The sequence below is a fragment of the Trichosurus vulpecula genome, chromosome 2 (genome assembly GCF_011100635.1).
Source record: "Trichosurus vulpecula isolate mTriVul1 chromosome 2, mTriVul1.pri, whole genome shotgun sequence".
NCBI lineage: Eukaryota > Metazoa > Chordata > Mammalia > Diprotodontia > Phalangeridae > Trichosurus > Trichosurus vulpecula.
This window is the reverse complement of record NC_050574.1, coordinates 438,891,653-439,130,720: the sequence shown is the minus strand read 5'-3', so window position 1 is coordinate 439,130,720 and position 239,068 is coordinate 438,891,653. Positions and strand designations below refer to the sequence as shown.

Sequence of the window (239,068 nt, the reverse complement as noted above, 5' to 3'; positions counted from 1 at the left end):
AAAAAAAGTAGAGGTAAGTGTCATAAATAAAGCATATTAGATTGTGGAGTGATTGTTAACACAGCAAATGTATAACTAGAGGATTGCTCAAGGCTTTTCCTTATCTTGCAACATATAAAATGAGTGAGGTAGGGTTCTTTATGATAATACAAAAGAAGCTGAGTCCTTAGGCTACAAGAGCAAAGGTTTTGTTTACTCTGTAAAAGCAAACAATATGAAATTTTACATTCACAAGGGAAAGATATGGCAGGTGGTTAGAATACCTAAATCACTATCATTTTAATGAAGAGTGTGTGTGTGTGTGTGTGTGTGTGTGTGTGTGTGTGTGTTTGTGTGCGCGCGTTTACCTCGGGCTCCATCCCATTATTTTAATAATGTATCTTTTTGGCATGGAGCATTTCTGACTTATTATTGTGGCCCTGGGTTCTAAGATCATACTAGAGTCTCACAAAGACATGCCAGGACTAGGTACAGTCAACACTCTGGGAATGCTGAAAGCATGCAGGTCCCAAACCTGATGTGTGCCTAAGAGCCTGGAAAAGTACAACACTCAATATCCCCGAGAAAACAGCAACAGGATGTAATATTAATTAAGTTGGGACCTTTTTTACTGTTTTAGAAAGCTAAATTAATTAAGTGTTTTTGGTTGAGCCTTACCAGGCCCAAACCCCTATCTACTAGGTGCTAAGCCAATGTGGGCATGAAGCCCTTGGAGCCCTAAGGGGAGTTGCTAAGACCACAGCAATAGCATGTGCCTAAGTTCTGGTCACTCAGATGATGTTTGATGATGTCCAAAGATTGTATAAAAAGAGACAACAGAGCTATTTGCAAGAGGTTCTCACTCCTGGAGGAGTATTGGCATGGGACTCTGGGCAACCACTATGAGAGCCTCCAGCTTGTGAACCCAGATCCTTCTTGGTAACTATGAATTGTATTTGGTCTGTCTATAATGTATCTGTAATTTGTTTGTATTTGCTCTGAAGTTCAGGGTGCTGGCTTTTCCCCCCGAACTAAGTGAATGATATTTGTATGTTGGATTGAAATAAGATTGCTAACCCCTTAACATTGCTTTCCTTAGTAAAGCAGATCAAAAGAACCTGTACTGGCAGCATTCTTGTTGTTGGGCTTGTGTTGGGCTTTCACCCCCACAGCAGCTGCTAGCCAAATTGTTACAACACAGGACCAGTCAAATCTTCCCTCCCAAAGTGCACAGAGCCAGGCCTTAACACGAAGTCCAAAGTAAGGTAAAAGAATGAGCATACAAACAAAGAAATAATCCCACCACAAAGAGATATTATAGTGACAAGGATGCTCACAACCCAAACTCATGAGATAAGGATTCCAAAAATCTACAAGCAAAGCTTCAAAGAAAAATACTATTTGAGTACAAATTCAACTTGAATTCCTAGAAGAGATAAAACAAGAGTTTTTTTTTGTAAAGTTTCAAATGACTTTATCAATGAAATGAGAATTTCACTGAACAGAAGGAAAATAGAATAGAGGAAAAAATGGAAAACAAATGAGGGCTACGGAAGAAAAAATTGAAAAGAGGATTGACAGCATGGCACAAGAGGCACAAAACCTTGCTCAAGCAGCAAAGTCTCTAAACATTATAATAGATCAAACAGAAGTAAATGACTCTATGAGACCAGAAATATTAAAACAAAGTTAAAAGATCCAAAAATAGAAGAAAACATAAGATGTCTCATAGCAAAAACAAATGACCTATAAAACAGATTGAGGAGGAAAAAAAAGAATCAACAGACTGCCTAAACCTCATAACCAAAGTGAAAACACAAAGAATTCATTGGCTACAACCTGAAAATCTGAAATTACAACTCCCAGGAACATTATAGCCAATATCCTTCCAGATCAAAGCAACAATATTGCAAGCAGCCAGAAAGAAAGAATTCAAGTACCGAGAAGCCACAATCAGAAACATGCATAAGATAGCAACCACCACTATAAAAGAAGCAGAGGCTTGGAATGTGATATTCCTGAAGGGAAAAGGATATAGTCTTACTGCCAAGAATAACTTGCCCAGAAATAATCCTGGGGGGGCAGGTCTTTTCATAAAATAGTGGACTTCCAAGCACAGCAGATGAAATGACCAGAGCTGCATAGAAACTTTGAAGTTCAAACATAGGAATGAAGAGAAACATAAAAAGTCAAGCACAAATGAACTATGATGATTAACTAAACAAGGATAAACAACTTACATCCTGATACAGAGAAATGATACATATATCTCCTCTGAACCCTATTATTATCAGGGGTCATAAAAGGAGTCTAACTGATTAAAAGGTTTCAGAATAGTTGTTTTATGTCTTAATTATCTTTAAAGAAGAAAGGAAAGGAAGAAAAGAAAACACTGTAAAAGAGGGTAAAGGAAGGTTAAGGAAAAGTATCTCACGTAATCAAAGTGTGCAACTAGAAGTCTATACAAACAAGGAAGAAGGAATGGGTGGACCAGTTGACACTTGAACCCCACTCTTATCTGAACTGGTCAAAGTAGGGAAGAATACACACACGTGCTTACGCACACATACAAACATAACCTGATTCTGGATTCTGGGTTCAGTTTGAAATCTCATATGTGGGTTTCACAGTTGACTTTGTTCTAATCGCCGCTTCTAGCATCTGTTAAATTTGCATTGGATTGAAAGACTGTCTAATCCAAGATTCTAGACAGAAAAACGCCTAGGAATGTAATGTGCTTTCCATCACAAAGTGGCCCAGGACCAAGGGAAGGGACCTTTGCCTGACTTTTATTTCCTCCATTGGTGTCAAGTTGTTGCTATTTTACTCTAGGTCTTTTTTTGATAATAATAATAATAATAATAATAATAGAGACTGCCTCAATAAGTACTGAGCTGTCCATTGCCAGAGGTCATAAGATTATAAACATAGACAGAAAAGGCCTTTAAACTCATCTTGTCCAACTCCTTCCTTTTTCAGATGATGCAACTAATTCCTAGAAAAGCTAATTGACTTGTCCAAAGTCACAGGGTGTAGCAAGTAGCACAGCTAGGATTTTTCAGATCTTCCGATCTCTTTGTACCACACTGCTGCATCTCAAACAGAAGCTGAATTTGCAGAAGGGGCTTTATTTTAATATTGTGCTGTGTTGGTGTAAAAATCACACAAGTGCTACTTCCGATTCTGCTGAGATATATCCAGGCAGTCTAACATCTATGATTCCACTGCCATAGCAAGCCATTAAATACATTATCTGCTGTTAGTCAGCAATTAACTATTTGGATATGGACTGGGCTAAATGATCTCTGAGGTTCTTTCTACCTCTTCAATGCTATGATTTTTCTATGACTGAATTAAAAGGTAGATAGACACATAATATCAAGCCTTAAATTTAGAAAAGGCTAAAGGGTAGCTCAGTTACCCATTTCAAGAACAATCATTTCTAATCACTTATGTTGTGTTCTGTTTTATTCTCCTTATTTTCTTTAATCTTGTTCTTTATTATGTTTTTCCTTATTGCCTCCAGTATCAAATAGAAAAATACCGTTTAGTTTTTAAAGGCCATTATAACCTGCCTTATTCTTACCTTTCCATTTTCTCAATCCCATTCCCCACTATGTATTCTTTGATTCAGTGACATTAGCCTCCTTGCTGTTCCTCTAACAAGACAGTCCATCTCCTGACTCTGGGCATTTTCACTGCTGTCCCCTATACCTGGAAGTCTCTGGCTTCTCATCTTCATCTCTTGGTTTCCCTGGCTTCTTTCAAGTCTCAGCTAAAATCTTTCCTTTTGCAGGAAGCCTTTCCTGATCCCCTTAATACTACTGCCATCCCTCTCTTGATTATCTTATCGGTACATAGATGTCTGCATGGTGTCTCCCCCATTAAACTAGGAGCTCATTGAGAACAGGATCCTTTTTTGTCTTTCTTTGTATCCCTAGCATGTATCACTTATCACCTGGCACAATGTAGGCACTTGCTAACTTGACCTGAATATGTATGAATCAAACTTAAAATAATATGCATTAGCAAATCAATAAATACACTTTTTTTGGTAGGGTAATTGGGCTTAAGTGACTTGCCCAAGGTCACACAACTAGTACATGTGTAAGTGTCTGAAGCCAGATTTGAACTCATGTCCTCCTGACTCCAGGGCCTGTGCTCTACTCACTGTACCACCTAGCTGCCCCCAATAAATACACTTTTAAAAACAATCATGACAGGGGTGTGTAGGTAGGAAGTGACTGTAGTCCCATCAGGCAGAGTTATTAGAGCTTAATTTTCTCAGCTGTTCTTTCAATTCATTCTTTCAATTCATTCATTCTTTCAATTAGCCCAGATCCTTGTGGGTAATATGGAATATGATATATCCATTCTATATTATTCAACACACAATATCTTTTCACTTCTTTGCCCTTGAAATGTGACCCATTGTCACTTTGAATCTGCATCAGGGTTCCATAGTATAAACTTAAAATATCTAGGGTTTTACAGGTGTTTTTCTGAGTTGCGTCCTTATGAGGACAAGCCACTAGTACACCTGAATAGGTGTCAACACACGTACATACATATTTACATCCTTTATCCTGGGGTAGTAGGCCAATATAATCTATCTGCCAAATTTGGGCTGGAACATTTCCCCTTGCTATTTCTCCAGTTACTATCGTAGGGAGAGTTTGTTCTTTTTCTAGTTGGCATATACAACACTCCTCTGTTATTTGTTTTAACAATGCATGAGAGATACTGATACCTCGATCCTGTGCCCATCGATGGGTGGCCTGGAGCCCTAAACGACCAGCAGTCTGGTGGATCCATCTTGCTAAGGTTGGGTCATCAGTTGGAGTCAGAGTAGGGACAATACATTCAGTAGCAATCTTTACTAGTCGATCCGCATGTGCATTGTACTCACGTTCTAGTGTGGTCAGGGTCGCGTGAGCATCAACATGAAAAACTGACAAATCCGTAACCAGAAACATATCCCATATATTTTCCCATAACTCTTTACCCCAAACTTGTTTGCCATGAATCTCCCAATTCTGATTCCTCCATATAGGCATCCACGTAGATAATCCATTAGCTACTGCCCATGAGTCAGTAAAGATATGACACTGTCCTCCTTTCTCCATTTTGATGGCCTGATGCCCTGCCATCAGTTCAGCATATTGGCTACTTCCACCTATCCCAGAACTTTCCAGAGTTCGCCTAGTACAGGGGTTATAGGCTACTGCTTTCTAATGTCTCTTCTGTCCCAAATATTTTACTGTCCCGTCAGCAAACCAAGCATGTTTCTTCTGTTCTTCATTTAGTCCATCATATCCATTATTCCATTTCACTAAGGATGGTACCATCTGTTGCTTAGATTCAAGAGGTTTTTCATTCCTCTCAGTGTCAATGTTCACCACAGATTCATGTAGAGCAGAAACTCCACTTTTGCCTGCTCTGGACCTATTTTGAATATACCACTTCCATTTGATTATGCTTGCCTCTTGCACGTGTCCAATTCTGTGAGAAGCTGGGGTACTCATTACCCAAGTCATAATTGGAATTCCAGGCCTTAACACCACTTCATGACCCAAAGTTAGTTGCTCAGTTTCTACTAAAGCCCAATATGCAGCTAACAGCTGCTTCTCAAAAAAAGTGTATATTGCACTCCAGATGAGGGCAGTTTCCTTGACCAAAAGCCTAAAGGTACACTTCAGCTCTGTTGTTTTTGCCACAGATTCCAATTCGCACAGTCATCTTGTACAGTCACTTGTAACTCCACTGGCCCATTTTGCATAGGCCATAAATCCAGAGCTAATTGTATAGCAGCATTTGCTTCCTCAAAAGCTCTACTTTGTTCAAGTCCCCAATCAAATTCATATTTCTTTCTGGTGACTTTATACAAGGGTTTTAAAATCTGTCCCAAATGTGGGATGTGGTATCTCCAATAACCAAATAGCCCTATGAACTTTTGGGCATCTTTCTTATTAGTAGGGGTGGGAAAATCCTGGATTTTTTGTCGAGCTTGTGGGAGAATTTCTCACAGTCCTGTATTCCACTGTATCCTCAAGAATTTTACAGTTTGAGCTGGCCCTTGAACCTTTGAGGGGTTGATTTCCCATCCTTTGCTTTTCATATGGTCAATTAATTGTGCCAAACTCTCCTCCACTTCTTTTATATTCTTTCCCTGTATCATGATGTCATCTATGTAATGTGTAAGCTGTACACCAGGTAACTTTAATTCATCCAAATGCTCAGCTACAATCTTGTGGCAAATAGTTGGGCTATGAATATATCCTTGCAGCAGGCATGTAAATGTATACTGTCGGCCTTGCCAAGTAAAAGCAAACTGGTTCCATTGCTTGGGGTCTATTGGGATTGTAAAGAAGGCATTGGCCAAATCAATAACTGCATACCAAGTCCCTTCATGTTTTTGTATTCTCTCTATTAAAGTAACCGTGTCTGGAACAGCAGCATACAAGGGAGGAGTCACTTTGTTCAGCTGTCTATAATCTACTGTCATCCTCCATGTTCCATCTGACTTTTGGACTGGCAAGACAGGGTTGTTCCATTGAGTAGTTGTAGGGACTAACACTCCTGCTTCAACACATTCTCTTATAGTGTTGGCAATTTCATCTTGCCCACCTGGCACACGATATTGCCTCAGTAATTACTTCAGAAGGTTCAGGCAAAGTGATTGGATCCATCTTTATTTTCCCCACTAAGACTGCATTAATGCCTATTTTCCTCACAGCAAACTGGTATTTCCCTTCAGGTAAATTTAAGGTCATACCCTTCAATATGTCTATTCCAATGATGTATTCAGGAATAGGCACAATAACCACACTATATTCTTTCCTGGGCAACTGTCCAATTTTCATAATCAATTTAACTTGTCTGGCTGATATTTCAGCCCCTCCTAATCCTGTGATGGTAATAGGAGTTCCATGGCTGAACTTGTCTGGATTTCCATAGATAAGGGTGGCCTCCGTCCCGGTATCTATTAATGGCTTAGTTACTGTACTTGACCCATTTTTCTAATATATGGTCAGGTTAATGTGAGGTCTGCAATCCAGCCTGTATATTTCCTTAATTTGGGCTGGGGCTCGGCCTGTTTCCTAGTATTCCCTAACATGTGACTCACTTGGTTATGAAGGTAAAAACGTCTGTAGCATCTGCAGGAGCAGTTGTTATTTCCTTATTTCTTCTGTTATCGAGTCCTTTATCTTGGTACATTCTGTACAGTTCATTGGTTGGAATGCCATCTATCATTCAAAGCCTACCCCTGCTCTCAATAGAGCAGTGAACATTTCTTTTCTTGTCAGTCTATTTTGGTGCCAAATTTGCTGGCTATTCACCCTTCTCTCTCGAGGAGATCTATCCCTTCCCCAGTCTCCTAAGTCATGTAACTGTAAAATCTTATCTATCACCACTGTAAGATGGGTCCCTACTTCCCCAAGTAACAGATTCAAAATTATAAGCAGAGGGAGCAGTCCTAATTATTAAATTCCTATGAGGCAGTCCCATTGGATCATCGTAATATTTGTCTGCAGTTCCTGTCATGATAGTAGTCTTCATTACCTCCTCCTTTAGTCTCATGATACAATCTCTTAGTGAATACCAGGGTCTATACTGAGTGGGCCACATAGAATCAGTAGTATATCTCTTATTGCATCCCTCAGCGGCTAATGCCAACAGAGTAGTCCTGCTAGCATCTCCTTGCTGATGATGTTCCCTAAAAGTTTGCTTAGCTAGAGGATCATAGCTGATACCTATGAATCTCATACAATCCATCCTATCTACTAATATTCCACTGGCCCCTTGATCACTGAGTCTTACCATCCAAGATATTAGTGGTTCTCCTATTTGGCTGAATCTACTCAAAATGTCTGGGACCTCTTGCTGTGAAAAATCTTCCTGAATTTCCCTTGTATCTGAATTATCACCTTGGGTTTCTGTCTTCCTCCTTTGTATGGGACGGACATCTGTCTGAGTATTTAACCATCTCTCATTCTCTATGTGATGGATGTCCTGAACCCTAGTAGCATTTTGGGCCTCATCCTCTAACATTGTCTCATTTTCTCTCCACTCCTTTCCCCTGCCACCATGGCAAGGACAAAGCAGGCAGTCAGGCTCGGTCTGGGCTGAGTTGGAATGCACTCTTGGCTTATTTGGCCTCCCGTTGCTCCTAGCCACATTAATAGAAAAGTTCTCATTTGAGTCAGTAGATTCTTGAGCAGCAGTTTGTTCTCCTGCTATCTGAGATTCCCCTTCTTGCCGTGGGGTAGGAGTGCCCCCATCTCTTTCACTTAATCTCAATCTTTCATATACTAGCCGGTAGGCTGATAACACTATCCAGCTTTGCCTAGATAGTGATGCCCCTGACTGAATTCCAACCTCTTGTAAACACCTTTCCAAATCCCTAGGATCTCCTCTCTATAGCCTTGGTTCCCAGTTTTCACAGGGTCCAGCTCTTTTAGCCAATTCCTTTGCTAGGGAGGAATAAATGGATCCTCTCACCCTGGGATATTCATCTCTTCCTCTGAAGTTCTGCTTCTAAATAGAGATCTTATACCTAGCGATCCCATCCACATGGTCGCCAGATGTATTACGAAGGCAGAATTTATGATTTCAAAGAGAATCATATATATGTCTAAATGGTTCAGAACTGCAGGATATAAGAAATTCTCTAAGTAGAAGGCAGAAGAATTAAAGCATTTATTCAAGCTCCAAAGTAACAGACCCACGAACCAGCATCCCCATTTTGATATTTTGATCAAAAGCTTTCAGGCCCAATAAGTCCGCCTCACAAGAGTAACCAGGAGGCCACAGAGAAGCATGATAGTATTAAGCAAAATCACATACATGCTTCCCCTCTCCAGTAAGAAGATTACCCACTGGCCTCAAGTCCTTGCTCAGCACTCCTCAGTCCACACGCAGATCGGCTCTGCTACCGGCAGCTCCTGCTTTGGCTTTATCTTCAGTTTCAGCTGTAGCTGCCTCTGGCTCCAACAGAAAATCAATCTTCAAGCTGTCTTCTCTCCTCTTAGAGAGTTTTTGATGTCATCAAGTGTTGTCTGGTGATTGGTTCTTGATTTGGCCCCTCCCCTTAGGACCCTGGGAGGTTCACATCCATATAGATTAGGTTAACACCTAATAGGGCATGGCTCTGGAGTTAACACCTCCCCTTAGCCAGCCCCACCTTGGACCCCACCCCAGTCACCAATCCACACCCACATAGGTTCCACACCTAATGGGGCTTTGGGCCTGGGGCTTAGGACCTAGTAAGGCTTAATGAAATACACTGAGTTACTCAAAGAAAACAAAGGCCATTTTGCTTACCAACTAATTTGAAACTAATTTTTCTTTTGTACCATGTTGATTATAATCATCTCTTACCATACAGTGAGACAAAAATCATTATGTTTATATTACACAGGCTAGAATCTTAGAATTTAAGGTTTGGAGATGACCTTAGAGAGAATGTAACCATCCTTTTTTTAAATACAAGGAAACAGAGACCCAGAAAAGTGATTTGTCAAAGGTCACATAACTAGTTATGATAAGCACAGCTCACATGTATATAAAGTTTACATTAATATATAGTTTACAATGGGTACATTGTTCAAACAGTGGTAAGAATGCCCATATCTATGAAATCACAGATCTGTTAAAGTGTTTTTATGTTCCACAGGGTTTTCTTTAAAAATAACCTTATAAAATAGCTAGTTAGGGAAGCTGTTAATGATTCCTTTTTATAGATAAGTAAACACATAGACAGGTTAAATGACTTCCTGTAATTGCGTCAGATCAGATGATCTCTTAATATCCCCTTTTTAGCTGTTAGTCGATTCTATGATTCTAAAGCCTCATGGTAGGGTCGACATCACAGATGGATTCCCAACAGCATCCAGATACATTGGAGCCATGGCCTATGTTCACCTAACTTATATGAATTCAGTTATATATGCATTTGGCCCCTTGAAAAAGGAAAAAAGGAAAAGAATCTATACGTTATAAAATGTTTATAGCAGCTCTCTTTGTAGTGGCAAAGACCTGGAAATTGAGGGGATGCCCATCAATCGGGGAATGATTGAAGAATTTGTCGTATATGATTATGATGGAATACTATTGTGCTGTAAGAAATGATGAGCTCAATGATCTTAGAAAAACATGGAAAGACTTGGCACAAGATAATGAAGAAGAGCAGAACCAGGTGAATGTTGTATATAGTAACAGCGATATTGTTTTAAGAATGACTTTGAATGAATAAGTTATTTTGACTATAATAAATACCCAGATTAACTATAAGGGACATATGAAGAAAGATGCATCCAGAGACAGAATTGATAAATAGAAGTATGCATATAGAATAATTTTACATATGTATACCTTATTTTATTCCACAAATTAGAAATAAAATTTAATAATGATTCAAAAAAGAGAAGACAAATAATTGTAATAATGTTGGCAAAATGCCATTCCATGCAATGAACAAATGTTTCAGTTAATGCCTCAGTTGGTCTCAGTTTCCGTGTGCATCTCATACTGTACCGAGTGTGATATTAGGACCTTCTCTTCACTATAGATATGGTATATTCATTCTACTTAGGCAGCTGAAAATAATGTTGGGCCAACTTTAGTGAGGCTTTCCACCTTTCTTCGTCACCTAGAAGAAGCCTGCTGTGTTCCCATTGCCTTCTTTGTGCCCTTTCTTTTCTCCAATAAAGCTGGAAAAAACCACAGTCAAGCTCTCTATAATACAGTGATTATTACTTGTGAAGCCCTTTCGAGAGCACTTTCCCCCATCATACTAATCAACACTTTTCCTGCTAGCAAAGACTTGACCTGTTTTTATTTTCTTCCCATGCGAGCAGAAGTTCTGGTTCTCACCTTTTTCTTCTGATCAATAACTTAGCTGAATGTCTGGAAAAATAAAATGGTCACTCAATTTTTTTTCCATAGCAACTATCTCAGATCCGTTGCTTCTCTGTCATAAATTCCCTTTATATTTAAATTGCCACTTTCTAACTACAACTGTTTAAAAATATTACATGGTACTGTATGGGCAACTTAAGGGATTTTCTTTTTTTAAGATTAATTTATTTATTTTTCCTTTTCAACATTCATTTCCACAAGATTTTGAGTACCAAATTTTCTCTCCATCTTTCCCCTCCCCCCAACCAAAGATGGTAGGCATTCTGATTACCCCTTCCCCCAGTCTGCCCTCCCTTGTATCACTCCCCCCTTATCCCCTTCCCCCTTACTTTCTTGTAGGGCAAGATAGATTTCTATACCTCACTGCCTTTATATCTTATTTCCCAGTCGCATATAAAGACAATTTTAACATTTGTTTTTAAAACTTTAAGTTCCAGAGGCTCCTCCAATCTGCCCTCCCTCCTATCATCCCCCCCCCCAACTTTATCCCTCTCCCTCCTACTTTCCTGTAGGGTAAAACACCCAATTGAGTGTGTATGTTATTCCCTCCTTAAGCCAAATCCTATGAGAGTAAGGTTCACTCCCTTCCTTTCACCTCCTCTTCCCTTCCAATATAATAGTTTTTTCTTGCCTCTTTTATGTGAGATAATTGATCCTATTCTATCTCTCCCTTTCTCCTTCTCCCAGTATATTCCTCTCTCACTCCTTAATTTTATTTTTTAGATATCATCCATTCATATTCAACTCACCTTGAGTCCTCTGTCTATATGTGTGTGTGTGTGTGTGTGTGTGTGTGTGTATGTATGTATGCATATTCCTTTCAACTACCTTAATACTGAGAAAGGTCTCATGAGTTACAAATATCTTGCCATGTAGGAATGTACACAGTCCAACTTTAATAAGTCCCTTATGGTTTCTCTTTCCTGTTTACCTTTTCATGCTTGTCTTAATTCTTGTATTTGAAAGTCAAATTTTCTATTCAGCTCTGGTTTTTCATCAAGAATGCTTGAAAGTCCTCTATTTTGTTCAATATCCATTTTTCTCTTGAATAATTACACTCAGTTTTGCTAGCTAGGTGATTCTTGGTTTTAATCCTAGCTCCTTTGACCTCTGGAATATCATATTCCAAGCCCTCTATCCCTTAATGTAGAACCTGCTAGATCTTGTGCTATTCTGATTGTGTTTCCACAATAATCAAATTGTTTCTTTTTGGCTGCTTGCAATATTTTCTCCTTGACCTGGGAACTCTGGAATTTGGCTACAATATTCCTAGGAGTTTCCCTTTTGGGATCTTTTTAAAGAGGCAATTGGTGGATTCTTTCAATTTCTATTTTACCCTCTGGTTCTACAATATCAATATCTAAAATATCAGTTTTCCTTGATAATTTCTTTAAAGATGATGTCTAGACTCTTTGATCATGTCTTTCAGAGAGTCAAATAAATTTTAAATTATCTCTTCTGGATCTATTTGCCAGGTGAGTGGTTTTTCCAATGAAATATTTCACATTGTCTTCTATTTTTTCATTCTTTTGGTTCTGTTTTATAATTTTTTGATTTCTCATAAAGTCATTAGCTTCCATTTGCTCCATTGTAATTTTTAAAGAATGATCTTCTTCAGTGAGCTTTTGGACCTCCTTTTCCATTTGGCCAATACTACTCTTTAAGGCATTCTTCTCCTCATTGGCTTTTTGGACCTCTTTTGCCATTTGGGTAAGTCTACTTTTTAAGGTGTTATTTTCTTCTGTATTTTGGGGTCTTATTCAGCAAGGTGTTGACTTGTTTTTCATGATTTTCTTGCATCACTCTGATTTCTTTTCCCAATTTTTCCTCTACTTCTCTTATTTGCTTTTCCAAATCCTTTCTGAGCTCTTCCATGCCCTGAGACCAATTCATATTTTTCTTGGAGACTTTGGATGTAGGCTCTTTGACTTTGTTGACTTCTTCTGATTGTATGTTTTGGTCTTCTTTGTCACCAAAGTAAGACTCTATAGTCAGTTTTTTTACACTGTCTGGTCATTTTCCCAGTCAGTGACTTGACTTTTGAGCTCTTTATCAAAGTATGACTCTGCTTCCAGAGTGGAGAGTGTTCTGTCCCAAGCTTCAGAGGTTTTGCACAGCTGTTTTCAGAGCTACTTCTAGGCATCTGTAAATTTTCAGTTCTTCTCAGGTAGTATGATCCAAGGAAAGGTGTTTACTCCTTTCCTAGCCTGTGCTCTGCTCGATAACTGACCTCAAGCACTCTTTGTCCTGGAACTGTGTAGCCAGAATGGCCTTTGTTTTCTTTGAATGACTCAGCTTACCTCATTGAGCCTCTGGACACTGTGGCTTGCTCTTCCGGGGCAGGAAGCCCAAAGAGCATTCCAGGAAGCAGACAACTTCCTGTGTGATGAGTCATGGGGCTGGCTGAGGGGAGGTGTTAACGGCTACGCTAGGGGGAGGGGCCAAGTCAAGAACCAATCGGCCCTGGTCGTTCAGGCGGTGCTTGATGATGTCAAAAACTCTATAAGAGGGGAGAGGACAGCTTGAAGATCCTCTTTTCCTTTTCCGGTTGGAGCCAGAGACAGTTACAGCGACAGTTACAGCGACAGTTACAGCGACAGTTACAGCTACAGTTACAGCCACAGCCACAGCTGAAGCAGGAGCTGCCAGTAGCAGAGCTGACCTACGGGAGAAAGCTGAACAAAGACTTCAGGCCAGTGGGTAATCTTATTACCATAGAGGGGGAAACATGATTTTGCTTTACGCAATCATGCTTCTCTGTAGCCTCCTGGTTACTCTTTCAAGGCGTACTTATTGGGCCTGGAAGCTTTTGATCAATATATCAAAATGGGGTTGCTGGTTCATGGGTTGGTTACTGTGGAGCCTAAATAAATGTTTTGATTCTTCTGCCTTCTACTTTGAGAGTTTCTTATATCCGGCGGTTCCGAACGTTTCAGACATGTTTATGATCCTTTTTGAGATTATAAACTCTGCCCTCCTAATACAAACTGTGAGGAGGATTCCTTCTCCACAGCCACCACAATCTCTGCCACACCAGTACTCCTCCTCACCCCAGGACAGACACCCAGGACTGTGACTCAGATCCAAGCAGTGCAAAGTAAGAGAATCGTACCTCAGTGCCAGCAAAAAGCTCTCTGCATGCCCTCTCTGATCAGACACTTGATCCTCCCACCATCTGTGGGCCTGGAGAGCCGGAAGTAGCCACTGCCCTACTGTTGCTGCTGCTGCCGCAACTGCTTCTACTGCCCTGGGAATGGGGCTGGACCATGCTCTTCTCTCACCCAGATCTGACAGAGTTTTCCCACTGACCTTTTATGATGTCTTTGGCATTTGTGGGTTTAGAAGTCTGGAAATCACCACAGCTGCCAGTGATTCAGTGTCCTGAGGCCTGCCCCACTCAGTCTGCTCTGCCCTGTCTGTGCTGGCATGGCCCACACTGGGCAGCACTTTGCTCCCAACACAGTGTAATAAACCACTCTGTCAGCCTTCTGGGCTGTCTTGGGCTGGAGACTTGTTTCACTCTGTCATCTTGTGAGTTCTGTAGCTCTAGAAATCGTTTAGAGGCATTTTTACAGGGATTTGGGGGGGGGGGGTAGCTCAAGCAAGTCCCTGCTTTTACTCCATCATTTTCACTCTGCCAACTCAAGGGATTTTCTTTCTTTTTTTCCTCTGTATTTTATTATTTAATATTATCATTTTCAACATTGATTTCCACAAGATTTTGAGTTACAAATTTTTCCCCATTTCTACCCTCCCCCCCACTCCAAGATGGCATATATTCTGATTGCCCAATTCCCCAGTCAGCCCTTCCTTCTGTTACACCACTCCCATCCTCTTTCCCCTTACTTTCTTGTAGGGCAGGATAGATTTCTACGCCCCATTCCGTATATTTCTTATTTCCCAGTTGCATGCAAAAACAACTTTTTTTTGAGCATCTGCTTTTAAAACTTTGAGTTCCAAATTCTCTCCCCTCTTCCCTCCCCACCCACTCTCCCTAAGCAGGCAAGCAATTCAACATAGGCCACACATGTATCATTATGCAAAACCCTTCTAAAATACTCATGTTATGAAAGACTAACCATATTTTCCTCCCTCCTTTATTCAGTTTTCTCCCTCGACCCTGTCCCTTTGTGAAAGTGTTTGCTTTTGATTACTTCCTCCCCCATCTGTCCTCTCTTCTATCATCCCCCCTTTTTATCCAGTTCCTCCTTCTTTCCTGTGGGGTAAGATACCCAATTGAGTGTGTATGTTATTCCCTCCTCAAGTCAAATCCAATGAGAGCAAGATTCACTCATTCCCCCTCACCTGGCCCCTCTTCCCTTCCGATAGAATTGCCTTTTCTTGCCACTTTTATGTGAGATAATTTACCCCTTTCTCTCTCTCCCTTTTTCCCTCTCTCAATATATTCCTCTCTCACCCCTCAATTTTATTTTTTTTTTGGATATCATCCCTTCATATTCAACTCACCCCATGCTATCTATCTATTCCCTTCCACTACCCTAATTCTGAGGTCTCATGAATTACACACATCATCTTTCCATGTAGGAATGTAAACAAAACAGTTCAACTTTAGTAAGTCCCTTATGATTCCTCTTTCTTGTTCACCTTTCCATGCTTCTCTTGATTCTTGTGTTTGAAAGTCAAATTTTCTATTCAACTCTGATCTTTTCACTGAGAAAACTTGAAAGTCCTCTATTTTACTGAAAATCCATATTTTGCCTTGGAGCATTATACTCAGTTTTGCTGGGTAGGTGATTCTTGGTTTTAATTCTAGCTCCTTTGACCTCCGGAATATCATATTCCAAGCCCTCAGTCCCTTAATGTAGAAGCTTCTAGATCTTGTATTACTCTGATTGTTTTTCCATAATACTCAAATTGTTTCTTTCTGGCTGCTTACAGTATTTTCTCTTTGACCTGGGAGCTCTGGAATTTGGCAACAATATTCCTGGGAGTTTTCTTTTTGGGATCTTTTTAAAGAGACAATTGGTGGATTCTTTCACTTTCTATTTTACCCTCTGGTTCTAGAATATTAGGGCAGTTCTCCTTGATAATTTCTTAAAAGATGATGTGTAGGCTCTATTTTTGGTCATGGCTTTCAGGTAGTCCAATAATTTTTAAATTATCTCCCCTGGATCTATTTCACATTGTCTTCCATTTTTCATTCCTTTGGTTCTGTTTTATAATATCTTGATTTCTCATAAAGTCTCTAGCTTCCAATTGCTCCAATTCAATTTTAAGGTGTTATTTTCTTCAGTATTTTGGGGGGTCTCCTTTAGCAAGTCGTTGACTTGTTTTTCATGGTTTTCTTGCGTGTCTCTCATTTCTCTTCCCAATTTTTCCTCTACTTCTCTTACTTGCTTTTCCAAATCCTTTTTGAGCTCTTCCATGGCCTGAAACCACTTCATATTTTTCTTGGAGGCTTTTGATGTAGGCTCCTTGACTTTGTTGATTTCTGGCTATATGCTTTGATCTTTTTTGTCACCAAAAAAGTTCCTATAGTTCTATCGTCTGAGTTTGAGTCTGAATCTGAGTCCTTTTTGTCTGCCTGTTCATGTTTGCAGCCCACTACTTGACCTTTGAGCTTTTTGCCAGGGTATGACTGCTTGTAGAGTAGAGAGTACTTTGTCCCAAGCTTTAGGGACTGTGCTGCTGTTTTCAGAGCTACTCCTACTCCACCATACCACAAACTCTGCCACAGCAGTGCTCCTCCTCCTCCAAGAACCACCAACCAGGACTGCAACCCAGATCCAAGCAGGGCAAAGCAAGAGAACCTGCCTCTGTGCCCTCCTGTTCTGAATTGGCTGATTGATTCCTCCCACCATGTGAGCCTGAAGCAGCTGATGCTGGAGCTCTGGAAGCAGCCACAGGAACTTCCTGCTGCTGCTGCCACCACCACCACACCACCTCTGCCACCCCCAGGGCTGGGGCCAGATGGCTCTCACACCTATCCAGCAGTTTTCCCACTAACCTGCTCTGTGGTCTTTGGCATTCGTGGGTTGAGAAGTCTGGTAACTGCCACAGCTCACTGATTCATGGCCCTCAGGCCTGCTCCTCCCAGCTCCTGGTCTGGTTGGTCCTGATGTGTCCCATGCTGGGCTGCAATTCGTTCCTGGCACTGTGAGACAGACCCTTCCCAGTGACTATCCAGGCTGTCCTTGGCTGGAGACCTAAACAGCTCTCCCTCTGCTATTTCATGGGTTCCACAGCTCTAGAATTTGTTGAGAGCCATTTTTACAGGTGTTTGGAGGAATTTGGGGAAGAACTTAAGCAGGTCCCTGCTTTCCAGCTGCCATCTTGGCTCTGCCCACCCTACCCCACCCCAGAGATTTTCAAGGAAAAGTTTGAATACAAAGGATTTCTGTCTGATATGCTAATTTTAGAACCTAATTCTCAACTACTAGAAATGATTCTACTATAATTCCACTTTCAAACTTGGCACAATTTGGCCACTACATTTAGGCAGGTCTCATTTCAAGTAGCTTTTAGGTCAATAACATAGTACTAAAGATGTCAGAGAAAGTACACCTAAAGGAATGAATTATGGAGGAGTAAGGTCTGTGTATATTTGAATTTCTAAAAAAGGAAGCACTAAAAAGTAACAGAGTAATGTTGTAGAGGAAAACCAATACCTTGTAAAACCTTCAGTAAGGTAGGCTGACCTTTTGTTTGCTTAAGTTCTGGGCATAATTTTATTCTAACTTTATATGATATATATATATATATCTCACATATATACATGTATATATGTATACATACATGTATGTATGTATGTACATGCATAAGTGGGCAGCTAAGTGACACACTGGATAGAATGCCAGGCCTGGAATCAGGAAGACCTGAGTTCAAATCTAGCCGCAAACACTTACTAGCTGTATGACCCTGGGTAAGTCAATTAACCTATTTCCCTCAGTTTTCTCATCTGTAAAATGAGCTAGAGATGGAAACGGCAAACCATCCCAGTATCTTTGTCAAGAAGATCCCAATTGGAGTCACAATGAGTCAGACACAGATAAAACAAATGAACAATACATGCATGTGTATATTTGTAAAAAGTTTTAAAATAATAATTTACCATAGTGCCTTGTGGGAATGGTCTATAGATATCCATATATAAATATATATAGATAGATATATAGGAGAAAGAGATATCTAGATATAGATATAGATATATAGATAGATAGATAGCTAGATAGAGATATCTATATATAACACTCCTCAGCTCCAAGTAACTTAACTAACAAGATGCTCCAGCCAGAGGTGGGGAACCTGTGTCCCCAAGCCACATGTGACTCTCTAGGTCCTTAAGTGCAGCCCCTTGACCGAATCCAAATTTCTCAGAACAAATCCCCTTAGTAAAGGGATTTGTTTTGTAAAACTTGGACTCGGTCAAAGGGCTGCACCTGAGGACCTAGAAGGCCACACGTGGCCTTGAGGATGCAGGTTCCCCAGCTGCCCTGTGCCTGTGTAGGTCTAGACACTGACACTTTTATCAAGTGAGAATGCCTCTTTGATTGGCTTGATTGATTGATAGACTCAATTAATCAATCAAAGTTGTAAACCTGGTAAGAATAATTCCTAGGTGCCTCTGTTCAGCCAATTAAAGGTGTAAACCAAGTATGAATTGAATGAAAGGATATGTCACTAGATAGGAAGCATCTTGTGGTTAGTTGAAGAAAATAACTAACCTCATCCCAATTTAGATAAAAACAGCAATTGTTTGACCTATTGTCAAACCATTACTCCATCTGTCTGGGAAGTAATCACTAGGGTGGGGAAGAAGAGAGGCTTTTTTTCCTTTCACCCACCCCAAATGAAGAATGACCTTACAAATGTTGAAGAGTCACAAATAATTAGATTTCCCACTGTGGCTGGTAGGAGTATCTGAGGATCAACAGTGGACTGAAGAAAAATTAGATGCACATGGGAGAGGCAGCTTCTGTACTCTATGAAGGAACTTATCCTCAGAATCCAGCTGAATGCTATAGGACCTTTATGATATCTCCATGGAGAGAAAAAGACTTCATTTAGCCCGGAACTATGAATTACTCCTTCAGCACATGGGCTTTCTAAGCTGGAGCCCACTTCCCCCAGATACAGTACATACTTGTGGAAGATTGTGTTCTTGACTTTGGGTGAGGGTGGGGAAGGTATTTTGTATCTATGCTATACTATAGTACCTAAGGAAATAACTGTTTTCTTACTTTAGTAAATACTTGTTACTGTGCCACCTTAGTAAATAACTGTTTCCAAAAACTGGTAGACTCTGACTGGTTAATCAATAAGCAATGGGGAACACACCAGTGGGAACACACAAGCAACAGTAAAAAACCTCCCCCAGAGCCTCGGTGGGGGGATTCCTCAAAGGAGAAGTCATTTCTGAGATCTAGTCCACCATGTTGAATGGGAGTTGTGAAGCAGACTCAGAAGAGGTGTTTCGTATAGGTAGGCAGGTAGAGAAAAACAGACAGAAAGATAGACAGACAGATGGGGGCAGGGGAGAGAGAGAGACAGAGAGAAAGACAGAGAGAGAGAGAGAGAGAGAGAGAGAGAGAGAGAGAGAGAGAGAGAGAATGAGAGAGAGAGAGAGAGAGAGAGAGAGAGAGAGAGAGAGAATGAGAGACAGAGAGAGAGAGAGAGAGAGAGAGAGAGAGAGAATTTTCTTTTCCCATAGGTGAAAATTGAAATTTGTTGTTGTGGTTTGGTCATTTACAATTGTGTCTGACTCTTCATGACCCCATTTGGGTTTTCTGGACAAACATACTGGAACAGTTTGCTACTTCCTTCTCCAGCTCATTTTACAGATGAAGAAACTGAGGTAAGCAGAGTTAAGTGACTAGCCCAGAATCACACAGCTAGTGTCATTAGCTGGATTTGAACTCAGAAAGATGAATCTTCTTGACTTGAGACTTAGCCCTCTAACCACTGTGCCACTTAGCTGCCCTCAGAAATTGAAGTGCAGACAGATTAAAGGACTTGACTAGAATCACTTAGCAACCCAAATATGGAACTAGAAATTGAACGTGGACTTCCATGTTATCATAAGCCAAGGCTTAATCTCTTAATGCATTTTTTTTAAATTGCAAGAGGGGAGAGGATTCTGGGAAGATGGTGGAGCAAGTCAGAAAAATTTCAGCTCTTCAAATTTCCTAGACAAAAAAAGACAGAACATCACCTTAGAGTGGATGTAGAGCAGCAGAAATAAACAAAAGTTAGGGTTAAGCAGTTGTTCTCCTAAGACAACTTGAGAAGACCCCAGGAAAGACCTGACCTTCAGGGTCACAGGTTCACCCTAAGTAAAGCACAAATACTTCCAGACCGACTCTGCTGCAGAATCAACAAACAACAAGGCCTGGGGGCAGCTAGGGCTGGGAGGCAGCCTCTGCCTTAGAAACTGTCATCTCAGGGACAATGTGGGAGTCTGATGGCTGAGAAGGAGAAGATTGAAGCATCTTCCACTACTGTCCAACAGCAGCTGTGCTGACCAGACAGGTCTCAAGCTGAGGGGGAGTGGAGAAAGGAGCTAGCACACACATGGTGAGTGCAGTAGCTGCCGGCTGTGTCCACGGTTTCGGTTCCAGGGCGGAGATGACAGCTACAGTTTGCATCTACGTGAGGGAAGGCAGGGAACTAGATGACTTACAGCACAGTGTGGCTAGGGGCCCTAGCTATGGCTTAGGAGTGGAGCGCAGAGCCCAAGTTTGAATCCTGGGACAGACCTCAGAAAATAACAGTAAGAAGGACCTGAGATTTGCAGTATCATTCCCCACGCCTTGGGACTATAACTTGATTACACTAATAGCTGCTAAAAACAAAATAAAACAAAAAAAAATGATTAAGCAAAGGAGAAAGAACCCAACCATAGATAGCAACTATGGGGATAGAGAAGATCTGGGTTCATATTCAGAGGAAGATAACCCAGTAACATAAGCCACTCCTTTTTCAATGAGAAACATCAAGTACAAAAGAGTTCTTGGAGGAACTTAAAAAGGACTAAAAATTAAGTAAGAGAAAGAGTAGAAATTAGGAAATTAATAAGAGCATTCCAAGAAAATCAAGAAAATGATGAAAAGAAAATCAACCAACTTGAAATAGAGAATCAAAAATTAAAGAAAGAAAATAATTCCTTGAAAACTAGAATTGGGGAAAAGGAAGCTAATGACATTCCAAGACACCCAGAAATAATAAAACAAAATCAAAAGAATGAAAATATAGAAAAGAATGTGAGACATCTCACCAGAAAAATAACTCATCTGGAGAACAGATCAAGAAGAAATAATGTAAGAATAGTCAGGCTACCTGAAAATTATGATGAAAAAAGAATCTTGATACAATATTACAAGAAGTTACCAAGGAAAATTGCCCTGAAGTTCTAGAATAAAAAGACAAAGAAGAAATAGAAAAAAATCCGGTGATACCCAGGAGAAAACCTTACAGAAATAACATAGCCAAGTTTCAAAAGTTCCCAGGTTAAGGACAAAATACTGGAAGCAACAAGAAAAAAAAAACCAACTTAAATATCATGGAGCTACAATAAGAATTACACAAGACCTATCAGCTACTATGTTGGAGGACCACAGGTCTTGGAATACTATATTTCATAGAGCAAAAGAGCTGGGGTTATGACCAAAAGTTACTTACCCAGCAAAGTTAACTATAATCCTGAATGAAACAAAAATAGGTCATTTAATGAACTGAAAGACTTTCACGTATTTGTGACAAAATCAGTAGAACTTAAGGGAAAATCCAATATACAACATCCAGGAGAAACATAAGGTAAACATTAAAGACCAATAATAAGAGACTCAATAGGTCAGATTGTTTACTTCTTATATGTGAAAATATTAGTGCTCTTATGATTGTCATCATTATTTGGGGAGTTTGAAAACAGTCTTGGGCTGAGCTGCATATGATGGGGGTGATTCTCAGAAAATAAAACTGTCTAGAGAGAGATAAAAAGGAGCAATTATCTCATACAAATGAGGCACAAAGGGAAAAAATGATATAGAAGAAGCTAGTATAGGAAAAAGGTGGGTAGTAATGGAGCCTTACTTTCATTGGGAATGGATTAAAGAGGGAACAACATATACATATATCTAGAAAGTATAAAAGTCTTCTAAATATAGAAAGAAATAAGAAATCAATAGGGCAGGCAGAGAGGATAAGGGAGGGACTCCTAGAGGGGTGAGTAGATTAAGGAAGAAGGGCAAGGTAGTGGGTAGAAGTAAAGCAGAAGAGTGAGGAGGGTTAGAATTAGGGTAAGAAAAATAGTGAGGAAATATAGGAAGGAGGAAAATACACAAGAAGTAATTATAGCTTACAATGTGAATGGGAGGAATCTACCCATAAAGTGAAAACTGATAGTAGATTAAAAATTTGAATTCAACAGTATGTTGTTTTCAGGAAATGCTATAAAAATGAGAGATACACACAAAGATAAAATAAAGGTCAGGATAGAATTTATTATATAAAAAATCAGGGATAGTAATCATGATCTCAAAGTTAAAGCTAAAATAGATTTAATCAAAAGAGAAAAATAGAGAAACTACACTGTGTCAGCAATATTATTTAATATTGTTTTAGGTCATTTAAAATAACTATACAGTATAAAATATCTGAGAGTCTACTGGATAAAATGGACACAGGAATACATGAACATGAACACTTTTTATACAAATAAAGTCAGAACTAAATAATTGAAGTAATATTTATTGTTCATGGGTAGGTAAAGCTGATATAATTTTTTAAATAACTAAAAAATTACCTAACTAATCTATTTTTTCAATGTCATCTAAATTAAATAACTAAAAATTATCTAAGGTAGGAAAAATAATAACAAAGTTAATGTGAAATAACAAAAGGTCAGGAACTTCAAAGAAACCAGGAAGAAAAGATGTAAAGGAAGCAGATTTAGCAGCATCAGACCTTAAACTATGTTACAAAGTGAGAGAATTGTTGAAGTATAAAATGGACAATTTTGATTATTTTAAATTAAAATTTCTTGTATAAATAAAACCCGTGCAGTCAAGAATAAGAGGACTGCAGAAAACTGAGAAAAAACTTTCACAGACAATCTCTCAGATAGGATGTGATTAGTTTGCAATATTACTGTAGTGTAGGAAATGATGAGCGGGTTGATTTAGGAAAACATGGGAAGTCTTGGATTTATGAAGGAAGATACTATCCACCTTCGTAGAAGCAGATGACAAGTGGAAATAAGCATAGTATGGTCTTACATATATATGTATGAGTATATATGTGTATGTTTATATGTACAAGCTATTGATATGTATATGTATGTGTGTATATGTATATAGATACACATACATGCATTCATATATATATATATGTCTCCATGCTTAATTGTAGCGTTCTTTAGGGTGGGAGTGAGGGTTTGGGGGGAAGGAAGGGGAAAAACATAAAGTAAAAAGCACACCACAGAGAACTAAAGAAAACCTACAAGGAAGCAAAGAAAATCTGAAAACAATGTATAGTATTTATTATATAGGATTTCAGGAAATGGAAATTTACTGTGTTATATTGAATCTTCTCTTGTGTTCTGCTATGTACATGGCAATGTGGGTTTTCTTCTATTCTCATTTTGTATTTAAGTTTAAGATAAATAATAAAATTTAAAAAAAAAAGAAACTGCAAGAACATCTACTTTGATAACAAAATATTAAATATCAGCATATTTTTTTAGAAATGACATAGAATTTCTCCATTAAATAGTATAGTGGTAGAGCACTGGATTTGGAGTCAGATAATGTTTGAATCCTCTAACCAAGCTATACACTGGACCTTACTTTCCTCCTATAAAATGATGGGGTTGTGCTAGACCTCAAGGTTCTTCTCCAGCCATAAACATCTGATCCTTTGATGCATAGATACTAATTCCTTGCCAAAGACTTTGTGAAAATATGTGGGGAAAAGGAAAGAAGACTTGACTAGATAAAGAAGTGGTCTTATTGTCATTAAGAAGTTCTAAGTTCAGTCTGAATGCAGATCAAAGCACACTATTTTCTCTTTTTTTGCTGCTGTTTCTTTCTCATGGTTTTCCCCTTTGGTTCTGATTCTTCTTTCACAACATGACTAATGTTGAAATATGTTTAATATTATTGTACATGTATAGTCTATATCAGATTGTTTGCTGTCTTGGGGAGGGGGGAGGGAAGGGAGGAAGGAGAAAAATTTGGACCTCAAAATCTTATAAAAGTGAATGTTGAAAACTATCTTTACATGTAACTGGAAAAAATAAAATACTATTAAGTGGGGGGTGGGGAGGGAAGAAGCTCCAAGTTCCACCAAAATGCCACTTCATTTTTAATTAAATAAATGCCATTTGAATTAAAAAAGTCATGTGTCAAGAAAATGACCTTTTTGAGGAGGATAAATGAAGATGGAGCAACTCCGGTAAAATGAAATGAAGATGCTCCTGCAACATCTTCAACATCATGATTTGGATCCTTGAGAATAACTTCCTTATGATTGGTAGTAGAAGTGATCTGGACTTGTATCACTTGTATCTAGATCTTCACTGGTATTGACTTGGGCTTTTATTTAACAATTCCCTCTAGTACCATAGGTTGCATTTAGGTGACTACTGCTCATGGGTCTTTTTACTTCTACCCATGGATCTTATACAACGTAATTGATAATGGTTGGCAGCCTCTTCTTAGGTCATTTGTTGACCTATGTCAGAAAATTTTTTAAATCTCTGAAAAATGAAGGGCTTTGGGAGTAGAGTAATTCCCTCTGTTTATGTAGAAAATACTGTTTTATTTTTTAAATTAAAAAAAGAGCCAATGTACCACCATGACCATGAAGAAGTAGTCTGATGAATAGCAGTAGAGAATATATGCACAGATGATAGGAAACAAGTGCTCAAAAATGTTTGAATGATGATCAAAACAGGTTAGGAAAAAAGATTTTTCTCAATAGTGATTATATTCTAATTTAGTTTGGAAGGCAAGTGTACATATTCTAGGGGAAAAAACTAATTCTTGTGTCATCCATCCTAAGGAAAACTCTATCAGGAACTGAAATCTGCTTCACATCCTTGCCACTCCCAAAGCCACCATGTACTGAATGTAAAAATTCACCATAAGCACTGTATGCCCATAGGTAGGTGGCACTGCATAGTGGCTAAAGCTGGTCTTGGAATTGGGTCAGGAAGACCCCAATTCAAGTCCCACCTCTGATACATACTAGGTGGGACCCTCAACTCTCTAAGAGACTAGAAATGAGTTTCTTCACTGGGAGTTAATCATACCCAGGAAATAATAAGTCCCAAGTCAAGGACTTACTGAATTAAATGCCATGATTTGGTTCTAGTTAATAGCATTCTACCTATTCTCCCCATCAATACTGACACGGCTATTTTCATGTTTCAGTTTGCCTCCATGCTCTATTGTTTCTTGTTGTTCAGTCATTTTGCAGCCATGTCTGACTCTTCATGACCCCATCCTGAGTATTCCTGGCAAATATACTCGAATGGTTTGCCATTTCCTTGTCCAGCTTATTTTACATATGAGGAAACTAAGACAAGAAGGATTAAGTTACTTGCCCAAGATCATACACATAATAAGTGTCTGAGGCTGGATTTGAACTCACAAAGAGGGGTCTTTGTAACTCTAGATCTGGCACTCTATCCACTAGCTGCCTCCATGTTTTGTATTATATTTAAATGGTCATTCCCTCCAAGTTACTATAATTTTTCATACTGTATCATGGCTTTCTTCTTTGTCATACACTTCAGCAATGTTAATTATTCTTCACATCAGGAAATAGGGGGAAATTATTGCCTCAATTTTGCTAATCAGTAATTAAGGCAAAGATGCACTCCAGGACACACAAGGAATCATTGTCATAACTGAGATCAGCACTCATAATTTCCTAGAAAGAAATCTTATTCACAAAATATATCTAATTTATTTTTTGCTTTTAAATTTCACAAACTATCCAAATTACAAGCATACCACATTTTTGATTACTAAACTATAGGCTTCTAAGAGCAATTTTTCTCCAAAAACATGTGGTTCATATGACTTTTACAATCATTTATTCATTAATTAAACTTCACATAAATTTATTTTTATTTGACTATTTGTATATCATCTAATTTGGCAACAGTTTTTTTTGGATAAATTTTCAGGAGGTAATTTTGCCATCCTAATGAACTCAGGGTATTAGAAATCACAAAACAAAATTTCAAATACTATTTTCAATTTTGATTCTCATTTAAAAGATATCAAAGGAAAAGTGGATATAAACCTTCTCAGCAATAACAGACACATCCCAAATGCCAATTCTTTGGGGTAGGGAAACCAATCACTATCTTTCTCATAATTATGAATATACCACCAGGGCTTATACAAACATTTATATGGATTTGAATAGGACATGGAATCTATGCATAACCCCTGAAAGAAATCACTTAGTGGTGAAGAAAATTTTCTAATAAAAATTATATGACTCCCAACACTAATTTTATGATTCATTTTCATTCTTCTTTGCTCTGCATTCCTGATACTTCTGAACTTTTTCTACACTGCTCCAGAAACCCTGTCACCCTGGAAATTCCACTCCTGGAGTGCACACACTGGAAGTACTCTCTGCCCTTCTAGTCTCTCTCTTTGATTGGCTAATTCTTCCCTGAACCTCCAATTTAAGGAATGGGTTTAGACCAAAGATGGAATAACATACATACTCAGTTGGATATAGAAATCTATCTAACCCTACAGGTAAATAGGAAAGGAAGGGGATAAGAGAAAGGTGTGGGGCTGATAGAAGAGAGGGCAGATTTGGGGGAGAAGGTGATCAGAAGCAAAACACTTTTGAGGAGGGATAGGGTAAAAGGAGAGAGAGAGAGAAAGAGAGAGAGAGAGAGAGAGAGAGAGAGAGAGAGAGAGAGAGAGAGAGAGAGAAGGATAAACAGAAGAAAATAGAATCATAATTGAAAAAACCCATAACAAATGTCTCTGATTAAAGGCCTCATTTCTCAAATATATAGAGAACAGAGTTAAATTTATAATACCACTTATTCCCCAATTGATAAATGATCAAAGGACATGAACAGGCAGTTTTCAGATGAAGAAACTGAAAAAATCTATAGTCCTATGAAAAAATGCTCTAAATCACTATTGATTAGAGAAATGCACATTACCCCTGAGGTACCATCTATCAGATTGGTTAATATGACATAAAAGGGAAATGACAAATTTTGGAGGGAATGTGTGAAAATTGAGACACTAAAGCATTGTTGGTGGAGTTGTGAAGTGATCCAACCATTCTGGAGAACAATTTGGAACTATGCCGAAAGGGCTTTAAAACCATGCACATCTTTCATCACTACTACTACTATGTCTGTATCCCAAAGAGTTTTTTTTAAAAGGAAAAGATCTATTTGTACAAAAATATTTATAGCAACTCCTATTGTGCTGGCAAAGAATTGGAAATTTAATGGATGCCCATCAATTATGAGTGGCTAAACAAGTTGTGGTTTTGATGTGCTATAAGAAATAATGATCAGGATTGTTTGAGAGAAACCTGGAGGAACTTACATGAACTGATGCAAAGTGGGGTGAGTGGAACCAAGAGAACATTGTACAGAGGAATAGCAATATTGTATGATGATCAACCACAAATAATTTAGCTATCCTCAGTGATACAACGATCCCAGACACTTCCAAGGGACTTCTGATGAAAAATGCTATCCATCAGAGAAAGAACTGATAGAGATTGAATGTAGATCAAAACAAACTTTTTTACTTTATTTTTCTTGTTTTTTTTAGTCTGTTTTCTTTCACAACATGACACATGTGGGAATATGTTTTGCTTGACTGCACATGTATAACCTATATCAAATTGCTTGCCTTTTCAATGAGGGGGGAGGAGAGGGAGAGAGGGGCTGAATTTAGAACTCAAAATATTTCAAAATGAATGTTAAAAATAGTTTTTGCCTGCAATTAGAAAAAATAAAATATTTAAATAAAGCAAAAAAGCAAAAATATATAGTGATCATATAAAGAGCAATAATTAAATATATGACTGCTGATCACTGAAGAATTAACAATGAGTACCACTCATAGGGCAATGGTGACTGTGAGTAGGCTGAAGCACAAAACAATTAAGGAATCAATCAATAATAATAGTAAGGTTTACTGTATTCTAGGCTCTGAGCTAAGCACTGGGGATATAAGGACAAAACTGAAAAACTAGTGTGAGAAAAAGAATACGATCTACTGGAGAAGACAGGAGGGGATGGGATGAAGAATGATTGTAAGATGGCCAGCCTTATTAAAGAAAAGAGTCACCTCTTCACCAGAGGCTGAAGTAAAGGAAGAACATATACACATGTATATACATATATACATCTGTGTGTATGTATGTGTATATACATATATGTGTATGTATGTGTGTGTATATCTATACACACACACATATATCCAACTATCATTGTCCTTCAACAGCCTATGCCTTCCCTTCTTTCTATCCCTTTACCTGGAAGCCCTAAAATTCTCCATAGACAAGAAATCAGAACCATATGTCTTGAGAATTCTGGTAAAGTTTTTATTACAAAGTCCTCTACAAGATGATACAGGGTTGCAGCTTAAGAGAGAGAATGGGGCAGAGCAAAGATGACACTGTGAAAGGAGGGAACTACTGGAGCTTTCTCACAAATTCTGTCAGATACATCTAAAAAAGTGAGTATTAGTAAAAAGATTGCAACAACTTATCACAAGAATAATATAGTATGACCAGGTAGGATTTATTCCAGGAATGTAAGGCTGGCTCAATATTAGGGAAACTATCAGCATAATTGATCATATCAACAACAAAACTAGCAGAAACCACATGATTATCTCAATAGATGCTGAAAAAGCTTTTGACAAAATACAACATTCATTCCTATTAAAAACACTAGAAAGCATAGGAATAAATGGAGCCTTCCTTAAAATTATAAATATCATCTAACTAAAATCATCAGCAAGCATTATATGTAATGGAGATAAGCTAGATGCTTTCCCAATAAGATCAGGGGTGAAAGAAGGATGTCCATTATCGCCCCTATTATTCAATTTGGCACTAGAAATGTTAGCTTTAGCAATAAGAGAAGAAAAAGAAATTGAAGGAATTAGAATAGGCAAAGAAGAAACTAAGTTATCACTCTTTGCAGATGATATGATGATTTACTTAGAGAATCCTAGAGAATCAAGTAAAAAACTACTTGAATAAAAAACTTTAGCAAAGCTGCAGGATATAAAATAAACCCACATAAATCCTCAGCATTCCTATATATTACTAACAAAACCCAACAGCAAGAGATAGAAAGAGAAATTCCATTTAAGGTTACTGTAGACACTGTAAAATATTTGGGAGTCTACCTGCTAAGACAGACCCAGGGCCTATATGAACATAATTATGAAACAGTTTTCCCACGAATAAAGTCAGATTTAAATAAATGGAAAAAACCTCAGTTGCTTATGAGACTGAGCTAATATAATAAAAATGAAAATGGTGCCTAAATTAATTTACTTATTCAGTGCCATACCAATTGAACTACCAAAAACTTATTTTACAGAGCTGGATAAAATAATAATAAAATTCATCTGGAAGAACAATGGTCCAGAATACCAAGGGAATTAGTGAAAAGAAATACTAAGGAAGGTGGCCAGATATTAAACTGTATTATAAAGCAGCAGCCATCAAAACTACTTGGTACTGGATAAGAAACAGAGTGGTGGATCAGTGGAATAGATTAGGTAAATGAGACACAGTAGTCAACAACTATAGCAATCTACCTTTTGATAAACCCAAAGAATCCAGCTTCTGGGCTAAGAATTCACTATTTCACAAAAACTGCTGGGAAAATTTTAAAATGGTATGGCAGAAACTGGGCATAGACCAATATCTTACACCGTATACCAAATTAAGTCAAAATGGGTTCATGATTTAGGAATAAAGGCTGATACTATAAACAATTTGGGAAAGCAAGGAATAGTTTAACTATCAGATTTATGGGAAAGGGAAGAATTCATGATACAACAAGAGACAGAGAGCATTACAAAATGCAAAATCGTTAATTTTTATTATGTTAAATTGAAAATTTTTTTGTATAAACAAAGCCAATGCAACAAAGATTAAGAGGAAAGCAGAAAATTGGGAGAAAATTTTTACCAGTGTCTCCAATAAAGGCCTCATCTCTAAAATATACAGGGAACTGAGGCAAATTTATAGGAATACAAGTCATTCCCCAATTGAGAAATGGTCAAAGGATATGAACAAGCAGTTTTCAGAGGAAGAAATTAAAGATATCTATAGACATATGAAAAATGCTCGAAATCACTACTGATTAGGGAAATGAAAATCAAAACAACTCTTAGGTACCACATCTCTCCTGTCAGATTGGCTAACATGACAAAACAGGAAAATGATAAACGCTGAAGAGGATGTGGGAAAATTGGAACACTGTTACATTGTTGGTGGAGTTGTGAACTGATCCAGCCATTCTGGAGAGCAGTTTGGAACTATGCCCAAAGGACAATAAAAATGTGCATACCCTTTGACCCAACAATACCACTTCTAGGGCTGTATCCCAAAAAGATCACAAAAGTAGGAAAGGGACCCATATGTACAAAAATATTTATAGCGGCTCTTTTTGTAGTAGCGAAGAATTGGAAATCAAGGGGATGCCCCTCAATTGGGAAATGGCTAAACAAGTTGTGGTATATGAAGGTAATGGAATACTATTGTGCTATAAGAAATAGGGAAGATACAGACTTCATAATAACCTGGAAAGACCTACATGATATAATGCTGAGTGAGAGGAGCAGAACCAGGAGATCATTATACACAAACACAGTCATATTGCTTCTGTGATGACTGACTTTGATAGACTTGGCTCTTCTCAGCAACACAGGTTCAAAGACAGCTCCAAATGACTTATGATGGAAAGAGCTGTCTTCATCCAAAGAAAGAACTACAGAGTCTGAATGCAAATTGAAGCAAACTATTTGCTCTCTTTTTTTCGGTTTTGTTTCTTCTTTCTCATGATTCATTCCATTGGTCATAATTCTTCTTTACAACTTGACTATTATGTAAATAAGTTTAATGCAAAGGTATATGTAGAACATATATTGGATTCTATACTATCTTGGGGGGAAGGGGGAAGAGAGGGAGGGGAAGAAAATTTGGAACTCAAAAACTTGTGCATCTGAGTGCTGTAAACTAAAAATAAAAGTCTAATTTAAAAAAGATAGAAAGCATAGGGCTTGATATATAGATATTTGAGACATTGCATAGGGATGATAACTGAACCCATGTGAGCTGATGAGATCATCAAATGAAATAGCATAGAGGAAATGTAGATTAGAAATGGGGAAACACAAAGGAATAAGTACTACATACAGTACTTACCTTGTGCCAGGCACTGTGCCAAGTGCTTTACAAATATGATCTCATTTGATCCTCGTAATAACCTGGCAAGGTAGATGCTACTATGATCTTCATTTTATAAATCAGATCGGCTCACAATAGACATGCTTATGCACATTTTTAGTTGAAGTACAAGCACGGATACATTTAAAGATCTGCTTAAGCAAACTTATACAAAAATGTCTTTAAGAAGTTTATCCTGTGATATTCCAGGGCACTAGAATCAAGAAGGATTGGGAACAGCTCCCTGTAGAAGGGCAATTACGGATTTTATAGATTAAAAGTAATGACAATACGTGTTGAACAGCTGAACAAGAGATTAAGTAAAATGCATATTTGAAACTCAGTGAGAATTGGCCAAGAAAGGATTCTAGACCTGAATTTCATGACATTTGATACCTCAAGGCCTAGCAATTGTGGTTTAGCATGCTTAGCAAAAACACATAGGGCACACGCAAATATTCCCAAGAGAATTAGTTTAAATCCAGTCTTGACCATAAGAAGCTCGATTATTCATGGGGTTTGAGACACATGTTAATGCGAAGGCAGATGCCTTAAATATTATTTCATGCTCCCACTGTTGAAAGTAATGTCAGCATATTTGTAAGGGTCAGGGTCTATCCCCTCCCCAATTAATCACAGGGGGCCTAGTCACCAGGTTTGGATCCATCAATTGATCAAAAGTCAATTGTATGTGAATGAATTCTGAATATGGAGTTCATCCCTACTGGCTTGAAGTTGGCCAAGAGGAATGAGTTGATTTTCTTGAGATACCCAATGGTTCACACATATGTAGGATTTCTTCACAACAATAGAATTGGCCTGGATTTTCTCTGGTTGTGTCCATGTGTGAAATGCCCTCCTTCCTCATCTCTGCCTACCGGCTTCCCTGGATTCTTCTTAGTCCCCACTTACACCTCTTCTTCTACAGGAAGCCTTCCCCACCCCCTCTTAGTTTGAGTGTCTTTTCTTTTAACGATTTCCAATTTATCCCGTACCTAGCTTGTTTAAATATTTTTTTTTTGCTTATTCTCTCCTCGTGAGCTCCTTAAGGGCAATGGACTGTCTTTTTTCACCCTCATTTTATATCCCTAGCACTCAGTGCCTGGCACGTAGTAGGTGCTTAATAAGTGCTTATTGACTAACCAGTTTGGAGTCAGAAGGTCTTCATTTGTATCCTTTCTGCCATTTATTACCTACCTGTGTGACCTTGGGCTAGACTAGCTGGCCCTCAGTTTCCACATTTGAGAAATGAATGGGTTGGACTAGATAACCTCTGATGTCCCTTCTATGTTCCATCTATGAACTAGTCTATGAAGCAGATGGAATAGATAGTTTTATGCTAATTTTATAGATGTAGAAACTGTCTCAGAGAGGTTGATTTGCTTAGCTATTTAGCCACAGAACCAAGATTTGAGTGCAGCTCTTACAACACTACTTCCACAACTACCACACCATTATAGCTCCACTGGACAGAGTACGTCTAGCTGTGCCCCAATAACGAAGAAAGGGCCTGAAGGACTTTCAAAGACCTTGGAGGAGAGAAGGAGAGTGAAGGGGGGAGGAAGGAATATTTATTAAGCACCTACTCTGTACCAAGCATTGTCCTAAATGCTCTATAAATTTCCCATTTGACTCTCAGAAAAACCCTGTGCTACTATGATCCTTATTTTACAGTTGAAGAAACTGAGGCAGACAGGTTAAGTGACTTATTCAGAGTCACACAGTTAGTAAGTATCTGAGGTTGAATTTGAACTCAGGCCCTCCTGACTCCAAGCCCCAGAGCTCATTCCCTTATGCCATTTAGCCGCTTCTAGGAGAGCCATAAACATCAAAAAAGGAAGATCTATAGCTAAAAGCTGAAATACCTGTTTTTGTTTGTTTGTTCATTTAAGCCTAGACAAGGGAAAGCTGAGGAGCAACTTAAAGAAATATATATACACATTTACATGTATATGCATATAAACATATATCTATACATATGAAAGACTGCAAAACGGTTGGTACCCAGTTATTTTCCATCTTCATTGAGAGAAAAGCAAGAAAGAAGGGGCTTAAGCTGTGAAGAACAGATTTAGGTTGGGCATAAAGAAAAATTTATTGACAACTAAAATTGCTTAAACATCAGTATGGGTTACCCTGGGAAGTTGAACAAGGCAGGAGATAGGTGGTGATGGGAAGGAGCAAATCTCTTCTCTCATGGTCTTGGAAGATTGTATTATAATGGAATGGTCACTAGGTTCTAGATCCAGCCCTGTCACAAACTAAATGTGTTACCTCAGACAAATAATTTAAATTCTATGAGCTTCAGTTTCCATGTCTGTAAAATAATCAGTTCCCATTGCTCATTCTAAGATCCCTTCCAATTCCCACATTCTATGCTTCTACAATAGATTCTCATCTATCTTTGGACACTGAATACATGTTCCAAATACTTACCCCAAATTTTACAATAAGGTACTGTAAACACCCCAAAAAAGAAAAAGAAAAAATTAAGATTTCTTCTCAGGTACGAAGGGAGGGCCAAAAACTTTTATTTTTATGCAGATTTTCCAGACAATAGGGGCACTGTGCCCCTAACCCCTGTGATATTGAAGGGATAACTGTATAACATTGACTGGAGAGAAGTGACTAGGGAAGAATGCTTTGGGCTAGGCAGATATTGAGATTGAGTAGAGTCAGCCCAAGCAGGCAGTCACACCTTTTTTAGTGCACAGAGTCAGGTCAGATGGTATGATACCCATGCTGGCTACACCCTGATACTCTGGTAGATAGCTGTAGGAGAGGAAAATGGACTGCAGCTTGTTAAATATAGAAATAGAAATAAATATAGAAATAATAGAAATATAGAAGTAATAAAAATAAATACAGAAAGCAGAGGTGAACATTGACCCTGCCTCCAATCCACAACACTTCTGACCCATGACAAGTCCTCAAGATGAATGGATTAACTCCCCCAGGACAGGGAAGCTAGATCTATACAGAGCTGGGTCTCTAACTTGTGAGGAGAGATGGTCAGTGCCAGAATATGACAAGATAACTATGATGTTTAGACATTGATGAACCTGTGAATGGCTGAATGCCAAAGGGATGACCTAAGGTCAAAAGGATAGAAAAGATGAGACTAGGGGTGTTCAATTACTTCTAAAACCTATAATTTAATTGTCATTGCTATTTGCAGTTTTGAACTGAAATGTTTGGGGAATTCATTTACACAGATACCATTGTACGGGACCTAATTTCAGAGTTGTTACCTCAAGGCTGGGCAAACAGAAAATATTAGTGATGAAAATTATTTATTCTGGGGATACAGTATTACTATTTTCATAATACTAAGTAATATATTCTGTTAGGACTCAAAGAGTCAGGCATGTTCTGCATTTTGCCCACCTACCTCCATCACTTCTAGGCACATCAGATGTGCCAACAATCCTAGAGACAGAACTAGAAATAGAACAGGGTGACTGGGACTAAACCCTAGACAGTGATACGTCAGGGCACTATTTCTTCCCCCTGAAGACTGCCTGCTACCTACCTAGACTTATTTCCTTCCCTGGCCCAAGCTGACACTGATATTTGATCATTCATCCATTTTTACTCAACAAACAAATATTTATTGAATGTTCACTGTATTAAGGCCCTCCTCTTGCTTATAATTCAGAAACAACTCATCCAAAGGACCTAATAAGCGGCCTTCATACCCCTTTCCCAAGTCCCCAAATCAGTAGAAACCAAGGGGAAGACGGGTATGGGATGGAAGGGGCAGGAGTGGAGTTCAGTGGGCATATTATTTATCATGACACACTTCCCTACAATAAACTCTTACTCATTTCTAAAATATGAGCAATTATTCTTGCACCGCTTATCTCAGAGGGTGGTTGGGAGGAAAGTGCTTTGCAAACTACAAAGCCCCATATAAAAGTCATCCCTCAGCAGGCATTTCAAGTCCCCTGAAGTTCTAGGAAGCGGAACAGGTAGAAAATGTGCTCAGCATAAAGGTCACTAGAAAAGGGCTGCCCGGTTTCATAAGTGATAATAAATGTCTTTGTAGTTCATAGAGATAAGGAAACTGAGACCCAGAGAGGTAATTTACTCAAAATGACACAACTAGGTAAGACATTAGATTTAGGGTCAGGGCACCTGGTTCCAGTTCTTTCTCCTCAGCTTCTCATAAGCCTAGCCCCAAACTAGCGTCCTTGTGAGGTACTTCCCACAATATTGCTTGTTTTTCAGATGATGCCATGCCTATATTGTAAGCAAGAGCAGGGTGTTGGCACAGTGGGGTGCTTTATAAATTTTTGTTTGAGGAATGAAAATGGATGAATAATCAAATACTGTGCAAAAAGATTTCCTACCATGTTTGTTAAAAGACTGAAATGATAAGAACTTACTATTTGATTCACTATAAAACTGCTGGGAAAATTGGGTAGTAGTATGGGAAAAATTAAATTTATACCAACACCCCTTCCATTAGTTCCCAAAGTGGGCAATACCACCTCCTAGGGGGCACTGGAAAGATGGGAGGTAGCAGCTTCAGGTGCAATTGGGGGGGGTGTTGAATAAAAATAAAGGGATGGGAGAAGTATAAGGAAAAAAGAAAATTTTGAAAAACCACTCCTACATGTTTCATCTGTTGTATAACAGGGTTAAAGTCATAGTGATTACATTATTTTCCAAATAAATGAACAAAATGTAAGTTATCACTCATCAGTGATCAAGTCCAAGCACAGGTCTTAACAACCAAGTGTTGGCAGGTGAGCTTGTAGCTATTGTCAGGAAGTCCAGCAGGTATTGGCAGGAATATGTGCATATAATGACTTGTTTATAATATGATACTATACAGTGACACGATGCAATATTGCATTATCAAAATTTCAATGCAGGAAAAAACCCACAAATTTACAATAAATTTTTAAATTTAAGATGTGTCATTTTTTTAAAAAATATTTTTTGAAATGACATAAATTAAAAAAAAACATTAAAAGGTTAAAAAAGTAGATTTCCAGGGCAGCATTGAGTAATTTTTTTTAAAAGGGAGTGATAGGACAAATAAGTTTGGGAACCTCTACTTATACAAAGATAAGATCCAAATGGATATGTGACCTAGATATAAAAGGTCACAGCCTAAACAAATTAGAGAAAACTGGAAAAATTACATATCAAATGTACAGATAGGAGAAAAGTTCATGACTAAGTAAGACATAGACAATAAAATGCATGATTTTGATCACATACAATTCCATAGTTTTTGCATAAACAAATTTATATTTATATAAAGGTAAGATTGCAAGGGAAATAACTAACTAAGAACTTGCTTTGCAGCAATTTTCTCTGATAAAGGTTCCAAGATAAATAAGGAACCGATTCTAATAAGCTCACCTTTCACTGTCACCAGGAAAGAAATTGAAGGGGACAGGAAAGTGACTAGTCTCCTAACCAAATACTCCAAGAAGCATTTATTAGATATGTACAAGGCATTTTGATAGAAAATAGAGATACAAAGATAAAATAAAAAATAGTCCCTGCCCTCAAGAAGCTCATATTCACATAGACGGATATAATATGAAAACAGGTAAGTGTATCTGTTATCGTTTGTCCTTGGTTCTGGAAGAGGGCCAATGACATCAGGAGGGTAATGTCTTGACTTGCAAGTTAATTGGATTTAAGTGAGGTAAAGCTGTGCAAAATTATCAGCCTCATTCTCTTCTCCAGAGTTATAGCAGTCCAGTGGCAAGCCACAGGTCAGAGCAACTGGTGATGGCCATGGATGCAGTGGGAGACCCTGAACTTTTTAAGCTAAGGTCTTTCCCAGGTATCAGTTTGTCTGAGGCAACACCCATTCAGTGATTAAAAGGATAGGTCAGAATTGAGGCAAAAGACAGCCTAGTTTGACTTGCCAAAAGAATCAATCTGGGAGGGGAAGACCCTCAGAGTTTCTGGCCAGAAAGGAAACAACTGCTATGTACACTCACTCCGAGCCATCAAAACCCAAACAATATCCAAGTGAGGCTTGGCCTGGGACCAATTATTGGCCAATGAGAGTCAGAGTGATTTGGGTTTAAAGGCTTAGTCAAGTAGCTGTATGTGAATCCCAATGGGCTTTATCAAAGCCTGGTTTACCAGAGCTATATTTCAAGAAATCATGAATGAAAATTACATGAGCCAAAATCATCAATTGTCCTAGTTTTTTCAAAAAAGAAAACAATGATAGAATAACTAAACAGGGAAGAAAAAAATCTAGCCCTCAAACCCCAAGATATCTTGCAAAGTATAAGCAATCAAAACTACACAAAAGGATATGATTCCCCATGTGGACAGATGGAGAAGGAGGAAGAGGAAGAACATGTGTATTCATAAGTTGAGAAGGAAAGAGAGAACAGTAACAATGAAGACCAGGAAATGCTTCCCATTGGACACAGAACACTCAGATCAAGGCTGATCATGATCCAGAAAAGATAAGAGGATCCGCCATCTCTTCTATTTTCTTTTATGTCAAAGTGAAATAATATCCTCAAGATGTTAAAAATGACTCTGCTCAGTCCTGCCTGTGTAAGGGACAATTAGGTGTGTGTCTGCAGATAGTGCTAGACCAACAGGTAGGCATGATGACCATGAACAGAGAAGTCTAATGACTGCTAGGTAGCACTCCTGTTCATGTTGAGACAGCTGCTGGACAGTGCCAGGTTGTTTCTATAAGATTAACCCTGATTTCCTCCAGCTTATTCAACCCTATGTTCAAGATTTCAGTAGATCTGTGATCCCATCAGTATGGGTACTGCTTCCACCCTTGAAGATAGCAACCCAATCAAAACTCTCTTGTTCTGAGCAATTCTCACCTGTAGTTTTCTATAATTCCTCCACAGAATATCTATCCCATGTAATCCCATGTGTAGGAGACCTCCTTTGGTTCTTTTAATAATCTGTGTTTGGCCTGGTACTGGGGCCATATAATTCAGAGAGTCATAGCCCAAATAGAGAGATGTTGTCTTCTCATTTGGAGAAGACTTTATGACACGGAAGGGGAGATGTTCATCTCAAGGCAAGAGTTGAAACCACTAAAGTTCGGGGAGTTTGTTTTTGTTGTTTTGGGCTTTTTTTTTTCAGTTGAGCCAGATTGCCCTAACAGCATACATATTTATCTCTTCCAAGAAGAGTAAAAAATGCAGATGACCTCTTGACTAAATGAGAGATACATAGGTCAATGGACTGTAGCACATTATCAACAATGACTTGAGTGTGAAGGGTAGCACATCAGACATTATCGATGACTTGTACAGCCACAAACAGACTCAGGTGAGGAGGGAGACTCTCTCTGAAAAATTTATGAAAGGAGTGATTGTTTCTGAAAAGCTTCTATGAGAAGTTTGTGGAAGCATGTGGGCAAGAATCACAGAAGTAAGGAAGTCATGGATGGGGCTGATTTGTACCAATAGGCGCGCTCACATCATTGAGAACTTGGTGTATAAACTCAAAGCATTCTATTGTTTTTACTATACTAATCTTATTAATCTTATTATTTATTAATATTATGAAACTTAATGTTTGCCTAACAAATCCATAAGAAATATATCTACCAAAGATTTTAATTTCACAGCTCCCTAAAATTATCCAATTCTGACAAATAACAGTAATAACAAAGTGATAAAAGAATAACTCACATTGTAAAGATGTCCTTAATTTACTGTATAGCTAGAATTTAAAAGTTCATTGCCTGTACTTGCTGTTGTAATGGGCTGGGAATTGTGATCTCCACACACCTATCCAGATCAATTGATGTAGTTACATGAAGTAGTCACACATGATAAGGCTTTCATATGTTAAAAAGGTGCAATATGCCTTTTATGAGACATGAACAACCATCCAATTGCGTTAAGAAGGGATCAATACTATTGGCTGAGCAAACAAATTAGCCAGGTCTCTTGAGCCTTTAAATAGTTATACCTTCAATGAATTTCAACATTTCCAAAGTAGGGGATGGTACAGGTTTGGGAGCTTCCCATGGAAGTGGGGAAGAAAGAGAGATCACTCTCTTCCCTGTGACATTAACAATGCTCTCTAGCAACAAAGTGGGAGCTCCCCATCAAGCAGTTCTAGAGTTCATCAGTTTAAGAGAAATCAAGATACAACTAAGTAAGCAAAAACATATTACAGATGAACACAAATAGAGAAATGTGGTCACTAGAGGGAGGAAGCTTCTTCAAATAATGTGACGACCTATGGCAGCAGAGAAGAGAGAAAGAGGAAAAGTGTAGACCCCAGAAACCCAGATGAGCAACTTTCAGTGAAGAGATACTCCACCCAAGAGGAAATCCATGAGAACTCTACAAAAATACTTCAGCACGAGGAATTTTGAGTTGCTTTTGCTAGATAGGGATCCTATGACATGGGTCTCACTATTGTACTCCAAGTTTGAGCCTACCTTTCCAATGTGTATTTGTGGGAAAGTGGGTCCTGTGTTTATATGGGGGAATACTTCATAGCAATTAGAGTAATTGTCTTTGCTAAGAGTTCATTATATCCCCTGGCTAATTCTTAATGAGAAGTACATATGTTAGGACTTGTGAACTTACAGATTTAGAAGTCTACAAGCTAACCAATCTAGCAGCTGCCCTCTGGGGTCCTAATATGTGAGTGAAATAAAAAACTGGGGAAATAACACAGAGGGGTGCTACATTATGTGATTTGATTCAGCAAGGCACCAACATAATGAAAGACTGTGACTATTTCATTGTTTCAAATAGCATTTCTCAGGCAGGGTGATAAAGGGAAAACAACCAAATATAGTCCCTTCTTCTATAGATTGTTTCGAAAATGTGAATTTGTTTCAATGATATTGATATATTAGGAAACAATTTAAGCACATCACAAATTTCTTACTTGCTTATGCATGATTTAGTTCACTAGAAACAGTAAGAATGGGGGTGGGGGGAACCACACCATTTCACAATGATACATAAATTGCAACTGTTCTGAAAACCAATTCCACAATCAAACATCAAGTCTTTTTCAAGGAAAAGTGTAATATTTATTATATATCTTCTGGTGCAATAGATGCCATGGGTGGCGGAAGGTTGATCCATACCCATTCCTTCTACCCCGACACTTTCCAGATAGCCCTTTGCCAGCTCAGACCTATGGGAATGGGACAGGCAGTAGCCTGAGGCCTTTGACACACTATTTATTGAACTATTTATGTATTTCTTAACCATTTAACATGCATAAACTTGTGCTACCATTTTATTAGGTTCTTTTTTTAAATGCCTCACTGAAGAAGTTATTGAGTATTGTGCCCCTAGACTCATTTCTCCCATAAGCCCTGTGAGTTTTGGTGTGTGATTTTGCATAGTGATTTTTGAGAACATATATATCTCATTATAGCAGAACTAAACTGCACTACTCATTTCGGGTTATGGACTAGTGTTCTATATGCTGATTTCAAAGAGCAGCCAAATTGACAGGACACTTTTCATTTTGTAGACCAAGTCATCTCAGGTCAGGTGTCCAATACTTTTCAAAGGCTGCCTCCTACTCCTTCCATACACTTTAGTCTGGGCAATTTTGTTTCTATAAAAATTGCAAGCATAAAATAACCCATTCGAAACTATTATCCCTGCACTTAATCTTTAGATCTTCATTTCTAAAGTGCAATTCATCTTCATTGGGCAATTTAATATCTAAATTTGGCATAGGCCCATTGAACACTGGGACTTAGAAGTGGCCTACTGTGATCTTAATGGAACTCACTCCTGTTCTTTTTCATTATTCCTTTTGTACTTCAGGTCTACCATTTGTCCTAAAAGCAAGTTTCATAAATAAAGAGGTTTTATTTGTCCAAGATGTTTCTTCTTTTCCTCAAATGGAAAGGGATTGAATTACATTTTCAACTCTGTCCTTTAAATGAAGCATCAGGTTTTCACTTGGGCAGGACTCATCTCTAAGGGTGAGATTATCTTAACCCTTACTTCGGAATCAAAAGGCCTAGATTCCAACCTCACCTCTACCTCCACAAAAGCAATTCACTCAGAAGGACCTCACTTTCTTTACCTGTAAAATGAGGAGACTGGATGAGATGTGCCTAAGATCTCATCCAACTCTATGTAAAGTTTATCATTTTTCTAGAACTATAAGTTTTCTATCCTTTTTGAATAAGTTAGCTCTAAGAATTTTCTTCCAGACTCTGGAATTATTTTTTGTTGTTTCTTAAAACTCCTCAAGGCTAGAGTCTGTAATATAAAAATCATGCTTCCACAGTCTCTCTATTGAGGACCAGAAACTTCTCTTATATTAAATCTAGAAATTTCACTGTGATATGGAAAATTAAGTGCCACAATTCTCAGCAAATGCCTATCATTTCTGAGTTCTTTTCTCAGTTCCTTATTGTCACTCTCTGCCAATTCCTCTATTTCTGTTCAAATCTTACCCATCCTCCTAAGAATATTTCCATCAGACTTTCCCTGAGGACTCTGGCTTCTATTCACACTATTCTTCCATGAGCTCATACTATATTGTGCTTGTAGCCTGAATGAAATCAATTGGAATTTTTTCATATTCTATTTATTATTATCATATATTAGAGGTACATCCATAGAATGCATACACACATGCATTCATGCATACATATATTGTTCTGGACTTGTGATTTCATTACCACTGAGGAATTTCCACATGGAAACTACTCTGACTAATGTAAATTGGTAACTAACTCATATCTTATAGATCCTTGGGGCCTCTAAGAAGTTAAGCAACTTGCCTGTGATGACAAGGCTAGTATGTGTTAAAGAGTGGGCTGGGATTCAGGTCCTCCTGACTCCCAGGACATCCCTCCACTCATCAGACCGTGCTACCTGCCATACTGTAATTTACTACTAATTGTTAATTACCATTAATTCAACGTTTTAGTCTCACCTGTGGGAAAGTAAGGCTTATAAACCAGGCTTGTACGTAGGCTTGTGAACTCTTCGAGGTAAGACAGTCTGATATTTCTTTTGTATCTTCCACAGGTCTAGCACAGGGCTGGGCTCCTCATTCATCTTAACTACATTTCCTTAGGTGGAGAAGAAGCATGAGTCATCCTAATTCTAAACACGGGAAAATTAGCGATTTATCAAAGTTTGAGCCAAAGAAAGGTAAAATCAGTAGAATGCCATATGAGTATAAGAATCAGAATTTTAGATGTATACTTTTTTTTTCAAGGCATTCAGTATTTAAGTGACTTGCCCAAGGTCACATAGCTAGTAAGTGTCTAAGGCCAAATTTGAACTCAGGTCCTTCTGACTCCAAGGCTGGTGCTTTATCCACTGTGCTCATAGCTGCGCCGTGGCATGTATACCTTAAAGTGCCATGGGAGGAGATGATCAGTTTCTCTTTGTCCTTTCTCCCATTCTTCCCTTTCTTTATTGTCCTCTCTTCTTTCTTTTTTTTCTTTCTTCCTTCTTTCCTTCCTCCCCTTCCTCCTGTTTCTCTCTGACTCTTTCTCTCTTTGTTTTCATTCTAGTCCTTGATAGGCTGAGGGAATTAAACCAAAAATGCTGAGAGGCACCCACCCACCCAAAGGCCCACAAACTACTTTGTCCTAGATGATACACTTAATTATTTTTGTAGAATTCACTAGTGCCTTTTTTTAAGATAAATCTGTTTTGTTTGGTCTCATAGCTTGATTATTATGTTTTCTGTGGTGTCTTTATAGTGAAGGTATGAATAAAAATTCTATGTGAGCTTGGCTTGGAAGTCATTCTGAAACCCCAGCTCTACTTAGGTAAATAAGGTAATAGCAACCACCTAAGAGTTTTAACATGGAAGGACTTGTCAGATAAGCTGTAGGTTTAAAAACATCCATTTTGATATGTGATGCAAGGCACAATATCCACTTCTAGGAATTAGTGTCCAACAATGAAATCAATCTCATGCTTACCAGCATAAATCTCAAAGACAAATAAGTTTCAGATAAATAGGCACACCACTCCTGTATAATACTCTTGTATTAAAACTTTCCAAATATTTTAGGTATTTTGTTCATATTTTTGTAGGCACTAACCTACACATAGTTTTCATAAATTTAATAACCATTGACAAACACATTTAAATTTATAAATAGGCAATGTTTTTAAAGATTGTATGTGAAACTGTAGACTTCTATTGCTGGTTGAGCTGGACCACAGGCAACATGTATATCACAGGATTTATATGATTTGGAATGACCCATGCTATGTCTCCAAGGAAGATTGGCAATGACTAGACAATTACTCCTGCCACCATCTTCAGAAGGGGTATTCAGAAGGCTAGAATTATATATATTGTTGCATGTCAGATATTTCCAATCTGGAACTCATAAGGGTTTCTAGACAAAAGTCTCCATCCCTGGTCAGTCCATGTGGGGGGTAGTCCCACCACAGACTGGGAGAGCGACAGTTCATTCTCAGCCTGCTTAGTTCCCTACCCACCAAAAGATTTTACACAAAAGATAATCATGGATATTGAACAAAAATATTTACTTTGAAGGAAGTAATGGGAGAAGTTGAACAGATTAGTTTAAAAGCTAGAATACACAAGAGTAGAGGAGCTCTGAAACTCAATCAAAAATGGACTCTCAGATCAATCAATAAGAAAACTATTTCACCTGGGAAGTCTCAGGGTGGAAACAACGAGAATCAAGGAACGTGTTCAGATACCACGTTCATTCACTTGCTTGGTTAAGGCATTCATTCAAAGTTCATCCTTGGGTCTCAGCCAATTAGAAGTCACATCTCCTTCTCAGTATATAGCATCACAGGGCTACCTTTTATGGGACCACCAAATACACCTGGGGTAGGGGGTGGGATTATACTTCTGTTATTTGTCCTTTGTTACAAAATACTAATGTCTATTAACTTTAACAAGATAGAAACACAACTGTTCTGTTTGTTTTCATGCCCCCTTCTGAAGCCTTTTTCTGCTTCTATGTTTAACCTGGGCTTGGCCTCACCCAGGGGCATTGAGTTGATGGTGAAGATGGAGGATGTGGACTGCCCTCTTGTTCTGAACAATGGAGTACAAGTGGACATCATGTTCCAAGTCATTCTGTGAGATATATTTATGAAAAATATCTACAACCTTTGAAAAGATTTGACCTTGATTAACTTAAGTTACAAGAATTATTCATATTTGGGAAATATTGGGGTGAACTTGAAATTTCACAAAGAATTTGCTGGTGTCAGTGGAACATTGTTTCTAGCTTGTCCAGACCCACCCAGCTCTCAGCAACACATTAGTCCTAATTGGAACCAATTCTAATTCTAATCAATTGGAACTAATTGGAATCAATTGGATCGAATGCTAATGTTGACCTAGTCTGGTCAAGATATTGGCAGAATACGGCCAAAAAAAAAGCTGGGTGCCAATACCTTCATGCTTTGATCATTTGTACAGACAGCATAAAGGAAAATAGTCAGGTGGTGACACTGAACCTCAAAAATACACTTACTCTTCAACTTCATAAATAGATCCTGAGAAATTTTACTTTAGTGTGTCCTCAGTTTCCATAAAAATGGAAAGCGGATTTGAGGTGGAAGTTCAGCAAGAGGACAGATTCATGGTACAAGTGGGACATGGGATATGCTGAAGAAACAATCACAAAATCCATCTCACTGACCCTGACCATGGTGGGAACAATCTCAGAAGATCCTTCTTTTTGTAATCCCCAGTATTTAGCACACAGTAGCCACTTAATAAATGTTCATTGACTGATTATTGAGATGGATAAACTTAGAAACCATTTCAAAGACCTGATTGTCAATGGCCTCTTCACAGAATCCAACACCTCATTGTATCACCTATAGTAGTGGTAAGATACACATATGTGCATACTACAAGACTTTGAACAAGCTAACCAAAGTAGATGAGTATATTCTGTCAAGAGCTCAAGGTGCCCCATATTTTCTGTTGCAGCCAGCGATTGTTAGCAATGGACTTGTACAGTGGCACTTAACCAGATTTCCATGGGAGAAGACAAAGAGAAGACAGTGTGTGAGGTAGTGAGAGAATAAAGTGTGAAGACTTCACAGGGTATATGTAAATATATATATATATATATACATATATATATATATATACATTATTAATGTTTGAGAATCAATATTTAGAGAAAAGGGAAATGGGATAAATTTGAGTCTGTGGGAATCTGATTATTTAGCCTTTAGGAATGTCTTTCTTCCCCTTCTTCTTTAGATTTGTAGATGTCACCTCAGCTGTGAATGGAATACAAGATTGTGAAAGCTTCCCTATGAATAACTCAGGCAAGGTGATACTCAAATAGTACAAATTTAGTTAGGATGTGGACCTTACTAGGCCTAAGTTTCGTTTTCCTGTAAATCATATGATTTCGGGGAAATCAGGTGGTATTCCGCTCTCCCCCTCCCCTAGCCTACTCACAAACCGCCATCTTAACATTAAAGTTTCCTTGTAAGGTAATTCTGTAGTTTCTGTGCTGGTATTGGGTAAAACTTATTCTTGGTTAGATTGTGAGGCCACCTGTCCCCGCAAATGAGGACAGAGGTTCAGCCTCTGTGGTGGGATTTCTTAGAATTGTTTGTACAAGGATATATATCCCCTTGCTTGCCTTCTCCCCCTTGCCTCTCTTCACTACCTTCTCCGCCCTGGTAGTGGGAGATGCCCAGTTCTCACAAGACTTGCTCAAATAAAGCTTCTGTTTTGTTTCTACCTTGAGAAAGCTGAGTCACCTCTGGTTTTTTTTTCATTTGAGTCAGTGGTCTGTTGTCCCACACAATAGCTTTCATCTACTCAGTCACATTTTACCAGTATTAGTGTATGCCTTTAAGGTATCTTAAAGGTACATGCCATTGTCCAACAACTATTAGAGAGAGTATTTAGAAACATGAACTACATTCAAATATTGGTGTACTTGAATTGATGGGAAGGTACTGAGATAACATGAGGAGTTCTTGATAAAAGTGATGAATAGGTTAGAGGAAGATGATCTGAAGCTTTCAACTGCAGTCTTTATAAAATATATGTCTCATGGTGCTCTTAACTTGGTCACATCCAAAGGACAATCCAGACTAAGGGCTTTCCTAGGATTTGCTGATTTCTGTAAATTTGGTAAGCATTATGCTGCTATTGCTAAAGCACCGAATGACCTAACTCATGATGAACTCCTTCATCATTTGTTATAGCACAATAATATCCCACGACATCCATATGCCATAACTTGTTCAGCTATTCCCCAATTGATAGGCACTCTCTTGGTTTCTGATTCTTTGCCACCATAAAAAGAACTTCTATAAATGTTTTTGTACATCTGAGTCCTTTTCCACTTTTATTGATCTCTGTAGGGTAAAAGCATAGTAGCAGCATCACTGGGTCAAAAGGGCATATACAGTTTAATAGCTTTGGGGGCATAATTCCAAATTGCTTTCCAGAATGGCTGGATTGATTCACAGTTCCACCGAGTGCATTAATGCAGTGTCAAATAGAAGTCTGCCGTTTCATGTACAGTCTTAAGAAATGCTTATTTGTGAATTTGAATACTTATATTTCCTGATGGTTATTAAGATACACAGAAGCAGGACAAGACCTTTGGACACTGATAGACAGACATGCGAAGAATCAGTCAATCAAAAAAAATTTATTAAGTACTTACTATTTGCCAACTATTATACCAGGTGCTAGAAATGAAGAAAAATTACAAAACAACAGTTCCTGCCATCAAGGAGCTTACCGTGTGATGGGGAAGACATTTCCATAAATAGCTACACATTGATGGAAGATATTTGTAGGAGAGAATGCATTAATGCTGAGAGACTTGGAAAGGTTGCCTGAGGAAGGGGACAATTTGACCTGAGTCTTGGAGGATGCCAGAGATTCTAAGAGGTGAAGAAGAAGAAGAAGAGCATTTCAGACATGGGGAGAGAAACAGACAGTGCAAAGTTATATCCTTACAACCCCAGCACCATCTCTGTCCTCTTACAACCCACTATCAGTTGCCTAGTCCCCCACCCCTCTTCCAAACTAGTGCAATTCCACTCTTAGGATGAACCCCTAGAGATAATAATAACCTACCCAAACTCAATTCTCAATGATTAACATATTCCATGTCATACTCGCCTCATTCCTGTGAGTCTGAATTTCCTCTCCTCCCTTTCCAACTATCATTGCTTGAACTCTGTTCTCCATCTCTATCTTTTCCCCATCCCCTTTAAAACTCATCTTATCTAATATTCCACTCCAAAGCCACCCACCTTTTCACAGGATTCTCTGAATGTCTGTTCCAGAGGTAACATTTGATTTTATTAAACCTTTTCCTTTGCCATTCCTTCCACCTTATTTTACTCAGTGACACCTGGTTCCTTCCTGAAAACATAGTTTCCTTGGCCACCTTTTTCAGCATTTTTTGCACTTGCACTCATGTTGCACCAATTTCTCCCCACCTTCATCCACACTGGTTGTGGCAGGGTATACTCCTTGCCACTTCCAGGATCTCTACCATCACCCCTCAGAAACCTCTCCTTTAAGGTTTATTCAATCCATATTTATTACCCAATCAAGATTCTTGTAGCTGTTATCTACAACCCTAGAGGACACTCTACTTGCTTAATTAATGAGTCCAGTGTCTAGCTCAGTCTTTCTCTCAGCTTCAATTCCTGCTCTCATACTACAGGACTTCAACACACATACTAACATTCCCCCATGTACCCTAACTTCCTAGGTCATCCACTTATTTGTTTCTTATGACTTACTTCTCCACTCCAACTCAGTTATAGAGATCCTCATAAGCTTGATTTTGCCGTCACCCACAAATGTGCCACATCCATGCTCAGGAACTCTTAAATTTCTTTATCTAATCACAATCTGTTGTCATTCCACTGTTTCTTCTGCCTTGTGATCCTTAACCCTGTTTTTTATCCTTGCTATCACCTCCAGTTTTTTCATTCCTTGATTCTCTCCCAGGTTATCATCCTTATACTGGCTCTTTTATATTCCTTTTGTATATTTTAACCAGTTCAGTTCTATACTGTTCATTCTCTTGAATCCTTTAACTCTCTATCATATTGCTGATCTTGCCCTTCCAAGCCTCAGTGTGCCTTGGATTCCTCTCACGATCCACCCATATGCCCTCACTCTTACTCCTATGCTGCTGAATTAAACTACAAAAAATGATGAAACTGTGTCGATCAGTTCCACTGAAAATTTATGTTACATAAGGTTAACTGGGTCCTCAATGTGTCATGGTATTTCTTTTATATTTTCCTAATCAATTCACCACCCACATGCCACAGAAGCTTTTCCAATTGTTTTTATCCCTTTATCCCTCTTCAAAGTCCCCTGGAGTCCCCCTTTTCTCACCGTCTTAGATAAGAAACTCGTCTTAAACTTCACTGAAAATATTGAAGCTATTCACAGAGAGTTCCCTTTTCTTCCCTGCTTCTTCTCTCACATCACTCAAATGCTTCTGCCACATTCTTCTCTGCCCTATTGTCATGTGAAGAAATGTCCCTTCTCCTTGCCAAGACAATCACCTCTACATGCAAAAGTGATCCCTTTCCAACCCATCTTCTCCAGCAAATTGCCTCCTCTATTATCCCCACTTTTTCATAAATCTTCAATCTTTCCTTGTCTACCATCTGCTTCTCTACTGACTATAAATGCTATGACTCCCCCATCATCAAAAAACTCTCACTGAATCCATTCCTCCCTACTGGTTATCATCCTGTATCTCTCCTTCCCTTCGGGACAAACTCCCCAAGAAGACAATCTACAATTAGTGTCTTCACTTCCTTTCCTTTTACTCTTTTCTTAGCTCTCAGCAGTCTGGCTTCCTACCTCATCATTCAACTGAAACAGCTCTAAGATGATCTCTTAATTGCCAAACCAAATTGCCTTTTCTCAGTCTCCATCATTCTTGACCTCTCTGCAGCCTTTCACCATGTCAATCACTCTCTTCTCTTAAGTATCCTCTTTTCTCTAGTTCTTTGTGACAGGCTTTCTCCTGGTTTTCTTCCTACTGACCATTCCTCCGACTCTTTTGCTGGAACTTCATCCAGATCATGGCAACTAACCTGGAGTATCCCCAAAAGCTCTGTTCTAGGCCCTATTTTCTTCTTTTCTATATTTTCACTTGGTGATATCATTAGCCACCATAGATTCAATTATTATATCTATACTGATGATTCTTAGATCTACATATCCAGTCTTACATGCCTAAGCATTATATCCATGGAATTTCTGAACATTTCTACCTACCCTTCAGGGAAACTTTTTTCTAATGTGTTGTTTCCTCCAAATGTGATTGCATCACATTTTTCTGTTTGTATCTCCAATACTTAGCACAGTACTTGGCAAATAACAAATGCTTAATAAATACTTTTTTCATTTATTCATTTAGAAAATCTATATCCAAGTTCCTTCTGTGGCACATGTCTGTCTGTATCTCTGTAAATCATTTAACCTCTCAGTGGTCTAGGAAACTCTATAAGATCACAAGTTGCAGAGAAGGTACCAACATGCATTGATACAGGAAGTTTTCTCCCATATATATGTTAATGAAACTACACATTCAGCCCCTATCCTTATCACTATAAACATAACAGAACATAATAAAAAAGAGTTTAAAAACATGATTATAGCAATAGATGCAGAAAATCTTTTGAGAAAATACAACACATTTGTATTAGTGAAATACTAGAAAGCAGAGAAAGAAATGAACCTTTCCTTAATATCCTAAGGAGCATCTATTTAAAATCATAACTAGCAACATCTCTAATGGAAAAACACCAGAGGTCTTTCCAAAAATAGCAAGGTAAAGTTAGGATGTCCACTTTCATCACTATGATTTAATATTTTCTAGGTATGCCAGTTCTAGCAACAAGATTAGGCAAGAATTGAGAGAATAAACACTGGCAAAAAGGAAATAAGAATATCACTTTTTGCAAATGATATGATCGTGTACTCAAAGTACCCTAGAATTTCAACCAAAGAATTAATTGCAACATTAAATAATTTCAAAAACTTTCCAGGACACCCACAAAATTGTCAGCATTTATACTGCAGAGTACAAAAAAACAAAAACAAAAGCAGGAAAATATAGAAAAAAAAGCAATTCAAAATACCTATAAAATACGTAAAATATCTGGAAGTGTATCAAATATGTTCAGGAAATACATGAATACAACTATGAAACACTCTTTATAGAAATTTTAAAAAAAGAATTTCAGCAAAACTTGGCATCCTAAGCTACCAAAGTTTAAAAATGAACTAAGTCTTTTGGCACAAACTGTATTAATTTTTCATCGTTGGTCCATGTAAATATAATTACTGTGATGATACTACCTAAATTAATGTATAGTTTTAGTGTCATACCAGGACTTTACCCACTAGACTGCATACTTAAGTCTAGAGTAGAAAGGCCCCTGAAGGAAAGGGAGTAGGTTTATTACCTTAATCCTTATCCTTTGGGCCCAGCATGACTGTTACAATAAAAAGTGAATAATTTCAATTACATAGAAGGTCTATAACTAAGACATGTAAAGAATGTATAAATATATAAAAACAAGAGCCAAACCTCAAAGGATTAATGGTCAAAGAATATAAACGGTTCTCATATGAAGAAACAGAAACAATTTACAACCATTTGAAAAATGTTCCAAAGGACTAATACAGAAACACAAATTTTAAAAACCCTTAAGTTCCACCTCACATTGATCAGATTGGCAAAGGTGACAAAAGAAGAAAATAGGAACTGTTGGAGTGTTTGTAGGAGGATAAACACACTAATGCACTATTTATGGAGATGTGAATTGTTTCAACCATTTTGTAGTAGCAATTTGGAATTATATCCCCCAAATCACTAAACTGTGTGTACCTTTGATCTAGTAATACTATTATCAGGCATATATACCAAGGAAATCCGGGATAGAAGGAAAGGACTTATAGCTAAAAGAATATTTACAGAATTTTTTTGCATTAGCAGAAAATCCCACCTGGTCACTGCACACACCAGCCACCACCACCAGCTCTAGCTCAGCACCAGATAAGCTACAGACTCTACAGCCTCCAGCTGCCAGCATCTGAGGCCCCAGTACAGAAATCCAGTAACCAGGTCCCTAGCCCACACCACAAGAAGGGTGGGAGAGTGCCCCCTGTGCCCCAGAAGCACAGATCAACTAGTGTTAGCAAAGAAATGGAAACAAAAACAGTCCCCCCCAAGTGGGAAATGGCCAAAGTGTGGTGTATAAATATAATGGAATATTATTGCTCATCATGAAATAACAAATATGATAGATTCAGATAAATGTAGAAAGTAGTACAGAGTGAAATAAGCAAGACCAGAAGAACAATTTACATAGCTACAACATTAATAATAAAAAGAAAAACAATTTCAAAAGCCCTCAGAACTCTGATCAAAGTAGTGGACTACAGTGACTTCAAAAGACTAATGATGAAACATGTTTCCCACAACTTGAGAGCAAGGTAATGGACTGAAGATACAGACTGAGATGTGCTTTCTTGGGCATGAGTTGATTTATTTTGCTGGAAAATGTATATTTGTTACAAGGAAGGGCTTCTAGTTGGGGAAAGGAGAATGGGAGTGATAGCTTACAGGATGGGGATAAATATGCAAAAAAGAGCATTAACCAAACATTTTAAATCCATAAAAGAAAACAAGAAACAGACTAAAAAAGGAACATACAAAAAGAGTAGTTTTGTTACTATCATTTTAAATTTTAGTCAGATTGATAAATGATGGACTTATATGTCAAAAAGAAACTATACAAAATAGAGGCTCATGATTTCTAATATAATTCTCTTTCTTGGACTTTTTATATGTTGGCATGTTTATGTGATTCTTGCAAATATAATAAACGTAACAAATGATTGCTATGAAATAAGTGTTGTTACAAGTATAACGAGTTACAGAAGCTAAGATGATGGAGTAAGCCATAAGTCACTCACGCCCTCCTTTATTGACCTTGAAAAACCAGAAAATACTGCCCCAGAAAAAATCCTGGAACAGTGGAGCCAGTAGAAAGATGGAATGCAGTAGTCTTTAGCTCATAAGGCTAGGGGGATTAATGGGAAAATTCCCTCTTGCCGTGGCTGAAGGGGACCAGTACAGAATGGGAGCATCCTGGCAAGTCAGCAGCAAGTCCCACCTCAGTGGACCAGCAGGAGATCCTGAGCCCCAGGGTTGTGGAGCAGGCAAGCACCAACATCAGGACACTCCCCATCCCCCATGTGCTTTGGCACAGCAAGAAGAACCAGCAGACACCAGAATGGAGAACCACCACTTGCTCCAGCAGACTGGTGTCCACTTGTGGCTGAGCCTACTCATGCTCTAGTGCAGTCCCAGGTAAGGAGGTAACCTCCAGTGGCCAGACCACCTCCACTCCTACACCCCACCCCACAAGCTTTAGTGTAACCCTGGGGAAACACAGAAAACCCCACCTGGCCTTGAGACACACCAGCCACAACTACCAGCTCCAGCTCAGCACCAGTAACCACAGGATACAGCTACTAGCTGCCAGAACCTGAGGCACCAGCACACAAAGCCAATAACCAGACCTCTAGCCCCCTACACAAGAAATGTGGGACAGTGCCCGCTGTGCCCCAGGAGCATAGATCAACTTTAAAAGTCAGGAAAAAGGCAAATACCATGAGCAAAAAGCAACATAGAAAAACAAAGGCCATAGACTGGCAAAATGGAAAAGGAGGTATAAAAGCTAACTGAAGAAAACAATTTGTTAAACATTAGAATTGGGCAAGTGGAAGCTAATAACTCTATGGGACATCAAGAATCAGTTAAACAAGTACAACCAGTTAAAATGGAGTTTTTAAAAGATTACAACACATCCAAGAATTATTTATTATAACTAAGTTGGATATATACCAGAAATGTAAGGAAAATTATTAGCATGCTCATATTTGTATTAAAAAACTTAACAAACATATATATGGAGAAAAAGCCTTCAATAACACTTATTTTGTTAAAAATGGTAAAAAAAAATAAAGGTAGGAATGAAAATGCCTCTCTTACAGATGATCAAAATATTTATCTCAAACTAAGAGCTAGTGTCATTTGAAACGGAGAAATGTGGGAAACTTTGCCAAATGTGTCAAAAGTGAAGCAAGAATAACAACTTCACTGTCTTCACTATTACACAATATGGTACTAGAAATAATAGCTATTATATAAGACAAAACAGAAGTAAAATAAGGGAACTCACATACACAGAAAGGAAACAAAGTTATCTCTATTTCCTGACAATATGATAATTTACTTAGAGAATCCTAAAGGATCAACAAAAAATTAACCAAGACAATTATTTCAGTAAAATAGCAGTAAATAATAAAAGCCATAAGCATTTCCATATATTACTAACAAAAAACAGGAGAAAGATTATAAATGTGGAAATTGGTCTAACCATTCTGTACAACTTGGAAGTATGTAAGAAAGTACACAAATTTATTCATATATTCTTTGATTCAGCGATATCAATACTGGGCTTATACTGCATGGAAATTAATGACAGCAAGAAAAGACATCCATACAAAAATATTCACAGCAGGATTATTTTTGATAATAAAAACTTAGAACCAAATTATGTGCTTAATTACTGGGAAACATTGCACAAATTATAACATCCAAATATAATGGAGTATTATTGTGCCATAACCAATTATGCATATGAAGAATTCAGAAACATCAAAACACATGGATGAAATTACATACAGTGAAAAGTAGGGCTGAAAGAATAATATATACATGATTACAGAAATATGCTTAAAGAAGATACCAACAGTCAACAAAATTGTTAATAATAGCGACTCACATTTTTATAATGCTTTAAGGTTTATAATGTGCCTTTCTCACGATGGGCCTGGGAAGTAATACCAGCATTCCCTTTCCCCTCCCATTTGTTTTTTGTCTTGAGCTATATTGACATTTCTGTAGGAAATGGCAGAGATGGAAATTCTATCCACCAATGTAGATTAATAACTCATCTTTAATTTCTAGTCATAGAGAGTTGCCTCAGGAGTCAAGAGATTAAATGACTTGTCTATAATTATATATTTAATATGTTGTATTAGTTACAGGACTTGAACCAATCTTCATGACTCTAGCCTTCTACAAACAATGCCATGCTGCCTCGATCTCATTTTATAGACAAGGAAACTGAGGTCAATTACTCTACCCTCTTTAAATTTATATGCTCCCTAGTAAACAATAGGAGATAAGATTGAATAACTAGTGCAGAGCCATGTTTGGGAGGGCTTGAATTCCAAGGATAGTAGGTTGCGATTGGTGTAGAAGGCAATCAGTAGCCACTGCAAATTCTTGAGAAGGGAGTGACAAGAAAGAAGTACTGTTTAAAGAAGATCAGTCTTTCAGAATATACAGGATGCAATTGGAAGACAAAGAGAGAGGACTATTAGAAGGCTATTTCAGAAGTCTAGATTTGAAATAATAAAGACCTAGACTAGGGTGGTTGCCATGGGAATTAAGATACAGACATAAATCTGAGAGGCAGGTGAAATGAAAATATATAAAAAGCTAATGACATATTGGACATCAGAATGAGGAATTAAAAAGGGTGAAAGAAGAATTCAGGTATCTAGCCAGGAAGATTGGAAGAATAATAGTAAGATGACCCCCCAAATGGTATATTTGGGAAGTAGAAGTGGCAGAATCCATTCCCCCTTCTTTCCTCCTCAAACAAGCAAACTATACAATATAGATCATATCTGATGAGCTCTGTCCAGCCTGTGTCTTTATTAAAAATTCCTATGGCAAGAGACTTGTAGAAATATCCTTCTGCAAGGAACGAGTCAGTAGAGACACTATCTCTTTGTCAATCTTCTAATAAAGAATAAAATAAAAATATAATCTGATCTTAAAAGACACATGGGTTTCATTTGTATTCAAGGCCAAATAACTCAAACTAGAGGAAAACAGAATTCCTTGTTGTAAAGAATAAGAGAAGCAAGGCAGGGAGTGAAAACAGAGAAAAGGACTTGCAATATGACCCTTGGCAATTTGCTATTCTTCCCTTAACCTTGGTTTCCTCATCTCTAAGATGGATGATGCTGTGATGTCTTAGGTACTTTTCCGCTCTCATATTCTGCATAAAAGAGAAGCCATTAAGGCAGATATCAGGAAAAATGCAGGGAAACATGACCATTTCTGCAAATCTACACTACCTCAATACTGTGTATCATGTAGTTTATATCCATTCCAAAAATGAGTATACTTAATGATGATCACCTAGCTAGAGTGCTATATGAATGCAGTATAATGGGCTCTATGAAGGACAAAAAGAAATACAATTCCGCGAAAAGAAATACAAAGTCCATGTTCCAATTCTCAAAGAGCTCACAGTTAGAGTTTGGGAGGTGACTTCAATACTGAATCTCATCAATGTGGACATTCCTTTCAACAGTGCAAGTCACAACACATTCCATGCACTCTTGTGCTATGTATTTCTTGTCCGCAAAGCATCCATAAAGGATATACTTACCATACTGAAAGTCATCCCTTTAACATTTCATGGGTACCAATGTAAGCATTGGGGGCTGTGCATTTATCTGTCATTCCCTACATACATAGCCCATTTCCCTTTCTGATTATAGATTTCCCGCATGATATGTATTATGTTATTTCATGGGCTTTAACCCATCTTTATCTAGTCAACTAGCATTTATTATGTGCTTGTGTGCCAAGCACTGGGAATACAAATACAAATAGAAAAAAGGACAGTCCTTACCCTCAGGAAGCTTACATTCTAATGAGAAGACAACACATAAAAGGAAGCTGAAAGGGGAAAGAGACAAAAACGGTGGGGGATGGGGAGGGGTTGGAGGAAGTCCAGAGTTCAACCTAAAGTGGAACGAGACAGAAATTGCCTGGGCACCCTCCTTAAAGGGAGCTTCCAGAAGCAATCAATCAGAGGGAGAGGTAGAAGGGGTAGTGGGTACTTTCAATGTGTGAATTCCAGGGCAGAGTGAAGGTTCAGGATAAAGAGCTGGAGCATGGGGAAGGAGTTCCAGAGTATAGTCTGGAGAGGAAAGTGCTTGACTGAATCCAAACTTTACAGAACAAATCCCCTTAATAAAAGGATTTGTTCTATAAAACTTGCACTCAGTCAAAAGGCTGCACTTGAGGACCTAGAAGGCCACATGTGGCCTTGGGGCCCCCAGGTTCCCCACCCCTGGTTTAGAGATTTGCAGGCACATAGTATCACTGGTGCTGAAAAACAATATTAATGTTTAACCTTGACTAATAGTCTTCTCTGCTTGGAAGACCAGGTGGGTTAGATTTCACCCTATCCTCAGGGTTCTTAAGTATAGATTCATTACCTGTTAACAAAGGCATTTTTTTCATTTGGCATAGCAAAAGCAGTAGTTACAAAAGATTCCTTCCTCCCTGCCCCCAATCTTTGAGACCTAATCTCCCACAAATATACTGAGTCCATGGGGAACAGAGGGCACAAACAAATAGAAGTGAGGCAAATGTCTAAGCAGCATATGTGGCCAAAGTAACACACAACTGTACAGCTACAGAGTCTTCATGGAATCCACTGTAAAGTGTGAAATGAATGATGAATGTGCCACCCTGTTGTGAGGTCAGACTGTCCTCCGAGAGGGGATGTGGATGAATGGCTCAGGTGGGCTTGCCACTCACTCTGCTGGATAGGTGGCTGAGATGAGGTTGTTACTCACAGAGCATGACACCTCTGTTGTATGGGTTAATTCACTGGACCTCTCAGGTTTGATCTTTAATTGGAAGCTATAATTCCCACCACTTTACACTTGACTTGACTCATCCTTATATTTGAATGGTGTGCAGTTAGACTCTTTTAGCTGGGGTATTCCTGAGCCTTGAGAAAAAGCAGAATCCCTTTGCCTAAGATTGGCAGAAGCCTCTCTGATTCTGCTCCTTCAGGGCTTCGGCTCTGAGGTTTAGCACATTCTAGGCAGGAGGTGAAAGCCTATCCTACTGAATACTCTTCCTGATTCAGAGTTTGGTTCCATCAGTGAGGGACCTCACGCAAGCTTACAGCGACCACCCATTATTCTTCCCAACTCCTCCTGTCTCATATGCAGGAGAACGACTAAGGAGTAAGTACTGAAGTAGTCATTGTTTCCGATGGTTTTTCATATACAGTGGAGCTATTCAAAGTTTCATATCCTTTAAGAGGTGCAGTATGATTCAGCTATACATAAAAGGGTCTCTTCCTCATATCTCATCCCCTCTGATCCTATTCTTTATGATTTTCAATTTTGCAAAAGTCTAAAAGGGATAGATGCTTAAAATAGGAAGAAAATTCGTGAATTCAAGTCTCCTGAAGCAGAGGAACTATATCCTTGGGTACCAAAAGAAGGAACGTGTGTTTCTTGAGCCATGATCAGTAATCTTTGAAAGATTATATCAAATGAGAAATGTACAGATATTATTTTGATTTTCAAAAGAGGGGAAAAGTAGTCTACTATCTATGTTAGTGAGTTTGAATTTATTTCTTGGGGGAAATCTAAAATAGATCATTAAGGCCATGGTTATTTATGAAAAGAAGAAAGGATTACAAAGAGCCAGTATGTTTCATCAAGGCCATGAGAAATTCACCTTATTCCTCTTTTTCAGAAAGCAGAGTTACCAAACAAAGAGGTCAGGGAATGTTGCTCATATAATTTGTTGTGCTTTAACAAAGCATTTGATAAAATACCTCCTGAAGGGTTAGAGCACTGGGCTGAATTTAACAAAGTGATATTCAATGGCCATAGATGTAGAGTTGCTCAAAAAAACAAATTTACAAATATAATATGGTGGAGGCCTGGTTAGGGAGCAGTTTATCTTAAAAAGCTCTAATGGATCTAATGAACAGAAAGCTTCGTACGAGTTAACAATGTGACACAGAAGCCAAGAAACATAACGCAATCTGGGCCTTCAGTAGGCGATGTGAAGTTTCCAGTAATCTGCCCTAGTTGGAGCCCACATGAAGTACTATGCTCTATTCTGGGTGACACAGTATAAGGACATTACAAAGATGCAGAGCATAGACAGGAAGACATCCAGGATAGTTAAGGGCTTCACGACCTTGTCATATGAGGAATGGGTATGCTAGCTTATGAAAAGAAAACTTTATATCTGGGTTCAGATATTTGTAGGGCTGTCAAGTAGAACATTAAACTTGTTCAGTTTGGTTCCAGAAGGCAGAACCAAGATAAATGGGGCTTTTCTTGTTTAGTCATTCAATTGTGTCTGACTTTTTGTGACTCTGAGGTTTTCTTGGCAAAGATATTTGAGTGGTTTGCTGTTTCCTTCGCCAGTGGAGTAAGACAAACAGAGGTTAAGTGACTTGCCCAGGGTTACATACCTAGTGAGCATATGAGACTGGGTTAGAACTCAGGTCTTTCAGCACTCAAACCATTGAGCCATCACGCTGTCTCAAGATAACTGGGTAGAAGTTGCAAAAATCCCAACTTAGACTTAATGTCAGGAAAAAAGGATTGCTAAAAAAAAAAAAACAACCCCGCTCTCTGAAAATTGAATGGAGTGCCTCAGCAGGTGGTGGGCTCCCCTCCACTGACAGTCTTGAAGCATTTTGTTATAGTGGAGATTTTCCTCCATGTGTACAGGGTTGAGTTAGGTAACCATTGAGGTCCCTTCTATCTGTCAAATTCTATGATCTTATTTCTGTGATTGTTTCCATTACAGAACAACATGTAATATCTTTAGGTAAAAGTAATGTTTTATAGTTATATAATGCCTGACACTTTGCAAGTGACAGATTTTTGGAAAATCTGTATCTTCTACAGATAGTATATAATTGACTTGGAATAGGTCTAACAGGACACCTCATACGCTCTTCCCTACTATGGCTAGCTACATCAGGAAGTGTGGTGGGAACATTTATAAGTTTTGTCGACATGTGTGCAGTAGTAGAAAAATCTCTGCTCTTAGAAAACTTGAACTCCAATTCAGGTTATGATGCTAACCATGGTCTTAGGGAAGTCATTTAAACTCTCTGAGCCTCAGTTTTATCATATGAAAATTGAGGATAATAACTAATACAACCTTTCAGGCAGGGTTATTATGTGGAAAATACTTCAAAAACTTTGGATAGCACCTGAGCTCTGGGGCCACATTCCCAGTTCACGTTGGCACTGGCAGGTCAGGTTCCCAAAGTGAGGAACCCACACAGGCTAGATGGGCTTTTTCTTATACAATTTCTCACGAGCCTCTGTCTTACCTAGCTCCTCCTCCTCCCCTCCACGCTCTAATAAGTGATTACTGTCCCATTATCATTTGATCATTTGCTCTCTCCCCAGTATAAATTAATAAATTAAAATTTATTAGCTTTTTCAAACTTGCAGCTCTAGGTGGTGCAGTGGATCAAGCACCCAGCCTAGAGTTAGGAAGTCTCATCTTCCTGAGTTCATATTTGACTTCATATACATAGTATGACCCTGGGCAAGTCACTTAACCCAGTTTGCCTCAGTTTCCTCATCTATAACATGAGCTGAAGAAGGAAATGGACAACCACTCCAGTATCTTTGCCAAGAAAACCCCAAAGGGGTCATGAAGAATCAGACACAACTGACAAATGACTGAATGCTATAAACTTTTTCAAATAGATATTTGCTGAGAAGGCACAGCAAAGGCTGAAGCACAAACCTATTCTTCTGAAATGAGGAACGTTCTTTTCTTTATATACCTCAGTCCCTGAGAAGGGTTCACTTCTAAGTGTGGCATAGCCAACGGATGAATCGGTCTTTTGCTTGTAGGACATACTGTTTCAGCTACCAGGTTGATTTGCTACTTTCTAGTTCAAGCAATGTGGACCTAATAGCTGGTTCCTACACAGGCCCAGCTTGTGAGGCTGCCAGTTGACTATCGTAACCTCCTATTGGACTTCCTTTGGCTCTTCCAAACTTTTGAAGTTTAAGTCGTCATAAGCTTCTTCATCTATCTCTGATACTCACTGTTCTAAGATCAGGAAAAAAGAGACATAAGCACCATGGTCACTTGGAAGCCTGGATGGGGAGATCAAGTATCCACAGCAGCCTCTCCTGCTGGTACTAACACTACCTCTCTCCTCACCCAGAGGTCAAGTGAAATGAAGTTAACAAGTATTATTATTAAACACCTATTATGTTCTAGGGTAAGCACTGGGCATATAAAGAAAGGTTAAAAAAAAGACCTTGCCCTCAAGAAGCTTACAGTCTAACAGGGAGGCAACAAGCAAACAACTACGTACACACAAGATCTATACAGGATAAATTGGAGATAATCTCAGAGGAAAGACTGCATTAAAAAGTAGAAGGAAAAGCTTCTTGAAGAAGGTGGGATTTTAGCTGAGACTTGAAGGAAGCCAGGGAACCAAAAGGTGAAGATGAGTAGGGTGTAATTCCAGATGTGAAGGACAGCCAGGGAAAATATCCAGACATGAAAGAGGGAGTGTCTTGTTTAAGGAGCTGCAAGGAGGCCAATGTCTGAACCATAGAGTACATAGAGGGGAGTGATGCCCAATGAAGATGAAAAGATAAGTTATTGGCAGGTGATAAAAATCTTTAAAGGCCAAACAGGATTTTGCATTTGACCCTATAGATATGAGGGATCCACTGGAGTTTATTGAATAGGGCAATGGCATGGTCAGACCTCTTCAGGAAGATCACTCTGTTAAGGAGCTCACTCTGATATACTGAAGGATGGATTGGAGTGGCGAGAGACTTGAGGAAGGGACACCAACCAGAAGGCTACTGCATTAGGTATGAGATGTTGAGGGCCTGTACTAGGGTGTTGGCAGCATAAGAGGAGAAAAAGGGTCATATACCTGAGATATAATGAAGGCAGCATCGACAACACTTAGCAATAGATTGGATGTAGGCAGTGGGAGAGATTGAGGAGTCCCGGATGGCACGTTGACCATGAGGGAAGCTTGGGTGACTAGGAAGATGATAATATTCTTGATAGTAATTGGGAAGTCAGGAAGAGGAGATAGCATAAATGAGCAGTCCTCAGCCTGAGGGATATTTGGGTAAAGGAGAGAAGGCTGACAAGGTTATCAAGTGATATGAAGGCTATATGACATATTGAAAGAAGTACTAAGTTTAGGGCAGAACAGAGTCTGGGTTTGAATCTCAGATCTGTTACCTTGTGCTAGTAACTTAACTTCTCCTTTCTCGGGCCTCAGCTACCCTAAGATGAGGAAGTTAGGCTAAATGATGTCTAAGATCCCTACCAATTCTAAATCTCAAGATTCTATATGTTCAACTGCTACCCTCTGCTCTTCCTAGTCTATTGGTAGCCTTGTATTTCTCTGCCACTGCTTTTTGAAATGGCTAGGGGATGGTCACAACCCATCTCTATATAATCCCTGAAGGCTGAGCTAAGTATATTAAAATCCTCAGGTCTCATTCTTGGTTTTGCTGTGTGTTTCTAAGGGTTCACATTGTGTTTTAGATGTTAAGTCTGGTAGATTGCTACACATTCTTTAGCAAGATTGAACCAAACCATCAGGGACATGCTTATTCATTTATTCATTAAATTCATACATCTTAAATAAGGGGATGTAGTAAAAAGGGGGAAAGAATAAGCACTTATACAGCACCTACTATGTGTCAGGCACTGTGTTACATACTTTACAAATTTTATCTCATTTGGTACTCAAAACGACCCTTCAAAGTAGGTGCAATTATAATCCTCGTTTTCACAGTTGAGGAAACTGAGGCAAAGAGAGGTTAACTGACTTACCCAGAGTCACACAGCTAATGACTGAGGCTGGACTTGAATTTATGTCTTTCTGATTCTGGGCCTGGTATTCTATTCACTGTGCCACTTAGCTGCCTCTATTTATTAGACACCTATTGTACTTATACAGAGCACCATGCTAGGTGACCAGAAAGAAAAAAAAATTAGAGAAAACATGGCCACTGCCTTAATGTAGGGTGAAAAACACAATTACAAATAATATGAAATACTAGACTTAGCTACAAAACAAAGTTCTAGGTGAAGGAAGGCTGTTGCTATACTGGGTGTTCAGGGAAGGCTTCTTGAGGTGATGACATTGGAGCTGGATCTTCTACTACATTCAATGGATATTTATTAAGAAGTTGCTGTGCTAAGTCATGGGATTACAGAGAAGAAAGGAAGAATAAAGGAAAGAAAGGAGAAAAGGAGGAAGGACAAAAGAGAGAAAGAGAGAAAGAAAAAGAAGGAAAGAAAGAAAGAAAAAGAAAGGAAGAACAAAAGAAGGAAGGAAGGGAGAAGTACAAAGAGAAAGAAACAGAGAGAAGGAAAGAAGGGAGGAAGGAAGGAAGGAAGGAAGGAAGGAAGGAAGGAAGGAAGGAAGGAAGGAAGGAAGGAAAAAAGGAAATCCCTTCCTTCAGAGATTTTATCTTCTATTATATAAGTATAGAACAGAGAGGTGTATAGCACCAGTAAAACCAAGGAGGGAAGAAATACTGAGGAGTAGGGAGATAAGAGGTTTCTGGGAGGAGGTTGCATCCAAACTAAGCCTTGAAAACAGATATCTATTCTACCAAGTAGAAATAAACAGGTAGTAAGTACATTCCAAGACTAGTGTACAGTGTGTGCAAAAGCACAGGGGTGGATCATAACTGTCAAGTTTGGTGTCATTTTTCTTCTTTGTCTAAAGTACAGAGTTGATGAAAGTAAGGCTAGAAAGGTCAATGGGAACAAGGTTATAGTGATGGACTGGAACATCAGGTTGAGGAGTTTGTTTATTTTTTATAGATAGTTTCAACACTCCTCTTGAAATCAAGACGACTTTGCTTCTAATCCTACCTGGAACACCTAACATCGTTATGATATGGGCACGTCAACCCCTCTCAGACTCGTTTTCATCATCTATGAGATGGGCATAATAATAGCACCTACTTCATGGGGCTATATGACCAAATGAGGTCATCTTTTTCATCACACGCCATCAGCTATTATAGGAAATGTAATATAGTAGACAGAGAGATGCCCCTGGAATTAGGAACCTGAGTTCCAATACTACCTCTGACACCTACTGGCTTTATGATACCTAGACAGTTAGTTTAACTTCTTTTGTTTAGTCATTTTTCAGTTGTGTCTGACTGTGAACCCATCTGGGGTTTTCTTGGCAAACATACCGGAGTGGTTAGACATTTCCTTCTCCAGCTCATTTTACGGATGAGGAAACTGAGGCAAATTGGGTTGAGATGTGCCCAGGGTGACACAAGTAGGAACTGTCTGAGGCCATGTTTGAACTAAAGGAGATGAGTCTTTCTGACTCAAAGCCCTGCACTCTATCCACTGCACCACCTAGCTGCCCCAGTTTAACTTGACTATTAATTTAACTTCCCACAGCTCCCTAAAACTGTAATTGGCAGAGGTGTCAAACTGCCTTGATAGAAGAAATTTCAACACCTAGGCGTTACCTATACCAAATGAAATCACAGATCCAGTCCTTTCATTCTACCCCCAGAGTTAATAGGCACATAATAGACACTTCATAAATGTCTATTTTCCTGTCATCTTTTATTGGCAGTGATTTACTGCTAAGGATTTTGGAGGGAGGGAGCACTAGGGTCAGACAAGCCTTAGGAAGGCTCTTTTGGCACATAAATTGGAGATGGTGACAGATGGGAAAGACAGGCCACTTAGCAGGACTCCAAGCCCAAGGTGATGAATTTGAGGGGAGGTTGGCTGGGCAAGCAAGATTTGAGTCATAGTGTGTGGTTAAAAATAAATACCTGATTAGATCTGGGTGGGTATAAGTAGGGGAGCTAGAACAGCTAGGTGTCACTGTGGATAGAGGCTGGGGCCTGGAGTCAGGAAGACTCATTTGCAGGAGTTCAAATCCAGCCTTAAACACTTACTGGCTATGTGACCCTGGGCAAGTCACTAAACCCTATTTGCCTCACTTTGCTCATCTGTAAAATGAGCTGGAGAAGAACATGGCAAGCCACTCTAATACCTTTGCCAAGAAAATCTCCAAAACAGTCAGGAGGAGTCAGACGGGACTGAAAAAAAGACCAAACTGCAAATAGGGAAGAGGGAAGAATTGAGGATAACCCTGAACTTATAAACTTAAGTGCCTGACAAAATGAGAGTTGCGCCAAGGAAAAGAGAGAAATTTGGAAGATGGGTAGATGGGGAGGCAGAGGATAATGAACTGCTTCAGCATTTTGAGTTTGATCTTTGGGGATATTCAGGAAATGTACAAGAGAAAGTTGATGACACTGGATTTCAGGAGAGAATTAGGAGTGAAAAGTTGGGATGTAGAAATAAATAAGGAGCGGGGAGAGAGATGTTAGGAGGACTTTGGAGTTTACAACCGGTCACTTTCCACCTTCTGTCTCTACGCTACGCACAGCTGGAGGCAAACCGATACAGTCCTATTACGGTTAGGCTTCCCCATTCTTTTAAGTTTTTCTCCGCTTCTTTTCCCGTCCCCCGACCTCAATAGACTACTGACTACACTGAAGGACATGCCAAGTGGACCAGGGTTAACTGGGCATTAAAGTTGAAATCATTCAACCCTCGCGGCTTCCTTTCCTGCTTCGCGTAGCTCCAACTGACCTCTTTTGTTCACCCAGGTCCGAGTACCCCTTCCTCTAGCCTGATACCAAGAAGCATTGGGGTGTGTGCGTGTGCTGGGGGAGAGTGAGGATGAGGGTGGTTTTTGGACTACCGGCGCAGATTTGGGGTTGGGATAGGAGGGGAGGGAATAAGGGGCGGTGGCCGCGGCACCACTTCCCTCCTACTAAACCCACTTCTCCTCCCCCAGCGCTTGGCGTATCAGCAGGCGGAGCAGTTTCTGAACCCTTTGGAGCAGCTCTATATAAGGCCGAGGGCACGGAGCCCAAGAGACCTAGTGGAGAGAAATTTGAGCCAGGGGTCAAGACAGACGCAGAAACAGCTGTGGTCACAGGCGCGCTGAGTGAGCGTGCACCATGAGCAACAAATACGATGTTATCGTGGTGGGCGGAGGAATCTCAGGTCAGTTCGGCCAGCAGGGTTTTTTGACCGTTCGATTGTACCTACCCTCTCTTTGGCTCTGATTCGGGGGCTGAGGTTGCGTCTAACCTGTTGAAAGGAGGACTGGAGAACTGGACCGGGAGGAAGGGAGGAGGATGAGGGATTGCCCTAGGGATTTTTTCAGACCTGCAGCTCTCTGCCGAGTTGGGGTACTGATTAAAGATCTGCGCAACAACAGCTGGAGGAGGATCCGTAATGGAAGCTTCTCTCTAACTTTTGAGACCCCATAATCCTGTGGCTTGATCTCGTTGAGTCCCACTCTTCTCTCCAACTCCTGGGAAAGACTAATTAGGCCGTTCAGGGATTAGGCAGCAGGAGTGCAAAATCTTAAATGCAAAGGCTTCTGGTTAGAGCTTTTACCAACTCTTGTGGCGCTAGTGAGGGTGAAGAATAACGCAACTCCAGTACTCTCCAGACCCAACTAGAAAGAGAGAAATCAGCTGGCATCTCACCCTGTGCGCCACTTTCCTCCTTGCCACCAATCGGTGGCAGTTCTCTCTTGGATTGTGGATCCTGAATTTTAATGGCAGAGGGAGGGAGGCAAACCGTTTTTGCGGGCTGTATCAGTGCCTGCGGGGTTTGGGGGGAGGGGAGAGTGTGAGAGGAGCCGCGGGGACTTAGGGGCTACAGGCCAGAATTTGTATTCCTAGTTTGCTCTGGTAGATTGTAAGTAAAGATAGTTTGGAAGAGGGAGCAGAGACTAGTAAATTCAGAGTTCCCGCACTAGGAGCAAACCTGAACGTACTGCCATAAACATGTTGAGATGTTTGTAGTGAGAAGCCGTGTGACTTGGTGGAAAAGTATGTATTTAGTACAGAGAACACTCATCTTGGAGTCAAAAAGGTCTGGGTCTGAGTTCAAGTCCCAATAATGGCTTTGAAACTCAATTTCTCCATCTTTGAAATGGGGTTAACAATACCTGTCTTGCCTTCATCATAGGGTTGTTGTGATGATCGAATGCACGTGAAAGCCCCTTGTTACCAGACCTAGTCAATGTCCTAGCTCAGCTCTTGTTCGTTGGTTCTTGTGTTTATTAATGCAGTCTGACTCAAAGTAGAACTGGGCAAAGGATTAAATTAAACTTTTGAATGAGATAAATATAAAATTGAGAGAATTGTAGAAATCTTAGAATTTTACTAAATGACCATTCAATTCAGTAAGCCTATTTAAACATTTATTGTATTCAGAACACTGTTGGGGGTAGACACAAAGTTTACCCAAGACCCTGCCCTTGAATCTAGGCTAATAGAAGTGTAGGACTTAAATACGAATAATTGTGCAATACAAATCACCTGATAAGAGTGGTAAAGAGGTCTGAGACAAAGTTCAGTGTCAGGTCCCGAGGGGAAAGTCCCTTCAGTCAATCAAAAAATATTTTTTAACAGCTTTCTGGGTGCCTGGCACTGTGCTAAGTGCTGGTGGGGGCGGGGTGGAACTCAGCTGAAAGCATTAAGGGGATATAGAAGTCGCAGTATTCAAGGTACTTTTCAGCTGTAAAGATATGTGGTTTAGGAGCATAAAGACCATCTGAGGCACTCAGTACTTTCTAAGGGTATTCCTTCCCTGCCTCTCTTTCAGAAGGTTTTTTCTAATCAACTTGAAAGAATTTTGTTACTCAGGAAACTGGGAGGATTTCATTCCTAAGAACAGCATACTGCCTAACTTAGCCTGTATTTGGCAGCAGTCCAAAAGACTTTTTTTTTAATGCCCAGTGATGGAGTTAGGAGAAGGAACCTAAGAATAAGAGAAAAACAGGGGGAAAGGGGGAAGAGATTGTCAGAGTTGTTCATAGTTTGGCAGGTGAGCTTACCAGGCTTTAAAAGAGTCTTTAAATGCCAGGCAAATGAGTTTTAACTTTACGTGGTAGGAAAAAAGAAAAAGAAAACTTTTGAGGAAGATGAGTATAGCCCCTGAAATGAAGGTGCTATACTTACTAAGCTGCCTCCTCTTTGGGTTTGTAGCTGATCCTGGAGCCCTGGTTCAAATTGAAGCAGGAATCACTGAACTCAGGGATGGCCCATGTTGTATTAAGACTTGTGTTGAAGGAATTGACAGAGTAAGGTAATGTTCCTCAGAAGGAAGGACCAAGAAAGGTTTCTTGAAGAAGATGGAATTTTACCTGAGATTTGAAGGAAGCCAGGAGGCAGAAGAGAGGAAGGAGAACATTCCAGGCATGAGGGGATAGCCAGTGAAAAGGCTCAAGTGAGAATATGGAATATTTTGTTGGAGGAACAGCAAGGAGGTAACAATGCAGCTAGTAGCTGCTGCTGAGGTGTAAGACCCAACAAGACCAGCAACAAGAACTGCCAGCACAGGTTCTTTGATCTGCTTTTCTAAGTAAAGCAACTTCAAAGGGTTGGCAATCTTACTTTAATTAAATATACATATATCATTCACTTAGTTCAGGGGGAGAGCCAGCACCCTGAACTTCAGGGCAAATACAAATAGAAATTACAAACAGAAAATATCAACAGAGCATGTAACACAGTTCAACAGACAGGTTTTGTCTGATCAAGATATCACATACATAGTTACCAAAAAGAGAAGCACCAATATCTGGGTTTTCTTCAGGGCTGGGATGGGGAGGGGCTACCCAGAGTCTCCACTCCAACACTCTTCCAGTAAGTGAGAGCCCCAAATGAAACACTAACCTCTGAGTTTATATACCTTGTTCAGGGCCCCAAGGCTTCACAACTAATTAGCAAAAGAGTGTGGGCTGGGGCTTAGCACCTAGTAAGACTTAATCAAAGGCATTTGATTACTTCAGTGGTCCAAAAAGGAAAACAGTAAAAAAGTCCCACCCTGCATAACATTACAGAAAGTGTCTCTGGGATCACAGAGTACATGAGAGTAGAATATAAGAAAACTGGAAAAGTGGAAAGAGATCAGGTTGGGAACGGTTTTGAAAGCCAGACGCATAATATGATATGTGATTCTAGGAAGCAGCTGGAATTTGTTGAATAGGAAAGGGACATGGTCAAACTTGCTCATTAGGGATATTGGGTAACAGTAACAGTGAGACAAGTTTGATCCATAGCAGGGCTTAGTGACCAGAACATGGTACTTGTCCAAGCTTGTCCATTGCTTGGCTGAACTCAGAAAATACCTGGCGCTGGCCAAAGAAATACCGTAATTAAGTGATTTTGCAAGAGGATGAGCACAAAGGATTGTTGTCATGTCAAGCACAGAGCACAGCTTGTTTTCTGGGCCTTAACTCTGGAAAACAGGGTGTCTCCTGTTTAGGGTCACCTGAGCTTTGCTGCTGAGTACATAGCATCTCTTGATCATTGCTCCCTAGTACTAGCATCTAGACTCCTCTCTTCTGGGCCATCCAATCTATTTCAGCTCCAGTCTGCTAGGATATAGAAGCTAGCAACTCTCCCCGATAAGGATAGGAGGGTAACTCTTTAGTCAAAGCCAGTACAATGAATGGAAGAAAGGCTTTGGGCTAAAATAAAACCTTTTTACTCATAGTCTGGAGAACAAAATCCTCTGTTCCAGATAATTATCTAATTTAAGGTTAGATATTTACAGTTTTTCGTAAAAATTATTTGAGACAGAAGATAAGCTAAGGAGGCAAGGTCATTGTTTTCTACCCACCTAGGATCATTTCTACCTTTATTCTGCTTATCTTTCACCAGCAAAATCTGGTTGTTTTGATGCTCTCTGTGTTTGCAGTTGGTTTCCTGCCCCTTTCCCTCCCCTGCTAAAAAAAATGCAGAAATTTTCAAACTTTTTGGTCTTACGATTTTTTTCTAGAAGTTTTCAAACTTATTTGGCCTACCACCCTCTTCTCAAAAAAATTACTCAGCACTCTTCTGGAAATCTACTTTTTTAACCCTTTAATGTTTTTTTTTAAAATTTGCATCATTTCAAAAAAATACAATTTTTTTTTAAAAAAAGATGCATCTTAAAATTTAATAATCTATTGTAAATTTATAGTTTTTTCCTGCATTGAAATTTTGGTGAATCAATATTGCATCATGTAACTGTATAGTATCATGTTGTAAATAAGTCATTACATTCACATATTCCTGCCAATGCATGATGGACTTCCCAACAATGCAGGACATGCCTGCCTGCCAACACTTGCTTGTTAAGACCTGTCAGCAGACTTGACCACTGATGAGTTGGAAAATAATGTAATCACTATGACTTCAACTGTGTTATACAACAGATGAAGCATGTATGAATGGTTTTTCAAAATTTTCCCATCTTCTCTTCTTTCTTTATGCTTCCACCACCCCCTAATATTTATTCAACACCCCCTGCCAGTTGCATCTGAGGCTACTACTGTTCTACTGGATCCTTCCAGTAGCCCACAGGGTGTGGTATTGCTCACTTGGGAACCTGTGCTTTACACTCTGATGTTGTACCAGATCTGTCTTAATGCCCGGTGTCACATAACTAGTAAGTATCTGAAGCAATATTCAAACACTGCTTTTCCTGATTCCAGGTCCTGCACTCCAATGACTGCACCACCTAGCAGCCTATTGATGAACAAATAATGCTTAAATTAATATTTGTTTTAATTCAACCTAAGATCATACTAGGCTTTTTGGCTGTTGCATCACATTGTTGACTCATCTTGAGATTGTAGTCCCTTAAAACCATTAGATCTTTTTTCGCACAACCTACCCTCTAGCTATATGTCTTTCCAATTTCTTGTGATACTAATTTTTGGGACCCAGGTATGAGATTTTTATATTCATCCCTATTTGTTAAATTTCAGCTTACTCAATTATGCATTCTTTTAATATTATTAGGAAACCTGATTGATATTCTTAAAAGAATATTAACCTACTCTTTTCTGGTAATATCAGACCACAAGATTACTTACATGATCCTAAGCAGATGATTCAATTAAGCAATCAATAAGCATTGATTACTATGTTAATACATAGTATTAATTTATAATAATTTATTAATAATTGGTCAGTCAGTTTATTGAGCACCTACTTTATGTCAGGCACTGTGCTAAGTGCTAGGCTTACAACAAAAGGTAAAAGAGAGTCCCAGTTCTAGGAGCTCACAGTCTAATGGGGGAGACAACATGCAAGTAACTGTGTTATGAACAAGTAGTATATGGGATAAGTTTGAAATAATCAACCAAGTTGATAAGCAGTATTATTACTATCGTAGGTAATTAATAAGCATTGTTAATTAATCAATAGACAGTTAAGTGACACAGTTGGTAAAGCAAAGGACTTGTAGTCAGGAGACCTGAGTTCGAATTTTACTTCAGACACAAGCTGTGTGACATCAGGCAAGTCATTTGCTCCCTCCGCAGCTCCGTTTCCTCATCTGTAACATGCGGGTGATAAAAGCACCCACCTCAGAGGGTTATTGTGAGGATCAAATTAATTAGCATATGCAAAACTCTTTGTAGACCTTAAAACACAATATGAATCTTAGCAATTATTAATTAATTTAGTGCTTATACTGTGCCATACTTTGAGGTGCTAGAGATATAGACAAAAACAATCTCTGCCCTCAAGTAGCTTATATTCTATTGAGGGAAACAACATTTACTTATGAAAAGATACAAATTACGTATATGGTAACTATAAAGTGATTTTGATGGGGGCGCCAATCAATTAATAACCATTTATTAAACACCTACAACGAGCCTGTCACTATGCCAAATGCTAAGGGTACAAAAAGAAGCAAAAGACGGTCCCTACCTGCAAGGAGCATACAATCTAACGGAGCATCTGGGGGTTAGAAATGAGGATGAGGAAAGACATAATATAGGAAGTAACATTTAAACTGAACTTTAGAGGAAACTAGCTATTCTGAGAAGAGGGTATGCCTTCCAAATGAGAGACAACCTAAAAAGGCATAGATTCAGGAGATGGAATCGTGTGTGTGTGTGTGTGTGTGTGTGTGTGTGTGTGAGAGAGAGAGAGAGAGAGAGAGAGAGAGAGAGAGAGAGAGAGAGAGAGAAGAAGAAGAAGAAGAAGAAGAAAAGGAGGAGGGGGAGGAGGAGGAGGACACCCAAGTGGAGGAGGAGTTTGTATTTGATATCAGAGGCAACAGAGCCTTCAATCGTCCTTCTGATCCCAAGATGACCTGGAAATTATTGATTATTGTAGCTATTAAAGCTACAGCAGAGTTCCTCCTGCCCATTAGATTGTAAGCTCCTTGAAGGCAGGAATTTTTTCCCAGTGCCTAGCCTAGTTACATACATAGTAGAAATTCAATAAATATTTGCTGAATTACGACTCAGACTTAACATACTTTATCCAACCTAGTGACCTCTTCTTCTGTATTATCCATAATTTAAATTTTACATAAAAGTGTTAACTTATTACTGATACAAATATCAGTGGAATATTTGTGCCTTTTTCTGTAGAATTTCAAGAGATCACCAGGTGCAACCAAGAAAAGGCTGTATGCTGTAGTGGAGGGAGAGCCAGCCTTGAAGTGAGGAAGACCTGGATCTGGGTCCTTTCTTTGACACATTAACTTCTCAGTGTCCCCTCTAAGACTTTAAGTTACAGGCAGATCACAAATCACAAATCAAGTCGTTAATGTATGTACATAAATGAAATTCCATACCAGATTACAATGGCATTAAAAATGTCTATGCTAATCTGGGCAAAGAAGAAAGGAGCCAAACCAATTCCTTTTAAAGTGACACAATAACATCTACTTCCCAGGGGTGTTTCAAGAATGAAGTAACAGTATTTGTCAAGCATATAGAACAATGAGTGGCACATAATAGGCACCATATAAATGTTTATTCCCTTCTCCATGTATGTGCACTTTTTCCATTGATACTATGTGTAGTTAGGGTAGGGCTTGCTCCAGATTTATGGAGAAAATAATTTATCTCTACTTTTCTTGCTATTCCACTTCAGTAAATGCCTTTGTATTGAACTAATTGTATACTCTGGCCTAAACCGGCATGGTCAGCCAGTTTGAGCTGTTCTTTGTTTTTTTCCTGAAAGGTTACAAAATTGGCAAGGAGCTTTGATTGATCCAGGAACACTGAAGCTGCCCCTCCCTTGACTTTGTCATCTCTAGCTATGTTGACAAAGTTTCTTTGTCACCTAAGGACATCAAAAAGGTTACCCACATGGAATTGGGCCCTTAAGATTTGGCAGATATTCTCTAAGCCAGTGAAGTCAACACATTCTGCCCTGCCCCCCAGACTCCATTGGAAATGAAGGGCAGCTACCATCAACCCAAGCTAAGTGCTGTAGTATTCGTGTTTCTCTGTGTTATGGCTAAGCAAACTTTTCTTAACCATTGAATGGTCTCTAAGTGCCTTATGTGTTTCCAGTTTGCAAACAGCTCAGCTCCTTTTAATGGTAGCTGAGGAAGAATAGAATCCCCTCAATATGAAGTGGAGTTTGGAAAACCAAACTTGATCAAATTATATTTCTGAGCAATAGTTGGTAGTTAAAAATGATCTTATGTCCATTTTTTACAGTTTCTACTTTGAGCATACTTTTCACTCTAAAGAACAAAAAACCAGATCCATCCTTGACCTCAGTTGTTAAGATAGTCAGCAAACAGGATGGTCAGTTTTGTCAGTTAACAATAAAAAGTAGATTTCGAGGAGCTAAGAATTTGTTAAGGAGATAAAATTAACATATGTGAAACCATGGTGAAAAATCCAGAACAGCACATACATACATGTTAAATTGTACAATGTACATTGTGAGGGCTATATAAGTTTGAAGAGTGTGAAAAAATCAATAGAATGGAAAAGGCAAAGGACATGGAATGGGGGACCTAAACGTAAATTCTGATCTTACTAATTATTACCTCTCTGTCCTCCGCTAACCAGGTAATAATTAGCCACCCCCCAGCAATGTTAGCTTAATTCCTTTGTTGCCAGATTCTTTATGTAAAAAGAAGGGATTGGAGTAAAAGATCTCCTTAGGTTTTTAAAGCTCTAGGTTTATGGTCCAAGGACACTTACTGGTTAATGTGTTTCCAAGAGTTGAGATCTAACTTGCACCTGAAGAATGAGAAGGATTAGGAAAAGGAAAGAAAAGCACTGCACCCTGGGTAGGAACAATCATCCAATCAAAACAGGTATTTGTTGTTGTTGAGTCATTTCAGTCATGTCCAGTTCTTCCATGACTGTGTTTCAGGTTTTCTTGGCAAAGATATTGGAGTGGTTTGCCATTTCCTTTTCCATTGTCTCATTCTATAGATGAGGAACTGAGGCCAACAGGGGTTAAGTGACTTGCCCAGGGTCACATGGCTAGTATGTGTCTGAGGCTAAAATTGAGCTCAGGTCCTCCTTACCGTAGGGCTGGTGCTCTATCCACTGAGCCACCTGGCTGCTTCTAAACAAGTGCTAAACAAGCTCTATGTTCTAGGCACTGTGAGGGGTCAGTGCAAAAGAAAATCGTCCCTATTTACAAGGAATTTGTGTTTTAAAAGGGTAGGCAACAAGTACATATGTGCAGCTTAAAGTGTACAAATATGCATTTATGTAAAGTAGTTTAATGCAAGGTAATTTGGATGGGAGAGCATTATTATTTGGTGTTAACAGATATGCAGAAAGTGTTCAAACTATACCTTAAGGGAAGAAAGTGACTCTATGAGACAGAAGGATGGACTTGAGTCAGGGAGACTGAAAAGGAAGCTGTGGCAATAATCTAGATTAGAGTTGGTTAGGACCTGAGCGAAGGCTGTTACTCTGTGAGTGGAGAGAAGGGGATGGATGGGAGAAATATTGTGAAGTTAGAAACAGCAAATTCTGGCAACTGATTGGAAACATGCAATGAGAAGGTGTCAGGAGTCCCAGATAATGCTGTGGTTATGATTCTGGTCCATTTGGTCCATTTCAGGAGCAGTTGGACAAGAGCTGCCCAGCATGAGAAGGCATGGATGACTTGCTGTTTTTGGTATTGATGAGGTCAAGGATTCATCAAAGTTTTGAACTATTTTGTGGGAAAGTGAGAGAATTGGCATAATTGGAGTAGAGAGTTTATAATAAATAGTAGTGATGTGTGAAGGTGGATAGGGAGGCTACATCCAGATTATGAAGGTCTGGAAAGCCAGTCAAAGGAGATTGAATTTTACGTGGTAAAAAAATAAGAGGTCCAAATATTCTTGAGCTTTTTAAAAACGTGGTGTTTGGGGCAACTAGCCAGTAGTGGTCTGGTGAAGATTTTGGACCTATTTTCAGAATAATGCTTTTAAATGCATGAATAAAATATGTTATATCATAGAATTATAGAGGAAACTAATTACATTGCATGCAGTTATTATAATTTTAAACCAAAACCAAATATTAAATAGTACTAATACTTTTTAAAAAATTCAACTCCATGAAAACTTAGGTTAAGAACCTCTAACTTAGAGCAACAGACTTTCATTTAGGAAGCATCAACTAGAGAGCATTTGGGCAAAGATAAGTGGAATGAAAGATGGGATGTTGTGGTAGGAGAGTGTTATAAACCATGTAGTCAGAAAGAGAAATTAGATGTTAAGTTACTGAAGCACATCACAAATCCTTCATGGAGACAATCCATAGGAGTGATGGGAAACTTCAAATATCTAGACATCTGCTGAAATGCCTTTTGTACATAAAAAGAAAGCAGCTAAGAAATAATCGACTTGCCTTAAATATTTAAGAGCAATTAAGAAGTCTCCTTAAGAAGGAGGAGGAAGCAAGGAGAATTCTTTTTCTTAATGTGCTTTGGGAAAAAAAAGAACTTGTTTAAAAAGTATTATTCAAAATGACTTTGATATCTTGGAGTTTCAGATAGATTTGACAGTTCAATTTAATAATCATTTATCAGATAGTGTGTAATGTAAGTTATCTTGTTATCTAAAAAAAATAAGGAAAATGGTAGTCTTAGGTTCGTGGTTTCCACAGACTTTGGAAGATTGAATTTCAAAAAGTTCAAAGAAGGGTTAGATAGAATTTTATAATCCAGGGTTCTAAAGGGGAAGTTACATCAAGAGGGACTGAATAGTCTTTTGTAAAAAATAAATTTTATTGATATTTTTTACTTTTTCAATACCTACATGTTCTAATGGATTCAAAGTTGATAACTGCGGTAACTGGAAAAAGTGGAGGTACCCTCATCAGAAATATTGAAATTAGGAGGAGGAATGAGTTTAAGGGAAAACATAAATAATTTTGGGGGGGTAGTTTTCCATCTTTGCCAATTAAAAATTTTTTTGATATGTTTTGAATTCCGAGCTGTCTCCCTCCTTCCCTCCCAACGCCACACTAGAGAAGGCCAACATACGACACAGATATGTATGTGAAACCATACAATACGTGTGTTCATATATCAGCTCTTTCTCTGGAGATGGATAGTATTTTCCTTCTTATGTCCTTTGTGGTCAATTTGAATATTCATATTATTCAGAATAGCTTAGTCATTTACAGTTACTATTCAAGCAGTATTGCTATTACTGTATACAGCATTGTCTTGATTCTGCTCATTTTATTTTTGATGTTTTCATGCAAGTCTTTCCATATTTTTCTAAAACTCACACTGCTCATCATTTCTTACAGCACAATTTATTAGACCACAATTTATTCAGCCATTCCCCAATTAATGGGCCTCCCTTCAATTTCTAGTTCTTTACCACCACAAAGAAAGCTGATAGAAATATTTTAAAACATATAGGCTCTTATACTTTTCCCCTGATCACCTTGTGACCTAATAGTGATATTGTTGAGTCAAAGGACATTCACAGTTTTATAACTTTTTAGGCATAATTCCAGATTGCTCTCCAAAATGGTTGGATCATTTCACAGTTCCATCAAGAGAATATTAGTGTCCTAATTTTTCCACATGCTCCCCAACATTTGTCATTTTTTCCTGTCATTTTAACCAATCTGATAGGTGTGAGATGGTAGTTCAAAATTGTTTTAATTTGCATTTCTCTAATCAATAGTGATTTAGGGAATTTTTTCATATGACTATATTCTTCCAAAAGCTGCCAGTTCATATCCTTTGACCATTTATCAATTAGGGAATTATTAATATTTTCATAAATTTGACAAAGCTCTCTATATAGTTGAGATACGAGGTCTTTATCCAAAAAACCGTCTATAAAATTTCCACCCCAGTTTTCTGCTTTCCTTCTAATTTTGGAAACATTGCTTTTATTTGTACAAAAACTTTAATGTAATCACAATTATCTGTTTTATATCTCATAATGCTCCTTATATCATGTTAATTCATAAAGTCTTCTGTCTATAAATCTGAAAGGTACTATGTTCTTGTAATTTGCTTAGGATATCATCTTTTATGTCCAGGTTGTGTATCCATTTTGACCTTATCTTGGTAAATGGTGTAAGATATTGGTCTATACCTACTTTCTGCCAGACTGCTTTCCAGTTTTCCCAACATTTTTTAACTGCTGTGTAGTTTATCTATTCTATTCCAGTGATCCACCATTCTTTTTTTTTAGCCATTACTAGTTAATTTTGATAATTACCATCTAGTACTGATAGACTGTCTTCCTTTACATTTTTATTAATTCCTTTGATATTCTTCATTTTTTGTTTTTCCAAATGAATTGTTATTTTTCTAGCTCAATAATACACACACACACATACATATATGTAATTAGTCCTGTTTTAGACCTATCGACTTTGAGATGCCTATAAGACTTCCCAGTGAGTATATAAAGCAGGAAGTTTGCAGTACAAGACTAGAGCTCAAATAACGTCTGAATATAGAGATTTGAGAACCATCTGCAAAGATGTAGCAGCTGATAAGATAATGAAAAGAGAGAGTATAGAAAGAGAAAATCTTCAGAAAAGAGAAGAAAAAATAGCCCAGGATAGAGCCCTGTGGTATACCTTTGTTGGAGTACAGAAACCTGTGAAACTTGGGTATCAACCTGAAAAAGAGACCAAAAAGAATCAGCTTGACAGATAGGAAAACTACAATAGAGCAGTGTGAGGAAAAACTCAGGGAAGACAATCTCAGTAGACAGAGGTGATCAGCTGTGTCAAATACTACAGAGATGTCAACAAGGATATGAGTACTGAGAAAAGACATTGGAGGGATCAGTTTCAGTTGAGTGGAAGACATGGAAAGCCAGACTGTAGGGCATTGAGAAGTGAGTAGGAGGTGAAAATGCAGAAGCAATGAGTATAAATGGCTTTGTCTAGAAGTTCTACTAGGATATGGAATTATAATTTGAGGGCATGATAAAAGTTTTTGTTTTTTAAATTTTATGATTGAGGAAGATCTGGGCATATTCCTAAGTAGCAGAGAAACAACCAGTATATAAGGAAAAGCTGACAATTAGGGAAAGAGAAAGGAATAATTAAAGGGGCAGGTTCTGAGAGTGAATGAGAGGAGTAGGCAATAAAGGATTTAGCTTTGGCAGAAAGGGCTACCTCATCCTTTTGAGACAGGAGTAAAAGAAGAGAGGGTGAAGGATAACACATTATCCACAGGGAACTCACTGACCAACTTAGATTTTTAAAAGATGTATGTAGAAGATGAAAATGAGGGGAGTTAACTGAGGATGAACCAAAAAAATAGAATTCCAGTAGGAGTAATATCAGGCTAGATAACGCTTACTTAGGACAACAAAAGGAGCTTTAAAAACTATTTGGGGGCAGGAGGATGATTAAAGAGTGATAGGACTTCAGGCAGGTATCACTGAAGACGTGATAATAATGGATAATGGAGAGGAGGCAGAAATATTCAAATATTGCCTTCTATTTTACATAAAAGGAGAATTACACTTAGAGGGACTTGAGTATTACTTTAAGTATCTGTAATTTCATTGGTGGGGTAATGCTTCCACCAATGTAGTTCACAGTTTTTTTGCAGCTTAGGGGATTTGTTTAAGGACAGAATCCTTGGAACTCACCAGGGAGTGAGAGGTAACTTAGGACGCAGCTTCTTTTCCTCTACCCCAAGTACACTAGCAAATGGCCCCAAGTGAAACAAAAATGGTGATTAGAGGAGGAAAAGGGAATGAACTCTTCTCAAGGTGATTCTTCTAGAAATAGTAACTGAAATCTAGTTCAAAAGCAAATCAAATTCTTGGCATTCCTGTTGCTGATGTCTCATTTATTGCTTATATCTGTGCTGGCTTGTTGCAGCCCTCTATTTCGGACATTGCCTTTTGGAGTTAAAGCAAACTGGTTTGGGCTGGTTTATGGGCTGGTTGAGACTCATGAATCAAACAGTCCTGAAGATCAAGAGGAAGGTAATTATGCAGCAGTAAAAATAATGTCACAGAGAGCCCAAGGGAGAAGATTGCAGAGAAGGGAGGGTGCTAGAAGTGTGATGCTGGTGATAACTGTTTAATTGGGTTGAACGTGCAACCCGCAGAATGACTGAGGGAAAGGTGGAGAAGAGACCCAATTCAAATGTTCTACAGCCTTTGTCTCCCTCAGCTCAGCACCACTTCCTGACTAGTCCATGAGGTCAGCCCAGGAACTGAAGAAAGCCAAGCACAGAAAGTAAAGTATTGTTCAGAAGGGTACCCCTGAGTAGGGGGTAGAATAGGTCTCACTGCAGTGGCCTCCTAGACTCTCCTTGCAGCAATGTCTAAACCGCTACTCTCAACCTCTGGAGGAAAACAGGTGTTATCCAGTTCTAAAGGACAGGGAAGGAGCACAACAGCACTTGGCCTTTAGAAATACTGAGGGTAAGAATGAATATAAAACATATTAAGGGCACTTATTAAAGCAGTGTGCTGAACAGTAGGAATACAATTGCAAATACAAAGATAGTCCCTGTCCTTAAAAACGCTTAAATTCTTCTTGGAGGAAACAATAGACACAGGGAAGTAGTGGCCAGAGAAGCATGATTTGGTTTGGAAAGTTACAGGTATGGTGAATGGAGACATGGACAATAAAACAACATCCCCTTTCCAGGAGTAAGGGCAATATTCATTGATTATACAGTTATCCCTTCCACAGCACTGCCACGATCTGGAAAATCTGTGTAAAATTTTTTGGTCCTCTCTTCATACCAGAGAACAAATCTGAATTATTACAGTATGAAAAGATAAAATATGTTGATATTACACACAAACATGCACATATATGTTTAAATGTTTGTATATATGTATGTATAGACATGCACATATGTGTCAACTTTGTGTTTGTGTTTGGTGTAAGAAAGACAAACAGAATTAGTTTGTCTGAGTCAATTGTTTATTTCTCTCAAAGTGGGTGACAGGCATGCATGGGAGCTGTGGTTTAGAACTGGACTCCTAAGGGAGCCAGGTTAGAACTGGGCTCTCTTGGGGATTAGGCTTCACATTTTATATATGATTTCAACATGCCACTCCACCATCATTTCACCCCGGAATGTAAAAATATCTCTATACCAGACTGCTCCCAGCCATACCAGACCACTCCTAGCCTTGGGCTATATAGACAGAGGAATCTGTCTCCACTCAAGACTGAGCAGAACACAATGGGGGTTCCCTAATTTAGATGAAATTACTAGTGAGCTTGGGTGCAGGCTGACCAGGATAAGAAGAGTCAATGCAATCTCACTATCGGTAATGTCTTTCTGAAGAAAAACTGAACTTAAAGTCAGGACTTTAGAAGAAGGGGGCTGGGATAAGCTAATCTCCAAGATAATGATTATTAAAAATCATTTTCCACATTCCCCCATCTTATTCTAATGAAAGGAATATCCTCCTCAATGAATCACTAACTGATATGGCCAACACTTTGTCAAGAGTTTTGGGACTTATGATGGGTAACAATATGGTGGGAGGGGAAGGGGAGAAATTGCATTGACAAAATCAAAAGGGGGCAGTTGCCTTTTAGTAAGTAGACCATACAGATAAAAGACACACAGGGAAAAAGTGAACAATGAATGAAATTGTCCATTAAGGCTCAGAAGTCTTATCTCATACGTCAGTCTGGACACCATCTGATGAAGTTATCTGGTCTGAGTATGGTTTAAGCAGTTTCCAGCTGACTATCTTATTAGACTCTTTATAGAGATCTTCTTTCTTTGTTAAAAATCTCCTACAAAATTGATCTCAACACAGTTTTAAATTACTTTGCCAATAAGCAGGTCAAATAATGAAAGTTAACTCAACCCTTTTGTCTCTATTATTATAAAATCGAAATTGGAACCTTTTATGCCATGGAACTTACATTTTTAGGTTGGCTAATTGTCATGTTGATATAGCTAAGAAACTCAAATAAAAACAAAAATTAGAACCCAGTTTTTATACTTCTCTTTACCAGTTTTTGTACTTCACATAATTCATTCATTCTCCCATTAGGAGGATGAAATTCCACTAAGGAATTAATAACAGAATTTATTTTCATAAGAAGATGTACTCCAGTACATAAATGAATTCATTTAAAAGTTGCCAGATTAATTACAATTGTAACAAAAGGTTCAGGCATAGTATACATAAATATATTGAGTAATCAATTTTAAAACAATGCATACCAAGTTAAAAACATTTCCAACTTCTAGCCATATTCAAATACGTAACCCACAATTAAAGTGGCTGTTTCTTTTAAGGCATTTACAAGGTAGACCACAGGCCATTCTTCTAAAATTAACTAATTGTAACAGAACTGAGAGAGTAACTAAATAACAGAATCGAATCCTGGTTTCATAAGTCTTTGACTTAATTATCCCCATACATTCCCCGTGAGGAACTAAAGGACCCTAACTTATGTAGGAATATATAGCTAGTCTTCTTATAGTAACTCAGAGATGTTCCAGTATCCATCTATTATTTGATATATTTCATATTCCACTTATAAAACTTTTTGATTATAGAAATTTGCCATAAAAGAATAGGGACATAACTGTAGTAAGGGAACAATGTTTCCCTAACTTCATGTTAATTCCAGGCAGAAGTTATGTTAGATAGCCAATTGCGTTGAATCAGGCTTAAAGTCAGCCAGGTAGGGAGGTTGAGTCAAGAGACTCTTACCTCATTTCATTCAAATAGTCATTCTCCCAGCTTTTCCTATAAGAACACCAACATTCATAAAAATACCTTTATAAATATTTGATTAAAACAATAACTCCAAATATCTTTGTTAGCAAACCCATAATTTTCATAAGTGATAACCAAATAATTTTAGCTAAAACTTACTTTTAAATATAGACAAAACTTGAAAGTTTATGATTTCTTAAATTACAGTACTTCAGAATATTACAACACATGGTCAGATGGAATGACCTAAAAGCTTCCTAACACATTCATTTTTTTTTCCTGACAGTACAATTCTTAATTTAATGACATCTAGATTGTAAGAAAAATTGCTTTTCTAACAACATGGGTGATAACAACTGTTTACCAGATTTACATAATACAAGAAAATCTCTCATTCTCCCAAAAGAAGGTAGAAACTTGCATTGTCTATTCTTAGTCCCAATAAAGGAAGACGTTTGTGGGACAAATCCTTTTAAAAAAAACAACTCCATTTCGATGTTTTAAGTGATTACAATATTTTTTAGGAGACATACAGGTGGCTTATGTTCCTGTTGAAACACAGGAGTGGGGTTCTGGCCACTTCCAAACCAGTTAACAGATTACAAAAAGCTGGACTGCCTAATTAACACAGTTTTCCAAAGTAAAAAAATCATACTCACCTCTTTTTTTTGTCCTGCTTTTTTTCACCTTTTAGATTCTGGAGAGAGTTAATACTTTACAAATCAAAAGAGCTGTATTTCTCTCGCACCCTTCACAAACATTACTCATAAAAAAAGCTTTTACAATGTTAAACAAATCACTGAAATCCTGAAAAAGTGATTACATTTAAGGCTATGATGTAAAAGCCCTGATTAAAGTGTCTTAAAAGACCAAAAAAAAAAAGCCTACCTTATTTTTGCAGTTTTAAACACATTGCCCAGATGTCAGATACGTTGGGGGGTGGGGCTGCAAAGACTGTTCTCTAGATTTAATTTAAACATAGTCTACAAACTTTAGCTTTGGAATTTAATTAAACAACAAAAATGTATCAGCTTTTCCTCAATGTCTTTGGGCTGCTAGAGCTAGATCAGGCCTTGTGTTTGTCCTTCCTTCTTGAAGAGTACCATGACATCAGGGAGATGATGCCATGATTTGCAGTTGCCTTTGATTTGAGGGAGGGAGAAGGTTTCTCCTCCAGATCCATCTGGGTCCAGTGACTAGATATGACTGGAGATGGCCCAGGATGGCCTTTCAGGCTAAGGTCCTTTCAGGTTCTCACTTTAAATGAGGTAATGACCTGAGGTAGTGAATAGGCCTGTTTAAGAAGTTAATCAAGGGATGGCCCCTTTAATCAAAACTCAAAAAAAATTAAAATGGGAAAGGAAAACCCTCGGGGTTCCTGATCAAAAGAGACACTATTACAGAGTTGTTATTTGGTATTTATGTTCACTCTGTGCTAGGAGGGCAAGAACCTATTGTCCAATCTATGAGCTTCAGAGTGAATTGGGTTTAAGGCTTGGTTTTTGAGAAATCTAGACAGTAAACCCAAAGTTAGGAGACAGCCTTCAGCCGTCGAAATGGAGCACATGTGGCCTGCCAAAGCAGCCTGCAGGTGGGTGTTGTGCAGGCCTGGTTTGCATTCTCTACATTTTTTCACACACTGCAAAAATCCTTTGTTGGGCCACAAGCTCAAGAGGTGCTATGCAGGCCTGGTCTAGATCTTTATCAGCATAAAGCCACTGCTAGAGCTTCATTCAAAGGGGGAAAAATAAAGTTGGTGTTTTAATTCAGATGCCACCTCCCAAACTAACTCCTGGGAGAGTCTCACACTGTTCTTTAGGTTCTGTTACTTATGATCTAACTTTATTTTTGTAGCCCCAACTTGACCAATGTTGGGATCTCCCTGCAAAAGTCATTCTCCTGCTGAAAGCCTAAGGTGGGGGTTCTTTCCCAGTGTTCTCTCTAACCACAGTCTTTAGTTTTCTGGCTGGTTGCATTTTGAATCTTTCAGCAGAAACACGGAACAGTCATTTTACAAACACAGAGACACAAACAGACAAAATAACAAAACAAAGTGCACAAATGTAATTTTCTTGTTGGCTTTTTAGGCTTAGTGAGTTTTTTGGCAAGGCAGTCAGGGTTAAGTGACTTGCCTAGGGTCACACCGCTAGTAAGTGTTAAGTATCTGAGGCTGGATTTGAACAGGTCCTACTGACTCCAGGGCAGTCTTCTTTTCACTTTGCCATCTAGCTGCCACTGCTTAATTTTTTTTTAAGATAAACCAATTTAGATTTAGAAACCAATTTAGATTAAGACCAGTCAAAATTCAGGGTTATCTTTAGTTACTCTAATTTTTTCCATATTCTTCTAAAAGCCCAATTCATAAGCAACACATTCAGATTACAATACAATTCATCACATGCCAATCACCTTTACTTAATTGCATAGGATATCCTTTCTGAGAAGACCTATGTAAGTGGTCTTCATTCCCAGAGCCAGCTAAGTGAGAAAAATTCAGACTGCACCAAACAGGCAGGAGTCCCATTTGAGAAGCAGGGGATGGAGAAGGAACTTACTCCATCAGGGCCTGAACTCTCAGTAGCATAAGTCCTAGGCACTAGTCCCAGTGCTGTCAGGGGAAGAGTCCAGTCTCTAGTTCCTAATCCTAATCTGAGTCCTAGGCACCAAAATGTTGGTCTTACAGAGTTTGGTCTAAGAAAGACAAACAGAATTAATTGTCAGAATTAAGAGTCAATTGTTTATTTCTCTCAAAGTGGGCGACATGCATGATGGGAGATGTGGTTTAGAACTGGGCTCCCAAGGGAGCCAGTCTGGAACTGGGCTCCTTTGGGGGTTAGGCTGCACAGTTTTTATATGATTTCAACATGCCACTGCATGATCATTTCACCCTTGGAATGTGAACATATTTCTATACCAGACTGTTCCCAGCCATACCCTATCACTCCTAGCCTTGGGCTATCTAGACAGAAGAGTCTGTCTGCATTCAAGACTGAACAGAACACAATGGGGATTCCCTAATTTAGATTAAATTACTAGTGAGCTTGGGTGGAGGCTGACCAGGATAAGAAGAGTCAATGCAATCTCACTATCAGTAATGTCTTTCTGAAGAAAAACTGAACTTAAAGTCAGGACTTTGGAAGAAGGAAGCTAGGGGTAGCTCTGAATCTCTAAGATAATGATTACTAAAAATCGTGTATGAGTGTGTGTATGTGTGTGTATAAGCATTTGAGGTTCTAACCTTTTTGTTTTGTCTGTGACTTCCACAAAATTCCCCCAAAATTCCCACTATTCTGGCCTCCGATATATTAATACCAAGATGGGGAAAGTAGTAATTTGGAAGGGATCACTGTAGTTTGAAATTGCAATGTGGTTAAGTCTGCAGAGCATGATTTTGGCCTGGGTGGCACAATGCCAATGATGAGAAGATGGTTAGGGTGTAAAGTCAGGCATAGCTAGTTCTAGTATGAAATAGTAGGGCTTAGCGTGCACTCACCAACAAGTGCTAGAATTCCAGGGGTAGAATTCAAAAGATGAAAGGATTAAGAAAATCTGAGGCTGTGATTTTTGGTATAAATGGCTTGACAGCTGGTGTAAAGCTATCCTGGGAATAAGAAACAAAGAGCAAAGTAAGACATAATCAGACAAAAGCTAACTGAGGAGAAGTGAACAGAATTTAGAAGAAAAAGGGCCCTCTCTATGAACAACTACTTTACTTACAAAGTAAATTGAGTCAAACACCCATAAAATTAAGGTAATCCAATAATCTGCAAGACCCTCATGAAAGGACATTAGAGCACCACTTAGAGAATATTCAGAAAAGCAACCAAAGTATTAAGTGAAAAATACATGAGTTAACACTGTTATGGTAGAAATCAACAACTCTAAAGAGGGAGCAGAAATTTAGAACAATATAGCAACAACTTCAAAAAACAATATATTTTCTGAAGAAACAGAGTTGTATTGAAAAGATGCATATATAGAAGAAAAATATATGAATGAAGTCAAAAGAAAACAATATTGAAAGAACAAATGAGCTCCCTATACAACAAGCAGTCTCAGCCTTAAGACTGTATGTGACTTTAGATAACATCAAGATAGCTAATTAGGGAAACTACATTATGCTTGAAAGCATTACAAACAATAAGAAAATAATTTGTAAGACATAGGCACCAAATAGCATAGCTTCTAAGATCTTAAAAAAGTCTAGGCAAATTAGAGAAAAATTCTTGATAGTTATACAATGATAGTAGGAGACTAATATTTGTCTATCATATCTAGATCTATCCAATGGAAAGTTTATCAAGAAGGAAACTACTATGTAACCGAACAAATTGATATTTTGTGACTTTTGATGGGAATATTAAATAATCCAAACCTTTCTAGCATCTCAGCATTTGTACTTAAACAAAACAAGATACCCTGGGACATAAAGAAGATGAGAACAAATATAAAAAGAAAGACATGATAAAAATTCACTTTATAGATAATAAAATAATAACTAATAAAGGAAATATAATGAAAAGATTCAGACCCAAATTGAGACTAAGTAAGAATATCCTATATGCCAAAGAAAAAAATCATAGGGACAAAAATAATTATGGTAAAAGAAATGTTTAATAAATCAATAAACATTTATTAAGCAACAGACACTGTTCTAAGTTCTAGTGACACAAAAAGAGACAAAAGACATTCCCTGACCTCAAAGAACTTACAATCTAATGGGGGAGAAGAGTTGCAAACAAATACACGCAAAGCGAACTCTATGATATGAGACAAGATGCCCAAACTTACTGAATGCAACTAAAGCAGTCTTCAGAGAAAAATAGATTTCTCATAAAACTTGAATTTACAAAATGGGAAAAGAATAGCAAACAGCATGCAATTAAAATATCTAGAAAATACACAAATTTGTAATCCTATAGCAAGAAAAAAAGAAGAAATCTTGAAATTAGAGGAGAAATGGCAAAGCTTGAAATATTTTTAAACCTATAAAACTGATTTAAAAAACTAAGCACAGTGATTTAAAATGACTAATTAAATTGATAAACAATGAACAAAATAAAGGAGGAAAATCAAGTTATCAAAAAAGTGGACAAGGTAAATTTACAACAACTGGAGAAGAAATTAGACGAACTATCAGGTTAAAGATAAAGAATCTACATAATTATATGCTAGCAAAACTGAGAATTCAAAGGAATCTGATGACTATTTATAAAAATATAAAACACCTAAACCAATAAAAAATAACCAAATCTCAGAAAATAGAAATTGAACAAGACATAAATGAATGGCCCAGAATACGCCTCCTTGAATAGATGCATATTACTAGTGAATACTATAAAACATTTAAAGACCAATTAGTACTTCCCTACCAAAACTCTTCTAAGAAATAGAGAAAGGAAGAAATCTGTTAACCTCCTTATTCAGGACAAACGTGTTTTTGCTACCTAGAATAGGGAGAAACAAAACAAAGAGAACTACAGCCCATATTTACTAATGAATATTGATGTGAAAATGTTAAATAGAATCCTTGCAAAAGAAAACCTTCAGCAATATCCTGAAAATAATTTGCTATGCCAAATTGTATTTTATGGATGATTTAATAGTAGAAAAATAATTTACATTATAATAAACAAGTAAAACTTACTGAACAGTCAGGTGATGTGTAGCATTTTTTTAGCAATGAATTTCTTTTAGTTGAGGTATATATACATTGAGGTTTGTTTTAGACATAATACTATTGTACACTTAACAGACTATAGTAAACATACTTTATAGTGTAAAGTAACTTTTATATGTACTGGGAAACTAAAAATTCATGTGACTCACTTTATTGTGATATTTTCTTTATCACGGTGGTATAGAACCAAGCCTACAAAATCTCTGATGTATCCCTATAAATATCATCAAGTAAACAAAATGATCTGTATTCCAAGATTATATGATAATATATTTATAAAAAATCCAGTAAATCAAATCCAGAATCACCAAATAGTTTTATACAATTAGTAATTTTGGCAAAGTAGCAGAGTGTAAAACAAGATCCCCGAATCTTCAGTATTTTTATAAAATACCAGAAAGAACTATGAAGAAATGATAAGTGAAATTCCATTTGAGAAAATGAAAAACGTATAAAATATCTCATAGTTAACCTACCAGCCAACATATAAGATGCATAAATACAACTGCATACCACTTTTTTAAGGAAAAGAAGACAAATAATTGGAAAGCTATTCACTACTCATGGCTGTATTGTACCAGTATGATAAAAATCATATTATCCAAATTAGTTTACAAATTTAGTGCCATCAGCTAATCAAAGGACTAGGGATGATTGCATAGAACAAGAAAAAAAAAGCAAAATTCATTTGGAGTAACAAAAGTTCTAGAATAACAATAGAAACAATGGGAAAAAATGAAGAGGGCTTTGCCAACCCTAAAACTATGTTATAAAACAGTTATTATCAAAACTATTTGAAACAACTTAAGAAGCAGATCAGTGGAACAAATTAGGTAGGTAAGAAGCAAAGAATCTTTAAAAATAGCATAGTATTGGATAAACCCAAGAACATGTATTATTTGGTGAAGAACTCCAAATTCAAAATAACTAGTAGAAAAGCTGGGAAATACTTCTGCAGAAGTTAGGATTAGATGAAAATCTTCTACAACAAAACATACTTAAAATGATTACTGGAACTGAGCACAAAAGATCCATTAAAAATTAGAAGAGAATCTTTTGTAGCCACTGCTAGGGGAGAATGCTTAAACCAATCAAAGATAGAAGTGATTATAAAAGAAAAAAGTAGGCAATTTTTATTACATACAATTAAACCCTTTCCACCAATAAAACCTGCAAAATGAAAAAAACATATCCAGCATATATAGGGAACTGAAATAAATGTATAACATCAAGAACCATTCCCTAATAAGTTGCAAAAAGTTAGGAAGTTTCCAAAGCAAGAATTATAAAACATAAATTATCATTGGAAAACATTCAGTCCAAATAACTACTACTAATATAAATAATTCTGAGGTTTTGGATTATACCCAGAAAAATTACTATACAAGACCAAAAATATCATAGTCCCTATTATGGTGTAGAGGGAGAACTGTCACACTAATACAGTATTGGTGGAGTTGTGAGTTGGTTAAGTCACTGTGGATATCAATGTGAAATTAATCAAGAAATGTGACTAAACTATCCTTACCTTTTGTCCATATTGATCCCACTACTGATCATTTGCCCATGAAAAGTCAAAGAGAGGAACAAAGGTCAATGTGTACCAAAATATTCATAGCCCCACTCATTGTGAAAGCCAAAAAAAAAAAACAAAACAAAAAACAACCTAGAAACAAGATGGTTGCCCATCATTTGGAGAATGGCTGAAAAATCTATGTTCTATGAATATAATGAACTATTTTTGTACATTAATAAACAATGAATTCAGAGAAACATCAAAAGATTTGTATGAATTTTGCGGAATGAAATAAGCGGAAGCAAAATATATATCCAGTGACTACAACAACATATATGAAAAAACCACTAAAAAGAAGTTGAATTCCAAGTAGTTTGGAAAAGAAAAAAATGATTGTTACTAGTGGTTTAATATTCCAAATAGATCAAAGAAAGAGGAAAAAAACAAATATCTACAAAAATATTTATGGCAGCTCTTTTTCTTATAGCAAAGAACTAGAAACTAAGGGGATGTACATCATTTGGGCAATGGCTGAACAAATTATGGTACATGAATTTAATATAATGTGGTGTCAAGAGAAATGATGAAAAGGAAGATTTCAGAGAAGGCTGTGAAGGCTTCAAAGAATTGAGGCAGAGTGAAGTGAGCAGAACCATAAAGATTTTATATAATACCACAACATATAAAGAAAAACAACTTGGAAAGACTTAAGAACTCTGGTCAGTCTGATGACCAATCACAGTTTCAGAGGACTCACTTATTTTCAATCTCTTCCTTTCTACTGACTCATTTTCTACTGCCTACAAACATGCCCATGTCTCCCCATCTCAAAAAAAACCCAAAAAAACCTTTACTTGATTTTCCATCTTGGTTAATTCTCATCCTAATTTTCTTCTACTCTTTCTAGTTAAACTCTTTGAAAAGGTTGCCTACAGAGATGTCTCCACTTTCTGTCCTCTCACTTTCTTCTTTTGACCTTACCATTCTTCCCAAACTGCTCTCTCCAAAGTCACCAATAATCTCTTAGTTGCCAAATCCAATGGCCTTTTCTCCTTGACCTCTCTGCAGCCTTTGACTCTAGATCACTCTCTGGTCTTTGATACTCTCTTCTCACTAGGTTTTTAGGACACCACTCTCTTGGTTTTCTTCCTACCTATCTGACCACTCCTTCTCTTACTGTTTTGCTAGATCCTCCTCCAGATCATACTCTCTAACTGTAGCTACCTCTCAGGGTTCTGTCCTGGGTCCTCGTTTTCTTCTCCCTTTATAATACTTCGCTTTGGTGATTTCATCAGCTCATGTGGATTTAATTATCATCTTTATTCTAGTGATTAAAAAATCTGCCTTTCCTGACCTAATCTCTGCTGACCTCCAGTCTTGTATCTCCAACTGCCTTTCAGACTTCTTGAAGTGGATGTCCAGTAGACATCTTAAACTCAACATATCCAAAACAGAATTCATTATCTTTCCCCCAACCACACCTCCACTTTTCCTATTATTGTAGAAGGCAACACCATCCTTGCAGTCCTTCAGGTTTATAACCTATGAATGAGTCATCCTCAATTCCTCACTATGTCTCACCCCGCTCCCCATATAAAGCTGTTGGCAAGTCCTGCCAACTTCACCTTTGCAGCATTTCTTGAATATGCCCCCTTCTCCCCTCCAACACTTCCACCACTAGTTAAGGCCTTCATTACCTCACACCCTGCTTACTGTAATAGCCTCCTGATGGGTCTCAAGTCTCTCTCCACTCCATTACACTCTCCTTTCAGCCACTAAAATTTTCCTGAAACACAAGTCTGATCATGCTACCCCTTCAATAAAGTCTAATGGTTTCCTGTTGCCACTAGGAGCAAAGACAAAGTGCTCTGTTTGGCATTAATGCCCCCTCCTACCTTCCCAGTCTTCTTACACCTTACTCCTCCAACACATCTTTGATCCAGTAGCAGTGGCCTCCAGGCCATTCCATAAATAAGATATTCCATCTCTTGGCTCTTGACATTCTCTCTGGCTGTCCCTCATGCCTGCAATGCTCCCCCTCCTCTACTCTGACTACTGACCTCCTTGGCTTCCTTTTAGTCCCAAATCTCACTTCCTACTAGAAGCCCTCCCCAACCCCTCTTAATTCCAGTGCCTTCCCTTTGTTAATTATTTCCTGTTTGTCCTGAATATAACTTGTTTTGTATATCTGTGTTTGCATGTTATCTCCCCCATTAGGTTATAAGTTCCTTGAGGGCAAGGACTATCTTTTGTAATGCCAGTACTTAGCACAGTGCCTGGAACATAGTAGGCACTTGATAAATATTTGTTGAGTTGAACTTTTCCCTTGGGACTCTGCTGACCCCTTCTCCTTTTGCCCTCAATCTTTCCCAATATTCAAGTCTTTTCCAGTGAGTCCCATCTTTTTTTTATGTCGCCAAAGTATTTAAGTTTCAACTTCAGAAATTGTCCTTCCAATGAAGAGTCTGAATTAATTTCTTTAGATATTGACTGATTTGATCTTCTTGCAGGCAAAGGGACTCTCCAAAGTTTTCTCCAGCACCACATTTAGAAAGCATTGATTCTGTGGTGCTCAGCTTTCCTTATAGTCCAGCTCTCATAGCCATACATTGCTGCTAGAAAAACCAAAACTTTGACTATATGGACCTTTGTTGGCGCAGTGATATCTCTGGTTTTTAGTATATACTGTCCAGATTTGCCATAGCTTTTTTCCCTTGAAGCAAGTGTCTTTTAATTTCATGACTGCAGTCATCGTCTGCAGTGATCTCTAAACCCCAAAATATAAAATCTGACACTGCTTTCATTTCTTCTCCATTTATTTTCCAGAAAGTTATGGGACTAGTTACCAAGATCCTCGTTGTTTTGTTTTCTTTTTTATGTTAAACTTAAAGCCAACTTTTATGCTCTCCTCTTTCACCCTCCTCAAGAGGCTTCTTAACTCTTCTTAACTTTCTGCCATCAGAGTGGTATTATCTGCCTTTCTAAGAGTGTCGATGTTTCTCCTGGCAACCTCAATTCTGCCTATTGATTCATCCGGCCTGATATTTCACATGACATACTCTACATATAAGTTAAATAAGGTGACAATATACAGCCTTGTCATACTCCTTTTCCCATCTTAAACCAATCAGTTGTTCCTTGTTCAGTTCTAGCTACTGCATACTTTTATTCAACTACAAAAGGCATCTAGGCAATAGTGAATAGAATGAGGTCAAGAAGGCTTGAGCTCAGATTCTGCCTCAGAAGCTTACTACTAGCTGTGTGATCCTGAACAATTTCCTTCATTTCTCTAAGCCTCAGTTTCTTCATTTGTGAAATAAAGATAATATCTCACATGGCTTTTGTGAGGACCCTGAGAGATATTTCTAAACTTTGTTTTTCTAAGCTTTGTAAAACTTAAAGCACTATATAAGCACTAGCCAGCTATCGTTATTATTTTCCATTTTACAATATTCTTCAGAACGTTAAATATGAAAGAATAGTAACAAGATGGCATCTCAACATAATACTGTTTCTGTATGAGCTCCATTGTACTACATGTGCAGTTCACATCATGTGAAAGCCCCTTTCCTTTGATGGGTCTGCTTCCCCTTTTCTAAGATGAGGTTGGATCAGAATATGTATAGGTCATTTCAGTCTTAAAATCTGAACATTTAGAACAAAAAAGTGATCTTACAACCCAGCATCTAACAGTTGATTTTAAGATCATTTAGATAAGGCATCTAGCTAAGATGAACCTTTCATCACAACCACTGTAGCTGCCGATCAAACAACAATATTCCTCTTAAATTGTAGCTTGTCTAGAAACCTGTTCTGTGTTTGATTTGCTTTAGGAATATAGAAAGAAAACATTGATTGCTTAATCAAGATAATCTTTTTATGTAATGCCAATTAACTGGAATGAAACACCTACTATTATGCTCAAAAGTATGGTATTAATAATGAGTACCCACAAAAGAGAGGTCTTGTGACCCAAATGAGCCACATCTTTTTTTATGAAATGTAGTGTAGCCTGTGTGACAGCTGTTTCTGTGTAGGACAAAAGCAAACAAGACTGCCAAAATGTGTTTGGGAGAAAGGTAAACTAACTGTTCAAACTCTCTACCTTTCAAAACAAATTGAAATGGATGAAATTCAAACAACTTGCTAAAGTGTATTCAAGGTACTAGGACTTTGAGTCCAGCTCTGTTTCCATCATGATGAATATTATTCAAGTTTATGCTTCTCACAGGATGTTGGGTTAAAGCTAACATTTCCTTTTCATTAAAACAGTCCAGGAAATGTACTGTATTTGCTGAAAATAGGCAATACCATAGTCTAGATTGCATTATTAAAATGAGATTTCTTTGAAAGAAGAAAAAGATACATGCTTATGTGTGCACTAAATGTAATTACATAAAATTACTATAAATATATTTATTGTAAAAAGTATTTTTATATTCCAGTTCAAAAGAATTGGTTTTATTCAGTTTTATCACCACTACTCTCTTTTCAATTGCCACAAAGATACTGGGGTGGGGGAGGTGATAATGGATAAATGGATAAATGGATAAAACTAAGAGCACCATTGCATTCAGGCTTTATACAACCACAAATTTAGCAGGGAGTATAGCCTGTATTCAGAGGCAGCTAGGTGGCTCAGTGAATAAGCGCATTGGGCCTGGAGTTGAATGATAAATCGTTATAGAAGATCTTCCATATTATAGTGTAAGCCTGGCTTTTCTTCCTTCCCGCCCCCCCCCCCCCGCCCCCATCCCCCAGCTCCTGCAAGATCTTTAGACTTTCTGGCTTGGAATAAAGAATCAGACATTCCTCTCCAACTGATAAACCTTAAGGAAAAGGAAGATGAAAAGGTTGGGGAAGAGGAGAGTAGGGAAAAGGTACCATGTTAGAGGAAGAAGTTAAGGATGCACACTCCGTAGAGAGGAATTCATGTACTCCACAGAGCTGGCATATAAGACAAGTATGTCCCCCAGTTGAGCACATTCCATGTACAACCAAATATATCCATTGTAATTCACCTACCACTTCATGATCCTAGGACAATTTTTTGAAAAATATAGGTGGGGCATTATGGGTTTGTTACTTTGCTTTTTTAAATTTGTAGCTTTAAATTTCTGTCAAAATAGAAAAGAGCTTTAAAAGGTTGTTATTTATAGCATACAGCCTCCAAAGGACCAGAAAATAACCCCTACAAAATCTTTTCAAATGCACAGGATGGGAATTCATGATCATTCAACTTAGGCTGGACTTTTAATTTCCCTTTGTACTATTTATGAAGGGAAGTTTTGCTAAACATTCATAAATAAGATTCACTGGTTCAGGGGGAAAAGAAGAGGGCAGTGGTGTTCAGGAGGACGGGTACCTCTGGTGTACAGGCTTGCTGAGCCCTTTTCAGGGCTGCTTATCCACCTTTGGTGTTCACCCATTTCACCCAACTCTGTGGCAGTTCACGATCAAGTCAAGATGTCACTCATGGTCTCATTGGTCCTCTTCAAAAAACAACAACAGTTAAGAGGGCACAGTATTTTCACAAAGTATTAGCAGATTCTAGTAAAATGTGCTACTTATTGTGACCAAATCCTAGTTACTTATTATAAATAAATAGCATTTAATTAGTACTTAAATTTTATAAATCTTTTTAGAGGACAAAATTAGAAGGGACATTAGAGTTTCTCAGTTCCAACTCATTTTCAGTCATTTATTTATTTTAAATTCCACTCAACCTTCTCATTTTGTAGTTGAGAAACAGAAGGTTGAGTGGCTGTTCCAAAGCCACACACATAATCAGTACAAGGGCTGGAATTCAAAGTGAGGTCTTCTGACCTTGGATCCCATGTTATTCCGGCATATGCATTATTAAATTTCGTCCTCACAAGGATTTTGTGAGATAGTGAAGTATTTATTATTCAAATTTTATGTTTAAGGAAACTGAGTTTCAAAGATATTAAATGAGCTGCCTGAGGTCACTAATGGTACAGCCAAGATCTGGATCCCCCTAAGTTTCTGACTTTATAGTCTTGTTGGTCATTCCACTACCTCACATTTTAACTATTCAAGCAAGCTATAGTAATACCTCTACTTAGAAGCAAATGGTTAGCATTCTTTTCTAAATTCTGTATTTGAAAGTAATAAAACTATTTCTCTTTAAATGGTCTTCAATCTATGTGCCATATGAGAAAATATTCTAGTAAAGAAAAAGAGGAAATTCTTATTTGTTTGTTTTGTTTTTGTGGAGGGTGGAAGGCAGGGCAATTGGGGTTAAGTGACTTGCCCAAGATCACACAGCTAGTACATGTGTCAAGTGTCTGAGGCCTGATTTGAACTCAGGTCCTCCTGACTCCACAGCCAGTGCTCTACTCAGTGCGTCACCTAGCTGCCCCGAGAGGAAAATTTTTAAAAAATATTTTCCACTTAATATTATTTTGTTTTTCCAATTACATGTAAAAATATTTTTCAGCGTTCACTTTTACAAGATTTTGAGTTCCACATTTTTTTCTCCCTTCCTATCTCCGCTCCCCCCTCCCCACGATGGCAAGCAATCTGATATAAGTTATCCATGTGCAATCAGATTAAACATCTTCACATTGGTCACATTGTGAAAGAATCAGAAAAGGGAAAAACCATAAGAAGGAAAAGAAAGAGAGAAAATAATATGCATTGAGACTATTGGGGAAAAGGTACCATGCATTCAGACTCCTTAGTTTTTTCTCTGGATGTAGATAACATTTTCCATCATGAATGTTTTGGAATTGGCTTAGATCATTGTATTGCTGAGAAGAGCTAAGTCTATCAAAGTTCATCATCACATAATGTTGTTGCTGTGTACATTTTTCTCCTGGTACTACTCATTTCACTCAGCATCAGTTCATGGAAGTCTTTCCAGGTTGAGAAAGAGGAATTTTTAAAAAGCAAAAAAAATCCATGATTAGGATTGCAGAGACCATGGCTCTGGTTTTTAGTTCTGCCAGGCATGAGTTGAGTGGCCTTGAGCAAATCATTTGCTTTGCCCAGGCCTCAGTTCTATCATTTGTAAAAAGTAGAAGATGAATTTAATGATATCTAAAATTTCTTCTACCACTAGGGTTCCTTGATTCTAAGGGAATATGGCCCCTTTTCTCATATGGTTCTTCACTGTTCAATGAGAAATGATTGTTCAAATGGGGAAGGGTTATATAGAACCTACAAAATTGCAGTCACTGTGCTAAGTGCTTTTTTATAAATATTACCTCATTTGATCCTTACAGCGACCCTGTGAGGTGGTTTTATTATCTCCCTTTTACAGATAAGGAAACTAAGGCAAATGAGTTAAGTGATTTGCCCAGGGTCATGCAGCTAGTAAGGATTTGAGTCTGGATTTGAACTCAAGACTTCTTACTCCAGGATGAATGCTCTATCCCCTGTGCAATCAGCTTCTTCAAAAAAATATTACAGGGTTTGGCAGGTACTCTTTTGACCATGCTGCTTTAGACACTGTCATTTTTGATGTTTTATAAATTTGGTCAGTACCCATGGATGTAAATTTTTAAACATGATGGATAAAATCTCAGAAAATTAAGTATATGCATGTAATAGCTGTGTTAGGGCTAGTACTGTTTTTATAATTCATATTCCTCCATACTGACTAGTAAAATTCTTTGTAGGGAGGCCTCAAATATTTATTGGATCTATTTTAATTATTTACATGATCATCGGGGGAAAAAATCTAGTATTTTCTCCTGGTATACTGTGTTAGCATGTAGACTGAAGGTGAGGCTAGCTTTACACATAGGCAGCTGCCTGTATGGTATAGTGAAGCTGAAGGATGCTTATGCTCCCCTTCTTAAATGTATCTGTCCACTCGCTACTCCCCTCTGCTGCCACTAGTGACACGTCTTAAATTATACCAGATTATACCAGTCAGGAATTCCATTTTTTACAGATATCAGTTCCTTCCTTGGTATGGAAAGCTTTTAGGTCTTCTAGACTTTATCAGAATGCAAATACTTTAGGCCTCTTCACTGATAATTAACTAGAAGCCAAATGGAGAGGAAAACCGGTGAAAGTTCCAAGGGACTTAGATTTGAGGAAGGGAATAAGCATTTATATAGCACCTACTATGCGCCAGTCACTATGCTAATTGCCTAGAAAACAGAAGACCTGGGTTTAGCTCCTAGCTCTGCTAGCTATGTGATCTTGGGCAAGTCACACTTTGCCTTTTTGGGTTTTGTTTTGCTGTCTGAAATGAAGAAATGGAGAAGATGCTATCCAAGGTCCTACTCAATTCTAAATTCTGTGGTCCTATGACAGGACCTGCTTCCCAGTTTTGTCCTATGAGTCCACAGCAAGCTGGGTATTTTACAGTATTGCCAATAGATAATCCTACTTAAAGGATGGAAAAAAATAAAAGGACACTGTGAAAGGGAGGGAGCAAGTGGCAATTCAGTTACACAAAAGCTAAGGCAGACAAGTGTGGTCAGAACATCTTATAGAATACTGCATCCCAAGAAAACACATCCCTTAACACTGACCACACCCACTCCTCACATGGTCCTACCAAACTCAAGTTAATGTACCTGTCAATGATACATGCTCTCTTGGGTGGTTGGGAGGAGTGGTCTCCCCACTGCACTGAGCTGTCTTTCATTTTGTGGTAGAATGTTATTCCCACTCTGAGTTAGATGAAGGTAGGTGCTCACATTTTGTTACCATACAATTACAGACGAAGTGGTACAGGTATGAAAACCATCTGATATTAACAAGTTAGAACGTATTATGGCAGATGGCACCCTGGATTTGGAGTAAGAAGACCTGACTTTGAATGTCAGTTCTCTTATTTCTTTATAAAATTAGCCAAGTAGCTTCACTTTGTGCATTCTTTTCCTTCTTGAGAAGATTAAATTAATCTCTACATTCTCTTGTAGTTTTAAATGCTGTGGTGCCTCTTAGAAATCTACAAGGGCCTCCCTAAAAAGCAGACAAATGGCCTAACATCAGTGTAATAGTCTCCACATCCTCCTTTCTCTTGCCTTTATATTTGGTCTGGGTCAGTCTGTTAGGCTACAGCTTCTACTGTATAACCCCTGATCAATGAGGATCACAAAGTATGTGTTGGGGGTAAAGAGTAAGGAGGCTGCAAAGGTAGAAAGCTGTCTGACTGTGAAGGGCTTTAAAAGCCAAACGGAGGATTTTATGTTTGATCCTGAAGGTTTAATAGGGGGGGCCACTGGAGTTTTTTTAGTAGGTAGGGTAGTATGGTTAGACCTGTACTTTAATAGATTATTTTGGGGGCTGAGTAGAGAGTTGGATTGGAGTCAGGAGAGACTTGAGCCAAGGAGACCAGAAAGCAAAGATCTAAATTGAGATGGTGAAGGTCTGCACAAAGATGGCAACTGTGTTAAATCAAGAGAAGGAGGCATATAGAAGAGATGTTGTGAAAGTAAAAATGACAAGGCTTGGCAACAGATTGGGTGTGTGGGCTGAGTTGAGTCAAGCCTGGCCATGAGGCCTTGGTGACTAACATGATGGTGGTAGCCTTGAAAGTAATAGGGAAGTTCAGAAGAAAGGATTATTGGGGGAGGGGGGAGGGATATTGAATGAGTTCTGTTTTGGACATGTTGGGTTTAAGATAACCATGGAACATTCAGTTCAAGGCGGTTTGTTGATATGAAACTGGAGGTCAGGAGAGAGATGAGGTCTGGCTAAATAGAACTGAGAATCATCTTCATAGAGATGACAATTGAGCCCACAAACTGACAAAATCACCAAGTGAGATAGTATATATGGAAAAGTTAACAAGGTTCATATCATATTCTTAAAACTCTAAAAAAGACTGTTTATTTTAGTATAAAAGACACCCAGAAGATAGGAATGCCTGATGTTTTATATTTAATGGAAGAACGCTTTTCTATCATGCCAGCCATCCATTCCCTATATCTTCTTCCTGGGAACACAGAATGGAATAGCACCATTTCTATGCATGCAGTGGGCCCTATTGATATTAATGAAGATAGAGTAATATTAAAGACAGAAAATATTCACATCCACAATGAAGCAGAAATAAGAACTTAACTAATTGATTTGTTAATCGTCCTTTGTTACACATTAACTGTGAGTATCATCAAATAAAGAGTCAGCATGATAGAGGACAAAGGGCTAGCCACGGAGTCATACTTGCTGTGTGAACACAGGTGAGTTATTTAACCACTCAGCCCTGTCAACAAGTCTGTTAAGACTATGAGTCACCAATGAGGAGCTTAGTTGCCCACGTGGATTAAATCACAGGTCCAAACCCTTTGGTCTTGTTACCCTCCCCCCCCCAAAAAAAAGTCTGATTAAGTCTTTCACTGCATTTTGAAGTCAAATGAACGTCATTTTTATATTATATGTTGTTTTTGGATTGTCCATACCATTGGAATGAATAATCAAGAACTGACCTATTTAATGTTTTATATTAATTCTACGTTTGTCATTCTGGTACTAAACATACTTTAATGCAGAAATATAGATGTCCTTAATAATAGTAGCAATTAAAATAATAACATTTATGTAGCATTTTAAGATTTACAAAATGCTTTCCTTATTACCTTGTGAGGTAGATAGTGCAAATATTCCCATTACTGTTTCATAGATGAAGGGACTGAATTCTGGGAGATTGTTAATTCCTGGAGAACAGGGAGTGTCTTGCCTTTATTTGTATCCCCAGCACTTAGCACAGTGCCTGGCACACCGTAGGTGCTTAATAAATGCTTATTGACTGACTAACTGATACCACTTGGGATGTGGTATAATGCCATTCATTTGAATGAGGTAGGCACTAAGTGAAGGAAGTGTCTATGTGAAACAGACTTGGTAAATCATGTTACGTGGGTGTGTATTTTCACAAGTCACTTTTTCCATTCTTATAAGCTGAGAGATTTCAGTTGATTAATGGAAGTGGAGTTAAAGATTGCTAATGCCAAATTCAATCCTTCAGTTAAAGGACAATAATCAGATTTAGTTCATTAGTGTAGGAAACACAATAGTAACTACGTTACTGGATTCTAATTGCTAACACCATAATAAAGCAGAAATACAACAACAAAGATATGTGGGTGACATTCAAAGAAAAATAATTTTAAAGAGCTGCCTAATTAAAAAAAAGTAATAAAGAGCAACACTTTCTCCTAGCTTAGGTATGTTGTTGAAAAAAAAATTTTTAAATCGAACTTGAGCTTTGCATTTTGCAAAGTTGTTAGTGTTTTGTTATTTCCACATATTTTCCTAAAAGGGGTGGTTAATGGTGGCAGGAAGATAAACCAGTTACACGATACATTGATATGTCTTTCAATTTAATGAATCTTTTCCATATATTTTAAGTATCTGAGTTTTTGTTAGAGGGAATGGTTAGGAAGAAAAGTACTCAGCCTGTTTTCTTTCAGGAAGTGAACAAAGTAGCAGTATAATTCTGTATGATCATGTACTCATAATTTTAACATTAGAGACATAGAAAAGATCTCAGAGGTCTAGGAATTCTCTGCCTATCTCTTTAACTCCCCTTCCTTCACCTCCACCCTCATTCTGCCCCATCAGGAATCTTTTTTGTCTAGAAAAATTAATCACTTAATAAGCATTTATTGATAGGGTACTATTCTCCAGGTGCTGTATTAGAATACAAAAACAAAAATGAAATGGTTTTCTGTCCTAAGGAGCTTAGATTCCATTCAGTGGGAGGAGTAACACACACACACACACACACACACACACACACACACACACACACACACAGGAAATCCAAGGTAGGTGAGTGGAGAATGGATAGAGTGCTAGATATAGAATCAGGAGGACCTAGGTTCAAATCCAGACTCAGACACTTACTAGCTGTGTAACCCCCAGGTAAGTCACTTAACATCTGTCTGTCTCAGTTTCTTTAACTGTAAAGTGGAAATAATAATAGCTGTTGTGAGGATAAAAATAGATAATATATTTCATATTAATAGTAATACTAATTAATACTATACTAATATTATGCTATATTATAATACTATGGCTATGTATAATACTGTATGTACATATATAATACTACATACACATGTATTATATATACATATTTAATATTATACAATACTATACTAATACAGTACTAATTAATAAGCTAGTAATAGTGCTGTTGTGAGTCTAAAAAGAGATTTTATATATATATAAAAGTATATATATGTATACATATATATGTGTGTGTGTGTATATATATATATATGTATATATAAAAACACTTTACAAATATTAAACAACTGTGTAAATGCTAGCTATAAAATACAAAGTAGTTTTGGTGTGGAGGCACTAGTGGTAATGTGATAAGATGGAGGCCATATTCCCTTCTGTGATTAATACCTTCCCTATAGGTTTATCTGCCTGTGCTCAAGGTCTCCAATTATTTCCTTCCTCCTGGGATCTTTGGTAATTTCAGTGTTTTTTTTATCATCCAAAGTAAGCATTTTCTTTTCATTTTTTCCTTGACACTAGGAGGAGAAATGAGGAATGGAGTAGAGTTGAGTTTGGTTGCAAGTAGATAGGTTGTCTTATATAGCTACCAAAGCCTAGTGGATAGTTGGGAAAGGGGGTGCTGAGTAAGCATATTAGAAGTTAGAGATTAGCCTTTTCTGCTGTTAATTCATCCAGTTATTGCCTTCTTAGGGTCATTGATAAATCATGGGAATGTCCAGGGCTTGTCCTTTTTTGGGTCCAGATCCCAAAGACATGATCTTTTCCTTTTAGGGGCTCAGATCCCATCCCGTCGAAAACCACTATGTGAATGCTTCTCAGACAGCTGAAATCACTTTATCTCTTACACATAATTCCTGTTTTGGAGCCATATGTGAGGTGGTATGGATTGAAGAAATTGTCAAGTGCTCCACCTTGTTGGTCAGGTTATTTTTAACTGAATCTTGAAAAGAGCTAGGGGGATTCTAAGAGGTAAAAGTAAATAGGGAGTACATCTCAGGCATGGGGAATCACTTGTGCAAAGATACATAGATGGAGATGGAATATTATGTAGGAAAAGCACTAGGTCAGTCAGTTTGTCTGGCATGTAGAGGACATGACAAGAAGTTATCCTCCTCCTGCCTCTGCTTGGAAACTTCTAAGTGACTGAAGACTCTGTACCTTCCTTCTGCTCCCACACTGCACTGAAGCTACATATTTGGCTTGCTTTATGAGTAGGAATTATTTTAAATTTGTTTTCTTTTACTTTTCCTCAGAACAGCTGAAGGAAATGCATAACTCTTACTCTTGCAGACTTGTTATGTCCGCATATCCAGTCTGTTGTCAAATTTTTTCATTTCTAGTTTCACAACAACTCTTTCATATATCTCCTCTGTATTCACACCACCCTAGTTCAGGCCTTTATCAACTCTTGCCTAGACTTTTGTAATAGCCTTCTAATAGATCTTTCGGCCTCAAATTTCTACCCACTCCTATCTATCCTTCATTCAGCTTCCAAAGTGATTCACCTAAAGTTTAGTTCTTCCCACGTCACCCCCTTTCTCACTAAATTCAAATTGTTTGGGGCAGCTAGGAGGCGCAGTGAGTAGAGCACTGGCCCTGGAGTCAGGAGGACATGAGTTCAAATCTGGCCTCAGACCCTTGACACACTTACTAGCTGTGTGACCTTGGGCAAGTCGCTTAACCCCAATTGCCCTGCTTTCCCCCCTCCAAAAAAAAAAAACCAAAACTAAATTCAAATTGTTCTCAGTTATCAAATACATAATTCTATTTGGCATTTAAAGCCCTTCATCGACTTCCCCCTTCCTACCTTCCTAGTGTTCTTCAATCTCACTCCCCTCCAACACACTCTATAAACAAGATACATTGGGCTATGTGCTTTTCTTCACACATAACACTCCATCTCCTTTGTTCATGCCTTTTTGCTGTCTGTTCCTCTTGGAATTGTCTTCATCTTCACTTCATACTTTTAGCTTCCTTGGCTTCTTTTAAGAGTCACCTCAACAGATGCATTTCAGAAAAACCTGGAAAGGCTTAACATGAACTGATGCTGAGTGAAGTGATCAGAACCAGGAGAACATTGTATACAGTAACAGCAACATTGTGTGATGACCTACTTTTGTAGACTTAGCTCTTCTCAGCAATACAATGATCTAAGACAATTCCAAAAATCTCACAATGGAAAATGCTAACAACATCCAGGGAAAGAACTATGGAGTCTGAATGTAGATCGAAGCATAATCTTTACATTTCTTTGTTTTATCTTTCTTGTGGTTTTTCCCTTTTGTGTTGATTCTTCTTTTACAACATGACTAATATGAAATATGTATAACATGATTGTATGTATATAACCCATATAAGATTGCTTGCCATCTTGGGGAGGGGAGAAGGGAGGGAAGGAGAAAAATTTGCAGCTCAAAATCTTAGAAAAATGAATGTGGAAAACTATTTTTTACATGTAACTAGAAAAAATAAATACTGTTAAATGTAAAAAAGTCAATTCAAATACCACCTTATACAGGAGTCCTTCCTTCCCCTCCCCCAGCCAAAGTTAGTGCCTTTGCCCTGAGAATACCTTCCAACTACACTTTATATATGCTGTGTGTACATAATTATTTGCATTTTCCCCCTTAGAATGTCTTGAAATCAGAGTCCATGTTTTTGCCTTTCATTGTATCCCCAGTGTTGACTGACATTGATTTAAACCTGCTTTAAAAAATTTAGCCAGGATTTTTATATGATCTTCCTATTAAGTCTACCATTTGGTATCTTTGCTCTGCAGAGGTAGTGCTTATTCTTATGACAAAGGCCTTTGAGTGTCTATCTCAAAGTCATTTTCCATGGGGTAACTTCTATTCCCCAGGTGTGTCAGCAATAGCCATGTGTTGATTCTGATACTGTGATTAAGAGCTGGCCAAATGGAATTGAATGGTCTAATAGGATAAGTGGATCTCTTTCGACATGTCTTTCATATGGTTTTAATGTCCATACACATGTTGTTGTGATCCTTCTCCTTTTACAGAATTGTAGAGGATCCAAGTAGAACTGAACTTCCTGAAATGGGACTATGGTATGGCAGTCTAGGTGATAGAAAAGCACATTATCATTAAAAAGTATTTTATTTTATTGATGGCCAAAACTCTCTTACAGTGAAGCACTTATGTGAAGAACAGTCAGGACAAAAGCTAAAAGTTAATTCTTCCTAGAAGGCAACTCAACATGCTCTGCTGACTGACATTCAGGAGAGACAAACACCCAAAATGAGATTTTCCTGTGTCGGATTCAGTAGAAGTAGCCTAGGAATCCTCTTAAGAACAAAGAGGTGAGATCAGCCCGAGATTGTAGTGGCACCTGAGCTTGTTTCACCTGCAGCGCTTACTTAGCCAATTAGTTGCATTTTACTCCTGTTCCCAAGAGCTTAATCACTTTCAGGCTCTGCTGGGACTTTAAATTCTTGATCGATCCTAATCTGGAGGCCCTCAGGAGAGAAAGTCCATTTCTCATCTTCCTTGTTGCTCTGTTTCAACGTAGACCCAAAGACAGACACCTTGTTGAAGTTAGGAATATTCACTAGAACTGCCTGAGACTGAACAAAGCCCAAGGGTGGCCTCAGAACATATATGGTCATGCAGAATTCCTGCAGACTTGGACATGGGAGCCCCAGGACTGCTCCTCTTCAGACTCAGTTGTCCTGACCCTGGCCCAGATCTTTAATCTCAGTGATAATAATGTCTTTGCATTGCCGTTACCTTAGTATTTAATAAATGATCATTGGACCAGATTGCAGAATAATTAGGCTTTTGTATAAATAACATTTTATACTTCCCAAACCCTCACAACACCCGTGTGAGAAAAAGCAAAAATAAACTCTGCTGGCTCTAATCACTCCTTCCACCCTCTTAAACGTGTGTGCACATCGAGATTGGATCCTGAAATTTCCCTTCTCCATTCTCAGCTCTTAGAGGTCTTTTCTACTTTTAGGGCTTCAACTCTCACTTGTGCCAGATAATTCTTAAAGTTATATCTACAACCCTGACCTCTCTCCTGCGTGTAATTTCTAATCACCTACTTGTTGGAATATTCTACCATCATTTCAAGCTCAGCATTCAACTTTGCTAGCAGTTGGCAAGTCAGTTAATCTCTCTAGGCTATTTTCCTCATTTAGAGCCTGTAACTTCTCTTCCAGCTTTGAAATTCTATTATTCTGTTCACCAGACCAAATTCTATATTCTTTTCCTTCAAACCAGGCAACCGTCCAGTCATCCTTACTTCAATCAAAGATACAATCATTCTCTCAGTTACCTTGCTTGAAACATTCGACCTTCACAGCCAATCACCACATCCTATCAAATTAGCTGGGACTGAAGAACCCAGAACCGAGGCTTCTATTATGACATATGGTAAAGGGTCAGACTAGGCATTAGGAAGACCAGAATTCAGATTCCGCCTTTAGTACTAACTTTGTGATTAACTTTGCAATCCACCTTTATGACTTTGAAACTTAATTTCCTGGTATGTAAAACAGAGATGACAAAGAATATCCATAGCACTTATTTCGCGGGGCTATTTAGAGAATCAAATAAGATAAAATATGTAAAATACATAGTAAACTTTAAAACACTTTAAAATACCACTGAGGGGCAGCACAGTATAATGTATGGGAAGCCCCTCTCAGAGACAGAACAGAGTTCAAGTCCCACTTTTGATACATACTTGTTATAGAACTAAAATTAATAAAGACACTCTCAGTGTCCTGTGCAATTCTCTAAGGTTGTGATATTGTAAAATAATTGTTTATCTGTATTGGTTAAAGGAAATTCCTCAGTCTAAGTTGTCCAAAAAATGAAATCATGGGTCTGTATCAGTCAATAAATGTCGCTTCCACAACGTGGCTGGGCTTTATTTGTTTTCTTTAAGTGAGAAATGCAAGATACTTCACAATAGCTTATGTCATTGTATCTCATTTCACTCTTTTTTAAAGTCAAAAATGGAGAACATAAAACTTAAGAGTTTGGCACTCGTACCCCACCCATTTTCAGAGGTGAGAGGTCCATAAGCATTGTATATTATATCCCCAGATTTTATAGTACATTATAGGTGATTCACAATTACTTGTCTCTTAGGTCATAGAAAAGACAGCTAGGTGGCACAGTGCTCAGCCAGGAGTCCTAAAGAGATCTGAGTTCAAATCCATTTTCAGACACATTATCTGTGTGACCCTAGGCAAGTCACTTAACCCTGTTTGCCTCAGTTCTTCTTCTGTAAAACGATCTGGAAAAGGAAATGGCAAACCACTCCAGTATCTTTGCCAAGAAAACCCCAAATGGGGTCACTAAGAGTTGGACTTGACTGAAAAATGAGTAAACAACAATAACGAGGTCATAGGAACATAGATTTAGAGTTGAAATGGACCTTGGAAGTAATTTAGGCCAAGCCCCCTATTTTATGGATGTGGAAACTCAGAATCAGAAAGGTTAAGCAGTTTGCCTAGAATCACACAGATAGTAATTAAGTGATCTAAGATTCAAACCAAAATCTACTGACTTCAAAATAAATGTTCTTCCCACTTTCTTTTGCTATAACCTGAGATTTTAATTTTTTGGAGACTATGCTAATCCCTGGCTTGAAACCATATAGAATTCCTGGAAGAATAAATATTGTCTTTGCTTCAGGGAGAAACTTGCAGTCATTAAAAGTGTTATGCAAATTCTAGGCCATATGACCAACAAAATGGGGGATGTCTCCAAAAACACTTTCTCTAAACCATTTAAACCCTATTCCTCATTCCCCTAAACCCCAAAGGAATTATGTGCTGTATGTAGAGTATGAAGAGAGGATCCCCGACAAGGTTAAATCCTGTATGAATTAATGCCACAATCTCCTCCTCTACCCAACTTCTTGCACCAAATTTGTAGGCTTGTATAGTGAGTCTTGACTCTAGGATAGGGAATCGTATTGCATGCACTGCTACAGTGATGAATAAAACATCTTTGCATCCATTATTTTAAAAGGAGTGGCAGAGGCTGACTTTGCCCCATCACAGGAAGGAAAGAATACCATTGGTAGGGCAGGAGGGCTACCTTCTGCCTAATTTGGTCCTAGAATAGAGATCTACAAGGTTATAGTAAATCCCCATAAGCAATCACTTCATCATGGATTAGATTTTTTCTATTTTGCTAATTTTTTAAAAAATATAGTGTTGACTACTTTAGTTTCTACATATTGTAACTCCAAATTTTTATTCTAAAAATAGTATTTTTCCTTTCAGCCATTTTTGAATTTCTTGTTGTTCCATGCTACGTCCTTCATCAGGAATTGATTTACTACCTTTTGTATCACAATATTTGTTATAGGTGTAGGGTTTTTTTACTTCTCCTTAAATTTTTGTTTATTCTTACTTCTGGTTTTCGGATACTCTCTGTTGATTTATCTGCTTATGCGGTTTTCACCTTAAAAAAGTTTCCCCATCATCTACTTTCTAGCTTCTCTTTTCTGGTGTATAGTCATCATTTTACTAAAAGGTAAATATACAAATGAAAATAAGACTTGAACAAAATTTACTGTGCACCAGGTCAATCTCACAAGGAGATCGCTATAATCATGTTAACAGACAAAGCAAAAATAAAAATTTACAATATCACTACAGATTAAAAGGAAATTATGCTTAAAGGAACCATAGACAATGAACCAATATCAGTGCAAAACATGTATGTGCCAAATGTCAGAGTAAATAAATTATAAAGAGAAAACCTAAATTGCAAGAAAAAATATAGCTAGTATCAAAATAATGGCTGTAGGTTTTGATTTTCCTCGTTGGAACTGGACAAATATAACACAAAGATGACCAAAAGGAAAATATGGAATTGAACAAACTGTTATAGAATTTAGAGCTAAAAACTTATGGCATCTTCTGTTTAGAAGCACTAACCATACATATAGACAGATAGATAGATATAGATATATACATATATATATATATATATGCATACACACATATATACATATATATGCATACACATGAAATACATGTAAATACACATTTCTCAGTTCATATCATACCTTTACTAAAATAAATTATACAACAAATTAGAAATAAATATAAAAGAAAAACTATCACATTGTTACAGACCATAAAACAGTAAAAATAGTAACTAATACAAGGAACACAGAAAAGATACAGATCTATTTGGAACTGTAATAATTATGCCCTTTGCAAAACAGCAAAACCCTGATCAAGATGGAGATTCTATCATACTTTTAAAGAATAATCAATACCTGTATTACACAAATTATTCTCAAAAATTGAGAAAAAGAACAATCTAGCAAGCTTCTTTATATGACAAATAGTCTTATTACCTAAACCAGAGAGTGTGAAGCAAAGAAAACTGTAAACCGATTTCGTCAATATACAGGAATCAAAATTTTAAAATAAAGTCCTTGCAAAAAAAGAATATAGCAATATATTCAAAGAGTAGGATTTATACCAGGAATGCAAGGATGGTTCAACATTAGGAAAATAATAAAATTAAACATATAAAAAACAAAAGAATACAAAATAATGTGATGATATCAATAGATGCAGAAAAAGCCTTTGATAAAGCATAACACTTTTATTTAAAAAAACCCTACAGGGCATAGGCATTGGAAGATGTGTTAAAATACAACAAAAAGTATTCTTTATCCACCTACCTAAAACCAAAAGATACTATCATATGCAAGGAGGAAAATACATGAAGCTTTCCTAATAAAATACAAATGCCCTCTTTTTTCTTTGTAATTTCACGTAATTCTAGAAATGATAGGAATAGCAATAAGAAAATGGAAAGAAATTAAAGGTATAAAGATAGAAAAAAAGGAGATAAAGCCACTCCTTTTGCTGATGCCATGATGCTTTCCTTAGAAAATCCCAGAGAATTAGCAAAAAACACAATTGAGATAATAAGTTCAGTAAAGAATATGCTAACATACATACTAACCCTATAAAAAGCAATGGTATTTTCAACACAGCAATAACAAAATTCAAGAGGAAATAATTTCAGATTTAAGTAGTAAATAATCTAATTCAAAATAATTACAAGATACATAAAATATCTGGGAATTAACCTTCCAAGGAATACTCAGACCTGTGGAGATAAAAGGATAAAATGTTCCATAAAGTATAAGCTAAATAAATAGAATGATATCCAGTGATCAGGGCTGAGCTATATTACTATAATGAAAATTATATTATCTACATTTATAGATTTAGCATTTTACTAACCAAATTATCAAGGTAATCCTTTATAGAGTTAAAAATAATAAAATTAAATGGGAAGAAAAATAGATCTCCAAAGGAAATGGGGGTGGGGCAAGAAATAGGACCTTCTAGATGTCGAATTATACTATAAAATAGTAATCATCAAAATTACATTTGGTACTGGGTTTTTTTTAAAAATAGAAAATTGGGTTTGTGAAACAGACTAAGTAGCTCAATGAAACATATTATATAAACAATGAAACTCAGTAATTCAGTGTTTAACAAATTGAGAACATACACAACTTAGGAAAGGATTCCCAATTTGACAAAAACAATTCTTGGAAATTTGAAAACATTCTGACAGAAAATAAACGTAAGCCAACATTTTACATTATTTATTACAATAAGCTCAAAATGTACATGTGACCTGAATATTGCCGGTTATAACCATAAAAAAATCAGAAGAGAACCAGAATAGTTGCCTTTCGCAGCTATGACCAAAAAGCATATTCTTAATAAAGCAACAGAGGTGAACACAAAAGATAGAATCAAGTATTGTGATTGCATTACATTGGAAAGATTAAACACAGACAAAATTAATACAACTGAGATAAGGAGTCTATCCTTGGGGAGGTGGAGGGGGCCAAATTTTTATATCAAATGTTTCTGATAAGAGTCTGAAAACATTTATACAAATACACATACCTAAAGAATACACACATATGTATACACACACATACATTTCCACATACAACCAAAAGTCATTCTGTAAAGGACACAAGCAAATGACTCTCAAAACAACTAAAAATTATTGGCAATCATATGAAATGATTCTCTGGTCATTAATAGTAAGAGAAATGCACACTAAACCAACTCGGAGGTTTTATCTCATACCCAGTAGTTTAAGGTTAGCAAATTAACAAAGATGACAAAAGATAGAAACAGTTAATGTTAGTGGAGCTATGGAAAAAATCAGCCACATTAATATACCGTTGTTGAAGCTGTGAATTGGTCCAACTCTTTTAAAAGCACCTTGGGAATATATGAAGGAAAGGACTTAAACGCCCCTATCTTCTGATGTAGAGATCTCATTAGTCATTAGTCAAGGAGTTCAGCCTCGTAGTCCCCAAACTATTTCTAGCAGCAGTTTTGTGGTAAAGAACTGGAAATAAAATAGATGCCCCTTACCTGGGGACAGTTATAACAGCACGCAGACATAATGGAATATTATTGTGCTGTATAAAACAATGACTATGGTGAATATAGAAATGCATGAGAAAGAGCTGAAAGATGTTCTAAATGTGAATATTGTGTGTGTGTGTGTGTGTGTGTGTGTGTGTGCGCGTATTCCTCAGCACCTTTATAAAATAGACCACACAAAATAGACTAAAAAATTAGACCACACCGAATACGGAGAAATTATAAATGAATGTTTAAAAGGAGAAATACTAAACATAGCATATAGACCATAATCCAATAAAAACTATAATTAGAACAGAGCACAAGAGCAAAAAATGTAGGTCTTCATGTATTGTGAAATAAGCAGAACCAAGAAAAAATTATACCCAATGACTACAACAACATATGTGGAAAAAACAATAGTGAAACAATCGAAACTGAATTCTGTGAAGCACAATGACTAAGTGTGGCCCCCCCAAAACACGTGAAACGGTCTTCTCTTCATTACAGAAGTAGAAGACTGGGTGTGGCACACAGCATATAATAGGTTTTTGCTAGACATTTTTTAAATTTTTTAAATTCTTTGTTAAAAGAGACGATACTTTGGCAAGTATATTAAGAAAAGCTGAAAATTTACAAGTAGAAGCTATTGGTGAACAATACATTTTGTAAATTATTAGGAAAGCACAAATAGTTTTGCAGAGGAAGTTTAGCTCTCTCCTCCTCCTTTTCAGTTAGCTCATTGCCCATTCACAGTGTCTAGTTCTCCTGGAGAGGTGCGTGAGCCATCCTTTCAACTATGTATAATAATCTGGACAATAGGTAATCTTCTTTCAGTTTTTTTTTTCATGTCAGTAATTGGTCTGAACATTTTTGAATGAGTGTAGGCCTTATTTAGAGAGCTCTGTAATGTTATAGCGTTTGCTCAAATCAATACAATGTAGTTTGACAACAGGAGTATCTAGAGGAATTCTGATATTTACTCTATGTCCTTCACAATGATGACAAACATTTCAAGTGAGCACATGTTTCCTTGTCTTACACCTCACTTGATATTGCTAATTACAGAGTAATAGCATCTGCTCAACTTTCAAGCAGTCTTGTTGTATAGACATGTAATACCTTGTTGAAAAAGAGCCCGGAAAACAGCATTTAACTCTGTCAATCAAATTCTTTTTAATAATAAAAGAACAGTAAGCAGAATATTATAACATCATTTATACCACTGTATAGATGCGACCTACTGTAGAACATTTTTAATCTTTATTTTTATTTTTTGCAAAAGCTTTCTCTGTTTCCTTCACATACCCACATCAGAGGGCTGTCGATATATATGTATATTATTCTCATAAAGATTTTGTAAACATGGGAAAGTGTGGAGTTCATGATACTCTCCAAGTATAGCACCTGCTCTGGGTTACCCTCCCAACTGGGTTCTCATAAGATTGGAGGTTGAGTCTTTTTTGTTGCTCAATTCTTCAGTTGTGTCCGACTCTTCGTGACCCCATGGAGTTTTTCTTGGCAAAGATAAAGGAATGGTTTGCCATTTCCTTCTGCAGTGGATCCTTTTGTCAGGCAGTCAGAAGTTAGGTGACTTGCCCAGTATCACACAGCTAGTAAATGGCTGAGGCCAGATCCAAACCCGTGAAGATGAGTCTTCCTGATTCCAAGCCTAGCGTTCTTTCTACTGTGCTGCCTAGCTGTTCACTGACACAATTACCTCAAAGCAAATGTATTTGGGCTAAAGACGCAGCAGTGGTATTACTGTTTCAAAAGGTATGCACAGTTTTGGGCATAGTTCCAAATTGCTCTCCAGAATGGTTGGATCAGTTCACAACTGCACCAACAGTGCATTGGTATCCCAGTTTTCCCGCATCCCCTCCAACATCCAACATCATGTCATTGGACCATTTATCAGTTGAGGAATGACTTGTGTTTTTATAAATTTCACTCAGTTCTCTATATATTTGAGAAATGAGGCCTTTATTAGAGATACTTATTGAAAATGTTCCCCCAGTTTTCTGCTTTCCTTATAATTTTGGTTGCATTCTGAAAGACATCCAAAAAATGGAAAAAGACCTATTTGTACAAAAAATATTTATACCAGCTCTTTTTATGGTACCCCAAAATTGGAAATGAAAGGGATGCCCATCAATTGGGGGGTGACTGAATAAGCTGTAGTATATGATTGTAATGGAATATTATTGTGCTATATAAGAAATGACAAGCAGGATGATTTCAGTAAAACTTGCAAACACTTACTTGAACTGATCCATACATAGTGAAGTGAATAGAACCAGGACATTGTACATAGTAACAGAAAAACTATTCAATGAAGAATTATGAATGACTTAGTCATTCTCAGCATTACAATGATTGATGAAGCATACTATGTGCCTCCAGAGAAAGAACTGATATTTACTGAATATAGATTGATGCGTGCTATTTTTCATTTTCTTTAATTTTTTTCTTTTATTCGAGTCGTCTTATACAAAATGACTAATACGGAAATGTATAACCTGTATCTGATTGCTTGCTGTCTCAGGGAGGGGAGGGAGGATAGAATTTGGAACTCAAAACTTTAAATAAATAATTATTTTTAAAAATCCAGTGTATTTACTAAGAAAGTCTCAGAAGAACAGTTGCTACAAAGTATTTCTGTCGTAAACAGGGGATAACTCTGCCACAAATAAACACAGCGCCCCTCTGAAGAGTAGTCACAAACTTTAGGGAACATTTATGGTTACAAGACCCTGATAATCTGTCTTCTTGTGATTTCCTTATGTTCTCCTGTTTGCACAGAGTCCCCTGCTTTGCTTATTGTTCCATTGGGCTCTCTCTCTTCCTGTGGGACAACCATCAAATGCTAGGGCTAATTCTCCCTTTAATCCATGGTTGGCTTTATTTTCTGCTGCCAGAGATCACACTCTTCAAAACATCTACCAGCCTTGAAGTGTGCCTCTCTGGATCCGTGATCCCTCCTGGATATGATTCTCTACCCTTTGCTAGATGAACATGCAGAGAAAAAAAGATGAGGGAAAAAAAGACCAAAACGGAGATTTCTGTGGAGTAATATTACCGTCTTGCGGCTTTTTAGTATATTGTTACTGAAGACTGTTAAAACCATCTTGTATTTTTGCAACTATAGGAATAAGTAGTAGTATGAGACCTTCTGTCATTGTTCACATTCACTGGACAGTTAAGTGGAGAGCAGAAAAGACCTATATTTTATTGTCCAGTAGAGTGCCCAGAATCAGCTTACCAGTGTCCATGATCTGTTTGAGGTCCGTGCGTCAGAATGCTATTTTAATAGGATTATCATTTTCTTTCTCCTGACCCAAGTGCTTTACTAATTTATCTTGTTCTCTTAAAAATTCAAGTGGTACTCTGTTTTTCCAGTTAAGAGTAGGAAAATAATGCCACAGTTTACTGTTGAGAAGAGAAAACCCGTAGAGACCATTGCGTCTGGCAATTAGTAATGCAAATTGGTAATTAGTAACATGAGTCTACCGAGGAGGGAAAAGGCATTAGGCAGTGCAGGTTAAGGCATGCTGGTGTATGTGGATGTGGGAGAACTGATTCTATCATCCTTTTCCTCTTTTGTTTCAATGTCTTTATTAATGCCACATTGGAAGATGCTTTCCAAATAAAAGCTCAATGAGGTAAGGCTTTACAATGTAATGATTTATACTCCGTATCAGATTCATAGGCAGAAACCTCTGGATTGACCACCTGAATTTTTAGAAGTTTTTAAATTATGGAATAAAACAAGCGTTTCCATAATATAGTATAATTTTTAAAAAGGTGATTGCATATGAAACTGCAAATATATAATGTACAACTTGCTATTCCTTTTAAATACATAATAGTTAGCATATGAATTTCCTTTTTTCTCCCCCCATGCTACCATTTGACACAAGTATATATGTATATGCATGTGTGTATACGTGTGTGTGTGTGTGTAATCAGTCTATACATAATTCTATTTATCAATTCATTTTCTGAATGCAGATAGTATCTTCCTTCACATGCCCTTTGTGGTTGATTTGGATATTTATAATAGAATGGCTTATTCACTCAAAATTGTTCTTAAAGCAAAATTGCTATTACTATATACAACGTTCTCTTGGTTCCACTCATTTCATTCTTCCTTATTTCATGCAAGCCTATCCATGTTTTCCTAAGATCATAGAGCTCATCATTTCTTATAATATGGCAGTATTCCATAGACCTTAACTTGTTCAGTCATTCTCCAATTGATGGGCATCGCCACAGTTTCTACTTCTTTACCACAACAAAGAGGACTGCTGTAAATATTTTAGAACATATAGATTCTTTTCGTTTTTCCCTAATCATCTTTGGAAATAGACCTAGTAGTAGTATTACTGGGTCAAAAGGAAATTTCCTATAGGAAATTTAATAAATCTTTGGGTATAATTCTCTAAAATGGCTGGATCAACAGTGAATTAGTGGTCCCAATTTTTCCACATCTCTTCCAATATTTGACAGTTTTCCCTTCAATCATTTTAGCCAGTCTGATAGGTATAAAATGATATCTCAAAGTTGTTTTGATTTGCATTTCTCTTATCAATAAGAATTTAGAACATTTTTATATGACTATAAATTGTTTTGATTTCTTCATTGGAAACTAGTTCCTTGTATCCTTTGACCATTTATTAATTAGGGAATCATTCATATTCTTGTAAATTTGACAAAGTTGTTATATGAGATCTTTATCTGAGAAACTGTCTATATTTTTTCCCAGATTTTCTATTTTCCTTCTGATCTTGGCTACATTTGTTTTATTGGTACAAAATTTTTAAATTTAATGTAATGAAAATTATCCATTTCATACTTTGCTCTTTATTATTTATTCATAAATTATTCACCTGTCACTAAGTCTGATAAGTATTTTGTTTCTTAGCCAATACCAGATAGTTTTGGTAATTACAGCTTTATAATATAGTTTAAGATCAGGTACTGCTAAACCTTTCTTTACAATTTTTTTGATTATTTTCTTTGATATTCTTGACTTTTTGTTCTTCCAAATGAATTTTGTAATTTTTTTAATTTGGTAAAATGTTTTTTAGTAATTTAATTGGGATGTCATTGAATATATGAACTAGATAAAATTGTCACTTTTATTATATTGGCCCTGCCTATCAATGAACAATTAACATTTCTCCAGTTACTTAAATCTGATTTTATTTGTATAAAAAGATATTTATAATTTCATTTATATGGTTCCTGGGTTTATTTTGGCAGGTATACTACAAGAATTATTTTAAACATGGGTATCTCTTATCATCTCTTCTTGCAAGGTTTTGTTTGTGATATATATGAATGCTGATGATTTATATGGATTTTAGGCATTTAGATTACTCATGTTCTCATCCTCCCTCCTCCAACTACAGAGGCAGAAAGTGATAGATCCCCCCAGTATGAAGTCTATCTTGTCCCCATTTATTGGAACTAAAATTCTCCCTTTGGAGAGTTTCTAACGCAATTATCTTATATTTTTACATATCCTGATTATTTGCATTTATAGCCTATTTATAGCCTTATATACCTATAAGGTATATACATTTCATGAGGGCAGGACGTGTGCATCATTTAAATATCGTATCTTCCTCCCACGGAGGCTCCATAGTGCAATAGAAAAGAACGTTGGGTCTGCAGTTAGAGAACCTTGATTCAAGTCTCATCTCTCCCACTGACCACCATTGTGAGTTTAGGCAACTCACTTAACCTCCTTGGCTTTAGTTTCATCAACTGTAAAATGTTGGTACCACAGGACCTAAGAGATTCCTTTCTAACAAAACTATGAAGCAACTTAGCACAGTATTCTGTACACAGTAGATACTTAAATGTTTGTTGAATTATCACAACAATTTTATTGGAAAGCTGGCAAGTATTTAACGATACCTAACATAATGGGAAATATATATATACGGATACATACATACATGCACATACATACATACATACATGCACATAAATAACTTTCTATTTTATTCTCTCATCGAAAGATAGTGAGACACACATACACATACATATATGAAATTATAGTTTGCTTCTGGGTGAGTTGGAAAAATCACACTAATAGTTTTCTTACTTAATGAAAAAATGAGCTTTTAGCCATCCTGCAATTCCTGGGATTTGAATGAAATAATTTTGGTTTGATATTAGCAGGTCATGCAGTGCTCTCGACTACAGATGATTTCTTAATACACTAATTTGAACATTTCATTGATTATCTAGTTCAAGGGTGGGGAACCTGCAGCCTTGAGGCCACATGTGGCCTTCTAGGTCCTTGGATGCAGCCTTTTGACTGGGTCCAAGTTTTACAGAACAAATCCTTTTATTAAAAGGGGATTTGTTCTATGAAGTTTGGATTAAGTCAAAGGGCATCACTTGAGGACCTGGAGGCCACATATGACCTTGAGGCCTCAGGCTCCCCGCCCCAATCTACTTAATGGATCATTCACAAACTCTTGCTGCTACTAATTACTTTTTGTTTACTCCTAAGTCCTATGATTTCCAATGCTATACAAAGACTAAAGACTCAAGATTCTAAAAGTTCACCCACATATCTCTTGTATGTCCTCTTCTCTCTATCTGTACAACCACCACCCTAGTTTGAGTCCTCATGGCCTTCCATCTAGACTGTTGTAATAGCCATCCAATTGTTTTTCCTGCCTCATGTCTCTTCCTGCTCCAATCTGCTCTCCACATAGCTGCCAAAGTGATTTTCCTTAAACTGTTGGTCTGCCCATAAAACCTACGTACCCAGCCCAAGACTTACTGGCTAGAAACCAAGACTTTCTGGCCAGAAACCCTGAGGATCTTCCCCTCCCAATTTGAATTTTTTTTTGAGTAGACAAGCTAGGTTTTCTTTTGCATCATTTCTTACCTGGTCTTAAGTCACTGAATGGGGGTTGCCTCAGACAAACTGAGACCTTAGCTTAAAAAGGGCAACGTCTCCCACTGCATCTAGGGTTATCTCTAACTGTCCTGACCTATGTCTTGACACTGGACTCACATAACCCTGGAGGAGAGAGTGAGGCTGATGACTTTGCCCAGCCCTCCCTCACTTAAATCATTTCACTTGCAAGTCAAGACATCACCCTCCTCATATCATTTGCCCCCTTCAAGAACTAAAGACAAACACCACCACCTACTCAGTAAAATCCATTGACTCCCTAGTGACCCTCCAGGGCTGACATTTAAAACTTTCCTTATGTCCCTGGTCTCTTCCTGCCTATCCAGTTTTATACTTTATTCACCTCCATTTACTTGACATTCCAGCTATACTGGCTTATTTGCTGTTCCTTACACATGACTTCATCTTCTACCTCTGTCCCTATGTATATTATTTTACAAATAAAGAAACTGGGGATAGGAGAAGTTAAGTGACTTGCCCAGGGTTACACAACTACAATGTGTTTAAGGAAGGCTGTGGATGGTCTTACTGACTACAAGTCTGCGGCTTTATCCACTGTGCCATACAGTTACACAGTAAGTGCTGGAAGAAATGTGTTAACTGATTGATTATAATGTTGGCTAAAATGTCAACACTTTGGTTAGACTCTTTTGTGCGGGCAGGCATAAAAGAATCCATTGGATCTATTTAATATCCACAAGACCGTAAATAGACCCCCCCCACTCATATGCACCTTTAATTAAGAAACTTGTTTTCCTGATTGTCTGAAGCAATCAATTGCCTTGTGGTCAGCCTACCACCACCACCTGCATTGTCATCTTCATCATCATCATCATCACCATCATCACCATCATCACCACCAATCATCATCATTAACACTTAAGAAACAATTTTGAAGTTTGCTCAGCAAATAATACATTTTCTTGAGTGAACCTCACGAGAAGCTCATGAGATAGGTAAGGTAAAAATGTCTTATTCCAGTTTTACAGATGAGGAAGCTAAGGTTCAGAGATGTTAAGTGACTTAACCATGGTAACATGGAGAGCAGATGTCTGAAGCAGTAATGGTGGTACCCAGCCCTTTCTGACTTGAAGTGTAGCTCCATATTCATTGCACCAAACTGTCTCTTCAGATTTCAGCTCCCCTCCTAAATAAAAGGTTTCCTTCATCCATAATTTAGATTAATCACAGAAGTAAGAGTTGGAAAAGACCTTGGATTAGAGATTATATTAAATGAGGATCCCCTCACTTCACAGAGGAAAAAACTCAGTTCCAGAGAAGCGAAGGCACTTTTACCCACAATCATACAGCTAGTTAGCATCAGAACCCAGACATGAAGCCCAGATGTCCTGACGCAAAGATCAGACCATCCCCCTCTGACAAATCACATTATTTTAGCCTCATTCATTTATTGCACTATCTCCCTTCCCTGTCCTCTCCCTTCTGCCCCCAAAAATTATTCCTCCTACTTTGGTTTTTGTGTGTTTGGTTGATTTTTTTTGGCCATGACCTATCTACCTATGCATTTTCATAAAGTTGTTATAAAGGGTGAGCTGATAAGGCTACTGGCCCAGGATCCTCAAATTTATTAGATAAGCCAGAAGACAGGGAGTAAGATAGCCCCTTGAAGCATTTTTGCCTTGAACTTAGTTGCCTAGATGGACAGTCTTGGTTTGCTGCTTCCTTTGTTGGGTTCTCTCTAGCTTTGTTTCTCTCTGTTCTCTCTCTGTCTCTGCCTTTCTGTCTATCTCTCTTTCTGCCTCTTTCTCTCTGTCTCTCCCCCTGCCTCTGTGTGTCTCTGCCTCTCTATCTCCCTGTCTCTCTGCCTCTTTCTCTCCATCCCTCTCTCTCTCTGTCTGTCTGTGTCTGTCTGTCTGTGTCTGCCTTTCTCTCTGCTCTCTGTCTCTGTCTGTCTCTGCTCTCTCTCTCTGTCTCTCTCTCCCCCTTCCTCTCCCCCTCCCTCCCTCCCTGTCTCTCTGTCTGTATCTGTCTCTGTCACTGTCTCAGTCTCTCTCCCTCTGACTGTCACTCTCTCTCTGTTTTCCTGTCTCTCTGTCTCTGTCTCTCTCTGTCTCTCTGTTTCTGTCTCTCTGTCTCTGTCTCTCTCTCTCTGTCTCTCTCTCTCTCTGTCTGTCTCTCTGTCTCTGTGTCTGTCTGTCTCTGTCTGTCTTTCTCTCTGCTCTCTGTCCCTGTCCATCTCTGCTCTCTGTCTCTCTTTCCCTGTCTCTCTCTCTGTCTCTCTGTCTGTATCTGTCTCTGTCGCTCTCTCTCTCTGTCTCTCTCCCTCTCTGTCTCCCCCTGTCACTCTCTCTCTGTTTTCCTATCTCTCTGTTTCTGTCTCTCTGTCTCTCCCTCTGTCTCTGTGTCTTTGTGTCTCTGTGTCTCTGTCTCTCCCTCTGTCTCTTTGTGTCTCTGTCTCTCTCTGTCTCTCTCTCTCTCTCTGTCTCTCTCTCTCTCTCTTCCTCTCTTCCCCACCCCCATCCCCAGTAATTTTCTCAGCATTATGCTGCAGCTTATCTGATAGGAATTCTGTCTTTTAAGAATCTGCTTTCTCTCCCTGCTTTGTACTTAATCATCACTGGCTAGAACAAACATATTCTAGGGCAGAAACCCAATCTTTTGCTTGGAGGGAAAGTGACTAATTTTCTATTCTACTTTGATGATATTGATAATTATGCTTCCTTTCTAAAAAATATTTCCTCGAGCAATTAAGACAACTGCTTTCCTTAATCTTCAAAGCCACATTTCAGAGAACAGTATATCCTGCCATATTCTTCATTATATATTTCACAAAAGTATTTGTTGAATAGATGTGTCAAACGGAAAGCTTTGCTGCGTATCTATTGCACACATGTAAAGGGGGAGTAATGATGCCCAGACGCCCAACCTGGAAAAAGCTTCATGTTTTCATATTCATTCTTTCCTTCTTTTGTCTTCAGAGCCCATGGTAAAGTAAGGGGAAAGCTATTTTACCTAAAACTGCTGCAAAGTGCAGGCGATATTCAAGTATGTGCAAACGATGAAATGGCAAGGATAAAGGCTGGAGCATTTTTTAGAAAGAATTGTGATGATTGCTATTATTTCAATAAAATACAGTTGTTTACACGTAATATTGGGGGGAATAACAATTTTTTATGGTTTAAGCATAGCCTGAATCCTACTAGAAAGCAATCTCATTTTAGTATCTCGAGGTAGCTGCATCTGGGTATCAGGTTGCTATAGTAACTTAATGAAAGCTGGCTGTTTTTTTACCCTCAGTCAACTTGATCAGAGCAAAAGTCTTCCCGCAGCTTGAGGTTTCAGCAAAGCTCCACGTAATCCTGTGTGCCTTGTCATTAGTATTTATATTTTAGATGTTAATCCCTTTAGAAGATTGGGAAGAACAGAGACTGTTCTGCTCCCAAGGGAGCTTGGTATCTGACTTTTCTATTATGCAGTTTTATCGTGAATAACATAATTCCACATTTTGTCTGCAAATTATCAATATTGCAGTAAGGCTGGAAACACAGAGGGGGAAGTGGGTGGTTTAATCATAAATTGCTTTGCTACCTAGAGGCAGCTAGGTGGTACAATGAATGGAGAGCTGGTCCTAGGGTCAGGAAAGCCTCGATTAAAACCCAGCTTCCTGTACTTACCAACCGTGTGACCCTGGGCGAATCACTTAACCTTTATCTGCCTTGATTTCCTCAACTTCCTTTGTCCCACCCTTAGAAAAACTAGGTAAGATTAAAAATTAAGATTAAAAAAAGATAAAAAATTATAATCATTGAAGTTCCACAGAGAGATTTTCTATATTTAAACACTCTACTCTTTAGGTTCAAAAAAATCCCATTGATCAGCTACTCTACCAGTCTCTGAATTGGCAGCATTGTGGTATAGTACAGTAGGAAGAGAATTGGACTGAGGGTCAGGGTCCCTGGGTGGGTTTGAGGGCTGACTCTGCCACTGACACAAGACATGTGGCTACCCACAAGCTTCAGTTTAATTACCTGTAAATTTGAGGTAATTCTATTGCATAGGAGAAAGTTCTTTCTTAACTATAAAGGGCTATAGAAATGTGACCTAGTATTTTGAAGCATGGGGTAGATTTTAATATATGCATGACTTAAAAGGATAAGCAAGTAGCCTACAATATACCAAGGACTGATGGGAACCCCCAGGGTAAAAACTCCTTTCACCAACACAGATGACAATATGGTTTCAATTTATATTCTTAGGGAGTTGCCTGAGTCTGAGGCTAAATGACGACTAGTCAGTCCATAATCATATAGCTAGTAAATATATATTCAACAATATCTAAGGATTTCTTATTTCCTCAGAATTCTTTCTACTGATGCGGGTCACTGAGGAGCTGAAAAGATTCTTCTCACTCAGAAGACAGTTTCGTTAGTTCACTGTTTTTTCTCTTTTTTCCATATAAGAGAGCTCAGCTTTTGACATCTGACTTCCACATAGTAACACAAACTAAAGGTTTGGTTTCATATTATGGTGGTCCTTGTTCTATCTGAGACTCTTTTTTAAAAAAAATTGTTTTTAATTTATGGAATAAAACAAGCATTTCCATAGCATAATGTAATCATAATAATAAAGGATGTTTGCACATGAAACTCCAAATCTATTATGTATAACTTACTATTCATTTTAAATATATATTAAAGTTATCATGTACATTTTTTATTCTCCTTTTTCCCCTCCCCTCTCACCCTAGAGATGGACTACCATTTGACACAAATATGTATAGATATATGTACATATATATATATTTATATGATATCATTCTATACATACTTCTATTTATCAGTTCTTTCTCTGGACGCAGATAGCACCTTCCTTCATATGCCCCGTGGGGTTAATTTGAGCATTTATAATAGCAAAAATGACCCCGTCGCTCAAAGTTGTTCTTAAAATAATATCGCTGTTACTATATACAACTTTCTCTTGGTTCTGCTCATTTTGCTCTTCATTATTTCATGTAAGTCTTTCCAAGAGTTTTTCTAAGATCATCGAGCTCATTATTTCTCATAGTGCAGTAGGATTCCATCACAATCATGTACCACAACATGTTCAGCCATTCTCCAATTGATGGGCATCCCTGCAATTTCCAGTTCTTTATTACCACAAAGGAAGCTGCTATAAATATTTTAGAACATATGAGTTCTTTTCCTTTTCCCCTAATCATCTTTGGCAATAGACCTAGTAGTGGTATTTCTGGGTCAAAGGGTATAGATATAGGCCATTTAATAACTCTTTGGACATAACTCCAGATTGCTCCCCAAAAAGGGGGGATTAGTTCACAATTCCACCAACAATGAATTAGTGGTCCCAATGTTTCCACATCCCCTCCAACATTTGTTATTTTCCCCTTCAATAATTTTATCCAATCTGATAGACATAAAATGCTATCTCAAGGTTGTTTTAACTTACATTTCTCAAATCAATAATACCTTTAATCATTTTCATATGATTATAAATTATTTTGATTTCCCTATCTAAAAACTGCCTCTTTGTATCCTTTCACCATTTATCAATTGGGGAATGACTTATAAATGACTTATAGATATAGATGCATATAGACTTATAGATATAGATTTGATAAAGTTCTTTATCTGAGATATGAGACCATTATCTGAGAAACTGTCTACAAATATTTTTCCCCAATTTTCTGCTTTCCTTCTGATCTTGGCTACATTTGTTTTATTTGTAACAAAAACTTTTTAATCTAATATAATCAAAATTATCTATTTTATACCTCTGTTCTCTATTTCTTGTTCATTCATTAGTTGTTCGCCTATTCATAAGTCTGATAAATAATATGTTTCATGTTCTTTAAATTTTTTTGTAATATATCTATATCTAGGTCATGTATCCATTTTGAATTACTCTTATTGAATTACTCTTAAAAACAAAAAAAACCTTTTTTTATATCAAAGCTTTTTGGATTTTTGAAATGAAGGCCGCTGGCTTCATAAAGCCATTACTTGAGAAGAAATCTCAAAAGTGATGATGGGCAAGTGCAATTCCCTGTTTTGCCTATAATTCATAACAAGGAGGGACACATTTTATGATTTCTGTTGTAGTAGAAATGTCAAGGTGCTTGTGAGAGTCATTGGAGATTTTACTTCATTTCTTCCCTTTGGCAGCTTTGAAATAAACTATGCAAGCTTCTGAAAGGAAAACTACTTGGAGTTTTTAAAATAGGGTTGGTTTCATCATGTTTTCAAAATAAATAAGTTGGCATCCTTTAAAAAAATTCAGCTTTCAATATGGGCAAAATTTACTGATGAAGCAAAGAGCTCTTTGTAGTTGACGTATGAGACAGACTAATTCCTTTCAAACCCACTGTACTTCAATTTTGATATTTTTGTAGCTGAGGAAGAGACTTTTTAAAGGACCTCCTCCCCTGACCTTTCACCTTCCATTTACCTATGCATTTTCTATCCAGATCTGTTAGACAGCTTCTGTCTCTGATGTTGTCTTACCCAGAGTAAAGCCAGAATCATTGGGCGCTAAGACTTATGGAAGCAACAAACATTTATGGGTTGTTTTTTATGGTGTGCATGTATGACATACAATTCCATTGTTCTCTTTCAAGAAACAACTTCTTAGTATGCTTTTCTTTAAGGAGAGATTTGAATATGTCTTACTAGGGGAGAAGGGAAGGCGATAGCTACTGTGCTAAGTGCTTTCAACAAATATTGTCTCATTTGATTCTCATAACAACAGTGGGGATTAGGTTCTCTTATTATCCCTATTTTACAGTTGAGGAAACTGAGACAAACAGAAGTTAAGTGACTTGTCCAGGACCATGTGGCTAGTGTCTGAATCCAGATTTCAACTCACACCTCCTTGATTCCAGGGCTAGAGTTCTATCCACTGTGCCACCAACTGCCTTTAGCAAACAATGAATCAAACCTCAAGCATTTGTTAGCAAGTACGATGTACCAAGCACTGTGCTAAGTGATGGAAAGTCAAAAATGAGAGTGTCCCTGACGTTTAGGAGCTTACCTTCTATCATAGGGAATATGTCCATGTATTTACATCTCCAAAACAGGTACATAAAAGATTATTTGGGTACAAGTATCTAGGGGATCAGGAAGGACTTCCTGAAGGTCACACTTGAACTAAGTCTTGAAAAACTAATTAGAAATTAGAAGAGAAATAAGGGAACAAAGAAGAGTTAGTTTTAGGTATGGAGGCAGCCAGGACAACAGCAGGGAGATGGGCAATGCAGTGTCAGTTATGGTGTACATTAAGAAGGGCAATTTGACTGGACTGTGGAGTGTATGAAGGGGAGTCGTGTGTCATAGAGTTAGAATTTACGTTGGAGCCAGATTGTGAATGACTTTAATTCCCTACAGAGAAGATGATATTTGTTCCTATTGGCATAAAGTAACTGTTGTTTATTAAGTGGAAGAGAGATATGGTCAGACTTAGGAACATCATTTCAACATCGGTATAAAGGGGAGACTTGAGTAGAATGAGCCTTGAGTCAGCATAACAAATAAAGAGGTTATTTTCTTTCTTTAAAGTAATATTTATTTTCCCCAGTTACATTATAAAACAATTTGTTAAACGTTTTTTGTTGTTTTTAAGGTTTTGAGTTCCAAATTCTATTCCTCCTTCCCTCTCCTCCCTACCCCCAGATGGTAAGCAATCCAATATAGGTTATCCATGTGCAATCTCTGAAAGGATAGTGATATCCACAATAGTAATAGGGAAGTGTTGAAGAGGGGTGGGTTTGAGGGGAAGGATAGTAAATTGTGTTTTACACTTGTTTTTTGATGCCCACTGGACACACATTTCAAAATATCCAAAAAGGCAATCGATGATGTCCTGTTGTTGATAGGTTGTTGTTCAGTCGGGTCTGACTTTTCATGACTTGGCTATGAGGTTTTTTTGGCCAGGATGCTGAAGTTATTTACCATTTCCTTCTTTAGCTCATTTTACAGATGATGAAACTGAGGCAGGTAGGGTTAACTGACTTGGCCAGGGTCACACAGCTAGTTTCTAAGGCTAAATTTGAACTCAGGAAGAGGAGTCTTCCTCACTCCAAACCTGGTACTCTTTTCACTGTGCCACCTAGCTGCCCCATGATGATGTATCCCCAGAGCCCAAAAGAGAGACTCCAGCTGGATGTATATACTCAGAGCAATCTGAGTGGGGGTAGTAATTGAGCTCAGAGGAGCTAATGTGGTCACTAAGTGACAGAATGCAGGGAAAAAAGACTGGGGTCCTGGATGGCAACTTGGGGTATACCCACAATTAGGAGGTGTACTATGCATGATGATCCAGCAAAGGAGATGATGAAGGTATAGTCATTCAGGTGAGAACTAGGAGATCAGAGTTGGAGAAGAGAGAAGATGCAGGAAACGATGGTCAAACAGAAATTAAGAAAGATGAGGAGTGAAAAAATCATCAGATTGGACAATTAAGAAATCATCGATGACTACAGACATAATAGTTTCAGCTGAGTGATGAAGCTCAGAAGCCAGATTGTAGAGAGCTGAGAAATGAGTAGAGGAAAGGAAGTGAGTTTTGGAGGTATAGACATAGACACAGAGTCCCTTGAACCTGGGATAGCTCTCCTACTGCAAACCTATCCTGTGACCTGGAGAGTTCTCAAAGAAACTTAAAAAACAAAAACCAGCCATTTTATAACATTTGTCTTGTGTTTTGTTTGTTTGAGTCATGTTATTATCATGGGATTTCAGTAGCTTTTTGATCACTGGTTCTTGAGTCATTTCAGTCATGACCCCGCTTGGGATTTTCCTGGCAAAGATACTGGAGTGGTTTGCCATTTCATTTTACAGATGAGGAAACTGAGGCAAACAGGGTTTAGTGATTTGCCCAGGGTCGCACAGCTAGTAAGTGTCTGAGCTGCATTTGAACTCAGGTCCTCCTGATCTCAGGACTGGCATTCTCTCCACTGCCCCACTTAGCTACTCCATACAATCAACTGCTTAGGGTATATGTGATTACTTCTCAAAGTCTTCAGTTCTATAAACTGAAGAATTTGATGGAAAGACCATTGGATGGGAGCAAGAGAAATAAAGATGAAATTGTGGCTCTGCTATTCATTATTTGTGTGTCCTGGGATGTCACTTCACCTCTGGGGGCTGTTCCCTCCTTTGTAAAATGAGGGCGTTGTTATCTCCCTTTCTGCTCTAAAGCCATGAACCTGTGAGGCAAAAGATGGTAAACACATCCCTTGAAGCATGACCTTTTTACATCTATAGGATAAAGGCTCTTTATTTGCCAAAATCTGGGAAAATTGGAAAGCAATATGACAGAAATTAGATTTACTCCGAATCTCAGATCTTCCGCCACAATAAGGACTAAATGGATACAAGACCTAGATATAAATTATCGTGTCATAAACAAATTAGAGAAGCAAAGGAAGAGAAATTATGGACAGTGGGCAAAAAACAAAGTGGACATAAACCCCTCACCTGATATCTCGATCTTAACTATCATGCTATCTCTCTCTTCCCTTTCATGGTTAAACTCCTTCAGAAGGCCATCTCTAATTGACACCTCAACTTCCTTTCCTCTTCTGATTTTCTTGTTCTCTCATTCTCTGTAGTCTGACTTTCAAATTCATCATGCAATTAAAAAATGCTGTCTCTTGTTACCAGTGATCTTCTTATCACCAAATCTAATGAGCCTTTTCACTCTTTTTTTCTTCTTGGCTCCTCTGCATTTTGTGACACTGTCTGTCACCATTATTTTGATACTTTCTTCTTTCTAGGTTTTCATGACTCCTGGTTCTCCTCCTACTTGTCTGACTTTCTCCTTTGCTGAATCTTCATCCAAGTCACACCCAGTAGCTGTGGGTGTCCCACAGGTTCTGTCCTGGGACCTTTTCCCTTTCCCTCTATACTGTTTCATTTGGTGACCTAATTAGCTCCCATGGATTCATTTATTACTTCTTGGCAGATGATTCCATTTGCTTAGTTCTGTCTCTCCTTATCTCCAAATCTTACATCTCCACCTACCTATTGAATATCTTGAGATGAATGTTGCATAGACAGCTCAACATATCCAAAACTGAAATAATTCTCTTTTTTCCCCAAAACCTTCCCCCCTTTCCTGTTATTGTAGAAGATGTCACCATCCTCTCAGTCACCCTGCTGTTGGTAAGCAAAATGGGCTCCTTAGCACTTAGTTCAACAAGTGCCCTTGAAGAGTTTGGCTTTTGTTTGCTCTGAGTAATTCAACATATTTCATTGAGTCTTACTAAGTGCTAAGCCCCAGGCCCAAACCCCTATTAGGTGTAAAACCTATGTGGGTGTGGATTGGCAACTAAAGTGGGGCCCAAGGTGAGGCTAACTCCAGGGAGGGCCTAGTTTACATGTCTGGGACACCAGAGGCTTTTAGACCACTGGGTTTAAGTCCACCTCTTTGTGACGATTCTAGGTCATGTGGGTGAGTTGCATGTGTGACTCACCCCTGACGCTGAAAAAGATATAAAAACCAGGGGTTGGCTGTCTGTTCTTTGGAGCTCTTTGCCGCAGCAGTGGTGGCGCACATGACTCTGGGCCAGCCCTTGTTCTGAGCTCCCGGGCTGAACCTAGATATTGGTAACTATGAATTGTATTGGGTCTGTCTGTTGATGTAATTTGTTTGTATTTTGCTCTGAAGTTCAGTGTGCTGGCTTTTTCCCCTGAAATAAGTAAATGATATTTGTGTGCTGAATTAAAGTAAGCTTGCCAACCCCTTAACCTTGCTTTCCTTAGTTAAGCAGATCAAAAGAACCTGTGCTGTTGGCAGCTTTCTGGGTGCTGGCTGTGGGCGGATCTTACACCCCCACAGAAGCTGCTAGCCGGATTGTTGAAACAAGGTGTCATCCTGTCATCCACTCTCATTCTCTCTCATCCCCCATATTCAATCTATTGCCAAGTTCTGTTGATTCTGCCTTCTTGATATCTCCTTCATATGCCTCCTTCTCTCCTCTGAAACTGGCATCACTGTGGCACATGTTCTTCTCAACTTACACTTGGACTACTGAAATAGTCTTCTGATTGGTCTCCTTGCTAGTCTCTCCTCACTCCAGTCTATCCCCCTCCACTCAGCTCTCAAGTCTGTGTCCCTAAAGTGCAGGTTTGACCATATTATCCCTTTTATTCAATCAACTCTAGAAGCTCCCTGGTACCTTCAACCTTAACCCCTCCTGCCTTTCTTGTCTTCCTACAACTTACTCCCCTCTGCATACTCTGTGATGCAGTGACATTGACCTCCTTGATTTCCTCCAGACAGGATAATCCATTTCCCTATTCTGGGCATTTTCGCTGGCTGTCCCTCATGCCTACAGTTCTCTCTCATCAACACCTCTTTTTTTCAAATCTCAGCTAAAATACCACCTTCTGCATGAAGTCTTTCCCAGCCACCTTTAATAACAGTGCCTTTCTTCAAGGGCAGACCAGTGTGCACAGATAGACTCTTCCTATGTTTTCCATTTTTCTACCTTGTCTTTCTCTGTCTTACTCCTTTCTGAAAAAGCCTGTGTACCAGCCTCGCGCTACCCCCACAGTCCTTTATCTATTTCTGACATTGCCGTGGCAACTGAAGTTTTAGGGGCAGTACTTCTCCTTCCCTCTATGCCCTTGGTAAAACTGTGAATTATTTTGGAAAGCAATTTGGAATTATGCAAATAAAATGATTAGAATGCTGATAAAAATAGTGCCTTTCCTCTGAGATTATCCAGTTTATCTTGTACATTCCTTGTATGTGTATAGTTGTCTGCATATAGCTTTTCCATCAGACTGAGTTCCTTGAGAAGAGGGAGTGTTTTTGCTTTTTTTGTGTGTATTCCCAGAACTTACCACAATTCCTGGCATGTAGTAGATACTTAGTAAATGTTCCTTGGTGGCTTGAAAATTTGAAAATCTTTTGCACAATGGAAATTAATGAAGCTAAAAACCAGAAGGGAAACTGTTAATGGGGAAAAACCTTTGTATCAAGCTTCCTTGATAAAAGTCTGTTATCCAAGCTAGATAGGGAACTGTTTCAAATGTTGTACATAGGGACAAGAACCATTTCCCAATAAACAAGTGGTCAACAGATATGAAAAAGCAGTTCTGAAAAGAAAAGTAAGCTATGAACAAACATCAGTGTGAAAAGATCTTCCAAATCACTAAATGCAAATTCAAATACCTCCAACTCTGCCTCACAAAAATTAAAAGAACAATTCTTGGAGGGAATGTGGAAAGACCGGCACAGATAGGCATGGTTGGTGGAGTTGGGAAGTGGTCCACCTCATCTCAAAAGCATTTTGCATCTATTCCCAAAAAGTAAACTAGACCACGTATGCCTTTTGACCCAATGTCTACTAGGCATATACTTCAGAGAGATAAAATAAAGAGGAAAAGCACAAAAATAGTTATTGTGGTTCTTTTCATAATGTTAAGGAACTAGAAACAATGTGGATACCCATAAATTAGGTAATGTCTGAACAAATTATGCTATATTAATGTAACAATATTTTTTTCCATAAGAAATCAGTGAAGGGATATATCTAGAGAAATGTGAAGACTTTTATGACCTGATTCAGAATGTAGTGAGCAGAACGAGGAGAATAATTTATATAATGACTACAACATTGCAAAAAAAGACATGAACACTGACTAACCATTTCTCCAAAGAAATAATGAAGCATGCTTCTCACTTCTTGGTAGAAAGGTAATAAATTAGAGATAAAGTATAAAGTATACATTTTTCAAACATGGCCAATGTATGGATTTGTTTTGATTATGCTTATGTGTTACAAGGGAGGATTTTTTAGTTAAAAAAGGGGGGGAGTTAAGAGAGTGTAGAGGGGCTTGTGATTTTGATTCACACCGCCCCCCACAAAAAAAAAAGAACAAAGAAATTTCAGTGAAGCATTTAAAAGAGCACCTAGAAGAGAAGAGAAGATTCAGGAAAAAATAAAGATGAGGAGGACATCTTTGAAACTAATGAAGTAAATTTATTATAAACTTTTGAAGAAGAAATAACCTAGACATAGTGGTGATTTACTGTTTCATGTGTAATCTTTTTTTGTTATTCTTTGTACATAAAATGCTCAGTTCATGTTTTTCAAATTCAGAATAACATTTCTTTTAAAGAGCAGTTAGGAGGATATCCTGGGCTTATCATTTGTGCTGCTGTTGCCAAAGAGATAGAGTTTATTGGTAACAGAGTAATGCCATTTTGTATTTGTGTCATTTTATTTGCTCAGCTGAGAATGCAATAACTAGAACTTCATTGAATTATTTACCATTCCTGAATCAAAGTTTTTAAAATTTAAGAGCCCTGAGAGATGAATTGGTAAGCCCTGGGCCAATTTTCCAGCTACCTACCTCCTAAATTTTCTCATTCATATACTTTCATTTTTGCATTTTCAGCTTCCGCACATGTTATGGGGGTGTGGTTCAGATGTTCCTTTTGGCACTCAGTTCTCTATATGAGTTCTAGACTTTATTTTTTATTTAATGGTTTAACACCCAGGGACAGAGTAAATAGAACGCTCAAGTAAATAGAAAAACAAAAGAGCCAAATCAGACATGTTTCCGAAAGGAAAACTCTATATTTCTAAAAATATTTGCCTTGTTAAAAGAAAAGAATAAAAATCTACTGGAACCAGTTAGCTGACTAATGTTTTCATTATAACTTTGAAAAGTTCTCTAATTTTACACTAAGTTGGATTATTAGCTAACTACCAGATAAAGATCGAAAACAAAATGTAAATTAGAAACAAGTAGATTAAAAGAAGTTGAAAAGTGCCTGTTTTAATTGCTGTTCTTCATAGTGAAGAAGTGTGAAGTTAGGTGGTGAGTTCATTGATGAAAGTAGAAATGTTTTCCAATGGGAATGCCTTAGATAATTTATTTCTCTCCTGTTGAATGATTTTTCATGCTACTGGGGCCTCAGATTGTTCAAATTGCACTTTCTACAAAAGACAATCAGAGGTCATTTTCTTTAGCTAAGACTAACAGATTTATTACCCAACTATTTTTCATTTATTAGTCCAATAATTAGTCCAACTTATTGCATTTCATTGTGCAGTAGCAAAAATAGATGAAAGTTCTTTCGGTTGCCTTTTCTCACTATTATAAGATGGCTCGGGACCTGTCATCTGCAGGCTACTTTGATTAAGCCTTTTCGCAGCATTTTTCTCAAGATGTTTTTTTCCAAATTAAAGGACTATTAATCAAATTTACAAATTAAATAAAATGCATTTTGTTAAATGATAAAATTTATTAATTAAGGTTTTCCTTAGAAATCTCATCCAAGAGTATGAAAAGTTAAGAAAGTCAGTGTTCCTTTATGTGGACAGATTCCACAAATCAGGGAAGAGGAATTTAGGGGGTCAGAGTGAAAGCTTTAATGTAGATTATATTGAACAATGTGATATGGGCTCTGGAGTATTTATCTTTGAACACTTACTGACTATGGTAGTGTCTATATATATTTTACAAAAATATCAACCTCTCTATGTGCTCTTATGGTGGCAAAGACCTAGTCTATGTACACACATAGAGTATCATCAAATATTTTTGTATCTATATTGTATAGAGATAATATTAATGTAATATATAAAAATAATATACACATTTATTTTTCATATATTGATATTATGTTTATATTTATATAGGCTATATAAATAATATATATATCATATAAGTAAATATTATTTATACATTTTGTTAGATTAATGTATATGCATAAATAATATATTACCATAATCATTAACTGGTTTTGTATGTTGTGTTCAGCACATTTCTTAGAACAATCACCTTGGGTTCAGCTAAGCTTTAATTTGTACAGTCAGACCTAGGATTATACAATTGACTCTTTAGCAGATGTGAAATGTTTTTTGATCTTTTTTCTTATTAGAAATATCCATTCACTTAGTGAACTGTTTCATTTATTTGTTTAGGAGGTCTTGACACCATCAGATTTACTAGTTAGTGTGAAACAGAAAAGATCTGGAAACTGTGATAATGTACTCTAGAATAATCGCGGGATTTTAGAATATTTGTATCTGATGGTTCTGCTCTCATTTCTCATTCAGGTATGGCAGCAGCCAAGTTGCTTCACGATTCTGGACAGAGTGTTGTAGTGCTGGAGGCCAGGGATCGAGTAGGTGGAAGAACCTTTACCGTAAGAGTAAGTATGACTTGAGATGGGCAGGTTAGAAAAGAACCTCCCCTCCCTTCCTTGTGTCAAAAAATATTGGAGGGTTATAATAGCATTTTCATTTTTTTTTTTGGTTAGTTAATATTTCAGCTTTAATGGTTTCTGCCCAAGATTTGTGAGTTCTTTAGAGATTGAGGCAGTTCCAGAGCTCACAGTAATTCAAGCAAGAATTCATATTCACAAAGTCTTTCTTTGATCAAGATGCTTCCCTGCTCAGCAGCCTTCCTTGCCTTTTCATTTACCACCTAGTAAAATTTCAGCCCTTTAGTTTGGCATTCGAATTCCCTCCACAATTTGTTCTTAACCTACCTTATCAACACTATGCCCCAGCCAATCTGTGTACCTCACCATCTCCTAACTGTGATATTGTGCTTTCTCACTTCCATAAGTTTATTTAGGTTGTTCTCTCTGCCATGAATGCCCTGTCATTCCTACTTATGAAACTCTCGCTCTAGCTAAAGCATACCTTTTATCGTATCCAAGCTAAACTCTAACTTCCATGATACCATCCCTCAACACAGCTATAACTGAGCCCTTCTTCTGTACAGTTCTTAGTTTAGATCATTTATTTGACATGTAATAGATATTGCATTTCCTATTTCTGAATTGTGTTTCTACCCATCAAAGTTCGACCAGTCTTCAAAACCCCCATCATATGATAACTTCTCCATCAATAAATCAGCAATTATGTATTAAGTGCTTATTATATATGCCCACACTATGTTAGGCTCTGGGGATACAAGTACAAGGAATGAAACAATCCCTGCTTGGAATGAGCTTGTTTTCAAACATTTTCTCAATTTCCCAGTCAAAAGCAGTGTCTCCCTCCTCTGAAGTCTCATAGCACTTATTTTATTCCTTTCTATTGCATTAATCTCATTTTGCTTTTTGTTTGAGCTGTTTGTATACATTTTAAAAATCAAGTTTATTGGATTATAAGCTTTTTGGAGACAGGAACATGTTTTATATGCATTTGCATTTCTCACTGCACCTAATACAGTGCTTTGCACAGAGTAGATATCTTAACAAATGTTGAATAAATGTCTAATAAATGAAGAATTTGGAGGATATTTAGTCCATCTTCCTCTAATTGCAGAAATCTCTTTTATAGCAGCTCAGCCAAATGGTTACCCAACCTCTTCTTGAACAATACTTAAAGAGGAAGCATACCATCTTGTGAAGTCTCCCTTAATATTGTCAATCACCTCTAATTCTTAGAGGGTTATTCTTTAGTAGCTGAATAAAAACAATTATCAATTTCGAACTGTTAAGGATGTGGAGATATTTAACAAGCTAAATTATAATTGTACCTTCCCTGTCCAGCTAAGACTTTCCAAATGACTAGCAAACTATACTCTGAGTGGTTTGAATTTTGTTTAATTTTATTCCTTGCTTTTCTTGTTGGTGTCCAAATGATTAGGTACTTTCTCTAAACTAAGTTGAAGAACTGAACAAAGAGAATTCATAATATTTCATGTCTTATTTAAAATAAGACAGTAATCCAGATTCAGTGTATAGCTGTCCAAAAAAAGTGAATGCAATAGACCATGTGATTCATTTTAAGCAATCTTTTTATTCAGAAATTGGTTGTCTAAATGAGATAATAGCTTTTCTCATATATGTGTGTGTCTATAATTATATATAATTATATACACACTGTACAGGGATTTTTAGATTTTATACTAAATAAGCTTTTATGTATACATATAATATATTGGTGCCTTTACATTGCACATTTATATATTTGAGTATTTTATTTATATATGTATAGAGAGAATGACCATAAGGAACAGCAAAAAGCAACAATATTTGATGATATTGAAAATTTTCAAATAAATAAAAACAGAGGAAATAGGCACATTAACCCGAAGTATTTCAAAGATGCACTCAAAGTAATAATAAGTGGGGTAAAGTATTAAATTTCAGCATGCTGATTAGTTTCTTCTGTTTGTTATTTTCAGTAATATATATTTTTTATTTTTTATTGGAAAACCAGAATAAACATGTTAAATATGTGGACCTTGGAGGAGCCTATGTTGGGCCAACCCAGAATCGTATATTAAGATTAGCTAAAGAGCTGGGATTGGAGACCTACAAAGTGAATGAAGTAGAACGTCTCATCCACCATGTCAAGGTAAGTTCAGATCCACCTCTGAGAAATTCTAAACCTTCTACATTTCTACTTAGAAGGGCCATATGATGTTCCCTCGTATTCTTCTCTATCTCTGTATCACTTAAGTACATTTTAAAATTTCATTTCATTAATATTCCTTAGTGGGAATTAGATGGGGTCTTGACTCTATAGAGAGAAGGCATAAGCTTAGGGTCAACACCTACTTAATAAAAGTGTTGTTTAACCAAATAATAGTTGAAAAATCTCAGAAATATGTTTGAAATTCAGTTTGTTCATTTCCTTTAGTTTTATACCAGAAGTTATGTTGTATCTTGTGATTTTTTTTTTGAGTCAAGCTTTTTATTTAATGTTACAAAAAATTATCTAGTCAAACAGACCAAAGCCCATGTCATCATCGGACTCCTCGGATTCTTCCTTTTTTGCTTCCTCTTTCTTCTTCTCCTCAGCTGGGGCAGCTGTGCTAGCAGGAGCAGCCCCTCCAGCAGGGGGAGCACCACCAGCTGCTGGGGCAGGTCCACCAACTCCTACATTGCAGATGAGGCTTGCAATGTTTACATTGGACAGGGCCTTTGCAAATAATCCAGGCCAGAATGGTTCAACATTTACACCTGCTGCTTTAATGAGGGCATTGATTTTATCCTCCGTGACCGTAACCTCATCGTCGTGAAGGATGAGGGCGGAGTAGATGCAAGCGAGCTCGGAGACGGCCATTTCAGCGGATGGACGAGGAGACTCGTTTGTAGTGGTGCTAGTCGCCGGCTGAAGTGAGGGGTCACCACAACGCAGCCTTAGCTTCCGAAGAAGAACCGAGCACCTTACAGACAACTGAAGAGCATCTTGTGATTTTTTTAAAGCTGGCTAAACATATCACAGTATTTTGCTCAACAATTTATATTTCAAAGATACCTGAGAGACTTTTAAATATATTATTTTAAATATTGTATTAAATATATATAATACAATATGTACACATATAATTAAATAAGTTATTTAAATATTTGAAATAATGGGTGATACTAGCATGTAGACCAAATATCAGAACATTCATAAGAAACAATTTCGTATGATAAGAAATAAAAAGCAACCATAAGTGATGGTATGGGGTAAATATTTACTAATTTTTAAATAAATATATTTTTCCATTTCAGATTTAGATTTTTATAAACATTTCAACTCTACTTCAATGTTTATCCAGCAACAAGACATAATCATCATTTTAAAAAAAATTATTGAACATTGTAGTTCAATAGAAAGAGTCAGCCAATCAGAATGAGGGCTGCATTCAAATCCCCATCTGACACTCTTTGGGCATTCAGTTTCTTCATCTGAAAAATGGGAGCGTAGAATTGGATACATGGATCATGAGATTCACTGAACATCAATCACTACCTCCCAATAAAAAGATATAATTAACTGTCCACTCTGATTTTAAGTCCCCTTGTTTAGATTTAATTATAATTTGTATCTAGTTTTTAAATTTTTATGGTTTTTTGCCTTACCCTGGATGTTTTTCTAGAATATTATCTATAAAAAAGAGGTGACAGTAGATTACATATTCTTGGCAAAAGTCAATAAACTCGCAAATGACCTGTTATTCTCATTTTGTACTTGTAAAAATAAGGATTAGAGGGTCTTTTTCTTAGTTCTTAGTAAAAGTACTGTTGATGGATGAAAAAGTGACTTAGTAACCAATCTCAGCAGTGATATTCCAACTCTACCAGGAATTGTTGTAGGACTTAAGATGGGCACCAGGGCTCTGATGTAAACAACATGCTGCACTTTGTCCCTGTTCATTGGCCTAGTACTGTCAGTATTGAAAGAGCTCTTTGGACTCAGAGCTCTTCCATTGCCCTGAAATTTCTGTCCTCTAAGTGAGGGAATTTGAAGCTTAGGTGAGTGATTTGGGTTTGTTTGTTTTTTTTTATCTCGATTACAAAAGAACAGTTTCTTTGGACAGTTTGACTCCAAAGATTTCTAAATATTAGTTTAACTATAATCTATTTTGAGGTCTGATGGCTCTTCTCCATAGAAGGCTTTATGACAGTAAATATCTGATGTTTGTAAGAGCTCTCAGAATTGGACAATTGGTCTGGAGTTCTGGGTGTTCCCCCCTCCTACTTCATTTCTCTTTTTCTTAGCTTATGTTCCAAATACATTTCTGTAAGCAGGAATCATTTCTGGAATTAGTCACAAGACTTGAAAGCTTCCAAGTTCTCCTTCACTCTGCTATCTCTTCCTTCCCTATCACCTGCCATGCTAAATAATTATTTGATACAGCAGTCTTCAAATACTTTGGTCCCTTAAAAATTACTGAGCACCCCAAAGAGCTTATTTATGTAGGTTATATCTATCAATATTTAGCATGTTAAAATTTAATATTTTTATGAAAACATTTTTTACCTCATAGATATCCTAAAAGAGTCTCAGGGACTCCTAAAGGTATCCAGATCACGCTTTGAGAAATGCTGATTTAACTTAAGTGACTTAGCTTCTTTATCTCTTAATTGGGGAGAACTTTGCATCTAACATAGGTAATTTACTAATTTTAACAAGAAATATTTAAAAGTTTCTTTATATAATAAGAATTTAAACTATTAATTTCCTCCAATTTTAAGGCTATATTGCATGTTTTAGTAGGAAATTTAATGGAAAACTGGTATACCAGGAAGTTGGGGCCTCTTCCAGTGGGGAATGCTAATATAACACCTTAAGAGAAAAATAGGAAAGATTTATTAAGTGCCTACTATGAGCTCTGCACTTTAAAAATATTATCTCATTTGGTCCTTACAACAACTCTCCTGTGTAGGTGCTATTATTATCCCCAATTTAAAGTTAAGGAAATTGAAGCAGGCAGAGGTTAAGTGATTTGCTAGGTATCTGAGGCCAGATTTGAGCTCTAGCCTTTCTGACTCCAGGTCGAGCACTCTATTCACTGGGCCACCTGGATGTTTCATAAAGAGAATGGAAGCACCCAAGAAGGGGAAATTATAGGGCAGCTCATCATTGGACAATTATCTAACTAAAAGAATTAAATCTGCAATACCACGCATATAACTTTGTACCATCTGGTGACATACTGCATTGTGCTATTGAGACCACCTTGAGACATGAGAGATATTTATTCTTGTCCCTAAAAGTTTTTAAATAAACGGTCCCTTTGATGAACATGTATCCCCCTCAGTCCTCTGGCGATGATCCCTTTAATATTTATGGTCCTCCAGGGTATCATTCATTTTTAGTACTGCTATATATCCACCTCTTGTTAACATGTAGTTTTTTAGGATTTTGTTCATGAATAAAACATCACAGCCTAATTAAGTCTTAATTTTCAGTGTGGTTAAACAATGATTTTCGCTTGAAGCACTATAATCCAGAAGGTGATTTCCTCACTTCTCTGTTGCCAATGATTCATCTGTTACTGCTGAATAATATTATTTATTGAGACTGAATCTGGTTCAGAAAACATCAGCCATTCCCCAACTGATGGGCATCCCTGCAATTTCCAGTCTTTTTTGCCACCACAAAGAGAGCTTCTATAAACATTTTAGAAGACATAGGTTCTTTTCCTTTTTCCCTAATCATGTTTGGAAATAGAGTTAGTAGTGGTAAAAAAAGATGCTATCTGCATCTAGAGAAAGAACTGATAAATAGAAGTATGTATAGAATAATTTTATGTATGCATGCATATATATACATACATATGTGTGTGTGTGTGTGTGTGTGTGTGTGTATATATATACACACACATATATACACATATATATTTGTGTCTGATGCTAGGCATCTCTACAGTGAAGGGCAAGGAGGGAAGGGCAAAAAAAAGAAATTTACATGACAACTTTATTTATTTAAAAGGAATAGAAAAGACACCAGAGCAGTCCAGGGGGAAAACTGTTGGACCTGGGTGAGAGAAGTGTGTGGTCTAGCCCCAGTCTCCAGGAGGCAGAGGTAGCTGTGACTGCTTCCATATCTCCCCATCCATAGAGGGTGGGGGTGATCAGATGGCTGATCAGAGCGGGAGTGCAGGGATCTCTTTTCTGGTGCTGAGCCAGAGTTCTCTTGCTTTGCCCTGCTTGGATCTGGGTTGCAGTCCTGGTCGGGGCTCTTGCGGAAGGAGGAATGCTGGTGTGGCAGAACCTGTGGTAGTTGTGGAGAGGGAGTCCTCCCAGTAGTTACATGGAAAGGGGGACAGGATAGGTTGGAGGGAAATATAGTTAGTGTTTCACAACATGACTATTATGGAAGTGTTTTGCATAACAATACATGTATAACCTATATTGAATTGCTTGCCTGCTCAAGGAGGATGAGTGCAGAGGGAAGAAGGGAGAGAATTTGGAACTCAAAGTTCTAAAAACAAATGTTAAAAAATTCGTTTTGCATGCAGCTGGGAAATAATATATACAGGCAATGGGGCATAGAAATCTATCTTGCCCTACAAGAAAGTAAAGGGAAAAGGTATGGGAGCGGGGGAGAGTGGGGTGATAGAAGGGAGGGCAGACTGGGGAAGGGGGCAATCAGAATATATGACATCTTGTGGTAGGGGGGAGGGTAGAGATGGGGAGAAAATTTGTAACTCGAAATCTTGTGGAAATGAATGTTGAAAACTAAAAATAAATTTAAAAAAATAAAATAAAGGAAGAGCAAGTTGTATATGATGGTTTGGCAGTTTCAGGTGCAGTCATTTTTTTATTATACTATGTTATGGAAATGTTTGTTTTATTCAGTAAGTTAAAAATAAAATAAATCAGCAATTTCAGTTAGCACAGTTTACAGGGCAACCATTTGCTAAGGTAAAATTGCTTTCCTTTTTCTTCTTGGGATTATCTAATTAAAAGAAAAGATACAAATTTAACGAATGTTATGACTTGGCTCTTTCATCCAGTTTTTTAGGTGGGCTCTGGTAGTTGGTAGGAACTATGTCATTGACAAATTAAATTACTACATTTAAGAAGCTTTGTACCAATTTATTGTTTGAAACCAAAACTTAGTGTAGGCAAGCATAAACTCCAGGCACAAAGGGACAACTGTTTGCAGTTCTTCAAGAGATGGGAATAGTTTAGCTCCAAAATCAACAGGATAATCAATAGCATTGGTTTGTGCCCAGTCTCTAGTGACTGATAATTATTGCTCAACTTTCGTATAATTAGGTGAGATGTCAGGGGCCATTTAATCTAACCTATACGTGACCAAGAATCTCTTTTACAATATTCTTAACATGTAATTATCCAGCCTTCACTTGAAATCCTACTCTGAAGAGGGAACTCTTTACCACCTGGGGCAGCCCATTCCATTTTTTGCATAACTCACATTGGTAATAAGTTTATCCTTATTGGAGCCCAAATCTGCCTCTGCAATTTCTACCAATTATTTCCAGTTCTGTCCTTTGAGGTTGAGCAGAACAAGGCTAATCCCATTCCAACATAACACACCTGAAGCCAGTTCTCATAACCCTCTCTAAGTTTTTCTTTTCTAAGCTTAACATGCCTACTTCCTTCAATAACATATTTTCCAGTCTTCATACCAGATTGGTCTCCTTCCTCTGAAAACTTTCCATCTTGTCAATATCCTTCCTAAATTTAGTTCCCAGAACTGAACATAATATTCCACATGTGGTCTAATGATAGGAAAAGAGAGTAGAATAATCACCTATATCATTCTCTTCACTGAAATTTGATTAATGCAGACTCAGCATTAGCTTTTGGGCTACCATGAATGAATGAATGAATGAATTAATGAAAAAACATTTCTTAAGTCCTTATTGTGAAGCCTATGTCACAATATTAATCCTTATTGAATTTGCAGTGCCACAGTGTTTACTTGGCACAGTGCATGGTACTGAGTTGGCACATAAATGTTTACTGACTTGTGTTTCAATCCATCAAAACCTTGAGATCTTTTTTGACCAAGCTGTCATTTAAGCATCTTGTCTCCCATTGTGCATGTGACAGGTGCAATCTGATGCTTTGGCTGTGGACTTGTTTATTTCACTCTAAGAACTTTCTATTCTTGTATGGAGGCTATTAGGACCTTAAAACTGTACCATTTACATATAGTAGTATGAGTTAGTGGATGAGAGAAAACATAGCATGTTATGAGTAAGCAGTTTCTTACACTTCTGCATCAATTCAATCACTACCTCTCTGCCCAGACTCTATTCTCTTTGTACTACAATAGCATTGAATACCATCTGTCAAAAAATTCTGGTTTTTCCAATGTGGTAGATAACATGGTGTAGCGGGAGAAGTGTTAGATGAGGAGTTAGGTGGGTTGTTGCTGCTATTAAGTCGTTTCAGTTGGGTCTGACTCTTCATGACACCCACTTGAGGTTTTCTTGGCAAAGATGCTGGAGTGATTTGCCATTTCCTTCTCCAGCTCATAAGATGAGGAAACAGACAAACAGGGTGAAATGATGTGCCCAGAGTCACGCAGGTAGGAGGTGTCTGAGGCTAGATTTGAACTCAGGTCTTCCTCACTCCAAGCCTGGCACTATATCTACTGTGCTACCTAGCTGCCCCATTTATCAAAATGGAAGATATATATTGAAGAGGCACAGAGATAATTAATAATAACAGTAGCTTTACATTACATATGTTATCCCATTTGATATTCACAACAACCTGTTGAGGTCAGTGCTATTATCATGCTTATTTTACAAATGAGTAAACTGAGGTTAAAAGAGATCAGATGACTTGTTCAAGGTCACACAGCTAGTAAATGTAAGAGATGGAGCTATGAAGCAGGTTCTGCTTGCTGTTGCTATTGTGACTGCTTGCCAAATTCTGTATGAGGAGAGAGCATTAAAGGTTGTCCCTTAATAATGACCACAAACTTGAAATCCATTTGAAAACATTTTATTTAAGGATGCAGTAAAGTTAAGAACTGGAAGAATAATTGGGGTGGGTAGAGAGAGGATAATTGTAATTCCAGGACCCTCAACTTTGCCAAAGAGTTAATAGAGATCAAGGTTTCTCTTGTGTTTAAAGAATAGAGAAATAGACAAGTTAGGAAAGAAAATATTTAAAGTAATTACATTTGCAAGACAGAATGTGAAAACATCCAAGTCCTATATTAGAGCCCTAGGACTTGTTAAAAAAATTAAACATTATCAGGAAATTTGAGACAGACTCCAACCCCCAGTCCTGTTATTTGCAGAAGCCTGGATCAAAGTCCACATTGTGCTTGCTTGTGATCACAGTCTGTTTTGTTTTGTTTTTTTTGCTTATTATGATTGAAATCCATAGGAACAGGTTAGACAACTGCTTTCATTTCACACAGGAACAGCTGCCTGATTCACATGAGCTTCACACGTACCATTTATAGCTAATCTGGCACCAGGAAACCTGTCTGACACATTCAGGAGTCTAGAAGTTTCTGAGACAGACTTAATGATTCACCTCACTACCACCCTTTCCCCATGGTGTTTCTTGTTTGCAGAAATAAACACAGTTTCTGGCAATGACAGATATTTCAGAAAAATAGTTTCAATTGATATAAGGCATATCAAATATGTCTTGGATTAAATAATAGTAAGATTAGTAACTGATACAGATAAAGCTCAGAGGTTCCCAAACTTTTGTAGCATCTACCCCAAATGTTCACACGGACTATCTGTGCCCAACCTGTGGTAGGGCATTCCGAGCTTGTATTGGTCTGATCAGCCAGTCGGATACATTGAAACTTGGCTCTAGCAGAGTGACGTCATTTTGGTCCTCTTAGAGAACAAAGGTCAACAATCAACCAACCCTGTACCCTTGAATTTCAGTAAACTTTCTCCATGCCCTGAATTTAGTATAAAAGGGAAGGAATTTTATAATTTACTATTCATATGCACATAAGAAATAAATAAAAATAGTTGTGTATATAGTTTATGTGCATTCATATAGTAATCTTTTATGAAGAAAATTTTATTCAGTATGTAAAACATATTTGGAATTGTAAAATTGTTAAATGTTCATCAGAACAAAGTCAAATACATAATCCTCTTGACAAGCTGCTCATTCTCCTAGAGGTATGAGCATGTTGTTTGTGAACCCTTGAGATATTAGTTGAAGGTTTACAAAGCATTTTACATCCGTTTACTCATTTAACCTTCACAAAACTTCTAAGAGGTAGGTATTATGCGTATTGTTGTCACCATTTTACAAATGAGTAAATAGAGACCTAGCTAAGTTGTTGTCGTTTTGTCATTTTTCAATCATATCTAACCCTTTGTTAATCCCCTTTGGGATTTCCTTGGCAAAGATATTGGAATGGTTTGCCATTTTCTTCTCCAGCTCATTTTACAGATGAGAAACTAAGGCAAACAGGGTTAAGTGACTTGCCCATGGTTACACAGCTGTCTGTGTGCCTGAGAGTCTGAGGCCAAATTTGAACTCAGGAAGATGAGTCTTCCTAACTCCAGGCTTGGCACTCTATCCACTGCTCCACCTAGTTGCCTGAGATTGGAGAATACTTTTCTCTTTTGTGAGGCAGCCTTTAAACCTTGAAGACAAATATCTTTGAACAAGGAGCATTAATTCTACTTTCCTTTCCCCTTGAACAGTAGTCTGAGGAAGAAAGACTAGAGAATCTTCTCCTACATGCTTGATGGTAGAAGTTACTTAAGAACTACCCTATGTCCAGAGATGCTTATCACCAGGTTGGTCACAGGGTGATATGACTTAGAGCCACAGCAACGTTTTGTACGTTGCAATTTGCATCAGAGAAAGGAATATCCATATTAACTTAAAATTTGATTTGATTCAATTCAGTTCAGCTACCATGTGCAAAGCACTCTAGTAAGCACTGGAGATAACAAAAGCAAAAATGTCACCACCCTCCAGAAGCTTAACATTTTAGGATGTGTAAACAACATGTACAGAGATAAAGAAATAAAAGACATATATAAAGTAATATCATCCTATGGGGGTGAAGAGGGAACTGACAAAGGGAGAACTTTGAAAGGAGCCTAAGAAAAGGGAAGAGCGAAGAGTAGGGAAAGCATTCCAGACATAAGGACACACTGGACAGAAGCATGCAAGGAGATGGAACACCGTAATCTGGGGACAGCAGGTAGACCACTTTAGTTGGCAACATAGTGTTTGAAATGGAATCACCTGGGTAGTTAGGAGAGTGGTAACTTTCACAATAATAGGGAAATTTGGAAGAATACTGGATTTGTGGGCAATGAAAAATATAATGAGGTGTGTAATGCGTATACCAACCCATCCCAAATCTGTTTATTCTATGCAATTCACTGCCCTTCTCAAAATGAAAAGGAATGTAGGATCAAGGCCCTTACTGTGCCAATTCCTGAATCTCACAGCATGCTACAATTGTACCTTTTGCAGTCTTGGGTGTTCTGGGAGATTGGGAATTGGTATGCTAGGTGGGGAGGTGGGAGATTTCCCAATAACATCTTCACAGCTACTAAGTGAGATAGGGAGGGCACACAGGTTGTGATTAGGTTATAAGCACCCTGAAGTTTTGGTACGTGGAGCAAAAGGAGTGAGGTTGAAAGTTTGTACAGTGGAAGGAGTTTATACAATGGAGGGAATGGGTAGGAACGGAGAAAGGGAAGTTTGAGGGGATAAGGGGATAAACTGTGTCTGTGTTGGAAACAAATCAATAAGCGTATCTTAGGCTCCTACTATGTGCCAGGCATTGTGATAAGCGCTAGGTATATAAATAAAGGCAGGATGCAGTCCCTGCTTACAAGTTGCTCATGGTCTAATGGAGATGACACGAAAACAACTTTATATAAATAAGATATAGGCAGGATACATTGGAGATAATCTTAGCAAGAACACACTAGCATTAAGGAGGATTGGGAAACACTTTATTGCAGGAAAGATGGTATGTGACCCCTCTTCCTACTCCCTAACTATTTTACCATATATCCCTTGGGGTCAGGCCATAACCCTCACTTTAAAGATCACTAATATAATGGAAGACCTAAGTTGAAATCTGGCCTCTGATGGTCACTAGTTGTGTGATGTTGGTCAAGTCACTTAACCTGTTGGCCTTAATCCACTGGAGAAGGAAATGGTAAACCACTCCAGTATCCTCACCAAGAGAACCCGTAGATGGTATGGTCCATGGGATCCTGAAGAGTTGTGACTGAATAACTGAACAGCAACAACAAATATAATGGACCCAAAGCACCTCTTGCAGACAAGAAGACCTGGGTTCAAGTCCTACCTCTCACAGATACTGGCTCTGCGACCATGGGCAAGTTACCTAACCTCTCAATGGTCTAAGCAGGTGATGTTCTTAGCAACAAAATCACAGGATTGGTTATTTTTTTTAAAAGACTATGATGACCCCCCCCCCCAAAATTACTTGTTGACTCTTGGAGAAAACTCAGTAGCTTGAAGAAAAAATCAGGATGAATGTATGAAAGCCATCATTTTAACCCTTTGGTTCCTGAGTTTGCTCTCTCTCCCCAAATCAATTAACCACTTCACTCCATCAAAGCAGATTCATAAGAGTGTTTATCCTGTGTATTAGGAACACCAAATGCATTCAGATAATATTATTTGAAAGAAGAGGAGAACAACTGATCTCTAGACACCTATGTTAGAAGCATAACTGATTCTGATAAGAAGACATCACAGTTGTTATGGATTCACCATACTGTTTGGTAATGACTATAGACAATAGGTTCTAATTGTCACAATACTTAGGATTCAGAAATTATTTTAAAAATCCTTAGAACAGGTAAGCACCTACTATGACAAAAAGACTTTTTTTCTTTGAAATTTTAGATTGTTTTTCTGATTATAAATTCTTAGCCATCCAGTGCCTCTGGAATGGCAAGATGCTCTGGATTTCTGGTTGATCCCTTTGTTAGCAAGGGAATATTCAGTCAAATGAATCCCCATTGGTTACACATGAGGCTTTGTGATATTTGTAGAAAGCATTAGTAGTCAGTCTTTGTGGTGTTTGTGGAAAGGAGTAGGAAGTTGACAGTGTGCTTAATGAAAAGAAAGAAATACAGAGTGTATGAAATTCCTGAACTGAGAAAAATCCAATATATGGATTTAGAAGATGACTCTCGTTTGACTATTGCATTAATAAGCAACCATTCATGTTTGAGGCATTATATTTTAAGACACTACAGCAAATGTAGTTAAATTAAGTTTCAGTCTGTTGCTTGATGGTTTGAGAGGAAATTAAATTATCATTTTTAGTTTCCTTTCTACTAATCACAATGCATTATCAAGAAAATCAATTGATGTATATATGAAAATTTTCTAACCTTTGAAATGGTTTTATAGAAATAGGTAGATAGGGGGCAGCTAGGTGGTGCAGTCAGTAGAGCACCAGCCCTGGAGTCAGGAGGACCTGAGTTCAAATCCAGCCTCAGACACTTGACACAAGTGCTAGCTGTGTGACCTTGGGCAAGTCACTTAACCCCAATTGCCCTGCCAAAAAGCAAAAAAAAAAAAAAGAAATAGGTAGATAGATTGATAGATACAGACAGACAGATAGATAGATATGCAAATATGAAGCAAACCTATTATCTCTATTTCTCCTCTGTAGCAGCATTACAGTGCCCTTATTAACTGAGTGATCTACAAGAAATTGTCTCAGTAAACAATTAAATCGTTAATAATTACCAAAATAATTACCATAACCAACATTTACAGAATACACCAAAGTTTGCATAGCACTTTATAATATTATCTCATTTTATCCTTACAACAACCCTGAGAGGTAGGTGCTAATATCATCCCCAGATGAGAAAATTAAGGGAAATAGAGGCTAGGTGACTTAACCTACCATAATATAGCGAGTTTCTGAAGCAGGATTTAAACTCATTGTTTTCCTAACCTAGTCCTGTGATCTATTCACTGTGCTACCCCGCTGCTTGGTTTTGAGGTTTAGGAGTATTTTACCAAAAGTCTTCCAGACCAGTAATGTCTAAAGGCCATAGGTCTTTCCTATAATGCATTCACACAAGAGAAGTCTTAACACTTTCTTTAAAACTTAGTTTTAAATAATTTAAAACTTAGTTTCCTTATCTGTAAAATGAGAGGGTTTGACTTGATGGCCTCTTGAGGTCCCTTCCACCTCTAGATCTATGATCTTATAATACTTTCATGCCCACGGGCAGAAGTACAGTCAAACAAAGATAAACCCAAGAAGGTTATTAGAACTTTAAGTTCAATGGTTGTCAGGCTAGTGGAGGAGGAGGACAAAAGGGGGTGGTTCTGTGAGAGACTACCAGGTCCCATGACACTCATTATTTTTAATCGTTGTGTCCTTCATTATCTCAACACTGAACCAGATGGGCACTGTGGGTCTTAGAAGGAGGTGACAGTTTCTCCCTCAGGCACATTTCTGGTGATATAGACAAAAACACTACAGGGATTAATCTTGGAAAGTCTCCACTGGTCAAGCTTGGGACGTGGGAGTGATAAGTTTTCAGAAAAGGGTAAGCAGAGGTGTTGTTCCACAGGAGGAGACATCCAGCTGTAAGAGTGTCTAGTCACACATCACTCTTCAAAAAAAAATGTTTTTTGACTATCACAGAGTTTTTTTTTTAAATAGAATCTTGAGAACTTCAACTAGGATCATGTTAATATAACTTTTTAACTCTACAGAAGAAAAAGCTCAAGGGTTTTGGTCCTCTTAGAAATGATTGCAGTTTGGGGAATGTGTGACCTTAGATTCTAAGGTTGAGCCAGAACTGTCTTTTTCCCTAATAATCTCAGAAATTCCAAATAAAGCGACCTCCAACCCTAAAAGTAAAGAATTCTTGAAGACAGCTCTGAAGGATTTATCTCGACTGCTGGCAATCTCTCCCAAAAAGGAATTTTGCTGCAATTTTTATGTAGCTAAATAAGGGGTTAGGAAGGGTGAATTAAAGTCTTTTGGAGGTGAGGAGAGAGAAAATAGCTGACTTCAAATACTGAAAGAAAAAAGGCTCATAAAAATATTGATAGTTCCTGAGAGCTAAGACCAATGGAAAAAAAGAGATAGTTTGACAATCTGTAGCCATGGAAGCAAGCAGAGCTAATTGGACCACTCAGGGATCCAGACAGTGACACTGGTTTCATTAATACTATAGTTTTCCCAGATGAACTACTCAGCTACATATAAATGTATCAGATATGTTCCTTTAGACACGTCCACATTTATCTCATGATTTACTAGGGATCTCTTGGGGCACAAATCAATTTTTTTACAAAAAGTGTTATTGATGTGTCTTGTTTCTATAGTACAAACATTTACAGATTTCTACCCTCCCCCAACTGTGTAGGAAGTATCTTGTAACAAAGTAAATCAATTAAGCAAAATGAGAAAACAGTGATCTTAAATGATTAAGTGCACGTAGCATTCTACATCTTCAGCACCACTCTAATCTGTTTTATTTTAAATTAGTAGAATTCTATATTCTTTCTCTCCTACCCCTCCATGCCATTAGGGAAAAAAAAAAGAAAATCAAAACAAATCCCCTCATTTTCTGTATCAATTTGTGTGTGTGTGTGTGTGTGTGTGTGTGTGTGTGTGTGTGTGTCTTGTACCACAGACCTGTTACCTCTTTTTTGGGAGGTGGATAGTTTGTTTTGTTTTTGTCTTTGATCCTTTGGAACCATGGTTGGTCATCAAAACCATAGTTCTTACGGCTTTCACAGTGGTTTGTCTTTACAGTGTTGTTGCTTTTGTATGAATCATTCTCCAGGTTCTGCTCATTTTCACTCTTCATTGGTTTTTTTAAGTCTTCAAAATCATGTGTTTTTGTAATGTTGGTGTTATGGTATAAATTGTTCTTCTGATTCTGCTCTTCACTCTGCATCACTTCATATAAGTCTTGCTATGTCTGTTTGAAATCATTGTCCCACATCTTACAGTATAATAATAGTACTCCATCCTATTCATATATTAAAACTTACTTAGCCATCCCTCAATTGATGGGCATCCCTTTAGTTTCCTGTTTTTTAAACCCACCCCCTGACACACACACAGCTCCTATAAATATTATTCTACATATAAGACCTTTAGGCCTGTTTCTTTTTATACTTTGGGGTATAAGCCTAGCAATATTTTTTCCTGCTTAATAGTATTTTATTTTTTCCAATGACATGCAAAGATAGTTTTCAACCTCCACTTTTACAAAATTTTGAGTTCCAGATTTTTTTCTCCCTCCTCTCCTCCCTGCTCCCCAAGATGGCATGCAATCTGATATAGGTTGTCACATGTACAATTATATAAAACATATTTCCACATTAGTCATGTTATAAGCCTAGCAGTATTAAGCCAACTGGGTTAAGGGGAATGCACTGTTTAGTAACTTTGTATGTTTAATTCCAAATTGCCTTGTGATCATAGTTCAAAGAAACCAAAAGTCCAGTCAGTGGCCTGTGGACATTTCACCTTTCATGTCATTGTCGCAGTCTGTCTCCCAAGCCTAGAATGCACTCCCATTTCACCTCTGTCTCTTAGAGTCTTTAGCTGCCTTGGAAGCTCAACTCAGGGGCCTACCACCTCCTATATGAGGCTTCTCCTGATTTTCCCCAACTGCTAATTCCTATTCCCTTAAATTGTCTCATGTATTTTGTATATTACTATATGTATACATGTTGTTTCCCACCAATAGAATGTAGATCAATAAATGATTGGTGGTTGACCAATTGGCTAATTGCATGACCAAGAATAACACATATAAGTAGAGATAAATGAAATCCACAGAAATTCCTAAACTTCATGTTATTTGTGTAGACCTCTTATTCTGAATTGAAACTTCAAAAAAGCATAATCAAGAAATTGTAAGGAAGGATAAAGAAGAATTTCTGTCGAAAGCATAACGATAAAATGGAAGGATAATGGGAAACGTGTAAATCTCTAGCAGCTAAATATTGCCTCTCTATCACATGTGGTGATAAATTCACTCATGGAGGCATGAAGATTAGATAAGCATGATAATAATGTTTTTCTGTATGAGACGCATTTCTTACCCATATGAAAATCTTAATTACTTTTATGAATTTTATTAAGCAATGAGCTCCTTCAATACCCTAACCTAGAAGAAAAATGGCTATAGATACTAAAAATGTATGGCATTTTATTCCAAACATCATAGATCATTTTAAACTCAGTTTGACCTTCTTTTACTCACACAAAGGATCTCACTATTTTTTTATTCTTATTTTTATAATTTCTTTCCCAATGGAAGGAAACAAAAAAGGTACTGGCATCTGCCAAGCTTAATGAGTGATTAATAGGAGAGAGCAGATAAACATCAACTCCAAAGACCATACCAGACTCAGGAGCTTAGCCAAGAAACTAAGTTCAAGAGAATGGTCATACCAAGATGGGTGTGGCTGAGAGCAAAAACAGAAGAACAGGTAGAAGGGAGAAATGTTTTGAATAATAATGATTTCCTCCACTGTAAAGAATCATCATATATCTAGCTAAAGTCAAAGGAACTGTCTGAAAAGTTTTTTTTTTTAATTTGGAATTTTAAATATATTTCCCTTACAAGGTTTCTTCTGTTGTGAAGTATTCAGCTGCTGATTATTTATAAAACATCCTAGTGGGGTTTCAGTCTGGTCATAATTTCCAACCAAGTCATCTCCTCAGTTCACAAGACCTATAAAAGGATGGACCCCAACTTCCTTCCGTATCTCCCAAAGGTGTCAAGCTCTCCATGGCTTAAACCTTTCTGGGAGTGATATTTACTTTCCATAATGTTTTTTGGTGATTCGGAATTTCTCCTATGTCATTGGATTTTCCTGTGTTCTCTGATATTCAGAAGTATTATTTTCTCTTCTTTCCACCCCTAGCCTTGGTGGTGCATATATAAACATTATACCTTCTGCATGGAAACACATTCCTATGAAACAAGTGAAAGTGAACCTGAAGCTAAGTCTATGTCTGAATTTTTCAAGCCATTTATCCTCTTTTTGTTGTTGTCGTTCAGTCATTTCAGTCATGTCTGACTCTCCATGACCCCATTTGGAGTTTTCTTGGCAGAGATACTGGAGTGATTTGCCATTTCCTTCTCCAGGTCATTTTACAGATGAGGAAACTGAGGCAAACAGGATTAAGTGACTTGCCCAGGGTCATACAGCTACTAAGTGTCTGAGACCAAATTTGAATTCAGTAAGATGAATCTTCCTGACTGTAGGCCCAGCGCTCTGTGCACCATGGTGCCACCTAACTGCTCCCATTTAGCATCTAGTAGGAGATAAAATACCCATGTGGTGTTGGTCAAAGTTCTAACCATAGCAACCTATTCATAAGCAGTCTTCTAAATTCCCTGCTCCATGCTCAGAAAAAAAGTAAATTCAATGACCCTCCCATCACCTCTTCCCAAAATAAATAAGATTAAGGAAGACTGAGAAAAGCTTCTTGCAGAATTTGGGAATTTAGCTTAACTTAAAGGATCACAGGAGATGAGTGAGAGAATTTCAGGCATTGGAGACTGCCAGTGAAAATGGATGCAGGCAGAGAATGGAGTGTTTTCTATATGGAACGAGAGGAGGCTAGTGTCACTAAATCACAGAGTACATGGAAGGGAATAAGGTGCAAGAAGATGTGAAAGGTAAGACGGAGCCAGATAAAGAAGGATTAAAAAAACCATCAAGTTTGAAATTGTCTTGGATTGTTGTCTTTATCAGAATAGCTAAGTCTTTCACAGTTGCTCATACTTTCAATGTTGCTGTTACTTTGTAATACTTTGCTTCAGTTCATGTAAGTCTTCTCAGGCTTTTCTGAAATCATCCCTCTTGTCATTTCTTATAGCACAATAGTATGATACCAAAATCATATACCACTAGTTCAGTCATTATCCAATTAATAGACATCCCCTTAAATTCCAATTCTTTCACAAAAAGCTGCTATAAATATTTTTGTACAAGTAAGTCCTTTTCCCTTTTTCTTTGATCTATTTGGGATACAGGCCTAGTAGTGGAATTTCTGGGTCAAAGAGTTTTATAGTCCTTTGGGTGTAATTCCAAATTGTTCTCTAAAATGGTTGAACTAGTTAACAACTCCACCAACAGTGCATTAGTGTCCCAATCTTTCTGCATCCCATTCAGCATTTCTCATTTTCTGTCATATTAGCCAATCTGATGGTTGTGAGGTGGTATCTCAGAGTTATTTTAATTTGTATTTCTCTAATCAGTAATGATTTAGAGCATTTTTCATGTGATTATTGATAGCTTTGATTTCTTCTGAAAACTACCTATTCATATCCTTTGACTATTTTATTAACTGGAGAATGACTTATTTTTATCAATTTGGCACAGTTCTCTATATATTTGAGAAATGAGGCCCTTATCAGATAAACTTGCTACAAATTTTTTCCCATTTTGTTTTCCTTCAATTTTTGCCTGCATTAGTTTTATTTGAGCAAAAACATTTTAATTTCATGTCATCAAAATTATCTATTTTATTTCATGTAATCCCCTCTATCTTTTTTTGGGGGGAGGGTCATAAAATCTTCTCTTATCCATAGATCTGATAGGTACATTTTTCCATGATTCCCTGATAGCACCCTTTATGTATAAATTATTTATCCATTTTCACTTTATGTTGTTATATGGTTTGAGATATTGATCTATGCCTAGATTCTGCTCCTAGAACTGCTTTCCAGTTTTCCCAACAATTTTTGTCAAATGGTGAGTTCTTACCTCCACAAGCTTTTATCTTTGGGTTTATCAAACACTAAATCATTGTGGTCCTTTACTACTATGTTGTTGTACCTAATCTATTCCACTGATCCACCACTCTGTTTTTAGCCAGTACCAGATTGTTTTCATGATTACCACTTTGTAATATTGTTTGAAATCTGGAACTGCTAGACCACACTCTTTAACAATTTTTTTCATTGCTTCCGTTGATATTCTTGATATTTTGTTCTCCCAGATGAATTTTGTTACTATTTTTAGCTCTACAAAATAATTCCTCGATAGTTTGATTGGTGTAGCATTGAATAAGTAAATTAACTTAAATGGAATTGTCATTTTTTATCATATTGGCTCAGCCTATCCTTGAGAAATTAATATTTCTTCAATGAGAAAACAAAACTATCCCTCTTGGCAGATGATGTGCTGGTATACTTGGAGAAATTTAGAGAATTAACTTAAAAACTAGTTGAAACTTAACTTAAAAACTAGTTGAAACAGTGAACAACTTCAGTGAAGTTGCAGGCCGCAAAATAAACCCACATAAATCATTCACATTTCTATATACTAACAGACCTCAGCAGGAAGAAATAGAAGGAGAAATTCCATTTAACATAACTGTAGGCAATATAAAATACTTGGAAATTGACCTGCCAAGACAAACTCAGTATTGTATGAATAAAATTGCAAAACACTTTTCATGGATCCTGTGGGTCTGGGGCCATACTAGTCAAATCAGTTTTCATCTGTTCACAGCTAATAAGTGTTTGAGGTGGGATTCAAACTCAAGTCTTCCTGACTCCAAGGGCAGCACCCTTTCCACTGTACCACCTAACTTCCTTGTCTTATTGTCACTGATTCCTTGCCAAGTCTTAACCGCAGATTACTCCCAGCATCCACTGGATGCTCCTCATCCACTCCTACTCATTCAGCTGGAGAAAAATTGAGTACCTGAGCTGACTGGATACACAAACAATTTATGTTATCTAATCTCAATGAGCCCTCATGGTAAGTAGGAAGTCTTGTTGGTTCTCCCTAATTGATTCCCTATTCTACTTGCCACCAAAGCTGTTCCAAACCTTATCTTATCTCCTCAAGCCTCCCACACCTCCCCTCTCCAGTCCTCTCAGCAGATGACCTCACCTCTTTATTGAGAAAGTCTAGGCCATTTACCTTCAGCTCCCTCTTGTCCCTTTCTCTTCATCTCAAAACCTGATTTTATCCCCCATTCTGTTCTCCTTTCTTTTAGTCTCCGATAATGAAGCATTTCTTCTTTCTAAGGCCAACCATTGTACATGTGGCCTTGATCCTTTCATCTCCTACCTTCTCTGGCAGATTTCCCAGTACCCCCTTGATCTCTAATCTTATCTCATGATCATGAGACTCAGTTGTCACCAGCAATCTGGACAAAGGACTCCATCCTACCCAGTCCACTCTGGTTGCTTTTCTCCTTCATGAGCTGAGTTATCCTAAACTCCAATGAGGGGGTACAAGGACAAGGCTTAATGCTTTGGGGCTGGAATCCACCTAGATTAGGTTCTGTTTGCACTCTGAACAGAATAAGGTCTCCTATTGGGTGAAGTCCTACTCAAGATCAAGGAGCATGTTCCTGGAGGATTTGGGCAATCTCATTGATCAGCCTTGTTCTTCAAGTACTGGGTGACTGACGTAACAGGGGTTGGTTCCTGAATGAGGAAACAGAGAAAAAACCTTAATCCTAATTTAATACTTGGTTATTGATACAATAGAAAAGTGATTACTTCTCTCACTTTGCAATCTGACTTCTGATATCATCTTTCGAAGTCCTTTTTCCAAAGTTACCAAGAGTCTAAACAATTGCCACAATTTACCAAAACCAAACAGTTGCCAAATGTGATCTTTTCTCTGTCTTCATCATGCTTAGTTCTTGTTACACTTGATAGTCTCCTGTATAATCTCTGCTCTCTAGGTCTTCAAGACTGATTCTCATACTTATCTAAGTGTTCCTTTTCACTCTTCTTTTCTGGTTAATCATCCATGTCACACTCTTTAATTGTGGGTAGACCCCAAATCTCTGATCTGGGCCTTCTCTCTTTATATTTGGTCTCTTGGTGACCTCATTGGTTCCCATCAGTTTAATCACATCTGTATGAAGATGAGTCACAGAAGTATATAAGGCCCAAGTCTTTCTCTTGAGATCTAGTGCCATATCCAAAGCTGTAGAGTGGGCATTTTAAGCTAAATCCCACCATCCTCTAGTGCCCTCCCTCCTTGAATACTTTGCATTTGTTCTTCGTACATTTATATATGTACATGTCTCCCCTGCAATATAATGTAAATGTCTCAAGGGCAGGCAGGGCCTGTTTCCTTCTTGTCTTTGCATCCCCAGAGTTTAGCATGGTGCCTGGCACTAGGAGGTACTTATTGATAGATTGATTATTCCATGGAAATTACTGATTTTTAAACTATTTTATAACAAAGTAGTTTTCTTCCTTTTCTCTTTTCTGGAATCTTTGAGGAAATAAAAAGCTGTGAATCATCTTTAAAGGGATGGCTGTTTAGTAAGTCATGAATTTGTAAGTCTCCATGGCCCCGCGTTAGCCTGTGACTTTAAGTTGTGCTAGAAGGGATACCTTGCCTTAGATGGATAACACCAACTATGCCAATTATTAGGTAAACGCACGAGAGTGGGAGCAGGAGCTTTTCTAGCAGGTGTTCTAGCACTAGCAGGTTCACTCTTGATCCAGGCAGATAGGAAGACAGGATCAAAGATGTAACGAGGGGTTCAATGAGCTTACTTTATTCTAGTCTAGTCTTCTCAAGAAGGTTGCTGATAATGGGAGCACCAACTCCTACAGCTTCCCTAATTACTCTTCTCACAGTGGCTGGCGAGAATATAGTAGGGACTACAACTCATACAGGCCCCCTAAGCCTCAATGGGGGCCAGTTGAGGCAAGCACACAGATTCCCCCCAAACCTTGATGGGGGCCAGACAAGACATGCACAGCATTCCAGCATGTGCATTCAGATTCCCCACTTACTGACCAGTGACTACTTGATTTATTAAGGAAACAGACAAAGAAAACAATTTGCCAGCAATAGCCTCACAAGTTTACATTATCTCACTGTTATATCTCGCTGCACAGCTGAACTCACATGTTATTTATCACTATATAATGCTGTGCAAGCGTGGTGGTGATGTTTACAAGTCATGAGCCTGGGAACCAGAGATTGTTGTGGCCACGGGTTGTAGGAGCTAGTATCTTAAAAAGAATAACAAAAATCCATACCCTTAGAGAGACTTATTTGGCCAGAGAACTTAATGTAAATCATCTCGAGTCAATAATAACAATAAACGTTTCCATAAGTCATTACAAAGTGCTTCCCTTTTCCCCCCAAAACTCTGAGAAGTAGGTAATCAACTCTTGTTGTCCCTATTTTACAGAAGAGTGAAGTTGCTAGCCCAGAATAACCTCTAGTCTTGTGACTCCACATTCAGGGCTTTTTTTGACTACTGTGGTAGGATCCCTATCTCTCAGGGTTACACCCCCTCCTCCCACAACAGGGATTCATTTTCCCAAAAGGCAACAAAACTGTCTTCTGGACCTCACCTGTCTTTCTCCATTGGCAAGCTTCCTGGCCACCTAAGGTCATAGAAAATCCTACCCAAGTGGAGTCAGGGGTTGTCAGATTTGGTGGCTGTCTGAAGACTGAAAGAGTGACCGTATCTTGTCCTGCATCTCCATATGGAGATGAGGAGAGCTATGTAGATGCCAAGTGCCACTGTATTCTTGTTGCAGATTTTTAGGGCAAAGTAAGCTTCCTTTTGTTAATTGTTTCATACCTTACAAGTGTCTCGTTTCATCCCCAAATCGAACCTGAACAGGACACTGGCATCAGGCCTGCCCCTAATGAATATGTCATTTTGACTGACTCTCAAGAAATTCATCTGGGTGTCACATTCTAGGAGGAACATTGATAAAGCATTTCCAAAATAAGGTAGCTAGGAGAGTGAGAAACTCATCGTAGAATTTTTAGGACTGTGATGAACTCATCCCTTCATTGCACAGATAAGAAAATTAAGACCCAGAGAGATAACTTGACTTGATGTCCCACAACGAGTTAGTAGTGGCAGAGCAGGGCCTGGCCACTAATCCAATGCTATTCTCTCCCACCAAACATCCTGCCCTTCAGCCTGCCCAAAGAGCTCTATGAAAATAAATTGAGCAGTAGCGTACGAAACACTAGGGGGAGGAGGTAAGGGGAAGACAACGAAATAGAAGCATGAGATAGAGCATCTCCCCTTAGGAAATTTAAAATCTGCAACAAATTCAATTCAACAAACATTCGTTCAGCCCTTACACGCAAGGTATTATGTTAGCGTAATATCGGAAAGACAAGAGGAAATCACGTTCTATATTTTTTAACTTCATCTCACATCTCTACTAACAAAATAGGTATGAAAATAATATTTTCTGGTGATTCAGGGTTACTTCTGACTGAACTACTGAACAATCACAGCATGGGCCTGTTGGTGCCCTCATCCATCCTCCAATGTGCCTGTAGCTCCCAAAATCTTAAGTGAGACAGTATAGTATAGTGCAAAGAGCACCAGACTTAGAGTTGGGTTTAAACTGGAGTCCTAGTTCTATTATTTCCTCTGATAAGATGAAGAACTGCAAGAAAATCACTCAACCTCATTAAGTCCCAGTTTACTCATTTTTAAAATAGGAATCATAATGTTTACACCTCTTTCCTCAGAGATTTGTTTAGAAGTATGTGTAGAATAATTTGTGTGTGTGTGTGTGTGTGCGTGTGTGTGTGTGTGTAATGGTGGCCATGTCTAGGACAAGATGGGAGGAGGGAAGAGAAAAGAAAAGAAATTTAAATGTGAACTTTTCTGTGTTTTAAAAGGAATAGATAATTGTTCATAGTAGATTTGCAGTTTCATGTGCAATTACCTTTATTATATTGTGTTATAGAAATGCTTGTTTTGTTCCATAAATTAAAAATAAAATAATTTTTTAAAAAAAAATTATCTTCAGCACGCAGTTGGTGCTTACTAAAAACTTGTTGGTTGAAAAATAAAATAAAGTGCTGTATACATGTGAGCTACTGTTTATGTTGTATACCACATTTCAGGGCAAGAAGAATAGGCCAGTGGAAAGATTTCAAGCCAAAGGATGAGGGATCAGAATCCCTGTCATTTGCTAATTGTGTGACCTAGGATAAACCACTTGGTCTCTCTGGGCCTCAGTTTCCTCATCTGTAAAATGAGGAGCTTGGACTAAGTGATCTTCCTTCCATCTTTAAATCATGATCTTATGAAACATTGTGAGTTAGACACATTCTGGGCCTTTTCTAGTTGCCTCACTTGTATAATTTTATGGATCTAGGAGTGTCATCAGTCCCTTTTTGTTAAAGCTTATAAATCCCTTGTCAGGGTGGAGCCAAGATGGTGGAATGAAGGCATGGATTCGCCTGAGAGGTCTCCCCCAAAAACCTCCAAATACTTGTAAAAAATGACACTAAACAAATTCTGTAGCAACAGAACCCACAAAAGACAGATTGAAAAAAGTTTCCAGCCCAAGACAACCTGGAAGGTCTACAGAAAAGTTCTGTTGTACTAGGCTGAGAGGGGAGCACAGCACAGACCAGGCCTCATGGGACTGAATCACTGGCAGCTGTGCTAGACTTCTCAGCACACAAACACCAGAGACAACTGATAAAGTCAGTAGGGAAGGTCTGTCAGACCTGGATGAGAGAGGAACAGCCCCAGCCCCAGCCAACCAGGAGCAGACCTTGGGAGTGACTGAAGCAACTTCCAGAGCTCTCAGCCCACAGATGATAAAGGGGTAGAACAACTGGTCAGAAGGAGATTACAGGGGTCTCTTTGCTGGGCACCGAGGCAGGACTCTGTTGCTTTGCACATAGTTGGATCTGGGTTGCAGTCCTGGATAGCAGTCCTGGGGCAAGGAGGAGCACTGACATAGGGGAGCTTGTGGCAGCAATGGAGAGGGAATCCTTCTCACAGTTTCAAGGCAGAAAAGAGTGCTTGTGGTCCCTCACAGAACAGAGAACAGGCCAGGAGGGGAGTAAACACCTCTCTTTAGATCATAACACCTTGGAAGAACTGAAAATTTACAGGTCCCTAGAAGTATCTCTGAAAACAGCTTCACAAAACCCCTGAACCTTGGGACAATTCACCATCCACTCTGGAAGCAAAGCCCTACCTTAACAAAGAGTTAAAAAGTCAGGAAAAAGCAAACAATGGGAAAAAAATCTCAGACTAAACTTAACTTTGGTGACAAGAAAGATCAAAACACACACTCAGAAGACAACAAAAGCTCCTACATCCAAAGCCTCCAAGAAAAATATGAATTGGTCTCAGGCCATGGAAGAGCTCAAAAAGGATTTTGAAAATCTAGTAAGAGAAGTAGAGGAAAAATTGGGAAGAGAAATGAGAGTTATGCAAGAAAATCATGAAAAACGAATCAACAGCTTGCTAAAGAAGACCCCCAAAAATATTGAAGAAAATAATACCTTGAAAAATAGAGTGACCAAATGGCAAAAGATGTCCCAAAAGCCAATGAGAAGAAGAATGCCTTAAAAAGCAGAACTGGCCAAATGAAAAAGGAGGTCCAAAAGCTCACTGAAGAAAATAATTCCTTAAAAATTAGAATGGAGCAAATGGAAACTAATGACACTATGAGAAATCAAGAAATTGTAAAACAAAACCAAAAGAATGAAAAAAATAGAAGAAGATGTGAAATATCTCATTGGAAAAACGACTGACCCTGGAAAATGGTCCCAGGACAGAGAATTCAAAAATTATTAGACTTCCTGAAGGCCATGATCAAAAAAGAGCCTAGACGTCATCTTTCAAGAAATTATCAAGGAAAACTGCCCTGACATTCCAGAACCAAAGGGGAAAATGAAATTGAAAGAATGCACTGATCACCTCCTGAAAAAGATCTCTAAAGGAAAACTTCCAGGAATAATCTCTTCTCAGAATAATGTTTTTAAATGCATAAAAGAGTCTATAGGATTATGAAGAAATTAGTCATATTGAAATGCAGTAATCAAAATGTTTTTTTAATCCAAATTCATAGACCATGTGTTAAGAACCCCTGCTTTAATTAATCATTTCTTTCTTCAAGATGGTATATTGTATTATTTGCTGTTTTAAGACAAAATATTTGGAAGTCTAATATTTCTCCTTTGAAAATAATCATTATAATGAAATTAACATAAATATGTACAAAGAAATGAAAAATTATGGGACATTTTGTTAAAGTTATTTTTTATCTTATATATTACAGGGCAAAAGTTATCCCTTCAGAGGTCCATTTCCTCCTGTATGGAACCCCATCGCATTCTTAGATCATAATAACTTATGGAGAACGATGGACGAAATGGGAAAGCAGGTATGAATGTTTGAGCCTGTAAAATCTTCTTTGATAAGTTACAGAGTTTTCATGTTTAGCTGGTCGGTTAAAAAGGAAATGCATTTTTCCACTGAGCTTTAAAAAGATCATATGTGGTTCAACTATGTTAATTTTTATGTTATTTTGTTTTGCTTCTATTCTTTGTGGCACTCAAAGAAAAGGAAAGATAGAAAATTTCATGCACAATAACTGTTATCAATAGTACATTTCTTTTAAAAATTACTTAAAATTTTCTCTTCCTCTGGTACTGGCTGTAGGCTACTGATTCAGAGCAAACCAGAACCAGCTGATGCTTCTCTAGGTCTTCATTCTTGCCAAAGTATAGGCTACAGCTCCACATCTCTATCCAGAGCTTTGTTCCACTTCTTTTCAATTCGGGAAACATTTTTTCTTTTTATTTTTTAATAATATTTTATTTTCCCCAATTACATTTAAAAACAATTTTAACATCATTTTTTAAAATGTTGACTTCCAAATTCTCTCCCTTCCTTCCCTCTCACTTCCATCCTTGAGACAGAAAGCAATTTGATATGCACATACAGTTATGCAAAACATATTTCCAAATTAGTCATATTGTGAAAGAAGAGACAGACAAAAAAATCCTAAAAATAAAGGAAAGAAAAACTGTCTTGGATCTGCATTCAGACTCCATCAGTTCTTTCTCTGGAGATGGATAGCATTTTTCATCAAAAACCTTTGGAATTTTCTTGAATCATTTTATTGATGACAATAGTTAAGTCATTCCTGTTGATCATCTGTACTAACAAGGTAATAAACACAACACATCAGTGATAATTGTGAATATGCCTATGCAGTTCTGCATTGTAAAATATGAGAGTCTCTCCACATAGAAGGCAGAAGAAGTAAGACGTTTATTCAGATACCAGAGGACCAGATCCCATAAGCAAGCAACCAGTTTCCACAACCAGTGAGCCCACTTGATCATAACAGCAAGAAACTTAAAACGCAGTATCACAGCATGGAGCCTCCCCATCCCCAAACCTTCCACCACCACCCCATTCCCACTGGGGCCTTCCCAAAACTCACTCACAGCCACCACACATCTACTCTCTTCCTCAGCTCTAAGTGCTCTCTCTCTGCATTTCCTGTGACACAATTTCCTTTTCCTCTCAGCAAGCTCCTCCTACCACATGTGACTTGGGCTTCCTGTGACATAAGCCGGTCACATGGCCTATTAATAAGTGGGAAAGATCTTCAAATCTAAATTGTCATTACATTCAGCCCCAAGATCTTTCTTATCCATTACGTAGGTCAATGGGAATATTGGGATAACTGGTGTCAATAAAACTTTATAACAATATAACAGGGATAACACAGGATAAGCATATAAAACAATGTCATCATTCCCCCTTCGAATGAATGGGGCTCAAAATCTTGGGGTAAGGGCAAAGGTCTCATCCTCCATAGCTTCTTCCTGCTGAAATTGTCCCCAAGAGGTCAAGAGTCCTATTTGAGAGGTCAGTTCTTTAGCAACCTGGCAACCAGGACTTGTTTAATGGCAAGTCTAGGAGTGACACATCACAGTCATGGACAGGTCCAGGGGTGACATCTGAACACATCAGAGGGTGACATTTGGCTTAAGCAATCAGGCATCTATAGGTGGATGGTACTAAGCCTGCAGGAAACAAATCTCACAAACAAATTTAACCAGCGAAAATCCAAAAAGAAACAACGAAACAATCATAGCCTCATTCACAAAAGAATACATGAGTCAAGGATGCAATTTGATAATCATTTTCTCCTGAGTAAACGACAGTTATAGTATTATCCTTCCTGTGTGCTATAATTTCTGCAGCTTTTGGAACATCATCTGGATTCCATTTTACCTATACTTTAGCTCCCAATTTTATTCTATCAGTGGAACCAAACCCTTCTTTTTTTCTGGTACTTATTTTGGAAGGAGGGTCAGTTTTCACAAGAGGTATTGTTTCACAAGAAATAATAATCAATTGAACTACTCTATCATTTCTACACAACTGTATGGGTTCTTTACCCAAATTCTGGAATGTCACAATAATTTCTCCTTGAGAGTTAGAATCTATCACTCCAGCCAATACATATATTTCCTGAGCTGCTAATCCTGATGTAGGTAATATCTGTCCAAAATGATTCTTAGGGATTCTCATATATATTCCAATAGAGATTTTCTTATCTCTTTTCTATCCAACCTAAAGTCCTTTAAACAATTTAAATCATTTCCTGCTGAACCAGGTAGTCCTGGATATGGTGGTGGGATACCTTCCCTCACAGTCTAGTACTCAATATTCAAGATTTTATGTGTTTGCTGTTTTATAACTTGCAGATTCGGGGTCATCATTCTGGCTGGAGGTGTACTTCCTCCTAATGTTCTGTTATTCAAATTAGGTAAAGCAGTGAACAAATTATCTTTCCAATGTTGATAAGAATTATTAGAACTTAACTTCCTTAACTGTTCTTTCAATGATCCATTTTTCCAATGTATGGTCAGATTAATATAGGGTCTGTAATCCCATCTGTGTGTTTCTTTAATCTGAGCTGGAATCAACATATTTCCTAGTCTCCCTGAAAGTGTGACTCACTTGAACACAAATGTTCAAGATCTGTAGGATTTGTAGGGGCAGTTCTTCTCTATTCCATCTGCTATTAAGCCCCTTATCTTGGTATATTTTGTATAGCTCATTAGTTGAAATACCATCTATTCTTCTAAAATCTACCCCTGCTCTCAATAGAGTAGTAAACATTTCTTTTCTTGTCACTCTATTCTGATGTTGAATCTGCTGGCTGTTCACTCTTCTCTCTCTCAAGGAAATTTATCTTTTCCCCAGTCTCCTAAATCACTCAACTGTGAAATCTTATCCAGCACCTCTGAAAGAGAGTTCCCTACTTCCACAATTAGCAGAGTCAGAATTAAGTGTTTTATAAGCAGGAGGAGCTGTCTTAATTATCAAATTTCTATGAGAGATTCCCAAGGGAGTATCATAGTATCACAAGGGAGTATCACTGTGTTTCCCATCATAATAGCAGTCTTCATTACCTCCTCCTTTAACTTTCTTATACAGTTCCTAAGTGAATACTAGGTTCTATCTGCACTGGGCCACATAGAATCCATTAGATATTCTTGGTTACATCCTTTGGCTGCTAAAGCTAACAGGCCAATTGTCCTGTTACCCCCTTGCAGATGATAATTCCTAAAAGCTTGCTGTACAAAAGGATTCTGACTAATACTTATGAATTTCTTACAGGCTACACTATCCACAGATACTCCTGTGGCCCCTACATCACTGATTCTCACAGTCTAAGATATTAATGATTCTCCCATTCCTTGGATAAACCTACTTAAGATATCTGTGATTTCCTACTGTGTAAAATCTTCTAAAACCTCACTGAACACTGTATTATTATCTTGGGGTTCTTGCCTCCTCTGTTGTATGGGGTGCACTTCTGTCTGAGGATCTAACAATATCCCATTCTCTGTGTGAGGAGCACCACACAACAAAATATCATCTCGTGTTTCAGCTTCTAATAGTGTATCATTCTCTCCTGACTCTCTTCCCTTGTCACCATGGCAACCAGACTGGCTGCTAGACTAGACCTGGGCTGAACTGAAATGCCCTCTTGACCTCCTTGGCTCCCTCTCCTAGCCAAATTAACAGCAAAATCAGTCGATTCCTGAACAGTAATCTGTTCTGCCACCTGAGATTCCCCATCTTGCTGTAGTATAAAAGAAACATTCTCATTTAAGCTAGATGTTTCTCTAATTGTCTCAGTTCCCTCTCCTAACAGTCTGTCCCTGCTTTCATATATAATACAATACACTGTGAGTAAAATCCAGCCTCTCCTAGAGAGTTCTGTTGGCAATTTTCTCTCTGGCTTAACTTTAATTTCTTGCAAACATCCTTCCAAATCTCTAGGTTCTCCCCTCTGTAGCTTCTGTTTCCAGTCCTCACACAGCCCTATGCATTTAGCCCATTCCCTTGCTAGGGAGGAATAAGGTACTTCCTCCCATTCTGGGATAACCATTTCTTCTTCTAAAGCCTTTCTACCTCCAAATAGAGATCTTATACCTTGCAATCCTGTTCATGACGCCAAATGTATTAACAAGGCAATAAACACGACATCGATGATAATTGTGAATATGCTTATGTGGTTCTGTATCACAAGTATGAGAGACTGTCCACATAGAAGGTAGAAGAAGTAAAACATTTATTCAGACACCAGAAGACCAGATGCCATAACGAAGCAACCAAGTTCCACAACCAGTGAGTTCACTTGATCATAACAGCAACTTAAAACACAATATCACAGCATGGAGCCTTACCATCCCATAACCTTCCACCCCCCAACCCCCACTGGGGCCATCCCAAAAACTCACTCAAAGCAAACACACATCTACTCTCTCCCTTAGCTCTAACTGCTCTGTCTCTCTCTCTCTCTGCATTTCCTGTGACACAATTTCCTTTTCTTCTCAGAAGGCTCCTCCCACCAAACTTGACTTGGGCTTCCTGTGACATAAGCAGGTCACATGGCCTATTAATGGGTGAGAAAGATCTTCAAATCTAAATTGTCATTACATTCATCACACAATGTTGTTGTTACTGTATACAATGTTTTCCTGGTTCTGCTCACTTCACTGCATCAGTTCATGTAAGTCCAAGCTTCTCTTAAATCATCCTGCTCAGCATTTCTTAGAGAACAATGGTATTCTATTATAATCATATACCACAATTGTTCAGCCATTCCCCCAGTTGCTGGATAGCTCCTCAATTTCTAATTTGCCACCATAAAAGTGCTGCTATAAGTATTTATGTATATATAGATCCTTTTCCTTTTCTTTGATCTCTTTGGCATAAAGACCTAGTAGTGATATCTCTGGATCAAAGGGTATGCACAATTTTATAGCCATTTGGGCATAGTTCCAAATTGCTCTCTGGAATGGTAGGATGAGTTCACAACTCCCACCAACAGTGCATTAATGTATATCTCCTCCAGCATTTAAAGAAACATTTGTGAGGTTCCCGTGATACACAAAGTGCTATACTAGGTTCTGGGAATAAAAACAGAAGAAAGGACACAGTTCTTCCCCCCCAAAGGAACTTACATTCTACTAGGGAAAATGGCATGACTAACAATACATGTGAGACAAGACAAGATAAAATGAGGGAAGGACAAAAGAGAGGTCCCCAAAAAGTACCTTAAGAAAATTGAGTGAGAGGGTCCATGGAGGCCATGAAGAAGCTCACTCCAGTGTGGAGCATGGTCTGTTATAGGAAGCCAGAGATGGAAGCTTGCATTCAGGAAAGAGATAGTAGTCTAATTTGATTATTATGTAGAATGTGTAAAGAGAATATGGTGAAATTAAACTGGAAATGTACAGTGGAACAAACTGAGGGGATAGCACCATGTATAGAGCACCGGGCAAATCCAGCCTCAGACACTTAAAAGCTGTATGACCCTGGGCAAGTCACTCAACCTCATTTGCCTCAGTTTCCTCATCTGTAAAATGACCTAAAGAAGACAATGGCAAATCACTCCAGTATCTTTGCCAAGAAAACCCAAATGTCAGAGTCAGACATGACTAAATAACAACAAACCTCATTTTTGAAGTATTTTGAATTTGGGTTGACAGGTTCAGAGGCATATTTAGTCTTCTGGGCACATCCAGGGAAGCTTTGTCTGTATATTTCCTTTCCACCAATCACTTCTTTGTTAGTCTAATCAGACATAGTGGCTGGTTTTAAATTAGAATTAGACATCATGATCCATGTTTGGGGACCATCTATTTAAAAACAAGATTTACTATAAGAAAGAAAAGGTTTCATCATGAATTCAAGAGGTCAGTTTATAGAGCAGTAAGTAGAAGTAATAATGTGAATGCTAAACAAATAAAATCATGACAGCAAAGATAACAATTTAAACAATTGTAATGATAACAACAAAAATATTTCATAGAAAGAACAGTATTATGTAGTGCAGAGATGGGCACACTATGGTCCATAAGGCTGGATTTGACCCACTGTGCCCACCCCTTAAGAATAGTTTTACAAAATTTCATTATGTTTTAAAATGTAAAAACTATTCTTAGTCTGTAGGCCATATGAAAACGGGGGGAGGCAGATTAATGCACACAAACACATGCATATAATCACATGCATGTGTACATATAACTGTAACATGCATGTGTTTATATGTATACACTTGATGGGGGAGGGGGAGATTTTGATTTCATCAAAGGTCCAGGCCAAAAAATAAATATGTATATGTAAAATAAAAGGACTGAAAATGACTGAACAGTATGTAAAATACACTTATGTGTGTGTGTGTGTGTGTGTATATACATACATACACACATATATATATATATATATATATATATATATATATATATATATATATATATATATATATAGACATATGACCTTTCATTTCATCAATGCAGGCAGATACCCAGTGAGAAAAATCTTCTCTGTCAATGTAGATGAGCAACTCTTCTGTAACTTATGGTCTGAGACAATTTCCTGGGAGCACTCAGAAGTTAATGAATTGCTCTGGTTCATACTATTAGTATGGGGCAGCAGAGTGGGGCAGTGGATAGAGCACCTGGCCTGGACTCAGGAAGACCTGAGTTCAAATCCAGCATCAGACACTAGCTGTGTGACCCTGGGCAAGTCACTTAACCCTGTTTGCCTCAGTTTCCTGATCTGTAAAATGAGTTGGAGAAAGAAGTGGCAAACTACTCCAAGTATCTCTGCTGAGAAAACCCCAAATTGGGTCATGGAGAGTCAGACATGACTAAAAAATGTCTCAACAACAACAAATATAGTCCATATGCATTAAAGTCAGAACTTGAATTTGTGTTGCTTTGGATCTGAGGTCAACTCTCTATCCACCATAACATACTGCCATCTATCTATCTATCTAAATATTTAAAAAAACGTAGCTCATTCATTTACACTATCTCTTACACTATCTAGTTGAACTTTATTGAATTGCATAGTACAGACACATAACTTTATTTGTGCTCTCTAAGTTGTGCTTTAAAATGCTATTTAGCTGATCTCCCTAAATGATCCCTAAATGGAGAAAACATTTTGCACTTCTCTGCATAGATTCCAAGTGATGCTCCTTGGAAAGCGCCTCACGCGGAAGAATGGGATTTCATGACAATGAAGGAACTTTTGGACAAGATCTGCTGGACTGAGTAAGCAGTAACTTCCTATGTAACTCCTAAATAATATATAATCTTTCATTTTTTTTTATCAATTTAATTCAGCATGCTTCTATTATATGCTAGACGCTGCTAGTCATTGTGTGGAGTACTAGAAGGCATGGTGCCTGACCTTGAGAAGATTACAATTCTACTATGGGGATCAGGCCATGTATATGATATTGGATGTCCCAAAAATCTTAGTGCCATTTTAAACTATTAAAACTTTTAATTGAATGGAATTACACTATTATCAAATTACAGTAAGAAAAGACTTGGGAACATGACAGAATGGAATTGCTTTTGTCCATGAAAGTTTAGTTTTTAAAAAGTTACATCGACAAAAATAGTTTTCCATTTTGTTTTGTCTTTTTTTTCTTTAATTTTAACCCACCACTGTTGGTGAGATAAAATAAATGAGTTATTCTAAGACCACACACTTTTTTCAGACTTGGTGGATCCCTCCAATCTGTCTTCAGGTATCTATTAACCTTACATTGTACTGGGTATCTGCTGAGATCTAGGGACAAGAAACTAAAAATGAAATAGTCCTTGTCTCAAAAAGCATCCATTCTATCAGGAAAGACAAGACATACACATGCAAGTATGTAGAAATTATAATCAAAATATTAGGTGGGAGCAGGAGTCAAGGTGGGGAGGACTCATTTCAATGGATTGATTTGGTCTGGGTCTACATTTTATATCTTAACCAATGGATAAAATTCTTTTTACATATTGAAGTTTGGTAGGTATTTCGTGCTTGGAGAAAAAAAAATTTAGATCTAGATGCAAATCTGGACAAAGGCATAAAGATATATATGCCCAAAGCAAGCAGAGGTTTAAGTCAAGACACATGAACTAAACTTTGAATCTTGAGAGATTATTTTATATAGCTACCTTATCTTAAAGTTGGGGAAACTCACATGTAGGAGAGGTACAAATAGGTTTTGAACCCAGATCCTTTGACTTTAGATGTAATGCTTTCTTTTCACTACAACAGATGTTGCTAATGACAAAACAGTCCCCCACAGACCAGTAAATACAACTGAGGCTTGTAACTTTTGGAGCCTAGTTTCAAGTTGCTTTCTGGAATGGTTGTACAACTTCACAAGACTGCCAACAATGCCGTGGTTTGCCTTTTCCCAGCCCCTCCAACAGCCATCATTTTCATCTTCCCTCATCCTTCCCATTTTGATGGCTGTGAGGTAGACTTTAGAGTTGCCTTAATTTCATTTCTACAATTATTAGTTTACTAGGAATATTTTTCCAAATAGTTGTTAATAGCTTAAGTTGCTTCCTTTGAAAACTGCCTATTCCTATCCTTTGACCATTTGGGGAATGGCTCTCAGTCCTATAAATGTTTATCAGTTTCTTATATATCTTAAATATGAGACTTTTATCAAAGAAAATTGCAACAAAGAATTTTTTTCCCAGTTGTCTGTTTCTCTTTTATTTTTAACTAAATCTGATTTGCTTGTGCAAAAATTTTTAAAAATCCTATATGATCTGGGGCGACTAGGTGGCACAATGAGTAGAGCACTGGCCCTGGAGTCAGGAGGACTTAGACACTTGACACACTTACTAGCTGTGTGACCTTGGGCAAGTCACTGAACCCCAATTGCCCTATCTTCTCCGCTCAAAAAAATCCTATACGATCCGAATTGTCTGTTTTATTTTCCATAATCCTCAAAAGGATTTGTTTAGTCATAAACTCTTCCTTTATCCATCGATCTGAAAGGTAATTTCTTCCTTGCTCCCCTACTTTGTTTTTAATATCACCCTTTATGTCTAAGCCATATGTCCGTTTGGAATGCTTTTGAGCTTATTAAAAATTAGTTCCTTACTCTTCTTGGGTGCTTGACTTAGGTGCTTGAGCTCTCATTATTTCGACTCAATTCAATTCATTAAATATTTAGTAAGAGCCTACTCTGTGATCTTGTATGCAGAGGAAATTTTTTAAACTTACAAGAATGCTCCAGGGAATTTTGAGGAAACTTAGATGCAAACCTCCTATTACAAGGCTTTTCCCAGAGCAGAGAGAGTTGGAGGGAAACAGTAGACAGGATGGGAAAAAATGAGCAACTTTGCAAGGTGTCCCAATGCTGGTTTTAGTAGCATGCTTTCATCATCTCATTGGAAATAAATTCCCGGACAGTCAGCCACACCCTTATTCACTTACAAGCCTGAAGGTACAATTCAGAAAACATGATTTACTTTATCATCCACCATCCCTCTGGTCCTCCTTTGGTGTTAATTAATGAGTTGTAGTGGGAGAAGCACCAGCTTTGGAGTCAGGAGACTTGGGCCTGTGTTCCAGTCTTACTGCTTTCTAGCTCTATAACCTTGGGTAACCCACTTACCCTCCTTATGCCTCAGTTATCTATGTACAAAGAAATGATAATACCAATAAAATAAAAGGTAATAACAATAAACACTAACATTTACATAGTGCCTACTATGTGCCAAGAACTGTACCAAGTGCTTTACAACTATTATCTTATTTGATCCTCATCACAACACTGGGATTCACTATTCCTTGGCCAGGGTCACACAGCTAGTAACTGTCCCAGGCCAGATTTGAGCTCAGGTGTTCCTGATTCCAGATCCAGCACTCTACTCACAGCACCACCTAGAGGCCAAAATATGAATAACATTAAAATGAGGATAATATTTGACCCAGCCTTCACTACAGTGTTGGGTTGAGGGGAATAAATCATGGAGGACTACTCTGTCCCTCTCATGTCCCTTTCGTCCCTTGGCTTCCTATTTTATCACTCTCCATTTCAAAATATTTATAAAAGACAAAGAATAGATTAGATTAGAAATCTGCCTGATTAGAAATAGGTATATTTCAGATGACTTTTAGATCCAAAAGGAACCTTGGACATCACCTAGCACAACTTCTGATTTTACAGATGGGGAAACTGAGACACAGGAAAACCAAAGTGACCATTTTAAAAGTATTTCAGCTAATTGGTGATCCTAGTGGCAAAGGACCTTTTTCTGTTGTGCCGAAACTTGCTCTTTTGTGGGACTAGAATCAACAGATGTATCCATAATTGCAGATGTTTACAGAGTTGTGACAAGCTGACAGGCTGTCATGCTTGGTTCTTTTTGGTTAGTGCCTCCTTACCCCCAAACCCCCAAAATTGCTAGATGCTGTAGCTTTTTTAAAAATTTAATTTAAGTGATTTAAAGTTAATTCTATTATGAGAATTTTGCAATATCCCTTGAAGTAAATGGATTGCTGAGCAATATCTCTCCTGTCAAAGAAAAGCTTGTCATCCATCAAAAGCAAATACCCAAACATTCATTTGGAATATTGCATTGAAGTGAAAATAGCATTTGCTATAGTGATCTCTTATCACTTATTGCATTGGCAGATCCTGGGGCATCATTTAAGGGGAGCAATAAATAAGGAAAACACAATTAGCAATGCAGGTAATTACTGTTAAGAATCATAACATTTGCAGTCATAGCAGTTCATCATTTGGTGGTACAGCAATAGCTCTGATTAGAAACGGAGGCAGATTTAAAACAAATCCCCTCAAGTGTATAAGCCCATTCTCAGCTCCATATTGGATTAGATTCGTAGGATTTCTCATGAAGAAAAATAAGCAAGCTATCCAGGGAAGAGAGAATGGGGAAAGATTTATATTGCAAAGTAGTTTCTGTAATATTTTCCCATTCTTTCACTTGTCTTGAATGAGAGGTGCCTCATTTTATGAAGTTATAGGTGGCTGCTGTGGTGGATAATTTATAATAACTGAGGAAACAAAATCTGACCTACAAGATTTATTAGCAAAACAGTCATAACAAATGTTGGTCATTGGACCCCAGTTAGTCCAAAGACCCGGAATACAGTGAGACAGACCTTTATATATTAAAAACAATTAATCAAATAATTCATTAAAAGAATTAGTTAAAATTAATTATTAAATAAATTAAATTAATATTAATTAGTTAAAAGAAAACAATTAACAGAATAAAAAAACAGGATACAAAATTAGGTAATCTAATTTCTAATAAGAAGAAAGGTTAGGGGCTTTCCAAGTTGTGGGGTGAGGGAGGAGCAGGGAAGAAGACTGAGTTTCATAGCTTGTTTGAAACAGTAGATGGCTTATACCATCTAGTTTCTCATGGATGATTTGCAGAAAAACAAGACAAGTTAATACATGTGGCAGCACAAGATGGAAAATATGTTCCTGAAATAGAATCTAGTTGTTTCTCTCAATTCTCACACCAAACCGATTCCATTTTGTAACTGGCCTTCACAATATCTCATCACTGTTGGGTCTGCTTCCTGTGTTTCAGAAGTATGCCTCTTCGTTTGAGCTCTCTGAGGACAGAGACCGTGATTTTGCTTTTCTTTTAATCCCTAGCTCTCAGCATAGTGCCCCTCAAATAGTAAATGCTTAATAAATGACTGTTGACTGATTGTTTCATCAGACAGGATGGGTGTGAACAGATGCAGACAATGGTGATCGCCAGTATTTTGTAAATGTGTAAGGAAAACATGCAGGACATGTGCGACCAGCAAAGGAGATGGATTGGTAATGTAATAAGAATGAAAAATTACAGATAGCTTGAGTGCTACAATGATACATACCCCTGATATATTAAAATAGCCAGAGGAGGCTTGCAGGATAGCTAGTGTATCTATGCAGGATTTACAAAAGACACTAAACAGCACAAAAGACAAGAGGGCGTGGTAGGATTATAATGTGCATCAGTGGAGAGAATATCTGAATCTATGAGAGCACAGATCTGTCTTTGTCTCTAAGTGAGAGGACAATTTGGAGATGTTCCTGATTCAGAAGGTTATTGTGGGGGGGAGGTGAAGGGGGAGGAGGTTGTTTGTTTTTGTTTTGTTTTTGGCAAGGCAATCAAGGTTAAGTGACTTGCCCAAAATCACACAGCTAGTTACTGTCAAGTGTCTGAGGCAGACACTTGAAATCAGATCCTGACTCCAGGGCTGCTGCTCTGTCCATTGTGTCATCTAACTGCCCCTGGGTTATTGGTTTTAATAATGGACTGTGAATCTCTGATAAGAGGAGTATGGTGACACGTGATGGGGGTAGAAGGAGAGTGTAGGCAGTAGTAGATGTAGTAGTAGGCTGATATCTACACTATTCTTGTTGATCAAACTGGGTTTATGAAAAAATAAAAGGGAAGAAAGATAGGAGCAAAAAGATCCTGGAGAGAATGCCGGGTAAGATTATCCAAATCAAAGTGCTGAAGAATCAGCATAGGAAAATAGCCTTAAAGTTGGAAATTGCATAAAAATAGGAATGACAGAATGAAAGAGTCCAGGAAGTACTGATGCATTTGACTTTGACTTTCCCTCAGGTCTTGAAGGAAACAGCCATGACCTACGACTTTTGGTTAGCCAATTCTCATGATGGTAGCCCATCTATTTGTGTGACACAATGTGGGCAATATTCCTAACTTAATACTGATACATGCAAATCACTGAACAAAGTCACCTCTGGTTCTGTCTGCCAGAGGATTTTGTATGAGCGAATTTTAATTATATGTGTGAAAGATACTTCATTGTTGGCATTCCAAAAGAGTGAAAAAGATAAAGTACTTGGTCAAGTACTTTTAATACTAGGGGAAAAAGTGATTAAGGAGATGTCCTCAAGTACTAGTCCTGATGTCGTCTAGTTCATCCAAATGAATCTTTATGAGGATGGACTGTATCTGTAGCTCTAGAAATCTTGGTGAAAATATTCCAAGGGAATGGTGTTTTTACAAACAATTTTCTATAGCACATTCTATCTTGCCAGCCCCTCAATCCATTGAGATGTATAAAAAATACAAAATTCTACTGGGATTGTTGCTTACTGATTAAAAAAAAACACACACACATTTGACTCAGTAGTGCAAAATAGCCTTAGAGACTCAGCTCCAAAAGCCTGTCACCCATGTACATATTAAGCAATCTTATGTTAATGCATTATGTAAATGTTAGGTATTATTATTATGGTTGCAAATAAGTACCCTTTTAAGTGTCCTGCCCAAAATCATATTTATTATTACTATTCACAACTAAAAATAGACTCTTTAAGATTTATAGAGTTCTTTCCTTACAACAACCCTACAATATATTTATTATAAGTAGTGCAAGGATTATTGAATTTTCCAGTTACTGGAGCTGAAACTCAGAGTTTAAATGACTTTTCCATGGCTACAGATCCAATAAATGCCAGAAGTGGGCGTCAAACATAGATCTCCTGACCCCTTATCTGATGTTTGTTCCTGTACACTAAATGAGCAGTCATACGTGACCTACTCTTTCAATTTAGTTGTTTCCTCGGCTAGGTGGTGCAGTGGATAGAATGAATGCCAGGCCTGGAGTCAGGAAGACCTGAGTCCAAGTTTGGTGTCAGACACTTACAAGCTGTGTGACTTACCTTTTTTGCCTGAGTTTCTCATCTATAAAATGAGCTAGAGAAGGAAATGGCAAACTACTCCAGTATCTTTGCTACAAAAAACCCTAAATGAGGTCACTAAGAGTTGGACACCACTCAACAACAACAATAATTCAATGGAGATCTTGCCTTCTCAATGAAATCGCTGGTATTATGTCGGGGACTGTACCTAATACTTTATATTCACTACAGTAGGATTATCATTAGCAGATGCTCGATAAATACTTAAGAATCATAGAAATTGAGGATCAGCTAGTCTTCTTATTTTATAGATCAAGAAAAAGGCCTAGAACATGTAACTTGCCCAAAGCAACTTGCTGGTCAGAGCCAAATGAAAACCCAGGTCTGTCTCCAAGTTCAGTTATTCTTCCTTTATTCCGTGCTTTCCAAACTGAACTGAAATATTTTAAAGGGCTCTGTTAATTACAAAGCTGCAGGTTTTGGCTTCCCTATTCATGACATGTATGTGTTAGGTAGTGAATGATGATTTTATAAAGTAGCTGCATAGTCACAAAGTAGGTGAACCTGGAGAACATGCTGTTATGGAAAGAATCCTGGATTTGTAGATTTGAATCCTAACTCTTACACTACTTTGGGCAAGTCTGTGAGTCAGTCAACAAGCATTTACTAAGGACTCATTGAGCGTCATTGATTAAACACTTACTCTGTGTCAGTAGCGCACTTAGTATGTGAGCTAAGTGGTGGGATATGAAGAATGGCAAAAACATGATCCCTGCCCTCAAGGAGCTCACAGTGTAATGGAGCGGACAGGATGCCAAAGGGGGAATAAAAAGTACATATAAGATAAACAGTGTAAATGCAGGGTAATCTCAAAGGAAAGGCCTTGGCACTGGGCGGGGGGAGCCAAGAAAGGCCTCCTGAAGAAGGCAGCATCTGAGCTGAGAAACATAGCATATGTACATGAATTGAAAGGGAGTATATAGGGGTGACTCGTTTATGTGCTAATATGGCGATAAGAAACAAATGTGTTCTCAGGATCCTAATATATCTAAGGGTACTAAAGATGAAAATGATAGAAGTTCTCTGCATGGTTTTGTTATGTTTCAGTGGTGTTTAGAAGACAAACATGCGGCCTCAGGTCACAGCCCTGAAAGAGGAGAAAAGGCAAAGGTTTTGAGCAGTCCCTGTGGGCAGAGGGCCAGAGACCTCATCTTGCTCTCTTGGCAGCCCTGCAGGAGGTGGAAGGGAGAGAAAGATGGAACACCCAGACCTGTCTGATAAGGCCTAAGTGGTCAGGACTCCTGAGGCTGTTGGCTTTAGTAGAAAGCATCAGCCTTGCCTCTGTACTACCATACCAAAATGGTGCCTTTCTCCTCCAGAACAATCTCATCACCCATTTCCTGCCCTATGCTAGAAGTCAATCCTGTAGCTGATTATTCTAGAATCTCAAGGTTCTGGAGCAGGGACCCTGCTCTCCCTCAGGGCCCCAGGGTACCTAACCACTGCACATGCACAGGACTTCCAGTTCTGCCTCTGGGCGCCAGGGGCCAATATATCCAGATTCCTTTCTGACTGGGGAAGAAGTGATCAGTAACACCTCCCCCCATAAGTCAGTGACATCCCAGGATGTGGTTGTGGACTTTACCCCAGAAGAGTGGGAGCACTCAGACCCTTCTCTGGACAGTAATGCAGGACAGTAACTTGGTGTACCTGGCACTTGTCATTTCCAAGAGATGTGATCCACCAGCTGGATTAAGGGGAAGAACCCTAGATGCTAGAGGTGGGGGATGTCCCTGAAATCTGCTGTGCAAATTAGGAGACTAGGCCTGAAAACCAGGAGTCAGTTCCCAATCTGTGCCTTTCTGTGGTAAAATTATCCCTAGAAAGATTCCTGGCATGCTTTTCCATGGTAAGTATTTGTATCTCCAAGTTGTGAGGAGCCTGGCAAAGTTCTGCCAGGTTGGAGAGAGAGTAGAGCAATAAGGAAAAACATTCTAAACTAGTAAAAATCATCCATCTTAATCAAGTGAGAAGGTATGTGCCAGAATTGCTCATCTTAGACCAGCAGGTTTTCCACAATAGAGAACATCATCAGGAAATACTCTCCCTGAAGGTGATACGTATGGAAATAGCTTCAGATTGCTCGCAAACACTGATAGAATATGCTCAAAATGTCCCCTGAGTATCAATTATAATTCCAACCTCACTAAAACTCAGAGACTATATACTAAAGAAAAACATTCGAAAGTGGCCTAATTATGGGAAGATCTTCCAGTGGAGCTCATGCCTTGTTCAACAGCGGATAATTTGTACCGAAGAGAAAATTTATAAACGTGGGAACACCTTCAACAGCAGCACCCTACCTAGGTATGTGTACCAGAGAATTCATAGTAGAGGGAAATCATATGAGTGTAATGAATGTGGCAAAGCTTCCTTCTTAATACAAATTTTGTTGCACATAGAGAATTCATTGGGGAGAGAATGTGGAATGAATGAATGTGGGGAGGCTTTCAAAAGGAGCACCCAACTTTTTGTACATCTGAGAATTCATACTGGAGAGAAACCATATGAATGTAATGAATACTGGAACCATATGAATGTAATAAATACTAGAACTACGTGAATGTAATGAATACTGAAAATGAATACATTTCTTACTGAACATGAGAGGATTCATAGTGGTGAGAAGACTTACAAATGAAATAAATGTATAAAGGCCTTCCAACAAAGCTCACAGCTTTCTTAAAATCAGAGAATTCACACTGGAGAGAAACCCTATGAATGTAATGAGGCTGAGAAGATCTTTCTTCTGTAAATAATCTTTGATAATCCTCAGAAAATTCATAGTGGAGAGCTGCCTTATGAATATAATAAATCGGAAGCAGCCTTCACCGGAAGCTGTGACTTTATTCAACATCAGATTAAGAGAGAATGTCGTTAGCTATGTGAATATAATGAACCTGGGAAAGTCTTTAATCAGGAACACACAACTGAACTATAAATCAGAGAATTCAGAGTAGAAAGTTCATAAATGAGGGCAGGTATTTTTCCAGAGCAAATTCCTTCTCAACATCGGTTCATACTACAGAGAGAAAGTCTTCAAATACTGCATAGAAGTTACTCAATGTCATGTCTTGTACAGCAGATAGGGAAACTTTATGAATATTATGACCATAAGAAGGATTTCAGCCAGAGCTACAATGAAGGGTCTCTGTGACAGGATCTTTAATTTCACCTCTCACAAATCCTTGGAATCATAAACTCCTTTGTCTTCCTTCCAATCACAAGAAAATTTATGATTGCTCCTTGTTACAGCTAATTCCTGCTCCTTTGATCCCATACCTACTTTCATATTTTAGGGCCTAAATCCAGCCACCATCCCTCTCTTATGTACTTTCCATCTGTCCCTCTCCATTGGTTCTTTCCTAGCTGCCTACATATGTGTTCAGATCTATGCAATACTAAAGGCGGAGGGGAGAAAATCCTGACACCTCTGACCTTTTATCTGATGCATGCATTGCCAGAGCTAGCTCAGTGCTTGGGAGGCTCTGAAGGAAAGTATAGGAGAGAAGAAGTGTTTGACTACCACACCGAAAGTCTACAGAGCTGTGGTGCTGACCTCATTGTTGTATGCCTGTGAAACCTGGACAGTCTACCAGCACCATGCCAGGAAACTGAATGGCTTCCATTTGAATTGTCTTAGGAAGATTCTGAAGATCACCTGGCAAGATAAGGTACCAGACACTGAGGTCCTTATTCAAACTAAACTGCCAAGCATTCAAACTCTGCTTCAAAGAAAGCAACTCCGATGGGCTGGCCACGTTGTATGAATGCAAATTGCACGCTTGCCAAAAAGACTATTTTATGGAGAACTCATACAGGGCAAGTGTTCACATGGTGGTCTGAAGAAGCAATACAGGAACACTCTCAAGGTCTTCCTTAAGGACTTTAGAATTGATTGTGTGACATGGGAGACATTGGCATAGGACCACTCAGCATGGTGTGCCCCCATCAGAGAAGGTGCTATGCTATATGAGCAAAGCAGAATTGAAACAGCTCAAAGGAAATGCAGGATGTGCAGGTTAGGAGTATCCACCCCAAATATTCACATGGACTATTTGTGCCCAACCTGTGGTAGAGCATTCCAAGCTCATATGGGCCTGATCAGCCACAGTGGGACACATTGAATCTTGACTGAAGCATTGTGATGTCAATTTGGTCCTCTTTGAGAACAAAGGACAACAACCAACCTAGCTACTATCCTATCTCTTCCCTTTCACCGAAAAAAAAAAACATCTAAACCATATCTATAAACTATGAACTTTCTTCATTTCCTGTCATCTGCCATCTAAACACTGCAGTTGGGTTTCTATCCCAGCCACTTTAATGAATTAGATGTCTGAAGAGTTAATCATGAGACTTTGAGCAAGATGCCTGAATGAGCGATTATGTCTAAGCATAGTTCTTCCCCATCATATGCCAGGATAAGCCAAAGATCACCTAGGGAAAAAATTATCAGCATACATAACAGAGAGACCTGTGATAAAGAAAAATGGTGCAGCAACTCCAAAGAGTCTACAATACAAGGCTATAGAGCAAAATAAGGTAGATCATTTGAAGACTGTAGATGAGAGGAAGAATACTCTAGCAAATAATAGAAGGTGTCTCAGAGTCATAGAGAGCAAGGCAAAGGTCCTTTAGGATCATGTTAGAAGAATAATTTTTACAAAAATAAAAGGGTAGCAAAAAATAGATATTAGAAATTAGGACCCTCAAATATATCAGAAAAATACCAATAAGAAAGTAATTTAGAGTAAGTAAAGAATTTCTCCAGAACTATAGATTCTCTGAAAAAGGAGGACCACATATGTGGAACCCAAATGCACAACAATACAAAAACTGTCAGAACAAGGTAAAACCATTGTAAGAAAACTCAAAAACCATGCACAAAAAATCTGAGAATTATAGGTCATTTATAAAGTCATGATGAAATGAAGTATCTGAAAACCATCCTTCAGTAATTAAAAGACAGAAATGGGAGGGACAGAAAACAATGGAGAGGAAAAAGGGGAGAGAAATCACTACTACATAATCAACATTTATAAGATGAAGAGCATATAGTCATGGAAGAAGAGGTGGAGGCATGGGTATCCCATGAATCTCACTTACCTTCGAATTGGATAAAGGAACATTGAACACAATTACATATACAATAGAGATTGTTAGTACAGAAATACATTAAAATTAAAGGGGGTAATAGGAGGGGACAGTGCCGAGAGGTGGGGGGGGGGAGAGGGCAGGATAGGTAAGTCATTATTAAGTCATAAGCAGAACAATTTTGAATATTGGAGGAAGGAACATGGAAGGAATGGATGAAAGAACAAAAATAAGGGATCAAGGTTGGGGAAGAACAAGAGAAGAGTCTAACAGAGAGGGAACAAGCTGCTTTACTTATGCAATCACAAGTGTCAGGGAAACTCCTGCTCTTTTGCTGTTCACTTCTTACGAAGGCGAAGGTGAAAGCAAAAAGAGCACATAAGGATAGTGTGGAGGGTAATACACAATTGAAGATCATAGTTGTGAATGAGATAAATTCACGTATAAAACAAAAGGATAGCAGAATGCATTGAAAACAGAAACTAGCAGTATCTTGTTTACAAGAAAAACTTGAAACTGAGATTCACATAAAGTAAAAATGAAGGACTGGAGCAAAATCTATTGTAGCTCAACTGAACTAAAAAAAAAATAGTAATCATGATGTCTGATAAGGCTGCAGTAAATATAGACCGAAAAAAGAAACAAGCAGTGAAATATAAATATACTTGAAGGCACCACAGATAATGAATGAATATCAATACTTTATGTAGCATAGTATATTAGTTATTAAAGGAAAAAATAATAAAATTGGAGGGATAAATAGATGGTAAAACTATAATGGGGGACCTCAATGTACCTATTTGAAAACTAGACAAATGTAACCAAAAAATAGACAAGAAAGAAGATGAAAACATGAATAGAACTATAGAAAAATTAGAAATGAAGATCTTTGGAAATTATTTAATGAGGATAGAAATTTATGTACTTCTCAGTTGTACTTGGCACCTTTACGAAATTTAACTATATATCAGGATGGAAAGATCTCACCAAAAAATGTAAAAAGGCAAAAGTACTAAGCATATCATTTATTAATCATTTTGTAATAAAAACTACATTTAATAAAGAGCCTTGAAAGGATAATTTAATTGTGGATGTCCTCCTCAAGGCCTCTGTCCTGCCCCCCCCACAATCTTCTCCCTTTATATTACGTTACCTAGTGATCTCACTAGTGATGCTTTGGGACTGCAAAGCATTGAATACTTCAAGCTACAAAAATAAAACTAAAGGGCAATGAAGAGACATGTTGTCACAAGTAGTTTTAGCCCACCAAGAAGTATGCAGGAGACATGGCTTAATATTATGAGTGTACTATATAACCCACATCAGATTGCTTGGAGTCTTGGGGAGAGTGGCAAGGAGGGAGAGAAGAAAACTTTGGAACACAAAATCTTTCACAAGATTCATCTTGAAAATTGTCTTTACATGTAATTGGAAAAAAAAATTACTATTAAGAAAAAAAATAAATAAAATTTTAGTCCATGGGAAAAATTATCAGAAAAACGAACATTCAGTGTCATAGAAATACAAGATAATGAATGTGAGGGATAATCTTTGGACAGCCAATAGTCCCTGGGAAATGTTTGAAGATCTGGAAGAGGTGCAAAAACACATTGAGTGGACCACCTATAGAGGATTTCTAGAAACACCTGAACAAAAGTTACACAGGATGAAAAGGCATGAATTACCTTCAGTCTGTATCTCTGGACAGAGTATCCCTATCAGTGAGATCACAAATCCACTGAAGTACAGAAATATTTGAGAATGTATTTTGTATGTTTCAAGGGTGACATTGAGTGAGATTTTTGAGTAAGACATTAAGTAAGAGGAAAATTATTTTTTAAAAACTATGATAAATGAACAAAAATTGAGTACTTACTATATACTGTGCTAAGTTTTAGAGAGAACAGATGAAAAGAAGGGCAGTCCCTGCCCTCAAGGAGCTTTTATTGTAATAGAGGAAGGAAACATATAAGAAAGACGTGGCAGGGAGGTGGGGGGGAGGGACAGTATGTCTGTGGTGACATGGTGTCAGGATGACTGGGGAACAGCATTGTAGGGACCAAGTTGGGGTAGAAATTGTGAAGTTTCACCAATATAAACAGCAGTGTGGTAGAGTATACTGCCTCTTGACACATACTAGGTTTGTGATCATGAACAAGTCACTAAATCTGTCAGTGCCCCAGGCAACTCTTTAAAACTGCTAGCTGCTTATTTTTATGTCAAAGCATTTATTAAGCACCTACTATGTGCCAGGCACTGTGCCAAGCACTGGAGATACAAAGAAAGGCAAAAGATAGTCCCTGCCCTCAAGTAGCTCACAATCTAATGGAAGAAACAAGCAAATAAATATGTGCAAATGAGGTATGTGTAGGATAAATATGAAATAATTATGAGGGATTGGGAAAGGCTTCCTGTATAGGGTGGGATTTTAGCTGAGATTTGAAGAAAGCCAGGAGGCAGAGATGCAAAGGGAGAGCATGAAGACAGCCGGAGGATATGCCCAGAGCCAAGAATTAGAGTATCTTGTCTGTGGAACAGCAGGAAGACCAGTATCACTGGATCTAAGGGTCCATGTGGGGTGGGAGTGGGGTAATTAGGTGTAAGAAGACTGGAAAGGCAGGGAGGACTAGATGTTGAAGGCTTTGAATGTCAAACAGAGGATTTTGTGTTTAATCCTGGTAGCAAAAGGGAGCCACTTGAGTTTGTTGAGTATGGGGGTGGCATGGTTGGACCTGTGCTTTAGTGTGAGTGAAAAAAACTAGCATACTAAGTAGTCCAGTGTTCATACACTACGCTATGCTGCCTCTCAAGTCACGTCACTTTACCTGATCTTGGTCTCCTCGTCTATAGACTGAGGAGCTTGACAATACTAATTTTCATCTTGTGATCTAAATTTTTCATCTGAACATTTTTTTTGGAAAATTAAATACATCCTTTCCCTCAAGGATGAATGCAGTGATAATTCTGCTTTTGTTTCCTATACAGATCTGCCAAACAGCTTGCCATACTCTTTGTGAATCTCTGTGTCACTGCTGAGACGCATGAAGTCTCTGCTCTCTGGTTCCTGTGGTATGTGAAGCAGTGTGGGGGCACAACCAGAATTATTTCAACAACCAATGGAGGACAGGTACCCACAATTATCAACAGATGTTTCTAGTTAGAAAGTTACTTCAGCATGAAAAAACAGAGCATAGAGAGAAAGAGGGGAGGGGGAGAGAATGAGAACACAGGGTGTTACAGTAATTTAAGCTTTCTTATTATATTTTTAGAAAGGCACTATTTGTTGATGGACATTCAAAATAACAGAAACTGAGAGTAATCTTAAAATGAAAATCTAAATGTATTCATTTTGTAATTACACATTTGGAATCAATGCAACCAAAGACTTTTAGAAAAACTTAGAAGAATGTTTATGAAGCTGTAGAACAAAATGACAGTAAAAAATGGACACATTGAGTACATTCTCAGTAAGCTATTTTTTAAAGTAAAGAAATTTGTGTAATTTTAAAAGATAAAATCCATGTGGACACATTTTTATGGCCTTCAGATAATGTCAGATATTGAGGGTTTTAAAAAAACTCATTGATTTCTTTTTCAGTGTCTGGAATATTTGGAACAGTTTTGTGTGTGTGTGTTTTTTAAATGAACTAGCCTAAATTAGAGCTCCCTCTGGGGCATCATAGGTGCCAAGAATTCGTTGTTGTTTTCGTTTGATCCTTCATTTGCATTGAACTCTGTGATCCAGTGGACCATAGCACCCCGGGTCCTTCTCTCCTTCAATATCTCCTGAAGTCTGTCCAAACTCAAATTCATTGTCTCCATGACACTATCTGTCTCATCCTCTGCCATCTCCTTTTCCTTTTTCCTTCAGTTTTTCCCAACATCAGGTGCTTTTCCAATGACTCCTGTCTTCTCACTTTGTAGCCAAAGTATTTCAGCTTCAGCTTCAGTGTTTGGACTTCCTGTGAATAGTCTGAATTAATTTCTTTAAGTTTCGATTAATTTCATCTCCTTGTTGTCCAAGGAACTCTCAAAAGTCTTCTCCGGCACCACATTTTGAAAGCATTGCTTCTGCAGCACCAGGCTTTCCTTATAGCCCAACTCTCACAGCTGTACATTGCTTCTGGAAAAACCATAGCTTTGACTATATGGACCTTTGTCAGAAACGTGATGTCTCTGCTTTTTAATATGCTGTCCAGATTTGCCGTTGTTTTCCTTCCAAGAAGCAAGTGCCTTTTAATTTCATGGCTGTAGTTGCTGCCTGCAGTAATCTTTGAGCCCAAGAATATAAAATCTGACACTGCTTCCATTTCTTCTCCCTCAGTTTGCCAGGAAGTGATGGGACCAGTTACCAAGATCTTATTTTTTTTTTGCCAAGAATACAAGAGCTCAGATTTTTTTGTGTATAATATTATTTAACTAGTGTTGCTATATAGCAACAAGATATGGAACACTGCCAATGAAGAACTCAAGATAAGTATATCAAAAGCCAGTAGAGAGGCAGAAGAAAATGTGTACAGTTCTTACAGGCATCACCACCACCACTAATCAGCTTGTGAGACCTCCAGTCTTTCAAAGATTTTCAACAATATGATGGAGAGAGGACACTGGGAAAGTACCAGGGAAAGACACTGGAGGTGGATGTGATCAGTCCACCTCCACTATTTGGGCATACAGTCTTCTTTTTTTTGGAGAGGGGAAGGCAGGGCAATTGGGGTTAAGTGACTTGCCCAAGGTCATACAGCTAGTGTGTTAAGTGTCTGAAGCTGGATTTGAACTCGGGTTGTCCTGACTCCAGGGTCAGTGTTCTACTCACTGTACCACCTAGCTGCCCCAAGCATACAGTCATTAGAGTGTGTGTGTGTGTGTGTGTGTGTGTGTGTGTATTTTATTTAACAGAGCTACAGTGAATGAGGAAATCTTTCAGTACTTTCCCGAAGGATTGAAGGCAATTTTTTTTTTCTGAGCAAATGAAGATTTCTTTGGAAATTTTTCTGGAGCACTTTGTGACCACCCTCTCATTTTATGTTCATTCCCTTTCTTCTATATCTCCCTCTGTTCTTTTGCCTGCATTAATTGAAATTTGATGTCCAGAACAAATAATAGTAATAGTTTATTTTTTTCTTTCCTATCTTACATTTTACACATTGTCAGTCAGTCAACCAATAAATATTTAAATATCCTTCTGGGGAGGGTAGGAGAAAAGAAAAACAAAATGAAAGTGTAAAGGATGGTAATAAGGGCAGTCACTGAGAGGAGGAAGTTAAGCATTCTATTTCCTTTACCCTCCATCCCACCTTTTATGGCATGTCTTTCTTTTACAGGAAAGGAAGTTTATTGGAGGTTCTGGTCAAGTTAGTGAGAGGATAATGGAACTTCTTGGAGACCGAGTAAAGCTGGAAAGGCCTGTAGTTCATATTGATCAGACAGGTGATAAAGTTATTGTGGAGACTCTGAACCATGAAATATATGAGGTAATTTAAGCCATTATAGTATTTTAATTAATAATGTATTTATGTGATTCAGAGTTTTACAAATGATATCTAGGAGCCAGAATGTATTCACTAAGAACAAGTTATGCCAAAATGGTTGAATCAATTCACACTTGCACCAACAATGAATTAGTGTCCCATTTTCCCTCCAAAATTTGTCACTTTCCCCTTCAATCATTTTAGCCAATCTAATAGGTGTAAAATGATATCTTAAGGTTGTTTTAATTTGCTTTTCTCTAATCAATAATGATTTAGAGAATTTTTTCATGCGATTATAAATTGCTTTGATTTCTTCATTGTAAAACTACCTGTTCATATCCTTTGACCATTTATCAATTGGGGAATGATTTATATCCTTATAAATTTGACAAATTTTTTATACATTTTAGATATGAGACCTTTTTCTGATGACTGTTTTTAAATTTTTCCCCCAATTTTCTGCTTTCCTTCTGGTTTTGGCTATATTTGTTTTATTTGTACAAAATCTTTTTAAATTTAATATAATTGAAATTATCCAGAGAACAAAAGAACACACAATCTGGAGTTATGCCCAAAGAGTTGTTAAACTGACTATACCCTTTGACGCAGAAATAGCACTACTAGGTCTGTTTCCAGAGATGATTAGAGAAAAAGGAAAAGTACCTATATGTTCTAAAATGTTTATATTGTGGTGGCAAAGAACTGGAAATTGCAGGGATGCCCATCAATTAAATAAGTTGTGGTATATGATTGTGATGAAATACTACTCTGCTATAAGAAATGATGAGCTCAGTGGTTTTAGAAAAACATGGAAAGACTTGTATGAAATAATGAAGAGTGAAATGAGCACAATCAAGAGGACATTGTATGCAGTGACAGCAATATTTCTTTAAGAACAATTTTGAGCGAATAAGGCATTTTGACTATTATAAATACCCAAATTAACTATAAAGGACATATAAAAAAGATTCTATCTGCATCCAGAGAAAGAACTGATAAATAGAATTTTGTATAGAATAATTTTACATATATATGCATATATGTGTGTGTATACATACATATATATGCTATTTGTGTCTAATGGTAGCCATCTCTAGGGTTGGAGGTGGGAGATGGAAGAAAAAAGTTTACATGATAACTTTATATATTTAAAAGGAATAACAAGTATATAATAGATTTGTAGGTTCATGTGCAGTCATCTTTTATTATAGTATGTTATGGAAATACTTGTTTTATTCCATAAATGTTTTTAAAATGTTAAAATGTTATGACAAATGAATATACTACTTTTAAAAATTGTTATTAGACCAAGAGATTAAGGGAGATGTTATAAACATAGTATGTCTGAATTTCCCAAAGCATTTAACAAACATTTTTAAGATATATAAATATGTATAGTTAAGGTTGATTTTTGGCTGGTTGAAGCACTCAAGAACATTGATTAACAAATTTAATTTAAGCTAAAGAGAGATTTCTAGACATATGCCAAAGGATTCTCTCTCAGTCCTGTATTACTCAATTTTATCAGTATCTTTGGTGAAGATATAGGAAGGTCCCTTAGCAAATTTTAAGTATGCCCTAAAGATGCAGGGAGAAATAGTACCTCAAAGAGCAAAATTTGAATTTTTGAAAGGTATTAATCCATAGTAATAATGAGCTGAAACTAATGGGATAAAATGTAGAATTCTTTGTTTAGACTAAAAAACTCAATAAACAAGTTCTAGCTGAAGGAGAACTATACTATGGTAGTTCATAGGGTGGGAAGAGCAAAAAAAGCTGGAAGCCAATGGGCCATGAGATCAAAATGAGTCACCATTCTAACTGTTGTAAACAAAAATATTAGTGTAATCATAGGCTGCCATAATATAGTAATCATACAATGAAAATGTAGTTTCTGTAATGCAGGTGGTAAAGTCCATTGATCTCTATACTCTGAACTGTTTGGAACATATCTCAGGTAGTCTTAATTCTGATAAACTGGATATGTACAGAGGAAAGTAATCAGAATAGTGAAGGAGCTAGAAACTGTATTTTATGAGCAAGAGTTGAAGGAAATGAATGTATTTATCGTGAGGAAGAGAAGGGAGAGAAACTGTGATTATCTTCAAATATCTGATGAGTTATGTGGAATAGAGATCAGATTTATTCCAGGTAGTTATAGAGGCAAGAGGCTGGGGGTGGGGGGCGGTGAAGGAGAAGGATAAAAAGAAATCCAGGGGTTGAAAATTTCAGATTTTTAAGATTCAACAATTTATTTTAAAATTTAAAAACATTTAAGATGTTTCAGCTCAATATAATGAATAACTTTAACTGTTAGAATTATCAAAAAATGAAATAGACCTTGAGAATTTCTTATGAAGTGAAATATTCAGGAATTTGTTACCAAACTCCAGCAAGGAAAGGCCAGATGATTCAAGGATGGGGTAAAATAAGATTCCTCCCTTTTTAGAACTTAAGTTCCTTGGAAGTAGAGATTGTTTAATTCATTGTTTTTGTATCCCTAGTGCCTTGCACAGTGCCTAGAACATAGTGAGTACTTAATAAATATTTATCAATGAATTGATTTAGAGATTGGACCAAATAACCTTTGAGATCCCTTCTAGTGATAAGATTTTATGTCAGAGTTTCACCAATACCTAGCACTTAAATATGGACAAGATTTTACCAGACTTCAGATCTGGTACCTTTTCTCTTATCTTGTAGAAGTGGTATTTTCTCCTTTTTGGTTAACATTCAAAAACCTATAATAATGTGAGCTCTGTGAATACTCTAGGTAATGGTTAGCCTGGTGGATGGATAAGTTGCTAGACTCAGAGTCAGTCCTGAGTTCACATCCTTCCTCAGACACTTAAAATGTGTGACTCTTGACAAGTCAATGAATGTCTTTGGGTTTCAATTTCCCCATCTGTAAGATAAGAAGGTTGGACTCATTTGATTCTAAGGTTTCTTCCAACTCCAAATCTATGATCCTATGAAAATTAAAGTACAGTTCATTATGATGATGATAATGGTACCATTTGTTTCCTTACAGGCCAAATATGTCATTAGTGCTATTCCTCCAACATTGGGTATGAAGATTCATTTTAACCCACCCTTACCAATGATGAGAAACCAGTTGATTAGTCGTGTTCCTTTGGGTTCGGTCATCAAATGTATGGTATATTACCAAGAACCTTTTTGGAGGAAAAAGGGTAGGTATCTTATTTCCATGAAGTAATATTTCAGAGGTCTGTTAAGAAAAATGCTGGAGGGTTCTTTATCTCTCCCTATGCCCCACCAATGCACATTATTTTGGAATATTGTCACTCTCTTTTTTAAAAATGTTCTATTGTCTATGAAACAAAGTTTAAGTCCTAACCTTAGCATTCAAGAGTCTCCACAGCCTACCTTCCCAGCCTCATCTAATATAACATTCATTTGCTCACTACCCTTGCCAAAGTGGACTATTTTTGGCATTTTTTAATCCTTTCTTAACTCCATGCCTTTAAGGAACATTCCATTCCCTAAATCTGCAGTTTCTCCTCCCCAACATCTCTGAAGCTGGACATCCAATTGACCCTTTAAGCCCTATCTCAGAATCATCTCCACGAATGCTTCCCTGATTCCCTCAGCCAAAAATGGTCATTCCTTCTCATAAATTCTCATAGCACTTTCCTTGTACCTCTCTTAGGCAATTGTATACTAGGCATTCAATTATATTGGCATATGGACATGTCCAGTCTTCCCATTCATTCACCTCAGGATAGCAACTATGTATTACTATACATATTTCTATCTATGTGAGTCAGTGAGCTGGTGTAGTAGATAGAACACAGATCTTGGAGTTAGAAAGACTTGGAATTGGGAAGGCTTTACTGGCTTTCTGAAGACTTAAAGGCAAGCCATTTAACCTCACTCAGCCACAGTTTCCTCATCTGTAAAATGGTGATAATAGCACCTGCCTCACATTTTGTTGTAGAGATCAAATGAGTTAATTAGGTAAAGCACTTTGAAAACTTTAAAGCCAGATATATGGGGGAGGGGGTGTACATAGATATGTATGTATATATGTATATATACATACACACACATATCTGTCTATTATCATAATCTTCTTGAGGGCCTAACACAATGTGTTGCACAGAGTAAATGGTCAATGAATGTTTTTTGAATGGAATTGAAAGTCAATTAAATAAATTAGAACTTTAGGTTGAGAGTATTCACTTCATTTATAAAAATAAAATAAATCACTCCTTGAAACTAACTGCTACTCAGTGTATGACTAACTTGATCCAGATAATAGATTTTTAAAGCAGTCAGTTTAGTTAAACCTAGATATATTGTGGCATAGGGAGAACAACATTGAAATTGGAGTCGGGGAATCTGAGTTTGATTCCCAGCTCTATTATCTAATACCTTTTTGATCTTGGCAAGTCAATCAACTAATTAATTCAGAGACTGAACTTCAGTTTTCTCGCCTGACGATTGGGAAGGATGTGGTCTAAACAAATTCTAACATCTCTTTCTACTGTAAAATCTTAGGAGGGAAAGGAAAGCAGGGATTTGAAGCTGTTTACTATCTGGTTTTAATGAGTTTAGGAACATCCTAACCTACCTAAATAGATAAGAAGATGGCCAAGGTAACACACTGTTACTTGTTGACAGATAGTGGGAAATGGAATTTAGTATCATAGACCTAGAACTGGAAGAGAATTTAGAAATTATTTAACCCAATAGACTCATATTGTAGATGAGGAAATTAAGGCCTGGAAAAGAAAAATGATTTATCCAAGATCACACAACTGTTAAGAGGCAGAGTCAGGACTTGAACCCAGGCCTTCCATTTCCAAAGCTAGTATTTAGAATAATGCTTGAGGATAACTGCCTGGAACCAGTCCACTGAAGCATGACGGGTCCATGAGAAAATCCCATAATTGCCCATGCAAATTTTATGTACCAATGATTCATCATTCCTCCCCTTGTAGTCCTCCTGCAAAGCTTCCTCATGGCATGGAAATGACCTTGAATTCTCAAAGGTGATGCCAGTGGAGTGCAAACTCTCCGTTTGAAAAGATTTTGAATATGGGCCAGGTGACAGACTAAGAATGGCCATCACCATGTGATGATTTTGTCATGAATATTGTCTCCTAAGGCACAGAGGAGTTCTGATCTGTGTCAAGGGAGGGCGTGCTCATACTGAGGAAGTCATAGATCCCTGAAAGTAGTAAAGTAATTAGCTATTTATGTATGTTACCTTTTAATAAATTGGATAGAATTGAATAGAACTTTGAAAATTAAAAGGAAGTAATTTAAGCATTCTTACATTCAACTATAGACCACTCATTTTTGCAGACAGATGTAATTGATGTAGTGTGCAGATTATCTAGATAGGTCCTTTCCAGTCTTTTTCAACCTTTACCCTGATGAGTTTCCCAAGACACATTAAGGAAGAAAGGATCCTTCTCTGCCTCAACTAATAGACACCCATCCACCTGTCCAGCCATCTATCTATTCATTGAGCCTTTCAACTTCAAGATATAAACATATCCTTCATGAACTGTCCTCCTTGTACTGTAGTTAGTGTTGCTTCTGTCGTCCATCCCACTCCTTCCTCTTCCCAAAACCTAACTCCTTCAATCCTCTCTATTCCCCACCCCTACTATCTCCAGTAGGCTGAGGATGTCTTTGCAAGAAACTACAGTCAGTTTTTCTTCCTTCCTTCCTTCCTTCTTTTTCTTTCTTTGTTTCTTCTTCCTTCCTTCCTTCCTTCCTTCCTTCTTTCATTCTTTCCTTCCTTGCTTTTCCTTCCTTCCTTCCTTCCTTCCTTCCTTCTTTTTCTTTCTTTCTAATCTTCTTTTACAAAACAACTAATATGGAAATGTCTTACATGATTACACATGTGTAATGTATTTCAGATTACTTTGCCATAGTGGAGGGTGAGGGAGGGATAGAAGTTGAAACTCAAAACTTTTTTTTAAATGTTAAAAATTATTTTAACATGTAATTGGGGAAAATAAAAAAATTACCTAAAAATAAAATATTATTTTTAAAAAAAGAAACCAAAGTATTGAGACCCATTGACTGAGAATCAGCCACTTACATTCCTTAGTTCTCCCTTTCTCATATTCATTTTTTAGCCATGTCTCTTCAGAGGATAAGCAAGAAGAGATGAAAATCCTATTAATCAGCTTTGTTACTTATAAGTAGCATTTCAGCAGAAGGTATGCTGAGGAAGATTAAAAGTGGTTCTATGACAAGGAGTTGGCACATTCTCTGAAGTGACCATGTAGAAACAACATTCTGGGAGAGAGGGGAGTGTGGGAGAAAAAAGCCAGTCTTCTTACTTAATAGAATCACATAATGACAGCTCAGGAAGGGACCTTAGAGATAGTCTAGTGCACCTCTAAAACTCAGTTCAAATTCTGACTCTTACATGATCTCCCAAGGTGATGACATCTTCTCCTACTTTGTTTTTATTTTGTGTATATTTTATATATACTTAATATGCAGAGGTGTACAGATAAAAATGTTTAACAACTGGCTGTTTAAGAACTAGCTCTTTGAATAAAAAGGTCCATGCACCACATTTTTAAATTTAATTTACTTACTAATATTTTCTCCATCACTTTCTTAAGCCAAGGCAATAAACAAAAGAATAATTCAAGCCCTGATTTGATTTTTTCCTAAGCATGAGTATATTATAAAATCTACAAAAGTATTCTAACAATTAAAAAATACATCATTACTAGAATTCTCCATTAGGCAGCTAAGTGGTGCAGTGAATAGAGCATTTGACTTAAGTCAGGTGGACATGGGTTCAGATCCTGCTTCTAAGTGCTTATTAGTGTGTGACCTCAAGTAAGTCATTTAACCTCTCTGTGCCTCAGTTTCCTCATCTGTAATAATATTATAGCAATAAAACTACCTTCCAGGATTGTTGTAAGGATAAAATGAGATATTTTAAAGCATTCTGCAAACTGCAAAGCACTATAAAAGTACTAGTTGCTATTATAATCCTATTACTCATATAACTTCAGCTAGTTGAGTAATTGAGGGATCAAGTAGAGCTTTTATCATTAGTTTATCTCTAGCATATATTCTCATATTTCAAATTCTAACCATTGACTGTTCACCACACCTCAGTATCACCATTTTCTATGTCTGACATCAATTTTGTGAATGGTCAGGGGAGACCCACCAATCTGAAATGAGCTAACACAAGGGGTTCATCAGTTCCCTACAGGAAGAAGTTGAAATGATTGGATGAAGTGAAGATTTTGTACTATTGGTAGATTTCTATTATCTGTATTTTCATTGTCTTCCACATAACTGGTAATTCATTGAAAATTTAGTACAAATAGTTTTGTAAAGAAAATAACCATAAAATTTAAGGCCTGCAAATTACCTGACTGATTTTAGACATACTGTACTGTTTCTGTTTTATAGCAGACTATTAGAATCCTTTTCCTTTTTAATCTTCCTTTTTACTGTATTTTACCAGATAATCATTTCCACCATATAATCATTGCACCCTGTTTTTTCCCCAGTCTAAAAATTGATTTATGACCTTTCATTACATAATCATTACATGGTATAATTCTATTCATCATGCTGACTAAAAGGTAAACAGAGAAGCAATGTATCAGCCAATAGCATATGGATGCGCATTGATCTCAAGCCAGGAGCCTAGAATTCTCAGCGGATGCGCATTGTCAGTATTCAGTTTTAATGTGTATTCTCTGGTATTTTGCGCCACCAAAGACAATTTAGTAATAAATAATTTTAAATTAATACCAGCACAATTAAAAAAAAAACTTCACATAATGGTCACATCTCACTTTTTTGCAAATATTTGGCAGAAAATCTGAAACACTTATGTGGAGAAATACAGTATTTTATTCTTGTTGTCTTCATAAAAAGAAACAAAATTATGTTAGAAACAAAAGTAATAACAAGATTTTATTAAATTTGGTCCTGCATTTATTTACAGTGCTATATTCTTTTACTTTTTTGCCCAAATCTGTAGCCTCATTTTCAGAAATAAAAAAGGAAAATGCTCTGCACGTTACTTTTCCTTTTAAATTTGTCTGATCTTTCTGCATTTACTGTCCAAACAATAAACTATAGCTTTACTCAGTGAATTTAGTGTTGCATTGTTGATCTTGGAAGCGATTTGATGGGAAATGTCAGTTCTTTCTGCTCTTTCTGGTTTTCCAAGATTACTGTGGAACCATGATCATTGAAGGGGAAGAAGCTCCAATTGCTTTCACTCTAGATGACACCAAGCCTGATGGTACTTATGCTGCCATAATAGGGTAAGAATCAAAGATAGAGTATCTCTTTATATTGTCCAAACATTTATGGTAATAAAGGATATCTTTTATTTTCTTTGCTTCTTGAAAAAGGGAATACTAATATTAAGAAAGATAAACCAAAATCATTTTGAAATGTCTTTACGATTTCCAAACATTTATGGTGATGAAGGATATTTTTTTATTTTCTTTCCTTCTTGAAAAAGGAGATACTTGGGGGCAGGGTGGGGGAAGCCAAGATGGCAGAGTAGAAGCAGGGACCTGCTTGAGCTCTCCCCCCAAACCCTGCGAAATAACTGTAAAAATGATTCTAAACAAATTCTAGAGCACCAAAAGCCACAAAATGACAGAGTGAAACAGATTTCTAGCCTAAGATAATCTGGGAGGCCAACAGGAAAGGTCTGTTGCACAGGGCTGAGAGCTAAGTAGAGCACAGCCCAGCGGAGGCCTCACCAGCACAGATGGGGCTGGAGCAGGCCTCAGGCCATGGAATCACTGGCAGCTGCATCAGTTTCCAGACGTCTCAACTCACAAATGCCAAAGACAACTTCGAAGGTCAGTGGGAAAATTCTCTTACCTGGGTGAGAGAGGAACATGGACTGGCCCCAGTTCCAGCCCCAGTTCCAGGGTGGCAGCAGCCAGTGCCCCAGGAGGGGCTGCTTCTGGAGCTCTTGGCCTACAGATGGTGGAGGAATCAAGTGGCTTATCTGGCTTGCAGTCCTGGGTGGTGGTCCTGGGGCAAGGAGGAGCACTGGCATGGCAGAGCTTGTGGCGGCTGTGGAGGGGGAGTCCTTATCTCAGTTTCAAGGCAGAAAAGAGTGCTTGTGGTTGCTCACAGACCAGACCACAGGCCAAGAGAGGAATAAACACCTCTCCTTTGATCATACCACTTTGGAAGAACTGAAAATTTACAGGTCTCTAGAAATATCTCTGAAAATAGCTGCACAAAACTCCTGAAGCTTGGGGCAGTACACCCTCCACTTAACAACCAAAGGAAGATAACAAAGTCAAAGCTCCTACGTCCAAAGCCTCCAAGAAAAATATGAAATGGCCTCAGGCTATGGAACAGCTCAAAAAGGATTTAGAAAATCAAGTAAGAGAAGTAGAGGAAAATTTAGGAAGAGAAATGAGAGTGATGCAAGAAAATCATGAAAAAAAAATGAGTCAACAGCTTGCTAAAGGAGACCAAAAAAAATACTGAAGAAAAGAACACCTTAAAAAATAGACTAGCCCAAATGGCAAAAGAGGTGCAAAAAGCCAATGAGGAAAAGAATGCCTTAAAAACAGAATTGGCCAAATGGAAAAGGAGGTCTAAAATCTCACTGGAGAAAATAATTCCTTAAAAATTAGAATGGAGCAAATGGAAGCCAATGACTTTATGAGAAATCAAGAAATTATAAAAGAAAACCTAAAAAATGAAAAAAAAATGGTAGACAATGTAAAATATCTCACTGGAAAAACAGCTGACCTGGAAAATAAATGCAGGAGAGATGATTTTAAAATTATTGGACTACCTGAAAACCATGATCAAAAAAAAAGAGCCTCGACATATCTTTCAAGAAATTGTCAAGGAAAACTTCTTTGATATTCTAGAACCAGAGAGTAAAATAGAAATGGGAAGAGTCCACCAATCAACTCTTGAAAAAGATCCCGAAAGGAAAACTCCTAGGAATATTGTAGCCAAATTCCAGAATTCCCAGGTCAAGAAGAAAATATTACAAGTATCCAGAAAGAAACAATTCAAGTATTATGGAAACACAATCAGGATAACACAAGATTTAGCAGCTTCTAAGGAATTGGAGGGCTTGGAATATGATATTCCAGAGGTCAAAGGAGGTAGGATTAAAAGCAAGAATCATCTACCCAGCAAAACTGAGTGTAATACTTAAGGGGAAAAATGGAATTTCAATGAAATAGAGGACTTCCAAGCATTCTTGTTGAAAAGACCAGAGCTGAATAGAAAATTTGACTTTCAAATGCAAGAATCAAGAGAAACAAGAAAGGGTAAACAAGAAGGAGAAGCCATAAGGGACTTATTAAAGTTAAACTGTTTACACTCCTACATGGAAAAATGATATTTGTAACTCCTCAGACCTTTCTTAGTATTAGGTTAGTTAGAGGGAATGTGTGTGTATGTATGTGTGTATGTATATATGTGTGTGTGTAGATAGATAGATAGATAGATACAGAGGGTGCAGGGTGAACTAAATATGAAAGTAAGATACCTAAAAAGTAAAATCAAGTGTTGAGAGGAATGTACTGTAAGAAAGAGAAAGGGAAAGGTAAAATGTAGTAAATCATCTTACATAAAAGAGGCAAGAAAGAGTTTTTACAATGGAGGGGAAGAGGGAGGAGGTAAGAGGGAATAAGTGAGCCTTACTCTCATTGGATTTAGTTTAAGGAGGCAATAACATACATCCTCAATTGAGTATGGAAATCTATCTTACCCTACAGGAAAGCAGGGGGGAAGGGGATAAGAAAGAGGAGATAATAGAAGGGATGGCAGATTGGGTAAAGGGGTAATCAGAAGCAAACACTTTTGTAGAGGGACAGGGTCAAAGGAGAGAATAGAATAAATGAAGGGCATGACAGGATAGAGGGAAATATAGTTAGTCTTTCACATGACTGTTATGGAAGTGTTTTGCATGACTACACATGTATAACCTATATGGATTGCTTGCTTTCTCAATGAGGGTGGATAGGGAGGGAGAAAGAGAGAGAATGTGGAACTCAAAGCTTTAATGATGAATGTTAAAAATTGTTTTGATATGCAACTGGGAAATAAGATATACAGGCAATGGGGTATAGAAATATATCTTGCCCTACGAGAAAATAGAAGGGAAGGGGATAAGAGAGGGGGAGTGGAGTGATAGAAGGAAGGGCAGATTGGAGGAAAGGCTAACTAGAATGCACACTGTCCTGGGGTGGGGGGGAGGGGAGAGATGGGGAGAAATTTTGAAATTCAAAATCTTGTGAAAGTGAATGTTGAAAACTGAAAATAAATGTTTTTTTTAAAAAGAGATACTAATATTGTTAAGAAAAATGAACCAAAATCATTTTGACATGTCTTCTTACCCAAAAAAATGGTTCCTCAAATATAATGTTCCATAAATCAGCATTATTTCATTTTCAAAATGTTCACTAAATTCATACTTTTTAAAAAATAGAATTCTATTTATATTTTGACATTTGTTACATCTATCACCATTTTGGTTTGGGTTTAGAAAGACAGCAGTTCATAGGAAGGTTGTCTTGTTGAAAGTGTTGGAATAATGATATGCTTTTAAGATAGAAAGTGCTTCATAAAGAACTGAGCTAGCTGGGGAATTTTAATGAGCAGTTATCATTCCATGACAATTGGAGGAAAACAATATGATGCTGACTTGGACTGCTGACAGATTGGTATTTTTTATTTATCCCCCAAAATTCCTCAAGACTGAAAGTGGCATTCAGTATCTAGAACTGGAACAACTTGTGAATAAAAGGGACATGGAGACAAAATAAATTAGTTTGGGACTTCCTTATCAGTCTTTTAAAGCAGAATGCTATCAATGTTTAAAGTTACGTGAGCAGGGCAAGAGGGAAGATAATTTCATATTATTTTTTCCTATTTTTTATGTTCTAGATTTATTCTTGCCCACAAAGCAAGAAAACTGGCACGTCTAACCAAAGAAGAAAGGTGAGAAATAAAGCTTGTGATTTGACAGTTTATTATTGTGAATTTTAAATTAATGTGCAGAACATCTAACAATTAATACACATACCACAAAATGCTAGTTGTCTATTAATTACTGAGGTGCAAAGAAGCCATTTTAGGAAAAGTATGGAGCTGGCATTAAAAAAAATAAAACAGGTCTTCTAATTCTTTCTACAGAATAGTTGCCATTTTGAGTACTCCCTAAGAGCAAGGTAATAGGCTTATATGGAGAAATACAAAAATTTAAGGTACAATCCTTGATCTTAATTAAATTGTAGTCTACTGAGGAAGATAAGACCAATACACTGGACAATAGAAAGCAATACGTGGTAAATACTGAATGAACAGAACAAACAAGATGCTTATTATTGGGATGATTTTTGTTGTTTTCAGTCATTTTTCAGTCACGTCCAACCCTTTATGACCCCATTTGGGATTTTCTTGTCAAGGATACTAGAATCATTTGCCATTTCCTTCTCCAGTTCATTTCACAGATGAGGAAACTGGGACAAAGTGGGTTAAGTGACTTGCTGTGGGGTCTTGTAGAAATGAACCCCTTTTAGTTTTCCATTTGAGGAATGGGGAGGGTACACTTCAAATTTTCCATACATTCTCCTCATTGGGATGATGGGGAAAAGATTTTCTGCCAAGGACCTAGTTCCTTGCTGGGAGAAAGTAAACCACTTTGGGAGATTTCTTAACTCTTAGTTTATTCAGTAAATTCCTATTTAAATATGCTACTAGCCAGGAATCCACAGAGCACTTTCTAAAACAACTTACATGGAGCCACTCGCCCACTGGTAGCATCTGATGAGTGTTCTTCACATTCATTTCCAAGGCAACAGATACTTCATGGGCATTCACTAAATGCTGTATTCTTTGAATTTATTGGAGGCAGTTGCTGCTCTAGTCAGAATGATCCATTAGCAGGACACCTTGTATTGTCTCGAATATTCTTGGTCAGAAAAGTCTTTCTTCTGGCTACATGTCTTTTCCTAGCCTTGCCAGTACTGACACTGCTCAAAGAACAAATTATCTGCAGCAGGTGTATTATAGAAGGCTGTCTATCACTTAAAGACACCTAGGTGGCACAGTGAATAGAACATTGGCCCTGGAGTCAGGAAGACTGAGTTCAAATCTTGCCTTAGACATTCACTAGCTGTGTGATCCTGGGCCAGTCACTTAACTTCTGTCTGCCTTGGTTTCCTCAACTGTAAAACAGGGGTAACAATAGCTCCCTACTTTGAAGATTATTTTAATAATAAATGAGATAATATTTGCAAAATGCTATTAAGAATTTTAATAATGGAGACCACTTTCCACTTTCTTATCATGTAAAGGAAGTGATATTTGTCTTCCCTGGGAAGCATACTGAACTGGAAATCAGTAGACCCAGGTCTAGTTCTAGTTCTGGTGCTACCTAGCCATGTAGCCCTGGGTAACTTACTCCCTCTCTCAGGGGCTCAGTTTCCTCCTCAGTGAAATGAGAGATCTGGATCAGTTCTAAGGTTCTATATTAGTTATATTTGTTTAATGATTATGGTTACAAAGCACTTCATTTACATAATCGTATTTAATCCTCTCAACAGTGAGTTAGAGACTACTAGCAGACTTGTCCTTATTTTTCCCAATGATGAGGAAATGATCATGGGATTATAAGTAGGAAGACTGGGATGGAAACCTGTCTTCTGATTCCCAATCCATCATTCTTTCTTATGAGAAACATGGTTGTGGGGATCACAGGGTTTCCTGGGCAGGGCCAAACCCTGAGGAAGAACCAAGTGATGGTCCCTTAGTCTGTAGGGATCACAGGACCTCCCTAGGCAGGATCAGACCCTGAGGAAGGCCCAAGTGATGGCCCCTTAAGAAGGCTGTGCAGACCACAGGGCTCCCTGAGGAAAACCCAAGTAGTAGCCCCCTTAACACCACTGTGGGGTCACAGGACTCCCCATGGCAGGGTCAGGAAGTAACCCTGAGGTGTGTTTCTGTAGCTCATTGCTTTCCTGGTAGGAAAGATCCTTATGAAGATCTGTGTGATTTGCCCATTCTCACCCAAAGAACTCAGGACCAGAGAGGGCAGAGAAAGGCATTTATTACACTCCTTGAGAAAGAGCAGGTTCAGTGCTCACTAGGAATACTCACATTGATATAGAAGCAGGAGTGAGGGTAACCAGCTCCTCTACCCCTGTTTGAGTTAGGGTTAGTTTACATTCTTTACTTTTCTACATACTTTTCTTAAGTTATACAGTTTATATAGGTAGGAGAGTAAGGATACAGAAGCAAAAGTGAAGTTAATTAGTTCTGTCTTCCTTGTCTGAGTTAGGATTAATCTACATTCTTTATTTCCTTACCTTCCCTCTTTAACATATGCAAATTATGCAGATCAGTAGGCCTGGACACTTGACCAAGACCTGATCCTTGAACTGACATGATAAGCTTGAACTGGTTCAGCTGGTTTGGCCTCTCTAGCTTCCCTGACACCAAGATGGCCATTGTCTTGGTAATTAAACTTTAACTCAGCTATGTGGATAGCTTCTGTGGGAGAAAAACCAGATACCATCCTATCTTTTCTTACACTTCCTCAACATTGCATTGCCTGTACTGTATGAAAGTCAGCTAGCTGTAAACCACAACAAACTTTTAAGTGATCAGTTTACCTGCTTTTAGTGATTCCAGTGGCCTGAAAAGTTACCTTCAGAATGGTTGAGCATTTCATTATTTCGTGTTTCAGATATGAAATGACTCTTTTAGCCAAGTGAAAACAAAACAAGAATGAGTAAGCAATCTCTTATTTGAGAGGTAAGGGAAGGGGAGTAAAAATTTTGGTGGTGCTTATTTGATTCTACTTTTTTTTTTCTTTCGAAGGAAGAAGAGACTCTGTGAACTCTATGCAAAAGTTCTGGGATCAAAAGAAGCACTCAATGTAAGACCAATAATTCCTACAAATTTGGCCAGATTCTCTTCCCTCCCCCATAAAAGGGCACTCAGTAAGCCAGTACTGACATGGTTAACAATGTCCTATATAAGGAGCAGGTTGAAAGAAAAAGTGAATTCTTCCATTATATGTGTGATTTGTCTATACCAGGGCCCACACAAAGGATGTGTATCTGGAGTGAGCTCCTGGCTGGCTCATGACCTCACAAGACAATATGTCTACTGCTCTCGCTAGGTTTGGTGAATGAGAGAATTGCCCAGGACCTTCAGTTTCAGGAAGACTTTGCTCTTGTCAAATAAAGAAGGCCTTGGGGAGGTAGCTAGCAAGAAAGATGGAGATGGCAATACTAGGAAAAGGAGATGACAACCTGAAGGTTGTACTTAATAAGGCTGTAAACCTCCAGCTGCCAACACTCCCATTACCACCCAGGCAAAGCAGATGAGGTGGCCCCCCTCCCCAGCTTCCACATAATAGACTGCTTCTTTGTGATGTTTTTTTTTTCCTTTTCTAAGATAACCTCTGTGTTTATGTTATCCTAATTTTACTGGCATAAAAAAGGGTGGTGGGAGAAGCAGGGAATGGAAGAGCAGCAAGAGAATACATGGTGTGATTTAGCCAGCCCATCCACCTAGGGGTGGTCCTGCCTGTATGCTTGACTACCTTTGTCTAGGCTTCTCTCTTTTTTTTTTCTTTGAAGCAGCATTCAAAAGCTGTGTTTTGAGTAACCATGGAAACAATTCAAAGAGAGGGTTTTTTTCCCCTTTTGAATTCAAAGGCTCTTAGATTGTGCCTTTCCTTTTAGTACATTTTATTATAAACCAAGGGGCCTTAATGTAGAGTCCATAAGCAACAGCAAAATCCATTTTCTTTGTTCACTTTCTATAGCTTTTAAGTATTAATTAATGTTCTGCGTATATTCACTAGACTGCTTATTTTGAAAAGTTTTGACATGTATTTTATCACCTTTTGAAAGTGATTACAAAAGCCATTTGTCTGTGAAGCTTTAAACAAACAAACATAGAGATTAACATAAAAATAAACCATGGGAAAAAATCTAACCAAAGTACCCTATATGCAATGCAATCCATTCACTCATTTATTCATTGAATTCATTTAGGGTCAACTATTTGCAAGGCACTATGCTAAGCACTAAGGAGGAATTAGAAAAGAATAGGATACTTTGCCTGCTCTTATGGAGCCTACAGCCTAATTTGGACATTAATAACCAGCAACTCCTAAACCCATTAGGTGTGTACCAGGAGCTGTTTTCTGACACAGGTAAAACCTTTAGTAGAGAGAAGTGTGCTCTAATGAGAGGGTCATTAGACCAGGAGTCAAAGGATCAAAGGTCAAATCTTGAGTCTGATTCTTACCAGGGTCATTATAGGGAAAGAATTTTACAAAACTTAATCTATGCTTTATAAATTTGAGCTATGATTGTTTTGTAAACAATGTGCTATTTTTAATCTTTTTTAAGTTTAGTTTCTGTTAGACTATATATTCAAGTATTAACATATCTTTAATGAGTTTTAACCTAAAAGTAATATTTAGCCATGCCCTCCCAAAGTACTATAACATCATGGGATTTGGAGCTAAAAGGTACCTTAGAGATCATCTTGTGTGGGAATGAAAAACCCTCACCAATTAAAAAAGTTGTTAATAAGGAGCCATCTCAGGGTGGGATCAGAAATAAAATTTTATTCAATTCTCGCGAGAATAGGGTGTCCTCTGCCAGAACAGATCTAGCAAGGGAGGCCAAGTACAAGAGGCAAAGCACCAATAATTATACTTAATGCAAGAGAATTCCTGCCCGCCTCTGACCCTTCTCACTGGCTGGGAGGAGGGCTTACAATCTAAGCGTGAAAAACTAGCCAAAGAACTGGGAAATCAAGGCACAAAAACTCCAGTTCCCATTCCTTTAGTTAATGATTACAACTGAGGTGACATCTATAAATCTGAAGAAGAAGAATAGGATAAGGGGAGGGGGAGACCCTCTCCATTCTTCTACAGTACTTTTATAGTAAAGGAAAGCAGGTCACAGTGACCCTATTCTTACTGAGCAAATCTTTAAACCAGAACCAGAAGAAAAAACAAAAAGTTTCAGGGTAAACCTTCCCAGAGGCTGAGCCATCAGACTGTCACAGCCTCAGAAGAATTTTCCACTTCCCTATTTCCCTATTTCTTGATTTTTGAACATTTCTAAGTATAGATATGATTAGATATAGATATATATTTATACATATCTTCCCTGTGAAGTCTTCACAAAGTACATTTTCTCAAGTCTTCACACAATCTCATGCAAGCCTCTCATTTTACAGATGAGAAAACCTGAGATCCAAATAGAGAAAAATGACTTCTCTATGGTCAGATGAGTGGTCAGTGACAAATCCAGGACTCAAGCTTTGAGGCCCCTTTGGTCCAGTCCCACTGTTCTTTCCATTTTCATACAGAATTTTATTTTTATAAAGGAGGAAAGCACTTGTTCATCTCTGTGTGCCAATAAGCCACACCCATGGAATAGATCAACTGTGCACTATGTTTGTTTGTTGTTCATCCCTCATTCTTGAAAAAGACCAGTGACATCATGAGGATAATGAATTGATTTGCACGTGAATTGGATTTAAGTATGAGCTATAACTGGTTTTGACCAAAGGTACTGCCAGCTTTTGGTGACACCTTATTGTAACTACAAGCTGACACCACATTCTGAAACAAAGTAAACACAGTAATATCACATTGTGTCAGAAAGTATCATTTATAATGGTAAGATAGATTCAAAATGTGGATGGCCCCTGGCTCCAAAAGAAATATTATATTTTGTTTTCATAATATTTCTTTCCAGCTCCCCTCCACACAGAGGTGCTGTCACTCTACATACCACTGCAGAGTTCTCTATAGTCTTTATCCACACACCCAAGGTAGATATATATACTCTTTTACCAGATTGGCCTAGTTTTCTGAGCCTCAGATTGCAATCTGCTAAACAGTAAACACCTCTTAAATAATCCATTTTCCAAGGAAATAGATGACAACAGTGAAAACTTGTAAAAAAGGAAATGGAAACTTAAGATGTGTAAATAGGAACTAATATATACATTTTTTTGTTTTTTATTTTTCCCTATACTTGGACGTTGCTGACTGGTGTCCGAAGCCAAATCCTATAGTAATAGGAGAATAGGAGCTCTAAGATTCTAAGATGAGATTGTTTAGGAAAGAAACTATTACAGTGTTCTGCGCTGTTTTCTTTTGACTTTCAAGCTGTTCTAATTATCTTACAGCCTGTGCATTATGAAGAGAAGAACTGGTGTGAGGAACAGTACTCAGGAGGGTGCTACACAACTTACTTCCCCCCAGGAATAATGACTCAGTATGGGAGGTACTGTATGTGAAACTTATCTACAAAGCTGTAACTGTAGGAGCCTTGGGGTGAGCTAAGAAAGATTCTCTTTTAAGTTCGTATACAGATCCAATCTCTAAGTTCTATTTCTTCCACGTTAAGTGAATGAATTTCATCACCGTTACATTTTGATTGCTGTGTTTTCATTATAAAAGCAGTATCTCAGGCCAATCTCATCATTGTAGGGGAATCCTTTCACTAATGCAGATGGCACCTCTCTGTAACTTATAGGAATGGAGAGGCATGACTGCTCATGTGGGTTACCCAGTTTTTGAGCCCATGTGTTAGAGGTGCAGCTCTAACTACAACACGCTTAGTTCAGATTCACTGTTGGTACAAATTGAGGCAGTGTCCTAAAGTATTGAATATTTAACAAAGGAAGTTTACTTTGCCCTAACACATAGCAAGGATATGCAACAAGGGTCTAGTAGCCTTAGGTTTTCTGGACACAGTCCCCCTCCTTTCCATCTCAAAACACTTCTGGGCAGTAAGTCATCAGGTTATGGTGACTTGCATGGTCTCGAACACCCACTAAGACTGAGAAGCCCAGGCTCCATGTGCATGAGATTTTTGATGCAGCTAGATGATCAGGGAGGTCCATCAAGGAAACTGGTGCTAATCATATCCCGGGAAAAATTTTGTCCTGGACCTTATCCATGTTGACTAGGGATTGGAGGGCAGGGGTCAGGATGCAAAGCAGGTAAGGAAGTTGTATCAGGGAAGTTGAAGTTAATCAGGCCCCAAAGGCAGCTTTCTCTTCTTTTAGGTAAAACTTCCCCTTGGGATACGGGTGAGGGTCATGGGGTAGGGGTGGTGTGTGAGTTGAGCCAAGGAGTTGTTGATCCTATCACACCATGTATTCTTGACCACAACATTGGCTCTCAAGCCAACATGATACCTCTTAATTCTGTTTCTAAGAATAATTCTAGTAATCAGTAAGTAGCTTCAGGAATGGTAAGTTTTTGCTGAGTTTGTAACCCTTTAAATCCTTCTAAAATGGTACTTATTAAAATATCCACATGAATGGCAATGTGAAAGGAAACTTAGTGATTTCTGACATTAAAATAAGTGAGGACTTATTAGTTTTTAAGTTCGTTTTTTTGTTTGCAGGATACAGCTGCCTATTTTCAGTTAGACAAATGATGCACCTATTACATGCAAATGCTAAGTGATGGGAATTTTAAAAATTAAACAAAAAACAATTTGCCCTCAAGGAATTTATAATCTAGCAGATAGGGTAAAACAAATAATAGCATTAGGGGAAAGAAACAGATAATGGTATAAGGGAGACCATTATGAAGGAAACCATTATCATCATGAAGGAGACCATTATCAAGAAGGAAAGGCTCAATTGTAGATGAAGGTCTCAAGAAAGGTTTCCTGGAAAATGTGCCGCTTGAATCAGATCTTAAAGGAACGGAAGAATTTCCACTTCAGGCTTGGGAGATAGCATGTATGAAAACAGAAAAGGCAGGAAAATAAGGGATAATGAACAATAGAGCTGGATTCAAGTACGTGAAGGAAAGTGGTAAAAAAATAAAGCTGGAAGATTGGAGTCAGAATATGGAAGACCTTGGGAAGCAATGGTGAACTACTGGAGGGTGTTTCGTTTGTTTTTACTTTCGGTCCAACATTTATTAGTACCTACTATGTGCAAGGCATTGTAAGGGTAAGCTCTGAAGCAATCTTTTGAGTGCCCCACTCAGACTGATAAAAGGGACACAGTCATGTTAGAATGTATCCTTCATGGAGAAGGTTCAAAATGTGAAGAATGTGACTCTAGAATGTGTCTAAAATGTGTCTTTAGTAGAAGTGTTCTCCCATAGAATGTGTGCCCAGCTCCTCTCTACCTGAGATGTCACTCCATACAACTGTTGAGTTCTCTTTCTAATCTTGTCCACACAGCTAAGATGGATGGATCCTTTGCCCGGAGTGGCCTGGTTTCCTGCTGCTTTTAAAACATATTCTCTGATAATCAGTAGAAGACTCTTTAAATCAGTTCTCAAGTCAGCAGCCACCAAAAAGTTCTTGACAGGGAAAAGTTGGGGTGGGAGGCAACATATAGCAACATATACACAGAGAAGTTACTATAAACTACATAAAAAGAAAATACACAGTATTTTGGAGGTGGGGAGAGCTATAATGCCTGAGGACATCAGGAAAGAGCCCCTGAAGGAGGTGGCACCTGTGCTCAGCTTTGGTGAAAGCTAAAGATTCCTAGAGGCAGAGGGAAGGAGGAAGAGCATCCTAGGCATGGAGGACAGCCTTTGCTAGGTTACAGAGGTGGGAGCTGGAATGTCATGTACCAAGAACAGGTATTGCTTCAAATATAAAGTTTGTAAAGTAATAATAGCATCTTTTATGTGTCAGGCACTGCGTTAAGTGCTTTACAAATCAAATCTCATTTGATCCTCACAACTGTAGGGGAGTTACACTTTATAGTTGAGAAAAATGGGAGTTAAGTGACTTGCTCAGGGTCACAAAGGTAGTGAGTATCTGAGGTTATATTTTAACTCAGATTTTCCTGGCTCCAGGCCCAGCACTCTATCTACTGTACCACCTAGCTGCCTAAGGAAATAATATGAAATAAATTAGAAAACATAAGTTGGAGAACTTTTAAATGTCAGCCAAAGGAGTTTGTATTTATCCAAGAAGCGACAGAAAGACACTTAAAATTTCTTGAGCGGGTGAGTGGCATGCGGTCAGCCCTGTTTTAGAAATATCAGTTTGACAGCTATGTAGAGGATAGATTAGAGAAATGAAAGAGTGGAGATGGGAGACTACTGTCATAATCTTAGGTGAGTTGCGAGAAGGGTGTAGACTATGGTATTATAAGTAGAGAAATGAGATAGCTTGAGAATTGAAAGATTAAATTGATAAGACATAAAAGCTAATTGGATGGGGGAGGTCTGACAGAGAGTGAAGAGCTGAGAATAACTCTGAGATTATCCTGGGAGGATGGCGATGCCCTTGAAAGAAAAAGAAGTCAGAAAGAGGGCTAAGTTCCAGGGGGAAGATAAAAGAGTTCCATTTTGGATGTGCCTATGGAACACGGAGCTGACCTGTAAGCAGTTGGTGATGTATGCCAGGAGTTAAGGTTAGAAATGAGACCCAGGAGGTTTCTGAGAAGAGAGGCCATGTGATCAGACCTGTATATTGGACAGCTTACTCTATAATGGTGTGAGGGGTAGATTAGACAGGTGAGAGTACAGAATCAGATAATGGTTCAGAAGCAATTGCAATAGGCCAGGAAGTAGGTAATGAAAGTCCAGACCAGAGTGGCTGCCCTAAAGGTGGAAAAGAAGGGACAGAGGTGAGAGATGTATTAAAGGAAGGAATCAATAGAACTTTGCGACTGATTGAATGTGCGGGATGGGTGAAAGGGAAGAGTCAAAAATATCTAAGCCAAAGGAGAAGAAAGCATCAAAAATAAAGTGGTATGAAATGGTATCAAGGACTGAAGAGTTGTTAAGGAGAGTAAAAATGGGGCGGGGGGGGGACTTTGGATTTTGTCATTAAGGAGGGCATTAGTAAACCTGAAAATATGTGTTCCAGTAGAATGGTGAGAGAGGAAATCAGACTGTAAAGGCTTTAAAAGTGGATGCTACAAGAATAGAATATACTTTCTACAGTTTTGGCATTGAAGGGCAAGGATAGGACATCAGTTTGAGGAGGTAGCAGAGTAAAGAGAAGGAAATTTTCTAGAAAAAAAATCTAGAACAATGAGAAGAATCATCTTGGGGATCAGAAACATCTTACACAGTAATTTACTGGTGGTACCAGCCATATTATCTCAATCAGTTTGGTCTAGATAGGAAACTAAGTCAGGATACCTAAAGGAAACAAAATAGCAAGATAGAAAGAACACTGGAGGGGCAGCTAGGTGGCGCAGTGAGTAGAGCACTGGCCCTGGAGTCAGGAGGACCTAAGTTCAAATTCAGCCTCAGACACTTGACACACTTACTAGCTGTGTGACCTCGGGCAAGTCACTTAACTAACCCCAATTACCCTGCCCTCCCCTCTCCAAAAAATTTAAAAAAAAAAGAAGGAACACTGGATTAGGAATCATGAGATCTGGATTCTAGTGTTACCTGTGCTGCTAAGTGACCTGGAGCCTCTGTTTCCTCACTTATAATAATAGCTAGTATTTATATAGTGCTTTAAGGCTTGCATACAGCTTTATAAATATTTCATCTTATCCTTACAACTGTGGGAGGTAGGGGTATATGAATAGATAAATGAATTAATTTGTAAATCAACAAAACATTTATTAAGCATCTATTTTATGTCATTCGTTCTGCTAAGCACAGGAGATACCACTGGAAAAAAAAGAACAGTCCCTGCCCTTAAGGAACATATAATCTATTTGGGGGAAGATGACATAAAATTTAAAAGAAAGCTCAGCTGCAGGATATAGGGAATGGCTCAGAAGATCTAGGGGAAGGGTAGATGCCAAGACCCAAGAATTCTTACATGACAAGAAGGCTAGGCATCTACAAGGCATAGAGGCAGGTTAGATGATAAGGCCAGAAGGACATTAGGAAGCGAGTACAGGGAAAATGGTAGTTCCCATGATCATCTATCTCATTGGAAGGAATAGTTTTGTACACCCATCTCATCTAGGTCCTGTAAGCAGTCAGCTAGCCCAGGTGAATAGTAAAAAGCAAGAAGGGAAGTCTCAAGACCCCCAGGGGTGAAGTTGATCTCTAAGCTTGATTTCAGCTATGACTTTCTTTGGTTACAAGAATTTTAGAGTTGAAAGGGACATTTCAAACCTCAATTTCCTCTCATTTAGAGGACATCTATCCTTATGTAAATATTCATGATTCATAGAGTAGCTTTTGATAGAGCTATGCTACTGGTTTTTGAAGCCTTTTCTTTTTCTTTAGAAGATAATATAAGCAATGTCTCTATTTTTTTTACTCCAATTAACCTGAATGTCTTCTTTGTATATTATTATCATCTACGTGTTTCATAACAATGTCAGAAACCTCATATTGTATCTAGAAATAAAGAAACAATAAGGCTGCTACTGCTGTTCTCAGAAAACTGAGAATGCAGTCCCAGGTCATCAGAATCATGCTTTTGGTGGGAATCTCTATGGTCATATCACAAGCTATGTTTGTCACTGCTGCATAGATTTAAGGAAGACTTGGTCCTAAGGATTTTATAGCGTAAAGCATTCACAAGTAACAAAATTAAAAACAAAGGAAGAAAATGCTTGGGAAAATGTGGGATCAGTTTTGCTTAACCTAGAATGTTTGAGAAACAGGTAGAGATTATCAAAAAAAACGGATATGTTTTCTGAATAAAACCATTCTCTGTTTGCTGCGAGTGACCTTTCTAGCAATATGGCAGCTTTGTTTCTAAATGTAAGGTGTTGGTACAGTGACAAAACATTATTATAATGTGAATATTATATACATATGAAAAACATTCAGCTCAATTGAAGGGAAAAGAGACATTGTGATGTTTTCTAAAGGAGAGAAAAGTCTTCAAAAACTAGAATCATTGCTTGGTATTAGCCTACATCAGAATGGATATACTTTAAATCATGAACAAATGAGGTAGTGGGTCTGAAATTTCCCTTCTATTTCTAAAATTCTACAATTCTCTGATTCTCTGGATTCTTTTCCCTCCTTTGTGTTGTTTTGTACCATTCTCATAAGTATCGGTGGTAGACAGATCCATATGGTTTTTTAGTGCAATGCTTGAGGAAATAATGAGTGAACATAGTATAGAAGAACAAAAGGCAATAAAATATGGGCAGAACCATATAGGTTTAATGGATTTGTGGCAATTTTTGAGGTCCCTTTACCCCACCCTCACTTTAAATCTACATGCAATCAAAGTTACTGTTGAGTTGGACAGCCAAGAATCTAAGGCCTCAGCTCAGCAAGAGTTCAACATAAGTCTCTTCTGTCAACATGCTCTTGGTTTCCCCGAGTCAAGATGTGGTCATCCACTCTTATACTATCGTAAGGCAACTTGAAGGGAGCATAACTAGATGCGTTAGGCCAACAAAGGCCCAACGACAAAATAAACTGGAAAGTAATTCTTGATCTCCTATTTACATGTTCACTGGCAGAAAGGGATAGATTGACCATTGAGGGTTCCACATATAATTCACTTTCATTGTTAAAAACATCCTCTTGGAAATGTCAGGCCTGATTTATCATTGCATTTTCACTGATAGAGAAACTGAAACATAAAATGGTTTATTAACTTACCTAAGCCACAATCAGAGAGAGGAGCTAAGATAAAGAGCCCAGGCTATTCAGACTCCAAATTTAGAGCAATACCCTCTAAAGGACAGAGTTAGATTGGAACCATTATTTGGATGCAGGTTCAAAGGCTATTAGGGATTTTACCTTAACTGGCTATCAAATGCATGGTGATGCTTCGTAGTTTAGGAGACCAAGGCTAGTGTTAGCTAACCCCCACCTTTGAGAGGAAGTAGAATGCCTGTTTTAAAAGTATTTTTGTTAGGTTATTTTGAGATATCGTTGTGTAGTCAATTCAGTAGCAAATTGATATATCTAACCTCATCTTATCTATAATAAGAAATATATACTGTAAGTGGCTTTTTTGCCTGCTGGCTTTTTTTTAAAAAAAGTAGTTTATTTTTCATTGCTATTAATCGTATTTCTCCCCTAACTTTAAACTTTAATGCCTCATCATGTAGTTGTGGTAACCCTGGGTTCTTGAAGCCTCAGCTTCTAAATTATGGCAAATTCTATGACACATTGGCAAAACTTTAAGGGCAGGCCCACTGATGGGCCTTCTGAGGAACCAGCCTAACTAAGCTCAGAGAGATTCCTCAATGGGATGTTGACTTCAAGTTCATAACTTGCTTTGAGCATAGCAACCTATGAAGGCCATCTACTAAACTGCAAAAGACTTTCAGACCACACTATGGAAAGACAGCACATCCTGACAAAATCACAGAACCTGGTTAATTGAACAGATAAACATCTCAGAGACCAAGTCTCAGCTTAACCACCTATTAGCCATGTGATCTCAGATAAGTCTGAAATTTTCTGGGTTTCAGTTTGTTTGACTGTAAAATGAAGGAAGTGAACTATATAGGCTCCAATGTCCCTTCCAGCTCTGAGCTCCTATGAGTGCAATGCATGTCTCCAAGAGTTGGAGATCCAATAAAGTGGCAAGAGTGTGTGTGTGTGTGGTTTTTGTTTCAGTTGTTCAGTAGCGTCTGACTCTTTGGGACCACATTTGGGTCATATGACCCCATTTCTTGGCAAAGATTCTAGAGTGGTTTGCCATTTTTTTCTCCAGCTCATTTTACAGATGAGAAAACTGAGGCAACATGGTTAAGTAACTTGACCAGGGTCACACGCTGGTAAGTGTATGAGGCTGGATTTGAACTCAGGAAATGGTCTTTCTGACTCCAGGCCTGGTGCTCTATCACTCCACCTAGCTACACCAAAGTGTGATTTACCTCATTTATTTTCTATCCCACTTCATAGAGAACAAGGAAAGGGCAGGGGCTAGCGCTTGTTAAGTTTCATTATTTTTGTGTAGTGTGCCCTACATAGCACTATGAGCTAGAGCAACTTTTAATCCTTGGTTACTGTTGTTCTCCATGGAATATGGCCAATGTAGTTAATTCTATAACATTTGTTTTGGAATTCTAATGCTGTTTTTTTTTCTTTTTTCCCTCTCTTTCTCTTTGCTTTGGTTTCAAGGATTCTTCGCCAGCCAGTTGGCAGGATTTATTTTGCCGGAACGGAGACTGCTACTCACTGGAGTGGATATATGGAAGGAGCGGTGGAGGCGGGAGAGAGGGCAGCTAGAGAGGTTTGGGAAGGGACCCAATGTCTATTTTTAAAACTAAATTAATTTTATGATTTTTTTAAACAACTGTCAGCAATAACAAACACTCATATACACAAACAAAAACTTTAAATATTGGACATGAAACCATAAGCTCCATTTTTACATTTTATTTTTTAAAAGACTATCATCAACTTTAACAACATATATATCCAAAACTCTGTTTGATTCCATGTCCACTTTGTAATTCTTTATTTCCTCAGAGCATCAGCCTTCACATGATCAGAATGCATTAGGGATTTAAAGCAACAATTTCCAAGTTTCTTGGGGTTATTACAGAAATAATCATCCCATGCCTTGTGTTCTATTCCTTTTAGAGAATTGTCACACGTGTATCATAACTTCCCAAGTGAAGAATGCATATGTAGCTTTTCTCTTCCCCCTCCTAAAATCTAATAAGCTAGAATAAGCTGTTCCCAAGAAATACTATTGAATAAGAGGCCAAAATAATTTAAAGTTGAGATGTGCCAAAATTTCAAAATTTAAATTTTTTCTTCATTTCTGATAAAACTATGAATTTATTTGCATACTTCCTTTTAATACTTATTCCAGCTCTCCTGGTCTCAGCCATAGCGATGCATGTTTGAGATTTGTAAAAAATGACCCTGACTATACCAACTGGAACCTCCCATACCATTCACCTTCCGCAGGTAGAAGAGGTCATGGGAGCTTTTGAAATGTGTTGTACCAAATTTACTTTTATTCTTATGCTCATACTTTCAAGTCACCAAGTAGGGTAAAAGGTATTTTTTGTTATTTAAAAATGTCACGTATATATAGAAAGAGGCAATAGGGGCTAGTGGTTAGAGAACGGGTCTCAAGTGAGCAAGACCTGTGTTCAAACTCTGCTTCTGACACATATTTGTTATGTGACCTTGGGAAAGTCCTGCAATAATAACAAAAGTCATAATCGCTAACATTTATGTACCTCCTGCTATGTACTAAGCACTGTGCTTAGTGCTTTACAAATATTATTTGATGCTTCCTGGGAAGTAGGTACTACTATAATCCCCATTTTATAGATAAAGAAACTGAGGCAAAGAGTTAAGTGATTTGCCCAGCTAGTAAGCTGAGTCCAGATTTGAACGCTGATCTCCCTGATTCCAGGTCCAGTGCTTTATCCACCTTGCCACCTAGCTGCCCAGGCAGTTGTGTAAGACTCAGTTGCAAAATAGTTGATCTGCATTGTTGGAAGGTGTTTCCTCACCAAGAATTCCCTAAACCGAGGAAATCACAGATCTAGCCCTACAAATACATATGCATGTATATACACAAACATATCTTTTTTTATCCTTCTTCTCTGTATTATGTTTGATAAAAGCTAGCAGATTATGGCAGCACTACAAACCCAGCCCCAGAATCTGGAAGGCAGAGCAACAGACACATTCTCTAGAATTCTGAATCCACAAATGATGTCCCTCTCCTAGTACCTATGGAGACAAGACTATATAGAGGCAGTTAAATGGGTGCAGATAACTTTCTGGGCCAAGACTCACTACTGTGTCCATTATTGAGAGATGTCACCCATACGTGAAGTCTATGGTTGTATGCCCTTAGAGCTGAAAGGGACTTTGGAAATCATCAGTCTAACTCCCTCATTTTACAGATGAGAAAACTGAGGACCAGAGAAGTTCTGTGAGTTCCAAAGATCATAGAGATAATAGCAGAGCTAAGATTTGAACCCCCAGGTCTCCTAACTCTACATTCAGAATTCTTTCTACAATACTGTGTCTCTTCCTCTGCCTTGATTCCACCCAGGCCCCAACCAAAGAACACGTTTCACTTGAAGCAGAAAAGATAAGAAAGAAAACCAGACCAACAGCCAGGAAAATTTAGTTCAGGCCAGGAAATGACTAATTAAATACACAGATAACATTGGTTTCCAGGTTCAGATATGTTTTTCAAAAAAAAAAAAATGAAAGGGTAATGGGAGGTGGGGAGCAACTTAAGCTCTCACTCTCAGGGGAAAATATTAACTACAATCATTTTTTTATAAATGCATGCACTTATTTATACTTCATCTGTAGAGTTTCATTATCTGTGCATTTTACTGAGGTCTTGGCTGGAAGGTCAATTCTCTGTTTTACTAAGAGAGGCAGAAAGGTACAGATTACCTCAGTGATTGGCTGACAACCTTCATTCATTTTACTGTGGAGGGGAGCAGGAAAGGGAGGTTGGATGAGGAAGAGGGGAGAGTTCTTTTTTTTCTTTAATGCAGGTTAAAAGTTAAATTTAAAACTAGTAGGATTCACTGGTTAATGCTCTTATTTCAGGTTCTGCATGCTATGGGGAAAATTCCAGAGGATGAAATCTGGAAGCCAGAACCAGAATCTGTGGTAGGTGATATCTCTTAGTAATCAGATGTACTAATGGCTTCAGGTAATGTCTGATGATATTAGTATAAATATCTTTTATTAACAAAAGAAATTAGAACACCATATAGTTTTTTGATCCTTATGTGCTTCAACCAGTAAATATTTTAAGGAGTTACCATGGGCCTGGAGATAGGAGAGTTGCGTATTCTTCTGTATTCCCTTGTGCTTAGTAGAACGAATGGCATAAAATAAATGCTTCTGTGTTTCAACCAAAGAATATTTCAAGGAGGTACCATTGACCTGGAGATGGGAGGGTTGTGTATGTTTTTGTTACAAAGAGCTAACAAGATAGAAAACAAGGTAAAAAAGAGTTGGAACAAACCATTTTTTTTTCTTTCTAAATAGAAGGGAACCTCAGAAATGAGTGCTAAGATCAATCTTGTTTAATATTTTTTGTAAATGATCTGCAAGAGATGCATTTGGTAAAATCTCCAATCTTACAAAAGACATTAAAATTTTCTGAGTTTGAAAAGTCAAGAGATAAGGAAAAACTGGGAAGATGTCAGAAAATGATAACTGATAGTACAAAGACAGTCAGGGAAGGAGGGAGACCCTTTTTAATGCTTCAGTCGCAAAAAGGTATTCTTAGTGACTATTCCCGTCCAAAAGGTTCATGCTGCCATCCGGCCCAAATAGGCTAACAAGATGCTGGACATCATGAAGAAGGGCTTCAGAATGAAAATAAAAACTTGTCCCGCTCTTAAATACTGTGTGGTGCTTATTAAGAAACCTCGGTGGCGTAGTGAATAGAACACTGGCCCTGGAGTCAGGAGGACCTGAGTTCAAATCCGGCCTCAGACACTTGACACTGATTAGCTGTGTGACCTTGGGCAAGTCACTTAACCCCAATTGCCCTGCCTTCCCCCCTCCAAAAAATAAAAAAGAAACCTAAAGAAAGTTGCAATAGAAATACAAAAGGATGGCTTCAAGTCAAATGATGGAAACAATGAGTGGGTTTCAGCGTGACTATGGACTAAAATTACTCGTGCACAGAAGCACCCACAGAATTTCAGAATTGGAAGTAGCATCAGTGACCATCTAGTCCACTGCATACCTGGAAAAGGCTCACTTCTCTCTAATAATTAGACATCTTTTGGTAAAGATGAAGACGCAGGGGAAGCTACAGTATGTGCTTGGGCAATCATTCAGGGCGTGGGTATAGACTTATTTACTAAGACCCAGAATATTGTGACCCAGAAGCAGATCTTGAAGCATGAAAAAGCCTAAAATATAGCCTCATATACTTGTCTAAACCTACCTCAGGGAGTGGTACAATTGAAATAGACAAGTACAGGAGCATCTAGATAAAATTCATTAGCAACAAAAAAACTAAGAAAAACAAGTATTTTAGTTTCATATTAAAGAAAAGAACCCCACCTTCCTGAAAGAGTTTTCCTGGTGCCACTCTGAGCTGATAGTGAATGGTTGGATGATTCATCTGACCCAAAACAGATATTTTGATGTTCCCGGCTAGGTGAATCTAATCCAATCAAACCAAGATATGTTAAGCACTTGCCATGTAATAACTAATATAAATAGATAATATTTATGTAGCATTTATGACGTGCCAAGTACCGTGCTTAGTACATTACAATTATCAACTCACTTGGTCCTCCCTACAATCCTGGGAAGTAGGTGCTATTATTATCTTCATGTTACATTCATGTTACAGATGAGAAAACTGAGGCAAACAGGTTAAGTGATTTGCCCAGGGTCACACAGGTAACAAGGATCTGAGTCCAGATTTGAACTTGGGTCTTCCTGAATCCAAACCCAGTGCTTGATCCATTGCACCACCTAGCTGCCCCCTAAATCAGACACTGTGTTGTATGCTACGGATATGAAGACAAAGCAAAAAACAGCCCCGACCTTCAAAGAGCTTATATTCTACTTGGAAAAGGGGAGAAGGGAAAAAACATGGACACATATATTGTTTTTCAGTTGTGTCTGACTCTTAGTGACCCCATTTGGGGTTTTCTTGCCAAAAATGCTGGAGGGATTTGTCATTTTCTTCTCCAGCTCATTTTACAGGTGAGGAAACTGAAGCAAACAAGGTTAAGTGACTTGCCCAGGGTAACCTAGGTATGAAGTGTCTGAGGCCAAATTTGAACTCATGAAGATGAGTCTTCCTGACTGCAGACCCAGCACTTTATCCACTGTGCCACCTTAGCTGCCCCTTAGAATCCCTCAGTTCCTTCAAAACTCAGCTCAAGCACACCATCTAGGTGAAACCTTTCCTGATACATCCAACTACTAGTCCTTTTCCTGGAAATTATCTTGAATTTATTTGGTCATATAAAGATATGTCATATATATGTATTATTTTATATATTTAAATTTTATTTTATATATACTTGTAGGAGGACATATTGTCATCCATAGAGTAGAAGTGCCTCGAGGACACAGACTGTTTCATTTTTGTCTTTGTGTACCTAGCACTTAGCACACTTTCTAGCTCATAATAGGTTGCTTAGTAAATGTTCGTTGCTATATGGATAGATATTTCGTATATGTGTGTGTGTGTTTATTATATATGTGTATATTCATATGTACTAATTTATACATATATTTCTGTCTAGACATATGATATAGCTATGTATATACATATATTTGCATATATGTATATTTGTATATATGTTTGCTTGTTTTTTCAAGAGAAACAGAGAGAGACAAGACAGACAGGGAAGTAAGGAGGCTACTCCTGATCTCACTATTAATTGGCATGGGAGCTTTGACTTGCTCTATTTCTAACCTAGGCTGCTTTGCCCATCCTTAGGCACTTAGGCAGTCTTGTGGTCCACAGTCCTACTCCCAGGGGCTAGCCTTGTAGGCTACTTGACTTCATATGGACACTTGACTGTCCTACCTCGTTGCAGCTCATCTCCACCAGCCTCAACTTCTCTCAGTAGCAGGGATTCCCAGATGGCACCATACCCTGTTTAACTGATTGTTTTGTAAATAAGCTTGCGTGATGATTTTGAATTACTAAGCCCATTGACCACGTGGGTAGCATGACTGTGAATTCAGACATTTGCTGAGTATGATAACTGATTACCTTTACCCCTCTTCTACTGAACTATAACTAGATGCTAGAATCCTAGCATCCCTACCCTCTTTCCCTTTTTACCTGTGCCATCCAAAATACAAAATACAAAAGTGGGATTTAGTTCATTCATACATTCTACATAGTCAAGGGTTTGTTTATAAGGGAAAAGAGACTACATGAATTCATAAATAATATACCAGGATAAAATGCATAGGTATGTATGTGAAAGAAAACTTTCAAGTAATGGGCTTGGTTCAGTTTTATAAACTAAGGTCCCCAGCCTTGCTTGCCCCATGAGTCTCTGTAGCCCTGAGTTATCTGGTTCCTCACTGGCCTTCCCCAAGTGAAAGGTGCCTTCCACCATAACATACTCCCACACAGATTTGGGATTCTCTGATTTGAGTGTGCTGGATTTAGTTTATTCATACAGTCTATACTGCCAGGTTCCTTATCTACACAGCCAGGAAGCTTTCTTATTGAATAACATGTTTGGAGATGCTGTATTACCATCCCTACCTAATCACTGGCTAACTAATTTTCCTCCCCTTGATAAAGGGAAAACCAGAAAATTCAAATAAATACAGTGGCCCCTTGTAACAGCAACATTACTTGTAGCTGCTGTAGGGGTGTAAGCCAACAATACCAGCACACAGAAGGGCTGCCAGCACAGATTCTTTGATCTGCTTTTCTAAGGAAAGCAACTTTAAGGGGTTAAAAATCTTACTTTAATTAAATATACTTTTATCATTCACTTAGTTCAGGGGAAAAAGCCAGTACCCTGAACTTCAGAGAGTATACAAACAGAAATTATAAGCATACATTATATAAACAGAACAAATAAACACAAACCAGTAGACAAGCTTCTAACTGTCTAACTATAGCAATACATACAGTTACCACAGAGAGAAGCATCAACATCTGCATTTTCATAGCTGGGCAGGGAGGGCTTCTTCATGGCTACCCAGAGTTTCCACACCAGCACTCTTCCAATGAGTGTGTCCCCAAGAGCAAAACAGCCTCAGAGCTCATATACCCTGTTCAGGGCCCTGAGGGTTCAGAGCCTACTTAGCAAAAAAAGGGTTATGGGAAAGATCTTTAATCACTAACACCACATCATGTACCTTGTTTCCAGTCAATGACTTGATTCAAACAAAGACAAGACTTAAAGACATCCCATTGCCTCAGTGCTGAGAAGCACTCCAAAACAAGAAACAGAAGGTCCCACTTTACTTGACCCAATTCAAACAAAGGCAAAACTCGTTAAAGGCAGCTGATTGCCTTAGCATTCCAAAAGTCCCACCCTGATTACCATTACACCCTTTCACCTCAAAAACAGAAGATAATACCACCATGAAAGGGTGGGAATCGTAGCAAGAAGGGATCTTAGAGACCCCAAAGTGCAACCTTTATTTTACAAGTGTGAAAACTGATTTCCAAAGAGAAGAAATGGCCAAAGCGCTCCAATAGAAACCCATCTGGCTTTTAGTCTATTATACAGAAGCATCTAAATATAATAAGCCTGTTTGGTTTGGGTTCTTTATATCCCTTGCTGCCCCCGTGACCATGGAGGAAGGAAGGAAGTTCATTCCATCTGTAGAAACTGTGACATAAATATTAATCTGCCCCTTCACCTTTTTGTTCAGTTGTTTCCGTCACACCTGCATCTTCATGGCCCCATTTTTGGGTTTTCTTGGCAAAGATATAGCAGTGGGTTTGCCATTTCCTTCTCCAACTCATTTTATAGGTGAGGAAACTAGGCAAAAAGGGGATAATGACTTGCCCAGGATCACCCAGCTAGGAAGTTTCTGAGGCCAGATTTGAACTCATGAAGATGAGTCTTCCTGACTCCAGCCCTGGCACTCTATCCCCTGTGCCACCAATGGCCCAGCCCTTCTACCTGTCCCTGGACTAATATAAAATGTTCTTTTACCTAGGATGTGCCAGCCCGGCCAATCACCACCACCTTTTTGGAGAGGAACTTGCCTTCTGTGCCAGGACTTCTGAGACTGATTGGATTATCTACATTCTTGACTTCAGCAGGCACTCTTATCTTCGCCTATAAAAAGGGGCTCCTCCTGAGAAACTGAAAAGGCCCCCAGACAACATTACACACTTCCTTTTCAGGGAGATTTAGAGCACTTAGACACCCCATTACAGAAACTGGATTATTGGGTGGTTGTTTTGTTTTGGGATTGTTGTTTTTTCAGTTCCAACACCTAACTGCCAATGCTATCAAGTCTTCTACTTGGCTTCTGAAGCCTCCCTTCAAATCTGTCTCATCAGTTTCCTTGTTCGCTACTTCTCAGACTTTAGTGGAGAAAATTCATTCCCTGTGCCCTGCTTCTCACTACCTTTGTGACCATTTTTTCTTAACTGCTCTCTCCTTCCTTCTCCCACCTTCTCTCACAGACCCATAGAGAGGGAAGAAACATTAGCCTTAATCCAGTCAACCTCTTTATTGTGCAGAAGAAGAAACAGAGACCCAAAGAGGGGAAGGAACCTGCTTACGAGGTCACAAGGCAACTCACTTGTTGGTACAATCATGAGTCTCTCCTGATTCCTACATTCAGTTCTCATTCCATGATGCCTCTACTCAAAACCTTATCCAAGGAAGTACTTGGCGATAACCCCAGCTCACTAGCATACTCTTTACTTTGTTCCCTGGGTGCCTACGTACTGTGTGCTCTCTTAATTCACTTGATTTATATGTTATTCTCTGTATGTACCCCCATTCTTACCTTGTGTACCCTCCAACCTGAGAGTGGATAATTTCCTATTATGAAATGCTTATGTGCAGTAATCAGTGCTAATTGACCATTCAATAAACCTTGTTCACCAAATCCAGGTATGCCATGTTTTGTTTTCTTTTAGATGACAGCCTAAGATGAAGCAAGGGCAGGTAGGTGGTGCAGTGGATAAAGTGCTGGGCCTAGAATCAGGAAGACTCATTTTCATGAGTTCGAATGTGGCTTAGGAGCTGTGTGACCCTGGGCAAGTCACTTAACCCTGTTTGCCTCAGTTCCTCATCTGTAAATGAGCTGAAGAAGGAAATGCCAAACCACTCCAGTATTTTTGCCAAGAAAACCCCAAATGGGGTCACGAAGAGTCAGACACAACTGAAAAATAACATATATGTTCATATTGTTTCCCTCCTCCCCTCTTCCAAGTAGAATATAAGCTCTTTAAAGGCAGGGGCTGTTTTTTTTTTTTTTGCTTTCTCTTTGTATCCCTAGCATACAAAACAGTGTCACAAAGCATCACACAGCGTCATAGAGTCACAAAGAGTCAGACAAGACTGAAACAACTGAACAACAAAAGATAAAGCAGGTCAGGTCAAAAGCCAGCATTATGCATATAAGAATTGTGAATTTCCATTGTTCGAGAGGATGTGCTTTTTCAAATCAGATGTATCCTAAGGCCATGACTGTTGTTTAAGCACTTAAAATATTATTTCTGATGCATTGCCATAGGATGCTAAACAAAGTTATCATCTAGGTTTTTCCTACCTAATCAATGATTGAATTGTTGGTCACAACACTGAGACATTAAGCCAGCAAATCAATCCATTAGCCAGCATTAATTACTTGCTTATTATGTGCCGGCACTGTGCCAAGTGCTGGGGATACAACAAAAGTGTCCCTGACTTTAAACGGTTTAGATTCTAACCAGGGAAATAAGATGTACATATAAATAAATAAATATGCATATTTATGTATGTATGTATGGTGTGTATATATATGTATTATCCATATAATATGAAATCAATGCAAGGTAGTTTTGAGAGACAGGGCACTAGTAACTGGAGTGGGGAAGGAGCAGGGTTAGGAAATGTTTTTTTATGATTCTTGAGCTGAGTTTAAAGGAAACCAAGGACTTTAAAAGGATGGAGTACATTCCAAACATGAGGGATACCTAAAGCAATTGGGCAGTCAACCAGTATTAATAAATAATACAAATAATAATAAATTAATAAGTAAATAAGTTTGGCTTAATTATGGACAGCTAGGTGGCACAAATAAAAGTGTGAGGCCTGTAGTCAGGAAGACCCATCTTCCTGAGTTCAAATCTGGCCTCAGATACTAGCGTGTGACCCTGGGCAAGTCACTTAACCCTGTTTGCCTCAGTTTCCTCATCTGTAAAATGAGCTGGAGAAGGAAATGGCAAAAACACTCTAGTATCTGCCAAGAAAGGGTCATGAAGAGTCAGGCACAACTGAAAATATGCAAGTCTCTATATTAAATGTTAGAGAAACAAGTGCAAAGAATGAAATAATCCCTACTCGCTAATGACCTTGCATCCAAATGAGAAATGGAGTGTTGTATATGAGGAACAGTTTGACTAGACCATAGTGGCAGTACAGGGACCAATATGTAAGGCCGAAATAGAGGTTTGGACCAGGTTCCAAAGGGCTTTAAATGCCAAAGAGAGGACAAGGGATCCTAAAGGTATCAGGGAGCCAAAGCAGTTCACTGGGTAGGGAGTGACATGATGAGGCCGGTACTTTAGGAAAATCATTTTGGCAGCTGTGTGGGGAATGAACTAGAGGGGAGATTTGTTGCAGCAGTCCAGGCATGAGGTGGACCTGGACCAAAGTTATGGCAATGTGAGTAGAGAGAAGAGGTGATTTTGAGATGTGGAGACAGGATTAGCAACATTTGGCAATTGAAATGTAGGGTAAGAGTAAAGACTGGAGGATGACATTGAGTTTGCAAAACCAGATACTGGAAGGATAGTAGTGATCTCAGCAGTCATTAGGAAGTTTGAAAAAGGAATAGATGGTGGAGTGGGAGAAGGGGAGTAAGGATAATGAGTACAGTTTGGGGACTTGTTGCATTTGAGGTGAATCAAAGGTACTAGGTTCAAAATATTCAAGATATTGATGGTAAGAGACCAAGAGTAAGTCAATAAAAGGACTGGATGTAGATCTAGAAGTCATCTCCAGAGGCTTGATAATCGAACTCATTAAAGCCGATGAAGTCACCAAAAGAGAATATAGGAAAAAGCTAGATGATAACACTATTTAGTATCTTGTGGTAATCATCAGAAATAATATGCTAAGTGCTTGTGCCAACACTGATGTGCCTTTGGAACACCCACCGTTAGGGAGCATGATAGGAGTGATAGTCCATTAAAGGAAATTAAGAAAGATCAGTCAGGTAAGAAGAGAGCAGTCATGAAAATCCCAAGAGAGTGTCCGAGAGGAAAAGGTGGCCAGCCATGTCAAGTGCTTCGGAGAGATCGAAAAAGGATGCAGATTAAGAAGAGGCTGTTAGAGTAGGGCAGCCCTAATATTTAATTTGGGGATTTGTTCTGTGAAGTTTGGCGCCACTTCAGGACCTAGGGGGCTGCAGGTTCCCCATCCCTCGATTAGGCAGTTAAGAGATCTTTAGTCACTTTAGGAGAGAGGAATTTCAGTTAAAGCAACTTCAGACAAAGTCAAAAGTCAGATTTCACAGGGTTTAAAGGTAAGTTAGAGGAGAGCTTTTTTAAAAGGGAGTTTGGCTGAGAAAGTGAGAAGAGATTTAGGATGATTACAGGATATAGTAAATTTTTAAGGACGCTAGAGACCTATGTAATGTTATCACAATTGCCCTTTTCAGCATAAAGTTTTTCATTAAAATATTAATTTAATCCTGCTATTCTACAGCACGTTGAATCCTATTATGTCTTCATTTTCAAAAAGAGGTTACCTTTTCATAATGTCCATACTTCCTGATTGTCAAGGTCAGTTTTGCAAAAGGTAAATTTTAAATCCATAAATAATCATTTAACATCTCTATGAAATTCATTGTATTTATGAGAGAGAAAATCAAGAGAGTTTCAGAATATTACCAAATTTACAGTGTCGTGTGTATTCAAATACCTTTAAGAATCACAGAGACGGAGAGAAAATGAAATATTCCATTGAGACTTCTTTTTGGAAGCCATTTTGCCTTTTTTGTGACTCCTGCTAGATTGCATACTACATACATTTTTGGATCCAGCCAAAACACTGTCTAGAGAGGTTCTATTTCAATTCTAGATAGAAAAAAACATTTAAACACTGTCCTCTAAGTGTAGAATACTAGTGACTTTCCTTTTGTGAAGTGGGTAAATAGGAGAAATCTTCTTTTCCAGTTTTGAGTCATTCAGGTCTTCAGAAGGATAGGCTGAGACCTCTGTACTCCATTTCCTTCGGTTAAAAAGAAAATCTTCGTTTGGGCCTTTGCAAACTCAGGTAAAGAAAATTTAAAGGAATCTGTTAAATACCTCAAGTCAACTAGGCATTGAGAGAGGCCAGGATACAATTTCAAATCATCTGCTGCTTTTGTGGGAAACTTTTTGTAATATAGGCAAAACAATCTTTTTTCCCCAGTTAAGCAAATATTAGATTTATTTGGCTGTAGACTCTTTGTGCCTGTTTTTTTTTAATTTGAATAGTATTTTATTCCCCTCCCCCTCATTACATATCAAGAACATTTTTTTAGCATTCTTTTTTACAAGATTTTGAGTTCCAGATTTTTCCCCCTCCCTTCTACCCCTTCTCTCTTTTGAAAATGGTAGGCAGTTTGATATAGTTTATACATATGCTATCTTGTAAAACATAGTTAAATATTCTTCACTATTGTGGAATAAGAAACAGAACAAAAGGAAATAAAACCATGATAAAGAATAAAGTAAGTGAAGAAATATGCTTCGATCTGTATTCTGAGGCCATCAGTTCTTTACCTGGATATAGATAGCGTGAGTCCTTTGTACTTGTCTTGGATCTTTATGTTGCTGAGAAGAGCTGAGTCATTCATAGCTGACCATCACACCATGTTGCTGATTCAGTGTTTTCCAGGTTCTGCTCATTTCACTTAAGAGCACAACAATCTTGATAGGTACACATTTCCAAAAGGGATGGGCTCTTGCTTCTCAGCTCCTCCCCTACTGCCACACCATAGGGAAATGAGATTAGAGATAAGGGACAATGAAAGTCCATGTGGCTGCCTACTGACCAGCAAAGGGCAAGGGAATGGAATCAAGGTATACGTCATCTCTCCCAAGAGACAAGTTGACAGCTGAAGACAAGCAAGACTGGAAACAATGGAGTCACTTGGACTGGCTCAGCACAAATTTCCCCCTTGTGATGTAGCACCACATTTAGACCTGTATTGCTCCTCTGTCCTCAACTGCATCATCTCAGTCTCTGTTGCCTGTAAATGTGGGAGCTGGCTTAGGGATTAGTTCTTTGCACCCAAGGAAGACACTGTAAACATCGACAGCACACAATCTCTATGAGGACACAAGAGAAAACCCACAAACGGATACTTAGTTTAGCTAATGAAAAGTTCTGCCCCATAGTAACTTTGTGAGTGTTCAGATTGTGGGACACCCACTTTCATTACCCTTTTATCACAGTTTTCTTATATGAGATATTAGACTCTTGACAAGAAAGTCAGCTTGAGATGGAAGGAAGGGCCTCAGCATAAGCACCATGGGCCAGCCATGAGTGGCAAATGTGCAACACAAGGGGCCTTGGTTCCTACAGTAGCATCGGTTCAAGAAGAAATGATAGCAGCTTACAGAATAGGTAATAGGTCCATAATAATGCATAACTAACATAAGCAAAGTTACAGTAGGTGAATAAACTCAATATAGTAATAGCCTGCAGGTTGTCAATTCCTTTTGCAGTGTCCATGATCTTCAGGGGTCTGACTAACCCTTCCTGTGCATCTCTCAAATATCTGTGTATTGATCAGGGCAAGTCTGTGGGGCATTTCCTCAACCATCTCTAGGCTCTAAGTCACTTTTGTAGACTCTCTAGATCAGGGCTATCCAACCTTAGGTTTTTATTGAAACAACAGACAATGCATTTTGATTTGCCATTTTAGTGAGAACTCTGCAGTAGCTTGGCTTCATTTACTAAAGTACTATGTAAATGTCTATGCTTGTAAGCAGGCTACATGTGGCCCACTACCCTGCTCTAGATAATGCTGCTAAGTCGTGCTGGTGATAAGACTTTGTGTAATTTAGTAAATGTGACAAAATCCTAATCAGATTAATCTTTCAGTAATTAGGTCATATGGTTCAAACTCATTCAGACCTTATCGTCATTCAGACCTTATTCTCTAAAGGGATCCTTGAGGATCCCTTGGAAACCTACAGGCTTGGAAAATAAGTACTTCTGTCTCTTAATATTATCACTTAGATACTTCAGAATATGAAAAAGCATGATTTTAAAATTCTTGACTATTATTAATGAAATTTTATATGTAAAACCCTTAATCCAAATATTTTGAGAGCTTGTTTCTAAAATATACTCAAAGTCAGTATGTCCCATTTTGAAACATTTTGGAAGTTGCTCATATATATTATGTGCTTGGACGTGTACACATACACATATATATCCTAGTCCTTAGATTTCTAACCGCTTAATCTTGTCACTTTTCTCAAAGTTTTTTACTCCAGTAAATTTTTTTAAAATACATTTACATCTTTATTCTATCCCTCTTTTTTATTTTTTAGGATCTATAAATTATTCTCTTCTCATCCTGAAAGAATGAGGTACTTCAAGGGCCTAATCTGATATACAAATATAAACCTATTAGCAAGGTGATGGCCAGCCTAAGAACTCACTTACCTAGTTGCACAGGCTATGGAGTTAACCACAAATACATATTAAAATTAGAAAGCTGCTTCATGCTTGTGTCCTATTATATAGTAACTCATGTTTTAGTATTAATCTATTAATTAATAGGTTTAGTATGCAATGATAAAACTTCCACTGTTCACCTGCCCTGATTATAGAAATTTGCAATTAAAGGGAGAAGGGAGGGACATAGTTATGGCATTATTAGCATTGACCCTTCAAGGATACAGACTGATCCGACATAACCCTTAATTGGGGAGGGGGGGGAGACTCCCTTAGCTCGGTTTGATTCCAGGCATGAGTCATAGTCAATAGCCAATCATATAGCAAAGTCCCACATTTATTCACAGGGTATTTTATAGCCAGGCTCAGGATTAACCAGGCGGGAAAATTTTCTGTTCAGAAAGGAAATAAAGCAATGGGAAACTGAGTCAAGAGGATCCTACCTTTGCTTATGCAAAGTTGTCCCCTCAACTTTTCCCAGGAACAGACATCCACTCATAGCAGTTTTCAGTCTGCACTCTTTTTGGGCAATACATAGCATTTCCTGTGAATGGAGGACTCTTGGACTTAATAACAATCCAGACAATCATAACTGAAATCAAAACTCACTACAGTATCAAATTACAATCCTAATCATAGCTTAAGGCTCAGTACAGTTGTTTCTCTCATATCGTTGCAATAACAGTTAACAGTAAAAGTTTTTCAAGGTATGTACACATATGTACATACATACACATATATTCAATATCCTTTTCATTTTTTTCTTTTTTTCCTCTAGTTTCAACACATCCTGGTGTAACAAAAATCAGTCATCAGAAATTAAGAAAATAATCACATTCTAGAATTCCTCATAGATATTATGCATATAATAGTTCACTTGAACTCTACTGCCCACCCAAAAAAGACCCCACACACACTACTTACTGTAAGCCTCCAGACTAACATATCCACCCCATAAGGCAAAAGGCGGAAATAATTCTTTAAAACTAGAATCTGTTGAGACTAAGTTGGCTCAAGATGTAACTTCAATATACACTATTCTGGGCATAATTTCATAATTTCCATAATCACAAATTGTCATGTAAGTCACTTCTGTAGTATGTAGTATAGTATATTGCTTATAAGGAACTTGTAAGTCTCTTTCACACATATTGGGGGTGAGTGTGATGGAAGAAGGGATCCCAATTTTTTCAGTTTTTCTTATTGTGTCATTTAGGTTGCATTCAACTTTCTGTGACCCCATTTTGGATTTTCTTGGCAAAGATACTGAAGTGGTGTATTGGCAATCAAAATGGGCTTGTGACATCAGAGGTTTTTAGACCATGTGGGTTTAAGTCGCATTTTTGTGATGATTTTAGGTCATGTGGGTGAGTCACATGTGTTACTCACATTTGACCCTGAAAAAGATATATAAAACCAGGGGTTGGTTTTCTTTTTTCAGAGCTCTGAGCTGCAGCAGTAGTGACACATGACTCTGAGCCAGCCCTTGTCGAGCTCCCGGCTGAACTCAGATGTTGGTAACTGTGAATTGTATTTGGTCTGTTTACAAATGTATCTTCGTAATTTGTTTGTATTTTGCTCTGAAGTTCATGGTGCTGGCTTTTTTCCAATGAACTAAGTGAATGATGTCTGTATGCTGGATTAAAGTAAGATCGTTAGCCCCTTAACGTTGCTTTCCTTGGTAAAGCAGATCAAAAGGACTTGGGCTTGCAGCGTTCTGTGAGCTGGTTGTTGTTGGTTTTACACCCCCTACAGCAGCTGCTAGCCGGTTTGTTGAAACAAGTAGTTTGAGATTTCCTTCTCCATCTCATTTTACAGACAGGGAACTGAGGCAAACAGGGTTTTTTGTTTTGTTTTGTTTTTTTGCCAAGGGTCATCCAGCTATCTAGTGTCTGAGGCCAGATTTGAACTCAGGTATTCCTGACTCTAGGGCTGGCACTCTATCCACTGTGCCACCTAGCTGCCCAGTTTTTCAATAAACCAATTCATTATTTTAGAATTTCACAACATTTAGCAACTTCTTTCACAGGGTTGATAAGATTTTATGGCCTTTACCAAGAAGAAGGTCTCAAGGAGCCTGGCAAGTTTACAGATAAGGAGATTTTGCAAGATCTCTCTCTCTCTGTCTCTTTTTTGTACTTTTTCCACACAGTAAGTAGTTTTTATTCTTCCTTTAAAGCAAAACATAGCCAGTGAAGTACTTGACGGATTCTAACATTATGACAACAGCCTTTAATAACAATAATTTCACAGCATCCCTATCAAAAGAGGAGTTAATTTTCTAGTGATGCAAATGCACCACTCTCTTAACAGCATTTCTTATGCAATGAATGGTTTCCTAAATTCACAATACCAGAAAATTTTGAAACCTAATAATAGCATATTCAATATTATGAATTTAAAATGTGAAATAAAGCTTATTACCAATCAAATGACATCAATTCGGTTGAATGCATCTCCAAAACATTTTACAAAGGAAATAACTACATTCATCTTATCTATCACTTTTGGCATTCTATACTGATTGCATTCAAGACCAATGTAGAATAATTTTGAACCAATTATACTTTTAAAAAAACTTATTTTTGCAGTTTTTAAACACATTGTTTTAATGTCAAATATTAAGAGTCTTTTAGATTAAGACCTAATTTACTTATAAAGGATTGACAATCCCAATTATCCTAACAGGAGAACATATCTTATCTAACGTTAGACTAGAATAAATTTAATCACATCTGGATCTATATTTGCAAATGGAATCATACAGAATCTCAGTTCTCCTGATGGTCATTTTCTGCTAGCACTTCAAATTATAGGGCCAGCTCCTTTCAGTTAGTCTACTGCCAAGGATTTAAAAGGACAGTCTTGTTTTTTCACCCCTGTTTTAGGATTCATGATTTTCTAAAACAGGAAAATTGCAAATATAACCTCGGTTATATAGCACTGAAATTATGAACATATATTCCTTATATAAATAATGTCTAAAATGCACCCTTCTAATGATCCTTCAAGGACAGAATATACTCAAATAATTCAATGCTGCAACTATATTTCTATATTATGTTTTCCATATCATAAAGAATTACAAAATAAATTTTTTCATGTCCTTCTTATTTAAATACGCTCAAAAACTTTCCTCAATCCTCTTTCTAAAACTCCAAACTGAGCAATTTGGAACTATGCCCAAAGGCTATAAAACTGTACATACCCTTTGATTCAGCAATACCAGTATTAGGTCTGTATCTCAAAGAGATCATAAAAAATAGAAAAGAACCCACATGTACAGAAATATTTATAGCAGCTTTGTGGTGGCAAAGAATTAGAAATTGAGGGGATGCTCATTAATTGGGGAATGGCTGAACAAGTAGTAGTATATGAATGCAATGGAATACTATTGTGCTATAAGAAATGAGGAGCAGGCAGATTTCAGAAAAACTTGGAAAGGCTTACATGAACTGATGCTGAGTGAAGTGAACAGAACCAAGAGAACATTTTACACAGTAATAGCAACATTGTGCCATGATCAACTTTGATGAGACTTAGCTCTTCTCAGCAATACAACGATCTAAGGCAATTCCAAAAGACTTATGATGGAAAATGCTATCCATACCCAGAGAAAGAACTATGGAGTCTGAATGCAGGTCGAAGAATACTATTTGCTCTCTTTTGTTGTTGGTTTCTTTTTCTTTCTCATCGTTTTTCCCTTTTGTTCTGATTTTTCTTTCACAATATGACTAATGTGAGAATATGTTTAAGATGATTGTACGTGGATAGCTTGTATCAGATTGCATGCTGTCCTGGGGAGGGGAGAGGATGAGGAGGGAGGGAGAAAATCAATTTGGAACTCAAAACCCTAAAAGTGAATGCTGAAAACTATCTTTAAGTGGGGGGATAAAATAAATAAATAAAAGTATAGTTTAAATACTATTTTTTTAAACCCTCTATTCACACTGTTAGTGCAAACAGACTACCACTTTTTAAACTTTCTACCTATTTCCTCTTGTCCCTACTTGCCTAAACTTTCTCTCTTCCTTTCTTTTGTAACTTTCCAGTGAACTTAGATTAAAGCCTACTAGTTTACCTAAACAATTAAAATTCTGCTGAATCATTTCAAACTGGTTTCTACAAACCAGGAGGAAAGAACGAGAAAGAAAAAAATTCCTTTCTTTTTCTTATCTGTATTTATCTCTGCTTTCTCCAACCAACCTGGCGGGCTGTGGAGGCAGAAAGACTCGCAGTTTTCCTTCTTATCTCATACTCAGTCTGATCAAAAGACAGTGAGAGTTAATAGATCTGTTTTGAGATTTTATTAGTCTCACCACACCCTTCTGAGTTGCCTTTCTGTGCTCTCTCACAGAGGCCCGGTGATGGGTGATGAAATGTTCTACTTCAGCTTTCCCAAAGACACCCCTCATTCTCAACCACCTCCGTCCTCCAGTCATTGTCAATATTTGTTGCCATTATACGCAACAGGGTCTGGGCCCAGGAGATGGGGTGGGTCGGCAGTCCTTCCTCATGGGCCCTCCCTCAGTTTTCTAAATCTCCCTTTCTCTTCTTTAATCACTTCTCCTCAATCTCTTTCCTACAGGGTATTCTGGTTTTAGTTGTATTGATAACGAGGGCAGTTTTGGTTTCAAATTTTCCTCTCTCAACACCATTAAAATTGCGTTTTTGCCCAGGCTATTGATCTTTAAGTCTTGTTTAGTATGTGCATCTGATTGGCTATAATTCTCACGGTCCCATCTTTTATCTGGTCAAATTTTCTTTTTTCTTTTCTTTTCTCTTTTTATACCACAACTTTTACAATCCAAAGTGTGAAGCTCAATAGACAAAATTTGGCAGGGTTCTTGATCCCAAGCTTTAGTAGTCTGTGTCCTGAATTCAGGAGAATGCTAGCCCCACCTGAACCTATCATGAATATTGGTATTCTCTTGCAAATGAGGGACACACACACACACACACACACACACACACACACACACACAGAGCAAGTTCCTTTCTTACCCTCCCTTTTCCAAGCATCCTTCTCTTCTGTTCTTCATGTAAAAATAAGAGGGGGATGTGATGACAAAGTGGGAATTTTTGTTGTCTTTTGTTTTGGAGTGCTTCTCAGCACTAAGGCAATCAGTGCCTTTGATTGAGTTTTGCCTTTGTGTGTAGGAAGGCCCACACCCTTTTGCTAGTTAGGTCACAGGAGGTGTGAAACTCTCAAGAGGTGGGAAACCCTCCAAAGGTACGAAGCATTCTGACCCTGAAAAAGGGTATATATACTCTGAGGTTAGCATTTTGTTTGGGGCTCTCACTTACTGGAAGAGTGTCTTTTGATTTGACCAGATGAGACTCTAGGTAGCCACTGGAGCCCCCCAGTTTTGAAAACCCAGATGTTGGTGCTTCTCTCTCTAGTAACTGTTGGTGTATTTCTTGGACAGACAGCTAGAAGCCTATCTGCTGATTCATGTTTATTTGCTCTGATTATGTAATATATCCTTGTAATTTCTGTTTGTATTCTCTCTGAAGTTCAGGGTATTGACTTTTCCCCCCTGAATCAAGTGAGTGGTATATGTATGTTTAATTAAAGTAAGATTATTAACCTCTTAAAGTTGCTTTCCTTAGAAAGGACCTGTGCTAGCAGCCCTCCTGTGTGCTGGTGTTGTTGGCTTTTCACAGCCACAGTAGTGTATTGTTGTTACAGGGGGAAACCACCAAAATTTGGATTTGAGACCTATTTCCCCTTATCTTACCTGGGAGTTAAATTCTCATATCACCTCATGGCGGACTGACCACCAGGGGAATCTATTCCTGCTCACCAAGGGACAAAGCCCAGTTTTGGGGGCTGAAGGAGTCAGGATAGAATTCCCCAGTAAAAGGCTACCTGGCAAAGTGTTCTCCTGATTGAGCTTGCCAAACGGGTAAAAGAAAATCTTTGTTTGAGCCTTCGCTCTCAATAGTGAAACGAACTCAGGTAGAGAAAATTAAAACGAGTTTATTAAGCACCTCAAGGCCACTAGGTATTGAGAGAGGCCAGGATACAATTTCAGACCACCCGCTGCTTTTATGGACAGCTTTTTGTAACAAGAGCAAGACAATCCTGATAGTCACACATTTCCAAAAGGGGAGGAGCCATTGCATCTCAGCTCCTACCCCACTGCCCACTGCCACATCATAGGGTAATGAGATTAGAGATAAGGGAGATGGAATGAAAGCCCATGTGGCTACCTGCTGACTAGCAGATAATACAAAGGAAAAGGGGATGGGATCAAAGTCCATGTCACCTTTCCCAAGACATCCTTGTCCCAAAGCACCTCTGTAATAGCGGGGAGAAGCCTAGAGTCCTGTATTGTGTACCATCAATAAAGTCCCCACATTCAGGAAGAAGAAGAAGAAGAAGGAGGAGGAGGAGGAAAAGAAAAAGGAGGAGGAGAAGGGGGAGGGGGAGAAGGAGGAGAAGAAGAAGAAGAAGAAGAAGAAGAGAAAGAGGAGGAGGAGGAGGAAGAAGAGAAGGAAGAGGAAGAGGAGGAGGAGGAGAAGGAAAAGGCGAAGGAGAAGGAGAAGGAGAAGAAGAAAATACATGAAGACATTTGCTTAGGACCTACTTCAATGGGAAAAACTCATTTTGTGAACTAGAAAAGGTCTAAGGGGTAGCAGTCTGAAGTTCCACACAACTCAATCTCCCTCCTCCCTTCATGCTTTACTAAAGATGTCTTACCTTTTTCCTCCTTACTACTCACTTCTGAATCCCTTATCTTTACCAAACATTATGATCGACACATTTGTGTCCTCTTCTCTTCTAGAATTGACTATAAATAGAACACAGGTCGGGAGTGGCTTGTAAACAGAGTTAAGCTCCTTGGCCTCAGAAGTCTCACCTTATAGAAGAGATAATCTCTTCTATTTCCCCCCAGGACCTAGCATGATGCCTTGTCCTGTTTCTGTTGCTCTGTCTTTTGGTCCTTACCCGAGATTTCATCAGGGCAGGATTCTGTCCTAGGACAAGATCATAAATTTAGACCTGGAAGGGGCTGGAGAAGCCAGTTCTTCCAACTCTTTCATTTGACAGATGAGGAAACAGGCTGAGAGAGATTAAGTAACTTACCTAGGGTCACACAGATAGTACGCACCAGAGGTGGGATTTGAATCTGGGTCCTCAGATTCTAGGTTCTCCTTCCTGCCTGAGTTCTCTTTCCACTGCACTGTGCTGCCCCTAAGTAAAGTGTGGAAACTCAACCAAGGCAATTCCTTAATTCTTCTACCACACAAAGACTTCGAGAGCTGCAAGGACCACTGAGAGGTCGATGACTTTAAAGCCGGTTTGCCTTCCACTGGGCTAATGAAGTTTGTTGAAAGAATAAGAATATTTTCTTCTTTTCCTAATACTAACAATATAGAAAATGTTTATTCTAGTCAAATGAAGTGATTCAATGTACCTTAAGTGAAAGCGGGGAAAAGAGACTAGAATCTTAGTGAATGAAGTGTTCTTTTAAAGCATTGTGAAGAATTTACTGGATTTAAAACTTTCCCTCCCTATATGCAGGCATGGAAGGGGAGCTCCTCCATTGGAGATAGCTAACTTAATTAAAGCCTGTATTCTTAGACCTAAGTTTGCCTTTCTTTTATGATTATTACTCAGCAATGATGTCTTATCTACCAGGAATAAGAAATATCACTGACAAGTCATATGTCATTCCAGCCAAATAAGATTACAGGTTTTAGCCTCCAGCTGTGATCACTTTAGCCTGTTCCTCTGGTTTTATTGACATTCTAATCTTTAACCTTTTCTTCCTGAGCACTCTGGCTTGTTTATTTTCCTTGACAATCTATTTCCCTGGAAGGCAAAACACTGAGTGGCACTGATGCTTTTGCTCTTTAGCTTGAATGTCTCACGGTTCATAGGCCTTGACATGGGGACGTTGCGCTGTATTAACTTTCTGTCCCCTAATCTTCTTCTGAGCATAATATGCTCTCAGAGCCTTGTCTAGACGCCAAACCACAGTAAATTGGCAGAATGGATGAATGGATAGATGGGTGAATGAATGAAAAATGTATTTATTAAGTATCTATTATGTGTCAGGCCCTGTGCTAAGAACTGGAGAGACAAATATAAAAGTGATGTAGCCCCTGCCCTGAAGGAGCTTACATTATATGACTTCTATGGGGGGAGAGAGAACCGCACATCCAGGGGAGTGATAGCTTAAGGAGGTGAGTTTGGGTCTGGGGAGTCACAGGAATGGTAAGTGAAGCCATAGAAAAGTCTCTCATCACCATCTTCACAGCCTTTACAGAAGCAGTATCAATATTGTTTTGATTATTCTTGCCAAAACCAAAGGTAAGAAGGGGAGAGAGAGAGAAGGGCAAGATGGTAACAAGATGTCCTTAGGAGGGATGTGAAGCAAGTCTGGGGCAGGACATCTCAGCCCCAGGATGGATAACAAAAACTGAGTATATTCACTTCCCCAAAGAGTGGGGCATGATCTCTCAAGGTTTGTTCTAGAGAATGCTGCTCCAGATAGGGAGAACAACAGAGGAGATAGCAGCAAGATACCTGGGGTGAATAATGTATGAAATATAATCATTCTGAACTCTGTACTTTGGAGAGTTCCAAACAGCCATGGGGACTAGGGAGCTGGGTGGTGGCTGAAGAAATTGCCTTTAAAGGCCTAAGGCATTAATATCACTAATATACGATACAGTTAGAATAGAATACACATAGACACACACCCTCCTTTCCACCTATCTGGAGTTAGCTGCCTGGTACCAGTAAGCTTAAGTGAAAAGAGCTTATAAAAAATTGCAACCAGCATAGAGTTGGTCAACATGGAATGAAGGGAATACGTTCCAGGAGTCTGAGATCAGCTGTCTTCAGTTATGGTCTCTGGAAAGTGAGGGGGGTGGGGCATAGGTAACGCCAATATTATACTGGTAATTGGTGATCACTGAAATGGCCCTCATTGTTCCAGAGGACCCAAAGCATGTTGTGATATCATTGGATCACATCTCTTGAATGAACAATTGGGATGATATTAGAAACTGAGGTTAGTTTCCATATCCAAAGAAATATTAGATTTCCATTCCTCTGTTCCATTTTGTTCCATTTCCAATTTCTGAGGTGCCTTTTTGGTTCTTCTGTGGGAATCTCAAGGAAACAGTTATAGTTCCCATGTAATATACAGACAACTATAATATATGGGGATATTGATATCTCTTGGGAGAGATTCTTCCCAATTCCATATATCTCTAGATCATAAGAGTCAGCTGGGAACTTGACCTGGGTTGGTTAAACCCAGTGGGAACTTGCCTGATACTTGGCCGCAGCTTGGGCTAGCTAATATATAGAACCAAAGAACCCCAGAGTCTCAGAATTCAAACGGACTTCAGAGAACAACTAATGTGACCTTTACCAAAGCAGGAATCCCCTTCTGAACATCATCAAGTGGTCTTCCAACCACCATTTAATGACTTCCAATAATGTGGTGGAGGGTGTTTTTCTAAAGCATTCTCTCTCCTACTCACCTAGAAGGAGCAGCAAAGAAGTGAAGCAATAGCTGGAACCTGGTAACAAAACCCTTGTCCCTTCCTTCGATGCAATTCAGCCAGTATTTATTAACCATCAGCTGTGTTCAGAGTACTGTGGTAGTTCTGGGGAGAGATGAAAAATTCACTCCTTTCGTTTGATGGAAAAAATATCATTATCATCATCAGCAGCAGCATCTCTTTCATCAATCAGTATCCCCAGTACAGTATCATCAGTATCCCTATGATTTTCAACAGCATCATCATTGCGTTAGGACTAGGTTTCCTCTATTTGCCCACAAGAGGGATTAATTTTCCCTAAAAAATAACAAAGCTGTCCCTGAGGAAAGGTGATGATCTCTCCCCTTCCTTGATGCATTTTCCTGTTCACAGAAGATCATAAAAAGTCCCACTCACATGGATATGGGACCCATCTAACTTGGTAGATATCTGAAGACCGCCCAAGTGGATCACTCAAATAAGCAATTATACCTGATGACCCAATGAGTTTCCATATGGAGATGAGGGGGGCCATGACCAGAGGCTAAGTGTTACTATATTCTTGTTGGATATTCTTGCTGTGTTAGGGCAAAGTAAATCTCTATTAACCGCTCCTGAACTAATAGGACGCTGATGTTAGGCTTACTCCTAAATAGCATCATTATCATTGTTTTGCTGGAAATGAAGGAGGTTTAAGCTGAGTCAATACATCAATATTGCCAGAACAGAACAGCAGATTTGGACTCTGAAGACTTGGGTTTGAATCCTCGTTTTGATATTTACTACCTGTGATATTTGTTGTGTCGTATCTCCTCTCAGGTCCCAATTTTCATCACTTTTAAAATGAGGGAGCTGGAGTTGATAGATCCTAATATCTCTTCCTGCTTTATATACTGTGGTCTTAAGATATAAAGGTTATGCCACCCATATTTGTGATACAAAAACCAAGTCGATATTTTAGAAAGAGTATATTTGAACAAAAATGAATGATCAAGAAGAGAATATAGTTCTAGGGTTCCAAATTCTCTTCCTGGAAAAAATATAATGTATTTCTGACAAGGAAAGCTTATTGGAGTCACTGAGTCCCTTCCCTGTCCTGAGAGATTCTGCCCACATTACATGGCTGGGGTATGGAAGAATTCCCTGTCTCTTCCTACATTACACTCTTCAGCAGCATTTGTGAAACAGAAACAAAGAAGAAAACTAAGAGAAAAATAGGGCAAAGGAATGAGTGAGTGGACAAAAATGACTAGATGGAGAAAGAAGAAAGGAAAAAAAGACAACTTTGAAGAGCAAGTGGTGACTTGTACTATCACCTGCATTGTAGACACTTTTCAGGTTTGAATAAAAGACCTGCCCCCTCGTCCCCTTGGCTTGGACTCAGATTAATTTTTCCTGCCAGCAGAACTGACCCAACTTTGTGAAAAGAAATGTGGAATTGGAGACACATTTTCTAAAGAGAGAGCCTTTCTTGTCAGCATATCATTCACTGCATAGTCAACCTGAGCAAATCACAAAGCAATACCTGCATGTGGTCCTAGGTCTGTGATCACTGAGGGGAAAGTTAGGTTGATGTCTATTCAGGGGACAGAAATCCCCACTCCAAGCAACCCTGAGGAGCTACTGCATCATGCTTTGGAGGTAGTGCTCCAGCAAGAGGGAAGCCAATGGTGACAGAGTGCCTCAAAGGTATCCCTACTCTTCCTATCCCAAAGTCAATCTAAAGACATTGGACTTTAAGGATTCTCTATTTCCTGATGATTGGGAATCTGAGAAAGAATCACCGAAGCTGGTGTGTCCCCCCTGCACAAAAATGTATGCTCAGAAAGCAGCACATACAGTTTACCTCAGTGGCTTTTGATTTCTCTGAGGTTAGTCTCAGAAAGTTGCCCTTTCTGAGTCGGAGGAAGGAATGTAATCCCTGAAGGAGTGTACATCAAGAGTATGATCACAGGGGCATTAGGTTCCTGTGTTTCACCCACAGTGGTGGTATTGAGTGGGACGGTGAAGCCCTCTCATGGAATCTGGATCTCGGCCTTTCTGTGAGTTGAGTGGGATGAATGGGGGGACTTTTCAGCATGACTCAGGGCTTCTGATTGTCAGCTAGGCCCTATAGGAATTGGAAACTTAGAGCAGCTTGAACCACCCCGCCGCCCTGCCCCAGCATGAGCCTTGACAAATAAGGATAAAAGTGTTTTTAAGAGATGGCATTGGCTAAATTGTACCTGGGATAGTACCTGGGATAGATTTCTGCGTTCATATTGTGAGCCTGAACTCCACCAATGAGAGTAAAAGGTGAGTGGTAGGGTGGGGGTTGTTTGCATTAGGGTATAAAGCTCAGTTCTGCCCTCTGGACGCCACCTCTCCCTACCAATTGCCTATAGGTCTCCCTTTCTCCGGAGATGGTAATAAAATTCACTTCTACTTTCTACTTGAGAAGCCTCTGAGTTTAATTTTGGGTGAAGTTGCTGTCCCACACAGTTTGGAAGGAGATCCAGATACATATGAACTATCAGACTGAACAAGATGAAACTTGGACTAGACCAGAACACTGGACTATCCATTTTAAATGCCCTATACAGTCTGCTAGGCAATCAGTGGTTTTCACTGTAAAAATCTCTGGCAGAGAGAGATAAGGTAAAGATGATTTTTATTTGTCCAGCTTCTAAAACCTTAAATGCATGCCCCAAAGGATTCCTGGGGCCTCTTCTCTTTCTTCCATTTTTTTAAAAATTTAGTTTATTTATTTAACATATTTAGTTTTCAGCATTGGTTTTCACAAGAGTTTGAATTACAAATTTTCTCCCCATTTCTACCCTCCCCCCCACTCCAAGATGGCATATATTCTGGTTGCCCTGTTCCCCAGTCAGCCCTCCCTTCTGTCATCCCACTCCCCTCCCATCCCCTTTTCCCTTCCTTTTTCGTAGGGCAAACTAAATTTCTACTCCCCATTGCCTGTGTATCTTATTTTCTAGTTGCATGCAAAAATTTTTTTTTTGTTTTTGAACGTCTGTTTTTAAAAACTTTGACTTCCAAATTCTCCCCCCTCCTCCCTTCCTACTCACCCTCCCCAAGAAGTCAAGCAATTCAACATAGGCCACGTGTGTATCATTATGTATAACCCTTCCACAATACTCATGTTGTGAAAGACTAAATATATTTTGCTCCTTCCCAACCCATCCCCCTTTACTGAGTTTTCTCCCTTGACCCTGTCCCCTTTTGAAAGTGTTTGTTTTTGATTACCTCCACCCCTATCTGCCCTCCCCTCCATCATCCCCCCCTTTTTTATCTTCTTCCCTCTTCTTTCCTGTGGGGTAAGATACCCAATTGGGTATGTATGGTATTCCCTCCTCAGGCCAAATCTGATGAGAGCAAGATTCACTCATTCCACCCTCACCTGCCCTCTCCCCTCCTCCCACAGAACTGCTTCCTCTTGCCACCTTTATGCGAGATAATCCACCCCATTCTATCTCTCCCTATCTCCCTCTCTCAATATGTTCCTCTCTCATCCCTTAATTTGATTTTATTTCTTTTAGATATCTTCCCTTCATCTTCAACTCACCCTGTGTCCTCTCTCTCTCTCTCTCTCTCTCTCTCTCTCCCTATATATAGATATAGATATATACACATAGATATATACATAGATACACATTCACTTATATATATACATAAACATATATACATATATGCATATTTTCTTCAGCTACCCTAATACTGAGGTCTCATGAATCATACATGTTATCTTTCCATGTAGGAATGTAAACAAAACAGTTCAACTTTAGTAAGTCCCTTGCAATTTCTTTTTCTTGTTCCTTTTCTTGATTACCTTTTCATGCTTCTCTTGATTCTTGTGTTTGAAAGTCAAATTTTCTATTCAGCTCTGGTCTTTTCACTGAGAAAGCTTGAAAGTCCTCTATTTTATTAAAAATCCATATTTTGCCTTGAAGCATGATACTCAGTTTTGCTGGGCAGGTGATTCTTGGTTTTAATCCTAGCTCCATTGACCTCCGGAATATCCTATTCCAAGACCTTCGATCTCTTAATGTAGAAGCTGCCAGATCTTAGGTTATTCTGATTATGTTTCCACAATATTCAAATTGTTTCTTTCTGGCTGCTTGCAGTATTTTCTCCTTGATCTGGGAGCTCTGGAATTTGGCGACAATATTCCTAGGAGATTTCTTTTTGGGATCTATTTGAGGAGGCGATCGATGGATTCTTTCAATTTCTATTTTTCCCTGTGGCTCTAGAATATCAAGGCAGTTCTCCTTGATAATTTCTTGAAAGATGATATCTAGGCTCTTTTTTTGATCATGGCTTTTAGGTAATCCAACAATTTTTAAATTATCTCTCCTGGATCTGTTTTCCAGGTCAATGGTTTTTCCAATGAGATATTTTACGTTGTCTTCCACTTTTCCATTCCTTTGGTTCTGTTTTATAATATCTTGATTTCTCATAAAGTCACTAGCTTCCACTTGCTCCAATCTAATTTTTAAAGTAGTATTTTCTTCAGTGGTCTTTTGGACCTCCTTTTCCTTTTGGCTAATTCTGCCTTTCAAGGCATTCTTCTCCTCATTGGTTTTTGGAGCTCTTTTGCCATTTGGGTTAGTCTGTTTTTTAAGGTGTTGTTTTCTTCAGTGTATTTTTCAGTATTTTTTTGGGTCTCCTTTAGCAAGTCATTGACTTGTTTTTCATGGTTTTCTTGCATCCTTCTCATTTCTCTTCCCAATTTTTCCTCTACTTCTCTAACTTGCTTTTCCAAATCCTTTTTGAGCTCTTCCATTGCCTGGGGCCAGTTCATGTTTTTCTTGGAGGTTTCTGTTGTAGGCTCTTTGACTTTGTTAACTTCTTCTGTCTGTGTGTTTTGGTCTTCTTTGTCAGCAAAGAAAGAATGCAAAGTCTGAGACTGAATCTGGGTGCGTTTTCGCTGCCTGGCCATATTCCCAACCAACTAACTTGACCCTTGAGTTTTTCAGTGGGGTATGACTGCTTGTAGACTAAAGAGTTCTATGTTCCACATTTGGGGTGGATGTGCCAGCTCTGCCACACCAGCACTGCTCCTTCCCCAAGAACCCCCCACCCAGACTGGGCTTAGATCTTCAGCAGGCTGTGCACTCCTGCTCTGATCTACCACTTAATTCCTCCCACCAGGTGGGCCTGGGGCTAGAAGCAACAACAGCTGTAGCTGCCCCACCTCCGCTGCCCCTGGGGCTGGAAGCCGAACCTCGAACTCCTTCCACTCCCGCAGCTTTTCCCACTAACCTTCTCCTCTGTCTTTGGTGTTTGTAGGTTGAGAAGTCTGGTAACTGCCGCAGCTCACTGATTCAGGGAGCTAGGGCCCGCTCCACCCGGCTCCTGGTCTGGTTGGTCCGCCCCGCTCAAGCTGGGCTCTGCTCCACTCCGTTCCCAGCTGCCAGCTGCCAGCTGCCAGCTCCGTGTGGGATAGACCTCACCCAGAGACCATCCAGGCTGTCCTGGGCTGGAGCCCTGCTTCCCTCTGCTGTTTTGTGGGTTCTGCAGTTCTAGAATTGGTTCTGAGCCATTTTTTATAGGTTTTTGGAGGGACTTGGCAGGGAGGTCACGCTAGTCCCTGCTTTCCAGCCGCCATCTTCTTTCTTCCTTTTTAAATTCATGACTCCTAAGATTGTGGATTCAATTGGAGCACCTAAAACTGTCCTAAAAAGTTCCCATTAAAGGCAGCCTAAAGGACCCCCCTCCCCCATAGAGGGCCCCCAATAGAGGGAATGCTGTGTGTGTGTGTGTGTGTGTGTGTGTGTGTGTGTGTGTAAAATCTTTTCATACTACTTCTATTTGTCAGTTCTTTCCCTGGATGCAGATAGCATCTTCCTTCATATGTCCTTTGTAGTTAATTTGGGTATTTATAATAGTCAGAATGACTTATTCACTCAAAGTTGCTCTTAAAACAATATTTCTGTTACTGTACACAATGTTCCCTTGGTTCTGCTCATTTAGCTCTTCATTATTTCATGCAAGTCTATCCATGTTTTTCTAAGCTTATTGA

The 239,068-nt window shown here is 38.1% G+C and overlaps 2 protein-coding genes across 2 annotated transcripts; one reads left to right on the top strand and one right to left on the bottom strand.

The window, feature by feature from the left end:
• The first annotated feature begins 65,175 nt into the window (after positions 1-65,175).
• Positions 65,176-217,769, top strand: LOC118836143 (amine oxidase [flavin-containing] B). The gene is made up of 15 exons (XM_036743496.1): positions 65,176-65,308; positions 131,803-131,897; positions 133,924-134,061; positions 158,978-159,082; positions 166,210-166,301; positions 180,845-180,986; positions 183,184-183,333; positions 186,362-186,521; positions 191,528-191,624; positions 195,247-195,300; positions 198,184-198,241; positions 201,532-201,629; positions 209,357-209,468; positions 211,778-211,840; positions 216,860-217,769. Exons 1-15 carry the CDS (start codon positions 65,263-65,265, stop codon positions 217,010-217,012), a joined length of 1,563 nt encoding a protein of 520 aa, XP_036599391.1. The 5' UTR covers positions 65,176-65,262; the 3' UTR covers positions 217,013-217,769.
• LOC118836144 (60S acidic ribosomal protein P1-like) lies at positions 134,391-134,822 on the bottom strand. The gene has a single exon (XM_036743497.1). The coding sequence runs from the start codon at positions 134,770-134,772 to the stop codon at positions 134,425-134,427; it is 348 nt and encodes a 115-aa protein (XP_036599392.1). The 5' UTR covers positions 134,773-134,822; the 3' UTR covers positions 134,391-134,424.
• Positions 217,770-239,068: the final 21,299 nt, after the last annotated feature.

Excerpts from the sequence above, each read along its gene's own strand:
- LOC118836143 (XM_036743496.1), top strand. The coding sequence starts at position 65,263 with ATGAGCAACAAATACGATGTTATCGTGGTGGGCGGAGGAATCTCAG. Across the intron at positions 134,062-158,977 it reads GTCTCATCCACCATGTCAAG|GGCAAAAGTTATCCCTTCAG; the intron begins GTAAGTTCAGAT and ends TATATATTACAG. Across the intron at positions 166,302-180,844 it reads GACAAGATCTGCTGGACTGA|ATCTGCCAAACAGCTTGCCA; the intron begins GTAAGCAGTAAC and ends TTTCCTATACAG.
- LOC118836144 (XM_036743497.1), bottom strand. The coding sequence starts at position 134,772 with ATGGCCGTCTCCGAGCTCGCTTGCATCTACTCCGCCCTCATCCTTCAC.